The sequence below is a fragment of the Stegostoma tigrinum genome, chromosome 18 (assembly GCF_030684315.1).
Source record: "Stegostoma tigrinum isolate sSteTig4 chromosome 18, sSteTig4.hap1, whole genome shotgun sequence".
Classification (NCBI taxonomy): Eukaryota; Metazoa; Chordata; class Chondrichthyes; order Orectolobiformes; family Stegostomatidae; genus Stegostoma; species Stegostoma tigrinum.
Window position 1 is genome coordinate 60724973 of NC_081371.1, and position 228250 is coordinate 60953222.

Genomic DNA, 228250 nt, shown 5'->3' on the forward strand with positions numbered 1-228250 from the left:
TGTCCTTGAAGCTGCCTGGATGGACAAAAGCTGCCTGTCCTTCCCGTGATAATAAAATGTGAGGCTGGATGAACACAGCAGGCCAAGCAGCATCTCAGGAGCACAAAAGCTGACGTTTCGGGCCTAGACCCTTCATCAGAGAGGGGGATGGAGGGAGGGAACTGGAATAAATAGGGAGAGAGGGGGAGGCGGACCGAAGATGGAGAGTAAAGAAGATAGGTGGAGAGAGTGTAGGTGGGGAGGTAGGGAGGGGATAGGTCAGTCCAGGGAAGACGGACAGGTCAAGGAGGTGGGATGAGGTTAGTAGGTAGCGGGGGGTGCGGCTTGGGGTGGGAGGAAGGGATGGGTGAGAGGAAGAACCGGTTAGGGAGGCAGAGACCGGTTGGACTGGTTTTGGGATGCAGTGGGTGGGGGGGAAGAGCTGGGCTGGTTGTGTGGTGCAGTGGGGGGAGGGGACGAACTGGGCTGGTTGAGGGATGCAGTAGGGGAAGGGGAGATTTTGAAACTGGTGAAGTCCACATTGATACCATATGGCTGCAGGGTTCCCAGGCGGAATATGAGTTGCTGTTCCTGCAACCTTCGGGTGGCATCATTGTGGCAGTGCAGGAGGCCCATGATGGACATGTCATCAAGAGAATGGGAGGGGGAGTGGAAATGGTTTGCGACTGGGAGGTGCAGTTGTTTTATGCGAACTGAGCGGAGGTGTTCTGCAAAGCGGTCCCCAAGCCTCCGCTTGGTTTCCCCAATGTAGAGGAAGCCGCACCGGGTACAGTGGATGCAGTATACCACATTGGTAGATGTCCTTCCCGTGTCCCGTTTTCTCAGCACACAAAAAGAAAATTATTTAAAGACAATCTTAGTCGAGTAAGACGTTCTACAATTCCAGCTTCTTCTCACCTTAGAGGCATCTCATGAAGTTCCCCAGAGAAGGAGCCAGAAAGGAGGCTGTAGCAGCAGTTAGAGAGAAAAGACCAATAAATGAAGAAAAGCCTATATTTATATCATACTTCTTACATCCTCAAGATGGTCGCAATGCAATTTGCAGTCAATGGAATAAATGTTATATATTTTTAGCATTTGCTCAGATTGTCCTGAGAATGTTTTACATTATTTTACACAATTTTCTTTTCTGGAATTTAGGTCAGAACAATAATATTTTTATCTGGAGGTTGTTGGGGAGGGGCGGTGACCTTAGAGAGGTTGATAATATCATGAAGGGTATAGATAAAGGGAATAGCCAGGGTCTTCTCCCCAGGGTGGGGGGAGTTCAAAACTAGGGGCCATATTTTTAAGGTGAGAGGAGAAATTTTAAAAAGGACATGAGCGAAACGTTTTTGCACAGAGGGTGATTGTACATGGAATGAACCGCCAGAGGAAGCGGTGGATGCGGGTACAGTTACAACGTTTAAAAGTCATTTAGATAGGTTCATGAATAGGAAAGGTTGGGTGGGAAATTAGCCAAATGCAGGCATGTGGGACTAGTTTAGTTTAGGAACACAGTGCCATGTGACTCTGACTCTGAGTAATTTTGAAATATTATCAATTAACAGGGATAAGTCCATTACTTGTCTTCAAAGACGACCCCTGAGTAATGTTTAATCCTACAATGCATTGGGTAGTGCAGCACTCTCTTAATACTGTCTCGTAATGTCCATAAGATCATAAACATTGGAGCAGAATTAGGTCATTCAGCCCATCAAGTTTATGCTGCCATTTGATTATGGCTGATGTGTTTCTCAACCCCATTCTTCTGTCTTCTTCCCTAACTGTTGCCGCCCCCCCCCCCACCCTTTACCTATCAAGAACTCATCAATCTCTGTCTTAAATACACTCAATGAATTGGTCGCCACAGCCTTCTGAGACAACAAGTTCCACAGATTCACCATCCTCTGGCTGAAGAAATTCCTCCTCATCTCAGTTCTAAAAGGTCATCTCTTCACTCTGAGGCCGTGCCCTGGCATCCTAATCTTTCCTATTAGGAAACATCTTCTCCATGTTCAGCCCATTCCAGGCCTCTCAGTATTCCAAATTCAGAAGCTCTGGCAGTATCAGTGGAGAGAAAGCAGATTCTGAAGAAGGGTCACTGGATCCCCAATGTTAACTCTGCTTTCTCTCCACAGATGCTGCCTGACTTGCAGAGTTTTTCCAGCAATTCCTGTTTTTGTTCCAGTTTTCCAGCATCTGCAGTTCTTTGGGTTTTTTTTTGTATGTGCTAAATTCCAGGGTTGTGCCATATTTGTACAATCTCTTCCTGAAGGGCGAGAGATTTCCGTTCAGCCATGCCTTGATTCCAACAGTAAAACTGACAGAGGAGAAATCTATGTGTCTGAACTTTGCATATATTTAATGATGCAACATCTACAGTCCTGCCTGGTAATAAATATAGTAGATTCACCATCTTCTGAGAGAATAAATTCCTCATCATCTCTCTCTTAAATGGGTGACTCTTTATATCAAGATTACAAAATGTCTTTTTGGCAGCAACCATATGATGATAAATTCTGGCTACATCTCACCTCCACTATGTTTAAAACTGCATGTAGGCCATATATAACCGAATTTTAAAAATTTAAACAGAAATAAATTCTTTTCTAATAGTTTTTTTCACTATGTACGAATTTTTTTTTAATATGTTCAGGCTTAGGCCTTTAATATTCTTAATTTCTGTTCAAGTGAGAAATTTCACTGATGTTGTGCATGCTCCGGGGTGTTAGTGAACACTGCCCTTAGATTATATCCTCTCGACCAAGATCCTCCTCATGAGGGAAAATATTTTTTCAAATGTACCTGTCAAGTCCCATTAGAATCTTTCAACAAGGTCGCCTCTCATTCTTTGAAACTTCAATGAGCACAAGCCCAATTTATTGCTTTTCACAAGACACTGTCTCCATACACAGGATAAACTGAGTGTTCTCTGGAGTTCCTCCAATGCTGGTATATCTTTCCTTAGGTCAAGGGTGCAAAACTGTTTACCACATTTCAGCAGTGGTCTGACTAGTGCCTTGCATAGTTTCAGCAAAGCCTCCCTACTCTAATATGCCATTCCTTTTGAAATGAACGCCATCATTCTACTTGGGTGTTAGCTTTTTGAGATTTTTTCATGAGGATAGCTTGAAATGTATCTTTTTGAAGTCTTTTCTCTATTTCAATAATATAAATCTCCTGTCTTCTTCCTGCCAAAGTGCAGAACCAAGTTTCTTGCTTTACCTATATTTCTCTGCAAACTATTGAGTCATTCTCACCATTTGCCTTCCCAACTATTTTTGTGTCATTTTCAAACTTGCTGACAGTTTCCTTACTAAAGTCATTAATACTGATTGTCAATAATTTTAGCCTCAGCACTGAACCCCGTGGCACTCCACTCATTACAGGTTGCAATCCTGAAAATGTGAAATGTCCCCCTTATCCCAACACTTAATCTACTATTAGTTAGTTAATCTCTATTCATGCCACCTCTGGTGTAAGTGGGATTTGAACTGAGAGACTTGAATCCATTCCGACCACCAGTGAAGTTCAGTAGCAGCAGTATGTATTATGTGCAAGATGTGCTGCAAAAATTCACCAAAGAAACATGACAGTGGCCTTCCAAATCCCAGGACAACATCAATCAAGAAGGATGTCAGAAGATACGTGGGAAAACCACCACCAACAAGCTCCCCTCCAAGCCACTCGCCATCCTGACTTGGAAATATATTAAAATTCCTTCACTATTGCTGGGTCAATTCCTGGAATTCCCTCTCTCAAAACAATGTGTGTCTACCTCTACAGCGCATGGACGGCTGTGGTTCAAGAAAGCAACTCACCCACACTTTCTCAAGGTCAGCTAGTGATGAGGAATAAACGATGGCCAGCCAGCAACACACATGTCCCATGAGTGGATAAAAAGAAAATGGACATTACCTTGTGCCACAAGAGCCCCTCTATCCATACTAACAAACTAAATATAACACCATGGCTTGTTTCTTACAAAGTAGCCTATTGTGTGGTGTCTTATGAAATACCTTATAAAAGATTGACACTTCAACTCCCTGTAAATAATAAGCAGCTAGCTGCTAAAAAGGGCAAGACATTCTATTTGGTACTGCAGACATTAAGTATTGTTGAAAAACTCACATTTTGTCAAAATGTTTGGTTTTGTACTTATCAGGACAATTTTCAATAAATACAAACGTAAAGAGGAAGGGCTTGTTTTAAATTGGACTAGAATAGCATGTTGATTGCTTAGCAAGTTGAGTCTGTCAGTCATATTTAACTGGCACATTCTCCATGCAAAGCCTCCAACCATTGGAGTCCACTTGTCAACCAATCAGCACTCTCTGAAGGGTCTAGGCCTGAAACGTCAGCTTTTGTGCTCCTGAGATGCTGCTTGGCCTGCTGTGTTCATCCAGCTACACACTTTGTTATCTTGTCAAGTGTCCTGATGAATGCAAGATAGAAATACTTCACAGAAATTAAGAGCAAGAGTAGCCCATTCAGCCCTTTGAACTTGCTTCACCATTCCATTTGATTGTGGCTGATCGTGCAACTCAGTACCCTCTTCCTGCTTTCACCCCATATTCTTTGGTCTGCTCATCCCTTAGACCGACATCTGACTTCTTCTTGAAAACCTTCAAGGATTTGGTCTCAAACACTTTCTGTGACAGAGAATTCCATCGGTTCAACAGTGTCTGGGTGAAGGCATCTTTCTTTATCTCAGTCCTAAGTGGCCTATCTTGTATCATTAGTGATCCCTGCTTCTGAATTTTCCCCAACTACCCCTCAGACCTGCCATTGGGATGATCCTTTCTGTATTTACATTACCTAGAACTGTTAGAACATTCTCATTCTTCTAACTCCTGTGAAGACAGTCCTCACCCATCTCGTATCTCGTCATTCATCGGTCCTACGATCCCAAAAATCAAAAAAACTGAAAGAACTGCGGATGCTGTAAATCAGGAACAAAAACAAAGTTGCTGGAGAAGCTCAACAGACCTGGCAGTATCTGTGAAGGAGAAAACAGAGTTAACGTTTTGGATCCGGTGACCCTTCCTCAGATCCCGTGAATCAGACTGGGAAACCTTTAATGCACTCCCTTTTATCAAAAGCAATTTTTAAAATCAACATTCCGAAATACATTGGGAGATACATACACACACATTCATGACCAGCTTTGGAGAAAGTTTCCAAGCCAGCAGGAGGATCCATCAAGCAAGAGATATCAGCCTATAGGTCAATGGGCGGGGTCCGGTATGGATAGGCGGGGTTCTGCGGATGGAGTGGGCGGGGTCGACGGTTGCAGGGGCGGGGTCGACGGTGACGTGAGCGGTGTCCAGAGCACAGATGCGGCTCGGAAACGGAGTGGGCGGGGTTGGAGCGAAGGCGCGGTCGAGAAACGGAGTGGGCGGGATCTGAAGTGCGGTGGGCCCGGCCAGGATGGGGAGGGCGGGGCCTGAAACGAAGAGTGCAGTGTCAAGGACAGCGATGGGCGGAGCCTGAAGGGAACGGGGCGGGGTCAGGAGTGAGTGGGCGGCCGGGCGCGGAAATCTCCTGAGGGGGCGTGGTTTATGGTTCTCGCGGGATCATGCAGATGAGCGGCGCCATGGCTCCCAGGGCGATGGGATAGCGAGCGGGAGGAGGAGAAGGCCAAGGCCCACAAGTAGCTAAGAAGATGGCGGACGCCAAGCAGAAGCGGAACGAGCAGCTGAAGCGCTGGCTTGGCTCAGAGACTGAGCTCGAGCCACCCGTCCTCAAAAAGAAGAAAACCAAGGTCAAGTTCGACGATGGCGCCGTGTTCCTGGCCGCCTGCTCGAGCGGGGACACAGACGAAGTGAAGAAGCTTCTGGACCGCGGCTCGGACATTAACTACGCCAATGTGGACGGACTGACCGCCCTGCATCAGGTGAGAGCACAGGCCCTGCGGCCGCTGCCTCGACCCGCACCGATAGCGGGCCCGGCGACCAAGCCCGCTGGTCTTTAGCAGCGCCCCATCACCTGGAGTTGCTGTCCCGGGAACCCGACAGTGGACGCATTAGCACCTCCACCCCGCAACATATTAACACCCCCCCCCCCCGCCCTCCACCCCGCAACATATTAACACCCCCCCCCCCGCCCTCCACCCCGCAACATATTAACACCCCCCCCCCCCGCCCTCCACCCCGCAACATATTAACACCCCCCCCCCCGCCCTCCACCCCGCAACATATTAACACCCCCCCCCCCGCCCTCCACCCCGCAACATATTAACGCCCTCCACCCCGCAACATATTAACACCCCCCCCCCGCCCTCCACCCCGCAACATATTAACACCCCCCCCCCGCCCTCCACCCCGCAACATATTAGCACCCCCCCCCGCCCTCCACTCCGCAACATATTAGCACCCCCCCCGCCCTCCACTCCGCAACATATTAGCACCCCCCCCGCCCTCCACTCCGCAACATATTAGCACCCCCCCCGCCCTCCACTCCGCAACATATTAGCACCCCCCCCCGCCCTCCACCCCGCAACATATTAACACCCCCCCCGCCCTCCACTCCGCAACATATTAGCACCCCCCCGCCCTCCACTCCGCAACATATTAGCACCCCCCCCCGCCCTCCACTCCGCAACATATTAGCACCCCCCCGCCCTCCACTCCGCAACATATTAGCACCCCCCCGCCCTCCACTCCGCAACATATTAGCACCCCCCCCGCCCTCCACTCCGCAACATATTAGCACCCCCAGCACATTAAAACTCTTCCCCAACACACACCGCCTCAGCACATTAAACCCCCCCCCCAACACACACCGCCTCAGCACATTAACTCCCCCCAACACACACCGCCTCAGCACATTAAACCCCCCCTCCAACATACACCCCCTCAGCACATTAACCTTCCCCTCCCCAACACACACACCCGCAGCACATTAAACCCCCCCCCAACACACCTCCGCAACACATGAACCTCCCCCTCCCCAACACCCACCCCTGCAGCACGTTAACCTCCCCCACGCACAACCCTGCAGCATGTTAACCTTCCCCTCCCCAACGCACACCCCTGCAGCATATTAATCACCCCTCAACGATTCCCCCAGCATGTTAATCCTGCTCCCCAAAACACAACCCCCGCACATTAATCCCCCAACACATGCCCCCTCCCCAACACACATCTCCTCCCCAACACACATCCCCAGCACATTAAACCGTCCTCTCCAACGCATACCCCCCCCAGTGCATTAGACCCCCTCCCTAGCACACACCCCCCAACACATTAACTGCCCTTCCCAACACACAACCCCTCCAGCACATTAACCCCCCTGCCCCAGCATGCTTCCTTTCACCCCCTCATGCAGTAACGCATGTTACCCCCTTCTGCGTTTCTTCCCCCTTTGCATTATCCCCAACATGCACCGTCTGCTGCTTTACTCCCAACTCTAACATGCCCCCACCCTGTGCATTACTCAACCCCAGTATGACTCCTGCCACGTTACCCTGTCTCTGATGTGTGCCTCTGGTGCATTACCCCCACCTCCAACATGCCCACCTCCTTGTGAATTACCCCACTGCCCTTGCCTTCGCCCCCAACATATGTCTCCCCTGTAAGTTGCTGCGCTGTCTCTGGCCCCCCATGTTTCGCCCCAAAACTACCATACTAGCTGATAACCAGCCCGCTGTTTCTTCTGTCCTGACCACCACCACCACCACCCCCCCCCGCCCCCAGCCTCCGTCATGTTTTCCTCTTACACCCCCAGTCCCCTCTGCACCGTCAATGGTCCTCCCTTCTCCTTCCTCGCTCCCTACTCCACTTCACGTCAGCACTTCCATTGCCTCAACACGACTTCTGTAAGTTGAAATTTTTCACCTCCCCTATCCCCCAACTTGCTTTCATCTTCTCACCATTACCTTTTTAACTCTGCCTCATCTTCCTTCCACCCCATCCACACTCTAACTTTTCCATACAGTACCAATCTGATGCCTCCCCTCAAAATTCTTGTTTGAAGTCCACACTGTTCCTTTTGTTCTCACCACTTAACAGCTCCTTTCCCATTTTATTTCCACCTCCCAGCTGTCTCTCCTAAGGTAGAGATTAGCTGCCCTTTGGTCACTAAGGGTGTGAACTGTGGAGATACTTGCCTTGGTTGAATGATAGGAATGGGAGTAACAGCTCGGGTCTGTCAGAAACAAAGTTGAATTCTTGTCAGATAGTAGGGACTGCAGATGCTAGAGAATCTGAGCTAACAAGGTGTAGAGCAGGATGAACACAGCAGGCCGAGCAGGAAAGCTGGTGGTTCATGCCTAGACCCTTCAGAAGAAGAAGGATCTAGGCCTGAAACGTCAGCTTTCCTGCTCCTCTGATGCTGCGTGGCCTGTTGTGTTCATCCAGCTCTACATCTTGTTAGCCCTGAATTCTTGTCAGTCACTTTGCGTTTGACTGGGCTGGAGTGCTGTCTCTGATCACAAGATGCCGTCTGTTGCCCTGAATATGTGTTGCCACTGTACGTGAGGATGAGGGACTTTGCAGCATTGCTGGAGACTACCATTATGACTTGGGCTGGAATTCTTTCCCAAGTTACCCCTTTCTACTGCCTGAGCTTCACTGCTGCTGTGGAAATAGGCTTTCGAAGCTGTTGCACTGAATTTGAGGTGTAAACAGAGCCTGAAAGCTGAGTTCTCAGGCTGAGTGACAGCTCTGTGACCACAACTCAAACCGCTTTGTTGCACCACAAGTGTAGGTTTATGAACTTTTGCACCCTTTGTGTGGTCTTAGTTTGTATTGGTTCAGAGGTTTTCTTCGTGTACTATGAAGGCGTTGAAGTCCATCGATGAAGGATATTGCATTCACTTGTTTCACAAATAGATTTCCACAGTCATGTTGCATGTTGCTGTTTCTTTCATTGACGAAATTGCTATGATTGAGCATCCTCTATCTTCCTGGCAGGAAATTGCACTTTGTTCATCTGAGTTGAAGTTGTGCAGTAGATGTTGTGCAGCCTCCTGTGCATCTAAAGCATGTTCTTATTTGTCAGTTTTTGATTTGTGTGATGAAGGCTGTCCAATATATGTTGGCTTGCTTTTGAACAAATGATTCTAAATGTTAGATTTCTCCATGATGCTGAAATAACCTGAGCAAACACAGTCTTTGACCTTAGCAGGGACGAATTGATTGCTCAACAGCTCTAACTGAAGTATTGCAATTATACAAAATGCAGCAGTAAAGTTTTTAGCTTGTCATAACTGTGATCAGCCTACGCCTGGGAATCTTTAAATGTCTGTTTTTGGATTTGAGTGCATTTAGCATTTGTTGATGACAATTGTCATTGTGATCCCTGTGCTCCAAAGTTCCTGCAAGTATTGATTTTATGATCACACTTAAGGTATTTTGTGGTTCAGTTTATTTATTGGGTAATAACTATTCCATGACTGACCATGGTTAAGACTAACAACTTTGACCAAGGTTAAGGTATGTTTCATTGATATATTTATGCAACTCAGGATATATACACTGACCTGGAATTCTTGTGCAAAATCAGGTTTATCTTATCACTTAATATTTCAAGGTGTCTAGTCTTAAAATCATGGAGCTGCAAAATTAAATTCTGTAAAACGTTCTGCAGCACACTCTTCAGTACCTGCAATGTCAGATGATGGCAGGTGTACAATAAAAATAGTTCCTGTCACAGAACACTAGATAGAAATGTATTCAAAAATATGTTAAACATTTCCTTTTAAAGGTAAATGAAGCTTATAGTACAGGGTAGTGTGATTCATAGTATGCACTACATGGTGCCGGTTTGATGATATCAGATGGGCGGATACATTCCACCCTGCCGTGCTTTGCAGTGTGCATTCCTGAGATGACAGACAATGGAAACCATGGTTTAGAATGGAAGCATTCCTTAGCTGCTAGGTTTGAAGTGACCTCTCTTTGAGGATGGACATTTTGTTGAAAAATGGGAATGATGAGTACATGGGGCTTCTGATGTACTTGCACATTACAATGGTAATTTACTGAAAACTAGTAAGTGTCCGAGTCATTTCAAATGTATGTTTTGGGACCAAGTCAACTGCATCAGTGTTTTGACAGACTATGGACAGCAAGAATACAGCTGAAGTATAACACAAATTCTGTTTCACCCTGATATTAGCTTTCCAGAAGAATGCAGTGAATCTAGTTTTGATCACCTGTTTTAGGCACGTTTTATTCAGTGAGATCCTTCCTTATAAATTAGAGAGAAATTACTTTTCTGATTCTACTAAGATTCCTTGAATGGATCGAATTTCAGCACTTCTAAACATAGGGACATTTCACTGTCAATCATTGACATTCTTTCCATGGATGGCAGCGGTTGAAGTGAAATATCAGTGTTTGCTGACAATTTGCAAATGGCTTAAACCCTAGTTTAGCTTTGAGGACAACAGGTTGGTTTACTGTTGATCTGAATAATGACCCTGACATATTGTCACTTGTTTTCTCTTGATGGCTGTTCCTGGTTTAAAAGTTGTAATGCAGTTTTTTATGATGAATACTGATTTTGGTTGCAGCTGTACATCTGCTTTCTCTGCACTTAAGTCAGTGAAGCAGATCCTTGATAATAAAATGTGAGGCTGGATGAACACAGCAGGCCCAGCAGCATCTCGGGAGCACAAAAGCTGACGTTTTGGGCCTAGACCCTTCATCAGAGAGGGGGATGGGGTGAGGGTTCTGGAATAAATAGGGAGAGGGGGGGAGGTGGACCGAAGATGGAGAGAAAAGAAGATAGGTGGAGAGGACAAGAGAGTTGCAGTGGGAGAGACATTCCCTGAGGTTGGTCCGGAGGGAGGAGATCCTTGTGAAGGTTTTGAGATTTCTTTGAAATTTGTGCTTTTGACCCATGTGTGAATGGATGCTGTGGAATTGCTCTGAGTATCATACCTTGTGGGCAGTTCTTGAGCCAGGTGTTCTGACGCTATCTCTTGTCTACTTCAGCTGATGTCATATTGTAAGTGGCTTTTTTCCTTGGCATGTCTGCATCTCATGTTTGCTTTTGTCGTTTCATTTTGATTCAAAAGATAGAAAATATCGCTGGTATTAGTGAGTTGATAAGTTTGAGAATGGCTGACCAATAGAAGAAATTTAGAGTTGGGTCTGAAATCAAGTTTCTTCAACTCTACACAGGAACGTATGAGACAGGAATAGAAGTGTACCACGTATTCCTTTGAGGATTCTCTACCATTCAATACCATGATGGCTGACTTGTTTGTGTTTTGAATTTCATATTCTGATCTGATATCAAAAACCTTGCATTCTTGTAAGGCAAAGGTATCACTCTTCACCGTGAATATGTATAATGACAGGACTTCAGAGACAGAGTTCCAAAGTTGCACAACCTTCTGAGAAAACGTTTCTCTTCAAGTCTGTCTCTTTTTTAAAAAAAAAATTCCCTCATTTTAAACATAGTTCCCCATTTGTGGACTCACCCGCAAGAGGAAACCTTATTTTCATGCCCCTCTTTCCAAGACTATTTGGGATCTTAAACACTTGAATCAATTCACCCCTCGCTCTTCTGAATTCGACTTGGAATAGGCCCAGTCTGTCTCAATTTAATGTTGTAAGGCAAGCTGCTTATTCCAGTAAATCCTTTCCAAATGATCTCCATTGAAGTACACAGTATATAATAGAGTGAAAGCTAAGCTAGCAGCCTGACGAGCTACATAACTAAACTTGTTGTCATGATTTTAGGATTAGAAAATTGGGAAGTGAGACATTCTCCAGCCATTTCAGCTTTGAGAGCTGTCCTCTGATCTGTATAAATGAGTATTTAATTCTTTAGGAGGTATTTGATAACTCTGGAAAGTAGGGTGAAATTCAACAAAATTTTAACACAACCAACAAGCTTTGATTGTCACATTTGTTACTATATTTGCCTGTAATGTGAAGTTGTTTTAGCGCCTTTGGTTGACACTAATTTCTTCGTGAAAAGAATTGCACTTATTTTATCTTGTTGAATGATTTTCAACTGCATTTGAGCTCCACTTTTGCTTACTGTGTACATTAACCTATGACTGGATAGTGCTGAAAACCCAAGGTTTAAATGGCTGTATTTCCAGCTCAGAATGCTGCATATGTGAATGTAAATTTTCATTTGCTGAAATTAATTTCTGGAAATACAGTTTCAGAATGTGCAGAGATAACAAGGTGTAGAGCTGGATGAACACGGTAGACTAAGCAGGAAAGCTGACAGTTCAGGTCTAGGCCCGAAACCTCAGCTTTCCTGCTTGGCCTGCTGTGTTCATCCAACTCTACACCTTGTTATCTCGGATTCTCCAGCATCTGCAGTTCCTATTATCTCTGAATGTGCAGATATGACTTTTTAATTCAGTTGAGAGATCGGGACATCCGTGGCTCAGCTGGCATTTATTGCCCATTCCCAATGCCCACAAGGCAGTTAAGAATCATCTAATTTTCTGTGGGTCTGGAGCCACGTGTGGGCCAGACCAATTAAGGATGGTAGAATGCCTGCCCTGAAGGACATTGGTAAATCAGGTAGGTTTTTATGACAATCAGCAGTGGTTACATGATCACCATTGTGTGAACTTAATCCCATATTTTTAGAACTGAATTCACATTTGACAAGGTGGGTGTTGAGCCCATGTCCTAGACATCAGCCTGGAGTTCTGATTTAATCACCTAATGATATTGCCACTTTGCCACAACTTAGTCAGATTTCCCCAGCGAATGTCTGGTTGTGTCTCCCCTTAATAATGTAGTGCAATTGATCCTTAGTGTTTTAGGTACTAGGGTAAGTTAATGAGTTCTACAAACATAGCTCAAAGATATACCACCTTGATGCAATTGGAAGTGGTCAGTAAACGTGATTGCCATTGTCCATATCTCAAAGACACGTTATTAAAAGGTGACCATACTGACATAATATTGTGATAATTGCCAACTAGGAGAAACACTCCTGGTAAGCCGAATGCCATGCACAGTATGCCTTTTACCGTTTTCCCCCTTTCCCAGCTTGATACTCAGCAATGAGACATGGATAAATGTCAAAACCTACTGCATTATATTTGATAAGTTGTCACAAGGAATTAAGATAAAAGTTAGTGTTTGTCTGACTAGGAGATGACTGATTTTCAAAATCATGCCCCTTCAGATTTATTGTTTTCAGTTTGAATGCTTGTGCTAAAATATCAAGTCCCTGTTGGCTGTGATGGCTTTGGTGCCACATACTGTCTGCCTTGCACACCAAACAGTATAAATGGTGCAAACCGGAAAACTTGCCTTTATGCAATGCTGTCTAGGCCTCGATGTCAAAACACTGCATAATAAATTAGACATGTTTCAAATGCAGCCACTTCTGATGACAAACACAACAGCTAATGTCAGTTTGCACAGATCAAGATCCCAAAATGGACACTGCAGAATGAGAGATAATGAACTGCAGATGCTGGAGAATCCAAGATAATAAAATGTGAGGCTGGATGAACACAGCAGGCCAAGCAGCATCTCAGGAGCACAAAAGCTGACGTTTCGGGCCTAGACCCTTCATCAGAGAGCAAAATCAGTTTTTTTTAAGTTTCTGGGTATGATATCCTGTAGCAGTATTTGGCTAATTACTGTTAGATGTAGAAATGTATACTTAAACTGGAAGTTAGCAGTTCAGCAGAACTAGAGGGGAGAGATATTTTAAAAAAGACATGAAGGGAAAATTTTGTCAGAGGGTGGCTCGTGTTTGGAATGAACTTCCTGAGGAAGTGGTGGATGCAGGTACGGATATATTTAAAAGATTTTGGATAAGTACGTGAATATGAAAGGCTTGGAGGAATATGGGCCAGGAGCAGGCAGGTGAGATTAGTTTAGTTTGGGATGATGTTTGGCTTGGACTAAAGGGTCTATTTCTATGCTGTGCGACTCTGACATGATAGTTTGGCCAAAAGTAGACGTGCAAGGTTTAACTCTCTGCAAATTGGGTGTGACTTCTGTTTACCTTGTCAGAAGTGTTTGATAGTTAAAGTAACGTATTTGAAACCCACCTTAAATCCTATCTCCGGAAGCATGGTACTTAGCTGTAGTTAAAAGCAGTTCATCTATTACTAAACATGGATAATTGCTTTTGGCGGATGCAGTAGCTGTGGAACTGGGACGCATATTGAAGTTGAAGAAACAACTTGGAGCTCTGCTCTGAGAAACCAATGCTTGGAACTCCATTCTCAAGTAAATCTGAGAAACTTTGATTTTAATGTTTATACTGTGCTAAATGTTACCACATTCTCTGTAGAAGTGCTTTCATATTGTAGAAAAATGCCATGTTCATTGGAGAAGTTGTCAGTTGTGGTTCGCCGAATAGTATACTCACAACTGGGTAGAGGGTTTTGAGTTGACATCCCACTCCAGATTTGAAATGCAGAATCAAGACTGACACCAGTGCAGTTCTGAAGGACTATTACTCCATATTTCAAATAAGTCATGAAACTGAACCTCACCCAAATTCTCAGAGATGCATAAGGTGCATGCCACTATGACAAGCAATGAAGTGCCCCCCCCCCCCCGCCTTTACCGTGTTGTGGATTAATATTTTATATCCCCTGTGTGACATTGCAAAAATAGATAATCTAGCCATTATCACATTTTTTTGTGATGGCTTGCTGTATACAAATTGACTGCCAGTTTCCTACGTTATCGTTGTTCTGGCACTTTAAATGTATTTCTATAGCTGCTAAATGCTTTTGGATGTCAAGACAAGAAGTGCATAGTAAAAGTTTTTTCCCTTGAACATCTTTGGCATGAATTTTGACTTTTTGCCAACAAACATAATGCAAGCAAGTTTGAAAGGACAGTGCTGTATGATAAAAACTGGGCCACTCAGCTCATCAGGCCTTTGCCAGTCTACTTAGATGACTTGTTTTTGTTAGTAGATTTGTTTGGTAATGTGCTTCATGTCTTGAGGATGTTCAGATGATTCAAAATAGAGAATAACATTGATCCACAGGGCACTTGTGGTTGTCACATTTGTACCTTCATTCGATGGTGGTTAGAGTGTTTTCTGCCCCAAAGCCAAAAATGTATTGATTAAGCCTGCAAAATCCTGCCCAGAAGAAAGAACAAAATGAGACTTTTGGTCCAGTATCTCCATGCTGTTCAGTAGTTGCTCCCCCATACGCATACAGGCCTGAAATCTGGAAAGAATAGCCAAATCTACTGGGGTGAAAGACCTTGTAGGTTGCAGTTGCAATGCATGAAATGAGGATTTATTTTCATATTTGTTGAACTTTGATCAATTGAAATGCTGTTTTTGCTCGAGTTTTAATTGAACTAAAATTTTGTGGCAGTCAAAACTTAATCCAAAGTCTATTCCCTTTTGGATAAAGGGATCTGTGCAATGCAGTAAAATGCTCCTAATTCTTTTTCAGTTGTTGATGAGAGAAGGAGGCAGCACTGCTGATGTCAGGTGATTTCCCTCTCCCAACTGATTGTGTGGTCTTTTGAGGTTGAGGTGGAGGTGCTGGTGGACAAAGTCTGAAGTCACATGACAGCAGGGTATAGTTTCTTTTCCTGAAGAAGGGTCCAGACCCAAACGGTCAGCTTTCCTGCTCCTCTGCTGCCTGGCCTGCTGTGTTCATCCAGCTCCACACCTTGTTATCGCAGATTATAATCCAACAGGTTTATTTGAAATCAGACTTTGAGTGTAGCCCCTTCATTAGGTCTTCACCTGACTTGACTTCTGACTTGGTCCATTGAAGACATTGTTGCTGCTTCCCCCTCCTCAGTAATGGGGGAAAAATGATCAATTTTGTTTCCAGTTTCTATCCTGCTCTTACCTGGTCCATCTCTGATTCCTTCCTTCCTTTCCTCAACGTAAGTATTTTCATTTCTGGGAATACTGATGTCTATTAGAAACCTACTGATGCCAACAGTTCCCTGGACTATACATCCTTGCACATGACTTCCTGTCAGGTCTGTATGCCATTCTCCCAGTTTCTCTGCATCTGTTCTGATGATGGGACATTGCATAAAGTGGAGGGGTGCCTCAGAAATGTCCAGTTTCCCTCAAACTCCATAGTTGACAGGGCCATTCTCTGTGTGTGAATCATTTCCTTTATTTATGCCCTCAACCCTTATCATTCCTCCCACAACACACGTAGGATCTTCTTCATTGTTGTCACTTCATGTCCATCAGCTTCTAAAGGACCAGAAGCTGCCATTTCCTCAGCCTCCAATGTGATACCACCACTAGTCACCCATTCCCTTCCTCTCCCTTAGCACTTTGCAGGGACTGTTTCTTCCAGGATACTTCTTGTCTACTCCTCTTCCACTCCCATCATCCTGATGACAACTTCTGATGCAGTTGCAGAAGTTGCAATTCCTGCCTGCCTACTATGTCCTTCCTTTCTATCCGAGGTTCCAGTCACAGTGATTTAGTTGCGCTTCATTCAGTCTAACTTCTGACTACATGGTTGTCATTGTGGTCTCCTCTACATTTGGGATCAAAATACAGGTTGGGCAGCTGTTTTGTGGAGCACCTGCATTTGGTCAGTAAAAATGACCCAAGCTTCCAGTAGCCTGCTACTTCAACACACCACTGTATTCACGGATCACCGTTTCTGTTTCGGGCCTGTTATAGTGCCCGAGTGAGGCTCAGTGCAAGCTGGAAGAACACCATCTCGTTTTCCTTTTGGACCCCCTGCAATCTTCAGGACTCGACATAAAGTTCAATAATTTTAGAACCTGACCTCTTCGTTCCATTTGCCCGTATCCTAGGTCCTGTTATGACATAGGTTTCTTTCAGCACAGCCAGCCCTTTTTCATCCACTCATCATCCCCATCACAAACTCCTTTATTTCCCTGGCTTACTGTCGACTATCCCTTTGTCTGCCTTACTTGGTTCCTCTGTCTCCACTTATCCACTTAATCCTTTGCATCACATCCCATCATTAACAAATATTCCACCTTTTCCTTGCTACTATCAATTCTGAAGAAGCGACATATGTTAACTCTGCTTTTTTTGGCAGATGCTGCCACATCTGAGTTTTTTTTGCCTATTCTTTATGGGATGTGGGGCATGCTGGCAAGACCAGGATTCTTTGCACAAGTCTAATTGTCCTTGAAGTTAGTGGCTTGCTGGGCCATTTAAGAGGCCAATTAAAAGTATAAGTAGGCCAGCTTGGTAAATGTGGCTATGAAGGAGATTATTGAACTACATGAGGTTTGTAACATCAATCAAAGATTGTTCCGTGGACACCATTATTGAAGATATCCCGGTTTCAAGATTTAATAATTCAACTTCACATGCTGCCGTGAATTGGATTCCATGTACCCAGAGCCATAGCTTTGGGCTTCTGGATTACTAATCCAGTGATGTTAGTAGTATGCTACCATCTTTCCAATTACCAAGAATGAATAAAATATTTTTGGTTGAAACTAAATCTGAAATTGATGGTCAAGCTTAGCAGTTCTGAGGAAGGGTCACTTAACCTAAAATGTTAACTCTGATTTCTATCCACAGATGCTGCCAGACCTGAGCTTTTCCAGCATTTTGTTTTGTTTGATTTGCAGCATCAGTTCTTGCAGTTTTTTCAGATGATTTAATTGTCTTTTAACAGAAAATAGGATAAAACATCTGTTTATGTTATTTCATTGTGAATTTTCTAAAATTGTGTGTTTAAGAATTTAAGTTGTGGTCCAGAATTTTATATAGAAGAAAATGTACCTTCAGTTTCAATGCGGAATGTGTGTTTTGGTTTGATAGTTAATGATTTAAGTTATGTTCAGATGAACAGGGCTTAGTCGATTTTTTAAAAAAGTGTTACTAACTTGCCTTTTTCAGGGCACAAAAAACTGCATTCTTAATACCCTTGATTCAACATGATTATATTTGTTTTACACCTGTATTTTTAAAAGAGTAATGAACTCATCCACAGCAGAAAGCTGCATCTGTTCTTACTCCTTTGCTTGTTGGATTTAGTGCACTTTGCATTTTTAACATAATCTTTTAGAAATGGAGAAATAATTACCATTAAAATAATCACAATTTTCTTCAGTGAAATAAACAATAAAAACACCATAGCAAGTATATGTGGTCACTTGCTCTCAAGAATAGGGTTAGTATAAATTTCCATTAAATTCCAGAGTTCTATTTGACTGAATGATTGGTGTGCTTTTATCATGTACATGGTGTTTCTTTTTGTACTTCAGCTTCAGGAATGAAATGGAATTTTGATTTTGTCTAGACTAAAAGACATAAGTAAAATAGAATTTGTTTGCTGTTTAAACTCTTGACTTGTTAACCCCCTTTAGATTTTGAAGTTACTATTGTCAGCTGCCTTGATGTGGAAATTCCCAATCAATTTAATGGTCATTTGCATAAATTTATACAAATTTAGTAGAATGACATGTTTAAATGGATATTTCAAAAGATAATAGCATTGGCACGTCTGCACTCATGAAAGAAAAACTATGCACAGAGTCATGCAAATCTTTTGCATCAAAGAAAATTGGTGTTGTTGACTGAAGGAACACAAGCCATGAATGCTTTAAATGAAACCAGCAATTCAAACTTGGCTGTCAGCCCGTTAATCAGCATACCAAGTGCCATAATATTCTTGCAACTTGGCTTTGTTAAAATGTCCGTTGCTCTCTGTTCTCTCGTTTGCAGTAATTTGATTTGCCTGAGCTGGTTACTTGCTTACAGCTTTCTGCCTTGGCAGAAATAAGACTGAAAAAAGTGTTAATGACTAGCTGATTTTCTAAAAAGACTGGTGACAGTTTGTAAACTTCATGAAGAGGAGCTCGAATCTGAAATGTTCGATGTTCAAGACCCTTGGTGTCAAATAAGGGCTTTCTGCAAAGTTCACGTTGCAGTTCTGTCATTGGAGACACTTTGTGTTAATTGGAAATCAGTGGCTTTTCTCATGAGGCAAACTTTAAAATAGAATAATTTTACTTCTTAGATTAGCTATGCTGTTGGGTGGCCAAAGGCCAGTTTCTTAACCCTGGAAAAGCTTTTATTTTAATTATAGTGCCTTAGTAAATATGTGTAATTGTGCGTGGTGTTTGTTATTATGCTGAAAAACTCCATTACAAGTTGCCACTGTTCACTTTGGAGCTTAGGAGAACTTTGATTCTGAACTGGTATGAGATGTTGATGGAACTGTATCTGGCTCCCTTCTTCTGGTAGCTGACTCAGTAATCCACAAAAAAGGCTTTCTGTTTTGTGACATGGTGCCTTCTGTTGGATCTAATCCATCAACATCCAAAATTAACCCAAGCAAATACAAAAACACCTCAGTGCTAATTGTCTGAAGCTTGGTTGTCTTGATAGAGGAGTGTTTTATGATTTTTAGATTTTAAATAGGATGGAATGGCAACACAGATCAGAATTAAATTGGGAGTTGTGATGCCTGTGGTCTTATCTTTGTGAGCAGAAGTGTAAGGCTTTCAGCCTCATTTCTGTGGTAGCACTTTCATCTCTCCATTTAAAGGTCATGGGTTTAATCCCTATACCAGATACTTAAGCACATGATCAAAGCTAACACTTCAGTACAGCACAGAGTGAGTGCTCCATTGTCAGAAATTCCATCCAGCAGACCAGTTAAGAAACCATAGTTCTCATGTGCCTTCAGCCGCTGTGAAAAATCAAAGCGTGATTTGAAGAGCTAAAGAGAGATTGCAACACCTTGGCTTCTGGAATGACATCAAAATATTGCCTTGTCATTAATTTAAATTGTTCGCTTAACTCCATTCCCAACAGATTTGATGAGCTTATGTAGATGGTAACTGTAATGACAAGTCGTAATTCACTAAGAGTTAGCTGTTGCACTCCCCACCTTACAGCAGTGTGTATGCTTCAGAAAATACCTTATTGGCAGTGAAGTCCTTAGAGGTCCCCTGAGAGCAAGAAGATTTTCATGGAAATGCATGTCTGTTTTTCCTAAATTCAAAAATGCTTGTGTATCAAGATATAGGTATCGAATTAAGGCATTCGGCCCATTAAGTCTGCTCTCCTATTGGCTCATGACTAGTGTATTTCTGAATCCCATTCTTCTACTGTTCCCTTTTACTAATTAAGAACCTATCTACTTGTCTTCAAAAAATTCAATAACTTGGCCTCCACAGCCTTCTGTGGCAATAACTTACACAGTTTCACTGCTCTTTGGCTGAAAAAATTCCTCTTCATCTCTGACTGAAGGGCTCATCTCTTCACTGAGGCACTGCCCTCAGGTCCTAGTTTCTTCTAGTAGTGGAAACATCTCCACCTCCACATTACCTAAGCGCCTCAGCATTCTGTAAGTTTCATTCAGATTCCACCCCCTTCATCCTTCCAAATGTCGCATACATGTAAGCATATGACAAGCCCTGGGATCATTCTTGAGAATCTGCTGGAGGACCAACACTTGCTTCCTTAGATACCAGGTCCAAAACTGCTTAGTGTTCCAAAAGCGATCTCACCAGAGCCGTGGACCGTCTGAGCAGTACAGCCCTGCTCTTGTGTTCCAGCCTCCTCAAAATTCTGCTTGACCATTAGGATTCGTTCAAGCTGAAGTTTTAAAGCATCATCTTCATTTGTCACATCAAAGCAGTGGAAATTCAAGGCTGAAGATTAAAATTCTTCTGTTAATTTCCTTCTGTCCAAAACTGCAATGTGAAGAATGATTGATTTGTTTTTAAGAATCTACCAGTGCCTCAATATAATGGTGGGCCAGTCCAAATGTTCTGTTCAAACAGGACAAACTCACAGTTGAGAAAGAGGTAAATTGCGCCACGTTGCTTAGGTTTTGTGGACTAGATTACCTGCAGTAGAGACAATTTGAAAGATTGGCTGCTTCCCTCGAGCAGTCAATAGCATTTAAATAAGAACCATTACAGTAAGGGTAGCTGCTTTGGGTTCAATGTAACAGTGATTGTCATTGAATTCAAACTAAAGGGTTCAAATCCCCGCTTGCCTGATGGTGAAATTTGAATTTAGTGAACCACTTGGATGCCATGAGTGAAAAAAGCTTAATGTTCAGTTTTTCTATTTGTGCTTTATCTGTCTGTCTTGCTTGTAGGTTGTTTCAACATTTATCATTTATCATTTATCTTTGCAATGCCATTGCCACATGCACTTGTGCTTTTGGACTATTAGGCAGCATACTAAATCGAGGTTCAGGCATAGATTTGTTTAGCTGCTCTTGCTAGTTTTATATTAATCAAATAATGAAATACAACGCAGGCAAGCTAACTAGTTTTTGGGAAATAAGCAATATTATTTTAATTTTAAAATTGCTCCTCCATATGCCCTTGTCGCCTTCACAAACCTTAATTCGTAAGATTTTGTACTGAATTTGTTAGCGAGTTTTTGTTTATATCCATTTCTTGAATGCAGTTTAAATGTTCACTTTGTTTTGACACCGTGACTGCACCAGAAACCTTAGTCTGTATTCTAACTTAGACCAAGTCTTGCACACTCATCACTCTCTGCTCACTTTACCCCAATTAAGTAATGCCTTGATTTTAAATGTACATCAGTGTCCTCCATGGCCTTGCTGGTCCTTATCACTGTCACGTACTTCAGCCTTGTAACCTTCAGATATGTGTCTCTCCAATTCTATCTTTATTTTAATTACTGTATTGAATTGGGTATACTGATGACTGTGTCTTTGACTGTCCAATCATAAACTTTAGGATTCCCTCCTGAAACCCTTTTTGCCTCTTTCACTTGAAGTCACTTAAAATGTTCTTTAGGAAAATCTTTTGCTTATCTTCTCTCTTACTCCTTGTAGCCTGACATCAAATTTTTTTTTCTGCTGCCTCCTTCGTACTTTGGTTTTGTCTAAATATAAATTACTGCATGTTCTTATCTCTGATCGATGAAAATGACATCAGATGAGATGATTTATTGATAAAGTGGTATAGTTTGTGGAGTTTTGAAGGCCAGTCTCTGGGAGAAAAAGCTCAAGAAATAAGCTGAAGCAAAAATATAGTAGTCTTTTGGGGAAATCAGTGAAGCGTCAGAAGATATGAAGTAAAAGGGAAGGGAGAGGAGTGGAGTTCCCAAGAGAATGGAGTTCATTTTGACTGATAAAGATCAGGGAGGGGGTGAGAGAGTTAGGCACGGCGAGAGGATTTGTAAATGCTACAGCGACATTCAAAGATTGAGTGCGAGTTAATATAGGTGATGCATGCGTGACCTTTGAATGCTATAGTATCCAGCGTAGAAATTCATGAACAAGTATGACTGTGTTTTCTAAATTATTTTTCTTTTAACCACACCAGCTTGCCTTCTACTATTTCAAGACTTGGCTTCATTAAAATTTCAGAAATTCCACAGAGAAGAATTTGTCAAATTTTGCAGAGTACAACATCACTGATGTTGGAATAAAGAACTGTGAACTAAACTTGCAACACTTGTAGATTTCATTTAAAGATATTTGTGGGTGTTTGTTCCTATAATGAGGGCTAGAGTAGATGTTATGATATGCTTTGAGGATCCTTCTTTGTCTTTGTATATCACTCAAAGACGTAGACCGTTACTTGAAGCGTTAATTGAAATGTGTGCTAAGATGCAAAACTTAACAAGAAAATTCGGTTCAATTAACAGATTTAGCTGATTAAAAAATAGAACTGCATGTATTTGTTTCACATGTTGACTTAGCTACATCTGATTGCTATACTAGGTAATATTTAATAAAATCATGTAACTGCAAATTTTGTTCACTGATAGTTGGTTTAGTTTTGACAGATTCCCAGACTACTGTCAATTGCACCATAAAATAAAATGCATTTATAATAGTAAATGATATTTTTCTCTGAAAGCATTAAAGAAAACAACTTGGTTTTAACAACTGATAAGTTGCTTGTGTGAAGCCTTATATGGGTGGTTTATTTTGAATCTATTTACGTCATGTATGCCTGCAATTAAACTTTGTAACTATTCCAAGAACGGTAGTTTTATGATGGGGAGCTGGCAAAGACAGCTAATCTTCAATTTTTGCTTACACACTCTAGCTAAAGAAAACTCCCATTGGAGAATGTGCAGAACAGCATTCTCTGCAGTTTTGATTTGCATTGGAAGTAGTTTACAGAACTTAACAAGGCTAATTGACACATGACGGGTTTGTCTTACGGGAGATTGAGTAGCTTGGGCCGATGTTAATTTGAATTTAGAAAAATGAAACATGACCATCTTGAAACATGGTTTTAAAGGGACATATGGTGGACAGCCATTGTCTAACTCAGCTTTGAATATATTCAGGCTTTTGAGCAAAGGAGTCAAAGTTTTGTAGACAGGAGAGTTGAATTGAAATCACTTTCTCATTAACCATGATCTCATGGAGTTTCAGGCATTTATTTATGTGAACGAGGAACAGAAGTAGCTGTTTGGCCTCGAGTCTGCTGTGTTAGTCAATAAAATCATGGCTGATTTGCTTGTGTTCTGAATTCCACATTCTCTTCTACTTCAGAGTTTGTTTTCCTCAGAGCATCCCAGGCAGACCCATTCCCCAAACCCACCTAATCTACACATACCTGAAAGCTATGGGTAATTTACCATGGCCAATCCACTTAGCCTGCACGTGTTTGGACTGTGGGAGGAAACCGCAGCTCCCCAAGGAAACCCACACGGACAAGGGGAGAATGTGCAAACTCCACAGACAGTCGTCTGAGGGTGGAATTGAACCTGGGACCCTGGCACGGAGCAATTTATTGATCTCTAAAAGTATTCACTGACCTCATCTTCAATATCATCTGAGGCAGATACCTCCTAAATCCCTTTGATAAGTATTTACCCCTCATATCCATTCTAAAAGGACAACCCTTAAAATTAAAGCAGTGGTACCTAGCGCTGGCTTGTCAATTAGAAGAAGCATCTGTTTCATGGCCTCTTTGTCCAAACAGTTCAAAATCTGACAAGCTTCATTGACTTTACCCCTTGCTGTTCTAAATTTGAGTGGAAATAAACTGATCCTGATAGGACAACTTGCAAATTCTGGGTCTCAATCTCGCAAAACTCTCAGTTGCTTCCGCTGTATTTATATCCTTCGTTAAATCAGGAGACCAAAGCTGTATTCTGGATCTTATCTTTTGAATGACCTGTTATAACTGTCAGCCTGGTGGATCAAATGGCCTATAGCACTTGACACTTGTGTTTAGACCAGCCCCAGTTCTGATTTTAGCCTTTAATGTCAAGCATGTACATGTGAACATCTATCAGTCACTAATTTTCAGGCACTTCAGAAATGTACCTGAGTGCATTTCAAACTCCACTTAATTATCATAGATAATTATTATAGAATTCCTACAGTTTGGTACAAGCCCTTTGGCCCAACAAAAATCCACACAGCCCCTCAGAGCATTCCACCCAGACCCATCCCTCAAACCTACCTCATCTTCACATCCCTGAATAGTCTGGGCAATTTACGATGGCCAGTTCACCGAGCCTACACATCTTCTGGGCTGTGGGAGGAAACAGGAGCACCCGGGGGAAACGCACGCAGACGAGGGGAGAATGTACAAACTCCACACAGTTGCCCAAGGATGGAATTAAACCCGGGTCCCTGGTGCTGTGAGGCAGCAGTGCTAACCACTGAGTCACCGTATCTGCTGATGTAGAGTTGCCCCCCACTCGTTCCCTGCCTCTTTGTTTCAACGTTGGCTCCTGTGCTTTTGGCTGCCTCAGCATTACAGTTGAAAACTAAAGTCATAACAGTTCACCTGGCATTCTCACCCCTTTGGGGTAATGAATTTCAAAGGTTTGCAACCGTTTCAGTCCAAAAAAGTCCTTATTTCAGCTTGAAATGATCAGCCCCTTCTGATACTTTGTTCCTGTGTCTCAGATTCTTCAGCCAGGGAAACTAACTTTCAGCTTCCAGTTTCAGTCCCCTTTTAGAATGTAATGTTTCAATGAGACCACCCCTTCTCCTAAACTTTAAAGAATAGAGGCCCCAGTTCGTTCAGATTCTTAGATTAGATTAGATTCCCTACAGTGTGGAAACGGGCCCTTCGGCCTAAAAAGTCCACACTGCCCTTTGGAGCATCCCCCTATAACCCCCACACCTCTGAAGACTATGGGCAATTTAGCATGGCCAATCCACCTAACCTGCACATCTTTGGACTGTGGGAGGAAACCGGAGCACACAGGAAGTCCACGCAGACATGGGGGAAATGTGCAAACTTGGCACAGACATTCGCCCGAGGCTGGAATCGAACATGAGTCCCTGGTGCTGTGAGGCTGCAGCGCTAACCACTGTGCCTCCTGAGAAACACAAAGCATTAAAACAAGCCCTTCGTCCTATGAACCATTCTAATGAATATCCCCTGGAATGCCTTCCATGCAAGTCCATCCTTCATTAAAGATGGAGACCAAACATGTACATAGTATTCCAGCCCTGGTCTCATTGAAATCCTTTGTGGTCTCTGAACTCAACTTAGCTTGCATTTGCAGGTAATGTTTTCCCCAGCAGATGTAAGTATGCTATCTCTTTGTCTAAGTCATAAGTGTAGATTTGTAAATAAACTACTGCCTGACCATTCATTGATTCTTGCAGCACTTAGTCATCCCTATTCTTTGTTTCCTGTCTATTATTGCTGTCTCCTTCAGTTCATGCTCATAAAATAAAACCTGAGTGCTGTGGACCCTGACTTGTATATTAGCCTGACGCATGGCGCCTTTAGGAAATTCAGGTATATTAATCTGCTTGTTCCCCTTGATAGAGTCATAGTCATACATCATGGCAGCAGACACTTTATTTTGTCCAACCAGTCCTTGCAGAGCATCATCCCGTAACTAGCGCCCACCTGCCTGCTCCTGGCCCATATCCCTCCAAACCTTTTCTATTCATACGCTTATTCAAATGTGTTTTCAATGTTGTAATTGCACTCTCATTTCTTTTCTGTATTATTTATTTCTCAAAACGTGGAAGAAATTCGTCAAAGAATATTTATTTTGCGTCAATTACGTAGACTGTCCAATCAAACTGAAATTTAAGTGCATTGTTAACGTTTCCTCAAGGGATTTTAGCACTTTGCCAATGACTGCAAGGTTAACTGTAGTTTATTCTTCTTTTTGTCTAGCAGTGTTACTTTCTAACTTGCAATTTCTTGAGACTGTTCCAAAATTTTAACAATTTTGAAAATAATACCCATTACATCTACCATTTCGGTAGCTGCCACTTTTAGAATTTGCAGATGTAGGCCATGAGTTCCCGGGGATTTGTCACATTTTCGAACCTTAACTCACTTGAGTATCTTTTTCTCTTTTGATAATTAACTTAGATTTTTAAAATGTGAGGAAACTTTGGATTGCTGTCAACTTCTGGCATGTAATTGGTGTCCCACTTGCTGTTCAGTTTCTATTTGAAATCATCAATTGTTTCTGCTACCACTACCCTTGAAGGCAGCAAACTGCATGTCACTACTGCTCACTTTTTAAAGTTGTTTTTTATTCATTAACAGGATGAGGGCGTTGCTGGCTAGGCTGCATTTGTTACCCATCCCTAATTACCCAGAGGGCATTCAGAGTCAACCTCATTGCTGTGGGTTTGGAGTCACATGTAGGCCAGACTATGTACGGATGGCAGTCTCCTTCCCTAAAGGATATTGATGAACCAAATAGGTTTTTCTGACACTTGGTAATGTATTCATGGTTGTCAATAGAGTCTTAATGACAAGTATTTTATAAGATTTAAATTGATGAGATTTGAACCAGAGTCCCCAGAATGTTATCTAGGTCTCTGGATTAACAGTTGATTGAAAATATGACGTATTCTCTGAAAAGTTCCTCGCTGTATTTCCTGAGAAAAACTTGATTTGTGATCTGAAACCCTTGCTCCATCAGTTTCCTTTGTGTAGTATCTTTAAGCTTGTCACAGTTTCAGAATCTCCATCAAATCTTTCCTCAATTTCCTTTGCTCCAAAGAGAATAATCCCAGCTCTACTGGCCTAACCTTTTTTGCTCATCCCAAAGATAATTCTGGCAAATTAGCACTGAACTGGCCTTGATAAAAGGATAAACTTTATCTGAAGTTGTGGTGGAAATGTAGTGACTTGTATTCAAAAGTGTGGCAAGTAATTTTCAACACAAAGATCCAGCAAAACAGAATTATGATGAACAGCTAATCTGGTTATAAAATGAATATTGGCCAGATTGCCAAAGAGAAATAGCCAGTTCTTGGAGAAATTACATTTCACGTATACCTGTGGGAGTAGACGTGACCTTAATTTAACATCACTTGCACAAAAGACTACACGTCACTGCAGTGTTCTGTTAGGAATGCAGTAGAGTGTTGGCCTCGTTTTGTTGAAAAGCGTCTGGATGGGACTTGAACCTGCAATGTTTTCTGTTCAGTAACCCATTAAGCTCTGTATACGTTGCTGGAGTTTTCGGAAGGGGGATGTTGTTCTGCTCACAAACGAAGCTTTTCACTGTACTTAGGTAAACGTGACCGTAAATCAAATCAGACTCATATTACTGGAGTAGTTTTGGTGTATAGGAGGTCAAAGAAGTCCTGTCTCAAACTTGGGCCCTTTTACATACCTCAATTTCTTCATTATACCTCAACCAAAAACTTGGAGCACCCACTGCAAAAGTACTATGGGGGGTAGAACTTGAAGTGAATGGTTCACCATTGCCATACTAAGTGTAGTTAGGTATGGGAAATAATGCCTGTAATGCCAATGGCACCAACATGCTTGAATGAAAAGGATGGGAAGTCCCGTTATTTGATAACACAAATTTTTGTAAAGAAAGGTCTAGACCCGAAACGTCCACTTTCCTGCTCCTCTGCCGCCTGGCCGGCTGTGTTCATCCAGCTCTACACCTTGTTATCTCAGATGCTCCAGCATCAGCAGTTCCTGCTAAGTCCTTTTACTGTTGTGTTAAAATAATTAGACTGTGAATTCGCCTCTGGATAGAAAATAATTTATGTGCACCATAGAGCATGATTTAAAGTGGTATACAAATTTATTAAACTCACTATTATATTCACTGTCCTGGGAAGGACAGACATTATTTATAGTAGCACAAGACTCATATTTGGCTCCATCTCAACTTACAGAATCACTTTTTGCTCTTGCACCCCATTTAGATTGCTATTTGGATTGGAGCAAACTTTTTATAAAATGTCACTGGAAAATCCTGTTGAAACAGCTTGTTCAAAGTGGATAGTAGAGAACTTGTAGGACAGCATCATGAACGATTTGGGGCATTTCATGGATACTTACTTTTGAAAGGATTTTTAGTCATACAAACTGGTATGGGTAAGACTTCAAGTGATTTTTCCACAAACTGAATCACCTGAAATAATCAGATAGTAGGAACTGCTGATGCTGCAGACTCTGAGATAACAAGGTGTAGAGCTGGATGAACACAGCAGGCCGTGCAGTGTCAGAGGAGCAAGAAAGCTGACGTAATTTCTGAAGAAGGGTCCTGTTTCTCTTCTGCTTGACCTGTGTTCATCCAGCTCTACACCTTATTGTGTCAGCAGAAGTTATGTCTTGCAGGTTTTAGTTTATGACTGGACCATGGCTTTTGTTTGTCCACAGTATACAAGATTATGCTTGAAAAGGGAAGTGCTGACTCAGGGCACTGTGGAGGAACTAATGAGACAGAAGACAATGGCAATGCAATTGAAAACAAAAGGTAACAACAGTCCCCTAGGTTAGATTTATCAAAGCCCTTTGAGTCACCAGCAGTCGAAGCAGCTGATTGCCCCCCTATACAAAGACGCATGGCTTCATGCAGTGGCAGTGAACTCTATTTGCAGTCCTTGGCAGTTTTATCAATGAGAAAATGAGGTAAAACAATTAAGTATTTTTCATTTGGAATTTGACATTGGAATGTTTCAGTAGCAACTCTGACATGACATACACTTCACTGTTTAAAAATATGCTGCAAGTCAATGCGTACCAGAAGCATAAAATGCCAAAGTGAAGTAGTGTCAAACATTTGTACAATGTGAGAAACTTTCACTTGTGCAAATTGGTTGAAGTTTGTTACAGGGACCTGCCATAATTCAGGCCTAGCTGGTTTATCATGTAGACCTATGGATATGGCAAAGTCATGCCAATATGAGGAAAGCCCTCAAATCTGTGTTGACCACTCCCTTAAACAGTCCAAAGTTTTCCACATTTACATAATGAATGATTTTTTTTTTTAGTGTGCCAATTACTATTTGTTGGTGAACATAGCAGCAAATTGTAGAATGTTCCGCAGTGTGCAAGCAGGCCATTGAGTCCATGGAGTCTGCACTGACTCACTGGAGAGCGTCCTGCCCAGATCTACCCTATTCCTGTAACCTTCCATGTCCCATGGCTAATCTGTCTAGCCTGCACATCCCTGGATACTGTAGGCAATTTAGCCTTCAGTCCACCTAACCTGTAAATCTTTGGACTGCGGGAGGAAACTGGAGCACCCAGGACACCTATGTAGAAATGGGGAGAATCTGCAAACATCACACGATTGCTCTAGGGTGGAACTGAATCTGGGCCCCTGGCATTGTGAGGCAGCAGTGCTAGCCACCAAGTCACTCTGCAAACATGGGCAAAATGAAGTTTTACCTGTTGATCATCTGTTTCTGGGGATTTGCCCAGTCGTGCTCATAGATCTGTGGTTGTGTCAGGGGATTGTTTAATGTTACTCTGAGGCTAAGCCCTTGTCTGGCGTCTAACAGAGGACAATCCAGTATTTTCCAGAATTGTTTTGCCACATAAGCTTAAACTGTGTGTGTAAACCCACAAACTTCTCATTCAGAAGAAAAATACTGCCTCCTGAAACACACTGATGTATAATGGTGGATGATTCGTGGCTGAGCTGAATGCACAAGGCTGGCATCATGGCAGTGCAGAAGAAGCAGGCAAAACCTGCGCCTGAACTTCATGTAGATCAGTGACCTGTATGTAAGGGTCTAACAAGAGGCAAATTTTAAGGGATGTTTCTACGTTAGGAAAATGAACAAATTTGTGGCAAATGTTCCACTACGAGTTTTTATTGTTCCCCCGCTTTACTGGCATATTGTCTGGTACCATTTATGGTATAAAAGCGGCAAGTTCAACTTGGATACCAGCAAGTAAGACGGAAATGAATTTGAGAGATGGAGAGTTAAATGGAGCTCAGCAAATTTGGCTCCTGTCAGAGAGAGTTTAGCAGTTGGAAATGTGTCCCATGACGAGGGTGTGTAAAATTTAATTAACAATTTTCATCTCTCTTCATCAAGTTTGATTTTATTGAATGGCTTGAAGGATCAAGTGACTTTGTTCATCTTGTTCCGTGGGTCCTTGCAGAATGTGCTTGAAACACAGCTGTCACTAAGATTGGTATGAAACCTGTTACATGTTTTAGATTATTGGATTTAGATTTTAAAATGGTTTCAGTTGGTTCAGTCCAAGTCAGTCATTTTGGAACACAAGCTAAATATCTGTTCTAAGAAAGCATATGACTTGAGCCAACTGTTTAGCAGACCCCTGCAGTGTTGACATATAAAATGCTAATGCGGTTGGGTATAAGACAGGCAAAATAAGATAAAGGCAATGAGTTTAGTTTTGACTTCAGAGCAGAACTTAACAGAATTCAGTTAGTTCAAAGGATTGAATAGTTTCTGTCAACAATGAAGTCTCCTTCTGGTTTCAGAGACTTATGATCAAAATAGAGAGAAACTTCAGTGCTTTGATGCGAAGGGATCTGGGTGCCCTAGTGTATGAATTGTAGAAAACTAATGTGCAGGTGCAGTAGACAATCGGGAAACAAATGGGTTTTTAGCACTTTTGCTGCAGGAATGCAGTGCAAAAGTAAGGAAGCATTGTTGCATATGTACAAGGCATTTGGAAGACTGCACCTGGAGTATTGTGTTCACTTTTTGCCCTGTTACTTCAGAGGGATGTACTTGTATTAGAGGTGGTTCAGAGGAGGTTCACTTGAATGCCAGCACTTCAAGTAAATTAAAGAGTGAGAGAGACTTTGAACTGGTAATGAGTTGAAGGGTTGTGGAGAGCAGGTGAAAAAGTGGAGTTGAGACTGTGAGATGAAATGGCCAATGATCGCAGCTTAAGGGGTTAAATTGCCTACTGTTGCACAAGTTCTTCCACTCTTTCTGCTCACTTCAAAAATTGTTCTGTTTTGTGGAACTTCCAAGTGATGGTGTGTATCGAAATCTTAAAACTAATTAGAGCTGAGAAAGTTTTGCCCACCAGTATTCTGAAAGGTTTCTGTCATCAGGTTTGGAAAGGAAATGTAAAATTGTCTTTAGCTTTCTATTACTTGAACAGTAACAACATGAACTCAGCAAAGGCTTAGAAAGGAGAAGTATTGCTTTGTGATTGTATCTGTAAGAGATTGTATTGGGAAATGGGATGAAATTTGTTTTGATTGTCTTAAAATCTTAGACTGTCTATACATGAAATATTTTCTGCTTGGTTTGATTGCTTTTGCGCAATAAACTTGGGTTCTATTCATAAAGGCTGTCTGTACCCTCATGAATAGCCATCCCATTAACCAACTGAAAAACATATGGCCGATCAAGTCAGATTTCATTTTTGAATCTGACATTTTCAATATTACCACCAACTAGGATCATTACAAGACTTTTTCAGTCAAAAAGGGGACCGGAGACACAAGAATTGGAGGCAGCCAGTCAAAATGAGTACTTACGGAGAGCTCTCAAATTTTCATTGAATTTCAAACTAAGAAAAGAAATGACTGCAGATGAACCTGGTAAATTTGTATTGTATCCATGCTTTGACTTTGTTCTTGAATACCTGAGTGTCAGCGCAACTTAAGAACGTGCTCATAAACTGAAGGTAGGAATAGAACTGACCCATTACTAGACATCTTTGTCACCAGGGCACCCAAATTACGCAGCCTGCATGGTGTTCAATTATTTATCCAAAGCGTTGTCGCGCACTGAGCTATTGTTGCACAGATAGACAGTAGAGGGACTTGCTCTGACTGGAGTTTTTTCTTGACTTACTGGTGGCAAATCGCACCTTGTATGACAGGATCCCAGTAGCCTCTTCGGTGCTTCCTCTGTAGCAGTATTAATTGTTTAGTGAAGACTTCCATGAAAGAGCTTGTTAGCTGTTCATTTCACCAACAAACTACTTGCGTACATTCCTATGATTAACCGTATGACTCTTACTAGTGGACTGTATGTCTCTTGAGCCACCTCCTGTGGTGACATTGCCTGTGTGCCTGTTTGAAAACAGTCCCTGTTTTGCTCAGCAATGATGCCTTCTGTCAGAATACGTTGTCTTTTGTAACTCCACTTTTCTATCACTTGGTTTTGAATTCAAAATGTTTGTTCATCTGTCATTTGGCAACATTTTAATAAAAATAGATCTTCTGCAGTGCTCAAAAAGACATGTTTTATTGAGGTTTATCATTTTGCACTCATGAAGATAAATCACAAAATATCAACTTGAGGGGGAAATCCAACATGTATTCAAGGGTAGCAAGAACTGCAGATGCTGGAGTCAGAGACAACACAGTATGGAGCTTGAGGAACACAGCAGGTCAGGCAGCATCAGAGGGAGCAGGAAAGTTGACGTTTTAGGTTGGGACCTGAAAGGTCAACTTTCCTGCTCCCTCTGCTGCCTGGCCTGTTGTGTTCCTTGAGCTGCATACTGTCATATGTTCAAGGTTATCTCCATGAATTGCTGTGAGTGCATGATCAAAAACTTGGGCTTTTTTTTCAGCAGTTCTCTTGTTCTGTGTGAGAAAATTGCTCAGCATAAATACAAGACAGTGAAAGACAAATAAAGACCTTATGTTGCAGCATGACTGAAATACCTGCATACTTCAAATTGCCTTAAGGATATCTGCTGGGTGTGTGAGAGCAACATATTGAGATTATTTGTCAACACTCTGATATTTACAGCGCAGAAGAAGCCTATTTGGCCCATCATGTCTGCACCTGTCAACAACGACTTGACGACATTGACCCTGTTTTCCAGCACTTGGCCAATAACCCTGGAGGTTATGGCAAAATGAGTAAAGAACCAAATATTGCTTAAGTGTTGCAAAAGCTTCCAACTAGCTCATCCATTCAGGTAGAGTTCCAAGCTCCCATCACCCTCTGAGAGATTTTCTCCTCAATTCACTTAGCCTTCTACGTATACGTTAAATTTATGCTCCCTGGTTACCGACCCCTTTTATTGTTGGAAATTATGCCTTCCTATCCCCTGATCTGTACCCCTCAATACTATACCCCTTTATCAGCTGTCCTCATAATCTTCACTGCTCCAAGGAAAAGAACACCAGCCTATCCAATCTTTTGTCAGAGCTTGGTCCTGCCAGCCTAGGCAGCATCCTAGGTCTCCCCTGCACTCTATCAAGTGCAGCCACATCCTTTCCATACTATGCTGACCAGATCTACACATCACACTTGGGTTGTGGCCTAATTTAGAGTTTCACACAATGCCAGATTTCCTTGCTCTTGCATTCTGTACCTCAGCTAACAAAGGCAAGCATCATGTGCTCTTGTACCTTCAGAGATCAGTAAATATGCACACCATCAGGCTTTTGATCTTCAGGACTTTCCAGAGTCCTGCCATTCATAGTCTAATATTTCACCTTGTTAACTCTTCACAATTTCTTTTATACCCCTTCTGTTTTCCTGGGCTGTTGCCACTTCTCAACCCATCCTGCAGCTTATGACAATTCTTCTCACTGTGAGCTGCCCTATCAGATTTTGTTAGTTGCAACATTCTTGGTCGTAAATTCCTTTTTGACTTGTGATGAACTTCCATAATTTTATCTTAAGCAGTATTGAATCCTGTACAACAGACTTAAAGATGTGCACAGTCCAACCGCAACTCATCCCTCATACCCCTGTCCCCGTAATAACCACCAAAAGAGAATCCCCCTTGTCCTCACGGATCATCCCGCCAACCTCTGGATCTAATGCATCATCCTCTGACATTTCTGCCATCTGCAATCTAACCCCACCACCAAAGACATTTTTTCCTCCCCACCCTTGTCTACTTTCCGGAGGAGCCCCTGTCTCCGCGATTCTCTTGTCCGCTCCACGCTCCCCTCCTACTCCTCCACACCCGGCACTTTCCCCTGCAATCGCAGGAAGTGCTACACCTCCTCCCTCACCCCCATCCAAGGCCCCAAGAAGGCTCCACATCAAGCAGGTGTTCACTTGCACATCTGCCAGTGTGGTATACTGCATTCGCTGTACCCGTTGTGGTGGCCTCTACATCGGGGAAACCAAGCAGAGACTTGGGGACTGCTCTGCAGAACACCTATGCTCAATTTGCAATAAACAATTGCACCTCCCAGTCGCGAACCATGTCAACTCCCCCTCCCATTCCTTAGATGACATGTCCAACTGGGCCTCCTGCAGTGTCAAAATGATGATGCCACCCGAAGGTTGCAGGAACAGCAACTCCTATTCCGCTTGGGAATCCTGCAGCCCAATGGTATCAATGTGGATCTCACAAGCTTCAAAATCCACACCCCCCCCCCCCCCCACCTCCCACTGCATCCCAAAACCAGCCCAGCTTGTCCCCACCTCCCTAACCTGTTTTTCCTCTCACCTATCCCCTCTTCCCACGTCAAGCTGCCCCCCCATTTCCTATCTAATAATCTCATCCCGCCCCCTTGACCTGTCAGTCCTCCCCGGACTGACCTATCCCCTCCCCACCTCCCCACTTATGCTCACCTCTACTGGCTCCATCCCTGCCTTTTTGACCTGTCTGTCTCCTCTCCACCTATCTTCTCCTTATCCATCTTCGATCTGCCTCCCCCCCTCTCCCTGTTTATTTCAGAACCCTCTTGCCCTCATTTCTGAAGAAGGGTCTAGGCACGAAACATCAGCTTTTGTGCTCCCAAGATGCTGCTTGGCCTGCTGTGTTCATCCAGCCCTACACTTTGTTAGCCCTGTATCATTGCCCTCTGCTTCCTGCCTCTGTGTGTTACTTTACCTTGGATCCATGGGCTTTTACTTTTTATTTGCGCAGTTTGCCATTGATAACCTTGTGAAGATCTTTTTGTATGTTTTCACATTTGTCTCTGATAAAATCCATGCCAACAAGATCAAATGCGTTACCTTCAATATTCCTGGTTACCTCAAGTTTTTGTTTGTCGGGCATGACCTTGCCTTAAACCCAAAGCTGAGCATCCCTGATTAACCCAGTTGTCTCCCAAGCGCAGAGATAGTCTGTCCCTCAAAATTCTTTCTATTACCTTCACTACCACTGAGGCTAGACTCTCTGGCCTGTAATTTCCAAGATTATCTCACCTCCCTTATTTTAATTCTGAGGTGACATGAGCATTCTTCCAGTCGTCTGGCACTTCATCTGTGGCCAGAAAGGAAATTACTTCCTACATCCTACTCGTGAACCAGCATTCTGCAGCAAAACAAATATAACAACTGACCAACTATAGAAGATCAGCATCCAAGTATTAGGGGCTCACTAACTTCTAAAACTTATTTTGCAGCATGCTCAAAATTAGAGACATTGTCTTTGAGAGTAGAAGGTGAGCAAATAGTAACTTCCTGGTTTTGCGGACTCTGCTGGGCAGGAAAGTATTCAGAGAAACAATTTATTGCTAAGTCCAACATCAGAATATTTTGTTTAATATTTTCTCTTAATCAGCTGCATTCATTTTTATAATAAGCTCACCTTTGCAAGAAAAACTGAATGGAACAGCTTTTAATGCAATATTGTGTAATTGAAGGGTCTTGGCCTTGTGTGCTGCTGATTTTTGTGTTAAGGCATTTGGATTAAATTTTTGTCTTCAGAAACATTAGTGGTGCCTTTCTGGTAATACCTCTTGTGCAGCATTGATTTTTTTCAATCATGTTGGTTTTATTTCATAAATGTTGGGGCACAAATTTTACAGAGTTTGTTTGAAAAGGGATACTGTTGTTTGGTGCTGTAAGTCTGTGATGGGCAATAACTTCCTGTTTTTTGAGATGAAATATGGTTGTATTAAGGATCGTTAAGTGTAATTTCCTGTGCATGTTTTGGTGCAGCTGGTGGCAGCTAAAACTGCTGCTAGAGCATTGTTATTTCTTCGGTTTGTTTTTTGAAGATTTGTTGCAGAATCCTGTCTTGTTAGTTTTATGGTATAGTTTTGTAAATCAAGTGGCACCAGTGCCAAAGTGATCTTAGCATAAAGAACACTTTAATTAGAGAAATACAAATTAGAGTTTCAAACCTGTACTGAAATGGCACTTTCATAAAGGCCTTAGTTCCTTTTCCTCTGCTGTAAAGGCAGAAGACCTGCAGAGAATTTCTGGACACGTTTATGTGCAAAGTCAGTATCTTTGTGATTCATTCTGGGTATGTGGAGGTGGTTTGCATTGACTGTTCCCAGTACACTCTCTTTACAAAGCTGCAAAATGGATTACATCCTAATACCCTAAAGTTACAAGATTGTGTGGGATCAAAATAGCTTGAAGCTTTGAATTACTCAAGGTGTGTTGTGGTTAAATATTTGCAGTTCATGCTTCAACTGCCCCAGCTACTAATAGGGAGTTGCCCCCAGATTTGACTGTTTATCATCCTACTTTGGAGCACAGTATCGGGGAGATTGAGTTCATGTGTGAATATAGATGTTTAATTGTGCTGTTTTAGTTTGTCACAGTTCAGAGAGCTGATAATTGTTCTCATTTGAGGACTGGTCAGAAAGTGTGTAAATCAGTTATGTTAGAATTTTAAAAACATTAAAATGCTCTTGTTTATTCATGGGATGAGAGGATTGTTGGATAGGCCAGCATTTATTGCTCAAATCTAATTGCCTGTAGGGTAGTTTCAAGCAACCACATTGCTTTGGGTGAGGAGTCACATGTAGGCCAAGCCAGGTAAGGACAGCAGTTCATTTCCCTAAGGGACACAACTGAACCAGATGAGCTTTTATGACACTTGACAATGGATTCATGGTCATAATCAGACTCTTTAATCCCACATGCTTACTGAATTCAAATTTCACCATTTGCCAAAGAAAGATTTGAACCCAGGTACTGAAAGCATTGCCAAGTTTTCTGAGTTAATATTCTAGTGATAATACCACTCGGTTGTCGCCTCCTTATTTAAACAGGGCACCTGGAAATGTTTTAAGATAATCAGATCCAACATGATTTTGCCAAAGGAAAATCACGTTTAAAATTTACTTTGAAGAAGTAACTTTTGCAGTTGCTAAAAGGGGACCAGTAGATGCATTTCACCTGGGTTTCAAGAAAGTATTTCATAAGATGCGACAAAGGTTGTTGCAGAAAATAATGACTTGTGTTTGGGGATTTCGTGTGGATAGAAGATTGGTGACCAGGAAGCAGAGAGTAGGAATAAATGGATCTTTTCCAGGACAGCAGATGTTTCCTTGAATTTATATAAACGATTTGATGAAGGTACTGCAGTTATGGCGGCTAAATTTCCTGATGACACAGGTAAAGAAGTGAATTATAAAGATAACATAAGGAGCCCAAGAATGGATGTAGCGTGGTTGTGGGTGGGCAAAAATCTCGCAAATGAGTGTGATGTGGGGAGATTTATCCTTTTTTGGAGAAAGAATGAAAATAAATTATTTAAAAGGTGATGGGATTCAGAGCGCTCTGGGTGCCCCATTGTATGAGTTGCAGAAGATTAGTACGCAGGCGCAGCAAGTAGTCAAGGAAGCTAATAGAATGTATGGTTTATTGAGGTGAATTGAAGACGAAAGGAGGGAGATTATACTTCCAGGTGTACACTTGAATTATCTAGCAGGCTTCAAGGGCTGAAGGGGATACTTGTTTTATGTTTGTAATATCGAGTCAAGTTTAGCTGTAACATTAAAATCTTGTTTCTTTAAGTGTTGCTAATGAACATGCTGTTTGCTATTGGCAGCTGCACAGTTAATTAGGTATCTAATTAGGACTGATCACGTGGTCAAAAGTGACTTAGGTTGTTCAATTGTTTTCAAATGTGGATGCAGTCTGAGGAAGAGATGAAAGGAAGACTGTGCATTTTGAATAATTAATTGGAATAATGAGTAACAATTTGGTTTTTATGTTTAAGGTTGCATCTTTGAGATAAATAATAAAATTTTGGCTCTGAAAATTCAGGATACTTTTGCACATGTATGCACGGTGTTTGTAATGGGGAATCTTGGTGAGTGGAGGAACAGATACTGTTGTACAGTTGCACTGATGGATGGTACTGCATGTGACCAAGAACAAAGGGTAAAATAGAGAGGTAGCAAAGGAGTTAAAATATCTGAGGAAGATTTGACTTAAAATATAAGCAACCAATAGGTGGAAATTTGAAGACAACAACAAATGATCAATCATTCTCCGTGAAGTATACAGAATACAAAATTTTGGAAGGGAAGTGGTGGAAGAAATAGATGGGCAGGTTTGAAAATTCAACATACATAAAAATCCTGGGCAATTCCATGAAATGTCACGTATCTGTAACTGACTCCTTTCAAACCCTTCGTATAAAAATTAGAAAGTGTTGCAATTTGTCCTTACCAGAGGGCATGAGCTAGATTAGATGAGAAGTCAAGTAGGGAAACATACTGGCAATTGTGATGTAATGTCTTAGCATTTACAAAGTCAGGGAAAGATTTAAGTGTGATTCAAAACTAGGCTAATAGACTGGAGCTGAGTTTAGAATAACAGCTGAGAATCAGAAAACAAGTCGGGTGCCAATCTTCTCTAATGGTGTAAAACAGCATTGGGAATTTGTAAAAAATGGCGTTCAGCATTGTGCTGGAATTTGGTTTTAGTAAACAACAAATTAAACATTAGAGGGATTTTGTGGATAACTAAAGGCAAAGGGAACAAAAATGCATAGGATAGTGAAGAAGGTATTTCGTATACACGCTTTTATTGGACGCTGTAGTGAGTGTCGGTGTTTGGGAGGTCATCTTGCAGCTGTGCAGGACATTAGTTTGGCCACTTTTGCATGCGATCCTGGTGTCCCTCCTGTAGGAAGGATTTGAAACTGGAAATGAATAGGAATGGTTTAGAGGGATATGGGCTAACTGCTGGCAAATGGGACTAAATGAATTTAGGTTATCTTGTTGGCATGGGGCAAGTTGGACCGAAGAGTCTGTTTCTGTGCTGCACATCTCTATGACTCTTTGACTCTAATTGAGGGTTAGAAAAGACTTGACATTATATCATGTGTAATTAGTGTGTTCGAAATAAATATTGAAGAAACGTAATAAAAATCTGGGTTTGAAGTCCCATTCAAATATAGATTCAATCGGGGGAAGATATGAGGCCTGACTGTGCATGTTGAATAATTAATTGGAATAATGACAAGTGCCTGAGGATTGTTTGCTAACCATTTGATTTTTATATTTTAAGTAGTGAGATAAATAATAGAATCCTTGTTTACAAAGAGAATAGAAGCTCATCTTAAATTTAGAAACAAAATAATGATTTTCATGAATTGTAAAAAGCAAAATCTTGCTTCACCAGCTGTATAGAATTTTAAGGAGGCAATGAGTGACAATGCTAATACAGTAGATGTAATTTATCTGGATATTCAAAACAACTTTGACGCTGTCGTTTAATAGATGAATGCATAAGATTATAGAATATGGAGTCAGGGATAAGTGGTTTGAATTGGATTGCTAGCTGGCATCAAGACAAAGCAGAGAATGGGAGTAAAGGATAGTTATTCAGAGTGGCAGATGCACTGAAGTGATGTTCCGTATGACCAGCTTCAGTCCTGGGATCACTTCTGTTCACAATTTACACTTGATTTTGGAATCAGAACTTCACTTTCTAAATTTCAGGATGTTAGCAAACTGAGATCATCTGTGAAATCAATGAGTTATAAGGGGCAAACCTTCAAAATAAGGTGTCACTCTTCTAAAACAGTTGAGGAATTTCATCTGAAGGTCATGAATCTATTGAATACTTTGCAGAGGGCTATAGAGGCTGGGTCATTAATATATTTGAGGCTGAGATTTCTAATCAGTAAGGGGAATGAGGATTATGGAGAATACTCAGTAAATTGGGTTAACGATTATCAGGTCAACTATTATCTCACTGCATGGTTGAATGGGCTTGATGGGCTCAATAGCTTGCTTCTGGACAGGAATAAACCGTCAGAATGGGCAAATTAGGACACTTTTGCATTTGTAAGGTGTAAATCTGGTTGGAGTCGTGGACAAACAAGATTAAAAATTTGTAATTTAGTTGGACGACAGCTTCACGATGCTGAGTGAAAACAAAGACACTAACACTTTTTCAGTTCTAGAATGCTGAAATTGGCAAGTATTAAAGTGATGCTATGAAATGACATTCAGCTAGATTGTACTAGAGTACAGCATACAATTTTGGCCTCCATATTTTAAGAAGCAGTGCAGAGAAAATTTGCAAGGATGATTACAAAAGTGAGTGTGTTCACATCTGATGAGGATTGACCAGCTGTGTGACTTCTCTCAAGGGCCAAAATGTCTTTAGAATTATGTAAGATTTTGTTGGATTGTGAACAAAATGTTTTCCTTTCTTGAGTAAAGTAAAACTATATCTCCTCAAGGTAATATAAAGAATCATAGAATCCCGACAGTGTAGAGAGAGGTCATTCGGCCTGTCAAGTCTGCGCTGACCCTCGAGTATTCCACCCAGACCCAGCCATCATCCTATACCTGTAACCCGTCATTTACCATGACTAGTCCATGTAACCTGCACATCCAGGACATTACTTGGTAATTTAGCATGGCCAGTGCCTATCTCTGGATTGTGGGAGGAAACTGGAGCACCAGGTGGAAAGCCACACAGTTGAAGGGGAGTGCAAACTCCACACAGTCACCCAAGGCTGGAATCGAATGTGGGTCCCTGGTACTGAGGCAGCAGTGCTAACCACTGAGCACCGTACCAGCCAAGGATTTCTGTCAGAAAAAATTCAGGAGGCTTTGCTTTTTACCCAATGACTGGTGTGAATGTGGATCTTGCTGCTAAGGACATAGCTGAAAGAACATGAATGGATGCATTTTAGGGGAAATGATCAAAGCATTCTTAGGAAGAAAGAGTAGAGAGTTATCGTGATGTTTTAGTCCAGAAACACGGAAGATGAGACAAATTAAGCAAAACAGCTAGCATGGTCTGGATGTGGTGAATGATCTATTTCTGTGCTGTAATCCTCCGCACGTGTTAGTGTAGGCAGATATGGGATAGGTTGTGTTAAAATTTGTTCAAGTCAGGTTATTTTGAATGGCATTTGTCACGAGGCATTTAGTGACCAAACGCAGACTGTAAAGTCATCTCCATTCGCATTGATTTATGCCACCCATTGTATTCATGAAAATTGCTGGTGGTTAGGACTACACCTGTACCAGCTGTGATTTGGCAGGGCATGTGTTTTACATATGCATATTCTTTCTCAGCTCACTCCAGTATTTTTTTGAATATAAGTATCATATTCAATCTGTGTGTTTATTAATAAAAGTGCCAATAGTGATAGAGCTTTTTACTAGAAGAATCTCAGCAAGTTGTGTATAAACCAGTCCATTTGAAATATTCAGATTCAGTAGCCTAGATGCAGATTTGATGTTTCTAGACAGAGCGCTGAGTTTTGTTTGTAGGTGCATTTTTGGATGATGGAGCAAGTTTAAGCTAACTTAAAATATTGCTCAAGAAGCATTGATTCTCAAGAATGCACTTCATTTTATAGCATTTCAACATCAAATGCTGTCTCTTAACATGCACACTTTTTTCAGAGTCATGTGTAATTCTCAAGTTTTAATGATCACTGGCTCTAAAGTTTGATATGCAAATCAAATATATCCTTAAACATGTAAATAGTGGAATATAATTAGACAAAAACTGACCAAATGAGCAAGCTTAAAGACCTTGATCAAATGCTTAGTTAAGGGGATGGATTTTAAAATTCTGTATAATTGAGTTATCTATTATGTTAGTTAACAATATCAAACAATATTTGTTAGAATTCAGACCAACCAGGCATAACTGAGGTATCTTAGTGCATCGTACTCCATCATGAGCCTTGTATTGGTGTCAGTGAAGGATGACAATTGAAAATTCTGATTTGATATACCCTTTCAGAATTTATCTATACCTGAGATCGCATCTATACCGTTGTTTGTTTTCCCTTTTTTTTTCCTGTGCAGTTACTTTATAATTAATATGCAGCCATATGTTGTTTCTCTGCATCCTGCTTTTTTTCCCTAGGGCAGCACATTTCCAGTTGTTACAGAGCTGCACACTGCCAGTTCAGAGTGGACTTTGCTCATCTTGAGCCCCACAGTTTGTACTGGAGAAACCATTGATAATGTATAGGCATTGAGGCTTTGAGCTGATTTTTCCGAATCTTGGATAGTGCACAACCCTTTTATTAGTTCCTTTGATGAATAACAAAACTGCTTTGGGGAAGCCTAAAGAGTATTGGTGTGTGTATGATAGCTGACTCTTTGCATAGTGATCAACTTTGAATATTTTTTATAGGGTTGTCAAGAATCAGCAAAAGTAAATCATTAAGTAATTTTGCCAACAACGTTTTGCGAACTGTTGGATATTTTCAGTTTGCAGCAGTGTTTCTAGTTTGTTACCAATAAGCTTAACTTCTAGCTATTATCGTTCCCAGTGTAACAACAAAATTAGTTGAATCAAACTGACATTTTTTTCTAATTTAAGATCTTGGCTATCTCCCGACTAAATGTTCCTTGTAAGAGAGGAACAGATTCAATGTGGAAGAATCAGGAGCTTTCCCCTAAAATCTTTGCCTTTGTCTCCATCTTTTGCGCTCCATTTCATCATCTTTCTTCAGCCCCTCCCCCAGCAAACATCATAATTGTTTTCTGAATTTAAAATACTTAAGGGCATTGTGTTTTGACTGATGACTTGTCCTGGGTACTAAATTTAGACAGTGAGATGGTGGGAACTGCTGATGCTGAAGTATGAGATAACAGGGTGTGTTCCTCCAGCTCCACACCAAATTTATACTTGTAAGACCATAAGACACAGGAGTGGAAGTAAGGCCATTCAGCCCATCGAGTCCACTCTGCCATTTAATCATGGCTCTCCCCGTAGCCCTTGATACCTTGTGAGATCAAGAATTTATCAATCTCTGCCTTGTCCTGTTTAAATATTGTCAGCATGGAGCAAGAATATTTCCAATCCCAATCAGGCCTTTTATAATGGAGGATAACAAGGTGTGGAGCTGGGTGAACACAGGTCTAGCAGCATCCAAGGAGCACAAAAGCTGACCCTTCGGGCCTAGACCCTTCATCAGAAAAGGGTCCTTGTGCTCCTAGGATGCTGCTTGGCCTGCTGTGTTATTCCAGCTCCACACTTTGTTATCTCGGATTCTCCAGCATCCACAGTTCCCATTATCTCTTTTATATAGGGGAACCTTCAATGATTTTTATTTAATGTGTTGCCAAGTAGGTTACTGTTCTGTTTGGTTTGGAATATCAAAGTTTCATGAAGAGAATCTGATTTATTTGGGCATTAGTCAGAAAATTAAACTGTGCCCCTTTTTAACCAGCTCCCATGGATAGTACACAGACTTGTAAAGTGTTCTGTTCAAAATATTTCCCTGTAGCGTATGCAGATGAACTGCTATCACATTTATCACTGGTCATTATTGGACACTTTAATCTGTGGCTGTAACTAGTCCATCTTGAGAATACAGTGTACTTGAGTCAAAGTTCATGATTCAAACTGAATTTCCCTGGTATTTGCTTCAGATCTCAAATGTGAGTATCATTCTGTTGTCAGTGCTTGCTATCTGGATAATTGCGATGTTTGAAATTACTGTATTATCATTTAAACCTGTTTGTTCCCAATGGACTATATTTTTCCATATCATTTGATTGATTTTGGGTTGGCAGTTTTATCAGCAATTCGGATTGAAGCAGACAGTAATTTTTTAAAAATGAAAATTAAGGACATCACTTGTGCAAAATGCATGTGTGAAAGGAGCCTGTTGTTGCCTAAAATGTCAACCTAGTTTCTGTGTCTGAAGGTGTTTGTTGCTCATCTTGCAGAAAAATCTGACAAAGGAGAATTTTTCTGTTGAATTGATTTTGAAATAAGCTAACAGCATATTAAATTTTCATGTATGAGAAGGCTAATTGCTTATTAAAATTTATTTGTGCGCTAAGCTTTGTAGACTCTCTGGTTTTTCATGCCAGCACCAGTTATCAAACATAGTTGCTCTTGTCCCATTTTCCAGCACTTGACTGAGAGTCATGTATGTTTACTCGATGTTGTGATGATTCCTGCCTTGACACCCTTTCAGATAGCGAGTTCCAGATGCTGCCCCACCCACCCCAATTAAAAAAAATTAATCCTTAAATCTCCTCTAAACCTCCTGTCTCTTAGTTTAAAATCTCACCTACTTAGTTCTTGCCCCTTTGAAGAAGTGGAAAGCTTCCTCCTAACAATACTAACTTTTCGTGAATAATTTTGTACACCTCAACGTCAGTATCTCCCCCAGCCAGCCTTCTCTCTCGGGGAACCACCTCCCAGCCCCACTTGTCTCTCTTCATATCTGAAACGCTCCACAAAAAGCAATATCCAGCAAATCTTGTCTGCGCCCTCGTGCATATTATTACTTCAGTGTGGTGACCAGAGTCATACACGGTACTCCAGCTGTGGTTTAACTAATATTTTTCTGGCTCTATCATAACATCCTTGCTCTGCACTGTTGTGATCTTCCAGAGTGAGAGGCAATGTGAACTTCCGGAGAAATTTGAGAAAGGAGATGAGGCCCCCTCTCTGTCTTATTGTAGCACCATTGTTTGTCCTCCAGTGTAGAAGATCTGCCTTATTGCAGTGCATTTGCAGCTCCCGTGACCTGATCTTCCTGGCAAGGTGACTACAACTTGAGGGAAATGGCACCAATTTTTAAAATATTCATTCATGCCACTAGGGTGTTGCTGACTAAGCAGCATTTATTGCCCATCTCTGATTGCCCAGAGGGCAGTTAAGAGTCAACTACATTGCTGGAGTCACATGTGGGCCAAACGAGGTAAAGATGGCAGTTTCCTTCCCTAAAGGACAATCGTGAACCAGATGGGTTTTTTCTGACAATTGCCAATGGAATCGGGGTTGCCATTAGACTGTTAATTCCAGACTTTTTAGTTGAATTTTATATTCCACCATCTGCCATAGTGGGATTCCAACGTGGGTCCCCAGAATATCACCTGAGTCTCAGGATTAACAGTCCAGCGATAATACCACTTGGCTGTTGCCTCCCATCCTGGAGCTCTCCCCAGTTTTGTGGGCCCCTTTGGAATCTGGACCAGCAAGCAGCAGGTCAAGCCGACCGGAAATGGACACCGGAGGGAACATCCTCCACCGCTCCCCTCCTGCTTCACAATTGGTGAGAGCTGAGAGTATCTGACACGAGGCAACCGAGAGTAGGCCAAACCTGCAAGTGGTCAGGGCACATGACAGTGGACTGCAAAGTGAGCCTCTGCACGAACTGCAAACAGGGGCATCTGATTAAGGACTGCAAAGAGCCCAAGACCTGCAACCTGTGTGTGGAGGCAAACCACCTGTACGAGGCCTGTTGAAGACAGCGAGTCACATGGATGTGGCAACACATGCAGTGGACCTCCAAAGGACAGTAAAGTAGACTGACAGACAGTCAGAAGGAAGTGCAGTGTGTCTTCACATTGACTTAGCTGATCAACATCAAAGTGGACCTCCTGTTTCTGCATTAGTGTAGGATTCTGCATCTCAGCAGCTAGAGGAAATGGTCGAGCTTGTGAGCTTTCAGGCTTTGATTTGCTCAGGGACTAATGATTGCTGTTCCTCCGGCCTGGGTATTCTGTTGTGAAGAGGCAACTTCACCATGTCCAGTGTTGAGGTGGTGATAGGTGAGTGGCTTCTTGTAGCAAACGATATGCACAGAAATGCTCCCCTGACACCAGTTAACATCTCTGCCTCCTTGGTAATAAGTGAGCATCTGGCTGTCCTCCAGTTCTCACTGCTGCTGGCAAGGTCAAGGCTGATTATTCTGGCTGGTGACTTCAGCAGCATTAGTGATGTAGCTGGAAGGGTTACAGCAAACTGTCCAGATTCTTGATGGAAACAGTTGAAGTCATAGCTGCGTGGTTTCTTCACCCCTGCGCATAGAATGTAGTGTAGGTGCACCTGGTTGTTGACAGACAGGTCTATCTGCTCAAGGATAGACTTCCTGTTTGTGTCTTAAGCATTCTCCATCAGATCCACAGACTTTAAGCTGGTGTTCTTGACTGACCACTGCCTCCTGCAGGCTGATTGTCACTTACAGGATGGCCAGGAGTCTGGCAAGGGAAGTGGAATCTGAATATGAAACTTGTGACCCCCGAAAATATTGAGAAGCTCAATAGGGACTACAGAGTTTGGAGATTTGAGACACCCCTCTGAGTCTGTCATGGATTGGTAGGAAACAGGCAAGGGAAACATCAGAAGGTTGTTCTTCCTCAAAGATGTTCAGAAGGTGAGAGAGAGAGAAGGGTAAAATTGTGAAAACTCCAGAAAAGAAAACAGCTCATTCTGCAGATGGTAGAGGTCAGTTTTGAGGCTGATCTCCAAGTGAAGAGCCAGTAAACCTTGTTGTTTGGATTGGAACCTTCCAAGATGATCATTCAGTTCAGAGTCTGCATAGTGGAGCCAGATGAAACTTACTTGTATTTCTTTTTCCGGAAGGTGCACAGGGAGAGCTCTGTGATCACTGGACTGAAGGAAGAAAATGGCTTAGTAACGTCGACTCAATCTGACATCCTGAGGATAAGCAAATCCTTTTGTGTCACATCATATGCAGCACTGCCTCCTAGTCATTCCTGTTTTCTATCATGAGGTCTTAAACAACTGCATGTGGGAGAGGCTGGGTTACTCTGCTTGAGCTGACCAAGGCCCTCAAGTCCTTGAAAAGAATGAAATTCCCAGAAGGGCAGCTTAGTGACACAGTTGTATTCAGCTTTGTGGAACTTGATTGGCCAGGACCTTTATGATATGCTTCCGGCAGATGGCATGTGTGAAGCCATGAAGGGAGGTATCATCTCCTCCTCCTACAAGTGGAACGAGGAGAAGGAGAAAATTAGAAACTGAAGACAATTTTACTCTCTGCAGATTACAAAGTTAATTTAAGATCATTTTCAACTGAATCAGCTCTGGTTGAGGATTTGTGATTCACCCTGAACAACCTGTGCTGCTCTCGGCAGGGCGAACTGGAAGAGCCTTTTGCTCCTTAGGGATACAGTCACCTATATGCGGGACAGGGGGTGGATACCTGCCTTCTCAGCTTGGACTGGGAGAAAGCCTTGACAGGACATGGCACACTTGCATACAGAACGTGTGATGCGTAATGGGTTTTGTGGGGGGGGAATCCAAAATTGGATCTGACTGCTCGACACCAACATTGTTCATGTAGTCTCAATCAATGGGTGGGAATCAGAAAACTTCTCAAACGTACCTGGAGTCCAACATGGCTGCCTACTCTCTGCTCCCCTTTGTTGAGCCCACCAGGAAGGATGCAAGCCTGAGAGGGGTGACTGTTCCAGGCAACAGTACGGGAACACTGTCACTCCAGTGTGGATAAAACCTGATAAATATTGTTGGTGTCACTACATGGGATGCAGATGTGACCCATTCCCTGAACCTAGTGCTTAACACTGAGCCGAGCTGTCTTTCACTTGATTTGGAGGTCAAGGATGAGCCATGTCTGCAGGGCCACTGTGTGCCAGTGTAGGGAAAGATGTACCCAACGCTGTCGTCATCCTCTATCTTTGTGTGCAGTTGCGTCAAGCTGATTTGACTCCCTGTGCAGAAAACCCAAGCCTCACTCTCTAGTGAGGTTCCACTTGACTTGCTGAGGTGCACACAAAAACTTAGGGCAGATGCTGCCAATGTGCAGTGGAGAAAGACCACCAACTGACTTCTTTCTGCCGAAGTATGACGTGTTGGATCAGTTATCATGCCTTTTTGTTGCCTCAATATATGGAAACTCTGTCCTGCATGAGTAATGCCTTTGGTTTTTCCAACTGCAGGGAATATTAAATTACAGTGTGTTTTCTTGGTGTGCAAAATCTATACAGAACTACTTAGAGTACCTGTGAATGTAGCTGAAGATTTGCAATTAATCAAACAGTGGCCCTGCCAAATGACTGAGTCTCCGGAGGGAACCACTTTGCGCATTCTGGACAATGAGGCCAGACCCATCCTTCGCAATACCAAAGTCAAGTGGAACCTCACTGTTAATAAAGGCAAATGTCCAAAATATTGCCATAACCACTTTTTGCACCTGTAACATTGTCTTCAAGAATCTGTGGACATGCCTGCCAAGTTCCTCTGAACCCATGTATTTTCTAGGATCCTACCATTCATGATGTACTCTTAATTGTTAGACCAACCAAAATGCATCACCTCACACTTTCCAGGATTAAATTCCATTCTACCCATCTGGTCAGTTTGTCTGTGTTGTCCTGCAGTTTAGTGCTTAGCTCCTTGCTATTTACTATACCAAGTTTTGTATCATCTGCACACTTCCAAATCAAGCCTCCTGCAATCCTGTTGAATCACGAATATTCATAAGCAGAGAAGGACCCAGAACTGAACCCTGCAGAATGCATCTCAAACAAACTTCAACTGTCATCCTCTGCCTGCTGCCACGGAATTAATTTTGGACCCAAGTTGCCTCATGGACTCATCAACCTGACCTTGTTTATCAGGAAGTAACATAAAGTTACACAGTTGCAATTCAGTTTTAGCGTGAGTTGACTTATTGATTTGTTTGGTCCATGTGTTTCCCTGCATACAGAGCAACTCGGTGTTTGATAACACGAGAATCAGTTTTATTAAGCATTCATTCTTGGTGTAAGTATGACATTGACCTTGAATGTCACTTCCATAATTCCTTTCAAAATAGTTAATTTTTTTGCACACAGGCTGACTTCCCAACAGAGAAAGCACTGATTTCCCTGTTATAAACATGTTAAAAATGGTGAGCATAATATGATGAAGGGTCTAGGCCCGAAACGTCAGCTTTTATGCTCCTGAGATGCAGCTGGGCCTGCTGTGTTCGTCCAGCTTCACACTTTGTTATCTAGCATAATATGCAATATCTCTCTGCATTTAGGTTGCAGTTCCCCTCATTGTTCCTGTGATCACAAGATAATTAATACTGTCCATTTTCTCAAAATTCATTGTCAGAATGTTTACACTCGTGGTTACTGCATTTGTAGGATGTGACTGCAGATTATAACTGGTCATGGAATGATTTCAAGGTTCTCACTTTTACAATTCCAGCTGTTTGTTGCAGGAATGGTGTTGATGATTGATCATTGAAGATTTTTTTGATATCGATGCTGAATTTGCTTTTTTGTTTGTGTGAAACTGCAGCTCACTTTGTTTGCAGTAAGTAAACAGTCCCCGCACCTTTTTATGGTAGCTCCAGTGAGTGGTTTTTGCCAAGATCCCATCGTCATCTTGGTAGTAGGACCCTCGAGTACAGTAAATCAAGGGACCTTGGTATGCACACCCACGGTTCCTCGAAAGTAGCAGGGCAGAAGTATTATGTGATTAAGAAAGCATATGGGGTACTTGCCTTTACTAATTAAAAATAAATAGAAGACAAAGGTGGTTGTGAATCAGCTATATATGGCATTGATTAGGCCAAAGTAGTTCTGGTTGCTATACTATAGGAATGATGTAATTGCATGAGCAGGGTGCAGAGGTATTCACTTGGAACATGAGGTAATGGCCTTATGGTCATTGAAATGTACTGTGTTTTGAGGGGCATTGACAGGGTAGATAGGGAGAACCTTTTTCCTTTAGGAGAGAGCTCAATTATTGTTTAAACGAAGAGTAGGAATTGAGGAGGGGTGAGGAAAAAATATTTTGGGTTCGGGATTGGTTGTGGCTATTTGGAACTCTGCTTGAAAGCATGGCTGAGACAGGGACCCTCATGATGTCTCAGAAGTATTTTGATGAGCATTTCAAATGCTATAGCATACAAGGCTACAGGCCAAGAGCACCCACGCTTAACATCGTCAGGGTTACCATTGACCAGAAACTAAACTAACCGTCTAAATGCTTCTTTTGTAGAGCAGTCAGAGGGTGGGGAACGTTATGCTGAGGAGCTCACCACCTGACTCTGCAGAATCTGTCCACCATCTGAGAAATGAAGGTATAGAGCTGGATGAACATATAGAACACTACAATGCAGTACAGGGCCTTCGGCCCTTGATGTTGCGTCGACCTGTGAAACCAAACTGAAGCCCATCTAATCTACACTATACCATTATCGATTTGTTTATCCAATGAGCATTTAAATGCCCTTAAAGTTGGCGAGTCTACTATTGGTGCAGGCAGGGCATTCCATGCCCTTCCTACTCAGGAAAGAACCTACCTCTGACATCTGTCCTATATCTATCACCCCTCAATGTAAAGCTATGTCCCCTCGTGCTGGCCATCTCCGTCTGAGGAAAAAGGCTCTCACTGTCCACCCTATCTAATCCTCTGATCAGCTTGTATGTGTCTATTGGATCACCTTTTAACCTTCTTCTCTCCAACGAAAACAGCCTCGAGTCTTATAAGCAAAAGCTGAGGGACCTTTCTTCCATACCAGGCAACATCTGGTAAATCTCCTCTGTACCTTTTCCACTGCTTCCACATCCTTCCTATAATGCGGCCGCACCAGAGTTTTGTACAGCTGCAACATGACCTCATGGTTCCGAAACTCAACCCCCCTGCCAAAAAAACTAACGCACCGTACGCCACCGTAATAACCTTATCAACCTGGGTGGCAACTTTCAGGGATGTATGTACAGTAAGCCAAGCAGTATCAGAGGTGCAGGAAAACCGGTGTTCTGGGTCTGGACCCTTCGTCAGAAATGCCCACCATCTGTAAGGCACAGATTACTTGCCTGGATGTGTATAGCTCCAGTGAGAGTCTAAGCTTGATGCCATGCAAGATTAAGCAGCCTGATTGATTGGCACCGCATCTACAACTATCCACTCTCCACTCTCAGGAACAGCAGATCTACAAGATCCACTGCAAAACTTCATCCAGGTCCCTCAGACAGCATCCTCCAAACGCAGCAGATGTGTAGAAATCTCCTGTTAGTTTCCCTCCATGCCACAATGCTAACTATTCTCAGTTAGAATTATATCACTGTTTGTTTAGCAAAGCTGGCTTAACATCTTTGATCGCTCTTCTGACCAGCATTGTTGGTTTCCTGCACAAATTAGCCTGCAGTGGTTCAAGACTGCAGCTCACAATTATCTTCACCAAGGTAGTTAGAGATGGGTAATAATTGCTGGCCCAGCCAGTGAAGCCCATGTCTAAAAATGCAATTCAAGTAGCAAGGAGCATTTGGTTAAAAATGCCAATTTTGAAGAGTGAAATGCGACTGTGAAATACTGGGAACTAATTCGCACTGAATTCATCCATCACAAATTGGGCATTGGCATCTTTCCATTTTGAAGCTGAACTTGTAAACTAGTAGTCTGTGTGGTGCTTAATGACTTCAGCCACTTGGTAATTTGTGAGAATCAGTTCTTTAGAACTGTGTTTTGTGAAGAAACCTTGATAATAGGGAGAAACAGCTGTGTTTGGTAATGCTTATTATTTTCTGGAACATCGAAGTCTGCGTGTTAATTTTAATTCATGACCACATCAGTGCAATAAAAAAAGTCACAATGCTCAGGAAAGTGTGAATTAGTGGAAATGTTCATACTGATTCAGAGTTTGACTACAATCTGCATACATGTTCCACAGCTGTAACCATATTTGTATTTGTATTGGTGTTTTGCTTAACAAGATGGCACATTTGTTAAACGTGAACTTCAACTTGAACATTGTTGAAGTGAATTAGACTTTAACAATCACAGTAAATGTAAATATTTCAGCTAGCTTGAGGCAGAATGTTCTTGTTGGAGTAATTGTTGTGGAGGTGTTGGACTGGGGTGGATAAGTCAAAAGTTACACGACAGCAGGTTATAGTCCACCAGGTTGATTTGAACTCTCAAGCTTTTGTGGCACTGCCCCTTCATCAGGTGCAGAGAGAGAGAGAAGAGGACACAATTTATAGGTAGAGAGATCGAGGGCTAAGATAAAATGATCAGACAACTGTTGAGTGGAGTGTCATAAGTCCCTGCAGGTGACCTAAAAGTGTAAGACAGTGAGTAAAGTGCCAGCAGTTGAATAACTAGTGAAGGGATGACCTGTAATCTGATTAAGGCAGAGACATAATTACAAAAAATTAAAAATGAGGTGGTGCTGGAGACAAACTGACTGACTGAAATAACATGACAGGTATGCGAGTTGCATGTTGAGGGTCTAACCAAAGTAATAAGTAATTCAAAACTGTGCCCACTAATTAAAATAGAGAGATCATGACAGCTTATCAAGCTGATGCTGTCAAAGCAGCACAGTAAGGAAGATTTTACACATTCAGAAGTGTGGTGGGTCACACAGCATGACATGAACCCAAGATTACTGTTGAGGCTGTCTTCATGTATATGGAATTTGGCTATCAGTCTCTGCTTGGCAATTCTGAATTGTTGTGTATCTCAGTCTGCCTTGGAGGACACTTAGCCGAAGATCAGGTAACACGGCACAACTCTTGGCAACCTCTACAAGACATGCCAAATCGTTGACATGAATATGACCGTCACACATGCGAACGCCACCCAACACAGACTGCAAGTACTCCTGCGGACTTTGCCAATGATGTCTATCTCATATGCTGCAAGCAAGGATGCCACAAAGCATAATATATTGATGAAACCATACAGACACTACAAAACAGATGAATGAACACTGCGCAACAATTGCCAGACAGGAATGTTCCCTCCCAGTCGGGGAATACTTCAGTAGTCGAGGGCATTCAGCCTCCAATCTTCGGGTAAGTGTCTTCAAGGCAGATTTAAAAAGAAAACGAAGTGTTATTCACCCAGTTGAAGACATGCGCACTGCGAGTTGACTATTTGTGAATGACAAAAATGATGTGTTTTTCAAAATATAGGAGGAGTGTGGTCAATTTTTCTACTTCTCTCGAACCATCCAACATGACTCATAAGCTGCTTACCATTTGGTAATGAGACAACAAGATGTAGAGCTGGATGAACACAGCAGGCCAAGCAGCATCCAAGGAACAGGGAAGCTGACGTTTTGGTTGAGACCCTTAAGAGTTTTTGATGCCGCCTCCTCATATTTCTTCAGTAATTGACCACCATCACTGGATGTGCATTTGCAAGGATATATATATACAAACGTAACAATGAGCAGCAGGGGGCCCGATTCAACCTCTTGAATGTGCTCTTCCTCTTTAGATCCCTAGAATGGTAGGTTTAACATAGAATGAACAGCTAAGGATCCTGGGATTGTACTCATTAGAGTTTAGAAGGTTGAGGGGAGATCTAATAGAAACTTACAAGATAATGTATGGTTTAGAAGGGGTGGACGCTAGGAAGTTGTTTCCGTTAGGCGGGGAGACTAGGACCCGTGGACACAACCTTAAAATTAGAGGGGGTAAATTTAAAACTGAAATGGGACATTTCTTCAGTCAGAGAGTGGTGGGCTTGTGGAATTCGTTGCCGCAGAGTGCAGCGGAGGCCGGGACGTTGGATGCCTTCAAGGCAGAGATCGACAGATTCTTGATCTCAAAAGGAATCAAGGGCTACGGCGGGGGGGAAGGAAGGAGAGAAGAGAAGTGCAGGGAAGTGGCGTTGAAATGCCCATCAGCCATGATTTAAAATGGTGGAGTGGACTTGATGGGCCGAATGGCCTTACTTCCACTCCTATGTCTTATGGTCTTATGGAGATCGTGGCAGATTTGATTGTGAACTCTCGAGCTTTTGTAGTGCTGCCCCTTCATCAGGTGCAGAGAGAGAGAAGAGGACACAGTTTATAGGTAGAGAGATCGAGGGCTGAGATAAAATGATCAGACAACTGTTGAGTGGAGTGTCATAAGTTCAGGGATGGGGAGTGGGGACTGGTCTTGGGATGAGGTCGGGGTGGGGAAAATTTTGAAACTAGCAAAGTCCACATTGAGACCATTGGGTTGTAGGCTTCCAAGGCACGAGGTGCTGGTCCTCCAGCTTATGGGCGGCATCGTTGTAGCACCGGAGGCGGCCCAGGGTGAACATGTCGTCCAGAGAGTGGGCGTGAGAGGGGAGAGTTGAAGTGGTTCGCGACTGGGACATGTCATTTGTCACAAACCGAGCATAGATGCGCCACAAAGTGGTCTCTAAGCCTCCGCTTGGCTTCCCCCATGTAGAGGAGGCCATATCAGGAACAGCGGATATGATAGACCTGCCTTCCCCCAAGAACTTTAGATTCTTTCTCTCCCGCAGACCCAACCAGTCCCCCTCCACCGACATCCTTATCCGTTTAACTGATCTCATCCTTACCCTTAACAGCTTCTTCAACTCTTCCCACTCCTGAGAACGAAAGGAGTGGCCACAGGCACCGGAATGGGCCCAAGCTATGCCTGCCTCTTTGTAGGATACGTGGAACAGTCCCTCTTCTGCAGCTACACTGGCACTATTCCCCACTTCTTTCTCCGCTACTGTATTAACCTTTACTAGTGTCTTCCACCCCAACTTCAAGTTCATCTAGACTATCTCTGCCTGTCTGTCCTTCTTGGACCCCTCTCTCCATCTCTGGTGACCACCTCAATTGATATCTACTTCAAGCCCACCAACCTCCACAGCTACCTAGAGTACACCTCCTCTCACCCACCTTACTGCAAGAATGCAATCCCCAATTCCTGTGACTCCGCCGCATCTACTGCCGAGATAAGGGATACCACTGCTGAACATTCCAGATGTTCTTGTATTTCAAGGACTGCAACCAGCAACCCCCCCAACCCACCCCTGAGTGGTGGAAAATGCCCTCAATCGTATCTCTTGCGTTTCCTGCTCCTCAGCTGTCACAACCCCTCCCTGCAATGAAAAGAAAGTCAGAATTCCCCTTGTTCTCACGTATCACCCCATTAACCTCCTGGATTCAACACATCATTCTCTGCCACTTCTGACATGTGCCATCTGCCCCCATGACAAAGGATATATTCCCCTCCCCACTTTTATCTGCCTTCTGGAGGACCACAATCTGCGACTCCCTCATCCACTTCACACTCCCCACTAGCCCCACCACCCCCAGCACCTTTCCCTGCAACCGTAGGAGACGCTGCACCTGCCCCAACACCTTCCCCCTCACCTCCATCCCAGGCCCCAAAATAACTTTCACCTGCACATCCACTAACGTGGTCTATTGTATCCGCTGTTCCCGATGTGGCCTCCTCTACATGGGGGAAGCCAAGCGGAGGCTTAGAGACCGCTTTGTGGCTCATCTATGCTCGGTTTGTGACAAATGACAACACATCCCAGTCGCGAACCACTTCCACTCTCCCCTCTCACTCCCACTCTCTGGACGACATGTTCACCCTGGGCCGCCTCCGGTGCTACAACGATGCCGCCCATAAGCTGGAGGACCAGCACCTCGTGCCTTGGAAGCCTACAACCCAATGGTCTCAATGTGGACTTTACTAGTTTCAAAATTTTCCCCACCTCAACCTCATCCCAAGACCAGTCCCCTGTCACACTGACCTGTCTGTCTTTTCTCCCACCTGTCATCTCCTTCCACTTCACTGACCACTGACCAATCCCCACCACTACCTACCTGCTGTCACCACCTTCCCCCCCCCCCCACCCCAATTTATTTCAGAGCCCACTTCCCCTCCCCCATTTCTGAAGAAGGATTGTGACCTGAAACATCAACTTTCCTGCTCCTTTAATGCTGCCTGGCCTGCTGTAATCCTCCAGTTCCACACTGTTATCTCAGATTCCAGCATCTGCAGTTCTTATGATCATAAGATTTCTGGCTGGCTAGGGAGTCAATTTACATAGATGTTAAAAAATATTATGGAAGACTTAAAGTTTGAATGTTATGGTACTCCTGCCCCTCACTGACAGTTGGATGACTCTGGTTTACACATTGCAACGATATCACTGCTTATAAAATGTGCACACGTTCATGTCCAACAGTTTCACTCTTCGGCTAAATTGTGTTTGTAAGTTTTTAGTTTCTGAAGACCAAACTAACCCCAAAGGGGAGTGCTGTTGTCTCCATGAGCCATCTTTTTCTTTATTGCAATGTAGTTTCAAGCTTGGAACTCAACTGCAAATATGGTGTTTGGGACAAAGGTCCTTCAGGTTCAGGCTGATTGCATCCAAAGATGAGTTCTGAAACTTGCGCTTGACTTCAGTCAAATATTACAGCATAATGCCTTTGTGAAATATTTTAACTTCGGCAGTATGATGTGGGGAAAAAAGCGTAGTCGGATCTTTGAATCTATGCATAAGTTCATCTTGAACTTGTCATATGAAAACAACTAGGCTGCTATGATCAAGGATTAGTACAATGACATAAGTGTTCAGTCTAGTCATGAGCAGAAAGACATGCAGTTCTTTATTAAATGTTTGTTTAGAGTTTCATGTTGGCCTTTACTGTCCATCTTGTCTAAAATCATTTTAAGCCCAACGTCTGTTTGGTGAAATGACAGCCAATGGGAATGCGTATTCTTTTAATTCCAGGTAGTGTTCTCATGCTGTTAAACTGTACATCTGGGCTTCTCTGGGATTTCTCTTCCGTATTTGGCAATATGGTACCATAATCAGTTGGAAGTGAAGCTAAGTTTGAGCAAAATCTTTACCCTTTTATTGGCCTCCTTTTAACAGCACAGTAGCTTACTAACGAAATTTGCTTGCAGCTGTGTACTCATGTTCTGGTGCTGAAAGAATTTCATTTTTTAAGACCTTCAAAGGCTATTGACTGTTAAAGGAAGTAACCTTCATGTATGTAGCCTTTATAATGCTAAAGTGTACAAGACTTTTGGTTGGAATATATCTCTCAGCTCGTAAACTAACTTTCAAAATTAGTGCCTAATGCAATCTTGTTTGAGTAACTACCTACAACTTCTGTTTAATGATTCTTGCACTAAAGATTTTGTAACTGCTTTTGAATGCTGATCAATTGCCTAGATAAATGCAATAGCTATTTTCAAGTAAAAAGCTATCTAGTGAGTTTTGAGAAGATTTGTAGCTCAGGTTGTGAGAGGTTCTGGATGTGAGCTTGCTCTGGAAGGTTAGTTTTCAGACATTTCATCACTATTCTAGGTAACATCAGTGAGCCTCTGATAAAGTGCTGGTGTTATGTCCCACTTTCTATTTATCTGGTTAGGTTTCCTTGGGTTGGTGATGTCATTTCCTGCATTGGTGATGTCGTTTCCTGTTCTTTTTCTCAGGAGATGATTTGGAGCCAATCTACCAATGTGTTTGTTGATGGAGTTCCGGTTGGAATGCCATGCTTCTAGGAATTCTGAGAAAAACCATAACCACACTCCCCTACATCAAAGACATTTCCAAAATGACTGCCAGACTAATCGCACCTCTTGGCATCAGGGTAGCCCACAAACCCACCAACACACTAAAACAGTAGCTAATGAACTTAAAAGACCCTATATAGACAACAAACAAAACGAACGTCATCTACAAAATACCTTGCAAGAACTGTGACAAACACTACATTGGACAAACTGGCAGAAAGCTAGCCATCAGGATACATGAACATCAACTAGCCACAAAACAACATGACCCACTATCACTCGTATCCTTACATACAGATAAGGAAGGACACCACTTTGGGACAACACATCCATCCTAGGACAAGCCAAACAGAGACACGCACGAGAATTCCTAGAAGCATGGCATTCCAACCGAAACTCCATCAACAAACACATTGATTTGGAGCCAATCTACCATCCCCTGAGAAAAACAGGAAATGACATCACCAATGCATGAAATGACATCACCAACCCAAGGAAACCTAACCAGATAAATAGAAAGCGTGACATAACACCAGCGCTTCATCGGAGGCTCAATGATGTTACCTAGAATGGTGACGAAACGTCTGAAAACTAACTTTCCAGCTCAGCAAGCAAACTCACATCCAAAAAACTATCTGACACCTTCCAGGTGTGAGGGAGCAGGATGTTTTGGCAAACATTGAAAAATATTATTGTAAGGTGTTTAGATTGTATAAAGGACTTGATGAATAATGTTGAAAGAAGCACACTTGTTCTGTTATGATACTGTCAGGGACCAGTAACTTGAGGTTTGAATGATCAGCTGTAGCATTTTAAAATAAAAACATATGTTCTTGTATGCAAGGACAAATTGAACTAATTTCACATTTAACCTAAGATTTATGCTATTAATTTAGTTCCACCTTTTCGTTCTCCTTCTCCAAATCCCCTTTTTGAGAATTGGAAGATAATTCTTGACTTCCAAGATCTTGAAAATGCATATGCCTTTCTGAAGTCCAATACCAAAAAAATTGCCATTTTCCTTCAGGATGTACTATTCTCTTTCAATGAGGTAGAGGATTTATGGGGATCCCTCCATTACTTTGGCTGAAGTGGCCCTCCATTTTTGTTTTTTTGAAGACCTTGTGACTGTGGGCATTTAAATTTTTAGTAAACCATTTTGGACTGAGTTGAAAAATTTCTTCAGAGTGGTGAGCCTGTGGAGTTTGCTCACAGAAAGCAGTTGAGGTCAAGATGTATGACTTCGAGTTGGGTACAGTGCTTAATGGTTAAAGGGATTAAAGGATGAGGGGAAATGTGGGAACAGGCTTTTGAGTTGGATGGCCTACCATGATCAAAATAAATGCTGGAGCTAGCTCGTAAGTCGAAATACCATCACCTATTTTCAGTTTTGATGTTTTCCTTAGCTTTTAAATAGAGATTACTTTTACCTGATTTTCTCCTGCAGAGTGTTGAGATTTTTCCCCCACACTGACTGCTTCCTGCCATGAGACTGAGAGAACTGATGTAGATTTCTTTCTGTAGCTTCAAACCAGGAAAAGCTTTTCCAGAATTGAATTGCTCGTTTCTGTCAGCAAAGATGCACATAGGTAAGGAGATATGACAAGTGTTTGGTGCAAATCATTGGACATAAGCCAAATGTGTAAAAGGAGGTTTTGAGGCAAAGAATGGAGCACAAGGTGGACACCAGAGGTTGGAAGAACGAAGGCTATTGCTGGGCTTCAAGACCAAAGACAGTTTGAGGAAGAGTGGATGGTGGTAAGCACCAAGTTCACTTTGTTTCTGTCAGTTGTTGAAAATTTGCATTAGTGATGTGGGTGTGTTCAAATAATACATGGACTTTGAGGTTTCTTGTGGTGCACTGGTAGTCTCCTTACCACTGAAACATTTAGCCTGGATTCAAGGCCCATCTGATCTCAAAAGGTAATAGCATTTTTGAACAGGTTGATTAGAAAATATCTGTTTATTAACATGCAAAATGCAGGTACAGCAACAAGTTGAGAAAGCCATTGGCATGTTTTAGAAACAAACAAATTGCTGGAAAAATTCAGGTCTGGCAACACCTGTGGAGAGAAAGCAGAGTTAATGTTTCGGGTCCGGTGGTTCTTCACAATAGACAAGAATAGCTCAACAGAACAAATGAGTTTAGATTTTCAATCTTGTATCATCACTTCAGGGTTCTAACCGACACTGGTTGATAGTTGAAATAAAGCACTCTTGTTTACACTGCAGTATGCAGTTTCTTATCAGCACTAAATTATCTCCTATTGACAGAAGAAACAGTCTCAATTCTAATTACTACCAGGACTTCTGTGAGCTGAAACCTATGGGGCCACGAGTAGAGATGTTTGCATCATCTGTAGCCGTGGATGAGGTGACGGAAGGCTGAAGTGCTTTGTTTATTCATTCACGGGATGAGGGCATCACTGGCTAGGCCAGCATTTATTGCCCATCTCTAATTGCCCAGAGGGCACTTACGCATCAACCACATTGCTGTGGGTCACGTAGGCCAGAATAGGTACGGAGGCTCATGTACTTTTATTTAAGAGAGGCTGCAAGGAGACACTGGGTACCATAGACTGGTGAGTCTGACATTAGTGGTATGTAAATTGTTGAAGGGGATTCTGAGAGATTGGACTTGAATGTATTTGGAGAGTCAGGCACTGATTAGGGATAGTTAACACACTTTTGTGTGTGGAAAATTGTATCTCACTACCTTGATGGAAATCTTTGAGGACAGAACCAAAAAGATTGAGGGCAGAGCAGTAGATGTTGTCTACATAGACTTCAATAAAGCCTTTGTTAAAGTTATGCATAGTAGACTGATTAATAAAGTTAGATAACATAGGATTCAGGGAGCGCTTGCTAATGGATACAAAATTGGCTTGACAGGAGTCAGAAGGTGGTGGGGGAAGATTGTCTTTCAGACTGGAGACCTGTGACCAACAGTGTTTGGCAGGGAATCGTGATGGGTCCACTGCAGTTTGTCATTGATATAAACAATTTAAATGAGAATTTAGGAGGCAACATTAGTAAGTTTGTGGGTGGTATCAAAATTTGTGGTCTAGTTGATAAGTGAAGAAGGGTTATCTAAGATTGCAAAGGGGTCTCGATCAATTGGGCCAGTGGCCTGAGGAGTGGCAGATGGAGTTTAGGTTGGATAAAGGCAAATAAGGCAGGACTTAGTTAGTAGGCCCTAGGTGGTGTCAAACAGAGACCTAGAGATTCAGGTATATAGTTCTGAGAGATTTGCATTACAGGTAGACAGGGTGGCTAAGGCATTTGGCATGTTGACCTTCTTTGCTCATAGCAATGTGTGTAGGACTTGTGATGCTGCTGAACTTTCACAGCATTGGTGAGGTCTTATTTGGAGTAATGTGCTCAGTTCTGGTCACCCAGCTATAGGAAGGGTATTATTAAATTGGAGAGCTTAATAGGATGTTGTTGGTACTGGAGGGCTTGTGTTATAGGGATAGGGTGGAAAGTCGAGGTTGAAGGGTGAACCCCCTTATTAAAAATATGTAAATGTAAGGTAAATAGTGAAGGTCTTTTCCCTAGGGTGGGTGAGTTCAAAACTAGAGGACAGAGTACTGAGGTGAGAGGAGAAAGATTTGATTGAGATGTCAGGGGCAACTTTTTCTACACAGTGGTTTGTATGTGAAATGAACTGCCAAAAGAAGTGGTAGAGGCAGGTGCAATTTCAACATTTAAAAGACATTTGGATGGTATGTGAATATGGAAAGTTTAGAAGGGTATAGACCAAATGCAGACAAATGGGACTATTCAGTTTGGCAAACTTGTCGGTATGGATGAGTTGGACCGAAGGGTCAGTTTCTGTGCTGTATGACTCCATCTGTTAAGAAATTTATAAGTTTCTATGAGATTGCCTCATTGTTTTTAAGCTCCAGAGAACACAGGCTTCGTCTCCTGTATCTCCACTCACAGGACAGCCCCACCGTTCCAAGAATGAGTCTGAATCTGTGCTGTACACTTTTTTGATGGCAAGTATGCTTTCCTTGGAAAGGGGACCAAATTCCATACAAAACTGCAGGTTTGGTCTTGCCAGTTTTCTGTACAATTGAAGCAACATGTCTTTCAATCTGTGCTCAAACCCATTTGTGACAAAGGCTATAACGGTGTTTGCTTTCTGAATTGCTTCCTGTACCTGCATACCAGCTTTCACTAACATGAACAAGGGCATCTGCATCTTTTGGATATCAAGGCTTTCCAATCTTTCAGCCTTTAAGAAATGCATTGCACCTTCATTCCTTCTACCCAACCAGACAACGTAACACTTGGCTCCATTATATTCCATGTGTCATCCTATTCTAATCTTCTTTACATCGCATTTATAGTTCATTGCCATCAAGTTTAGCATCATTTGCAAATTTAGCAATATTATATTTGGCCCCTGTGTCTAGTTATTGTAGTTTGTGAATAGCTAGGGCCCAAGCAGTAATTCTTGTGGTATCCGTGCCAATTCTCTTTTTTTGTTACTTTTACTAATGTTGTTCACTTGTGTGCTTTCAATTGTATCAATTATTCAATAAATATTAACTTGATAGAGGTGTACAACAAGATCAGAGGTATAGGTGGAGTGGACAGCTAGAGACTTTTTCCTAGAGTGGAGTTAGCTATTAGGAGGGGATATAGTTTAAAAGTGAGTGGAGGTAGATATAGGGGATATGCCAAAGATAGGTTCTTGACTCGGAGTGGCCGAGGCGTGGAATGCATTGCCAGAGAGGGTAGTGGAGTCAGCCTCACTTTGGGCATTTGAGTGGCTGTTAGGTAGGCATATGAATGATAAGGTAGGTTTGGAGGTTAGATAGACCTTAGGTTTAGGGTAAACTTTGGGCACAACATTGTGGGCTGAAGGGCCCGTACTGTGCTGAACTGTTCTATGTTCTATCGTATCAGTTATTTCAGGGAGACTTTTTGTCTTCCTCTAAAGACAGGCAGAATACTTAGCTTTTGTACCATTCCTTTCTTCTGTAAAACCTCCTATCTCTGTCTTCAAAGGACCAGTTTACCCTTCTTATATACCTGTAGAAGCTGTTACCATCCATTTTTATTTGCTGTTTTATGTTACTCTGTTCTCTCAATTTCCTGATCATTCTTTGCTCAATTATAAAATTCTCCCAAGCCTCAAGCTTGCTGCCTTTTAGGAAACCTTTAATATGTCACCTCATTTGAGCTTGATTTAAAAAAAACTGTGGTATTCTTGTTTTTCCTGTTAGGCATTTTTGTTTGAAAGAAATGTTTGTTTTTTGCAAGCCAGGCATTAGTTATTTGAAATACCGCCATTGCTAATCTACTGTGAAACCGAACGTGTTTTGTTTCACAATCTACCACAACCAATTTCCCCCTCATAGCTTCATAAGTGCCCAATTTAATCTTTTAAAACCTTATTTTCAGATTGATCAAAATCTTCTCAAATGTAATGTAAAATTCTTTTATATGGTGGTCACTATCTTTAAGTAGGAACTTTGCTATTAGTTATTTTGTAACAAGGTTATTCATTTGTCCTTTCTCATTGAATTATACCAGATCTAAAATAGCTTGTGCCCTCATTGATCCTTCAACATTTGGTTGTTGAAAACTTTCTCAAACATGTTCCCAGAGTTCTCTAAGCAGTGGTGCTCATTAGACTTACTCAGTCTAATGGTAGATTGAAGTCACTTGTGATTACTGCACTCCCATAGCTACATGAATCTCTCATTTTCTGATTATCCAGTTTTTTCCTGTCCTTAAGATGATCCTTTCAACCCACTTTATTCAACTTTTTTATTTGCTCCCAAGATCATTTTGTTGCTACTTGACATTTACTTAATTCCCCATTTTGACAGATTGGGCTGTTTTGTTAGATTAAATGTGCCATAAAAATGTAACTTGCTTTGGTCAGGGTGATTTGCTAGATTTGTGAGCTAAGAGCTGTTTGGAGAAGAGACTGTGAGCAAGTAGTCGTTGGAGCTTTGAAGAAGACGCAGTTAGCTCCACCTTTAGTTTTGGCAGAATAGGCATTGGGAGGTTGCTTCCCTGGCTGGGTAGTCGAGAGTATAACAGTCACTCTGCATAAGGAGTCAGCCATATTTAACTGAATGAGGAGAAATTTCACTGAAAACACTACCTTTGCAGTGTTCTGCCCCAGAAGCTTATTTTTTCAAGGCTGTCATTGATTTTTTTGTTTTTGGTGTCAAGGGTTAAAATAATATGGGATAGGGATGGAAGGTGTAGGATTTTAGGCATTATCTCACTGAATGATTGATCAGTCCATATGACCCTGTTTCTCTGTATATATTTGTAGACACACATTTTGTACCACAAGGGCATTAAATAAGTGCAGTTAAATGTGTAGGGGTTTGTGTAGTTCTGTATGGAGCACGAAAATATCCACATTTGTCAGGTGTAGTTCTGGAGAGTTTTGAAATTGATTGTGAAGGGAGTGAAAATATGGGTAATCAGGTGTGGAAACCCTGAAATCTTATTTTCTCTCTCTTAAATTTAGATATGCCAAGTCCTGACTGGCATCAGCTATTTTCGGCCCAAAATGTTTTTTGACTCAATTGTTTTTTTTCTGGTTGAATTCCTTGTAACAAAGATTGCAAATAACTTGATGTTTTACACTTTGGTGATTGCAACTTGGAATGTGCCCAATTCATCTCCTTTTGACGCTGCAGAGATTAGACTTTCTCCATCTGTGGATGAACACTTGTGCAGCCTTGTTCAGCCAGCAGCTTAAAATCCATGAACCAAACTTTGCAAGTTCCTCTGTTCAGATTGCTGGAGTAGAAGGATCATTTTAATCTCCAGTGCTTGGTGTTGAGACAGATGTGTAATACACAGACTGCACAATGCACAAATGAAATATGCAGCTGTTAGGTTGCACAGAATTTAGAGGCAAGTGATTACAATGATGACTGCACTTCAAAAGTACTTTGTTTAAAACTGCTTTGGAATAATCTGTAAATTCTTCTCAGACTGTAAAATTGACACTAAATCTCAAGCCTGAATAATAGATGAACAGAAAATAGTAAGCCAGTCCTTAGTGAAAGGGCATAAAATTGAGTCATGTTGAATGATGAATTGATTGAAAAGGTATTGTTTTGAACTCCACCATGTTCTAATGTGTCCAAAATAGCAATAGTGATTTGCCCGTGATTGAGGTGCAGCAGTCTGTTCCTAGGACCAGAAAGAAATAAAATTGAACCATAACTGCTGTTTGTTATATGCTTATGAATTGTCAAAGCAGAAGAGCAATGAATTGCCAATTGCGTTTCCACGTATATGCAGCCTGAGTTTGATTATTTAGCAGTAATGCTTTTTTGTGCTGTCTGTTGTAGTTTTCTCAATCATGGCTGCTCATACATGTGCAGTAAATTATTTGTGTATTTTTGTTGACTTTACCCAGTGAATAGCTGGATTGATAAGTGGAAAGTATGATTCACCACCAACAACTGCTAAGCAATGTTTATGACCAATAGGAGAGAATCCAAATGTTAGCATTGCTGCATCAGTCTTGGTCAGTATCCTTGGTTGAGGGCTGTGTGTGCATTAATGAGAAACTGCAATGGAGCAGCTGTGGAACCATTTTAGCTGAGAGGACCAGGTCAGAGGCTAGGATTTTTGTGGTGAGTAACTCTGCTCCTGTCTCCTCAAAGCCCAACAACTATCTACAAGACACATATCAAGAGTCTGTTAATGAGGTCCCTCCTTTCTGGATGGGTGCAGTACATAAACGCACTGGGAATTCGCCATCTAGGACAAAGCAGCCTGCGTGATTTACATCTCGTTCACCACTCCCGCTATAACATAGTGGCAGCAGTGTGTACCAAATACAAGGTGCCGTGTAGCAATTTGCTGTGTCTTTGGTCCCTTTCAAAATCTCTACCACCTTGAAGGACCAGGGCAACAGCTGCATGGGAACACTACCACCAGCAAGTTGCCCCTCCAAGTTGCACACCGTCCTGACTAGAACTCTGTTGCCAATCCTTGATAATGGGAACTGCAGATGCTGGAGAATCCAAGATAATAAAATGAGGCTGGATGAACACAGCAGGCCCAGCAGCATCTCAGGAGCACAAAAGCTGATGTTTCGGGCCTAGACCCTTCTTCAGAGAGGGGGATGGGGTGAGGGTTCTGGAATAAATAGGGAGAGGGGGGGAGGCGGACCGAAGACGGAGAGAAAAGAAGATAGGTGGAGAGGAGTGTATAGGTGGGGAGGTAGGGAGGGGATAGGTCAGTCCAGGGAAGACGGACAGGTCAAGGAGGTGGGATGAGGTTAGTAGGTAGGAGATGGAGGTGCGGCTTGGGGTGGGAGGAAGGGATGGGTGAGAGGAAGAACAGGTTAGGGAGGCAGAGACAGGTTGGACTGGTTTTGGGATGCAGTGGGTGGAGGGGAAGAGCTGGGCTGGTTGTGTGGTGCAGTGGGGGGAGGGGACGAACTGGGCTGATTTTGGGATGCGGTGGGGGAAGGGGAGATTTTGAATCCACAATCCTTCATTTGTCCCCAGGTCAAAATCCTCCAATTCCTTCCGCAAAACACACTGGGTACCCCAAAAACTGCAGCAGTTCAAGGAGGCAAATCACCACTACATGGTGGGCAATAAATTCTGACTTTTCCAGCAATGCTCATTTCCTGTGACAGAATTTTAAAAAGTAGTGATGCAAACTGAAAGTCCTGGCGATCAACAACTGCACCTCCCAGTCACGAACCATTTCAACTCCCCCTCCCATTCCTCAAACATGTCCATCCTGGGCCACCTGCAGTGCCATAATGATGCCACCCGTAGGTTGTAGGAACAGCAACTCATATTCCGCTTGGGACCCCTGCAGCCCAATGGTATCAATGTGAATTTCGCAAGCTTCAAAATCTCCCCTTCCCCTACCAGCCCAGCTTGTCCCTGCCTCCCTAACCTGTCCTTCCTCTCACCTATCCCCTCCTCCCATCTCAAGCCGCACCCCCATTTCCTTCCTACTAACCTCATCCTGCCCCCTTGACCTGCCCATCCTCGTGGGACTGACCTATCCCCTCCCTACCTCCCCATCTACACTCACCTTTAGTGGCTCCATCCCTGCCTCTTTGACTTGTCTGTCTCCTCTCCACCTATCTTCTCCTCTACCCATCTTTGATCTGCCTCCCACTCTCTCCCTATTTAATTTAGAACACCCTTCCCCTTCCCCATTTCTAATGAAGGGCCTAGGCTCGAAACGTCAGCTTTTGTGCTCCTAAAATGCTGCTTGGCCTGCTGTGTTCATGCAGCTTTACACCTTTTTATCTCGGACATGCACAGCAGATCAGTTAGCACCGCTGGAGAGGAGTTAGTGTTTCAAGTCAATTTATTTTGCCTTGAATGTATGAAGAGTATGTCCTTATTCCATTACCAATGCACTTTGAGTCTAATTTTCAAATTATGCCACTTTATGAATTCCAACATCAGAAGATTATTTTTTGGTCTGTATTGACTCTCTCACTTTAAACACTAACATTTCTGCATTTAAAAAACTTAATAGTGTAAACTAAGGCTTTTCCATCTGACCACCTAATTTACCATTTGGCCCTTGTATCATTATCAGTCTGCTTTTCCAAAGGCAGTATATCTTTTGTATTCTTTAAAGTAAGCCAGTTTTATTGAGTTTTCCACTCCAGAGTTCAGAATTTTTTGGCACATTTGGTTTATTTGAATAATTCTGAATATAATAGTGACTGTTTGTTTTTTTTTTCTGTGGAATGGAGTAATTTGCAATATAATTTAGACTGTCAGATGCAGGAGTAGAATGAGGCCATTTGGCCCATCGAGTCTCTGCCGTTCAAGTGTGCCTGATATTTAGGAGCTCTGTTGCCTAGCTCTTTGTTTTGTTGAAGTCAGACAGACGTATCTTCGTTCTAACAAGAACAGTGCAACTTGCAGGTTGTCATAAACAGCACAAAATGCTCCCATCTAAGGTATAACTTGATAACCTGTAGAATAAAGCTCATTATACTCAATGCCAGAAATGTGCCTGAGCCACATCTTCGAGCTGGTATTTTTTGCTTAGTTTTCCCATGCCGCTCACTCAGTGGCTTCTCTGAAAGATTGAGTCTGGTGCCAACGTCAGTTAGGAACTGGATTGAAACTGCAGCAGTGAAGGCTCAAAAGCTGCTGAAACTTGGGATGTCTCCAGGCAGTAGTCATCAGACTTGCCACTGGTTTGGCCTGAAACTGCATCAGATCCCATCGGTATAAGGCTGTTGTCCAAAGCGCAGCCTTTTAGAAAGCCTAAATTTATGTTCACAGAATAGAATCTTAAAGCAGTTTAATTCTAAGTGAAGGTTTTGAGGTACTTGGGAGAACAATGACTTAACACAAAAAATTGAGATGCTGGCAGATTGTAAGAAAGCCAGTTTTGCATATTAAAAGCATTCATTTCCTATGTGAAAGGGAAACAAGCCTTATTCTGTTCATGGCATGATGGTGTGCCATCATCTAAATACACTGCAGCAACTTGCTGTCCTTCAACTCTTTCAGTACTTGGGAACACCACCAACTACAAGTTCCCTCCAAGTCACACTGTACTGATTTGGAACTGCCTTGCCCTTCCCTTGCTGTCATTGAGTCAAGTCTACAAGGGCACTTGAAAGTAAGTTCAGAATTTTAAAACCAAGACATGCTTGATTGAAAGCCAGTATAGTTCAGCACGGGCAGGATTGATTGTGGAATACCGGCTTGGTAGTTAAGATGCTGACAGCAGAGGCTTAGCTGACTGCGAGAATTGGATTTTGGAATTTTTAAAGGCTGTTCACTTCTATTTGATCCAGATATATGGTGGAGGTTCGGTGTTAAACAACTGAAAACATAGGGTCAAGAGACTGAAGAGTCTACCAGAATTTTTCTGGTCATTGCTGTATTTATGGGTAATGTCTTTGAAAAGTTAGATGTTCAGGTGGTTTAGTAATCAACATTAGTTTGTTTCTGTTGCAGTGATGTGCTGTATTTTGGAAAGGCAATTCAGGGCAAGACTTACACACTGAAGGTCCTCGGGAGTGTTGCTGAACAAAGAGACCTTGAAGTGCAGGTTCATAGTTGCTTGGAAGTGGTGTTGCAGGTAGTTAGGATAGTGAAGGTGGTGTTTGGTATGCTTGCCTTTATTGGTCAGTACTTTGAGTACAGGAGCCGTGAGGTCAGTTGTGGCTGTACAGGGCATTGATTAGACCATTTTTGGAAGGCTGCGTGCAATTCTGGGCTCCCTGCCAAGGGATGGATGTCGTGAAACTTGACGGGATTCATAAAAAAAATTACAAGGATGTTTCCAGGGTTGGAGGGTTTGAACTGTAGGGAGAGATTGAATAGACTGGGTGTACTTCCCCTGGAGCATTGAAGGCTGAGGGGTGACCTGCACAGAGATTTCTCAAATCATGAGGGGCATGGATAAGGTAAATAGACAAGGTCTTGACCTCAGGGTAACATTCTAAAACTAGAGGACATAGATTTAAAATGGAAGGTAACAGATTTAAAAGGAACCTAAGGAGCAACTTTTTCATGTAGAGGGTGGTGCACGTGGAATGAGCTGCAAGAGCAAATGGTGGACATTGGTGCAACAACATTTAAATGGCACCTGGATGGGCATACGACTAGGAAACGTTGAGGGGTATTTGGGGCAAATGCTGGCAAATTGGATTAGATTAATTTAGGATATCTGGTTGGCATGGATAAGTTGCACTTAAAGGCTCTGTTTCCATGCTGTACAGCTCTGATGTGGAAATCAGTGAACATTGAGACGTGCTGATTGTCTGTCTGTCTGTCTCTTTCTGTTGAAAACTTTGGCCCTATCTTAATATAGTTTTGACTGTATGGCCTTTTCCCAAGTTAAATGTACATGATGTATCAAGTGAAAAATTACTTGATGAACTGCCATTGTTGCAGCAGCATGTTTTCTGAGAGTGGGTGATTAAATGTGATTTTAGAAAAGGAGTGCAAGTTTCATTTATTTACAAATATGACAGTGTAGACTTTATTTAAAAATAAGCAGGAGTGCATAGCACTGTTGAAATTCAGGAAGCGTACAGAGCCTGCTCCTTCAGTAGGTCAGCCCGTGAGGCCAGATTTACCAAATATTGAGGAAAATTGTGAACATTTCTTTGAGAACAAATGGTCAAAGCTGCATAATTTCTGTCCACTTAAACCTTGTTGGACGTTCCCATAATGTACACGTCCTCATTGATGAGTGCAAGATTTGTCATGGGGTGTGTTCTTCAGCCTGAAAACTAGGGCATTTGGTTTCTTTGATCAGAAATTTATTTTGTGGAGTTTACTGAAAGTGTTCTGATGTGAATCCACTCAATGAATACTAACTTGTTAGAGGTGGTGGTAATGGTGTGATTTTAACTGCTCTTTGGAGGTTACATCACTTCACAATGAAGTAGCAGCGCTCCAAAAGCTTTTAATTTCAACTAAACCTATTGGACTATAAAGCAGTTGTCGTGTGGCTTCTGACTTTGTCCACCCTGGTCCAACACTGGCACCTACACATGTTTTGACCCGGTTACGTCACTTCGCAGCTTCGTTATATTGTCTGAAAGCAGTGCAAAACAGCTTCTATTGATCTGTGACTGTAAGAAATATCTACCTGTGTCATTTATCACTCGTGCTATAAGTCTAATTTCTATTTCATAGTTTGTCTGAAGTAATGAAACACACCATTGATCATTTGTAGAATTGCATTTGTCAGCTTTGGGGGTGTGTAGTGCCCAAGAGTCTGGAAGTCTGTTTGCATGCTTTTTAATGAGGGTTTACGACTGTAACTTGAAGAGCTGGGGAGCTTTGTGGTCAGTTTCCTTTTTTTTAAAGGATTCGACTGACAACAGGAAGCCCAGTGACAGTGTTATGGTACTTCAAGTAATCATTCATGTTCTTTTTAAAGGGTCAGCTTTCCTGTCCAATCCACCCTCCCCAGGGTGGCTCACTCTCAACCATTCTTGTTCATTCCAGACCCCTGCCATTCTCTGGGTGAAAAGTTTTCCTCAAATCAAAACTGGACAAGTGTAGCAATTGTGCAACCAAAGCTCTACGTGACACCTCTGTTCCCATAATCCATGTCACAATTGATGAAGACAAGTGTCCTGAGCGCTGTCCCAACTACCCTGTGAACCAATACTGGCACTTTCAAAGATCTGTGGACAAGCACCCCAAGATAGTGCTAATGCTCTGAGCCTCTCAACACTTTGCCATTCATAGAGTAACCACTTGTCATTTTCCTCCTTCCAAAAAGCATTACCTCTCATTTATCAGGGTTAAGTTCTGTGTCAATGATCTGCCCATCTGACCAATCCATTTATATGGTCATATAAACAAAGAACTTCCTCCTTTTCTTAACCACTTGATCAGTCTTTGTGCCATCAGCAAGCTTTGCTATCATCCATCCCACATTCTTCATCCCACATTCTCCTCTACATCATTTACAAAATCACAAACAGTAAGGGACACAGCACTGATCCCAGTTGCACGCCACTGTACGTGGGGCTCTAGCTACACAAGTAGCCTTTTACCCACACACTCTGTCTCCTCTCTCTAAGCATAACCACGATGTACTTCTGATTTGCTGTTGTGAAAAGGTGTGCTTGAGTTTTTTGACTCTAGCAAATATTGAATGAAAATGTTTTTTCATATCTCTTATAGGCATGTATAGATGATAATCTGGATATGGTGAAATTCCTAGTGGAACATTCTGCAAATATTAATCAGCCAGACAATGAAGGTTGGATACCATTGCATGCTGCTGCTTCCTGTGGATATGCAGACATAGCAGAGTAAGTGAACAACTTCATGGTTCTTTATACAGGCTTGTTTATTGTTTTCGGTTTTGCTTTCCTTGGCACGTTTCTACGCTACTTCAGGTACCAAAGGTTTGGTAGCCTTATCCTGCATTTGAACAGCTATGTGATTGATTTTCAAGGGCTCCGTGTCTCAGTCTGGAATCGTGCCCTTTCAATTGCGAACTACAAAACTAGTTTTGTAATTTCCCATTACATACCCAAGTTGCTCATAATCTGCTACAAAAACAATTTTCTGTGGAACTCTGCAGGTCTCTCAGAATCTCTGGGAAGAAAGCACAGTTAACATTTCAAATCCAGTGACTGTTCCTCAGAAGGGTTATTAGCTGGTGTTCATGCTGAAGCCAAAGTGGGTTGGGTGGGTGGGCAGGCAGAGAGGTGGAAACAGAGCCCAAAGAGAGCTATGGAAGGGCTAGGTAAACAAGGAAATTGAGTAGCAGCTCAGCACAGAAGAAAGGCTGAATAAGTAAGAACTAGGAGTTAGAAAATGGTTTAGCTGTGCTGAATGCAGCCCATATAATGTAACAATGGGCCTAGGAGTACTTGGGAATGGTGACTGCTAAAAGCAACCCATGTCATAACAGGAACAAATACAATGTTAGCATTCATTTCAAGTACGGAGATGTATTGCTGAGGGTTGTATAAGGCTGTGGTCAGTCTGCATTTGGAATATTATGAACACATTTGGGCCCTTTATCCAACGATGGATGAGTTGATGCTAGAGATGGTCCAGAGGAGAGTAACAAGAATGATCCTGGGGATTAAGGGCTTGTCATGTGAGGGACAGTTGAGGACTCAGGTCTATGTTGATGAGGGAAGGATCTGATTGAAGCTTGCAGAATACTGAGATGCGTTGATAGAGTGAAAGTGGGTATGAAGCTTCCACTAGTAGCGAGATAGGATCTGAGGGCACAGCCTGAGAGCAAAGGGTTGAGCCATGAGAACCGAATTATGGAGGAATTTCTTAAGACCGAGGATGGTGAGTCTATGGAGGCCAAGAAAATGTGTATTTAAGATGTGGAGGTGTCAATGTTGGACTGGGGTGGGAGTGGAAAAAGTCAAATCACAAGACATCAAATTGTAGTCCAACAGGTTTATTTGAAAGCTAAAGCTTTCGGAGCCCCAGTCCTCCTCCCAGCTGTTCACGAAGACCTGAAGGAGGACTGAGGCTCCGAAAACTTTAGTTTTCAAATAAACCTTTTGTACTGTAATATGTTGTCATGTGATTTCTGACTAATTTAAGACTGAGAGATTTTTGATGGGGGATCAAAGATACAGGGAGAAAGCAAGAGAATAGGGTTGAGAAACATACTTGCAGTGGTTGGTGGAGGAGGTGGCATGGGCCCAAACCACCTTATTCTACTCCTATAACTTAGTTGCCCTATCTCTGTCTGTTTCAGGTTTTTGCTTACATGCTTATTTAGGGCTAACTGATTGTTAGAATGTTTGAAACAGTGATTTATTAACTTAAACCTCATCAACCCCAAGCCATGTCTCTGGGATGTGGGCATTGCTGGCAAGAGTAGGATCTTCTGCCTATCCCTAATTGACCTTGATTTAAGCAATTTGCAAAGCTGCTTCAGTGAGTAGTTAAGAGTTGACCACATTGCCAAGTTTCTGGTGAGTTTTAGATCATCCCAGACTGTTAGAAACACTGGTAAGAAGAGCAGACTTGCTTCCCTGGAGGACAGCAAGGACTACTTACAATTGATATGATAGTTTCATGCTACCACTGACACTAGCTGTGACTTCCAAGTTTTATAATTTATTCACTGAATATACTCTGTACAGTGGACTTTGGCCCATCAGAGTGGTTCAGCAGCACCAATACTCCATGAGAAGCTCCCCTTCTAAAGGATGGTTGATGGTCAACATCTGTGACAGGGAACGTATGAGGGGAAAAAGATTCTTGATCTCATCTTCGGAAAGATGCTTACTGAAGTTTACTGAAGATACGTCTGCACGTGTCAGTATGGTTAAAGTGACGATTGTTCATTCCTTATGGAGGTGTAGTCCAGTCTTTGCAATATGAATACCCTTCATGTTGAGGGATATGATCACTGTGCTAATTTGAACAGACTCCCTTTTTCCTGCAGGATTGGACCTGTGATGGGAGCATTCTTTGCTTTGAGCCAAAAGCAGAACATGCTCATCAAGAAACAGCAATTCTCATCCTCTTGCTGGAGACAATGCCGGTTTGTCAACCTGTTCCAAGATGGCCTTATGCTTTAGAATGGTTGACAAGCTCATTGGACTTTTGAACTCATTTGTGTTGAGCATTTTTTTTGCGGCACAACACAGTTTTCCACTTGCAGTCTTAACTTTGTCTTGAATCAAGTGCTTTTAGATTTCTTATCTGGCAAGACTTGGATGATTTGAGCATCATTTGTTTTAAAGCTTGCCTGTGATGTTCACATTCCACTGTGACCTAACTCCACTCTGGTCAATACTATTATATCATGAGCTTGAATTTAGATGGTTTGTTATGGTAACTCCATAACTTTGGCTTGCAACAGACTCTCTTCCATTGGATTTTTCTGTCCTGTGAGACAGAATGGTGCACAATTTTGCTGGAATTGAAGTTTTGGGAAATCTGAATTTGACTCATTGGTTTCAAAAATCGTGAAATCACATTGTTCTCAAATGTCTTGCCATTCACATGCTCACTGTATCAAATCAACTGCAAAGGGCAATGTAAATGTACTTCAAGTTCCCTCCATTTCTGTGGCCTCTCCCCATCCCCTTCTGTTTAGGAAATTGAACAACAGGCATTGAACAATAGGCATTAAACAATAGTTTGAGTTTGAGTTCAGTCTCCATTGTGGCAAAATTACAAAAAATCCTTTAGAAATAAATTCATGGACTAATGAAACTATTGCATCCCTCGTATTTAGCCTTGAGTTGAAGGTAATTGTTTTGTCTTGCAATTTGTTTTTAAAGATAAAATCAGAATTAAATTCAAGCCCTTATTGGCGGTATTAGCATACGCTTGAGTGTTTACTGGAAGTGTCATACACTGTCTCTTTTGAACATGATTTTGCAGGTATTTAATTAGTCATGGAGCAAATGTAGCTGCAGTCAACAGTGAAGGAGAAACTCCATTAGATATAGCTGAAGAAGAAGCCATGGAAGAACTCTTGCAGGAAGAAATTAGTAGGCAAGGTAAGAAACAAGCCATGTGAGAAAATATTTTTGAAGTGATGTGTAGCTACTGCCAACTTTTACAATGTAATCAGTGGATAAGTGTTTGATTTGAGATTTGAACATGTAGAATTCTTTGATCCTGCAAATTCTTGAATTGTAAGTGTGACTCGGGAAAAAAGATAATAGTAAAACCTTTCTCTTTGAGGTTCTTTTTACATAGAATCTAAATCACCTGCATTTCCAAAAACAAAATACCAGATAGAAGCCCCAAAATGTTTTAAGTATTCATTGGTTCTAGCAATTCCTGCAGCATGCAAAGTAGAGTTATTGATTTGGTTCAATGACCTTTAGTCACAATGTTCTGTCGAAAGATCACCACCTTGAAAGGTTAATTTTGCTCTTTTTCCCCATAAATACTCTGATCAAATAAATACATTCATTTTTAGCACCTTGCTTTCTCGCACCTTTTCCAGACTGCCCTTGATGGTGTAAGTCATTTATGACTTGCTCTGTTCAGTCACACTGACCTCAGTTCACCACACAGATGTGAAAAATCAGTCATAACCATGAAATCACCATAATCGTCAAGTGTGGTATAAGCCAGATTGTAAACAGCGCACTAAATTCATACATTCCAATAACAAATTACAATGCGAAGCAACTTCAGTTTGCCTTTAGACTTCAGCAAGCTTTCTTTTTTAAACCTCCACTCTTGATATATTGGCAAAAATTATATGCCTCAAGTACTGGGAGTTTACTGTATTATTTCAATCTCTGTCATGTTTGAGTAGTTAGTTGAGGGCTGTCTGCCAATATTTAAGGCAAAGTTGTATTCTTATTTGAGATTTATGCTGTAAATAAAATGTGTATAATCCCTGCATTGTGTTTTTATGTTGATGTTTGAACCTCTTTATCAAGTGGAATTTTTGATCACCCAACGCACCCTTGGTCCCACAGGTGCTGGTGAACACCAAGTCTGCTGTATTTTGCTGTTTATAAATTCTGTTGGTTAAGTCGTACAACTTGGAATCAAGCTTTGGGAACGGCCATCGGTTTTAGGAAATGTGCATGATTTGTTCTCCATGTTCAATTAGTGCCAGATAGATGCTTCTCATTGATAGGTCAACCAACTGCCACATATTTTCAGCTGACTGTGACAGGCAGAGGTAGTATATTAAAGGTTGGGGTGGACTGATTTTTAATCAGTTGGGCATGCAGATGAAATTGAGGACTAACGGATCAGCCATGATCTCTGGATAGCAGAGCAAACTGGATGGCCTAGCTGTGCTATCCTTAGCCCATGTCCGTGATTTGAAAGTGAGTCATTTTTATGTTTATTCATTACACGCATGGTAGCCTTGATCAAATGTGCCTTTGATTTAAGTATCCATCCAACCTATTGCGTGTTGACATGCTCTTCTTCAGTCAACAACTCTTCATATGAGCATGTGAATGAGGAATAGGCATAAGCAATTTGGCCCCTTCATTCAGCTCTGCCACTTGATAAAGTCATGGTTGATCTGGTAGAGGCCTGAATTCTGCATTCTCTCCAACATGAATTAACATTTTGATTTCTTTGTCAAGAACCAGTGGATGTGGTGTATATGGATTTTAGCAAGGTATTTGATCATGTTCCCCATGGTAGTCTCATTGGGAAAGTAAGGAGGTATGAGATACAGGGAAATTTGGTTGTCTGGATACAGAATAGGCTGTCCAATAGAGGACAGATGGAATATATTCAGTGTGGAGCTTGGTGACCAGAGGTGTTTCACAGGGATCTGTTCTGGGATCTTTATAGATGACTTGGATGAGGAAGTGGAAGGGTGGGTTAGTAAGTTTGCTAATGACACAAAGGTTGGTGGAGTTGTGGAGAGCGTGTAGGGCTGTTGTAGGTTGCAACGGGACATTGACAGGATGCAGAGCTGGACAAGGAAGTGTCAGATGGAATTCAACCCTGAACAGTGAAGTGATTGACTTTGGAAGGTTGAATTTGAGTGCAGCATACAGGATTAATGGCGGGATTCTTGGCAGTGTGGAGGAACGGAGGAACCTTAGGTTCCACGTCCACCGATACCTTAAAGTTGCATATGGTGTGTTGGCTTTCATTGGCAGGGGAATTGAGTTTGAGCCATGAAGTTATGCTGCAGCTCTGTAAAACCCTGGTTAGACCATACTTGGAATAATGTGTTCAGTTCTGTTCACCTCATTATAGAAAGGATGTGGAAGCCTTAGAGAAGGTGCAGAGGACTTCTACCAGGATGCTGTTTGGGAGGGTTTAAGCTAATTTAGCAGGGGGATGGGAATCTGAATTGTAGCTCCAGTGTACAGGAGGTTGAGAGTAGTGAGGTCATGATTAAGGCTTCAAAGTTGCAGGAGTGTACCGGCAGGCAGGAAGGTGGTTTAAAGTGTATCGTCTTCAACACCAGGAGCATCCGGAATAGGGTGGGTGAACTTGCCGCATGGGTTGGTACCTGGGACTTTTGATGTTGTGGCCAATTTGGAGACATGGATAGAACAGGGGCAGGAATGGTTACAGGTTCCTGGGTTTAGATATTTCAGTGAGATCAGGGAAGGTGGTAAAAGAGTGGGAGGTGTGGCATTGTTAGTCTAGGACAATATTACTGTGGCAGAAAGGACGTTTGATGAGGACTCGTCGACTGAGGTTAGAAACAGGAAGGGAGGGGTCATCCTGTTGGGAGTTTTCTATAGGCCTCCAAAGATTTCCAGAAATGTAGAGGAAAGGATTGCAAAGATGATTCTGGATAGGAGCAAAAGTAACAGGGTATTGTTTTGGGGCTTTTAACTTTCCAAATATCGACTGGAGATGCTAAAGCTCGAGTACTTTCGATGGGTCAGCTTTTGTCCAGTGTGCGGGAGGGTTTCCTGACGCAGTATGTAGATAGGCCAACAAGTGGCGAGGCCACATTGGATTTGGTACTGGGTATTGAACCAGGCCAGGCGTTAGATTTGGAGATAGGTGAGCACTTTGGCGATAGTGACCACAATTCATTTATGTTTACATGAGCATAGGAACATGTATACTGCAGGGCAAGAGTGAAAGCTTGGGGAAAGGCAATTGTGAGGCGATTAGGGAAGACTTATGGTGCACAATTGTTCTGCACAATTGAAATGTGGAGCTTGCTCAAAGAACAGCTCCTGCGTGACCTTGATAAGTGTGTACCTGTCAGGCAGGGAGGAAGTGGTCAAGCGAGGGAACCGTGGTTCACCGAAGAAGTTGAACTCTCTCTTGTTAAGAGGAAGGAGGAGGCTTACGTAAAGATGAGGCATGAATGCTCAAGTAGGGCGCTTGAGAGTTACAAGTTAGCCAGGAAAGACCTAAAGAGAGAGCAAGGAAGAGCCAGGAGGGGACACGAGAAGTCTTTGGCAGGTCGGATCAAGGAAAACCTGAAAGCTTTCTATAGGTGTGTCAGCAATAAAAGAATGACTAGAGTAAGATTAGGGCCAGTCAAGGACAATAGTGGGAAGTTGTGCGTGGAATCTGAAGAGATAGGAGAGGTGCGAAGTGAATATTTTTCATTAGTATTCACATAGGAAAAAGACAGTGTTGTCGAGGAGAATACTGAGATGCAGGCTATTAGACTAGACGGGATTGAGGTTCATTAGGAGGTGATAGCAATAGATAAGTCCCCTGGGCCGGATGTGATTTATCCTAGGATTCTCTGGGAAGCCAGGGAGGTGATTGCAGAGCCTTGGGCTTTGATCTTTGTTATCATTGTCTACAGGAATAGTGCCAGAAGACTGGAGGATAGCAAGTGTTGTCCCCTTGTTCAAGAAAGGGAGTAGAGACAACCCTGGTAATTATTGACCAGTGAGCCTTACTTCGGTTGTGGGTAAAGTGTTGGGAGAGGAATATCAGGAAGGGGACCAATGTCCTGGGTGGAAGGTTTGTTCAAGTAGTTCGAGAGGGTTTAAACTAGTATGGCAGGGCGGTGGGAACCTGAGCTGTATACCGGAGGTGAGAGTTGATGCAAGTGAGGCAGTAGCAAGAGGTAGACCAGCTAGTGGGAAGGAACCAAGGGATTGTTTAAAGTGTGTTTGCTTTAATGCAAGGAGTATCAGGAATAAAAGTGATGAACTTAGAGCATGGATCAGTACCTGGTGCTATGATGTTGTGGCCATAACAAAGACATGGATTTCTCATGGGCAGGAATGGTTGCTGGATGTTCCAGGGTTTAGAACATTTAAAAAGAATAGGGAGGGGGGAAAAAGAGGAGGGGATGTAGCACTACTAATCAGAGAGGGTATCACAGCTACAGAAGCTTCCATTGTCGAGGAAGATCTGCCTACCAAGTCAGTATGGGTGGAAATTAGGAACAGCAAGGGAGTAGTCACCTCGTTAGGGGTTTTCTACAGGCCCCCCAATAGCAGCAGGGAGATTGAAGAAAGCATAGGTCGGCAGATTTTGGAAAAGTGTGGACGCAGTAGGGTTGTTGTAATGGGTGACTTTAACTTTCCTAATATTGATTGGAACCTCCTTCGAGCAGAAGATTTGAATGGAGCTGTTTTTGTAAGGCGTGTTCAGGAGGGTTTCCTAACGCAGTACGTTGACAGGCCGACGAGGGGAGAGGCCATTCTAGACTTGGTGCTCGGAAACGAGCCGGGGCAGGTATCAGATCTTGTGGTGGGAGAGCATTTTGGTGATAGTGACCATAACTGCCTCACATTCTACATAGCTATGGAGAAGGAGACGATTAGGCAAAATGGGAGGATATTTAATTGGGGAAGAGGAAACTATGACGCGATTAGACATGAGTTAGGAAGGATGGACTGGGAGCAATTGTTCCATGGTAAGGGAACTATAGACAAGTGGAGACTGTTTAGGCAACAGTTGTTGCGAGTGATGAGTAAATATGTCCCTCTGAGACAGGCAAGAAGGGGTAAGATAAAGGAACCTTGGATGACGAGAGCGGTGGAGCTTCTTGTGAAAAGGAAGAAGGTAGCTTACATAAGGTGGAGGAAGCTAGGGTCAAGTTCAGCTAGAGAGGATTACACGCAGGCAAGGAAGGAGCTCAAAAATGGTCTGAGGAGAGCCAGGAGGGGTCACGAGAAAGGCTTGGCAGAACGAATCGGGGAAAACACAAAGGCATTTTACACTTATGTGAGGAATGAGAGAATGGTCAAAGAAAGAGTAGGGCCGATCAGGGATAGCATCGGGAACTTGTGTGTGGAGTCTGAGGAGGTAGGGGAAGCCCTAAATGAGTTTTTTGCTTCTGTCTTCACGAAAGAAACAAACTTTGTAGCGAATGAAACCTTTTGAAGAGCAGGTGTGCATGCTGGAATGGATAGAGATAGAGGAAGCTGATGTGCTGAAAATTTTGTCAAACATTAAGATTGACAAGTCGCCAGGCCCGGACCAGATTTGTCCTCGGCTGCTTTGGGATGCGAGGAATGCAAATGCTTCGCCACTTGCGAAGATCTTTGCATCCTCGCTCTCCACTGGAGTCGTACCTGAGGACTGGAGAGAGGCAAATGTAATTCCTCTCTTCAAGAAAGGAAATAGGGAAATCCCCGGCAATTACAGACCAGTAAATCTCACGTCTGTCGTCTGCAAAGTGTTAGAAAGGATTCTGAGGGATAGGATTTATGACCATCTGGAAGAGCATGGCTTGATCAAATACAGTCAACATGGCTTTGTGAGGGGTAGGTCATGCCTCACAAACCTTATCGAGTTCTTTGAGGATGTGACTAGAAAAGTTGATGAGGGTCGAGCTGTGGATGTGGTGTATGTGGACTTCAGTAAGGCATTTGATAAGGTTCCCCATGGTAGGCTCATTCAGAAGGTCAGGAGGAATGGGATACAGGGGAACTTAGCTGCCTGGATACAGAATTGGCTGGCCAACAGAAGACAGCGAGTGATAGTAGAAGGAAAATATTCTGCCTGGAAGTCAGTGGTGAGTGGTGTTCCACAGGGCTCTGTCCTTGGGCCTCTACTGTTTGTAATTTTTATTAATGACTTGGATGTGGGGATTAAAGGATGGGTCAGCAAGTTTGCAGACGACATGAAGGTCGGAGGTGTCGTTGACAGTATAGAGGGCTGTTGTCGGCTGCAGCGGGACATTGACAGGATGCAGAGATGGGCTGAGAGGTGGCAGATGGAGTTCAACCTGGAAAAATGCGAGGTGATGCATTTTGGAAGGTCGAATTTGAAAGCTGAGTACAGGATTACGGATAGGATTCTTGGCAGTGTGGAGGAACAGAGGGATCTTGGTGTGCAGATACATAGATCCCTTAAAATGGCCACCCAAGTGGACAGGGTTGTTAAGAAAGCATATGGTGTTTTGGCTTTCATTAACAGGGGGATTGAGTTTCAGAGTCGTGAGATCTTGTTGCAGCTCTATAAAACTTTGGTTAGACCGCACTTGGAATACTGCGTCCAGTTCTGGTCGCCCTATTATAGGAAAGATGTGGATGCTTTGGAGAGGGTTCAGAGGAGGTTTACCAGGATGCTGCCTGGACTGGAGGGCTTATCTTATGAAGAGAGGTTGACTGAGCTCGGTCTCTTTTCATTGGAGAAAAGGAGGAGGAGAGGGGACCTAATTGAGGTATACAAGATAATGAGAGGCATAGATAGAGTTGATAGCCAGAGACTATTTCCCAGGGCAGAAATGGCTAGCACGAGGGGTCATAGTTGTAAGCTGGTTGGAGGAAAGTATAGAGGGGATGTCAGAGGCGGGTTCTTTACACAGAGTTGAGAGCATGGAATGCGTTGCCAGCAGCAGTTGTGGAAGCCAGGTCATTGGGGTCATTTAAGAGACTACTGGACATGCATGTGGTCACAGAAATTTGAGGGTGCATAAATGAGGATCAATGGTCGGCACAACATTGTGGGCTGAAGGGCCTGTTCTGTGCTGTACTGTTCTATGTTCTAGAAAGGAATAATTTTGATTAGAGATTGTCAATATAGCTTTGTGAAGGGTAGGTCGTACCTCATAAACCTTATTGAGTTCTTTGAGAAGGTGACCAAACAGGTGGATGAAGGTAAAGCGGTTGATGTGTATATGGATTTCAGTAAAAGCGTTTGATAAGTTTCCCCACGGTAGGATATTTCAGAAAAATGGAGGCATGGGATTGAGGGTGCGGTTTGGATCAGAAATTGGCTGGATTTGAGAAGACAGAGGGTGGTGGTTGATGGGAAATGTTCATCCTGGAGTTCAGTTACTAGTGGTGTACCACAAGGATCTGTTTTGGGGCCACTGCTGTTTGTCATTTTTATAAATGACATGGATGAGGGCATAAAAGGATGGGTCAGTAAATTTGCAGATGACACTAAAGTTGGTGGAGTTATGGATAGTGTGGAAGGATGTTGCAGGTTATAGAGGGACATAGATAAGCTGCAGAGCTGGACTGAGAGGTGGCGAATGGAATTTAATACGGATAAGTGAGGTGATACACTTTGGATGGAGTAACAGAAGAAGACAGAGTACCGGGCTAATGGTAAGATTCTTGGGAGTGTGGATGTGCAGAGGGATCTCTGTGTCCATTTGCATAGATCTCTGAAAGTTGCCACCCAGGTTGATAGGGTTGTTCAGAAGGCGTACGGTGTGTTAGGTTCTATTGGTAGAGGGATTGAATCTCGGAGCAATGAGGTCATGTTGCAGCTGTACTAAAGTCTGGTGCGGCTGCACTTGGAGTATTGTACATTTCTGGTTAGCGCATTATAGGAAGGATGTGGAAGCATTGGAAAGGTTGCAGATGAGATTTACCAGGATGCTGCCTGGTATGGAGGGAAGGCCTTACGAGGAAAGGCTGAGGGACTTGAGGCTGTTTTCGTTGGAAGGAAGGGTAAGAGGTGACCTAATAGAGACATACAAGATGATCAGAGGATTAGATAGGGTGGACAGTGAGAGCCTTCTTCCTCAGATGGAGATGACTAGTATGAGGGGACATAGCTTTAAATTGAGGGGTGATAGATATAGGACAGATGTCAGAGGTAGGTTCTTTACTCAGAGTAGTGAGGGTGTGGAATGCCTTGCCTGAAACAGTAGTGGACTTGCCAACTTTAAGGGCATTTAAATGATCATTGGATAAACATATGAATGATAATGGTATAGTGTAGGTTAGATGGACTTCAGATTGGTTTCACAGGTTGGTGCAACATCGATGGCCAAAGGGCCTGTAGTGCGCTGTTATGTTCTATGTTCTAGAATTGTCTGCAGTGTTCCTGCTGCAGCCAAGCCAATGCTGTTCCAGCATTCCCAACTGATTTTTAAACTTTGTACCTCGACAAATAAAGGCGAGTATCCCAAATGCCTCTTTTTAATCCCTATCCTGAAAGCTCAGAGGATTGTTGGATAAGCAAAACAAGGTTCCCTTTTGATGCCCATGTTCTTGCTGTTCGTGACACAGTCTCTTGCCTTTTGTTCGTCCCATACAAGTGCATCATCTCAAACTTTAGCTGGATTGAATTCCATTCACCACTGATCAGCCATCTATTTTTAAGGCCATTCTCTTCCTCATTTAACACCTGCCGATATTCATACCATCTGCGAACTTAAATCAGCCCTCCTACGTCAGAGTCTAAATTGCTCATAAACACCGCGAACAGCAAGGCCCCCAACACATCCCTGCAGAGTCCAATTGGACACTGGCTTCTTGTCATGCAAAAAAACTTTGAACCATTACCGTCTGTATCATGCCCTTGACCAATTCTGGATACAATTAGCCAAATTTCTTTGTATTCCATGGGCTCTCAGCTTTATTACTGTCACCAACGGAAGACCTTATCAGGAGCATTGCAGAAATCCAAGTACATGTCTTCAAAAGCATGTCATCTGTACACCTGACAACCTGTTCAAAAAGTTCAATGAAGTTGGTCCACACTTAGTGATCAATCCTAGCATCTAGCTGCAAATTAGTTGTCTCTCAGAATTGCTTACAGTATGTACCCCCGCTGAAGTTCAACAGACTGGCCTATAGTTTCTTTATTTATCCCTTGCTCCCATCTTGAATAACAGTATCATGTTGGCTGGGTTCTAGTCCTCTGCCTCTCCTGTGGCCAGAGAGGATTTGAAAGTTATCGTCAGTGTCCCTACTATTTCCTCCCTTGTCTCAGTCTCCTGAGGTACCTTTCATTCAGCTGTTGAATCTGCCAGACTGTTAAGAACCTCTTCCAAGTCTAATTTGTTTGAATGTGTCTTTGTCCATCTCCCTGATTTTCTATACCCACATCATCCCTTTAACCCATGAATGTTGGCACAAAGTATTCACTTAGAATCCTAAACAAAAACCAAAAGGACTGCGTGTGCTGTTAATGAGAAACAAAAATAGAAGTTGCTGGAAAAGCTCAGCAGGTCTGGCAGCATCTGTGGAGAGAAATCAGTTAACATTTTGGGTCCAGTGACCCTTCCACAGAACTGATGGTAACTAGGAAAATGTTGGTTTATATGTGGAAGATAGGGGTGGGGGAGGGGGCTAAAGAGTAAATAATAGGTGGAGATAGAGCCCAAAGAGAGAGGACAATTGGACTGACAATGTCTCTGACAAAGATAATAAAGTGTGAAGCTGGATGAACTGAGAGCTCTGATGAAGGGCCTAGGCCCAAAACGTCAGCTTTTGTGCTCCTGAGACGCTGCTTGGCCTGCTGTGTTCATCCAGCTCCACACTTTATTATCTTGGATTCTCCAGCGTCTGCAGTTCCCATTATCTCTGATACAATGTCTCTGACAAAGTTGGACTGACTGATAATGAACTGTCCATGAGCGTGAATAGCTTTTAATGGGAACTGTTGATGGCTCACCATAGGCACTGTACAATGGCAAGCTGTGATAACAAGGCTTTAGTGTGTGGGGTTGGGGCCTAGGGCATGGGAGAGTTCAGGCCCTAAAATTATTGAACTGCATGTTGAGTCATGAAGGCCGCAGGGTTCCCAAGCAAAACATGACGTGTTCTTCCAGCTTTTGAGTTTTGCTGGAATACTGCAGCAAGCCTGAGTTAGAGATGTTGGCCATCTTCTGGATGGGGATGATGCTACTTATTTAGAATCTGTTCTCCTAATTCCTTTTTAAATTTCACTTGCACGTTGTGTACTCCTCTGGGCCTTCTCTGCTGTGTGCAGCCCTTTTCCTGTACATCCAGTCCTGTATATCATTTAATGTATAAGATTCACAGGATTGTGTGATCCATTTTTATCTTTATGGAAAATGTTAGCCCTGTACTCTTGCTATTTCCTTGCATGCGCCCCACTGCTCTGAGGCAGGTTTACTCCCCTTCCACTCTGCCCAAATCATACCTGATTTTAATGAAATCTGCCTTCCCCAAAGTTTCGATCTTGACTTCAAGACTAACATTACCCTTTTCCATAACGATCTGAATCCAACAGAGTTATGATTGCTATCTGCAAAATGCTGTCTCACTGATAATGCAACTCCGTTTTTCATTACCTAAAATTAAAGCTGGAGCAGTCCCTCTTGCAGGACCATCCATTTACTGGCTGCAAAAGCTGGAGGCATGTTAAGAATCCTGCACCCTCTGAACCTTTCATGCAGTGACTTCTTGAAGTAATGTTAAGGAAATTTGAATCCCCTACTGTTACTAGCTAATACGTTTTCCTTTCTCTGAGATTTGTATATCTGTCTGGTGTTTTTTTTTGGTCTCGGAATGTTTAGGGCTTATTGTACACTCCAGTGTGATTGCTTGTTTTTGATTTTTAAGTTTTACCCGTACAGCTTCATTTGAGGATTCTTCTAAAATGTCTATGAGCAGATCTGGGCAACACACGTTTAGAATGATATATTGGCCTTAGATGGAGTACAACTTAGCTTTACAACAATGATACTTGGTCTTCAGGGTTTAAGTTATAAAGAGAGATTAAAGAAATTACCTGTGTTCTCTAGAAGTTAGAAGGTTCAGGGTGACCTGATTTAGTGTTGAAAATCTTAACAGGAAGAAACCCAGTAAATATACAGAAACTGTTTCCACTGGTTGGCGATTCAAGAATTGGAGACTCCCAATTGGAAGTTTGAAACTCTATTCCAGGTCTTTCAGAAGTCTTGAAGTGGAGTCATTGGACCTGAAACATCACCTCTGATTTCTGTCCTGAGGTGCTGCCAGACCTGCTGAGGTTTTCCAGAAATTTGTTTTTGTTTGATTTGAACATCTGACTTTTTTCCAGAGTTTTTTTAGTGTATTCAGGGAAATGGCGGATTAAATGAGTGGGCAAAATCCTTACTAGATAGAAGGGAATATGGGGTTGTGCACTTTGGCAAGAGGAATAGAGGACATGAATAGAGAGAGACTCCAGACAGCTGCAGAGCAGAGGGATTTGGGAGTCCTTGCCCATGAATCATCAAATTCTTGCATCCAAATTTAGCATGAAATAGGGATGGCAAATGGAATGTAAATCTTTGTTCCAAAAGTAAAAACATGGAGTTTTTGCTAAAACTATACAACCCAAAACTATACAGTGGCACCAGCCAGACAACTGTTGGGTATACTGTGAACAGTTTGCCTCCTTCCCTAAAGGAAAATGTATTGGCATTGAAGGTGGTCCAGAGGGATCAGCCTGGTGAATTTTCAGGTATGCAGGGAGTGTCTTAGCAGAAGTTGAGTAGGTTGGGCCTAAAACTCCATTGGAATTTAGAATGAATGATGGTCTTATTGAAACAGCAGATTCTACAGGGACTTGACACGATACATATGGTGAGGTTGTTTCTGCTTGTGGGAAATCTGTGACCAGAGGGAATAATCTCAGAATTAGGGGTTACACATTAAAGACAGATGCAAAATTGTTTTGAGCATTGTGGATCTGTGTAACTTGTTGCTGCTGAGGACTGTTGAAGTTGGGTCTTTTATGTACGTTAAAGATTGAGAGATTTTTAAGCGGGAAGGGAGTGAAAGGTTATGTGGAAAAGGCAGGAAAGTGGAAAAGTGTTTGAGTTGTAGCACAAGTGTTTCCAAGTCAGAATGTCATGGGTTCTCCTCTTTCATTCCCTTGTATTTAATCGAGTCAGATTCTTAAACTCAATACCAAAGCACTGATGGATTCTTTTTGGATGTTGTTATTAAAGCTAATCTGCCTGCCCTGAATTCAAATGATTTTGCATGGCACTTTGTACAGGCAAGTCGTGAGCCTTTGTCTGAGCCAGTGTTGCTTGATTCATCTGAAGAAATTTAACATGTCATTCATCCTGTTATTTGTGGAACCTGTGGGGCAAAATAATTACAAACATGAAACTTTCTTCGGACAATGATTTGACAGTGTCTGGGAGTACTTCTTTGAGATGTGATCATGTTGCAAGTTCCAACTTGACTTGCAAGCCCCAGGTTTCAGTAGATTTTCATTTAATTTTGACATGAGGTTTCAATTTCATTAGGATTTAACATTTTACTTTGTTGAAGTGTAAGCAACCATTTTGTTGTGCTCAAGCTTATCAGCATGCAACATTGCCCCCTACAGGTAGCTTTTTTCCTGGTGTCTCAGCTTTTTGCTCACAAGCATGTAAAATAAAAATGTAACAAATGTGGCCTGAAGTGGGAGGTTGTTTTACAACTGTACAGCAAACGTCATGCCACAAAATGTTCTGGTAAATACAAGAAGCTCCTTGGAGCTTAAAAATATTCCATATTGAATATGTGTCTTTCACCAAAGTTTTTTTCTCAATCTTTTGTAACTTTACAAACATGAGCATTTGATTGTTTAGCCAGTCTTGTGGATTAGGACCATCAATGACCAATTGGATACAAATTTTCTAGTGTTTTAAAAGTTGTACTCGTTGCCTGCTTTCAATGTGTGCATGTTGGATTAGTGGTGGACAGTTGACGGGGCAGTCTGGCTTGAGATTTTTTTTCAGAAGAACCTGTTATTTCTGTGTTTTCTTCAATTAATGAGATTTTCCTCACTTGCTTAGTATGTTAAGCCATTGATCTTGGCCCACCACACTTGCGGTCTTGACCTCATAACCTGGAGGAGGACCCTGGAGGTCAGGAGCCTCTTCTTGGAGGAGGAGTAATTAGACTCTGACCTTTATCCATGTGCAGTTTGGAGCTGACTTGAACTGTTTTATTTTCATTGCTGACACTAGTTGTCTCTTAATGCCTGGGAATGTGGCAGTTGAGCACAGTTTTTGACTAAAATTGAAAGGCATTGGGACTGTATAATCCTATTGCAGAGTCTTCTTCTACATGCCATATTCGTGGAACGATATTTCTCAGTTTTTAGTCAGTCAATAAAAAGACAGTTACGTGTTTGCATAAATTGGAAAAGCAGGCAACCCTACTTTTCAGTTGGGCACAAACATGTTAGAATGGTTCCTGTAATGATTTTTACGGAGTACATTGATTTGTTTAAGTGCATGGTCCCTATAAATTTTCTTGTGCTGCTGTGGATGAGCTGTAGAACTTAATGGGCCAAAATGAGCATGGCCTGTGCAGGAATTTTCAGGCCATGTAATTTTCAAAGAATGTTGCTACTTGCCCTCTTCACTTCACTTCATTGAACATTTCGCCTTGCCCAATCTTGGGATTTAATTCTGAAAGGAAATTTGTATACTGGATTCATGTTAAAGAATTCAAATACATGTTAAATTCACATGAAGGGTACCGGCGTCGTGGCTGTCTGGGTGGGTGCAGGACATGTTGAAGTGAGAGGGAAAACAGACAGAAGCCCTTGTCCACATTAGCAGAAATGGCATAGATAGGAAGAAAGAAGAGGTCCTGTGAGGATAATTGCGGGAGTTAGGGAGCTAATAAGCAGGACTGCCTGGAACGTGGACTAGTAAGGCTAGGAACAGAGAGAGTACATTTGAACACTTGGCTGCAGAATTGATATAGGATGGAGTCCTTTAGATATATGGATCATTGAGATGCCTTCTGGGCAAGGTAGGGACCTGTACAAAGAGAACGGATTGTACCTGACCTAGAAGGGCACCGATATCCTGGCAGGAAGTTTGCTGGAGCTCCTTGGGAGGGTTTAAACTAGTGTGGCAGGGGGTGGGAACCAGAGCAACAGTCAGTGCAGGGACTAGTGGCAAAAGTGAGCCTGAGATATGCATAGAGCAGGCAGAGGGGAGTCACAGGAGTCAGAGGGACTGGAGGTCTGAGTGCATTAACTTTAATGCAAGAAATATAACAGATAAGACAGGTGAACTAAGAACGTGGGTTACTGCATGGAATCCCAGATAATGGGAACTGCAGATGCTGGAGAATCCAAGATAACAAAGTGTGAAGCTGGATGAACACAGCAGGCCAAGCAGCACCTCAGGAGCATGAAAGCTGACGTTTCAGGCCTGTTTGATGAAGGGTCTAGGCCCAAAATGTCAGCTTTTGTGCTCCCACCTTGTTACTGCATGGAATTATGATATTGCCCCTACGGAGCCATGGTTAAAGGAGGGACAGGACTGATGGCTTTATATTCCAGGATATCGCTGTTTTGGATGAGACAAAGCGGTGGGTGTGTTGCATTGCCGTTGAGGGACCATATCACAGCTGTGTTGAGTGAGGATACATCAGAGGGCTCTTGCAGCGACATGTTATTGATGGAGCTCAGGAATCAGAATCATTATGTTGGGAGTTTTCCGTAGACCTCCCAACAGCCCACAGGAGACAGAGGAGCGTAGATGTAGTCACACTGCAAAGGATGTGCAAAAAGCAGGGTAATTGTGGGTGACTTCAACTTTCCTCTTATTGACTGGGACACCCTTAAAGCCAGGGGCATGGATGGCGAGCATTTAGATGTATCTAAGAAGGCGCTTTGAAGCAGCACGTTGACAATCCAACCTGAGAGGAAGCCATTCTAGACTTGTTCCTAGGGAATGAGCCAGGACAGGTCATTGATGTTTAAGTAGGAGAGCAATTTGAGCTTAGTGCTCATAACTCCAGAAGATTTTGAGTAGTCATGGACAAGGATAAGCGTCGCCTTGGGTTAGTGTGTGTAATTGGACAAAGGCCAATTGTGTCAAAATTAGATTTGCCCTCAAATAATTGATCCTAATCTACATTCCCCAGCTCCTGTCTATGTATGGCATGCAGAAGCTTTTAAAGATCGGTTGACTCAAGTGCAGGACTTGCATATCCCTGTAAAACTGAAGGATAGGCATGGCAGGATTCAGGAGCCATGGATGACAAGGGAAATTATAATAGTCGAAAGGAAAGCATATGTTAGGCATGGGCAGCTACAAACTGATGAAGCCCTTGAGGAGTCAAGAGAAATTAGGAAGGAACTTAAACGTGGAATTGGGAAGGCTAAAACGGGCCATGAAATGTCTTGAGCACACAGGGCCAGGGAAAATTCGCAGGCTTTTTACATATGGATAGAAGAAAGAGGGGAGCAAGGGCAAGAGTAGGCTCCCTCAAGGACAAAGGGAAGTTATACCTGGAGCCACAAAGTGGGACAGCTCCTAACAGTAGCTTATATCAGTATTCATCAAGGAGAAGGGCATGACTGATGTTGAGGTCATGGATAAGTGTGTGTGAATACTCTAGATAATGTCATTAGACTGAAGGAGGAAGCTGTGGGAATCCTAAATTGCATTAAAGTAGGTAATATCCCATGACCAGATGGGATCTACCCCAGGTTACTGCAAGAGGCATGAGAAGAAATAGCTAGGGTATTAGTAGATACCTTTAGGTCCTCTTTGACATAGCTGAGGTTCTAGAGGGCAGGAGATTAACCAATGTTGTTCTTTGTTTCAGCAAGGAAGCAGGGATGACCCAGGAAATTATAGGCTGATGTCTGGTGGAAAAGCTGTTGGAGAAGATACTGAGGGACAAGGTATATGCACATCTGGAAGAAAATGGACTAGTTAATAACAGGCAACATGGTTTTGTAGGGGGAAAGTCATGTGTCACCAACCTAGTGAATTTTTTGAAGAGGTGATCAAGATAATTAATGAGGCATGGGTTGTGGATGTCATTTATCTGGACTTGAGTCAGGTATTTGATGAAGTCCCATTGGTACAAAAACTAAAATCACATGGGATTCAGGGTGGTAGGCTAGATGGATACAAAACTGGCTTGGTCATACAATGCTGTGGAGATGCAAATGTTGGGCTGGAGTGGACAAGATCAGAAATCAGACGGCACCTGAAGGAGGAATAAAATTCCGAAAGCTTGTGTTTTTAAATAAACTTTCTGGACAATAACCTGGTGTCATTTGATTTCTGGCCTTGGTCAAACAAGATAGAAGGCAGCAGTAGAAGGGGGTTTTCCAGAATGGAGACCGGTAACCAGTAATGTTCTACAGGGATAACAAAGTATGGAGCTGGATGAACACAGCAGGCCAAGCAGCATCTTAGGAGCACAAAAGCTGACGTTTCGGGCCTAGGGATCTTGTGTCCTCTGTTTATAGTGTATATAAATGATCTGGAGAAAAATGTGGTCTGATTAGTAAGCTTGTAGATGACCAGAAGATTGGTGGAGTTGCTCATTGTGCTGACGATTGTGAAAGGATACAACAGGGTATGTATAGATTGGCAACTTGGGCACAGAAGTGGCAGATGGAGTTTAATCCAGACAAATGTAATGTGATGCGTTTTGGAGGATCAAATTTTGGTGTGAATTATCCTGTAAATTATCCTGGTGGAACCCTTCCGAACATTAACATACAGATGGATCTGGGCATGCAGGTCCACAGTTCCCTAAATATGGCAATGCTGGTGGCCAAAGTGATTAGGAAGGCATGTGGCATGGAGTGCAAGAGTTGCTAAAACATGCTGCAGCTATATGAAACAGTTGTTGGGCTGCATTTGGAGTATTGTGTGCAGTTTTGGTCACTGCACTACCAGAAGAGATTGGCAGCTTTGGAAAGTGTACAGAGAATGTTTGCCCGAATGTTGCCTGGTCCCGAGGGCATTGGCTATGAGCAAAGGTTAAAAAGACTAGAATTGCTTTCACTGGAAAGATGGCAGCTGAGAGGAGACCTGATAGAGGCTTACGAAATTGGGAGGCACAGATAGGGTGAATAGGCAGAGGCTTTTTCCCCAGTGATGAAGTTTCCATTACAAGGGAGCACAGGCTCAAGGTGAGAGGGGCAAAGTTTAAGGGAGATGTGTGAGGGAAGTTTATCCATGCAGAGTGGTAGGAGCCTGCAGTGCACACTCAGAGGTGGTGAAAGCAGGCATGTTGGCAATATTTAAAAGGCATCTGGATTGTTATACGAATGGGGGCAAACAGAGTGATATGGACTGAATAAGGGCAAAAGGCTTGTTTTTTAGTTCAGTTAGGGTATGATGATTGGCCCAGTTTGGAGGGCTGAAGGGTCTGTTTGTGTGAGATGCTTCTGTTTTGTTCTCTCTTTGTTCTTTGGAAGTGGCTGTGGCAGTTTCTTTTGTAATTACTAAGATGTGGGTAAGGTTGAGAAAACCCATATGCTATTTACTCCTCAACAGTTATCCAAAATGTAGTGGTCAGCTTTGACCTTGAATTGTTGCTGATGTGTGGTTGTGTTTTTATAATGACAATAGAGGGGTTTTATCATGGGCAACTGCGTAACGTTGGTCGTACAGAAACAATTCATTCGGCCTGACCAGTCTGTTTTTATGCTCCATATGAGTCGTCTCCTCCCTATTTACTTCATCTTAGCCTATCATCTTGCTATGTATTTCTTTTTCTTGTGTTTGTCAAGCTTCATATGAAAAGTACAAAAATATCAATTCGCCACTGCTATTTGTTGCAATCACTTTGTGGAAGCTAGTTCTCACTACATTCTGGGTTATTGCTAAACTCCCTCTTGGATTTATCACTGATGACTATTTATGGTCCTGAGCTTTGGGTTTCTTCACAAATGGAAATACCCTTTCTGCACTTTGCTCTCAACATGCAAAGTCTGAGATCTTAATATGATCGGATATACACAAATGTTTTCATTTTCATGGGAAAACTAATGCCCCTGTCAATGTGTAATAAAATGTTCACTGAGAAATTCAAAAAGCAATTTTGCTGTGTAACGTGGAACTTGCCACCACATCGAGTTAAAACCAAAAGAACTGCGGATACTGTAAATCAGAAACAAAAACAAAGTTGCGAGAAAAGCTCAGCAGGTCTGGCAACGTCTGTGAAGAGAAAAATCAGAGTTAACGTTTCGGGTCCGGTGATCCTTGTTCAGAACTCCTGAGGGAGGATCACCTGACCTGAAACATTACTTCTGTTTTTTTCCTTCACAGACCCTGCCAGGCATGCTGAGCTTTTCCTGCAACTTTGTTTTTGTACCACATTGAGTATTTGAGGTGAATATAGCCTTGATCGACAGAATATAAAGCTATATAATGGGTGGAACAAGAAATAGAAGGATAGTGTTTAAGTGCAATGAGGAGAAGGGAAAAGCCATGGCACAGACCCCTGGGGCTGAATGGCCTACTCTCGCAATTACTGTGGAACTGTTATGTGACTGCAGTTGTGTCTGCACATCAAACATCAGGCTATGTGGATCATAATTCTGAAGATTGTTTAGCTAGTTGTGGTGATGGGTCACCATGGCAATATTAATTTTAAATCTGCAGATATGTGAATAGGGAGGGTTTAGAGGGATATGGGCCAAATGTTGGCAAATGGGACTAGATTTCTTTTAGTATACCTGGTCAGCATGGATAAGTTGGATTCAAAGTCAGTTTCCGTGCTATGCATCTCTATGACTGTAAACTGGAGAAATGAAATAAACACAAACAGAAATTGCCAAAGTAATTCAGTTGTTCTGGCAGCATCAGTGGAGAGAAAATAGCTAACATATTGAGTCCAGTGACCCTTAAGTAAAAAGGTCTGAAGGAGAATCTCTGGACTTGGAAATTTTGTTTCTCTCCACAGATGCTGCCAGACCTCTTGTGTCTCTCCAGCAGTGTTTTTGTTCACTCCATATTTTAAACCCATTTCTCATTTTGCTTGTTAATGAAATTGATGTTTGTACAAGTATTATTCCATCTGGTTTTGATGGATTCTGCAGGAGGGCATGCCAAGAGCAGTAACAGGCATTACTAAAAATAAGGTGGCCAACCTGGTGAAGACACCAACACAGGGCTAATTGTGTTCCAAACAGTATAAGCAACAAGTGATTGAAAGAAGCAATCCTACAACCAATGCATCAGATCCGAGTTCTGGAAGGCCTGGAGAGAGACAAGAGGTCTGGCAGCATCTGTGGAAAGAAACAAATTTCTAAGTCCAGAGATTCTCCTTCGGACCTTTTTACTTAAGGGTCTCTGGACTCAATATGTTAACTATTTTCTCTCCACTGATGCTGCCAGAACAACTGAATTACTTTGGCAATTTCTGTTTGTGTTTATTTCATTTCTCCAGTTTACAGTCATAGAGATGCACAGCATGGAAACCGACTTTGTATACCTGGTCAGCATGGATAAGCTGGATTCAATGATGCTGAAAGTCCTCGTTGAAGAAATTTATAGAGATAAAAGGCAGGAAGCTAAAATGTGGTTCAGAGATAATAGGAGCCACAGATGCTGGAGAATCTGAGATAACAAGGTGTGGCGCTGGATGAACACAGGAGGCCAAGCAGCATCAGAGGAGTAGGGAGGCTGAAGTTTCGGGCCTAGACCCTTCTTCAGAAATCATTTTTAAAAATTTCTCTGTCTGTGAGCAGTGTCTGAAGTTGCCAGCCCTGAGCCTCAAAAAGTGAAACAAGGGCATCAAAATGCCTTACAAGTGACAGATAAAACAGCAGACTTGTTTTGATGTTGTGGCAATGCGTTTGACGTCAGCCAATTAACTTAAAGCACTTAGAAACAAAGCCAATTGAATCTAAGAAGGAGATAGGATCTGCTGATGCTGAAGAATCTGCAATAACACGATGCCAAGCTGACGTTTCGGATCGAAACCTTCAGAAGAAAGGCCTCGACCAGAAGCGTCAGCTTTCTTGCGCCTCTGCTGCTTGGCCTGCTGTGTTCATCCAGCTTCACACTGTGTTATCCCACTTGAATTTAATTCTGATGTTGACAACCTGAAGCCAATCGTATTATAAGAATTTGGCATTATGGATAAGACAAAGGCAGTTGGAAAATTGGAAAGAGCCATCCGCCTTCTGAAAGAGTCATGTGCCACCTGCCAAAGTTACACCATTCAGCTGTCTCAGCCCATCTAATTAATGAAAGGTACCACAGTATTTTCACTGAAAGTCCTCATTGAAGAAATTTATAGAGATAAAACACCCCTGACAGCAGAATTAACAGAAGAAAGGTGTTTATGAAGAGAGCAGAGATCTGTGTTCCAGAAGACAGACATTGTGAACTTGGAGAGATTAAGTTATTGCTTCTTATTTATTGGGTTTATATTAGCAGGACTTGTTTTTATTTAAACAGCATTCCAGTCAAATTTAGACCAATTAGGCGGTAGTTTGTAGCACCGGTGGCGGGGTGGTGGGAATTGTTGGCTTGTTAGTAATTTTGATGATTGTTGGGTTAAATAAACTGTTTCTTGTTACTTAGCAAGTAGAGATCAGGGATTTTTTTTCTTTTAACCATTGTTTTAATAGATTGAGGGGGAAGTTAGCTTCTCTGCATATTTAAGGTTAATTATTAGAGGGGAAGCCCTACTCAGATCAGGGCTAGTGTTTTAGTTTAATTATTAAAGGCGTTCGATCATTGCCTGTTGTAACACCTATTACATCGAAATGTGAATGCTGATGGACAGTGAAATGACTTTCTCAAAGCTCTAAATATGTGTCCTCTGATGGAAGAACTCAACACATCAGTATGGAGGATAAGACAGAAGCACTCTCAGCAATCTTCAGCCAGAAGTGCCGAATGGATGACCATCTTGGCCTCCTCCAGTGATCCCTAGCATCTCACATGCTAGTCTTTGGATTGACTCGATGTGATGTCAAGAAACAGCTGGAGACACTAAATTCCAGCAATAGTGGTGAAGACTTGTGTCCCAGAACGTGCCACTCCCCTAGCCAAGCTGTTCGCGTACAGCTACAACTCTGGCATCTACCTGACTGGAAAATTGCCAGTTATGTCCTATACACAAAAAGCAGGACCAATCCAACCCAACCAATTACTGTATCATTAGTCTACTCCTGATTATCAGCCAAGTGATGGGAAGTGTCATCAGCAGACCTATCAAGCAGCACCCGCTCACCAATGACCTGATACTGATGCCAAGTTTAGGTTCTGCCAGGGCTATTCAGTTGCTGACTTCATTCCCCTTGGTTCAGACATGGACAAAAGAGCTGAATTCTAGAGATGAGATGAGAATGACAGCTGTTGATATCAAGGCCACATATGACACTGAGGCAGCAAGGAGCACTACTAAAAGTGGAATCAGTGGGAATGAAGGAGCAGACACTTAACTGGTTGGAATCATGCCTGGCACATGGAAAGATGGTTATTGTTGTTCATCAGTCATCTCAGCTCCAGGAGTTCCTTAAGGTAGTGTTCTAAGTTCAACCATTCTCAGCTGCTTCATCAATGACCTTCCCTCCTTCATTGGTGGAAGTGTACAGTTATATGTGGCCATCCTCAATGTTCATAATTTGTGACGACTCAAACTGAAGCAGTCCATGTTCAAATGCATCAAGTTTGGACAATATCAGGCTTGGCCTTCCAGACGTTTAGAATCACACCACACATGCTAGGCATCGACATTCTCCAGTAAGAGGCAATCTTCCCACTGCCCCTTGACACTCATGGCATTATCATCTGTGAACTCCCCCGCTATCAACGTCCTGGGGATTACCAATGAACAGGAGCTCAACTGGGCTTGCAGTTGTAAATGCATTGGCTTCAGCAGCATGTCAGGCTAGCAATATTGCAGCGAGTGATTTGCATTCTGACACTCTGGACACTTTGCAAGAGTCACAAGTGTGATGGAAAACTTGCCATTTGCTTGCATGGGTGCAGCTTCAAAAACAAAAACGAGGCAGAGCAGGTGACTGAGGTGTTGGGGGGAGCACTTGGGGCAAATGTCCATAATTCTATTCGTTTTAAAATAACAAAATGATAGACTGGATCTAAAGTTAAATTTCTAAATTGGAGGAAGGTCAATTTTGATGCTGTTAGGCAAGAACTTTGAAAAATTGATTGGGAGCGGATAGTTGCAGGTAAAGGGATGGCTGGAAAATAGAAGCCTTCAAAAATGAGATTGGGAGTCCAGAGATTTTACTGTTAGAGTGAAGGGCAAGGCTGGGAGGTGTGGGGAATGCTGGATGAGTAGAGAAAATGAGGCTTTGGTTGAGAATAAGAAGGAAGTATATGCAAGGCGTAAACAGAGATCGAGTAAGTCCCTGGAAGAGTGTAAAGGCTGTAGGAGTATAATTGAGGGAAATCAGGAAGGCAAAAAGGGACCATTCTTTGGTAAATAAGGTTCTGGAAAATCCAGAGGGATTCTGAAAATACATTTAAGGAGAAAAGGGTAACTACGGACAGAAACGGTCCCCTTAAAGATCAAGGCTGCCTCTGTGTGAAAGCACAGTAGATGGGGGAGATACTAAATAATACGTATTTTGCATCGGTGTTTACTGTGGAGAAGGATATGGAAGATAGAGAACGTGAGAGAATAAACCATGACATCTTAAAAGATCTCCATGTATCAGAGGAAGTGGTGCTGGACTTGTTAATGTGCATAAGGGTGGATAAACGCCAGGGACCTGATCAGGTGTAGCCCAGAACACTCCGGGAAGTGATTGCTGGGCCCTGTGCTGAGATATTTGCATCATTGGCGACAGGTGAGGTGCTCAAATAGTAGCACCAACTTAGCCAACCTTTAAGAAAGGTAAAACCATGGAACTGCAGATTGCTGAGCCTGACATTGGTTGCGGGCAAGGTGATAGAATCCATAGAATTCCTTCAGTGTAGAAACAGGCCCTTCTGCCCAACAAGTCTACACCGGTCCTCAGAGCATCCCACCCAGACCCGTTTCCCAAACCCACCTAATCTACACGAACCTGAATGCAAGGGGCCATTTAGCATTGCCAAGCCACCTACCACCTAGCCTGCACACCTATGGACTGTGGGAGGAAACCTGAGCACCCAGAGGAAACCCACGCAAACATGAGAACAGGAAACACCATACAAACAGTTGCCTGAGGGGGAATCAAACCTGGTGTTCTGAGGCAGCAGTGCTAACCACTGTGCCACATGCTGTAGTTGTTGGAGGGAATCCTGGGGGACAGGATTTAGCAGTATTTAGAAAGGCAAGGACTGATTAGGGATAATCAGCATGGCTTTGTGTGTGGACACTCTAGTCTCTCTAACTCGATTGAGTTTTTTGAAGAAGTAAAAAAGAGAATTGATGAAGGCAGAGGGGTGACTGTGATTTATATGGACTTCAGTGAGGCATTCGACAAGGTTCCTCACAGTAGATTAGTTATACAACAGGATTTTGATCAGATGGCCCAATGGGCTGAGGAGTGGCATATGGAGCTTAATTTAAATAAGAGGTGCTGCAGTTTGGAAAGGCAAATCAGAGCAGGACTTATACACTGAATAGCAAGGTCCTGGGGAGTGTTGCTCAGCAAAGAGACCTTGGAGTGCAGGCTCATACTTTGTTGAAAGTGGAGTTGCTGGTAGATAGGATGGTGAAGAAGCATTTGGTATGCTTGCCTTCATTGGTCAGTGCTTTGAGTACAGGAGCTGGGAAGTCATGTTGTGGCTGTACAGAACATTGGTTCAGCCACTTTCGGAATATTGTGTGCAATTATGGACTTGCTGCTATAGAAAGGATGTTGTGAAATTTGAAATTGTTCAGAAAAGATTTACAAGGAAGTTGCCAGGTGTTGGAGGGTTTGAGCTATAGGGAGAGTCGAAAGAGGCTGGGGCTATTTTCCCTGGAGTGTTGGAGGCTGCGAGTTGACCTGAGACGTTTATGAAATTATGTGGGCCACGGATAAGCTGTGTAGCCAAGCTATCTTCCCCCGGGTGGGGCAGTCCAAAACTAAAGGATATAGGTTTAAGGTGAGAAGAAAAAGATTTTAAAGGGATCTAAGGAGCAACATTTTCTTGCTGAGAGTGGTAACTATATGGAATGAGCTGCTGGAGAAAGTGGTGGAGGCTGGTATAATAACATTTAAAAGGCATCTGGATGGGTATATGAATGAGAATGGCGAATGGCAAATGGGACTAGATTAACTTAAGATATCTGGTTGGCATGTATGAGTTGGACTGAAGGGTCTGTTTCCATGCTGTGCAATTGTATGCTAACCATCCAGGACAGTAGCACTGCGTCCACTCCCCACTCAACTGATGCTCAGTTCTAGCAGTGTCGATTGTCTGCGAGATGCCCTGCAGAAATTCATCCAAGATCCTTAGACAGCACCTGGCACATCCCTGACCACTTCCATCCATAAGGACTAGGCAGCCAATACATGGGAACACCAGCAGCTGCAGTTTCCCCTCCAAGCCATTCATCATCCTGACTTGGAAATATATTGCTGTTCCTTCACTGTTGTTAGGTTGAAATCCTGGAATCTTCTGCCTAACAGTGTTGTGGGTCCTGTCTGTACCACCGCTCAAGAAAGCAGCTCAGCACCCTCTTCTCAAGGACAGTTAGGCACAGGCAGGAAATGCTGACCAGCTGGCATTGCACATGCTCCTCAAGTGAATTCAAAAAATGTCCAAATCAGTAATGAGTTTTAAATTAATTCCAATCCAGGTTTGTGGACTATTGTGAAATGTTGGTAATTTGTGTTCTGACAAACATTTCAGATGATTTGAGTACCGGCCGTGGTTCGCTGTTAAGTGTTGGTTTTGAATTTTTTTAATTCATTAACAGGATGAGGGCAATTTCCTTCCCTAAAGGACATCAGTGAACCAGATGGGTTTTTATGACAATTGGTTATGGATTTACGGTCATCATTAGATTCTTAATTCCAGATATTATTATTGAATTCAAAATCAACCGTCTGCTGTGGCAGGATTCGATCCAGAGTCCCCAGAATGTTAGCTGGCTCTCTGGATTAAAAGTCCAGCGAGAATACAACTGGGCCATGGCCTCCCCTAAATGGGTCGTGAGTTTCAGATGCAGGAGAAATGCAAGCTGACCGTAAAGCATTGCTTTGGGAGCCTTTTTGATATTGATGTTTGTAACAGAATCACTGGCAATGACTTATTAGGAATGGCCCATAGATGTGTAATGAAACAAAATTAACACTTTGTTCAAAGAAACTAGACGGCCAAATGTTAGGCCCGATGCAGGAGCATTGAAAAGCAGAAGGAGAGGGGAAAAATAGTTTGGTGGGTAATTCTGAGCACCTGGGGCCAAGACTTCTGGCAACCAGTCGTGGAGTCAAGAAAATCTGGAGTTGGAACAATGCGGGGTTCTCGGTTGTGGAGCTATTGGGGGTGACAGTTAAGGAGGTGCAACGCCAGGAGGATTTTGAAACATAGAATGAGGGTTTAAATTACAACCATTGTTGGACAAGTAGCCAGATTAGGTGAGCAAGCATCAGAATGACGTGAAGAGGACTTGTTGTGATGTAGGGCAACGGTATAGGATGAATATGGTGTGATGGGGGCTGGAAAATAACGGACATTTAGGAGCCACAACATAAAATGTTGGCTCAGTAATTTGCACTGCTACCTCAGTGCTAGGGACCCAGAATCACTTCAACTCTTGGGCAGCTGTCTGTGCGGAGTTTGTACGCTGTCTCCCATGTCTGCATGGGTTTCCTTCGGGTGCTCCGGCTTCCTTCCACAGTCCAAAGATATGTGGGTTAGGGTGGATTGGCCATGCTAAATTGCCCATAGTGTCCAGGGATATGCAGGCTTAGGTGTATTAACTATGGAGAATGCAGGGTGGTAAGGTCACTGGTTGGGTCTGTGTGGGATGCTCTTCAGAGGGCTGAATGGCCTGCTGAGACACTGTGGGGATTCTATGATAAAGATGAATAAGGATGTCATTACCAATTGCACAGAGCTAGAAACGGGTGAAATGGAGGAGATGGTGAAGTGACTTAGAGGATGTCATGGTGTTATTCAGAATTCCATGATCCCCTTGCCAGTCGTGGTCCTCAATCAAAAGTACTGAGTCAGATAATCATTCTACCTATGTGCTGTTCCTGTGTGTATGTTCCCCAAAACACCAAGGTACTCTGGCTTTGAAATACTTTGGAATGTTGTGATCTGCTGAAAGCTACTCATTATTGCAATTTACTTCCTTTCTTCTGTCAATCATGAACATACAGGAAATTTAAACATAAGATGGAACTAATATTGTCACAATTGCACATGCACACTTCAAAAACTTTTAATCAAAAGTGCTTCAGTTTTCATTTTACTTGGAGTTCATCTGTTGAGCAACAGTCCTAAATTCAACTAGTTTACTAATTCTATTTTGGTTATTTGCTGTCAACATAGGTTGTGTACATACATATCCATGACTCAAATACACACGTTTCTTTTTAAAATGTAATGATGCATGCTTCACGTTGGATAACAGGTATGTCGATAATCTGTTTTGCTAACTTGCCTTTTTGAACTGGATGCGTTTGTTTAGGAGTGGATATAGAAGCTGCACGGAAGGAAGAAGAACGAATAATGCTTCGCGATGCCAGGCAATGGTTAAATAGTGGGCAAATAAATGATAATCGGCATCCCAAATCTGGGGGAACAGCACTTCATGTAGCTGCAGCTAAAGGCTATTCAGAGGTTTTAAAGTAGGTATCTGAAGCTACTCCAATACTTAGTATTTGCAAGTAAACAAAGGATTATTAGGAGCAAATTGTTTTCTTTTTCTATTGCATGATGCACCAGTTAACTTGAGCTTCAAAACTGTAATTATTGTACTAAAAATGGCTAGTTGTGTTTCTTTATATATTTCATAGCCCATAGATATTTAGATGAGGCGTTTCGTGATGCTAGCAAGCTGAAAGTAGGTGCATGCTATTTGGTTATGTATTGTTTCATTGGTTTAGTAAGCAACATTAAAGACTGAATGCAATTAAGTTATTTCAAAATGTTCATAAATGTTCATAAATGATCTTAAAACAAATTGAAGATAGTTAGAAAATGCATCTACATGGAGTTGGGTGACTGTGAGCCGAGTTATGAGGTTGCTGTATTCTATTCGCATACTGCCGTCGTATTGCCCCCTCTCTTTTGGCTTAGCAGAAGTCATAAATTAATGATACATTAAAGCTGAATCAAATGTTTTGTCTTAATTTAACTTTGTAAAATGTACATGTAACTTCCAAAAAGCAGCTATAATTCGTTGAGATGACATTTTAATGGGATTTCTCTTGTTTTAGTCTTTGATTTTTAAATTGGTACTTTCTTGAAAATCCACAGACTTCTAATCCAGGCAGGTTATGATGTAAATATCAAAGATTATGATGGCTGGACCCCACTACATGCTGCAGCACACTGGGGAAAAGAGGAAACCTGCCGAATCCTGGTAGAAAGCTTCTGCGATATGGAGATGATCAACAAAGTGGTTTGTTGTCTATTACATGTTTTTGATTTTGGTAACTACTGTCTTTTTGTTGAGTCACAAAAAGGCAGAGAAGCAGATCATTAGAAGATTGCATGATCAGACTATTTTGTTTGAAGTAACAATTTCTTTCCTTTCTCGTGGGACGTAGGCATCGCTAGCACTGGCTGAGCGGAGAATGTTTAAAGGAACTTGAGGGGCAGCCTTCTCAGACAAAGGGTGATTTGTTTGTGAAATGAATCAGTGAATACCAGTCACGGTTGGACATAGAGCAGTTTTTCCGACGTCTTCGCCTCCATGCCTACTACTTCAACCGGGAACCCAATCCTCCTTCCACTGACCCCTTCACCCACTTCCAACACAAGTCCTCCTCCTGGACACCACCCCCAGGCCTCCTACCCTCCCTCGACCTCTTCATCTCCAACTGCCGTCGAGACATTAACCGCCTCAACCTCTCCACCCCTCTCACCCACTCCAACCTCTCCCCCGCAGAACGGGCAGCCCTCCGCTCCAACCCCAACCTCACCATCAAACCCGCAGACAAGGGTGGCGCAGTGGTAGTATGGCGCACTGACCTCTACATCGCTGAGGCCAGACGCCAACTCTCCGACACCACCTCCTACCGCCTCCTCGATCATGACCCCACACCCGAGCACCAAACCATCATCTCCAACACCATTCACGACCTCGTCACCTCAGGGGACCTCCCACCCACAGCCTCCAACCTCATTGTTCCCCAACCCCGCACGGCCCGTTTCTATCTCCTTCCCAAAATCCACAAACCTGTCTGCCCTGGTCGACCCATCGTCTCAGCCTGCTCCTGCCCCACCGAACTCACCTCCACCTATCTGGACTCCATTTTCTCCCCTTTGGTCCAGGAACTCCCCACCTACGTCCGTGACACCACCCACGCCCTCCACCTCCTCCAGGACTTCCAATTCCCTGGCCCCCAACACCTCATATTCACCATGGACGTCCAGTCCCTGTACACCTGCATTCCGCATGGAGATGGCCTCAAGGCCCTCCGCTTCTTCCTGTCCCACAGGCCTGACCAGTCCCCCTCCACTGACACACTCATCCGCCTAGCTGAACTCGTCCTCACACTCAACAGCTTCTCTTTTGACTCCTCCCACTTCCTACAGACTAAGGGGGTGGCCATGGGCACCCGCATGGGCCCCAGCTATGCCTGCCTCTTTGTAGGTTACGTGGAACAGTCCCTCTTCCGCACCTACACAGGCCCCAAACCCCACCTCTTCCTCCGGTACATTGATGACTGTATCGGCGCCGCCTCTTGCTCCCCAGAGGAGCTCGAACAGTTCATCCACTTCACCAACACCTTCCACCCCAACCTTCAGTTCACCTGGGCCATCTCCAGCACATCCCTCACCTTCCTGGACCCCTCAGTCTCCATCTCAGGCAACCAGCTTGTAACTGATGTCCATTTCAAGCCCACCGACTCCCACAGCTACCTAGAATACACCTCCTCCCACCCACCCTCCTGCAAAAATTCCATCCCCTATTCCCAATTCCTCCGCCTCCGCCGCATCTGCTCCCACGATAAGACATTCCACTCCCGCACATCCCAGATGTCCAAGTGCTTCAAGGACCGCAACTTTCCCCCCACAGTGATCGAGAACGCCCCTGACCGCGTCTCCCGTATTTCCCGCAACACATCCCTCGCACCCCGCCCCCGCCACAACCGCCCTAAGAGGATCCCCCTCGTTCTCACACACCACCCTACCAACCTCCGGATACAACGCATCATCCTCCGACACTTCCGCCATTTACAATCCGACCCCACCACCCAAGACATTTTTCCATCCCCACCCCTGTCTGCTTTCCGGAGAGACCACTCTCTCCGTGACTCCCTTGTTCGCTCCACACTGCCCTCCAACCCCACCACACCCGGCACCTTCCCCTGCAACCGCAGGAAATGCTACACTTGTCCCCACACCTCCTCCCTCACCCCTATCCCAGGCCCCAAGATGACATTCCACATTAAGCAGAGGTTCACCTGCACATCTGCCAATGTGGTATACTGCATCCACTGTACCCGGTGCGGCTTCCTCTGCATTGGGGAAACCAAGCGGAGGCTTGGGGACCGCTTTGCAGAACACCTCCGCTCAGTTCGCAACAAACAACTGCACCTCCCAGTCGCAAACCATTTCCACTCCCCCTCCCATTCTCTAGATGACATGTCCATCATGGGCCTCCTGCACTGCCACAATGATGCCACCCGAAGGTTGCAGGAACAGCAACTCATATTCCGCTTGGGAACCCTGCAGCCATATGGCATCAATGTGGACTTCACCAGTTTCAAAATCTCCCCTTCCCCCACTGCATCCCAAAACCAGCCCAGATCGTCCCCTCCCTCCACTGCACCACACAACCAGCCCAGCTCTTCCCCCCCGTGCCCCCCCCCCCCCCCCCAACCCACCCACCCACCCACTGCATCCCAAAACCAGTCCAACCTGTCTCTGCCTCCCTAACCGGTTCTTCCTCTCACCCATCCCTTCCTCCCACCCCAAGCCGCACCCCCATCTACCTACTAACCTCATCCCACCTCCTTGACCTGTCTGTCTTCCCTGGACTGACCTATCCCCTCCCTACCTCCCCACCTATACTCTCTCCACCTATCTTCTTTACTGTCCATCTTCGGCCCGCCTCCCCCTCTCTCCCTATTTATTCCAGTTCCCTCTCCCCATCCCCCTCTCTGATGAAGGGTCTAGGCCCGAAACGTCAGCTTTTGTGCTCCTGAGATGCTGCTTGGCCTGCTGTGTTCATCCAGCCTCACATTTTATTATCTTGGAATTCTCCAGCATCTGCAGTTCCCATTATCTCTGCCAAAGGAAGTGATATTGTTTAATTGTGCCAAGACGACAGTTTTGCATCACCTCAGGGTGGTTTGAAAACAAGGAGCCAACTATTGTGCCATTTGGAGCTGAATGTCTGTCACTGAATAATTGTCTTCTGCATATTTAAGTTTAGTTTTTAAATAGCAGCATAAGAATCACAAAGGATCTTTAGATTATTGGGAAACATCAAGAAGAATAAAAACTTGCATTTCTTCGGTCATCTTCATGAATTCGGATTGTCTCCAAATATTTTACAGTACTTTCGTAGGGTTATTCCTACTTGGGAAATATTGCTGCTAATTTGCACTCATGAAGCTCCCACGCATGTACTACATCAAACAGTACAGCACAGGAATAGGCCCTTCAGCCCACCATATCTGTGCTGACCATGATGACATTTCAAACTAATCATATCTGTCTTCATGTGGTCCATATCCCCCTCTTCCTTGCCTAGTCATCTGTCTGTCAAATGCTGTTTAACTTAGCTATTGTATCTGCTTCTACCACCTTCCTGTGTTCAGCATGTTCCAGCCACCTACTGTTCTCTGCATTTAAAAAGAAACTTGCCTTGCACGTTTCCCTTAATCTTATACCCTTCATCTTAAACCTACACTCCCTAGTGTTTGACATCTTCATGCTGAGAGACAAGCCCCAAGAATCCACCCTTTCCAAGCTGCTCGTAATTTTATTTAATTCTATCAGGTCCCCCTTCAGCCTCTAGTTGTAGAGAAAACAATACTCCAAATGTTGGCTAACAAGTTTTATACAGCTGCACCACAACTTGTCAACTTTTATACTCACTTTGCTGATCGATGATTGCAAGCACTTTGTATGCCGACTTTACCGCCTCGCCTACTTCTGCCACTTTGAGGGAGCGAAGGCCTTGCAAGCCAAGATCCTTCTGGACCTCACGGCTATTGAGGGTTCCATTATTTGCTTATACTTTAGTGCATTTAACCTCTATCACCTCTCACTTGTCTAGATTAAACTCCACCTGTCATTTCTCTACCTAACCTTCCAACTGATCAATATCCTTTGCCAGCCTTCCTTACTATCCACAATTCCTCCAATTTTCATGTCAGCTGCAGACTTATTAATTGACCGAATAGATTTTCATTCATGAAAATAAATTATAAACAACAGATCCCAGCGCTGATCCTTGTGGAGCACCACTGCTTACAGACCTTTAGTCAGAAAAGTATCCCTCCATGACTACTTTCTGTTTCCTATGACCAAGCCAATTTTGTATCCAACTTACCAACTCGAGTTCTCGTGTGACTTAATCTTTTGGACGAGCCTACAATAACAGACCTTAGCAAATGTTTCAGTAAAGTCTATATGAACAACAATGTAAAAGTGCATTCTAACATCTCTTCTGAATGGCTTAGCCTGAATTCTCAGATTATACCCCAGTTCTGGAATATTAAACCAGTGGAAACAGTTTTTCTTCTTCTCACCTGTCTTTGCCTGTTAATATCCCAAAGCTCACCCTTTAACATTCTAAATTCTGGGGAATAAAGATCTAACTTATCTAATCTTTCCTCCAATGTAACCCCTGAAGTGTACTGATATTATTCTTGAATTGGTATTATCCTTCTCAACCTTACTAGGATTTTTTGTAACTGTACCGCAATGTCTACATCCTTCTACTCGAGCCCTGTTGATACTAAATTGTGGAGCATAAAAGACTGAAAGCAAAAATCAAGTCCATTTCATCTGATCAATCTTTGACGTTTTGTTTTCTTGGTCTATATGTTAGATAAATCTCATGTTGGAGTGAAATGACAGTTGATTCTTATTGTTGGAGAAGTGAAAATTCTGTATTTGTTCTTGCTCAGTTTTACAGTGACATCGCATTTTGTGCAAGAGAGGGTGGGAAACAGCTTCTGATATGACATAGGGTTGTGGTGCAAGTGCTATGGCAATAAATGTGCCTTTGATGTGCTTGGACCTGGTTATGACAAAATAAGCTGCATTTGAAATCACTGACACAAAGTTAACCAAGTTCTGTGTTGCCCTCGAAGTGATATTTTCTTGGTGTGGCTGCAGGCCAGCCAGTTACCAAGGGCTGCTGGCACAATGCAAAACAAAATAAGAATTTTTGGGAATAAGGGTGTAGCTTTACAACAATGTAAGAGACAGTGACAGCACTTCTCAATGATACAGCACATTCAAAGTAGCAAAATGTTTTGTGGAACTGAAGGCTATGGTCAGTCTCCCCTGTACTGGAAGTTTCTTTTGTAGTTTTGGTTATTGGGAAATCAGCATGATCAAAGACAGTGGAAAGGTCCGGAGAGGTTGTGTTGAGGCGGAGATTAAGTCTTGCTGTACACGTGGGACCATGCGTGTTTGGACAATAGGGAACATATTGAAGAATAGAAGCAGGCTAAAGATAGCCTGGTGGCTCCAGAGCAAACAGTGTAAATATTTATTTTCAATAAACAAAAGCCTGTCTAATTCAGGGTCTTCCCACCCAGTTAAGTGAAGGAAGAGAGAGAGATTGGGAAGGATGCTGGAGTGAACTTTGTTGGAAGGCTGCGGGCCAGTTGAGAAGGGTGAGGAATGATGGTTCCACTTGGCAGTTGTAAGGGTTGTGTTTTGTGAAGAGCTGCTTCGATATGTTGGAGGGCTGGAAATTTGACTGAATCAAATATTTAATTGTTGATTGTGTCGCTGTCAATCTTGTGAGGTCACTAAATGTTAAAGGCAATTTGGGCAGGCACATTAGTACGCAGCTATCTATTAAAGCTCTTCATAGAAGATGGATAATGTCAGCAGATTTGAAATGGAGAGCAGTGCTTGAGCATGAACGAAGAAGAACATCAGATACCATGGTGTCTCATCACTGGCTGTGGTAATTCCCGAGAGAGCGATGTGAGAAGTTTGACATGTTTCCATGACTTCCAAAATGTTGTGTAGGCCATTTACTATTTTACTGATGGTATCTTTTATTTTTAATTTGACATGTGAGTCAGTAGAAAGAGTTTTCCGGTTGACCTCTTTTGAAATGTGTGAATTTTGTCCATAGGGGCAGACAGCTTTTGATGTAGCTGATGAAGATATTCTTGGGTACTTGGAAGAGTTGCAAAAAAGGCAGAATATGGTAAGTTTTTGGGAGCTATTTCAAATCATCACTTTTTTAAAAAAATTGTTCTTAGTGAAGGATACGGCACACTGAAGAAATTAACTTCAGTCGTATTTTATCGTGATTATACCATCATTTATGTTTATAAATCTGACTACAGAGTTAAATGGGTGGTAAGAAACTCTCTGGTCATTACCTGAAGACTGACATGTGATGTTCAGTGATAATAAAATGTGAGGCTGGATGAACACAGCAGGCCAAGCAGCATCTCAGGAGCACAAAAGCTGACGTTTCGGGCCTAGACCCTTCATCAGAGCTCTCTGATGAAGGGTCTAGGCCCGAAACATCAGCTTTTGTGCTCCTGAGATGCTGCTTGGCCTGCTGTGTTCATCCAGCCTCACATTTTATTATCTTGGAATTCTCCAGCATCTGCAGTTCCCATTACCCCTTACCCATGTGATGTTCAGTCACTGTTTTCTAATGGAACTCAAGTAGTTTGCATTAAAATTAGAATTTGTGATCTTGAAGGAATTTCACAACTTTAGAAGGCACATTGTCAACTTGTTTTAGTTTTGTAATTTGGCAGTATGTGATGCAGTAGTGAATTCTGTTTATTGACAGCCACAATTCGGCACAACTTGATTTCACTGTTTTCAGACAGAAGCTGCTTGTATAGAATTTAAAATTCAGATGGGAGCACCTCTGTCTGTGCAACTTTTTTAATAAACTTGTGATTACTGCTGTACTCTGTATATGTATACATTGTCTGCCTCCAGAATATTCACGTTTTGCCATATTGGTTGTACTATTCACAATCTTATGCATATGTGAAACTGATGGCGCTCAGTTTTACCACTCTGTCAGCAGCCATTAAAGCCAGTCTGATTTTGAGGTGAGAGTAAAGTGAAAATCTTCCCTCTAATCAGATACAATCAAGGCTGTCCCTCTTCCGTTCCTTCCTTGATTTACCTTAGGTACAGACTTCTATGCCAGTTGCCAGTTGTCAGACTGCATCAATTGCTTCAGCATCATGGCATTCTCACTGCCTTGAACATCATAGCTGTACTCCTAGATATCTGGTTAATCATGAAGACTGCATGGCTTTTTCCCCCCACTCCTACCTCCTGTAATCAGGATACAGATGAGTATTGCTGGCCATTTGAGTTGCAAAAACAGCTGTAGGTAGTTTGATCTGTTGAGTCACAATCTGCATTCGCTCTAATTTTTCTTGTTAGCATATGGCGGTAACTTCCAGAACAGGAGGTTAATATGGCCACATGCTAATCAGCTGATTGGTGCCTGCAGGCCATCGAAGTAGATGAAAAGGTTAGAGGGAACATGGATTGCAACAACACAGGTGTATAAAACTTAGTACCGGGGTAGGCCGTCTGTTCCTTTAAACCTGCATCGTTCAGTAAGATTGTGGCTGATTCTACCCCCATAATACCTAACTTGCCTATTAAAAATCTCTGCCCCAGCCTTCAGTACCTCCTGAGAAGAAAAAACTTCATGTAGAAATGACCTTCAGAGAGAAAAATTGGTGTGTATTTAAACTATATTTCCTACTTTCAGGTTTTTCCATAAATCCAAGCATTGTCCAGATGTACACTATCCAATTGCCTCAAGATTTTTTCAGTAAAATGACCTCTCATTTTGTTACTTAGTGGATACAGACATTGTTTCTTCAGAAGAATTAGCCAAATGATCCTCTTAATTTGTACACTTGCAACTGAGAAGTTTTGTGCTGCTGTGTTTAAATTGTATGACAGACTCGTGATGGGTCGGTATAACAAAAGCCTTTCACGCTATTTAAGCTTGTTCCTTGAATGTCAAATGCATTGATTTGCTGTTTCAGTATACTGAATCTCTTCAAAGACCTTGTCAGTGAGTAACTTCAAACTGTCCTGTCCACACTCTTCCACCTTAGATCATTATAAGTACTTTGGGAGATTTTCTAAATTCTGTCTTAACCTAGTCAGTTTATTTTCATGAATAGAAAATAAATTATCCAAGTTATATTTTAATAGTCTAACACTGTCTTAAAATTGCATTTTCACTTTTTTCTCCCCTTGAAAGCTTTTCAGGGAGAAACAAGCAAATAAATCCCCTTTGATCGAGTCAACTGCAACAATGGAGAACAATCAACAATTAAAACCCATCAAAAGGTAATTAGAAGTGAAATTCAAGATGTATGAGTAATGATTTGAGTTCCACCATTTAGGAAATAAAATCTATTTTACCGGTATCTGCTTGTGTATATCGTTAATGTTCAAATTGTTAATTGGTACATGAGAATTTTCATGTTTTCTCAACTTTACTGAAATAATCCTGACAGTAAAGAAACTCTGCTGAATGAACAAAAGGTTCCAGTCCACATAGAATCTCTTGAGCAGGAAAAAGTGGATGAAGAAGAAGAGGGTAAGAAAGATGATTCCAGTTGTTCCAGTGAAGAGGAGGAGGAAGAAGACTCAGAGTCAGAAGCAGAAGCAGGTAACTTCAAAGGAACCTTCAAGTTGTTTGGAATAAACATGAGCGGAACAATTGGATCAACTGAAAGCCTTCAATTTTATTCACCATATATACTCAGTATTTAATATCGTGTAAAAGTCTATTCTGACTTGTCCAAAAATACCTTCAATTTTCAAAAACCTTATGTAGAGGCCGATCCCTATTGCCAAAATACCCAAACTCTTTGCACTTGCCATCCACTTTAGCTCAAACTCATCCTGCAGTAAACTGAGCGCACCATGGAAGTCAGCTGACCGGTTGCTCATGCCTGCTCATGTACGTTTAGTTCCTTGTATGCTGCCTTTGGGATGAGAACGGTCTCTGACCTACAACTCTGTGATAGCAAGTCTTCTGGGGAGGATGGATTTTAATGTCTCATGTTACGCATGCAAATACTTAATCTCAGAAATTTGGCTTTCATGCTGATGTGTCTTATTAAAGCTGGATCATTTTCTGAATGTCGAAGTGAGGTATCTGTAAATGCTGAGATGCAGATCATTCTTGTTTCATGTGCCCTATTTCAGTATCAGTGACCACAGGTCGTATAAGCATGCCATGTAAAATTCTGCTTGCATCTATCCCTATTGTGTTGATCTCAAATCAATACCATTCTTAGGTGATTGATCAGTTTTGTACAACAGGTCCTGGTCACTAAAAATTGAATTAAGATTGCAAGCATTATTTATATGTTGAATCCTTGCAGCCAGCAGATAGAATTCTGATTCCAGTCACGTGTTGTGTAAAGTCAGAGACACATGCCAAGGAAACTGACCCTTCAGTCCAACCAGTCCATGCCAATAGGGCGCAAACTAAACTAGTCCTATGTGCCTGTGCCCATTTCCCTCCAAACGTTTCAGCTTCATTCTTTTACTCAAACATTTTTTGTGTTGGAACTGTACCTACATCCACCACTTTCTCTGGCAGTTCATTCCACACACATTGTGTTTTGTAAAAAAAAAAAAAAAATTCCCCCTTTGGACCTTTTTAAATCTTTCTCCTCTTAGCTTAAAAATATGCCCCCTCATTTTGAAGTCCCCGACATTTGTGAAAACATCTTTGCTGCTCGCCTTATCTTGGAATGCACTTAAACTTAGAATCCCAAGGAGTGTGGAAACAGGCCCTTCAGCTCAACAAGTCCACACCGACCCTCAGCATCCCACCCAGACCCATCCCCCTAAACCCACCTAATGTACTGTTCCCTGAACACTGTGGGCAATTTAGCATGGCCAGTTCACATAGCCCGCACATCTTTGGACTGTGGTAGGAAACCAGAGCGTCTGGAAGAAACTCCCATGCAGACAGTTACCTGGCGGGGGGGATCAAATCCAGGCTTCTGGTGCTGGGAGGCAGCAGTGCTAACTACTGAGCTATCGTGCCACCCCCTCATGATTTTATAAATCCCTAAGGTCACTCCCCAACCTCCTACACTGCAGTGAAAAAAGTCCCAGCCTTAACCAGCCTGTTTTTTTTAAACTCAAATCCAGCATCTTTGACAAGGTCCTGGTAAATCTTTTCTGTCCAATTTAATAATATCCCTCCTGTAGCAGGGCAACCAGAACTGCGCACAGTACTCTAGAAGAGGCCTCTCTGACCTGAGAGTTCCAATTCCTATACACCAATGTTTGAGCAATGAAGGCAACCATGCTAAATGCCTTCCCAGCTCCCTGTTTACCTGTGGCACAACTTGAGAAGAATTATGTGTACCTAGTTACGTTGTTGTGTTTAGGTCCCAGAGACAGGTGATTTCCTGATTCACAGCGTCGTGCTGCCTCCCAGTGCTATGCACAGGGCCCGTTCTCCGTGCAAAGTAATTTTGAACTGATTTGCATTGAGTACATTGAACTGGAGCAGCAATTTTAGATCTTTTTATACTAAATATTTCCAGGAATATGGCACATTTCCAACAAATGGAATACTGTGATTGTTTGGTGATTTATAAGTTACTCCTGTTTCTTCAGTTATTGCTCCATTAAGAAGTTCAATTTTCTTCCAGAAAAAAACAAACCTACAACACATGTAAATAGTGTAAACCGTATCAACAGTGGAGGTAGTATACAGTCTGCAGCAGTAGCCCCAACAACTGTACCCACAAATCAAGTTGCGCCAACGTCACCAGTGAAAAAGGTAAGTTAAGAACCTATTTAAACCAGAATCATTCAACATGCATGGGCTTTCAATCACTTTGAGAAAGCAAGAACTGCAAATGCTGAAGTCAGAATCAATACAATGTGGAGCTAGAGGAACGCAGCAGGTCAGGCAGTATCAGAAGAGCAAGAATGTTGACTGTTTGGATTTACACCCTTCATCTGGGCTGTAAAGCAAAAATGTCAACTTGACTGCTCCTCTGATGCTGCTTGACCTGCTATGTTCCTCCACCTGCACGCTATATTGAAATGCGTGGGCTACTAACCCTAGCAGCAGTGGGGATGTGAAGACGGAGGTTTGAATCTCTCTCTCACCTAGTAATTCAAAAAATCTTCAATGGATGGGTTTAATTGTGACCTGGGTTGCTTTCAGTTGGAGCAAATGTAACCCTTCCTCTTGGTAAGATAAATGCGGTCTAATGTTCATCCCTAAATAGCGCTTGTGAAATATATCTGCCACTGAGTTGCACAATAATTTTGATAGCATATAAATTGTTTGGTCTTTGTATTCTCTTTTCTTAGTTAAGGAGATTAGCCAAGGCTGTCTGCCCTTTTTGAGTTTGCTCCACCGTTCATTTATGACCATGCTCAATTGTACAAGTCAGTAGCCTAGTCCTGCTTTTCACTGATATAGTTGGATCCCTTTAGCCGAAGGTCTGCCAGCTCCTCCTTGAAATCATAATGTTTTGACCTCAACCACTTTCTGCAGTAGCAAATTCCACAAGCTCATCGCTCTCTGGGTGAAATTTCTCATCTCAGCCGTAAATCGTGAGGGGCTTGGGTAGAGTCAGTAGTCAGTTCTTTTCCCTAGGGTGGGGCAGTCCAAAACTACAAGGTAAAGATTTTAAAAGGACATGAAGGGCAACCTTTTCACACAGAGGGTGGTGCATGGATGGAACAATTTGCTGCATGAAGTGTTGGAAGCTGATACAAGTACAACATTTAAAAGGTACCTGGCTGGGTGCGTGAATAGGCAAGGTTTAGGTGGATATAGGCCAAATGTTGGCAGATAGGACTAGGTCAGATTGGGATATCTGGTCGGTTGGGCAAATTGGACCGAATGGTCTGTTTCTGTGATTGTGATGCTAAACAGTCTACCCTCTATCTTTAGACTGTTACCCCAGCTTCTGGACTCTTCCCTTTATTGTGGACATCCTGCATTTATCCTGATTAGTCTTGTTAGAATTTTATAGGTTTTTATGCAATTACCTCCATTCTTAAGAACTCCAGTGAATGCAGTTCTAACCAATCCAGTCTGTTCATTTGCCAAGATAATGAAATGTGAGGCTGGATGAACACAGCAGGCCCAGCTGCATCTCAGGAGCACAAAAGCTGACGTTTCGGGCCTAGACCCTCCTTCAGAGAGGGGGATGGGGTGAGGGTTCTGGAATAAATAGGGAGAGAGGGGGAGGCGGACCGAAGACGGAGAGAAAAGAAGATAGGTGGAGAGGAGTGTATAGGTGGGGAGGTAGGGAGGGGATAGGTCAGTCCAGGGAAGACGGACAGGTCAAGGAGGTGGGATGAGGTTAGTAGGTAGGAGATGGAGGTGCGGCTTGGGGTGGGAGGAAGGGATGGGTGAGAGGAAGAACAGGTTAGGGAGGCAGAGACAGGTTGGACTGGTTTTGGGATGCAGTGGGTGGAGGGGAAGAGCTGGGCTGGTTGTGTGGTGCAGTGGGGGGAGGGGACGAACTGGGCTGGTTTTGGGAGTCGGTGGGGGAAGGGGAGATTTTGAAGCTGGTGAAGTCCACATTGATACCATTGGGCTGCAGGGTTCACCAGCTTCAAAATCTCCCCTTCCCCCACTGCGTCCCAAAACCAGCCCAGTTCGTCCCCTCTCCCTACTTATTCCAGAACCCTCACCCCATCCCCCTGTCAGATGAAGGGCCTAGGCCCGAAGCGTCAGCTTTAGTGCTCCTGAGATGCTGCTGGGCCTGCTGTGTTCATCCAGCCTCAGTTCATTTTCTTGGATTCTCCAAGCATCTGCAGTTCCCATTATCACTGTTCATTTGCCAGCCCTGCCCTCCCAAGAATCAGCCTGGTAGACCTTTGCTCTGCTCCTTCTCTAACAAAAACATACTTCCTTAATTAAGGAGACTAAAATTGCTAACAATATTCTAGGCATTGTTTCATCCAGGCCCTGTACAATTGCAGCTAGACACCCCTGCTCCTGTACTTGAATTACTATGAAATCAATATATCTTTTGCCATCTTCACTGACACCTGCACCTACCTGGTTTCTTTCAGTGGCTGTTGTACAAGTGTGCCCTGGTCACATTACTATAATGGAGAAGGGTCAGTTAAGTGAAAGAAAATGCCTGATATTAACTTTATAAGTAACAATTTGTTTATTTAACCCTCATAGTGAGCACATTAACCAACCATCTAACGAACAGGACAGTTACCCCCAACTCCTCACTATTCCTTAACTGAACAAAATTCTGCTGGTAGGCTATTCCAATAAACACAAGTCCCCCTTGTATCACCCAGGTAGTAAGAAGAAAAATTAAAACTTAGTCTCTCAAAGTCCGTACAGAATGTGTCTTCCGGAATGCCATGCCTTCTCCATTATGTCTCAAGTAATAAATGCCTTTCATCTTATCCAGCTGACAGGGATGTTTTCTCTGTGAAGTCTCTTACCTGGAAGTTCTAGATAGCTTTTATGGAAAGATGGTGCTTTCTTAGAGCTTAGTGATTTCTTGTGAGAGCTAGGTGCTTACTTCTCAGATGGCAGTTTGCTCTCACTCTGTTTTCAAAAAAGCTCTCCTTGTATACCTTGGATAACATATCAATTTTTATTGCAATAGCATTGGTCTGCGGTTGTCAAAATTTTAATTCAATTGGTTTTCAGTTGCGATCCGCTTTATAGCGTAACACAGCATGGAAACAGGCAGTTTGGCCCAAACTGGTTCATGCTGAAAGTGCATGGTATAAGTGAATTGGCTGATCCTAGCTCGTTGCCAAAACAGCAAAACAAGTTTCCAATCACAAAGCCAAATGATACCTGTTTCAATTTTAGAACTGGCTGTAAGACTCCAGCTACGTGCAGACACCATTTTCTTTTCCTCTGTCTAAACCTCTAAGTTTAGAAAGTCACTGTCTCAAAGGAGCCACACACTTGACACAACTTTGTAACATGACACCACCCTATATTCAATCTGTTGTCTTTCAGATGATAATCTATCTTCCTGTTTTTGCTACTAAAGTGGGTAACCACATTTATCCAGTGTTACACCTGCCATGGATTTGCCCACTCACTCAACTTATCCGAATCACAGTGAAGCACCTTTGCATCCTCCTCACAGTTGATGCTCCCACCCAGTGTTGTCTTATGCAGATTTGGAGATATTACACTTAGTTCTCTCATCAACCGAAAATGTATTTTATCAATGGCTAGGGTTCCATTGCCAATTCCCTGTGGAAAAATGATGGAAGTTGCCATTATATTTCCAGACCATCAAACAACTGATTTGAGGGGTTGGGGGTAGTGCAAAGAGATGACTGATTTAACCTGAGGGTCACCACACCTCAGGTGAGGGGAGAGGTTCAGCAAAGAAATCCTTCATGACAGCCCCAGCTGGTGCAGGAATCCAACCCATGCTGTTATCCATGTCCATGGCAAACTGGCTGTAATGTCAACTGAGCTAACTGATCCCTGGAGCACCTCAGTTACTGCCTGCCATTTGGAAAAGACCATTTTATTCCTACTTTTTGTTTCTTGTCTGCCAACCAGTTTTGAAACCTTCTCATTGCACAGCCTTTCATCCATGTGCTTTAATTTTAAATGCTAATGTCTTTCGGGGGCATTGTTGAAAGCTCCCTTCAAGTCCAAATAAACTGCATCTGTTGGCTCCCCCTAAACTAACAGAATTTGAAATAACAAAGTGTGGAGCTAGATGAACACAGCAGACCAAGCAGCATCTTCGGAGCACAAAAGCTGATGTTTCGGGCCTAGACCCTTCATCAGAAAAAACTTCTGATGAAGGGTCTAGGCCCGAAACGTCAGCTTTTGTGCTCCTCTGATGCTGCTTGGCCTGCTGTGTTCATCCAGCTCCACACATTGTTTTCTCGGATTCTCCAGCATCTGCAGTTCCCGTTGTCTCACAGAATTTGAATGTATGTTTGTCACAGTTGACGCATTGAGCTACAAATAGTAGCAATGTGAATGTAAAATGGAAAAGATTATCTAGTTGGATTTGAGCGAGTGCCTCCTTTTTAAACTTGACACCATGATTGTTCTGGAATAATCTGGCAATCCTTTGGAATATGTAGTTCGAACTATATAATAGATGGGGAAGTGATAGCCTTGTCGTATTATTGCCCATACTGATAATTCAGAGACCTCCATAAAGTTCTGGCATCCCAGGTTTGAATTCCAACACGTTAGATGGTGGGATATGATTGCAGTAAATGTCTAGAACTAAAGAGTTTGACAATGGCTTCATGGTCACTATTAATGATCAGAAAAACCCACCTGATAAACTAATGCCCTTTAGGGAAGGAAACTGCTCTACTTAGTTGGTTTGACTTACACATGACTCGAGACCCATAACAACGTGGCTGACTCTGAACTACACCTGGCCAGTTAAAGATGGGTAATAAATACTGGCTTAGCCAGAGATGCCCATGAATGAGTTAAAAAAGGTACCCAAAATGCTAATACTTAAGGTCAGCGAAGGGAGGGAATTTTCCAAGCCGACTGTGTTAATGTAGTTTCTCCAAAAATTTGCCTGAATTATTATTCATTTGTGCTGAGTGCAAAGGTTGAGACTGGGCTGACTCCCAAAGTATTCTCCATAAACACAGTTAAACATGTAGCAGGTACTATATGCTGATTCAGTTGGTATTGAAATTTAACTGAAGTCAGCATTCATGTGTAGAATTTGACATGGTGAAAACTAATACAGAGAAACGCGCTTGTCAGTTCGCCATGTGTTTCTTGTAATGGGTTTACTCAAGCTCTTACTGCCATGTCAGGCATTGTTGTGCGCTGGAAGTGACCTTGATCTCTCAAACGTAATCCATGTGTCGACCGAGTAAAACTTTGTTTTGGGGAGAGCTGTTGGCAGATATAAAAATAAATCACTTAAACTCTTCACCTGTGAAAGGCAGATTCACACAAGTACCGTGTCTTTAGATTATTGTTGTTGATTTCACTTAGCTACATTGTAGACAAAATAATGGAATGCCTGATTTTTTCCAACTGAGACACACAGGAATTTTCATTGTGAATTTGGCTGAAAATGTTCACAAGTTTCAATATGGTCTTCCTCACGAGGGCGGTCTTCCTCACGAGGGCGGTCTTCCTCACGAGGGCGGTCTTCCTCACGAGGGCGGTCTTCCTCACGAGGGCGGTCTTCCTCACGAGGGCGGTCTTCCTCACGAGGGCGGTCTTCCTCACATCCTTGCATTTTGGGTCGTCTTTTACTTCATTTTGCTCCACTGTTGACAGCATTAGCAGCCAGATCTCAGTTGAGTTTTGTGAGTTGACATTTGGTTCATTGTGCATGTTGATTTAGTTCTGTCAGAAACAGACTGTACAGTTTTTGACTATGAAAAATGCCCTTTGTAAGGAAGAAATTGGGAAAACTCTACATGGGAATTATGTAGCCCAATGCAATTTTGGGAAAATGTAGACTTAATCTTCTGTGTAGTCTGTCAGACAAAGGTGGCCTCTGTACCAGTAAAGGTGAAACAATTAGCATACTGTGTTGAAGTTTTACATTGTTTAATACACTAATGTGGAATTGCAGCAATTCTTCAGACTTTGTCATATTTGAGGTGTTGTCTAAAGGCAAACTGCCACATGTATATAGCCATAATAAGCTATAAACGTGAGTCTAACACAGTCAAGAGAGAGTTGCCCAAGATTGCTCAACTTTATTTCCAGACCCTGAGACCCTATGGCTTCAGGTTAAAAATGGACAAGGAAACCTCCTCATCATACATCATTGTCCCTCAGCTGATGAATCAGTACTCCTTCATATCGGATAATGTGGAGGAAACACTCTTGCTTGGCAAGGGCACAGAATGTACTCTGGGTGGGGGATTTCAATGTCCACCACCAAGAGTGGCTCGGCGGCAGTACTACTGATCATGCTGGTCTGGTCCTGAAGGACGCAGCTGCTAGATTGGGTCTGCAGCAGGTGATGAAGAAACCAACAAGAGGATAAACATACTCGACCTCTTCACCAATCTGCTGGCTGCAAATGCAGCCATCTATGACAGTATTGGAAAGAGTGACCACCACACAGTCATCGTGGAGGCAAAGTCCTGCCTTCACATTGAGAATACCCTTTATCATGTTGTGTGGTACTATTGCAGTGCTAAATGGGACACACTTCAAACAGAATTGACAACTCCAGATTGGGCATTCATGAAGTGCTACATGCCATCATCAGCATTGTACTGCTCAATCTGCAAACTCTCTGGCCTGGTATATTCCTCGCTCAACCACTCCACCAAGCCAGGTGATCAACTCTGAATCAGTGGAAGAGTCCAGGAGGACTTCGAGGAGTAACATCAGGCATACCTGAAGATGAGCTGTCAACCTGGTGAAGCTACCAAATCAGACTACTTGCATGCCAAGCAGTACAAGCAACAAGTGATAGATACAGCTAAGTGATCCCACAGCTAATGGATCAGATCTCAGCTCTGCGGTCCTGCCACATCCAGTCATGAACATGAATGATGGTGGACATTTAAACAACTCACTAGAGAAACGGTCTCCACAAATATCCCTGTCCTTAATGATGAAAGAAATCACCTCATCAGTGCAAAAGATAAGGCTGAAGTATTTACAGCAAACTTCACCCAGAAATGCTGAGTGGATGACCCACCTCAGCCTCCTCCGTTGGTCCCCATGGGGCGATTTAGATGTCCGTCTTCAGCCAATTAGTTCATTCCATGTGATATCAAGAAATGATTGGAGGCACTGATTACTACAGAGGCTCTGGGCAATAATAACTTGCTGGTAATTGTGGTGTGAAGACTCATGGTGCAGAACTCACTGCTCTCCTAGTCCCACGCTGTTTCATTACAGCTACAACCTGACAATGTGGAAAATTGCCCAGGTATGTCCTGAACACAACACAGGAGATATGCAAAATCAGTCTACCCTCTGTCATCAGTAAAGTGATGAATGGTGTCATCTGTAGCGCTGGTAAATGGCACCTGTTCAGCCATAACCTACTCAGTGACACCCGGTTTGGGTTCTGCCAGGGCCACCTAGCACCTGACCATATTACAGTCTTGGTTAAAATATGGACAAAAGGGCTGAATTCCAACTTTGAGGTGAGTGACCGTCCTTTATATCAAGGTTGTATTTGAATGTTTGTGACATCAAGGAGTCTTAGCAAAACTGCAGCCTTTGGGAATTAGGGCAAACGCTCTGGTGGTTACAGCCCTACCTGACAAACAGGATGATGGTCGTGGTTGTTGGAAGTCAGTCATCTCAGCTCTAGTACATCTCTGCACGTATTCCTCAGGGTAATGTTCTAAGCCCCACTATCATCTGCTTTGTCGCTTATCTTGCCTCCAGCATAAGGTCAGAACTGGGAATGTTAGCCGATGATTGCACAAATGTTCAGCACTATTCCTGACTTCTCAGATAATGAACCAGTCTGTTCAAGTGCACCAAGATCAGGACATTGTCTTGACTTGGGCTGGCAGGTGCTAAGTAACATTCATGCCGCACACATGATATGCTATGACCGTCTCCAATAAGACAATCTAATCACTGCCCCTTAATATTTAATGTTGCTACCATCTGTGAATCCCTCACTTTCAACATCCTTTGGGTTACCATAGATCAGAACTTGAATTGGACTCTCCATGTAAATACAGTGGCAACACTAACAGGCCAGAGGCTAGGAGGACTGTAGTGAGTAATTGACCTCCTGACTCCCCAAAGCTTGTTCACCATCTACAAAGGCACGAGTCAGAAGTATGATGGAATAATGCTTCCTTGTATGGCTGGGTGCAGCTTGAATAACACTCAAGATTTCCACCATCTAGAACAAAGCAACCTTTTTGTTTGGCTCCACATTCACAAACATCCAGTGCCGCCTCCACTGACGATCAGTAGCAGCAAGTGTACTTTGACAGGATACACTGCAGAAATTCATCAAAGATCATGAGAGAATATTTTCTCAACCAGAAGGGCAATGGCAGCAGATAGATGGGAATACTACCACGTCAAGTTCCCTCCTTAGCCAGTCACTGCCCTGACCTAGAATGATATCACTGTTCCTTCAGTGTCACTGGGTCCAAATCCTGGAATTCTCTCCCATAGAACATTGGTCTGCCTACAGCGCATAGACTCTAGCAGTTGAAGGAGGCAGCTCACCATCACCTTAAAAAGGGTGACTAGGGGCAGACTGTGTAGGCTGGCCAGGCAGCAATGCCTTTATCCAATGAATGAATCAAAAGCTGACATCTGTGGTGGTGGAGACTACGGGTACCTAGCTTGGGAAAAAACCCTCTAAATATGTAACTTTGGATAGTGTAAATCAAAGAATGAAAGAATTTTCAATTCAGCTCAAGTATGTTGCCATGTGGTAGACAAGCTATTAAGGTTAGATCATGTGGGATCTGGTGAGAGCTAGCCAAACAGATGAAAAAATTGGTTTGAAGGTAGGAGACAGGGTGGTGGACGAGTTTGTTGTTTGGATGGGAGGCCTGTGACCAGTCTGCTGCAAGCAGCAGTGCTGGGTCCAGATGTGAATGTGAACTACTGTTCGTAATTCATGTCAATGATTTGGATGAGAACGTAGGAAGCATGTTTAGTAAGTTTGCAAGTGATACTAAAGTCTGTTATACAACAGCCAGTCATCCTCTGACATGTCCACCATCTGCAAACTGACCCCACCACCAAAGATGTTTTTCCTTCCCTACCCTTATATGCTTTCTAGAGGGACCACTCTCTCCGTGACTTCCTTGTCCGCACCACACTCCCTTCCAGCCCCACCACACCCAGCACTTTTTGCTGCAAACACATGATGTGCTACACCACCTCCCTCACCCCCATCCCAGGCCCCAAGAAGACTTCCCACATCAAGCAGAAGTTCACCTGCACATCTGCTAATGTGATATACTGCTACCACTGTTCCCGTTGTGGCCTCCTCTACATCGGGGAAACCAAGCGAAGGCTTGGGGACCGCTTTGCAGAATAGCTATGCTTGGTTTGCAATAAACAACTGCACCTCCCAGTCCTGAACTATTTCAACTTGCCCTCACATTCCTCAGACGACATGTTCATCCTGGGCCTCCCATAGTGCCACAACGATGCCACCCGAAGGTTGCAGGAACAACACCTCACGTTCCTCTTGGGAACCCTGCAGCCTAATGGTATCAATGTGGGCTTCACAAGCTTCACAATCTCCCCTCCCCCAACTGCATCCCAAAACCAGCCCAAATCACCCCCATCTCCTACTTAGTAAACATCATCCTGCCCCCTTGACCAGTCCGTCCTCCCCGGATTAACCTATCTCCTCCCTAACTCCCCACCTACACTCACCTTTACTGGCTCCATCCCCACCTCTTTGACCAGCCTATCTTCTCCCCACTGTCCAACTTCTATCCGCCTCCTCCCTCTCCCTATTTATTTCCGAGCCCCCTTCCATTTCTGAAGAAAGGTCTAGGCTCAAAATGTCAGGTTTCTTGCTCCTCTGCTGTTTGGCCTGCTGTGTTCATCCAGCTGTACGCCTTGTCTCAAATTCTTCAGCATCCGCAGTTCCTATTATCAGTGAACAAGGTTAACTAAGATTACAAAGGGATCTCGATCATTTGGGTCAATGGGCTGAGGAGTAGCAGATTGAGTTTAATTTAGATAAATGCAAGGTGTTACATCTTGGTGAGACAAACCAGGACAGGACTTGCACTGTTAATTGTAGGATCCTGGGGAGTGTTGTTGAACAGAGACCCATAAGTGTAAGGGCATAGCTCCTTGAAAGTGGCATCACTGATAGACAGAGTAGTTAAGGCATTTAGAATGCTTCCCTTTATTGGTGAGAGCATTAAGTATAGGAATTGGGGGCATCATGGTAGAGTTCTGATCGCTGTGCTGTAGGAAAGATGTTATTATACCGGAAATGGTGCAGCAAAGATTTTCAAGGATATTACTGAGACTGGAGGGCTTGAGTTGTAATAAGAGAGCGGAAGAGGTTGAGGGGTGACCTCTTTGAAGTTTATGAAACATCAAGGAGCATCGTTGAGGTATTTAGCTAACATCTTTTCTGTAGGTTGCGGATGTTCAAAACTGGAGGGTACATGTTTATGGTGAGAGGGGAAAGATTTAAAAGGGATGTGGGGGCAACTTTTTCACAGTGGTGTGCATATGGAATGAGCTGCTAAATGAAATGGTGGAGGAGAGTACAGTTACAAAATTCAAGAGATTTGGACAGGTATATGAATAGGGAAGAGTTGGAGGGATATGGGCCAAATGCAGGCAAATGGGATTAGTTCAGTTTAGAAAAGCAGGTTGGCATGGAAGGTTTGTTTCCTTGCTGTATGACTCTGACTCAGTTTGTCTTTTTATCACCAGTTAATTTTTGAATATTAAAGCAAGCTGTCATGTGTAATGTCTGTTTATGAACTGACCAGGTGATTCTCAAAAGTTAATGAGCACCGTGGGTTTTTTTGCTTCTGTGATTGCAGGCTTACTTAAAGACACATTAGTTTTTTTTATAGTTTTATTGTTGTTGTTATTGTCATTATAGTTTACTAATAAGATTTTTTTCTATTTGTTAACTTTCAAAAAAATCAAACTGAACAATTTTTTCAAACAGTTTTTAAGGGTCTGCTGTGAATGGTCTGAGGTTTTATTTTTATACTTATTCAGAATTTTAAAAAGTCTGTTTTGGACAGTTTTTTAAAAATTTTAGATTGTTTTTGATCTGGAGAGTTCTATACGTCGTCATCTCCAGAAATGAGTTTTTTCTGAGGAATTTATTGAAGAGGAATTGTTTTTATTCAGTTAATCAGCTTCGTGGTTGATTTTGTTTAATTATGATGTTTGAGATATATATGGTGATGAAAGGTAGAGAGATAATGGGAACTGCAGAAGCTGGAGAGTCCAAGATAACAAAGCGTGAAGCTGGATGAACACAGCAGGCCAAGCAGCATCTCAAGAGCACAAAAGCTGACGTTTCGGGCCTAGAGGGTCTAGGCCCGAAACGTCAGCTTTTGTGCGCCTGAGATGCTGCTTGGCCTGCTGTGTTCATCCAGCTTCACGCTTTGTTATCAAATGTTGAAAGGTAGTTTATTTTGTACATGAGGTGTTACTGATACATCCTTTTTTTTAAGGCTTAATGTTATAAGGCCATGTAAGACACAAAGTGTGATGGCTAGTATATTCAGAAAAGTTATTATCCAGCTTAAACAGTCATATAGCTGCATGACTGTCAGGTAAGGCAAGAAGTTAGTTCTAAAGTCTCTGGTGGCTATTCTTCTGTCCAATAGATGTTGAGTTTTGGAACAGTCGAAGGGGATAGTTTCTCTGAGGAGAATGGAAGGGCTTGTCAGTTATTGGGCACTTGGAATGATGCTCATGTTAGGACGTGTTTGACGAGATTTAATAAAATTATTGCTATAGGGGATTCTCCTGTTGGGGGCACAGACAGGTTATTTTGTGTCAGTGAGTGTAAATTTAGGATGGTTTGTTGCTTTCCTGATGCTAGGATTGAACATGTCAAGCATATTATTAAAGATCAGATTGAGAAGCCAATAATTATTGTACACATGATATTTTTAAGCAAAGATTAAAGCGGTACAGAATGAATTCAAGAGGTTAGGTAGTAGAGTTAAAAATAAAACCCTTAAGTAGTAATTTCTGGTTTATTCCCAATGCCAACCAAACTCAAACGAGGGAAGCAACAAAATGTTAAAGGATATAAACCAGTGGCTGAAGGGCTCGTGTATTGTTCAGGGGTTCAGGTTTTTGGACAATTGGAATTTCTTGGGGTAGAAAAGACTTGTTCAAAAAGGATGGCTTTTACCTAAACTGGAAGGGAACCAACATCTTAGAAGGGAAAGTTGCTCATTCTGTTAAGGGAGACTTTGTACTGCTAGAGGGAGAGAGTGGAGAAATTCTAACTAGTACCAGCGTAAATGGAAGGATTCATGGGCTAGATTCTGACTGTGAGGAGGGCACGTCAATTGGAAAAGAAAGACGAGTGAGTCAGCGTATGTAGTAACTCTGAACTAAATGGCGTGTATTTCAATGTAAAGGTGTATTTCAGCTAAGTCTGATAGACTCGGGTCATGTTTGAGAACATGGAATTGGGATGTCATAACTATTGCAGAAACTTGGCTGAGCGATGGAAAAGATTGGCAACTCTTGCTGGATTTAGATGCTGTACGGAGGAAAGCAAATGAGGCAAGAAAGGAGAGTGGTTGGCTTTTTTTGAGTAAGGAACACATTACTGTTGTAACCAGGGAAGATATTTCTGAAAAACCATTCAGCGCAAATACATGGATAGGAATTACAAATAAGAAAACCAAGACCACTTTGGGATTGCGTATAGCCCCCACCCCCACCCCGCCCTGTGAGAGAGCAATTGAGAAACAAATATGTAGTGAGATCTCAGATATATGTAAGCATAATAAGGTTGTACTAATGGGGGAACTTAATTTTACAAACATTGATAGGAACTGCTGTAGTGTTAGGCTTGGATGTTGAAGAATTTGTCCAATATGGTCATGAAAATTTTCTTCTTCAGTATTTGGGTGCTCCTACTAGGAAAGGAGCAAAACTAGGCCACCTTTTGGACAATAAGGTAGGTCAGGTGACTGAAGTAGCAGTGGGGGAACAATTTGGGTCGAGCAATCATAATTCTGTTATGAGACAAATTCAAACGTTGATTGGAGTAGACTGTTGGCAGGTAAAAGAATGTCTGACAAGTGGGAAGTGTTCGAGTGTGATCAGAGTTCAGAGGCATTTTATAACTGTGAGTGAAGGGTAAAGTTGGTAAAATTATGGAACATTGGATGAATAAAGATACTGAGGTACTAGTCGTGCATAAAAGAATTTTTTTTGAGATAGAGACAACTTAATTCAATTAAATCTCTTTGCCCCTACATTCTTTATATTGACAACCTTGAGAGAAATCAGAAAGGCAAAGAGATGTGAGATATCATTGGCAGATGAGGTTAAGGATAATCCAAAGAGATTCTACAAATGCATTAAGAGCAAGAGGGTAAGTGGGGGGGCGGGCATTGGGCCCCTTAAAGATCCGGCTCATCATTGTGTTAAACCCCAAGATTTGAGAGAGATCCAAAATGAATATTATCTGCCAATTTATACTGTGGAGAAAGAAATGGAGTCCAGAGAATGCAAAGAAATAAACTTGCTTGTTTTAAAAACAGTTTCCATTACAAAAGTGTGTGTTTGGGAGACCTTAAGAAAATAAGGGTGGATAAATCTCCGGCACCTGATCTAGTGTATCCCAGAATGTTGTGGGAGTTATTGGAGGAAATTACAAGACCCCTTGCAGAAATATTTTCATCAACTAGAACTGCTGGTGAGGTGCTGATGATTGGCTGATGTATCTTTGTTTATGAAAGGTTGTAAGGACAAAAGGGGAACTGTAGACATACAAACTTTGGTTGTGGGTAAATTGTTGGAGAGGTGATTCTAAATGTCCTTAAAGCCTATCGTTTTCAGAGGCAAAAATTGATTAGGGATAGTCAGCATAGTTCTAAGAGGAAAATTGTGTCTCTCAAACTTAATTAAGTTTTTTTTTTAGGAAGTTACCCAAAAAGGTTGATATTGGCAGAGCAGTAGATAGTGTTTGTTTGGATTTTAGTCAGCCCTTTGACAAGATTCTGCATTGTAGACTAATTAGGAAATCTAGGGCACATGGGATTCAGGGTAAGTTTGCTAATTGGATGGTTAATGGTGGAAAGTTGCTTTTTAGGTCGGAGAGCTGTGACCAATGGTGTTCCACAGGGATTGGTTCTGGGTCCTCTTGATCATTTATACAAATGATTTGCATGAGAATATACAAGGCATTGTTAGTAAGCTTGCGGACAACACCAAGATTGATGGCATTGTAGACAGTAAAGACTGTATTCTACAGTTACAAAGGGATCTGATCAAATGGGTCAATGGGCTGAAAAATGGCAGATATAATTAAATCTGGATAAATGTAAAGTATTGCATTTTGGTACAACAAACAAGGGTACTTCCTAAGCTAGTGTTGTAGAATAGAGAGACCTGGATGTGCACGTACGCAATTCTTTAACATTTCCATCACAGACAGGATCGTTAAAAAGGCATTTGGCATGCTTGCCATCATTGCTTAGCCCTCGGAGTACAGGAAACGTTATTTTGAGGTTGTACAAGACTTTGAGGCCTCTTCTGGAGTATTGTATCCAGTTCTGGTAGCCCAGTTTATAGTAAGGATATGATCATGCTCAGGAAGGTTCAGAAGAGATTTACTTGGATGTTGCTGGGTATGGAAGGTTTGAGTCGTAAAGAGTGGCTGAATAGGCTGGGGCTTCTCTCACTGGAGAGTATGAGTTTGAGAGCTGACCTGATGGAAGTTTATAGAATAATGAGAGGAATAGATAAACTTGATGGTAGTTGTCATTTTCCCTAAGATGGGGGATTTCGAGACTAGGGGGCACATATTCGGGTGAGAGGAGAGATATTTAAAAAAGACATGAGGTAAAATATTTTACCTCGAGGGTCATTCTCGAGTGGAGTGCTGAATGTTGTGGCAATTACAACCTTTAAAAGACATTTGGATGGATATATATGAATAGGAAAGGCTTGGAGGGATATGGGCCAGGAGCAGGAAGGTGGGGCTAATTTTGTTTGGAATTATGTTTGGCATGGACTAGTAGGACCAAAGTGACTGTTTCTCTGCAGTGTGACTATTAGAGTACAGAGACTTCCCAAATCATCAGCTATCACATTCTCACTTGAGTTAGGATTTTGAGAACTCTGACATTCTCAGGAAGCGTGTTATGAACTTTAGTGTTTCCGCTGTTTTCAGTATTTTGACATGTTCAGGGCTGGTGAAAATTTTGTCGGACAGTTTATTGGATTTTAGCCAAAGGAGCAAGCAAGTCTGTGTTCTATCAATATTTCTGGCTCACAAATGCATTAAATGTAATTGCCTTCATAATGGCATTATGGATCAACCCACAGCAGGTGGCCTCAGTGGTCCAAGAAGGCAGCTCACTGCCACGACTTCAAGGGCAACTAGGGATCGGCAATAAATGCTGGCCAGCACGTATGAATAAAAATTGGTTTTTCAGTATCATGTAATCCATTAAATGGTTGCTGTTTGCTTTTAGTGAAATGTCATTGTCGTTCAGAAATTTTTGAGATACTTATGCTGTGCTAACTTATTGAAATCTGTTGTGAGTACATTGGTGATTGTATCAGTGCTGATTCATACTCCTGTTAAAAACTGGAAAATTTCATTTACTGCTTCCAATGCCAACCAGTGTCATTTTTGCCAGTTTCATTCTTAATACTAGTCTTTTTTTGACTTCTGTGACCCCATTTCTGGTGATAGGCTAACAACCAATCTCCATTTGAAGATCACTGATTCTTTCAGTCACTCCAACAGCACCCTTCTTTACAATTTGCCTCCTAAAAGGTCTGCGTTCTATTTTTCTAATTTTTCCTCCTCTTGCCTTAGTTCGGACGATGCTGCTGTTCAAAACAACACTTCCAACATGAATGTCTTTCTCTTCAAGTAAGAATTCTGAACCCCTTCTTTTACGTTACTCTGGTCGTAGCATCCCCAACATCTCATACCTTCAGGGTATCTACCCATGCACTCATAAGATGCACCAACTGCACTTTAATCTTCTGTCTTGCCAAGTCCAAAACATGGATGCTTGTTCCAGATGAAGCAGTGATTTACTTATATTTCAAGTTAGTGTACTGTTTTTGCTGAAATCAGTGGTACAGATGCTGCTTGGCCTGCTGTGTTCATCCAGCCTCACATTTTATTATCTTGGAATTCTCCAGCATCTGCAGTTCCCATTATCTCTGGTACAGATTTAGTGCCCGCTTGGCCAAAAAAACATCTCTATCTGCAAGTGCCATGGTCCCAAGCTTCTGGCTGCTTGTCATTTGCATTCACCAATCTGTTCTCATGCCCTATATTGTGTATTCACCCTACTGCAATGCCCAGGGAGGCTCAACCAAAGTGGAGGGAAAAGGCAGTTTCCAGCCTTCTGGTCTTGACATTTGAGTTAAATAATTTCAGGCAGTGACCTTTGTGCACCGTTTTGATTTGTTTCTGCTGTGTGGTGGTTTGAATCTCTTCATTTATGATTTTTGCTTTTCAGTGTTAATATTCCATAATCTGGCATGTACACGGTCTCTTGAGAAATGCTTTGGCTGATTGCCAAAGCCATTATCGCTCACTTCATGGATGACATCTTTGTGATTTAATCTCTCCTGCTACCTCCCCTATCCCTATCTTGCTTGTTTAGCCTCTCTCTCTTAGTCCTCCCTTTCACATGTTTTGTGACAATCCTACAGGCTCTCCTCTCCTCTAACTGCCACTCTTCCCAGCTCTAAGTCTGTTCCGTATGTTAGCTAATCAGAACAAACTTACAATGTGTGTTTTGAATTGCTGTGGAACATTTTCATCTTGCACTCATTAGGACAGGTGCAGGAATACCAAATTTCCAAGGGAACCACAGTTTTTCAGCATGACAAACAGTGTTGTTTGGCAACTAAACTCTCACAATCTATCAACCAAGGAGACTGTACCAGTGAACAGTCAAAGTTCAGAAAGGCAGTCTACCTTTGACAAATATACCATGGGAATGCACGAAAAGATATTGTCCTCCAGTGGTTTTCCATGAAAAGGTGCAGTGCCTCACTGTTCCTTTTGCTTGCAGATGAGTGGGCCCAGTGTTTCCTTTAAGTTGTGCAGCCACTGGAAAGCTTTGTGCACATCTGTTGGCGTGCTCGTGCAAGGCTTCTGCCACGCGTGTGTTTTGAACTTTGACTGGGTCCTAATATGAAAACTTGGTCTAGCAATGTTGACCCTAGTTGCTAGTAAGCCGGTTGTTAAGTTGATTATTGACTCTCGACATCATTGAGAAACTACTGCCCAGTCATGGAATTATCTCACATCTGATGTTGGATACATACTTCTGAGTTTTGCAAGTTGGATACAGCAGTATCCTATAAAAACCAAAAGAACTGCGGATGCTGTAAACTGGGGACAAAAAGTTGCTGGAAAAGCTTCAGCAGGTCTGTGAAGGAGAAAACAGTTACTGTTTTGGATCCAGTGACTCTTCCTCAGTACCCTGCTTGTTAATGCCAAAATGACTTGATACAGTCCATCAGTTCAAGGGACACATGGCGTACATAAATGGCACTGCATCAGCATTTAAATTCATAGGCCTGCTTATTCATAGGCTGAGCAACTTCATGGCTTGACAGCTGCATTCTGTTGGGGTGAAATTACGTATTGTTACTACTTAGTTTTTAAATTTTTTATTATTTAACCTATTTTTCTAATTGATCTGTTCTGATATATTGTTGCCTACCTCTGGAACAATTGAACCCAAGCTGCCTGGCCTAGGGTAGGGACACAATGACTATACAAACAAGAGGGCCTATAATCAGATCAGCTTTCAGTTCTGTTACAAAAACTTTGCCAACTTTCTAGTTTATTCATGAGTTCATAGCAAAAGATAGTTTTAGTAGATGTACTTATGGGTTGTGGGCCCAGCATGCTCCTGCTGTGCCAGTCTGATGACCTTTTAGCTACTGCTTAGTTTTTTGAAACCTATTTTTCTAATCAACCTGTTCGGAGATGTTATTACATACTTATGGAGCAGGTGGGACTTGAAGCCAAGCCTCAGTCTTGAGGTAGGGATACCTCCACTGTACCACAAAAGGGCCCTTTAGAATGCTGATGGAGTGGAAGCTGTGCCCCTACGTGGTCTAGAACCACCAACCTTTCAGTTAACACTAAACGCTCTGACCAGTTGTGCCGGGGGACACTTTTTTTAAAATGTAGGCCTCCCAGCCCAGAAGTAGGGACGCAAACACTGGGCCACAAGGGAGCCCATAATCAGATCAGCTTTCAGCTCCCTTAAGAAAACATTTCCCACTTTGCAATCTATTCAAAAATTCACGAAGAGTAGAGGATGGTTTTGATGCATCCACTTCTGGGTTATGGGCCCAGCGCACTCCCAGCATCCTTGTCATTCTGCCATCCTTCTACTGCTTAATAGCTGCATGAAATGATTAACTTCACCTGTTGCTCAAATCTTCAAGATAGTTGTTTCTTCCGGATAATTGCCGGTGGACAATCAGTAGAAAGTGGCAGCTTTAACCTGTTCATAAAATTTGACAATGTGTCTCTCTTTAGTCATACTTGTGACCATTGTTCCTGTTTTAATGTCCTTTTATGCTGCAATGCCATTTGTTGCATTGAAAAACTCCTTGAAGGAAAAATCAAGAAAAGTCTATAGATCCTAGAATTTTCAGTCAACATTTTATGTCACACGAAGTTACTACAGAAGATCTCATTGTGTTGGAGTGATCGGTGAACGAATAAATTTTAGTTTGTTTGCCTAAATAACAAATTTAATACTACAAGGATCAGTGTGATCTGTATAGGGTTTGGGGCTTGCTGTATTGAAGCCTAATGTTCTGGTGATACAAAGATTAGTTGGGAAGAAAGGTATGAAAATGATAGAGCCTGCAAAGAGATTTAAAGATGTTAGATGAGATAAAATTTGGTAAATGGTGTATGATTAGAGGTCTTCACTTTGACAGGAAGAATAATAAAGCAGGATATTTTTTGAATGGAGATGCAGAATGCTAGGGTAAAGAGGGCCTTGAATTTTGTGCAAGTGGGATGGAATATGAAAGTAGATCAGATGTGCTACAGCTTTATGGGGCATGGGTGAGACCACGCCCATGTTCCAGTTGGGGACTCATTGCTTCATGAGGAATTGGAAATAGTTGGGTAAAAGTTGACAAGACTGTCTCCAACAGATACAAGTGTTGCCTGTCCAACCTTTCCTTGGAAAAATCTGTCCAGTCCAGATCTCAGACCAGTAAATCTTCTCTAAACTGAATATTCTCTGCATGCCTTTTTAACCTTGCTACTTTGTTTTTCTGCAGTCCTCCAATGCTGTTTTCAGATTCTGGGTTCTTGTTACTTTTCAATACAAACCGGTAGTTCCACTGGTGCAATATTCCACCACTTAGATTTATGAAGAAGAGTTTAAGCTGTGTGCATTTACTTGGAAAATGCAGTTGAATGTTGTGTTCCAATCTGGCTGTAAGTCCGAGTCAGAGAGCTGCTCGCTGCATTTTGGTAGTTGGTCATTTCTCTGTGGAAGTGTTAACTGCAAGTTAGATGTTGAAGAAATGGGTACTCTGAGCTTCAATAACAATACAAGTTTGGATCGGAAACTGGCTTGCTGAAAGAAGACAGAGGGTGGTAGTTGATGGGAAATGTTCATCCTGGAGACCAGTTACTAGTGGTATACCGCAAGGGTCGGTGTTGGGTCCACTGTTGTTTGTCATTTTTATCAATGACCTGGATGAGGGCGTAGAAGGGTGGGTTAGCAAATTTCAAGACGACACTAAGGTCCGCCGAGTTGTGGATAGTGACGAAGGATGCTGTAGGTTGCAGAGAGACATAGATAAGCTGCAGAGCTGAGCTGAGAGGTGGCAAATGGAGTTTAATGCAGACAAGTGTGAGGTGATGCACTTTGGTAGGAGTAACCGGAAGGCAAAGTACTGGACTAATGGTAAGATTCTTAGTAGTGTAGATGAGCAGAGAGATCTCGGTGTCTATGTACACAGATACTTGAAAGTTGCCACCCAGGTTGACAGGGTTGTTAAGAAGGCATACAGTGTTTTAGCATTTATTAATAGAGGGATCAAGTTCCGGAACCAAGAGGTTATGGTGAAGCTGTACAAAATTCTGGTGCAGCCGCACTTGGAGTATTGTGTACAGTTCTGGTCACCGCATTATAAGAAGGACGTGGAAGCTTTGGAAAGGTTGCAGAGGAGATTTACTAGGATGTTGCCTGGTATGGAGGGAAGGTCTTCTGAGGAAAGGCTGAGGGACTTGAGGCTGTTTTCATTAGAGAGAAGAAGGTTGAGAGGTGACTTAATTGAGACATATGAAATAATCAGAGGGTTAGATAGGGTGGATAGGGAGAGCCTTTTCCTAGGATGGTGACGGCGAGCACAAGGGGGCATCACTTTAAATTGAGGGGTGAAAGATATAGGACAGATGTCAGAGGTAGTTCCTTTACTCAGAGTAGTAAGGGAATGGAATGCTTTGCCTGCAATGGTAGTAGATTCGCCAGCTTTAGGTACATTTAAGTCGTCATTGGATAAGCATATGGACGTACATGGAATAGTGTAGGTTAGATGGGCTTGAGATTGCTATGACAGGTTGGCACAACATCGAGGGCTGAAGGGCCTGTACTGTGCTGTAATGTTCTATGTTCTAAGTTATTCGCGAAGCATGTGGAGCCCTATATTTGTTTGAAAGCTGAGTTACTGTTACACCTAGATGCACATCAGAGTGAGGTCAGCGTGTATTTTTGACCAACGTATATTAACTCTATTTCAATCAGGTACTTAACTTTGGTCACAAGCTGTGACCAGTCAGCAGCATCCAATTACTTTTGAGGTAACAGGTTTACTGTTTGCTAGAGATTTTGAAGCTGTTTGCTGAATGTGCAGCTGGTGAGGTTAGGATCTCAAGGTTTAAACTGGCCAGCTGTGGACTTGAATAGAACAATGCATAAATTAAAAATAGAAAAATATTCAAATAATTTATCTTTGATTTATTCAAGGCTTGCCTATACACCATTTGATACTGCAGGATGTTGAGCACCCAAAAGTCAAGGTGTTCCTTGATGGTTCCTGATTTTGTTCACACTGTTAGTGTGCAACTGATGTCACACTTGCATATTTTTCTTTGCAGCTTTCTCATTGTACTTTTTGTTTTAATTGGCTTCAGTATGAATCCATTACTCCACTAATGCCTGTGGCGGAGCCATTAGATCCGACATCTTGGCGTCAGGGGTTGCGCAAAACTGGCATTGTTCTTGTGCCTCAAAAGGGTGACAAAGTTATGGTGAGCTGCCTTTTGTGTGCACAGAGGTTTGTTTTGTGTTAAGTTACCTGTTTATCAGAAGTATCTGGTTTCACGGTGCATGTTGTGATGACACTCATTTTTACATATTTTTAAACAAATAGTTGTGAAACCTGAACTTTTGAGTAAAAATACAGAATTTGTGTGGTTTGTTTGCACATAGTTTCTCATATCTGTTTTGTTGTTTGGTATTAATATGCCCTCAAAGTGCATGAACAACTATTATGTAAATATAGAATAATCCACAGCATTCTAGTTTAACAGTAGTGGTTTCCTGTCACCTCTCTTCCCATTTCAACCTACTCCTAATTCTTGGGGACAAAAGGCATTGTACACAAGCAAAAACAATTCATGGTGTGACCTATTGACCATTATTGTGTTGTTTGTTTGTTCTCATGTCTAAAAAAGATGCGACTTTCAAGTCAAGGGGGAAACTTTAAGGGAGATATGCGTGGAAAGTTCTTTACACAGAGGGTGGTGGGCGCCTGCAACGCATTGTCAGCGGAGGTGGTAGACACAGACACGTTAGCGTCTTTTAAGATATATTTGGACAGGTACATGGATGGGCAGTGAGCAAATGGACACAGACTGTTAGAAAATAGATGACAGGTTAGACAGAGGATCTTGATTGGCGCAGGCTTGGAGGGCCGATGGGCCTGTTCCTGTACTGTAGGTTTCTTTGTTTCTTTGTAGTTTTTCAGGTTGAGATTCCTTTACTATATTTGAGAACGTAATCTAGCTGGTTTGTTCCATTTATACGTTATCACATTTAGCCGTTTGTAATCCCCTGCATGTGAAATTCAGTTGGAGTGAGTGAATACTTACCACTTGCTCGTTAAATCAGCAGCATCTTGATCCATCCCTAAGGTATAAACTCATCCAGTGTTTCAAAAGTCAGTTAGAATAAATATAATGCCAATAGCATTTGTAGCAATAGTGGTTTGGTTTGTAACTGCTTTTGTTCAAATAGCTGGGTACACATGTAAAGAAATATCTTGCAGTTTGTTAGTACGAATTCCGTATTTCTGTTTTTGGGTGGTTTTAACTTTAGGAGTCCTGTATTGTCACTATTGTATTAAACATCAAAATATTGCTATAATTACACGTTAAAGTTGCTCATTGGCATTGGTGGATGGTTTTAGCATCATAATTCAGGAAAATAAACTTAAGTTATTGGTCTCTTGAAGAGAATTGACTTTTTCCTAAGTCACTTTACTTGTTGAGTGGTGTGGTGCAAGAAAATCTGAGCAAGTTTTGGACACCTTAGAAAATAATGAAAATTCAACATCCATGAAATCACTTTTTGAAGTTCTGAAGCAAGATTGTCACAGATTTCTGATTACTCAGTTGTAATTGGTAATAGTCATTGTTTGGCTGATTTGGAAAGGTTTCGTAGTGATCAAGATTTAAGTTATTTACAGGCGTATTTGAATCTTAGTTTCTCAATGTGGAGACAAAGCAGTGTTCCAGTGAAGTACAATATCAGTCATGCCAAGATTCATAACTTGATGTTTATATTGAGTTACGCTAGTTCAGGCTTACTGTCGAAGTGAGGTTTGAAGAGAATGAAGGGCTATTTTGTCAATCCTTGGGCTTTTAGACATGGTCTGCTTTAGCATAGGGGTTTGATAAAAATGCAGGTATATTCTTACTTTCAGTCTTCTTCTACAGTTAACGACTCCATTCATCAAATCTTTAAAAGAGGAAGAGAAAAGGAGGAAGGAGGAAGAAGAGAAGAAAGATGCCTCCCCAGCATCTTGGAGGTCTGGACTTCGCAAGACTGGAAGCTATGGTGCATTGGCTGAAATTAGTGCTTCCAAAGAGGCACAGAAAGAGAGAGATGTTACAGGTGTGATGCGTTCAGCCTCAAGTCCCCGACTCTCGTCCACTCTGGATAACAAAGAGAAGGTAATTGTTCATTGTGCCCATGTCCCAGAAATATTACTGTGTGGTTGGAAACTAATCATCTTATCACATGCGCAGTGGCTCTTTGAACAAGAATTTCATTTAATTCTTGTATTCTTCTATATCTTTGCACTTTGTGAAATTACACTGTCTCCTTTTGGGAAAAAAAATTGAGTCTGTTTCTGCCACACTTTAAAGCAGTGCACTCTAGAGCGTAGCATTTTGCATGTAAAAATGTCACTTTCATATTGTTTTTGTTTCTTTTGCAACACGTTTAAGTCTGTGGCTCTTGTTCTCGATCCCATTATTGCTTCCCATCTTTTATGCCCAGATGCCACCTGATTTTGAGTACTTGAATCAGATGCCCCCTTAGCATGTTTTACTCAAAAGGAAGCAGCCCTAATTTCTCCAGTCTGCATCCATTTTCGAAATTCCTTATCCCTGAAACCATTCTTGTATGTCTCTTCACCCTTTACAATGCCTTTACATCCTCCAAGTGTAGCACCCAGAATTAGATACTGTACTGTAAGGCTGGACCGTGTTTTGTGCAAGTTCAACACAATCTCTGGAGCTGTGTACCTTGTGCACCTAATAAAGCTGAGGATACTATGTGCTTTGACTGCTCCCTCAACCCCTCCTGTCACATTCAATGATTTCTACAGCTGTGCACCCAGGTCCCTTTGCTCCTCTACCTCTAGATCTGTACCTTTGTTTTAAATTGCTTCTCCATCTTCACCAGAATTAATCATTTCGCATCTTGTTGTGTTAAACTTTGATTTGGAGACCCGAGTTCGAATCCAGCCATTGCAGATATTGAAATTTGAATTCAGTGAAAATCTGAAATTAAAAGTTTAATGGCCACAAATCAATTGTTGAATGTCGGCGGGGAAATAAATCATCTGGTTCACTAATGTACTTGAGGGAAGAAAATTGCCTTCCTTACCTGATCTGGCCTACATGTCATTCCAGACTGACAGCAATGTGGTTGACTCTGCACTGTCTTCTGGGCAATTAAGGATGGGCAATAAATGCTCTCTAACCAGTGACACACTTGTCCTGTGAATGAATAACACAACTTCATCTGTCACCTGTGTGCCCAGCTTCTTCTTGTCCTTTTGAAGTTCTTCACTATCCTCCTCAGTTTATAATACCTCCAAGTTGTCCACTAATTGCAAATTTTGAAGTTGTGTGCAGGTGAGGATGTACCAGGAAAAGGAAGGGCTACACTGCTGATTCCTAGAGTACTACAGCATGAAAAAGTTTCATTAATTGCTACTATTTCCTGTCACTTTAGCCAGTGTTCCACTGAATGTGGGAGTCGACTTTTTTAACGCAATCAAGCAAGGATGTGGATTTGACGCTTTCGCTATCAAGGAGGGTTCACAAATTGGTCTAACTGTACCCCTAACACCACTGCCACCAACCTGGAGTGTGTGTTATCCCGTTAACAAGGAAGACCCAACAGAAATGTTATAGGCGTAAATTAATCAGCAATTTTGTCTTGGGAGAACTGAACACTGTCTGCAGGTGCCATGAATACTCATGGCATTGTGCCAAACAGTAACTCTTCAAGACCCCTCTGATAGTACCTTTCAAACCTGTGCCATCTACTACTTTGAAAGATGGTGACGGCAGGTACATGGGTGCACCACAGTTCGCAAGTTTCCCTGCACGTGTCTTAGTTTCGTGCCAGGAGACTATGTCAGTGCTCCTTTACTGTCGATATGTCAAATCCTGAACAGCATTGTGAATGTACTTGGTTGCAAAGAACTGTAGTGGTTCAGCGTGAAGTACCAGATTGGTGAATGGCTATTGCCTGACTTGGTTAATAATTTGTCATTTTTGTGTGATATCACAGCATTAAAGCCTTCATGGTGTATTCTGTTCAATGGTAGTGTTGATTCGCAATGTGGGTGTTTGTTAAAAATCAGTACAAACAAATGGATGCTCATATCCATTTGTAATAGTGACCACATCTTCATTAAGATACTGTCCCTCATCATACAGTTTGACACCTTGTGTGTGTCAGTCAGAAGATCTCATTAGCATACTTGATTGAAAGTACACTTGATTAAAATCAGTTCCTTTGTATTTGAGACCTGTATAGTGCATCTCCAGGCCTGGTGAATAAACTGCACAAAGGTATTTTTTGTAATTTCTTTCCTCATTATTCATCTTCTTTGCATGATGCATTGCAAGTTAATTATTTGAGAGTTGAAGGGTATGAATAGCCTAACAATTTGCCCTGAAGATGGGGATATCCTCTGTTTGAGCCACTGGTAGTCAATGATTTGAAAAGAATAGATTTGATACAAGCAAAATGTATGTGACAAATGAGATTGAAAAATAATGCGAATATTTGGGCTGACAACGTCTATAGCAAAACTGAGAGCTTGACTAGCATGAAAACTTTTCCAGTAATTTGTTGAATTGTTTCTGCCCCTTTTCTCCATGCTAACAGGACAAAGACCAGAAAGGGGCAAAGCTTGCTTATGTTGTACCTACCATCCCATCCAGAAGATTTGCCAGCACGTCTGATATTGATGAGAGAGAAATCAGGTAAAATGCTCCTTATAAATGTCATCTTTCTTCAGTGTGCCCATCCTCCCTCTCTTTGTGTACTCAGCTGAGTTGATTGCTTCACAGAGATTCTGCAAGTAACTTAGTACGTAGTGGTTCTTACACACGGCGACGCTGGGAAGAAGATAAGAGGAAGGAAATGAACCATACATCCACAACAGAAGGATCAACTTTGCAAAATGCTGCTGTCACCAGTGTTGTGCCTGGTTATCAGAGGAGGTAAATGAAAATTCTACAGACAATTTATATTTATTGGTTAGGGTAACAAGTTTTGAGGAAATTAAAGAACTCATCTCCAGCCCATCCTCATCGCAGTTGGTGTTTCTTGATTGTTTTGTTGTCCCTATGCTTTCAAGTTGGCCCATTATGCAGTAATAGTGAGTAAATATGGCCTTAGGGTGTTTTCCCAGGACTTTGCTTCAGGAGAATTAAGTAATGAATAAGAAAAAAATCCAATGCATCTGTTTTCATCCTTGTATATTAAGTATTGTAAGTTTTACCGCTCTATTGAGAGATGACCTTGGGGCCCTACTGTTATTTCCCTGATTGATATGGTTGCTTGTTATGATTATATACTGGCAAAGTGTGGGCAATCAGACAATCTTGTACCCTGTTGACAGACAAGGTACCTGAGTCCAGGTACTGTGTGCAAGATCAGTTGTTTGTGCACTGTTTCTGGGTGCAGTTCCTTTGTCTCACCTTTTTCCCCTTAATTCCAACACTATCCCAACAAATGAAAAGGCAGAGAAGGAGTGAGCCACCTCTTTTCCTTGGTGTCAGCTTCAAAGGCATGTCTTTGCTTTGTGCTGCATTTTGCGCTGTGCACAGAAATAGTGTGTCCTTGATTGTTAATTTTTCCCATTTCTGCAATTTTGCTGGTGCTATATAGAAAGCTAGACACGGAGGCATATGAAAACCTGCCTCTCCAAAAGACATGGAGACATTAGCAATTTTCAAACAGAAATGAGATTTGTTCTTGAAACTTGCCTATAGCTGAGACTTTTCTTTTGTTTTAAAGAAAAGTGCTACAGTTTACGCTTCCTTTTGGTCTGCTGTTGCGTTCACGTATATGAAAACAGAGCAGCCACCTTCACCAGATCATTGCTACTACCATATATTTATCACCCAAGCATCTGAAAGAATGATGGTTGTGAGATATTAGTGTTGCTGAGCCATTTAGTCTTTTAGCAAGGATCTGGCAGATGGAGTTCAATGTTGGAATATGAGGCCATCCATTTTGATGAGAGCAATAGCAAAATAAACTTATTTAAATGGTGAAAAATTGCAGCATGCTGCCGTGCAGAAGGACCTGGATTTTCTTGTGCATGAATCACCACAAGTTGGTTTGCAGGTGCAGCAGATAATTAAGAAGGAAAATGGAATATTGCCCTTCATTATTTGAGGGATGGAGTTGAAAAACACGGAGGATATGCTACAGCTGTGTCGAGTGTTGGTGAGGCCACACACCTGGAGTACTGTGTGCAGTTTTGGTCTCATTAGTTGAGAAAACATGTACTGGCAGTGGACAACATGCAGAGCAGCTTTATAAGGTTTATTCTGGATTTGAGAGGATTGGCTCATGAGACTGAGTCGACTGGGACGGTACTTGTTGGATTTTGAAGATGAGGGGCATTGAAGGGAAGAGATAGGACAGAAGCAGGGAGGTTGTTTTCATTGGCAAATGAAACTAGAACAAGGAGACTTAAGCTCAAAACAAAGCAAGGGAGATTTAGGGCTGTTTGAGGAGAAACTTTATCCAAATGGCTTTCAATCTGTGGAATTCCTTGCCCGCTGAAGCATTTGAGGCTACCTCCTTGAATGAATGTTTTTAAGGAAAAGATACATGTTTGAACAGTAAAGGGATTCAAGGTTACTTTGAGCAGGCGGGTAAGTAGAGCCAAGTTCATGAAAAGATCAACTGTCATCTCGGAGAAAGGTAGAATAGGCTTGAGGAGCCAGATGGCCTACTCCTGCTCCTATTTTTAGTTGTGATCTTGATGACGGAATTGGACTGAACAGGGTACTACTGATATGGTGTGCATGCACCAACAGGAATTTGGTAAAATAGTACAAACAATGGACCTGAACATAGTGAGAAATGATTGTTTAAAAGTGCACATATGTGAAATTGACAATGATGAGTAACTGAGTGTGAACAGTGATTTTTTTTTTGGACAGGACGAAGATTAAAAGAAGAGTTAACTGGGGTTGGTGTCAGATTCCTGTTCCTGATCAGTATTGTTGTTCCAGGTGTTGGTATACTGACTAGTATTGTTATATGTGTATGGTAGGCGACTGAAGTATTGTGAACAATCAGGAGTGTAGATTGGAATGGGTGGCTGAGTCACAGTTTATATTTAATACAAAGAAATATGAAATGATTTATATTGGTTGGAAGAATGCAGCAAGATGATACAAAATAAAGGCATACTTCTTAAGGGGACCTGGGTGTTTATGTGCCTAATCATTGAAATCTGCAGGGCTGGTTGAGAGAGAGGGTAATCATGCAGTGTCCTGGTGTTGCAGAGTACAAAAGCATGAAGATAATAAAATGTGAGGCTGGATGAACACAGCAGGCCAAGCAGCATCTCAGGAGCACAAAAGCTGACGTTTCGGGCCTAGACCCTTCATCAGAGAGGGGGATGGGGTGAGGGTTCTGGAATAAATAGGGAGAGAGGGGGAGGCGGACCGAAGATGGAGAGAAAAGGAGATAGGTGGAGAGAGTATAGATGGGGAGGTAGGGAGGGGATAGGTCAGTCCAGGGAAGACGGACAGGTCAAGGAGGTGGGATGAGGTTAGTAGGTAGATGGGGGTGCAGCTTGGGGTGGGAGGAAGGGATGGGTGAGAGGAAGAACAGGTTAGGGAGGCAGAGACAGGTTGGACTGGTTTTGGGATGCAGTGAGTGGAGGGGAAGAGCTGGGCTGGTTTAGGGATGCAGTTGGGGAAGGGGAGATTTTGAAACTGGTGAAGTCCACATTGATACCCTTAGGCTGCAGGGTTCCCAGGCAGAATATGAGTTGCTGTTCCTGCAACCTTCGGGTGGCATCATTGTGGCACTGCAGGAGGCTCATGATGGACATGTCATCTAAAGAATGGGAGGGGGAGTAGAAATGGTTTGCGACTGGGAGGTGCAGTTGTTTGTTGCGAACTGAGCGGAGGTGTTCTGCAAAGCGGTCTCCAAGCCTCCGCTTGGTTTCCCCAATGTAGAGGAAGCCACACCGGGTACAGTGGATGCAGTATACCACATTGGCAGATGTGCAGGTGAACCTCTGCTTAATGTGGAATGTCATCTTGGGGCCTGGGATAGGGGTGAGGGGGGAGGTGTGGGGGCAAGTGTAGCATTTCCTGCGGTTGCAGGGGAAGGTGCCGGGTGTGGTGGGGTTAGGGGGCAGTGTGGAGCGAACAAGGGAGTCACGGAGAGAGTGGTCTCTCCGGAAAGCAGACGGGTGGGGATGGAAAAATGTCTTGGGTGGTGGGGTCGGATTGTAGATGGCAGAAGTGTCGGAGGATGATGTGTTGTATCCGGAGGTTGGTGGGGTGGTGTGTGAGGAGGAGGGGGATCCTCTTTGGGCGGTTGTGGCGGGGGCGGGGTGTGAGTGATGTGTCGCGGGAAATGCGCGAGACGCGGTCGAGGGTGTTCTCGATCACTGTGGGGGGAAAGTTGCGGTCCTTGAAGAACTTGGACATCTGGGAGGTGCGGGAGTGGAATGTCTTATCGTGGGAGCAGATGCGGCGGCGGAGGAATTGGGAATAGGGGATGGAATTTTTGCAGGAGGGTGGGTGGGAGGAGCTATTCTAGGTAGCTGTGGGAGTCAGTGGGCTTGAAATGGACATCAGTTACAAGCTGGTTGCCTGAGATGGAGACTGAGAGGTCCAGGAAGGTGAGGGATGTACTGGATTTCAAACAGTTGTTCAGCCTGAACTGTAATATTGCATCTAGTTCTATTACCACGCTTTAGGATATGAAGGTGTTAGAGAAGGTGCAGAAAAAAAACCACTAGAAGAGGCCCAGACATGAGGACCTTTTAAGCATTTTGAAAAATTGAACAAGTTCAGTCCTTTTTTTAAACTTGGGGAGGAAAATTTGATCGTGTTTTTCAAAACCGTGACAGATCTGGATAGTTCAGATAGGGCAAAGCTACAGGAGTTGAGAATTAGTAAATGTTTCTAGTAACTGGGTGAAGATGTAATGATGACTGAAAAGGCTTTCCTCATGTCAGAGAACAGGGAACTGGGTAAAAACAGACAAGAAGGGCATGGCATGAGGAGACCTGCTCCTTCAGACCACCAGAAGAGACATGAAATGCTAAATGGCCCTCCTTTGTGTTGTCGCTATTCTGATTCTTTAATTGCAAAGTATAGTTGTCCAGAGAAATTTTGTCTTTTGCTGTCTAGTCAAACGAAATGTTGCAAGCAACTTTGTAGCTTTTGTCATTCATTTAACATTGCTTGTATTTTTAAGATGTTTCGTTTTGTGTTTTGAATTTTGCATGTGGCATGTATTCCTATTGCTTTTATTACATTTTTTCTAATTGTTTTGATGTGCTCTCTTGCTTGGTATGCATGCAGTAATTCGTATCTGCTAGCAATAGGCAGAAGTAACAGTGCCAGAGATCTCCCAACCAGCTCTTCCTCAGCCATCAGCTTGGATTCTACTAATTCCAAGCCTAGGCAACCATCTTCAACTCAGTACTCATCTTACAGCGTCTACAAAAGGTATAACATTGAGCTATTTGAAAAGACCATCACCTTAGTTTGGCTAGAGAATGCTTTTCTTCTGTGTGCTTCACATTCATCCTTTGTGCATGTTGTATGTATGTGTATGTCTGTACGTTATTGTGTTTAGTCATATTATAATTGAGGTATCACTTTCTATTAAGAATAGAATCTGGATACATCAGTTTGTGGTTGGATAACTTCACTGTCACTACGTAAATTGTAATATCTTAAGTACTGCCTTCAAAACAAAAACCTGGAAATAGGTTTTACCCCCAAATGAAAACTGCGAAGCATGGTTAATGTATCAGATGTGATCCTCCTGCTTTGTTGAAGGGATTGTAACCAAACAGTGACCTGATTTCCTTTCCGTACACCCCTCCCCCACCCTCCCCAAGCCTTCTAACACTATCTTTTGAGAATTAATTTCCAGTGTTCTGGTGTTTTATAGTCTGTTGTATCTGTTTCAAAATTTTGGTTTTGGATGGCCTTGATTGATGTCTTTGCTGGGGGCAGCTTTTGATAGTTGTGATTCATGGGAAAGAGGGAATTTGTTAAACTGTCTTGACCTTTTTGTACAAGAAGCTGTCGTGAGTCAGATATAACTTTGCCAATAATTTGTTTGACTTACTTTGCATTTCCATTGCACTTTTGCACCCTATTCATCACAGTGGTCAGTATGCTGACAGAAGTGTGTCTTTATCACCTACGGCCCATATTATAATTTTGGCACAGCTGCTGTATTGTCCTCTGGCTAACCATTACTTTCAAAAGGAAAATGGTTTAATTTAACCTGTGAAGGGAGGAACTGAGATCTGTGTGTGTGCAAACAACAAGGGAATAGGACCAGGAAAATCATTTCCAAGAGCTTGTACAGGCAAGTTGAGATAAATGAGAGATAATGGGAACTGCAGATGCTGGAGAATTCCAAGATAATAAAATGTGAGGCTGGATGAACACAGCAGGCCCAGCAGCATCTCAGGAGCACAAAAGCTGACGTTTCGGGCCTAGACCCTTCATCTGATGAAGGGTCTAGGCCCGAAACGTCAGCTTTTGTGCTCCTGAGATGCTGCTTGGCCTGCTGTGTTCATCCAGCCTCACATTTTATTAAGTTGAGATAAATGGCCTCATTCTGTGCTACATCATTCTTTGATTCTATGTAAGTTGATAAGATGCATTTTAAAATGCATGTAGTGGCTTCTGCCCATGTGTTTATATCCTTGGAATTTGAGTATTCCGAGAACCTACACTCCTGGGTACGGTGCTTGAAGGAAACCCAATTAAGATATTGTCATAAGCATCCCAAAGAAACACTTCTTTCCATCCCTTTAAATTAATGCATGGGATGGCAGTCTGTCTGTCTGGAGATAATCTGAGCTCTCAGGCGGTTCTGTTTATTTCTACCATACCATGGTGTACAGGAACAGGCAAATCTGCCCCGGTGATGTTTCTTGTACAGGTAGTCCTTGTTGCACGCTCAGTTTCAAGTTTCATTGTTGCATACTTTTCTCACTGTATTTGCTGCAGGGTTTCGCAGAAAAATATGAACTGTTCTGGACTGTAAACTCCAAACTGATTGACAATTTTTTTCCTCAATTTTTTTGGTCATCTGCCAATTGCTTGTGTCTTCCAAACACTGGATGCTGGCTGTCTTCTGTGTTCAGGTTTCATGTTTGAGTGACCTTTTTAAAACCTTGCAATTTCTGTTAGATCTTTATCAAGCAAGAAGCATTTTCTGACCATTTTACAAACTACATGGTTGAACTCGTTATACTGTGTTCTTGTTACAAAATATTTTGAATGAAATTAACTAGCTCAAACCCATTTTTAGCTTTAATTTTAAAATCACGTCATTGTAGGTTTACCAAATTTCAGCTTCCTTTCCTCCTGGCACCTATTCCTTTTTGTAAAATGGACAGCTTGAAGGAGAATTAGAACATAGAACATTACAGCACAGTACAGGCCCTTCGGCCGTCGATGTTGTGCCGACCTGTCATACCGATCTGAAGCCCATCTACTCTGCACTATTCCATGTACATCCATGTGCTTGTCCAATGATGACTTAAATGTACTTAAAGTTGGCGAATCTACTACCGTTGCAGGCAAAGCGTTCCATTCCCTTACTACTCTCTGAGTAAAGGAAGTACCTCTGACATCTGTCCTGTATCATTCACCCCTCAATTTAAAGCTATGTCCCCCCGTGCTCTCTGTCACCATCCTAGGAAAAAGGCTTTCCCTATTCACCCTATCTAACCCTCTGATTATTTCATATGTCTCAATTAAGCCACCTCTCAACCACCTTCTCTCTAATGAAAACAGCCTCAAGTCCCTCAGCCTTTCCTCGTAAGACCTTCCCGCCATACCAGGCAACATCCTAGTAAATCTCCTCTGCACCCTTTCCAAAGCTTCCACATCCTTCTTATAATGCGGTGACCAGAACTGTACGCAATACTCCAAGTGCGGCTGCACCAGAGTTTTGTACAGCTGCAGCATAACCTCATGGTTCCAGAACGCGATCCCTCTATTAATAAAAGCTAAAACACTGTATGCCTTCTTAACAGCCCTGTCAACCTGGGTGACAACTTTCAAGGATCTATGTACATGGACACAGATCTCTCTGCTCATCTACACTATCAAGAATCTTACTATCAGCCCAGTACTTTGCCTTCCGGTTACTCCTACCAAAGTGGATCACCTCACACTTGTCTGCATTAAACTCCACTTGCCAAATCTCAGCCCAGCTCTGCAGCTTATCTATGTCTCTCTGCAACCTACAGCATCCTTCGTCACTATCCACAACTCCACCAACCTTAGTGTTGTCTGCAAATTTACTAACCCACCCTTCTACGCCCTCGTCCAGGTCATTTATAAAAATGACAAACAGCAGTGGACCCAACACCGATCCTTGCAGTACACCACTAGTAACTGGTCTCCAGGATGAACATTTCCCATCAACTACCACCCTTTGTCTTCTTTCAGCAAGTCAATTTTCGATCCAAACTGCTATATCTCCCACAATCCAATTCCTCTGCATTTTGTACAATAGCCTACTGTGAGGAACCTTATCGAACGCCTTGCTGAAATCCATATACACCACATCAACCGGTTTACTCCCATCCACCTGTTTGGTCACCTTCTCAAAGAACTCAATAAGGTTTGTGAGGCACGACCTACCTTTCACAAAACAGTGCTAACTATCCCTAATCAATGTATTCTTTTCTAGATGATTATAAATCCTATCTCTTATAACCTTTTCCAACACTTGACCAACAACTGAGGTAAGGCTCACTGGTCTATAATTACCAGGAATTAATATCTACCTGACAACTGCTGTTTTAAATTTTGGGATTGCCAAGGTTTTAGGGCTTGCTTTTTCAGTGTCATGCAAATTAATCAAACTGCAGCATCAAGAATATGTTCCCAGGCTAGCATTTTAATACCCATAACATACGTTTGAAAACAAAGCCTGATATTGAAGATCAAAAATGTTATGTTGGTACATTTCCATATGTGATTTTGTTGAATATGTTTCACTCTGAAATTTTTCCATAATGACCTCTCCCAGTCTTTATTTCTCACGGACTATCTGTTGTTTACTCTTTGGTCAAATTATTTCCCTTGTGTTGTGGAAAGTTGAACTTCAGTAACTGCACATAGCCTAAAACCTAAATGCAGTAAAAACTCTTGCCGAACTTTGAAGACTGAAAGCTTCAACTGAAAACAAGTAAGAATATGCTCATTTGCTGATTTCTGTGTTTAAGCTGCCCTTCTGAAAAAATGTATGGGCTTGGAAAAGTTTTCAATTAAAATTCTTCGGAATCTGCCTCCAATTCAAAATGGTTCCCAAAGAATAATAAATTATTCCCACTGGGACAGACGGAAACACGATTGTGCAAGCTATTTTGTAACACTTGAGAAATACACAGTTCCTTGCCTCAATTTGTGCAGAATTTACTTGAATATTGCTTGAAGTATGTTTCTGTTCCATTCTGTCAATTAAGTTGATGTGCTTCTGGAATCTTGTAAACATTGAGTACCATTGTGCATGTGTGTGCAAGAGACCAACAATATCCTTTAAACCCTGCCTAACTGGAAGGCAAGAAAGAATTTTGGATTTCTGATTGTTATTTTTTTTTGAAGTAGAAGTGATTTTTCCATTTGTGGCAAGGTGATGCCTTTCATGTCTATTTTTGTTTTCTTAAATGCTAAAGCATGGAATATCATGTGTAGACTTTTCACCAATCATTCTGTTTATTGACGCATTTAAGTGTCAGGAAGAATTTCGAAATGTTACTTCAAAGTATAATTACCTTTAAAATCCATATTTGACATTGTGGTGACTTTGCAATGTACTTTTAATGAACCATTTTCCTCACTTTGCCTTTCCCTTCAGTAGTTCTTTTGGTAGAAGGAAAGAAGATTTGATCAGTCCTGTTCAAAGTGCCATTTCAACCAACGCCATTGCAAGCATTACCTCATTAAGCAGCCTGCAACCTATTCCCAGGAGCACTGCATCCACTTCCTCTGGCAGGTAAAGCAAATTAACTGCAAAGACTTAGTGGGGTGTTTTTTTAAATTCCTGTTTTATGTTGTATGTTTTCTTTTGTTTGTATGTCTTAAGGGTAACAAATTTATACATGCAATTGTCATTTGTAAAAAAGGAAGAATCAAAATAACCCCTTTGCTAGCCAAAACTTTGATATTTGGCCACTGGCTCGTGTCGCTTCAGATGCACGTTGGAATCATTGACTCAAAGATTACTTTCTTGTCTCTGGACCCTAACTCACTGTTCAAGTTTTGAAAATTATTTGAAGAGTTATTAGCTCCCATGAGCAAAGCTAGTGAAGTTGAGCTTGCTGCCCTAGCTTGTAGCCCAAGGAGAGGAAACCCACCTGAAGTGCTGTTGGGAAGGAAGTTTTGGGATTTTGGCCCAGTGATGGGAATAAAGATTACAGTCCGTGTCAGGATAATGCGCGGCTTGAAGGGTATTTATCTGCTTGGCCTTCTAGATGACAGCAGTTGTAGGTTTGGAAGACTCTGTTAGGTAATCCTTAGTGAGTTGCAGAAGTGCACCTTGTACCTGGGGCAATTGGGGATTGTGTAAATGTTGATGATCATAACCAGGGTGTCGATGAAGTCTTGAGTGGGAACAATGAGGATATAACTTTGAGCGGTAATGGTCCGGTATCTTATTCACAAGTAGGAGACAGTTGATAAGGGATTGTTGTACTTTAGCATCAGGTTACAAATCATTCCAACAGATAATAGTGCCTTTGTGATTCTCTTGATGTGAAATGTTTTGAATTGTATGGGAAATTACATTACACTTGTGTTTTTCCTGAAGCTGTTGCATAACTACTTGAAATCAAAAGTGAAGAAAGTGCAAGTAAAATCTTACACGATCAAAGGCAACAAGGTTCCAGTGCCACTACGAACAAAGGGCTGAACTATATTAACTGCTCCTTACAAGTGTGCAAGCATCAAATATTTCAGTCCAGACCAGGAAGCTGAGCATATCTAAACTTTATTCCTGAAAGTATTTTGAGAGTCACTGAAATGTGAGAAAAAGATAAGTGGATCCATCTGAAGTTGAGACAAAAGATGGGCTAACGTGTAAGATGTAGACCTTATTTTGGTACTGGTGAGAAGCTTGAAGCTGAAAAGAGAAGTTTTTTTTGTGTTGCTACATCTATTGTATTTCCAGCACTTGTTTTGCAAGCTCCATGCTCCATTTTGTTTTCATTTTCTACCCTTGCCGATCCAGAAGGGAAGGTAATCTTACGTGCCAACAACTTGAAAATACATCATACCCATCCTCGGACTGCTTTATTTCTTTCCAAAACACAACAAATCAACTCCCAGAAGGTACCAACATACTAGTCAGCCAGTATCTGAAACAATTCTTAAGTTGCATGTTAGACTGCAGAGACAAACTTGACTGGAGAAATTAAAACTATTTAAACAAAGGTATTAATTGTTTTTAACCTGTAAAACCAATCCTTAAGTCATACAAAATATATTAAAAATTGATTTTGGCTGATTTTATTTTCATGTTTGTGCTTTGCTTATTTCTTGTTTGTGTTGCTGCTTGATTATGCTGTAGTACTTCAAATCGGTTCTCGACGGGGGACAATGCAGAAAGAGAGAAAGAAAATGTTCCTTCAACGGTTGCTACAACTGGCACTGTCTCTTCAACAGCAGAGGTCAGGGAGAGACGAAGGTGTGTAGTCTTCCTGATAGTGTTGATGCACCTTTAGGAAGGTGGCTCTTAATTTGGTTTTAGAACCTTCAAAATCTTAACAAACCTTAGATTGAGCATGAATTTCAAAGTCAATTTCAAGATTCTCATGTTGTGTCATGGTTCCTAAAGGTGTACTGTCCAGATTTCCACTACTTGTATTCAACTGGTGTTGGTGTTTTTTGCTTGTTTCTTCGTGTTGGGCAGACTACTAAATGCAGCTGGTGAAAAAGAATGGATTGGATAATGTTAGTTCAGTTTATTATGCAGGTATTTAACATGCGTCATAATTAGGGTAACTCAGACAGCCGGTGATGCTTTGGGGACAGATATCAGGTCTGACTTAAAACAATTCTTCAAATTAAATTATTGAATTTAATTCTTCAGCAAAAGGAGTACAGAAAGGGATAATGCTGCTCCAAATATGTATTGTATTAGTGAACTAAGATTGCCTATGGAAATAGAATTTGGCTTGCTCTTAGGTTCGATGACTATTGCTAGTGGTGCTCTTTTGTAATAACTGTGCCAAGTTAGGTGGTGATATCTGACCACCGTTTCAATCAGTTTTATTTGACCATGCTTGTGAATTCATGCAGACACAGAATCCTGAATTACAGTTGTAATTGTTGAAATGTCAAGATATTCTAGAGGAAATATTCAGGAAATATGATCTGCTCTGAGCTTTCAATGGTAATTTTTGTTGTTTTAATTTCTTGTTTAATTCTGTTTTTGACATTCTCCAAAATAGGTCAAGAGCAAGTCAAAGGAAACAAACTTATTTCTTTAACCCTTTTCTCAAGCTTGGTGACAAAACACTTCACTGTTGCAATGTAGGAAAATGTGGCCAACAATTTGCACATAACCAGGTCCCATAAGTTAGAGGCACAAATGATCTGATAATCAGCTATAGGAATAATTTATTAGCTGTTCGCTTATTGTTCTGACAATAGTTGTGGGCAGTCATTATAACAAAAATGTTGGAGATTCTTTTCAACTTTTTTCACAGGAAGGTGCAAATGGGAGTGTAGAAATACCTGAGGAGAAGGCGTAAAAGATTTGGAGATGCATGTGCTAATTGGTAGCAGTAAAAGTAAAAAGCAAATTTAAGTACTTTCAGTCCAAGAATACAACAGGAAATACAGGCTTTAGTCATTTTTATCAAATGAATTTTGTGTCTGTGCTTGTAAGTGGCAAATGTTACAGTTCTGTTCACGTAAGGAGATAAACCAGCAAACTATGGACTGATTTATTCTAGCCCATGTGCGTTAACTACTGTAGCTCTGTGGAAAGAAATGAGCAAATATTTAGTCTTAGACTAGTGAGAGATGAATAAAAGCCTTGGCATGCTTGACCAAGTTAGTTGCGTCTTCTGCAATGTTTGATGAAAAGAATATGGTAAATATTGTATGTCGTCTTCATATTGTATGTCGTCTTCTTCAGAAGTTATGTACATTAAATTCAAGTCAATGCAAATGCCAAAATTTAGAGAAACCTAAGGGCCAAATGCAAATGCTAATCTATTTTCTAAGAACAGAGCCACGGAGGACTTTGTGTAAATACCTGAATTTTCAATAATATCAATGCTCCTCAGCAACTTCCAAGAGTTAGGCCAAACTCAGTGCCAGGATTGTTAGTCACATTTAGTGTTGACACAATTTTGAAAAAGTTACACTTGGCATGAACTGACTTCATAGATGATTTTGGTATTTCTGTGGAAGTATCCTTTAAATGTTGATCAGTACAATAGTCACTAATTCGTAATGGACAAAATAATTTGAGAACTTTATTGATTCATCATTCTGTGTTTAGTGCAGCAACTTTGGCATTTGTATGTTTGCAATAATGTGTTTTGGCATTTGTATTTTTGTTATCTGTTTAAACTGAGACCAATTGGAATTTTTGCCTTACTCTTTTTGTTTTAGCTCCCCTCTCTGAACCTCAACTGCTTGTTCCTGTTGTTCTCTCAATTGTTCTCTTTTTCCTTTTTCTTTTCCTCTGTTTCCCAGTTCCTTTCCTCTTCTTTGTTCTCCCCTTCATTTTGAAAATCTAGACTGTGGTTTATTACAAACCAGTAACTTAGTGTTTTAAATTTTCACCAAAACTCAATTTTTTCCCATCAGACTGTTGGTTCCTTTCGAGATTCGGTGAGCTGAACACCTGCATGCTTTTGTGGCCATTAATACTAGCGTGTGATTTGTGAAGAGTTGGACTTTCAAAATGTAACCAAAAATTTAGGCTGAATTGTCCAAAACTTCTGATATGAAGGGAAAGCAATTGGCATGATTATAAGCTTTCCTTTTTATTAAGTTTGAACATTGCATTAAATTTGTGATTTGATGAGATGTTGGGGACACGTTCTAAGTTATCATACTTTTAACAGAATTGGTATTAAATATTTGAATTGAGCACTTGCAGTTTGACGTGGAATCAGGGTGTGTTCTGTGTTAACTTCTCATTAAACATCTTGAATTATGGATTGGTTTGGAAAACCCAGGGGAGAAGCATGCTAATTATGGCAGAAATTAGCATGATCATAGAGTTCCATGAGAAAATCTATCTTGTCACAGTATTTGCAACTCATTGCTTAACTTTCAAATGTCTTACTTACGTCTGTCTTGAATTTACTCTGACTATCTGCAGTTCTCTGGGGTGAAGAATTCCAACGATCCTTAACGTAAAAGACTTTTTTCTTTCTTTTACCTAGCTTCAATTGCTGATTTTCTTTTGACCTCACGTAGCTGATTATCCCGCCAAGATTCCTCCCAGGACCCATATTTTATGTAATTTCCCTTGCTGTTGACAGCCAATCCGTTACACTGTGTGGTCCGTTGAAGTTTCTGTCTAAGATCTCATCTTTTAAAGGGACGACTTTTTACGTGCAGCCCATTTGTTTCCTTTACAATAAGTTCTAGCCAACTTAAAAGGACTGTGTCAGTGAGACCACATTAATACTTGGTAATTCTAATCTTTTTGGGCCCATAGTATTCATGTTTCCTTTAGGACAATCCCCTCAGCCTAAAAGCAGACAATTGAGACTTTGCGCTTTCTTCAATGCTAGTCATCCTGTCTCTGGGTAGAGAGGCCACACCTTTGTCCAACTATTTCTAAGTAAGTTCTTTTATAATCGCAATAAGACTTCCTCCATTTGGACATTATATTTTCCTCTACTGTAAAGGGAATGCAACCATTTGATTTCCTGGTTGTTTGCTGTATCTACCCATTCCCTTGGTGATTTGTGTGCAAGGAGACTCTGGTCTTGCTGAAGACCAGCGTTTCCCAATCTGACAAACTGGAGGCTAGAAGAATACAGCAAGCTAGGCAACATTTGGAGGACAGGAGCAGTCAACATTTTGGCTGTTACCTGAAGAAAGGTGATACCCGAAATGCTGACTTTTTTTTCTTCAGATGCTGTCTGGCTTGCTGTGTTCTTCCAGCACTCTGTTTGTCCACCTTGGATTCCAGCATCTGCAGTTTTTTTTCTCGTTTTCCAGTTCAGTGGAACAACTGGAACAGGTTACAATAAAACTAATGCAGTAATTATAGTAATTTGTAACAATTTAATAGTTAGTTCAAGGAAGGGTTAAGTTTGTCCAGGACTGTGTTGCTTCGAGATGTCGAATTATTGAAACAATGGTGAATGATGAACATCTCACAAAAACATAATTGTACAAAATTAATGTTAATGCCTTACCTAAATTGAGTGTGAACACACAGTATGGTTACTGGTGTCAGTGAAGCTGTGCCGCAGCTTGAGTTACTGATGTTGGGTGAAATTGAAAGCAGCATCTAGATGGGAGGGAAGCAACCATAAACTAAATGTTTTCACTCCAGCTAGAAGTTGTGTCTGAATATGTGGTTAACGATTATGTTGTAAGAAAAGTGAACACTGGAACTGAATGGGGAGCCTAAAGCAATTATTTAGAAAACAATATGCTCTCACATCCATTTTTTTTATGGTAATGAATTAGAATTTAAAATGTGTGCTAATGCTTCAAATTAGGAGTCATTTGTCATCCCTAATGTGGGTATGTAGTTTTGGTTATATTAAAATTTATTAACTTTTCAGATGGGATTTGTTTCCGATAGTGCAAGTATTGCACCGTGGAGGAGTTGAACTGGTTTTCATGTGGTCTTGAACTTGTGATGTTTTCCGGCTGAATCGTGAGAAGATAATATGTATTGTAGACTACTGTTTTATGTGGTCAGTGTTTAACGGTGCTTTACAGAATCAAATGAATGCCTGGCTAGTTTTAAGAGCTGAAAAATGTTACATGGCTCACATTGTGGGTTTTGAGAGCCGTAAGATTAGTGTTCCATATATGGAACTCTCAAATTTCAAAAGACAATCAAAAGAATGGAGGAAGATGAAATCAAGTAAGTTTTGGATGTGCATATGTACAGGGACTTGCAAGATGGTCTTGAGGTAAGATGGAAATAAGTCAGGAAGAATCTGTACATGAGAGGAGTTGTTAGCTCAGACTTTAAGAAATGGACAGCTATTGGAAATTATCACCAGTATAATGGGCATGTGACCCGTTCAAGCTTTCTCTGGCATTCAGTAAGATTGGAGCAATAACATGGGTATGTGAGATGAGTTTGGAAAAGTGTGGTAAATAGGAGCACTCTGGAGAAACGAGTAGGTTATGAAGCCATGGACGTGTTGTAAATCTTGAAGCAGATGACTTTGAATAGCTACATTGAAATTTAGCCCTAGACTCTATGTACTTCAGCCTGAGTGAGCAGCACGGGAGGAGAACCAAGTCAAGAACTTTGCTTAGTTTTTACTGGAAGCACGGCAAATGACATCAGTTCTGTTTTAACTGTACCTTAAAATTAGACAGGAAATGGTGCAATGTCAGTTCATAGACTTGAAGGTTTGGGTTAATGATCGAAAGCTCCAAACCACCAGCTGACATCACTGAAGGACTGCTTTGAAAGATGCAGAGGGACCACATTCGAACCTTGTGTCGCGCCTGAAATTAACCAGATAAAGTTGCTCAGGAAGTAGATTGTGATCATGTAACCGAGGAATCACGAGACAGATGGTGGTTGACGGTGCAATACCACTGAGTGGCAATTTAAATTCTTGAGTGAAATTCTGTTGCATGCCCAAACATGGTTGAACAGAGTGACAGAGTGTAGAAAAATGAGACTTTGATCACATCTTTGTGAAATTTAGGCATTAATTTTCTGTACAAAATTCAAACATTTCATTACAAGCACTGTGAAATTTACTTAATGGGACTCATCATTTGACATGCTATATTTATGACGGTATGATTTTCAAAACCCCATTGACTTACTTCAGTGAAGTTAACCCGTTTCAAACATCTTTTTATGTATTGTAATTGCTCCTCACATATCCTCTCTCAAACATAGTTGGAAGGATTGTGAAAAATATATAGGTATTCAAAAGATATAATCAGTAAGAAATCTGTTTTATCATGCTTCTTGATCTTATTTTGTGAAATATTTCTAGTATGTTTTAAGAATATGCATCCATGTTTCCAGGTTAGTTTATTGAAGAAAAAAACAGAATGCTGTATGAACTCAGCAGGAGGTCTGGCAGCATCTGTGGAGAGAGAAATCAAGTTCATGTTTTGAGTTTGATGTGACTCTGAGGAAGTCAAAATGGACCCGAGAAGTTGACACTTTGTCCTTGAGCTCCCAGGCCTTCTGAGTTTCTCATTTTCTGTTTTTATATCAAATTTCCAGCATCCATAGTGTTTTGCTTTTAATTAGCTTGTGTTCGTTCCTGGCAGAGCAGTGCTAAACAGTGGTGACACCTTGTTTAATACTACTAGTTACCCAGAGAAACTGGTGAGCCTTGATCATTGCAGCTTGGGTGTCCTTGTTAATTAGACGCCAAAGGCTAATGCGCAGTGGCAGCAAACAACGAATAAGGCTAATGCTGTGTTAACCTTTCTTGAGTGATGATGAGTGCAAGAGCAGCCAAGTCTTGCTTAGATTGTTTAGAACCTTGATTAGACTGCGTCTTAAGTATTGTACTGTGGTTTTGGTTTCTTTAGCATAAGGCCTTAAGACATAGGAGTGGAAGTAAGACCATTCAGCCCATCGAGTCCACTCTGCCATTTAATCGTGGCTGATGGGCATTTCAACTCCACTTACCCGCGCACTCCCTGTAGCCCTTAATTCCTTGCGAGATCAAGAAATGATCAATCTCTGCCTTGAAGACATTTAACGTCCCGGCCTCCTCTGCGCTCCGTGGCAATGAATTCCACAGGCCCACCACGCTCTGGCTGAAGAAATATGCCCTCATTTCCGTTTTAAATTTACCCCCTCTAATTCTAAGGCTGTGCCCACGGGTCCTAGTCTCCCTGCCTAATGGAAACCACCTCCCAGCATCCACCCTTTCTAAGCCATGCATTATCATCTAAGTTTTTGTTAGATCTCCCCTCAACCTTCGGGTCGCATCATTGTGGTACTGCAGGAGGCCCAGGATGGACATGTCTGAGGAATGGGAAGGGGAGTTGAAATGGTTTGCGACTGGGAGGTGCAGCTGTTTCATGCGAACCGAACATAGGTGTTCCACAAAGTGGTCCCCAAGCCTCCCCTTGGTTTCCCCTATGTAGAGGAGGCCACAACAGGAACAGTGAATGCAACATACCACAGGAGCAGATGTGCAGGTGAACATCTGCTTGATGTGGAAGGTCGTCTTGGGGCCTGGGATGGGGGTGAGGGGGGACATGTAAGGGCAGGTGTAGCATTTCCTGCGGTTGCAGGGATGGGAATGTTTTGTTGCCACAGTGTGAATGCAACAAATATTCACCACTAAAACAAATTGCTCAAAAATTCTCTGCAGGTCTGGCAGCATCTGTGAATAAAAATCAGTTAACATTTTGGCTCTGGTGAAGGGGATGAATGACCAATTGCTGTTCCCGTGTAATTGAATGAGAAGCATTAAGATTGGATTTTAGAAGAATGATCCTGGGGATTAAGGGCTTGTTATGTGAGGAGCAGTTGAGATCTCTAGGTCTGTACTGTAAGGTATTTAGAAGGGTAGGACTGGTCTCATTAAAATTGCAGAATACTGAGAGGTCTTGATAGAGTGGACATGGAAAAGATGTTTCCAACAGGTCGGAGACACTAGGGCCTGAGGATACAGCCTGAGAATTAAGGGATCAACCTTTAGAACTGGGATGAGGAAGAATTTCTTCAGCCAGAGGGTAGTTAATTTGTGGAACTCGTTGCTGCACAAGGCTACGGAGGACAAGTAATTGAGTGCATTTAAGACAGATTGATTAGTAAGGAGGTTAAGAGGAGAAGGCAGGAGAGACATTTCAGCCGTGATCAAATGGCAGAGTGGACTAATTCTGTTCCTGTATCTTATGGTTTTATGGAGTCATTGAGGTCAGATCAGATATGGGGGTGTCATTTCCTTCTCTGAAAGATTTGAGTTAGCTTGGAGTAAAATGAGATTTTCATGGACACAGAAGACTGTAAAGACTTAAATGCTGACATGGGCGGCATCCAGTAGTCATTTGTAAATGCCGTTGATAAGGTAACAGTGGGTAACATTTTTAGACCATTTTGCCTATGCTGTTACATAGAAATTGAGATTTTGCTCCAGTGATCTGAGGAGGACAGCACTGGTCCAAATAAATAGCGTATACGGAACTTGGATACTATTGAGAAAAGGTTGCCTTTGCCTTGTATTGATATGGAATTATTGAGTTAGCCTTTATCAGTTTGAAAGTGAAATTTGTCTACGTCTTGCAGCTTGGAGACAATGATGGCTTTATTATGTGAGAAATTGTGAATGGAACTGAGCATTGTCATTACCAGTGAGTATATTGACTTCTGAGCTTGTGATGGAAACCAGGTAATTCATGAATTTGTTGAAGGTATGTGCCCCCTAGGGCATTGAGGATTTGAGATGACGAGCCTGCCTCCTGAGACTGAACCCCTGCGTTACCAGTCCACTATGCAACCATGTCCTTTGTCCTGTTATCACGTCTCCAAGCTAAGATGCTCACTGTTCTCTAGTAATTGTTCAGTCTAGTGCAGAAAATGCAGCACAATTTGCTCTCTGTCAAGTTTATCTTCAGTTCAGAAAAAATTGCAGAATCAACTCAGTCAGAAATTAAAATTTGATTAATTTTGTGTTTGTAGGCAATTTCGTGTAATTGAAATCAAAATGATTTGAATCTTTTGCTGATAGGCCTATAGCATTGCACAGAATTGAACATTTCTTACTGAAAGTGTTTAGATCACAAGTATAATCATTTGAGTCAGTGCTGTTTTTGTGGGACTAGTTACTTGTATTCAAAACAAGCAAAAGGGTTAAGGGCTGCCCATCTGTTCTCAGATTCCAAGATTGACGTGTAGCATGGGTATAATGTTCTAATATTTACAGCCAATTTTTGTCCTTGTCGCCAGCTGTTATAATGCATGCCAGATATTGCAAGCTTTTCGATTTAATGCTGTGTTTTTTAATTAATTCCTTTTAGAATCCAGTGTGATTTTGTGTACTCTGCTTGCACATTGTGTTGTTGTTGTGCACATGCTAGTGGTGTCTAATACAGGTGACTCTTACAAATCCTTCTTCCAGAATTAACAGTCTGGGCTTGAGTTTAAGGGATTAAATTTGAATCTTGTGTGTTTGTCACTAAAACTTTCAATTTCGTTTGCATTCAAAACTGAGATGTTCACTGTGTGTGTTCAGGTCAGTTATGAATTTTTGAAATAAATGCAAGATCAGTGCTTAACCTTTGAAACTGTTACATTTGCAATAGTTTAAGCAGATATGCATGTGTTCTTTGCTTTTAAAACTGTAAGGAGAAATGAAGTTGAAGGAAATATTTGATTTGTGAATAAACACAAACGTAAACAATCATTAATGAGAATCCACTTGTGCGCAAGTTAGTAAGTAAATGATAAGTTTGTTCAAACAAATTACAAGGCATGCTGTTTCCTGACCCAACTCACTTTTAATTTTCAAGGTCGTATTTAACTCCTGTTCGAGATGAAGAATCTGAGTCACAAAGAAAAGCCAGGTCGCGGCAAGCTAGGCAGTCGAGAAGGTCAACACAGGTAAGTTTTAATCTTCCCTTTCTTCCCTCCTTGGTTCAGAAAAACTTTTTTCTTGGACCGTCCGTCTCCAGTGTTGATGTTGCTTTTGTATGTGGCTGTAAGACCAGGTCAGAGGCTAGGAATTCTGCAGCAATAACTCAACTCTTGACTTCCAAAAGCCTCTGCAATACAACGCAGAAGCCAAGTGTGTGATCAAACCGTTTACACTTGCCTCGTGGTGTGTAGCTCAAGAAACTTGCTAACTTGCAGGACAAGGCGGTCTGTTTGAATGGAATCCCATCCTCAACCTTGATGTTTATCGCCTGTTCCACAGATGCATTATGACTGCAGTGTACCATGTACAAGGTTCACTGTTGTCAGGTGATGACCCTGCTGATAGTAGTTTCTCAGCATCTAGTCCTGAAGTTTTGTAACCCTGTATTAAATCTTTAAACTTTCTTGGCTCCAAGATGAATTCTCCCAATTTCCATAGAAAACTGACGGTCCTTGTTCTGATCAATTTCCTTTGCACCCTCACTAAAGACTTGACATTCTGTCTAAGTGAGGTGATCAGAGATGAACACAGTACTTCAGCTGAGGCCTCAGCAGTATTTTGTAAAAGTAATATTCTTTTGGTTTAGCTACTGTTATGGCATAAGGGATGTATGATGAACCATGATGACTGAATATTGAAAAATACTGTCTTTCAGGGTGTAACACTAACAGACCTACAAGAAGCTGAGAAAACGATTGGGAGAAGTCGTTTAGACCGTCGAACTCGAGAACAGGAAGATAAGGAAAAGGAAAAGCAAGACAGAGAAAAACAAGAGGATAAGAATAGAGTGGAAACTCAAGATGACGAGAGACAAAGGTTTAGTAAAAACACCGAAGAGGTATTTGGTCTTAATGAAAAGAAAATTACATGATTTAGTTAGTAAACACTACTTCAAGAATGCAATGCTTTAATTTTCATTAAATACGTCACACTGACTTTGTGAGAATTCTTTTTGGTTTGGTTGAAGTGATGTGCTGCACGTGCACACAAGTCATAGAATGCCCTTGTAGCTTGGAGGTATGCATGGTCTCCTTCACCTTAACCAGTTCTCGAGGTAGCATTGTTGTACTAGACTGACTATGCTAACTGAAAAGGTGTCCTCTCTTTCAAGTTGGTGTTACACTCCACCATTAAATGTGACACAAATGGCAGAATCTTCTCTCTCTGAATTGCTGGGAAGATATTTGGAAGAGAGTTGGCAAACTGTCAGTGCCAGGGGAAATGCAGAACAATGATTTGTTGATAGACCTAAATGCTGAGCAATTAGTCATAAAGGCCTACGGAAAAGTCTAGCAAAATTTAGCTGTTCAGGATACTCTTCAGGATGGTACAACAATTCTACAGTGCCTTTGTATGGCCTAGATGGAATGAAGTATGTCTGTGATAAGACTTAACCCTGTTGAGCATGACCTTTTCTGCTTTGTATTCTGAACCAATCTGTATTAAATGCAGAAAATTTAAATTTGACTTTAAATTTAGTGCATTTGACTTCATTGCTTAAACCTTTGAATACAGGACTTGGAACGTGCTGTTAAGGTTGAACAGTATATTGGCAAGTCCTCTTCTGGAGTACTCTGTCCAGTTCTGGTCTCACTGTTGTGGGAAGGGTATTATTAAGCAGGAGAGGGTTCCGAATAGATTTACCAGGATGTTTCCAGGTATGGAGGGTTTGAGTTATAAGGAGAGGCTGGATAAGCTGGTATTTGATTAGGAGTTTGAGAGGGATGTCGATGAGGTAAATGACAAATCTCTTTGCCCTCGAGTGGGGTGTTTCAAGACTACCGGGGCATTTTTTTTAAGATGAGAAGAGAGAGATGAAAAAAGAGACAACAGGGCAATTTTTTTTAAAAACAGTGGTTTGAGTGTGGGATAAACTTTCAGAGGAAGTGTTGGATGCAGGTACAGTAATAATGTTTAAAAGACATTTGAATAAATACATGAATAAGAAATGTTTGGATGGATATGGGCCAGGCGCAGGAATGTTGTGCCTGGTTTAGTTTGGGATTATGGTCAGCATAGACTGGTTGGACCAAAAGGTCTGTTACCGTGTTAAGTCGTCCGCTTGAGCTCGTCGTCCACTTGAGCATTACCAACCTGCATCGCACAGACTCTGCAAGACTGACTATTGAAGTCAGTGATCTAAGGCTTGAGGCATTCCAAAATTGAGCTACCTTGGCAGCATCCAAACCAGAGCTGTTAACTATTGATATCAAAGTCAAGACTGGCACAGATGAACCCAGCATTGCCTTTGGCAAGTTTTGAAGATGTTTCTTCAAGCAAAGAAGAATTATTTTCTGAAGAATAGTGAAAGGATGTTTGTCCTTCCCACTTAGGTGTTTGCTTGAAACATGGATTGTAACAAGGCTGCATGGATGCAAACATGCAACATCACTTAGAATGACTGACTTGCTGAGACTGCTTGAGATCCGATAGCAAGGCAAGATTCCTAATAAGGAAGTTCTCTACCTGACTGACACATACCGCGTTGACTGGGTAGACTAAGTGTGAAAGGCGTAGAGGGGATGGAATACTTAAATGCATTCAGGTGAATTTTTTAAGTTATGTGGACAGTCTTGGAAACAGGCAACAGTACTAGATCTAATTTTAGGCAACGAAACCCAGCAAGTGATAAAAATGTCACTAACATTATATTGGTAATCACCACAACTCAATAAGATTATGGAAAGGGACAATAACAAACAGAGCAACTTCTGAATTGGTTGATTTTAGTAAAAGGCAGGATGTGACTGTAGGCTGGAAGCAGCCACTTCTCATCAAAACATATATCAGAACAATAGGATTCATTCAGAAAGAAGAGTGAAAGTGCAGGGCCAATGTACTACCTTGACTGTATAAGGTGGGACCAACAAGTCCAGAGAACCCAAGATAGCAAAGCTCAAGGGATAAACCAGGTTGGATGAGAGAGAAAAGGGCTGACAGGAAGTGCTTAAAACAGCAAAAAAATACTCTCAACTTGTAGAATGGATGCGAGGTTTTCAAAAATAAAAGCAGTGAAAAGGGTGCATGAGAAAACGCAACTGGTTAAAATGAAAGAAAAAATGCAAAGACATTTGATTGTGTATTATTGGCAAAAGGGAAAATAGGGAACCAGTCAGGGTCTGTGACCCCAATTCTCTCACAAATTGGGTTAATCAAATTGACCAAGATAGCCACAAGGAAAAATATTGTGGAACTGCTCAGGCTATTTTGGACCTAATATTGCGTAATTAGGTTGCTTTAATAAAGTATTTCAGTGTAAAAGATCCCTTGGAGAACAATGAACACAACATGGCAGAATCCGGCATTTAGTTTGCTTTCTCCCCAAGGTTCTCATTCTCAATGTGCTAAACTTAAATGTTGTTATAAAGCAATGAGAGCTGAGTCAGCTGGACTGGACAAGGGAAGGTATTTGTCAGCTGAGATGCTTGAGGAGTAATGTCATACATTTAAGAAAATAGCTTGTGACTCATAGCAAAGAGATATCCCAATGAGCTGGAAGAATTCTAAATGGGATAAACAAACCATTGTTAATCACCAAAGTTGAGAATAGTATCAGATTTGAAGGCATAAACATGTACAGCGTGGCAGGGATTTTTGAGAAACAAGAGAATTGGTAAAGTTTTAAAAGCAAACAAAAGATCATTCTAAGAGGGGAGAAAATAAACAGTAAACCTGCAAATGATATCTAGACATCCAGCAAGAGTTTCCTTTTAACTTTAAAAGGGAGGAAGAGAGAGCCAAAGTGAATCTAGGTCGCTTAGAGAATGAAACAAGGGAAATCAAAAACTAGTGGAAGAGTTGAATAAATACTTTGTATCTGTCTTCAGAGTAGAAGATATAATAGCATTACAAAATAAAATAATCAAGGTACTGAAAGGTGGGAACTATAAGACTGATAGGTTTCCTAATCTTGACAGTTTGCATTGTATGATTTTTTTCTAAACAAGTAGCTACAGCAAGTTGAAGCCTCTACAGTCAGGTACTGCACTATTTGGTTTAGGGTCCCTTGCTGTTTGTGTTGCACAAAAATAATCTAGACCTGAATGTCAGAGATATGATCAGTGAGTTTGCAGATCTCTAGTGAGGAGGAAAGCCTTACATTTATAGAAGAGCTGGTCAAGTGGACAGAACAGTCGTAAATATTGTTTTGTTGCTGAAAAGCATGAGTTTTCTTTTGTTTTGGGAAGACTAACAACAAGGAAGTAGAAGAACTTGGAGAACTTTGTTCATGTTAATTGATCATTGCACATAGAACATTTCATCAGAGAGAAGGAGGTTGAGAGGTGACTAAATTGAGACATTTCAAATAATCAGAGGGTTAGATAGGGTGGATAGGGAGAGCCATTTTCCTAAGATGGTGACGGCAAGCACAAGGGGGCATAGCTTTAAATTGAGGGGTGAAAGATATAGGACAGATGTCAGAGGTAGTTTCTTTACTCAGAGAGTAGTAAGGGAATGGAACGCTTTGCCTGCAATGGTAGTAGATTCGCCAACTTTAGGTACATTTAAGTCGTCATTGGATAAGCATATGGACGTACATGGAATAGTGTAGGTTAGATGGGCTTCAGATCGGTATGACAGGTTGGCACAACGTCGAGGGCCGAAGGCAATAGTTAGGTCTTGGTTAAGAAGGCCTTTGGGGCACTTGGCTTTCTTAGCCAAGGCATTGCATACAAGAGCCAAGGATGTTATGATGGACTTGTATTGGGTCTCAAGTGCAGTTTTGTACTGGTCACCACACTATTGTTGACAGGGCATTTGTCCTGTAATGTGGGTTCCAGATCTGCACACAGTACTCCAGCTGAACAGTAAACATCAGTGTCGCAAGTTGAGAGTGGCTCTTTGATAATAATACGTCAAGATCCTGGCACAAACAGCACTGTGGTTATCTCTAACACCTAAGGACTGCTGCAGTTTATGAAGCCAGTGTTTGTGTTCTTGAGGGCAGTTAGGGATGAACAATAAATATTGGCCTACCCAGCAATGACTGCATTTGTGGAACAAAATAGAGATTTTCAAAAGAAATGCCTAACAGGCAACAGATTTACTTTTCTGGAAGTTTTTCTGATTAGTCATATTTGAACACATTGCATTTGAAGCTTAATTTGTTGAATTCTTGTTCTTACATGGTATTATTTAATTATAAATGACTTGCATTTTCTAGAGAGTTTTATGCTGAAGACCAGCACTAGAGCTGAGCTTTATATATTGTTTTCAACAGTTCTTTGTCAAGACATGCAAGCAAACTCAGTACTTGATGATGCGTCTCATTCAACTAATTTGCCGTGAAATTCTTCGAGAACTCGATGCCTTGCTCAGTGTCTTTAGAATCTTCATGCTGTGCAATATGTGGACAAAGCACTTACTGATGAGCTTACAGTTGCTTTTGGTTTCTTTAAATGGTGCCATGTAACCCAATAGTCCCCAAAATTAACAACGAGTAAAAGGATTAATGATATCTATGAATGAAGTATCATTTTGTGCATTCCACCCAGTGAAGGTGTACTCCAGCTAGTCAAAAGATTTGTGGGCCCTGATTGTTGTCAGTGTGTTTTTATCTAGATTTTAGTTGTGCATCAAGTCTTTGGCAGCTCAACTGAACTGTTTTACATGACCATCTTTCCTCCTTGCATCCTACCTGCTGTACTGAAGAAAAGAGACTGCCTAGTTTCTAGGCTGGGTGTCACGATTGAAATTTCACCATCCTTTTAAGCTTCAGGCCCTTTTAGGGTGTTGGGAATTGCTGATTCTTTTTAATTACCATTTAAAATGATTTGATGCAGAAGAGTTCAGACTTTATTGGATGTTGGTTTAGGACAACGCATGCAGCTTACCTTTAAAAACAACTTGCAATCACCTACTCTGTGTGAAGCAAACTATTTCTCTGCAAACCGCGCTAGGTAGATACTCTGCCTGAATGTTGCAGACAGTTTCCCAATGAAAGGTGCTAAGGAGGGTGAATAATTCATTGGTAATTTGTTGAAAGCTCGTTACCTTTATTTTAAAAAAAATTGTAAATGTTTTTGGTGCGAGTTTCAACATTCTTAGCGTTGTTGTAAACGTTCCCAATTTTCTTTCAAAGCCTTATCAACGCATGAGGTCAAGCACCACGACAGCTTCAACTGCCACTATCTCTGCCTTCAATAATTCGTATGTTGCATCCCACCAAAATCGACCGAACAGCCTTATCGGCATTACGTCTGCTTACACTCAGTACAACCGAGGCTCTGGAGAAGTGGATAAAGGTAAAGTTGTGATGTTTGTGCAAGATCTTTGGGCATGAACTAATTTGAAGTCTGTGACTCAATACTTGCTACACTTGTGTGTTTCAAAATCAAATGATAGGACATAGAACATTACAGCACAGTACAGGCCCTTTGGCCCTCGATGTTGTGCCGACCTGTCATACCGATCTCAAGCCCATCTAACCTACACTATTCCATGTACGTCCATATGCTTGTCCAATGACGACTTAAATGTACTTAAAGTTGGCGAATCTACTACCGTTGCAGGCAAAGCGTTCCATTCCCTTACTACTCTCTGAGTAAAGAAACTACCTCTGACATCTGTCCTATATCTTTCATCCCTCAATTTAAAGCTATGCCCCTTCGTGCTCGCCGTCACCATCCTAGGAAAACGGCTCTCCCTATCCACCCTATTTAACCCTCTGATTATTTTATACGTTTCAGATAAGTCACGTCTCAACCACCTTCTCTCTAATGAAAACAGCCTCAAGTCCCTCAGCCTTTCCTCGTTAAGACTTTCCCTCCATACCAGGCAACATCCTAGTAAATCTCCTCTGCACCCTTTGCAAAGCTTCCACATCCTTCTTATAATGCAGTGACCAGAACTGTACGCAATACTCCAAGTGCGGCTGCACCAGAGTTTTGTACAGCTTCACCATAACCTCTTGGTTCCGGAACTCGATCCCTCTATTAATAAAAGCTAAAACACTGTCTGCCTTCTTAACAACCCTGTCAACCTGGGTGGCAACTTTCAAGGATCTGTGTACATGGACACAGAGATCTCTCTGCTCATCTACACTACTAAGAATTTTACCATTAGCCCAGTACTTTGCCTTCCGGTTACTCCTACCAAAGTGCATCACCTCATACGTGTCCGCATTAAACTCCATTTGCCACCTCTCAGCCCAGCTCTGCAGCTTATCTATGTCTCTCTGCAACCTACAGCATCCTTCGTCACTATCCACAACTCCACCAACCTTAGTGTCGTCTGCAAATTTGCTAACCCATCCTTCTACACCCTCATCCAGGTCATTTATAAAAATGACAAATAGCAGTGGACCCAACACCGAACCCTTGCTGTACACCACTAGTAACTGGTCTCCAGGATGAACACTTCCCATCAACTACCACCCTCTGTCTTCTTTCAGCAAGCCAATTTCCGATCCAACCTGCTATATCTCCCACAATCCAATTCCTCTGCATTTTGTACAATAGCCTACTGTGAGGAACCTTGTCGAGCGCCTTGCTGAAATCCATATACACCACGTCAACCGGTTTACGCTCATCTACCTGTTTGGTCACCTTCCCAAAGAACTCAAGTTTTGTGAGGCACGACCTTCCCTTCACAAAACTGTGCTGACTATCCCGAATCAATTTATTCTTTTCTAGATGATTATAAATCCTATCCCTTATAATCTTTTCCAACACTTGACCAACAACTGAGGTAAGGCTCACTGGTCTATAATTACCAGGGTTGTCTCTACTCCCCTTCTTGAACAGATTGAAATGATTTTGTTTAATTTCTTTTTGAAATTAGTTCCTAGGCATCTTTTATGTATGCTATGCGCATACAGAATCCAGTATATTTGTATACCTTGGCAGAATTTTTTTCTGATCTGTGAAACAATTTTATAGGGAACGTGATCAGATCCAGTACTTTGGCACTCAGTGTACTAAGTCGATAGAATGAATTTTAATAAAAGCTGGTTTACAGTGGATTGTTGACCATTGGACAAAATCATCCTCCAGATAATTCCATAGCACATTTTTAAAAAAAACATTTCCCCTAAATCATCCACCGACATTAGCTGTTAAACAGCTAATATTGGACTTGATCGTTGAGGTGAACTGAACTACCCTCTAGGTGAAACAGCAAGTGCTTGATATTTTCTAATCAACCTGTTCCGAGATTATTACACACCTCTGGAATAGCTGGGTCTTGAACCTGTGCCTCATGGCTCAGACATGGGAACATTATAGTTGCACCATGGAGTCCCTGACAGCGAGCACTAGCCTCTTCATTGTTAGTGTTTTTTTAAATTTTCAGCAGGGAGGCAGTTTAGAAGGGATGAATTGGATGTGCTGTTTTGAGACATCCTGAGGTTATGAAAAGTGTGGAATGAATGCAAGGCCCTGAAGTACGTTGACTTCTGTCATTCTGTAATGTGTGCAGAGTCCTGTGATTGATCAGTTATTTCATATCCAATACAGACATTGCAGATGCCCACTTTCTGGGGAGTAGGAGATGATTTGAGGGAGCAGAGCTTCAGAGAACATTTAAACATAGAATTATGGTAGTGCTGAAGTCTGTCAACAGACAGTCCAGGACCAGAGGGAATAGTCTCAGAATAAAGGGGTGCCAATTTAAAATTGAGCTGCGGAGGAATTTCTTCTGAGCGTGTGTCTTTGCAACTTCTTGCCACAGAGAGCTGTGGTGGCAAAGTATGTGTGTATGTTTAAGGCTGAGATAGATCTAAACAAAGAAAGTTGGCCCACCAAGACTGCGCCTCCACATGATGCCTTTCTAAACTAAAAATCTTTTGCTTCACTGCTTGTATCCCTCTGTATCCCTCCAACTCGTGTATCTGCCAAGATGCTGCTTAAACGTTGCTTTTGTGACCACTAAGCCACTGTGCCGCCCGAATTTTGGAAAAAAATTTGTGCCTCACATTTCCTTTAAACTTTTTTAAGCCTCTGTCCCTTAGTAATTGACATTTCTACCTTCCAAAAAAAGACTCCAGCTGTACATTCTCTCCATGCCTTGTATAAATGTTTAAACATCTCAGGTTGTTCCTCTCCATTGAAGGCATGTGGCAACCAGAACTGAGTAAAATTCCAAATGTGACCCAACTGAAGTTTGGTACAGCTGCAACATGACTTGTCAATTTTTATACTCTCTGCCATGACCAATGAAGGCAAGCATGTCACATGCCACCTTGTCCACCTTATCCACTTCTGTCGCTACTTTGAGGGAAATGTGGGCTTGTACGCTGAGATCCCTTTATGTTGATGATACCTAGGGTTTATAGCATTACTGTACAATTCGCCTCCTGCATTAGATCTTCCAGAATGTTTCAACTTGCACTTTTCTGGATTAAATACGATTTGCCATTTCTCCTCCCAGGTCTCCTGTATCCTGTTGTATCTTCTGGCAATTCTCCTCATGACTGCAGGTCCCTCAGTCTTTGTGCCATACTAATTTAGCCACCTGCATTCTCTGTCAAATCATTGATGTACGTTACAGATGACAGAAGTCCCACTGCTGATTGCTGTGCAGAACCTCTGGTTACAGATCTCCATTCAGGAAAACACTGCTACTCTGTCTTCTATGACTAATCAAGTTCAGTAACCATCCTGCTGCGGAGCTAATAACTTCACCTTTTGTATTAGCCTGCCAAGAGGAACCTTGTGAAATGCCTTGCTAAAGTCCATTCAGACAACATCTATTGCCCTGCCCTCATCAGTCATCTTTGTCACTTCCTCAAAAAACTCAATCTGGTTTGAAAGGCATGACCTTCAATGCATAAAACCATGTAGCCTTTGTCTCATGTCCATATTTTTTCCAAATTTGAGTAAATCCCATCCTGTTGAATGATTTGCAAAAACCTGGATATTCTAGTAGAGAATTATGTGGGAACATGTGTAGCAATGCCTTATTCATGGTTAAAGTGAGTTCAGTGTTTTTAAGACATGGAGATAAATTTTTGGAATGCAGTCAGTGAAGGGTTACTTTGATTAGATGGAATGTGGAATTTGAAATGCAAACCCATTGTGGTCTTACTGAATGGCAGAGCAGTCCTCAGGGGTTGAATGCTCTCCTCCTGTCTTGTGTCTTTATTTTGGGCTCTTGCGATGTGGCAACCACCTCATCCAAGGAGCAATCTGGTGACTCTTCACTATACTGCCGCCGATACAAGTATTTCCTGTGTTAAATATGTAGGGTGGCACGGTGGCTCAGTGGTTAGCACTGCAGCCTCACAGCGACAGGGACCCGGGTTCGATTCCAGCCTCGAGTAACTGTCTGTGTGGAGTTGGCACATTCTCCCCGTGTCTGCATGTGTTTCCCCCGGATGCTCCGGTTTCCTCCCACGGTCCAGAGATGTGTAGGCTAGGTGGATTGGCCATACTAAATTGCCCACAGTGTTCAGGGGTGTGTGGGTGGGATGCTGTAAGGCGTGGTGTGGACTTCCTGGGTCGAAGGGCCTGTTTCCACACTGTAGGAATCTAATCTAATCTAAAACTGCATAGAATTCTGTGCCTGGACTAAGCATAGTCCTGTACTGTTGTAGTTCCTACCACTGCCTCATTCTGCAAGCCAATCTCTTCAAATGAAAGCCCAGCATTCCTGATTGTTGGCATGCAAGCGCAAGGAGCATTATGAATTCCCCATGAACACCCAAACCCCTCTGAATATCAGACTGGGCATTTATCTCTCCCACTGAGAAGTGGGAATTACCTGCATGTGTGATAATTCAAAACAGTGTTTGCGGAGAGATAAATATAGTTTGTTAGGGTATGTCTCTTCTGTGGCCTTTTCTAATTTTCCTTCAGTTTTTATATCAGTTTCCAGTCCAATTAAAGACAAAAACAATCAAACATTTGTTTGTGACGGTGAAGTGAATTGTGCCATGTTTCCCCAGTTGAGAGATTGTTCTAATGTGGGTGATTTGACAACTCACTTGCGTACCTTTTTCACTAGGCCTTATTCAGTGTTCAAGATGCTCAACTAGCTCAGCATAGACCAATGTTTTACATTTGAGTCCTTCTGCATCAGTGTGATTCAGTTCAGGACTTTGTGAGCCATATTGGTATAATTAAATATTCAAACCTCTATCAAATTAATTTGCTGAAGTAAGCTGGTTTAAGCTGTCTTAATGTAGAGGCCTGAAATAGCCATGGCTATCATGTAAATTTTGTGTCGATAGTAAATTAGGTAAACATTCAGTTCTAAAGAAGGTTTACTGAACACAAAATGTTAACTCTGCTTTCTCTCCACAGATACTGCCTGACCTTTTGAGATTTTCCAGGCATTTCTGATTATTTTTTTTGATTTCCATCACCTTTCTTTGGTTTTTCCAGGTCTTTGGTTTTTTTTTGTTAGATCGACTACTGTTTGTGTATGAAGTAAGATTTAAATAGTTCTGTTACACTAAACTTCCAGGCTAAAAGCTGTAGAAGAAGAAATTGTGTGACGGATACATTGCCTTAGTAAATTTGATGGGACCATGACTTCCTTGTTGGTTAAAAAGACAAACTTTTTTTTTAAACTAGAAATGGACAAAAGAGAAGATGAGAGAGATGGAGAAGAGAAATTAGATGACAAGTCACAAAATAAACCATCGATAAGAGAGCGTCGGCGGCCAAGGGAAAAGCGGAGATCAACAGGTGTTTCTTATTGGACGCAGGATGTAAGCCTAACTTCTCCTCCTTTTATTTTCAAATAATGTCCTTTTTAGTTCTTTTGGGATGGTATGTCTTTCAGCTGTCAGCTGTTAATCCTTTTTATTATATGCAGTTTATTTAATCTCTCCAAAGAACACATCAGAAACCATTTGCTTCCAGTGTTTTTTCAGGGGCTGTATCATTGCAAATAATCCACTAATTTGTTGGATAACTTGTGCTCACTCTGTGCACGGTGTGATCTTACTAATTAGTGTTCACAAAACCTCAACCAGCAAAAGTAGGTTTCCGCATAAATTCTTCAATGGCTGATGGAGGTGGGAAGAGGCTAGTGTCTGTAGAAGTCTGCAGAAACTCTGGAAGTGTGAGCAGTAAGGATGTACACTCCTAGAGCTATGTGAAATTGTTTTAGGAATGCTGTATATTAAGCATTGGAAGCAACTAACATTCAGCAAGGGGGAGAAAGGGAAATGGTTCTGCACTAAACCCTGCCTGCCATAGCTCTGTTTAGATGAGTCTATATTTGCTCCTACCCCATGACCTCAACATTTTGCAAGTTGCGACATCCTGCACTGGCCTACAAAGTCTGATTTTTGAGGGAATTACTTTATAAGTATAGTTCCATTGAAGTTAGCAGTTCTATGGCCGGGAATTCACTTTCTGCCTCTCCAATGACGGTCCCTGACTTGAAAGCACAAGTCAAGGATGTGATGGAATATTCTGTGTTGCCTGGATGATTGTAGCTCCAGTGTTATTCAAGAAGTTTGATACCATCCAAGACTAAGTAGACCAATTAATTGGCACCACACCCACTGCATCACTCCCTCCATTCATGCATTCCCTTCCTTTATGGCCGCAATGGGTTCGATCATAGGATGCACTGCAGAAAATTATCAAGACTCCTCCAACAGCCCCCTTCCAAACCTATGACTGCTACCTAAAAGTGCAAAGGTAATAGATGCCTGGTAACATTGGCTCAGAGGGGAGCTTATAGGTGCCATTCTGGAAACTTCAGAACGGCATGGTGGGCATCTGTACACCCCAGAGACCCCCCCCCCCCTCCCCCCAGAGGTATATGGTCATTCATCACCAATGTCTTCAGGGCAATTAGGTATGAGCAATAAATGCTTGTCAACTGGTAACAATCATATTAAGAACAACTGGGGAAAAGGAATTGTCACCTTGGTAATTTCAGGTCTGGGATTTCTTTCACAAACCAGACATTATCTCAACCTTTTTCTTTCCCGTTATGACTCTACTGGAGCCGCGCTCTTTCTGGCTCAGTATCTGTTTCCACTTTCCCTTTGGAAGTGCCCTGGGATCTTTTCTTTTCTTCAAAGGCACTTGACACCATGTATGTTTTTAGTACATAAAATCTTACTGCAATTTGTCAATATTATTGCTAATACTTGTTTACAGCTTGCATTTCTCTGCTCAGGAGCCGTATCATTTCTCCCCGAAACATAATTTATTGAAGGTATTAGTTAAAAGTTCTGTGCGCAGTGTCCAGTGTGAGGTGTCTTTTTTGTTTGAGAGATCAAAGGGGATGGTTTTTAAGACTGTTTTGAACATTATGACTGCTGTGGTCAGGCCAGACAAAAGCAAGCCATCACCACCTGTTGAACTTTGAATCTTAAACATATTGTACGTGACGCTTTGAGGAAGATTTATTCCTCCTGAAACTAGCTTGTTGCATTCAAACAGATTTTATTTGTAGAACATCGTATACATGTGTTTGGAGCCCTGTGTCTTCTGTAACATTGCCATTTTCTAAATCTAAGCCTTGAGTTACTCTGGTGTTAACAGCTGTTTATTGCATAGGAGCAGGCTGACTGCAGGATATGCAACTGATCTCATTGGACCAGTTGCAGTATAAGCCTTGGATTACCCATGACGAGTCATATGTAGCAAGTCACCAAGTGTATAAATAGTTTGAATTTACTTGATTTTTACCTAACAGCTGTAACTTATTTGCAGAGTGATGAAAATGAACAGGAACAGCAGTCTGACACAGAAGATGGGACAAACAAAAAATGTCAGGTAATTATTTTCTCTATACTCAATATTGAAATGTTTCTCCCAGAATAGTGGCAGAAATTTTATGCTCAAAAACTTAAGTTCATGCACTCCTGTGAGAGCTTGGATGTGCTTGAATTTCAGCGTCAGCTTTATTTGAGCCAGAATTGGTGGAAACCATTGAAAACGAATTACTTTTCAACTGAGTGGATTTTCTGTTTGTTGTAATATTTGTGACATTTGCTACATTCTGTTTGAGAACATTGATGTTGCAAATTATGCTTGAAGCAGATTTACGACAATGGGTTCTGCTTCATGTAGTAATAAATCAGCATTGAACATGCACATATTTGGACATTTGGTGCTACTTGGTGAAAGGACTTATGAGGAATTCTTGGATTAAAATGTATTTTGAGGGTATGTGTTTTCTGGAAACCTACATGACGAATTTCAAGGCTCCTGATTTTTTATTTTGTAGTGTCAAATGTTTTAATTGGGCCAGCATTAAACCAATAGAGGGGGTCCTGATTCAAAAAAATGGTTTGTTTATTTCACAAACGTAATGTGCTTAAGATGAATAAGAGTGTATTGTTTTCAGACATGAACCAAGGTTGAGCAGACAAAGTGTCTTAGATTTGGTTCAGAGTTAGTTGTACTTGCTCTTTTTTTTCCATATTATGTTAGAAACATTAAATCTTAACATGCAAGGAGTAGAGTGCTGCCTTCCAGGTGGAGTTAAAAATTTCAATTGTCTTTTTCTGGTGTATTGTAAAAACTGTTTACAGAAAGGCCCTCCGTATCCTGGCAATCTTCGAATAGCAATGAAATTCTCCCTCTTTCTTTATTTTGATGTTGACTTCTCCTGCCATTAACAAGTCAATCAGTAGAACTCATTTTCTCCCACTTTTACCTGTTGTACTTTTGAACACTTCCAATGCACATAGAACATAGAACAATACAGCGCAGAACAGGCCATTCGGCCTTCGATGTTGTGCCGACCTGTGAACTAATCTTAGCCCATCCCCCTACACTATCCCATCATTATCCATATGCTTATCCAAGGACTGTTTAAATGCCCCTAATGTGGCTGAGTTAACTACATTGGCAGGCAGGGCATTCCACGCCCTTACCACTCTCTGAGTAAAGAACCTGCCTCTGACATCTGTCTTAAATCTATCACCCCTCAATTTGTAGCTGTGCCCCCTCGTACAAGCTGACGTCGTCATCCTCAAAGATCTCACTGTTCACCCTATCTGATCCTCTGATCATCTTGTATGTCTCTATTAAATCCCCTCTTAGCCGCCTTCTCTCCAATGAGAACAGACCCAAGTCCCTCAGCCTTTCTTCATAGGGCCTACATTCCAGACCAGGCAACATCCTGGTAAATCTCCTCTATCTTTTCCAATGCTTCCACATCCTTCCTGTAACAGGGCGACCAGAACTGCATGCAATATTCCAAGTGAGGCCGCACTAGCGTTTTGTACAGTTGCAGCATGACATCACGGCTCCGGAACTCAATCCGTATACCAATAAAACCTAACACACTAAGTTTTCTTATCAGCCCAATCAACCTGGGTGGCAACTTTCAGGGATCTATGTACGTGGACACCAAGATCCCTCTGCACATCCACACTATCAAGAATCTTTCCATTGACCCAGTATTCTGCCTTCCTATTATTCTTCCAAAAGTGAATCACCTCATTTCTCAGCATTGAACTCCATTTGCCACCTTTCAGCCCAGTTCTGCAGTTTATCCAAGTCTCCCTGCAACATTCTTCCACACTGTCCACCACTCCGCTGGCTTTAGTGTCATCTGCAAACTTACTAACCCATCCACCTATGCCTGCATCCAAGCCATTATGAAAATGACAAACAGCAGTGGTCCCAAAACAGATCCTTGAGGCGCACCACTAGTGACCTGACTATCTCCAATCAAATTGTTGCTTGCTAGATGATTATAAATCTTATCTCTTATAGTCCTTTCCAAAACTTTCCCTACAACAGAAGTAAGGCTCACAGGTCTATAATTACCTGGGTCATCTCTACTGCCCTTCTTGAACAAGGACACAACACTTGCAATCCTCCAGTCCTCTGGTACTAAACTTGTAGACAATGAGGACTGAAAGATCAAGGCCAAAGGCTCTGCCACCTCCTCCCTAGCTTCCCAGAGAATCCTCAGAAAAATCCTATCTGGCCCAGGGGCTTTATCTACCTTCACACCTAGAATTGATAACATCTCCTCCTTACTAACCTCAATCCTTTCAATTCGAGAAGCCCGTAATTCAGTCTTCTCTACAATATTCTCTTGTTCCTGAGTGAAAACAGATGAGAAATATTTGTCGAGGGCCTCTCTGATCTCCACACGGTCCACACACAACTTCCCACTTCTCTTTCTGACTGGCCTTATTCCTACCCTAGTCATCCTCTTATTCCTCACCTTTTGTCACTTGTTTCCATGAAAAGAGCTCTTCACCTCATTGCCTCATTATTTCTCCAGTACCACCTTCAAGCTCTTTTTATTCTTTCTAGAATTAGATTCCCCCAAAACTGAACATGGCTGTCTAACTTCAACCTGCTTCATTTTTGTATAGGTGCATTCTCGTTTCTAATTCTGTACCTCTAAACCCCAAGTTCCCTTCTGTATTTAGGTTTTCATCGACTTTTATACTGTTAGTATTTCTTGAAAATATTTACACATCTGTGCTTCGATTCTTTCTGCTGCAATCCTTACCCTTCAAGAAAATTAGGGGAATGTGGACTTGGCTGAATTGGTCAGATATTAAGAAATTAATATCTTGTGCCTCGCTAATTGCCCTTGAAGATGGCGATGAGCCTCCAATAATCATTGAGACCATTCTGTTTGTGTAGAACCACGGCAGTGCTAGTGAAGGATTTCCAAGATTTGGGGCCATTGACTGCAGGAATGGAAGTGTGGTTCCACATCAGGCTTGCAGAGAAGTCTTCAGGTGGTGGTGTTTGCTTGCACGTGCTGCCCATGTCATGAGTTGATAAACATCATGTGTTTAAAAGATGCTGTAGAATACTTGGGTTGCTGAAGCGCATTTGTCCGCATAATTCAGCCATGTATATGCATGGTGGAAGAAAACGTTTCAGCTGGCAGGTGTTGATCGCAAGGACTTTTTGATTCTGATGGTGCCAAACTTCTTGAGTATTGGAGCTATACTGATCTAGGTATATGGACAGTTGGAAATGTATTACTTGATGTGAAATTCCCACATTTGACTCCTTCTCATAGGCAAAGAATTTATGTATGATCCACTTCAGTATCTGCTAATTATAACCTCCCAAGATGATGATAGTGGGGATTCAGCAATGGTCATATTTTGAATGTCGTGGGGAGGTGGGTAATTTTTTTTTGTTGGAGATGATCATTGCCTCACGGTTGTGTGACACTCATGTTTGTTAACACAGACTTCATCAGTATCTGAACTGGATACTGTGTAGTCATCAGCAACTATCTCAATTTATCTAATGATGAAAGGAAGATCACTGAAGCTGCTAAAGACGGTCGTCCTGATCAATCTTGCAGCAATGTTCCAGGATTGCGATGTGGACTCAATGAGTACCAATGTTTCTTTATTCAGTATGACTCCAACCTGGAGAGAACTTCTTGCAATTCTCATTTGCTTAGAATTTATTTGGGCTCTTTGTGACTCTGAATCAAATTTAGAGCCTTGAAAGGAAATTGCCATCCTTTTTGGTCTAATTTATTATCTACTTCTGTCAATAATGCAGACTAAGCCTTCATCTGGCATGTTGGTAACTATATGGTACGTTTGAAACAATCTGTCTAAAAGGCTGATTGTACAACAGTCACTAGTTGGGACTGTACTTTGTAGATTGCTAACAGGTACATATTTGCTTGGCAAAAGTGAACTACTGTGCTGGGAGAATGAAGAAATGACAACTGATCAGGTTAATTGAGAAAATGCATTGAGCAACTGATGGACTTACATTAAATTAATGCTTGAGAATAAATCACATCACTCCTTACCAGCAAAGGAAATATACTTTTTAATGCTTGCAAATTGGTTGAAAATTGATTTATACGCAATTGGCTTTATATTACTGTAAGCTGATCTCTTATGTATGGAAACTCTTTAGCAACAGAATGATTATTGTTCTGTGGTCTCATCAACAGTTTCACAGTCTTTGTTTTGTAGGATATCATTTGGGAGAAGTTGCTTTATATTTTTCAGTGTTTGTACAGAAATTATGAAGGCAGGCTATGCAGCTGTTGGACCAATATTGCATTCATAGAGGATCATTAATAACCTCAGAATTTCCAAAAATCCTTCTCGGCTGAAGAAACACTTTTGAAGCATAGCCATTGCAGCAATGTTTTAGTTTATCATTTGTAATCATAATTATGTTTGATCTTTATAGTTTTGGTAGCATAGTTGTGCAATTTGACTGAAATTTCCAAATTATTGTTTGATTTTGGTCATTACAAAGCTAAAGTATGGGTGTGGAAAGCAATTTCTCAGACTTGGATGGATGGAAAGCTGTCACTACTGGGCTGTGACTGAATTTAATTTGAAAGCAAAACTGGAGTCATTATTTGAAAAGGAAATGGAACCTAGATTGATTGAACATCAGCCTCCTGTGCTGTTGTTTCTTTTCTGCATTCTTTGGTAGTCCTGAGAAGTTAGTTATGTTTAGATCTATTGGGATAGAAGCTGGGAATTAGTCACTGCAGTTCCTGGCAAATGCTCAAGATTGTAAATCCTAAATCAAAGGCAAGGGTTTTGTTAATGGGATTTGAAACAAATCTGTTAGACAATTGAAAGGATCCAGTTTAAAATCCTTCAAGCCACAGTGCATCTCTGAATCCAGTTAACCTTTACAGTCTTAGTAAGCTTAGATGCTCCATTAACCGTGCAGGGTGCAGTAGACTGGTCTGATCAAGTGTAGGCCATCAGAAGAGCCTGTAAAGCTTTGCAATATTGAATTTGAAAGTTACAGTTGAAAAGGAACAAGATTGTAAGTAATAATTGCTGCTAAGGGTTAAATTATTAAAGTGTGTTGTTATTTTATGACTGTTGCTTAATTGAAAATATCTCTGGCATAATATTTGACCTTTGCCAATTGGATTTATGGTTAGTTTCAATGTGTAAATTAATCATCTTGTATTTGGATGAAATGTCAAATTATAACTGAATTCTTAATGCAAACTCCGTTCTACTGTTCCTGTCTTAATGTTATTGTAAAAGGAGGAACATCTGTTCTTGATTAAAACATTGATTGCTACATGAAAATACTTAAAAGGAACATGGTGCTCGTAAATGAATAACCTGTATTAATATTAGTGCAAGGAAGTGCTTATGGTTATTGCTATCATTGGGAGAGTGCTTTGCTTAGTATGTGTGGCTTTAACTGGCACATATGTAGTGGTAATTGTAAATTGCCAACTTTGTTACTGTTGGCCTTTTGTTATTTTTTTATTCCATCTTCATACTTTTGAAAATTGGGTTCTCAATCGCTCATTACTGCATAATTGGAGACAGCTGTATTGATCTGTTTAAAATCAGTAAGATTAATATCCTGACAATACAATATTTCATCAAGGGCACTAAATTGGTCCATCATCTTTGGTTTTAGCTCCGTATATTTGGGTTTTATTGCCCAGTTTACGCCTGGAAATTTCAAAAGAATATTATCCCATATCAACCTGTTTCAACGTGTCATGACACAACTGGACAAGTGAAACTTGAAGCAAGATCTTCTGGCCCAGGAGAAGGGCCACTACCACTGTGCCACAGAACCCCCTTGCTTGAGAGTTTGTTTACATTTTTTATTTCTTCATGGGAAGTGGGTATTGCTAACTAGTCCAGCATTCATTGCACATCCTTAATATCCCAGAGAAGGTCATAGTGAGCTGTCACCTTGAACCACTGCAGTCCTGGGGTGTAAGGATACTCACAGTGCTGTTTGGAAGAGTTCCAGGATTCTGACCCAGACACTGAAGCAACAACCAAAATATATGGTGAGTGGTTTGGAGAATTGTGGTGCAGATTGTGGTGGTCCCATGCACCTGCTGTCTGTATCGTCCTTGATCATACAAGTTGCAGGCTTTGAAGATATTATGAAGAGCTTTTGGTGACTGTTGATGTCCTGCCTTCTGACTTCCATTAGTTCACAGAAATTGTTAGCCTGTAAATATTGGTCATGATAAAGTCATTTGCTGAGCTCAATGAGAAGAACGGGACTGTTTTCAGTTTTGAATTCTTGACCGTAAAACTAAAATTGGAATTAGTGTTATTGTTGCATGAACTCAAATGAGTGCAGTGAAAAGTTTGGAAATCATCACTTTGGTGATATCTCGGGTACAACAATACTTAGCTATAGATTCTAGAGTACAAATTCTTGGTGGGGGGGGAATGAGTTAGAAAGTCAAGAAACAACAAGTTAGGAATAACAGTCCTTTCAACCCGGTCCATGCCGCCCCTAGCAAACAGTCTGTACCAAGCCTTGTCTCCCGACCGCGCCAGGTTTCTCATCGAGGCTTTCGAGGTTATAGTATGTATTTGGTTTCGTTTTGGTGTTATGATAAGGATCTATCGAGTGACAAAATGGCACACCATGTGACTGTCTATATGGTAATTGGATTTGGAAATGGAAGTAAACTGAAAATATCTGAATAGGTCTGCTGGTTAAAACAGAGGGCTTACATAAATTGTCGTTGATCACCTGTGTCATTGGTTTCAATAAGTTGTGGCAGAACTAAAGGAAAGTAACCTGAATGTTGGCAATGCTGACAAATGTATTTAAAGCATAGATACGTTTGCATTCTAAGTGCTGTGTACATTTTGGACCACTGCCTCAGATTGAGAATATTGGGATGTAGTACAGAAAAGTCACCATAGAGTGAAACCTACTTTAAGACATCTGTGCAAAAAACTTCATGCTGTTTAAGAATAAATTGAATGGAATCTTTTAATGTGATCTGTTTGGATTTCCATGTGACTTTTGACAAATTGCTTCTTAGGAAGCTACTAACTAAGATAAAAGCCCATAGTGTTAGAAGCAAGGGGCTGGCGTGGATAGAAGTTTGGCTGACCAGAAGGCAGAGTAGGCAATAGGGGCTCTTTTCACAATGACAGCTGGTGACTGGTGGATTTCAATGGTGGTTGCTATTGGGACACTTTGTCCAGAACGTTAATGTGTAAGTTGACTGAGGAACTGAGGGCTTTATTGTTAACTCGCTGAGCTGGAAGGTTCGTTATCAGACGTTTCATCACCATACTAGGTAACATCATCAGTGAGCCTCTGACGAAGCGCTGGTGTTAGTGTTAGTGTTATGTCCCGCTTTCTATTTATCTGGTTAGGTTTCCTTGGGTTGGTGATGTCATTTCCTGTTTTTTTTCTCGGGATAGTAGATGGGCTCCAAATCAATGTGTTTGTTGATGGAGTTCCGGTTGGAATGCCATGCTTCTAGGAATTCTTGTGCGTGTCTCTGTTTGGCTTGTCCTAGGATGGATGTGTTGTCCCAATCAAAGTGGTATCCTTCCTCATCTGTATGTAAGGATACGAGTGATAGGTGGGTCATGTCGTTTTGTGGCTAGTTGATGTTCATGTATCCTGGTGGCTAGCTTTCTAGCCTTTCTAGCCCTTTGGCCCAACAAGTCCACACTGCCCCTTGGAGCATCCCACCCAACCCATCTCTCCCTCTCCCTCTCCCTCTCCCTCTCCCTCTCCCTCTCCCTCTCCCTCTCCCTCTCCCTCTCCCTCTCCCTCTCCCTCTCCCTCTCCCTCTCTTCCCCCCCCCCCCCCCCATAACCCACACACCCCTGAACACTACAGGCAATTTAGCATGGCCAATCCATCTAGCCTGCACAACTTTGGACTGTGGGAGGAAACCGGAGCACCCGGGGGAAACCCACGCAGACACGGGGAGAATGTGCAAACTCCGCTCAGACAGTTGCCCGAGGCTGGAATTGAACCCGGGTCCCTGGTGCTGAGAGGCTGCAGTGCTAACCACTGAGCCACCGAGCTGCCATAACAATGAGGGTCAGCATTTCAGCTGTGGAACTATTTTGACCATTCACAGCAGTTGTGTTTTTTTTTGAATAAAAGTGTCACACTTAGTTGTGATTATCCTGAAATTCTCTCTTAAATGCCAGAATATATTAAATGTGGGTGTGTTATCGACTCTGATTTTTCCTTTGGAGGACAGAAAGACTGTTGCTCAATCTGTGTTTCACAGTTTTAGATCTTTATTGTGGAGTATTAGAACATGTGCTAAACTTTGAACTTCTCTCTTTTTTTCAGAATGACAGACTTTCAAGGTATGATTTTGTTCATTTTTATAGCCTCTATTATTCCTAGGCAACATGTACAAGATTTTAAACAATACCACACAGGGCTTGTAATAGTTGAGGATGATTATTTTACATTTATATCATTGGAGGTTGGAGGAAGATTGTATGTTAGTGAGGTTCCAAAAATAATTGGGGAAGTAAAATTAGAAAGATGTACATCTTTGAGTAGAGGATGAACATGTGTGTATTAGAAGTGTTTTGCTGGGAACATTGCCAAAATTAGTAAGAAACCACGCATTCTTCTGATGTTGATTTAGGTTTATTTGATCACAGTAAACATGCTCATGACACCACAATAAAATAAAGCAAGTTAACAATATCTGTTTGTTTACAGGTTTGACACAGGACTTTCTAATACTGCACATAACGAGGGTCCTGAACAGTTCTCTAATCGAACAGGTTTGTCTACTTTCAGAGGAAGCAAGCAAGCGTCTCTCAGGGCAGAAAAGGAAGACACGTTGGATTATAAAAAGGTGACCACTGAAGTGATGTCCTGTCTGAATTTGTGCTTTGTAAATGCATTTCAATATTTTGATATAATCCTGTCCTTGACTTCCTTGCATGGGTGTGCAGAGCAGGCTCTTGAGTCCTGGGTTAGTGCCCTACTCCAAGACATGAGCCTGTAATCATGCTGAACATACAGCACTCCCTCCAGATCACGTTGCAGAACTGTTTTACTGGTGTGCTGTTAGTGAAGAATCCTGTTTGCCTGCTTTTGAAGACTAGACGATTGCATGACTTAATATGTAGAAATTTAGGTGAATTGACCTGATGTCCTGGAGACAATATAGTTCGTCAACCATCAAAGCACCTTTTCTGATCACTTAGCATGTTATTTGACCTGGCTGTCTCAAATTGGGGCTTCTGTGGTTAGTTTGTATACGTGATGAAAGCACTTTGTGATGACACTGGCTTGAACAAAGTGTTATGTAAATACTAATTAATTTTTGGCTCATAGTTGAAAGTTTCATCAAGAGTTGCAGGTTGTAGAAGAGGGCAATTCTACATTTGGTGAACATGGTATTTAATTTGTATTATTTTAAAAGTGGAATTCCGTGTATTACAATGGTTGGATACTTGTTCTTTCACAGCTTTATGAGCAGTTCTTGGCAGAAAATGAGAAACTTAAGGCGAGTCTACATGACACAAACCTGGAACTGAATGAGTTGAAAGTGCAATTAGAGAAAGCCACACAGGCAAGTGCAACTGTTAAATCTTGCATGACAATGGAAAATACAAATGATATTCCACTCTTTGGAATCAAGTCATGAAGTACGCTGTGTCAAATACAAATTGGTTCGTGTGCAAACAGCTTGATTATTTTTGCAACAAGGCATCATACAGCTTTGGGTTCGCCTAGAATATCCTGACTTAGAGACAATACCAATATTGTTTTTCAGAGGCAAGAAAGGATAGCTGATCGGTCGCTGCTCGAGATGGAGAAAAGGGTGAGCTTTAATTCAGAATGATCTCTTCGTGCAATCTAGAATGACCGTAGTAAATAAAATTTTGAATAGTTTGTGATTTATGATATTTAGATTAATTTGGGGTCTGGATGTGAGTTTGCTCGCTGAGCTGGAAGGTTAGTTTTCAGACATTTCGTCACCATTCTAGGTAACATCATCAGTGAGCCTCCGACAAAGCGCTGGTGTTATGTCCTGCTTTCTATTTATCTGGTTAGGTTTCCTTGGGTTGGTGATGTCATTTCCTGTTCTTTTTCTCAGGGGATTAATTTGGGGTGAACACATTATTAGCTGACATGTCATTTTTAGTCCAGGTGAAAATTCCAGTATTGTAGACTATTGAGAAAATAAGCTGTCTTCTCAATGGACAAAAGTAAGCTATTTTCTCAAACTCTAAACAAATTAAAATTGTGTATTTTAGCTGTTATTTTACATTTACGGGTAAGTTGACAACTGAATCCTACATTGAGCTGAGATGTTGTAAAAATTGCATCAGCATTGTAACCTTCAATAAAACTGCAGTAGCAACTGTGAAAAGGAGTAGCTGACCTGTTGTAATGCATAATCTCTAAGCAGCATACGTAACTGAAGTATTGATCGTATTTTTGGGTGCATGTACCAAGGTGTAAGTGTGACCTGGAGATGCCAAACCCAGAGGACAATGCGCAGGTTGTCCAAAAGCCATGGCACTCAATAATTTGACAAACTTGAGCATAGTGGATGACTTCCTGTTAGTCACCACAACTGCATAGTGTATTCCACAGAGGTGGGAACATGTTTGTTTTTCAAGCCATGATGGGAAACGGGTTATCTTTATAAAGCAGTGGATGAAGACTCAGCAAAACATGTTTTATGTAGACTTTTGCTTTTCCTTTTCAGTAGAATTTTGACAGTTTTTTGTTATTAACAGGAAAGAAGAGCTCTCGAAAGGAAAATTGCAGAAATGGAAGAGGAGCTGAAGGTAAATGTTTAGACACCATGTACTTTAAACTGCTGTTGAGCATGAAAAGTTCACTTGTGCACAGAGTATCTTCTAAAAAGCATCATAAGTTTTCTTTTGTGAATGTAAACTGAGATTTGTATGTTAACTTCTGATGTATAAACATGGAATTAGCACGAAAACGTTTAGCTGGCCAAATGAAATTGCCGTCACAACCAGTATTCTCAATATATCAGCTTGACATTGCAAGAGCAATAAAAATTTGTTTATCAAAGTTCTTCAGTTTGATTAATTAAACTTTTTGGTTTGATTTTGACACTGGCAGTTGCCTCCAAGGAAGTTCTGTTTGAAATGTGCATCATTATAACCTTGAATAAACCAAAGGCCCAGATTTTCCCCTTGGTTCTGTCGCATATCTGGCACAACTGTTTCCATGCAATCAAATGCATAGATTTATGGAGTTCAGTTCAAGATTTTTAATAGTTAAATTGGAGAATGGATTCCACTGTTACTTCAGGCAAAACCAGGAAGGAGGGGGTGGTGTTCCACTATTGATTAAGAATCAATTACAGTTATAAGGAACCATGACATTTTGAAAGCTCCTCAACTGAAGCCACGTGGATAGAACCTAAAAACGAAACTGGGCAATCACATTGTTGAGAGTATAATGATTGGCTCCCCCCAAGAACAATCTTGTGAAAAATAGAAGAACAGATGTACAGGCAAATCTCAGAAGTGTAGAAGTATTAGGTAGTGATAGGGGATTTTAACTTTGAATACCCCAGTTTATGTTGACATTGTATGAAAGATTTAGAGGGAATAGAATTTTTAAAATGCATCCAGAAGAGCTTCACAAGCCAATCGGTAGAAAGCCCTACGAGATGGGTGGTCCTTGACATGATTTTAGGCATTGAAGCCAGGCAAGTGGTTGAAATAAGTGTTGGTAGCATCTTGTCGATTGGCCAGAGTGAACTGGGTGCAGATGCTTCTTGTAAACTTTTTCAGAGCTGTGGATTGCTTTCATGAAGGAAATTGGGTGTGTGTGGGCCAACATGTTCCAATAAAGGGTGGTACTACTAAATCCTTTGAGTCATGGATGCCAAGAGATGTATAAGATTGGATAAAGTAAAAGAGGGCTCATTGCAGATACAGAAGGATTAAATTACCAGAAACCCTAGACGAGTACAGAATGTGCAAATGGGAACTTAAAAAGGGACAAGAAAAGAATAATGGCAAATAAGCAAAGTCCCAAGTAATTTTAAAAGTACTTGAAGGGTGAAAGGTTAACTAGGGTAAAAGTAATACACATTAAGGATCATAGTGGTAATTTGTGCATGGAACCAGCGGATATAGATAGGATTCTAAATGAATATTTTGTGTTCATGTCCACAAGTGGGAGGAATGATGTGGATAGAAATCACCAGGCAAAAGGACTGTGATACAATTGGAGAAATTAGCCAAAACTGATGGAAGATTGAGTGGTCTGGATTAATCTCCAAGACCAGGTGAAACATATCCCAGGCTGTTGAACAAGACAAGGGTGGAAATAGGGGCACTGACAATGGTTTTCAGTTTGTCTCTAGCCACAGGAGAGTTCCAAGAGGACTGGAGGGTAGCTGATGTGGCACCATTATTCATTATTCTAATGGCTTGGAAAGGGTAGACGCTGGGAGGTTGTTTCCGTTAGGCAAGGAGACTAGGACCCGTGGGCACAGCCTTAGAATTAGAGTGGGTAAATTTACAATGGAAATGAGAAGACATTTCTTCATCGAGAGAGTGGTGGATCATTGGAATTCATTGCCATGGAGCGCAGCAGAAGCCCGGATGTTTAAATGTTTTCAAGGCAGAGATTGATAATTTCTTGATCTCTCAAGGAATTAAGGGCTACAGGGAGAGTGCGGGTAAGTGGAGTTGAAATACCCATCAGCCACGATTAAATGGCAGAGTGGACTCGATGGGCCGAATGGCCTCGATGGGCCGAATGGCCTTACTTCCACTCCTATGTCTTATGCTCCAAGATTGGAGCAAGGGGGAAAAACCCAGAAACTACAGGCCGATCAAACTCAACAGTGGAGAAACTCTATTGGAAACAATTCTGAGGAACAGAATTGATCTCCACTTGGAGAGGCAGGGATTACTCAGACAAGTTAGCACATGGTTTATTAAGGAATGGCATGTGTCCAACTTTGACTTTTTTAAAGTTGTGGCCAGGTGTATAGTTGGAGTCGATGCTTTTGATGTAGTCTGCTTGGACGTCTGCAAGGCGTTTGATAAGGTCCCCCCGGCAGACCGATAACAAAGAGCTCATAGGATCCAAGGAAATTTGGCAAATTTGGATCCAGAATTGGTTGAGTGGCAGGAAGAAGAGGATGATGGTCAAGGGCTGTTCTGGTAACTGGGAGTGTGTGTCTGTTGGGATTCCACTGGGATCAGTGTTTCAGTTTGTGATGTACGTAAATGATTTAGACCAGAATATAGGAAGGTTATTCAGTGATACAGAAATTGTTGGTGTGGCAAATAACCTTTAGATGACCAGGCAGATGGGCTGATCTCTGGCAAATTGTAGAATCCTTACAGGGTGGAAATTGGACATTTGACCCATTGAGACTACACTACCTGTCTCAAGAGCATCCCACCCAGCCTCCCATTTATCCCTGTAAGCCTGCATTTCCTGTAGCTAACCCACCCAGCCAACACATCCCTGAACACAGGACAATTTTTAGCATGACCAATCCAACTAACATGCACATCCTTGGACTGTGGGAAGAAACGAGAGCACTTGACAGAAATCTACACAGATACAGGGAGAATGTACCAACTCCACACAATCACCAAAGCCCCGAATGAAACCTGGGTTCCTGGTGGCGTGAGGCAGCAGTGCTAATAACTGAGCCACTGTGATGCTCAGATAATTCACTCCAGATAAGTTTGAGGTGAGGCACTTGGGCAGAACAAACAAAGCAATCCTTTGAATGTGGCTTAATCAGAGCTGCTTTTAAAAGATTCAATGTCCATTTCTTGCCCTCTTGCTTTTGAAGCCCAAGATACTTAAATACTCTGTCAATAAATTCAACTGCCTCCATTGATCTTCAGGTCTCATGTATTATAAAACCATAGACAAGTAATCCAAATAAATCTTTGATCTTCTTGGATTGCCTTTTCTGATCTCTCTCTCGCCAATGTAATTCAATGTTTATACTTAAAGTTCCATCACCATTAGTCTGCCATTCTGTTCGCCTGCTATAGTCCCGTTGCAGTCAATTAGTATCATCTTCACTTTGCCTGAAAATTCAATATCATTGGCAAATTTTGAACTTTTTACTGTATAGCTTGGACTACCCTTAATCTTGGATCTGGTGTTTTGCACTTTTGTAGGCTGCGTACTTCAGCAGACGAGTGAAAAGCTAAAATTGGTTCCATGTAAAATCAAAGCTGTTTGTAGGCTATAATTAGTGAGTAAGCTGTACTCTGATTTATGTGATTTCTTTCTTTGCGCCTTCAGGAAGGAGGGATGCCCTTGAGACTGGTAGCTTGCTGCAGCTCTATTTAATGGCTCATGGGTTTTTTATATTTTTTAAATGGGATGACAGCATTGCTGGTTACATAGTATTTCTTGCCCATCTCTAATTGTCGAGAGGGCAGTACAGAGTGAGTCACATTGCTGTGGGCCTGGAGTCACAAGTAGATCAGACCAGGTTGTGATAGCAGTTTCCTTCCCTAAAAGACATTAGTGAACCAGGTGGGTTTTTACCGACAATCAATAATGGATTCATGGTCATCATTTGATTCCTAATTTGAGATATTTGTTGAATTCAAATTCCACCTGCCCTAAAAATGAGCACGAATGAGGTGAAAATAAATGAGTGCCTTTCTTCTTTCTTCTTCCTTTCGAACAAGAAAGGTCCACCACTCTTTTTTTATTGAAACCAGTTTTGTCAGACTGTTGGGTTCTTAGTGGTGCCACTGTGATCAAAGACAGAAGTTCGCTATGCAGCAAGTTAAGCTAGCTCTGCTAGTTTATTGCCTCCTCACTTGTTGTCTTACATGTTTTTCTCTGTTTTCCTTCATACGTAAGTGAGTAAACAGTTTGGAATTATGTCTGCAGTTTTGGATTCTCTGTTAGAGAGAACAATATTTGCAACATACTTTAAAAGTTCCAACCTCTGGAATTTTACACAGTGCTCTAATATTGACAGTTTTTCACATTTGCTAATTTTACATGAAGACTTTCAGGTGCTTATTCAGGAAGAGGTACTTGTTTCAGGGATGCCTTTGTGTCTCAAGTGGTCTAATTTTAACTGGCGTTTTGACAACTGAGATTTATTGTTTGTGGAATGGAATCCAAGAGGATGACCAAGGAGTTATTGGATTTCTTGTTTATGATGTCACATGCATTTCACAAATAGTGCAGTGGTTCAGCATGTATCACTTAGTTCTAGAGCTTCAAATTGTCTCCACTTTTTGTTTTCAGTCTTTCCAGAACAGCAAGTCATGAACATCATTGCTTAGAGCTTAGCTGGGTGAATCATACCAATATCCAGAGCAAATTTAAGACATGAATGGCTTGTCTTATGAGGAGAGGTTGGGCAGCTTATTCAGTTGAAGAACAAGAAAAAATTTAGTTAAGGTACTCAAGATGCTGAAGTGGATTGATAAGGTTGATTGTACAGCGGATGTTTACCTTAGAAGAAATCCACAACAAGAGGTCATTGTTTTAGAGTGAGAAGTGGAAGATTCAGAACAGAGATTAACACAACTTAGTTCTCAGTATGTGTCTTCAATCTGTCAAATGCTGAATTGCCTACTCCCGCATTTAGTTCTTATGTCCTTCTATTGTCTAAAAGGACTGTGACGTCCTAGTATTTTAAAGTGTAACTTACCTTTTTGAATTTGAAAACTTCTATATTATCCCAAATACTTGAGTCTGGCATGTAACCTGTTCCTCCAGTAGCTGCACAGCCCTGAGTTGAATGATTTTCCTGCATCTTTGCAGTCTTTCTTTCCTGTATTTTCCTATTAAGCAGCCTCAACACAGGACAATAACAGTTTGAGCAGAAGGTCCATAACTGAGATGTTAGCAGATGGTCTGTAAGAGCATTAATTCATGTGGTTCCTGGAAGTTAGGCTCACTGTGGCCAGGAGTAGCCCAGTGATTACTCTGACACTGTTTTGTGTGTATTTTTATTGCACAGAAGTTGTAATTTGTCTAGATCTGGTACTGATAAAGTAAATCATTTCACCTGCTGCTGGAAATCACCATTGGCACTTGTTCACCTTTATTACCTGGCTGATAAACTAGCTGTGCTTTGAAGCTTTGGAATATGCATCAACAGTGTGTTTTGTTTCCTCACGAGGTTTTGCTTTAACTTATTTCCAAAGAGCTAAGAATCGCTCCTTGCATTGATGTTAAACAACATTAACTTTCAATACAACAATTTCCTAAAGTGCTTAATGGGATTAAATGGTTGAGGATTATCAGATTAGCTATGATGTCATTGAATGACAGAGAAGACTTGATGACCTGAAAGGTCTGCTTCTGCTGTTGAACTTTATTGGGCTGTCGTCAGATAAAATTTAACTTGGAGCTTCAAGGGAATTACAAATGACCAAGAATAGTTTAAGGTGGTTTAAAAGGAGGGAGGTAGGGTTACAGAACGGTTTAGGAAGAGAATTCCATAATTTAGACCTTAGGAACCTGAAGGCATGCTCAATGGTGGCATGGTGAAGTTGGATCAGCATAAACCAGATTCTGAGTATAGAGGTCGGGTTGGGAAAGGGCTGAAAGAAGTTAGAGAAAGGGAAAGCAAGGCCATTGTTGGATTTGAAAACAAGTAAAAGATATTTAAATTGAAGGCTGAAGGATCGATTTCAGACTATAAAGACTCCCTGAAACTGTTGCGCGTGTGTGTGTGTGTGTGTGTGTGAGAGAGAGAGAATTTCTACGTAGTGACATAGTGATGATTTGGGTTGCCCTTTGCTGGCCTTTGTCCACTCTCGCGCTCTCAGTATTTTCCACCTTCCTCTGCCAACTGATAGTCATGTCCTGTTAAGCTGCATGTTTGGTTGGATGCCTTCTCGTAATTGCATCTTAAAAAAATTGGTCCCATGTATTCTGATTAATATTTCTTGGCATTTCGTTAAAGTAATCCAAGCTTTTTTTCCGTTGTCCAAACTGAAATATCCAAATGCAGAATTGCATGGAGACCTTGTGCTATGTGTGTGATCATTTATATTGTGTTAAAATTTATAATGAGTAACTATTTGAACTGTATTTGTATCTGGCTAAATCATGAGAGGAGCTCCTGGTAGGGATCACTATCCCTGTGTGAAGCAAAAATAGGCACTGATTATGATTTCATTAACTTTATTTTTCTTCCGTTATGCCTGCTTTTCATTCTGCTTTCCAATTCTGTTTCTTCTCCTTGTGTTTTGATCCCCTGCAGAGCCTGCGTCAAGTAAAAGAGTTTCAGACTGTGAGACAGTTAAATGAGCGGCTGCTGGCTGAGAATAGGGCTCTGACCAGAGTGGTTACCAAGCTTTCTGAGTCTTGTAGGCTTTTCCAGGCTGTGGACTCGTAGATCCTTCCCTTTTCTTCATTACTGCTTCCCTTCACAGCCAGGCAGGTGTTAAACTTCAGTTAACTTTCTAGTCCCACTTGTTTGCAATCATTCTGAACAAGGACTGCTTCTGTTGGCTGCAGTGCTTCATCTAATTCTGTAGAATGCAAATACCTTGCTGCTTTTGAGAGTTGGGCAAATCGATGTGATGTGTACATATTTGTGCTGCTGCTGCTAATCTGGTTCACCCTGTACCCACTGTTCATTTTCACTTTCTCAAGACCTGCACTCTTTTGAGTTAAATGTGTGATTGAACATAGTGCACAAGCACTCAAAAAAGTTTATTTGCGTTGACCAGCAATAGGTGGTTGTTAAACATTGACATAAGTTGCATGGCTTGAAATTCCACTGGGGATTATGGTGAACAAGAATCAAACTGATGTTGACTTTTGTGACTGTGTTCGCATTTGAGGCTAACATGAAAGTAACACTTCTTTTGTCAGTGCCCTTGCTCCAGTGCAATTCTGGTTAGGTGGGGGTCTCTTAGACTTGCAATAAAGATAAAGCTTGACGTAAAGTGCTATCTCTTGTAGAACTTGGAAGAGGAATTACAAATGAGGTGAAGCTTATTTTCATAAAACATCTTGTGAGACTTGAGGACCTCTCTAATTGGTGAGCTAATGTTGCACTTCTGAAATTTAGTTTCTGCTGTGATGTAGCCAATGTAGCAGCCAATTTTGATGCAGGAACATCCAAGGGGCAGAGATAAAATTGATTGCATTTTATTTCTTTTTTGGTGACATTGGTTGAGAGATAAATATTAGTGCTGGAATCTTCCAATCATTGAAATAGTATCATGAGATGTGAGGGAGGAGCAGGCCTCTTCAGCATATCAACAGAAAGATGGCACATCTGACAGTACAGGACTCCCTCAAGACTGCATTGAATTAACACTCTGAGCCCAAATTCCCAGAATGGATTTTGAGTGGGAGCTTCTGACTCAGGTTCAATTGTTACAGTTTTGCCATGCAGTGATGAGGAAACGTTCACTCAACGTCAGCCTTTTCAAGATTTGAGCTATGTTTGTACCAGGATACTCTGGAATTGGATCAGGTCTCGGCTGTGACTTCGCGCTCCAATTTTCTGCCTATGTGAAGTAAGATTCTTTTAAAGTTATGTCCGTATTCCTTTACCTGGTCAAATATTGAATTGATGGGTTTAGTGTTTTGAGAGAAGTCAAGTTTGGAAGTGAATGTGGGTTTGCATCACGAAGGATGGCGGTGGAGCAGGGCTCCTGTGCTGCGGCTCATCTGCTCAGACCACAATTTTTTTTTAACTGTATACTTAGTTTCCTTTTACTACCATCACCAACGAGGAAGCCCACCATGGACTTCAGTGGGCCCAGCACAGACCTCATTGTGGCAGAGAGTGGGCCCTGACTTATTGTTTCAGGGCAAGCGTGGGACCTGGGATCAGAATCAGTGGAGGCAATATCATGGCAAAACAAATGGCACCTGAGGATCAGCAGCTTCGAGGTTAGTTGGGCCCGGCAGTGGCAAAGCAGCGGTAGAAGGGCATCATTGTGACACCGATGAGGTGGGCCCATTGGCAAGAGACTGTCGGACCGGGGCAGGCAGCGACCAGGCAATCCTGGAGGATAAGCAGCCCAGTGGCCAAAGATGGCACCGGAAGAGTGGCAACTTCAATGTTTGGCTCCAGTGTAGACAGCGGTATGATGGAGGAGGAGGAATGGTAGTGCGTGCGCGTTGATGATGAGCTGGCTCAGGACTCATGGACTCTTTTAGCTATATCTTTGCTTACTTTTCTTCTTCTTATAACCACTCAAAATAGCACTGAATTAAGGTAACAGTGGAAAAGTTTTTGACTGCATTTTACTGCCTCACTGTAAAATGCATATGACAATAAAATCATTCATTCATTACTTAGTTTGTTCTGAAAGTTGCTGTGGAATTGTGGATGTGAAATTGCTGAAGTATCTGCATACATACTGTTTTAGTGATTAGTATGTTTGAGGGTGAGAGGTGAATGGCATTAATTGTATCTTTATAGCAATGTGACTTATACAGATTTTAAATTTAGATTTTAAAGCAGATTTTAAAATGAGCCCCTTTACCTACACTTGCAATTACAACAACAGATTGGGCTGCCCAATCATAGATAGTTTTTATCCACCACAGAAACATTCATACTAGTCCCATTTGCCTACATGTTCGCTTTATCTCCTTCCTTTAGATATCTTTGTATGCAATTATTAATTGTTGGCACATAGCCTCTGCTCTGATTGTGAATTCTTGCAATCGCTGTGGTTGAGTTTTGCATCTTCCAGCAACTTGACAGCTGTAGCAATGTAACTCTGCTTTCCTCAACTCTAAATCCCATGCAATTCTTTTTGAGATATATCCTTTGTGGGACCGTTGACTAAACATGGCTTTTTGTGATGACTGAACACCAATAAGCAGTTGGAAAATTGGGATTTTTTTCAAATCTGCCTGAATTAATTGCAGGCAATGGACTTATCAGCATCATGTCTGTAAATAATTCCTGCCGTGATGTTCAAGTTGAGAAAAAGTTTCTGTCCATTTGAACAAAGTCTTGTAACATTTTACTTGACATTAAAAGTTTAATTATTTACCCTGCTTTATACACAATGGTAGGGAACTCTTAACTGGAACAATGCGATGTTAGCACTTGTAGCCACAACTGAAACGATCAAATCATGGTTTAACCTAGTTAGGGATGATGTAGATGAGTGTCCGTATTTTAGATAAGTTATGACGAAACTCCTGATATTTCTTCTGTTTTCAGTTCATTCACACTAAAACTTGGTACAAATGGCTTACGTTATTGTGTTATACAGTATCCCTTATTTTTCTCTTTTCCCTGAACAGTCACTGCAGATCATTGTCACATCCCTAAGATGTTGTATATAAGACCATGCAGCCAATGTCCATCTTTCAAGAGTCCCTAGCTGTGACCGTGACAGTGGTTGAACATGTGTTGGAAAACACATCATTGCTGCACCCCTCTGGCACATGAAACACCACTGTGTCGTTGCATTTGAAATCTAACTCGTTCCCAAAGGAGAAACTTTGACTTTAAGGTGTTTGAGAAAGGTGACAAAAGCCTTGCATTTGTAACAAATTTTTCATGGCAATGAACGTAGGACTTGACAGAATTGTAATGGTGCAACAGGAGATCTTCCTACCCATTATGTCTGCACCAGCTCTGAGCATTTTAAGCTTGTGTCAATCTCTTGTCTTTTCTCCATAGCCCTGCATATTGTTGTCATTGAAATAATCATACAATGCCCTCTTGAATGCCTGAATCGAATTGCCTCCAACATGCTTCCAGCAAGTGCTGTTCAGACCCAAATCACTTGCTGTGTTATAAGGTTTATCTGATCTAACATTTGGATTGTTTTTGCAAAGCACTTGAAAATCCTGCTGTCTGGTGTTCACTCCTTTTATTAATAGTAGTTTTTCCCTATCTGTCCGGATCGCTTATGGATTTTGAAAATATCTCTCGTTTTCCGTTAGCCATTTTCTGTCCAAAGAAGACAGGCCCAGCTTTTCCAATCTTTCCTCATAACTGGTCTCATCCTGAAACCATCCTGTAAACCTCTTCTGCATTCTCTCCAATGTGTTTACCTCTTTCTGATGAATATGGAACACAGAACTACACTCAATACTTGAGCGAAGGGCTAACCAGTGCCCAGAGTAAGTTCACAGTAACTTTCCTGTTCCTCTATCTGCCTTTCTTCATGAAGCCTTAAGGACTCTGGAGCAGGCGGAGACCTTTGACCCTTCTGGCTTCATGCTATTTGATTAGATGATGGGTTTCAAGTTGTGGCCTCAAACAACTGTTTACACCCTTGGTTATCAAAAATCTATCTTACTTGGTCTTGAATAAATTTACTGACCCAACCTCCTCCACTTATAGAACATAGAACAGTACAGCACAGAACAGGCCCTTCAGCCCACAATGTTGTGCCGACCATTGATCCTCATGTATGCACCCTCAAATTTCTGTGACCATATACATGTCCAGCAGTCTCTTAAATGACCCCAATGACCTTGCTTCCACAACTGCTGCTGGCAACGCATTCCATGCTCTCACAACTCTCTGCGTAAAGAACCTGCCTCTGACATCCCCTCTATACTTTCCACCAACCAGCTTAAAACTATGACCCCTCGTGCTAGCCATTTCTGCCCTGGGAAATAGTCTCTGGCTATCAACTCTATCTATGCCTCTCATTATCTTGTATACCTCAATTAGGTCCCCTCTCCTCCTCCTTTTCTCCAATGAAAAGAGACCGAGCTCAGTCAACCTCTCTTCATAAGATAAGCCCTCCAGCCCAGGCAGCATCCTGGTAAACCTCCTCTGAACCCTCTCCAAAGCATCCACATCTTTCCTACAATAGGGCGCCCAGAACTGGACGCAATATTCCAAGTGCGGTCTAACCAAAGTTTTATAGAGCTGCAACAAGATCTCACGACTCTTAAACTCAATCCCCCTGTTAATGAAAGCCAAAACACCATATGCTTTCTTAACAAGCCTGTCCACTTGGGTGGCCATTTTAAGGGATCTATGTATCTGCACACCAAGATCCCTCTGTTCCTCCACACTGCCAAGAATCCTATCCTTAATCCTGTACTCAGCTTTCAAATTCGACCTTCCAAAATGCATCACCTCGCATTTATCCAGGTTGAACTCCATCTGCCACCTCTCAGCCCATCTCTGCATCCTGTCAATGTCCCGCTGCAGCTTCCCCTACCTCCTCAGGCTCCACACACAAGTTCCCTATGCTATCCCTGATCGGCCCTACTCTTTCTTTGACCATTCTCTTATTCCTCACGTAAGTGTAAAATGCCTTTGTGTTTTCCCGGATTCCTTCTGCCAAGCCTTTCTCGTGCCCCCTCCTGGCTCTCCTCAGACCATTTTTGAGCTCCTTCCTTGCCTGCATGTAATCCTCTCTAGCTGAACTTGACCCTAGCTTCCTCCACCTTATGTAAGCTACCTTCTTCCTTTTCACTAGAAGCTCCACCGCTCTCGTCATCCAAGGTTCCCTAATCTTACCCCTTCTTGCCTGTCTCAGAGGGACATATTTACTCATCACTCCCAACAACTGTTCCTTAAACCGTCTCCACATGTCGATAGTTCCCTTACCATGGAACAACTGCTCCCAGTCCATGCTTCCTAACTCATGTCTAATCGCATCATAGTTTCCTCTTCCCCAATTAAATATCCTCCCATTCTGCCTAATCCTCTCCTTCTCCATAGCTATGTAGAATGTGAGGCAGTTATGGTCACTATCACCAACTTCTGGGAAGAGAATTCCACAGACCAACATCAAAAAAAGTTCTCTTTTTCCCCTAGTCTTACGAGCAGGACATGTTATTTTAAAAACCATAACCCTTATTTTTTGAACTCCCCAGGGTAAAAGGAAGCATCTTCCTAGTAATCACCCTAAGTTCCCTTAGGATCTTGTCTGTTTCATTAATTTCTCCTCTTATTCTTGCAAATTTCAGTGGCGACAAGCTTAACCTGTTCAGCTTTGCTTCCTAAAATAAACCCTCTGAGAAATGAGTCAAGTAAACTTTGCAGAATCTGTTCTAATATTGATTTTGTTTTCTCAAGTAGGATCAAAACTGTATGCAGAACTCCTGATGTGGTCTCACTAAAGTTCTGCACAGCTGCAGTAAATCATCTTTGTTCTTATACTCTATTTCCATTGCAATGAATCCCCAGCCTATTGTTCGTCTTCCTCTTGTCTTGCTGGACCTACATAGTATATGTTTTTATGATTCATGTACTTGGGTGTCCAGGTTCCCTGTCCTCCTGAGGTTCTAATAATCATTCCTTTGCACATGGTCGGTCTCTCTATTCGATAATGTTCTGCTGTTCCCTCCAATGTGAGCAAGTTCCTGAAATACACTCAAACAGTAACTTTTTGCCCACTCACTTATTCTATCTATATTCCTGTATAACCTGTTGCCTCCTGTTGACATGTAACTTCTCCTCCTTGATGCCATTGGCCAATTTTGTTGTCGTAAGTTTAGTTCGTTCATCCTTACTATTGACTTTTTAGGGAAGGAAACTGCCATTCTTAACTTGCCTGGCCTGTGTGTGACTCTAGACCCACAGCAATATGGTTGCCAGTTAGGAATAGGTAATAAATGCTGGTCTAACCAACAGCACCCTCATCCTGTGAATTAGTAAAGAAAAATCTAATTTATTGACATAGATATTAAATAGTTGAAGCCACAGCATTGATCCCTGTGACAAATGTTTAGCCACATCTTGCAAACTACAAAAAGACGTATTTTTCTATTTGTTGCTCCCTATTCGTCATTGTCCTTTATCATTATGTTGCCCCTTACACTGAGCTCCTATTTTGTGTCGTGCTAGTTCATGTGGCCCTTAATCAACCTCCTTTTGGAAATCCAGTACGCCACACTTAGAGGTCCTTCTTTTAACCAATTTGCTTATTACTTCCCCAAAGAACTGTAACCAGTTAGTTAGACATGATTTCCTTTTGCAAAGTCATGTTGACTCTGCCAGATCGCATTGTGATTTTCAAAGTACCCTGTAACTTCCTTAATAATATATTCTAGATATTTGCATTCGACAAGTGCTAGGCTAATTGACCTGTTCTTTCCTGCTTTGCCTACAGCCTTTCTTGTATAACTGTTTTTAAATTTGCTGTTTTCCAAACCATTGACACCTTTCCAGACTCTTAAGTGACTTTGGCAAATAACAGCCAATGTATCGACTGTCTCTGCAGTGACTTCTTTCAAGACTGGGGAACTTGACAACCTTTAAATCTAATAATTTTCCTCGTACCTTTCTTTTTACTGGTTACGACAGTTTTAGGCGCACCTCTCTCTCTCGCATTTTGATTTCCAAGTTCTTGGGAATATTAAAAAACTTGGATGGAATTGAAGCATGCACACAATACCTGTTCCGCCATTTCAATTGACTTCCATGCTTGATTCTCCAGACTTTCTGTCTGAAAGACTGACGCTTCTTTTTAAACACTGGTCGTACCCATGTTTCTAGCTTGCTTTCTTCTCTTTAAATTGTTCAAATCTTGTGACTTGCAGTGATATCTTCGCAGTATTTTAGCTCTCCTTTCAGCTTGATACAATCCTAATTTTGCTCATTTAGCCACAGATGATGCATTCGTCTCAAGTAAAGATTTATCAGAATGAACAGGAACTGAGAATTATTAAATATCTCTTTAGCTACAGTATCTCTTCCCTATCTTTTAACCTTGTTTCCCAGTTTTCTTTGGCATTCATACCCTTTATAATCACTTTTACTTGGGTTTGAAATTTCTATTTCAAATCTGCACTGCTCAGATTTCGCGTTTGTTTTTGTTCTCGTGTGATGCTCTTACCTAGAGATTCCTTTACTGCAAGATTAATGATTAATCTTGCCTGTTTGCCTATTCCTAGGTCTAGAGTAACCGGCTCCCTGGTCAGCATGAGAATTCAAGAAATTATTCCAAATGCACAAGACAGACTCTCTTCAGACTACAGTTTGCTGAATAGAAAGTTATCCATGATTGCAGGATGTTTCTTAGATATTACTTTTATTTCTTCTTTTCTGATGTTGTATAGTATAACCACTGTTAAGGGGCAACTGAACTTATCTCACAAGTGACCTCTTATTTTATGCCTTATTTCTGTCCAGGTTCCATATCTCTAGTTCAGGTCATCTTTCAACACTGTACTAATATTCTCCTCAATTAACAGAACCATCGCATCCTGAGTTAATTTTGCAGTGCAGTTGTAATTTTAGTGTAGAACAAAGAAAATTACAGCACGGGAACAGGCCCTTCGGCCCTCCAAGCCTGCGCCGATCGAGATCCTCTGTCTAAACCTGTCATCTATTTTCTAAGGGTCTGGATCCCTTTGCTCCCTGCCCATCCATGTACCTGTCCAGATACATCTTAAGACACTATCGTGTCTGCGTCTACCACCTCCGCTGGCAATGGGCTCCAGGCACCCACCACCCTCTGTAAAGAACTTATGCAAAGACTGCTGTAGACGTTGCAGCCAGTTTATGTAGAGCAAACTCTAAGAAACTGTAACATGATGACCAGATTTTTTGGTTACGCTGTGTTTAAAGAATAATATTGGCCAGGGTGTTAGAAAACCCTCTCCTGTTACCCTTCGAATATACTTGGAGGATTTTCACATTCATCTGGAAGAGCAGAAAGATGTTGCATCTTAGCCAGTTATACCTCTCCCACCAGAATGTGTTAATATAAACATCTCTACTTAAGATGCGTGAATGTGGCTTCAACATATAACAGGTTTAAAGCTTCAAGACCGCAGTAATCCTTTGCAAGCACACATTGTAGTTGTCACGCTCTGCTCTTAAAAATCTTTCATGTTCCCATTTACAGATTCTCTGTCAGAAAATTTTGTATAGTATCTTTGCTAGCAACATTGTCTGCAGGGTGATGGTTAGTATTTAACAATGACTTAATGTAATCTTTGTTTCCACTGTAGATGCTACCAGACTTGAAAGCAGACAACCAGAGGCTGAAAGATGAAAATGGGGCTTTGATCAGAGTCATCAGCAAACTTTCCAAGTAAACAGGATTCTGATTGCTGTTGATGCCATTGCATGAAAACTGATCTACTCTGAATTAATCACACTCAATTCAGTAAAGTGATCGAAAAGAGATGGAAGTGACCGACCAGGCTCCCACCTTGAAGAACATCATCTTTTATGAACCTGTTTCATGTCTTTATATATGGATATATATATATAAAAGATGTTGTTGTGTGTGTATATATATATAGCCATTTTAACAGATACTAAAACTGCTGAAGAAGTGGATGACTGAAAATCTTGTTTACAGTAATGAGGAAAGTGTTTAAAGGCAGAAGCGCCTCGATGTTAAACCAATAAGCCTTACTTGTATATAAAACACTTGCATCAACAAACTGCTTTCATTGTCACAATGAAGACAGTTAAGAATCCAACTAAATGTTACTGTGCCACAGAAATATTTTCCTTTTTCACATGCTTAAAAAATTGTTTAATATGTGCTTAACCTATGTGCCAGTTCAAGTTGGGACAGCATTCACAACAATCCCGTTTTGGAAAAGATTCAACTAAGGCCGAACAAGGAGGTAACTGCAAATCCTGATTTGTATCCCCCCCCCCCCTCCACACAGTGATCAATACAGTTGGTGAAACTTTGCTTTCACTGTTTGTGCAATATGCATTTCTTTATAAGATGCTTTAACAAATACGTTGAAGTAGATTTATTTTACGAAATGTTTTCTTGACTTAAGTCTGTCACAATTTTTAAGCCAGTAGTGCAAGATCTTAAAGAATCTGTAACCTTCACATTCATTTTAGCAGGTACTGTGTATGTGTATTTTATGTTCATACAATATATGTACACAATTACTGTTTTAAGTTTCAGTGCACCATGTAGGCATAATGGTTACACAAACAGATTATTCAAAGATGTGTCTTTTAAATGAGGTTTTATGGCTTAAAAAGTGCTTGTATACATGTTTTTTTGAAAAGTGCGGTGTCTTGAATGGTAAGTGGTACATTTAATTTGGGATTCCAATGTTCACAGATGTAAAAATGTACATCGAAGGTTAATGAGAAGTTTCTCACTCTATTACATTCTGAGAGTCACATCTCGACCATTTATTCCCTGCTGAAGTAATTGAAGTGGACGTTTATTGAGGGAAACTAATTTAATGGTCTTCACATGGGGCTGATGGCAAGAATCGTGACATTTTCATGTCGGTCCCCAGAAATTGAAATGCACTTCTTAGATTGTGGTGGTCTTTTTCAAAGAAAAATTGCAGTGAACGCTCTTACCATTAGACCAATATTGCGCAACACCCCTAGTTTATTTTGAATATATATTTAAATGTCAATACAACTTCTTACGGCACATATTGTATGTTAAATAAAACCACTGAAGAGTTCCAACGTGCAGAGTCATTGTACATTAAGCTTGCAGTAGCTGTTGTATTATCCTTAAATATATTGTATTAAATGTGAATTTATACCCCTTCATACATAAACACGGTCCTTTGTGTTACATTGCTTATTGTAGCCTTCTAGTAATTGGGGCGTAATGCCTCTCTTTTTGGGCATGACATTTTCTGTTTATTGGTTTTCTGCAGGTGTGAATTCATACTCTTACTACTAATCTCAGGAGATTGATTTTATAAAGGTACCAAGAAAACTAGATTTTCACATTCAAATGGTATTTGGGCTAAGTGATTGTTAGGTCGAAATTGCCAGAGATGTGTGACATCTTACTGTGGTTTGACGTTGACTGAAACAGTAATGACAAAGTTTGAACGTTAGTTTACCACAGTGCTCCGTGAGTTTGACTGACTGGCAAACAGATTGTGTTGAGTGCATGTGCAAAATTACCGTAGATGTTTCTAATATTTTAGTGTTTTATATTTAGGTTATTTATTCTTTATATCAGATTCCATGATGTAGCCAGTGTGCTGTTTCAGTTTTATTGGTAGTATTGAGCAGACAGTGCATCTGCAGAAACTGATTACAAAAGCTTCCAATTATTTTCTGAAAATTGTATTTTGACATATACAAATAAAATTTAAAACATTGACTTAGTGCCATATTTATTTGTCCACAAGCTGAATATTAAAATACAGTGTACCCTTAACTTTGAAATTACTACTACAGCCTTCAGTATTTAAGAATGTGTATCTTGGCTGGAAAGGGGATAAGTTTTGATTGTACCCTGCAGAGAAATATATCTAAGGTAAGATTTGTGAATGAGAAAATTAAGTGGTGTAGAAAACTTGAATGATTCTGCTTTTCTCTTACTGTGTCTGATCCCAAGGAAGTCCAAGTAGCATATCTTGGGATTCATGTCCTTCTCATAAATCTGAGGAACCTCAGAAATGGCCTGGGGAGTAGACCCATGTTCCTTCAAGTTATTTGCTCTGCTGCATGTACCGTTATGGTTCATGCATGACAGCGGTTTTTGAAACTGGAAGCCTGTGCTCAGAATTGTGTCGGTAATACCGAGCTGTTGTGCGGAATCTTGGACAGTGTGGAAGGAGTGTCGGAATGGATCACAGGGACCTTCAAGCTGCCTCAGCTATTCAGTTTGATCATTGTTGATCTTCTGCCTCTCTCTCTTCTGCCTGTTATCCATTCTTTAAATTTATTGCACCTTTCAACGTATTCAATGTTTATTTATTAATTGTTTATTACATTTATTGATTGCCAAGGCTCATAATCTTGTCTTGGTCCTAAATAGTGGACTGTTCTTCCCGACAGTTGTTCCTATGCTCAAGGTTCCCCGTTGAAGAGCCTGTGTCTGTCTGTCTTTTTCCGAACCTTTCATGTTTCAGTGAGAGGCCCTGATTGGGACGAGGCTAGAGCAATCAGCCCATGAATCTATTCTGCTAATCAATAACATGATGACTTGTCTGTTCCTTAATTCCGAGATGTAGATGCGGGAAATGTTGGCAGTTCAAGCAACCTCTGTGTAAAGAAACTCAAATGATTCAGGTCAATGACATTTCCTCTTGGTGGCTCTGATAACCTTTCAGTTTAACACAGATGTTAATTCACCAGTGGCAACATTGCTGACAAACCTCTCCGAATATTGATGTTCGTTCATTTGAGTGAATCAACCCAAAGCAAGAAACAAATTAGTCTATGAACTACACTGCAATATTACTTGACTAGTTGTAAATGCTTAGGGATATACTGAGGTGGTCATAGGTGGTACAGAAATGGAAGTTACAACTTTTCTCTCTCCTAAGAACATAATAGGATTGAAAGTAGGTCATTTAGCCTTTTGACCGTTGTCCTTCATTCAATGTGGCCCATTCCATGTTACCCCTCACGGTGCATATCCTCTAGTCACCAAAGAAGCTGTTAGTTCCTGTCTTGAATGGTTTAAATGACTGAGCATCCACAGCTTTGTTAAGGTAGACAATTGCAAGTATTTGCATTCCTGTGAAGAAATGTCAGCTCATGTAAGGCTTGAATGACTGACTGCTTTATCCTGACACTTACTTTGCTTTAAATTCTCCATTTCCAGGTGTAAAAATGTTCACACGCTGTACCCTTTCAAGCTGCTCTGAATTTTTTCTGTTGTATCATGTCTCATTCTCCTAAACACAAGGGAATAGGGTGTGTCTACTTCAACTTTCTTGAAAGAATGATCACATTTTGCATCTGCTTCCCTGCTTTGCCTTCCCTCTTCTCTTTCTGCCACCTTACAATCCTGTCTGATCTCCTTCCACCTTGCTCAAGTTCTTTTGAAAGGCTGAAAGGATGTGAAATCAAGATTGGATCATGGGATTAAGATACAGACAAGTCGTCACGTCATTGATTAGCAGAATAGGTTCATGGGCTGATTGGTCTAGTCTCGTCCCTCTGAAGTGTGAACTTGATCCTTGACTTTGTTTTTTCACTAAGCTCTAAGTGGACACTGCCAGATTTTTCCTGTCATTTCTTAGTATCAACTAGGTTCTGGAGCACCACTGCCATATAAAATCTGAAACCTGACCTTCCTCTCTTGGATCACTGTCCAGTTGTGCCTTGTTTGTATCCAGCTAACAAGTTTTAATTGACATCTATAAACTGTAAGTTTTATGTCCTAGGTCAATAACACAGCGTCATCTTTAGCAATTTGTTTAAAAAAATAAAGATAGAGACACAGGAGTGTTGATGAGTTACGGAAACTGCAGGGGCACTTGGAGAGGCTAGGGGAGTGGACAAGATTTGGCAGATGGAATACAATGTTGGGAGAGTGAGTGTTATGCACTTGAGTAGAAAGAGAAGTGTAGTAGACTATAGTAAAAGGGGAAAGGCTTTACAAATCTGAAGCCCAAAGGGACTTGGGAGCCCTAGTTCATGATTCTCTTAAAGTTAACATGCACTTTAATTGGCAGTTAGGAAGGCAAATCTTATTAACATTCAATTCAAGAGGACTAGAATACAAGAGCAGGGATGTACTAGTGGGACCGTATAAGGCTCTGGTCAGTGCATTTGGCGTAGTGAGCACAGTTTTGGGCCCCCTATCTAAGAAGGATGTGCTGGTCTCGGAGGAAGTCCACAGGAGATTTTCAAGAATTATCCCTGGGTTGAAGGGATTGTCATATTATGAGAAGTTGATTCTGGTTCAGTACTTAATGGAGTTTAGAAGGATGAGGGGACATCGATTTGAAACTTACTGAACACAGAGGTCTGGATAGATTGGATGTGGAGATGATGTTTCCACTAGTAGGAGAGACTAGGACCCGAGGAGACAGCCTCGGTGATGGGATGACTCTTTAGAACTAAAGTTGGAGGAAATTCTTCAGCCGGAAGGGGTGAATCTATGGAACTCTGTTGCAAAAGGCTGTGGAGGGTCATTGAGTATATTAAGACAGAGATAGTTGAATTTTTGATTTATTGTAGTCACATGTACCCAAGTATAGTGCGAAGTTTTGTTTTGCGAGCAGTATAGGCTGATCATAACAAAGGGGCGTACAGATCACAGGATGCTTCGAGCATGTTGTACAAGGTTACAATTGCACAGGAGGTGCACAAAGCAAGATAAACTCGATTTGAAAGTAGGGAAGTCCATTCAGCAGCCTAATAACAGTTGGGAAGAAGTTTTTCTGCGAGCTATGTTCTTGATTGCTCAGGGGATTAAAGTTTATGAGGAGGAGGCAGGAAAAATGGGGTTGAGAAACAGATCCAAAAGTGGAGCAGTCTAGATGGATCAAGTGGCCTAATTCTGCTCCTACATGTTAAGGACCTCACGTTGTGCCTAAGTGTAACCACTAGTGATGCAATATTCTTAAAATAAAAAAAACTAGCACTTTTTATCTTTCAATTTAGTTGTATTAAAATTTAGGTTATACATAGAAGAATGTAAAAGTAGGTTGGATCAAAGTCTCTTCTGGGTTTTTTTTTGTCTCTGTTATTAATTGGACCATTTGGACTTGTAACCACCAAAGCTCAACTGCAAAATCTGTTGTTTTTTTCCACCCCAGGATTTAATAAAATCAACAATCAGGTCCACCTTTCATCCTGCTTTCTGAAATTTGTACAATCAGCCTGTGATAGCATGCCACCTAAATGAAACTTGCTAAATTTATCCTGCAGATTTTCTCAAGTTGCACTAGATGACGAGAATACCATGTTGATCATGTTGTATCCAAAAAAAATCAAGACTAAAAACAATTTTAGATCGTCTTTTTTCCCCAGTTTCCTTTTGGCTGTTCTGTTTGAGTTTGGGAGAAAAGATATCCGTCATTTCATGGTGTAACAGAGAGCTGTGACGGATCGCTACTGCAATTAATCCCACAAATCCCATACAACAAAGTGTCAGGGAAGCAGATGAGGTAAGTGTGTGCCATTTTGCACTGAATTCGCACAGGAAATATTTGCCTCAATTTTCAGTTGAGTATGTGCCCAACAAACTAATTTTAGAGTTGCAAATATAATGCAGTAATCATGTGCTGTTTCAATGGGTAGGAATGTTGTAGTATGCAACAATGATATTTTGAAAGCTTGGGTGTGTCCCATAATTTTGAATTAAGTTTATTTGAGTGTAATGACATTTAATTGTTTGATAGAGATTTGCAAAGTGCATGACTGAGTCAAAATCACCAACACCATGACTTTTGACATGGGAAGGATAACATCCTCAAGATAGCTTCCCTGCTATTTGTGTTTAATTTGTTGTTGGCTGAATTCTATTATTGAATATTAGAGTCTGGACTTGCTGTGTATCTGCAGTAAAATGTTGGCAGAAGTAGTGAGGCAAATTAGGAACCCAAAAGATTTTAGTGTGAAGACAGAAGTTGTGACGGAGTTACTAAATGGATTTGCCTTTTATCAAGGAAGTTGATGCTGGAATTCTAATCCCCAAAGGGAAACGTGAATAGAAATCGTGCAAACGATCCTCAAATGAAAATAATTACCAAAACATGACAGCTTTTAGTTTAACATCAATTGTAATTTCAACAGTATTGGTAAATAAGAATTTTAGACCTGTAAATTACCCATGGAATAGCAGATGCAAAAAGACTACCTCTCAAGCTTGCAAGCATCTTATGATCTTTACATCCTTATGATCTGTCTGAACTGCTCACAAAAACTTTACACTGTATTTAGGTACACATGACTACAATAAATCCAATCAAATCAAGTTTAAAGGAGGGGGCAAGAGGTTCAGAGATAGTGAGGAAAATCTATATTCACCCATAGTGATGGGAGTCTGGAACTCACTGCCTGTCAAGATGGGCGGCTCGGTGGTTAGCGCTGCTGCCTCACAGCGCCAGGGACCCAGGTTCAATTCCACCTTTGGGCGACTGTGTGGAGTTTGCACATCCTCCCCATGGGTTTTCTCCGGGTGCTCTGGCTTCCTCCCACAGTCCAAAGATGTGCAGGCTAGGTGGATTGGCTACGCTGAATTGCCCCGTTGAATTGTTCTGTTTGAGTTTGGGAGAAAAGATATCCATCATTTCATGGTGTAACAGAGAGCTGTGACGGATCACGGAGGTGTAGATTTGGTGGGTTACAGGGGATGGTTCTGGGTGGGATGCTCTGAGGGTCTCTGTGGACTTCTTGAGCCGAAGGACCCGTTTCCACGCTGTAGAGTTTCTTTGATTCATTTTATTCCCTGCACAAACGTGGCACCAGATATAATCTTGTGACCTTTCCCACCCAGTCTCTTGAACATAAGATCTCTCAGGGTCACTGGCAGTTGTAACCCTATTTCAAGGTCTGTGTACATGGCTGTTACCTGAAAGGCCTGCAGCTGCGGAACATCCTTAGCTAAGCTCACAACTATCTTGAGGCACGTTGCTTTATCTCATCATAATAAATTATATTAAAAGGGCTGGTTGGCTCTGACAGGTTATTGTCCAGTTCTGAATCTCTGTTGTATTCTTCAGCCTTAAGGTCTGTTTAACTATTCTGCATGGCTTTTTGTAAATAGGCTTTGCCTGTTTTCCTGTCCTGTAGCTCCTCTGTGACTCCCCTTTGTGTATGGCTGACACATGGTTTCTGGTCTTAACTTCCTGTTAGTACTACTACAAAGTCAAGGGTTGCCACTTCACATGATTTATTCAAGAAAATTGCCGTTGATAACTTGATAATTGTGTATTGTTAAAAACCCTGAACAGATGCTGTTAAGAATTACAGGCTTCCTAGACATTTGGAAGAAATTCTTTCTTCTCCGGTACTCCTCCTAAGTCCAAAGTTGTTGTATTACATGAAGTCAGTGAAAGCCGAGATAGTTGAGATACTGAGTGAGTTAGAAATTGATCAAGAAGTGTTATTCAAAAAGTTGCTGTATTTTAAACTGAGAAGTCATGACGCTGGTGCATTGAAAGACATGGATAAGATGGAGGAAATTGAAGCTTGAATAGTCATAATGTCCCAATCCACCTTAAGCATGGGGTCGGCCCAGAAGACTGAGAATTATAAATGTGTGGGTTTATTAAAGAAAGCCAGCTCTGTTTTGTTGAGGCAAATAATGTTTGACTAACTTTAGTTTATTTGGTGATAATTTGATGAATTGCAGCTGCTGTTGCTGAAGTGTATGTGGACTTTAAAAAGTGCCATGGAGAAAGCTTTTCAACAGTGTTGAGGTTCGTGGCTTAAAAGGACAATGGCAGCATGGATGCAAGGTTTTCTGTGACAGACAGAAGAATAGTGGTGAACAATTGATTTTCAGATTGTAACTCCACTCAGACCAAAGCACTGTCTTGCACAGGAACGGACCCTTTGTCCCACCATGCATTTACAAATGATGCCTTTTTAAGCAAAAACCTTTTGCTTATATGGGTTCTGTATCCCTTTATCCATCTATTTCCTCCCTAGTCGTATGTCTGTCAAGCTGCGTCTTGAACATTGCTATTGTATCCACATTCCAGGCACTTGCCTGTCACGTTTTATTTAAGTTTACTCCCTTTTACCTTAAACCTATGTTCCCTAGTATTTGATGTTTCTACCCTGGGGGAAAAGACTCCAATTTCCATTATTCATGCTTCTTATAATTTTGTTAACCTCTATCAGTGTGCCCCCTGTCGTTGGACATTGTAGTGAAAACAAACTAAGTTTGTCAAATCACTCCTTGTAGCTAATATCATCCATAGGAAGCAACTTCCTGGTAAATCTTTTCTGTGCCCTCTCCAAAGCCTCCACATCTTTCTAGTTGTGTGGCAACTAGGACTGTACATAATATCCCAAATGTGGCCTAGTTTAAGTTCCTGCAGCTGCAACAGTACTTCTCCAATTTTTATATTCTGCTTCAACTGATGAAGTCAAGGTTGCTGTATGCCACCTTGACCAACTTATCCACTTATGTTGCCACTTTCAGGGAACTGTGGACCTGAACACCTAGATCCCTCTATGTTAATGTTACTAAGAGTTCTGTTATTTGCTGTATATCTCCCACCCATATTAGATCTTCCAAAATGCATCACCTCACATTTGTCTGGATTAAACACCATCTGCCATTTTTCTGTCCAAGTCTCCAGCCTATCTATCTTGCTGAATCCTCTGGAAAACCTCACCAGCTTCTGCTCCCTCAATCTTTGTGTTGCCTGGAAACTTATTAATCAGGCCATCTGCATGCTCCTCCAAATCATTTATATACGCTCCAAGCAACAGAGGTTCCAACACTGATTCCTGTGGAGCACCACTGGTCACAGATCTCCAGTCAGGAAAACACTCTTCCACTGCTCTTTTTCCGTGACTGAACCAGTTCTGCGTCCCTGTTACCAGCCCATTGGAACCTGTTTGACTTCACCTTTGGTATCTGCCTACCAAGTGGGATCTTGTCAAAGGCCTTGCTAAGTCCATACAGATGACAGCTACTGCCCTACCATCTTCTTTCGCTTTTGTCACTTCCTCAAATGTTATTCAAGTTTGTGAGACATGACCTTCCCTATGCAAAGCCATGCTGTCTATTACCAATAAGTCCATATTTTTCCAAATGTGAGTAAATCCTATCCTGAAGAGAAGAATCTTTGATAATTTCCCAACCACTGACCTGTAATTTCCTGGGTTATCCCTGCCACCCTCCTTTAAACAAAGGAACAGCTTTGGCTATTCCACAGTAATCTGGAACCTTTCCCACGGCTAAAGAGAATAAAAGATTTCCTGCCAGGCCCCAGCAATTTCCTCACCTGCCTTCCTCACCATTCTGAGATAGATCCCAGCCAACGTTTGGGAATTGTCTTAAATGCTTTTCAAACCTCCCAACACCACTACCTTATCGATATTGACATGCCTGAGAATGTCAACATATGGCCCTTCTGATGTTCACTGTTCAACATGCCCTTTTCTTTTGTGAGTACTCATGCAATATGTTCATTAAGGATCTCATCCACTTTCTCCTCTCGATTCTCTTTTTTGCCCTTGAGTGGACTTACACTCTTCCTCAATACCCTTTTGCTCCGTATGTATAAAATGCCTTGGGATTTTCCTTTATCCTGTTTGTCAAAGACCTTTCATTACCCTTCTTGCCCTCCAAATTCCTTGTTTGAGGGATCTCCTCAGTTCCCCAAGCCATATTTTTTCCTAATTTTTGTTTTTATTTTTGTCTTCAGTTTTCAATTTCTCCTGTTTCTTCATTTTGGTTATCCATGTGACTTTAAACACATTTTCATGATTTTGATATGAATGTGTGGGAAATGTTTTCAAATTTTACAGCGACTACATCACTTGCAAATATTGTGAACAAGGAGGATAGCGATAACCATGTGGAGGGCACAGTCAGTCTGGTGGAATGGATAGGCATATTTTCGGTGAAATTTGATGCAGAGCAATGTGAAATGATTGGTTTTTAAATGAAAGAATGAGGAGAGGACATCAAATGTATATTTCTAATGGGTATCCAGAGTCTATGCAAGGATGTTATGGTGAACCTTGTATAAAAACTCGTGTTCTGCGTTAATGGGAATATTGTCTGTAAATCTGGCACCATGTTTTCGGAAGGATGTGAAGACTTTGGACAGGAACTGAAAAAAAAGTAGTTTGCATGTCACGTTCTTGGGATGAGGGATTTCCTACTTCTTTTATCATCGCAGCATCCCTACAGTGTGGAAACAGGCCCTTTGGCCCAACAAGTCCACACCGACCATTGGAGCATCCCACCCCGACCCAGACCCATCCCCCTATAACCCACACACCCCTGAGCACATTGGACAATTTAGCAAAGCCAGTCCACCCAACCTGCATGTCTTTGGACTGTGGGAGGAAACCGGAGCACCTAGAGGAAATGCACGCAGACATGGGGAGAATGTGCAAACTGCTCACAGTCGCCTGAGGGTGGGATCAAACCTGGGTCCCTGGCGTTGAGGCTGCAGTGCTAACCACAGGAGAAACAGGAAAAATTGAAAACTTAGTCAAAAATTAAAAAAGACATAAAATAAGGTTTGGGAAGCTGAAAGCAGAAATCCCTCAGACAACTCGAGTTAATGTCTCAGGTCCAGTGATCCTTTCTCAGAAAAGCTTCACACTGGTTTTGAAACCAAAGACTGATCACCTGAGCTAATTGAACCTTGAAATGTATGGTTGGCTCAGCTGTTTGATCTTTTGTACACTTAGGAATGTTCAAATGTACCAGTTTTGCTGTCATGGAAGTATGGCAAGCGTAGATCTGCTTTTCTCTGGGATGAAGGGTGTTTGAGTATAGAGTGCCAATTCCTGCTTGGCATGTAATCAGCTGTAAGTTTTGATCCCACCTGAAGTCTGTCTTCAGTTTTTTTTTCCCCTTTCCCCCTCCCTGTTCATGTCCGTAAGAGATTAAGGGAGCTTTTTTGGACTGCATTTGATTTTTTGGTAGCTGTACTAAAATTTAAGAAATATTATGCTTTACTTTAAAACCAGCAGGTGGTGCTGACAGCTGCTAGCTTTAGTGAACTAAAGCTACCTTTTTGTCCTGGATTCTCTCACTGTAATTTAACAAACTAATCACCTGGCTGCATTCACATCCACCATTTTGTATGCACGTGGCTTTTATTCTCTTCACGTTGCATGTTTTCTCCCAAATGTGTAAAGAAAAAACACTTGGCATCCAAATTTTTAGTTAAAATAAACAATCTGTTCTGAGGAAGAACACTTTAACATCTTATTGGTTATTGTCTATTTCCACTAAACTATAAAAATTAATACAACAAAATGCATTTTAAAATACTCCCAATGTGGATTACTTCGCGTATTTGTGTGTGCGTGCATGTTTAGATTTCATATATGAAAATATGCAACTCTAGAACAAAAGTTGTTTCTTCTATTGAACCAGAAAAGTAGCATTGTCATAGTTATAGAGCATGCAAACAGACCCTTCGGTCCAACTCATCTATACCAACCTGATATCATAAACTGATCTAATCTCATTTGTCAGCATTTGGTCCGTATCCCTCTAGACCCCTCCTTTTTGTGCATCCATCCAGATGCATTTTGAATGCTGCAGTTGTACCCCACAGCAAGGCAGTGATTAATCATTACACCAGTGTGGGGCTGGGAAGATTTCAAACTGGGTAGGAACAGGATCAATAGTGGAATTGAAACAGAAATTTATTCTGCTCTATCAATGTGTCACTCAGTGGTGAAGCGCAGCAGAAAATGCCTTTTTCTGAACCAATTATCAACAATAGATCTCAAATGTCAATGCAATTCCTGCGAAATGTAAGTTTCTCGTTTTGGCTGTGCCCCTGCCATGTTCACTGTTACAGGATTGAGGTTGACAAACCTCATTTCACACAACATGCCTACAGCCAAAAGATTTAAACCAGTTTTCACTTCTGACAAATAGGTAAATTGAGCTTGAAACAGGTAACTCTGTTTCTTACAGATGCTGTCAGCACCATGGGGTTTCCCTGACATTTCTTTGTATTTCTGATCTACATTTGGTGTGGGCTGGATTTGAACCTGGGTCTTTGGTGATAAAGCTGCCTTTTTTGTCAGGCTGCTGTACAGAGCCAATGTCATGTTTAACAGTCGCCAGCGCCATGCACTGTGAATGCCCATAGATGGAGATTTTATTTACCTTGGGAGTGCACACCTGCCAGATCTGTGAAATTGTCGAACATGTAATGCTAAACGATGCCGGTTAGTCCATTGTGCCTTTGCTGGCTTTATTTGGTCTCCTGCATTTCCCCATCAGCCCATAAATATTCCCTTCATGTATTAGTACTGTTATTTTACGAATTTGTTGAATCATCATCTGTCACTCTTTCAGGCAGTGCATCCCAGCTCACAAGTTGCTGTGTGAAAGAATTTTTTTGTCAGTCACCTGTTGGCTCCTGACATGGCTGCAGCTCGAAACATGTCTTTCCCATCTACTTGATTTAAACCATTTGCGGTTTGGAACATGATTAAAAATCATTTTCGCCTTCTCTATTTTAAGGAGATCAAACCCACCTTCTCCAGACTCTTCACTTTACAAAGCCCCTTGTCCCTGATACTGCTCTGATGAATCTCCAAGACTTTAACATCCATCCAAAATACAGTGCCTAGAATTGAATGCAATCTTCCATCTGAGACTGGGTCAGTGTGTTTCTTAAGGTTCAACAAACATGGCATTGCTTTTATACTGTCTCCCTCTCCTCATAAAGCCAAGGGCCCATGTTCTACTTCTGAACTATCTGCTGAATATGTCTAGCTGCTGAATATGTCTAGCTGCATTCTGTGTATATTGATCCTCTGGGGTATCATTTCTTGCACTGAGTTGTTAAATTGGTTATTTTTGTATTATAATACCCTTTCAGCCAAGCCCAGACAGCTTGGTTGCAATTTGACAAGTCCTCTTGATTTGTGCAGAAGTTCTACTGGCTGTCAGTGAGTTGTTGATCATATTGCTGATGGTAAGTTCTGGTGTTGGTCCTGTCAGGGCAATCTTTCTGCTAAGGCATTAACTTATCTGCAACTGATTTTGGGGGAACACCAAGTCTGCCCTGTAAGCTTCCATGCATTAGTCATGGGAGTGTGTGGGTCTGTATGGATTTGGTTGCAGTCAAAAGTGGTACGAAGACTGACTTGTTTTCAGCCTGCTTCCTTTGGATCAGCTTTCAACATGCTGGAATGCTGCCAGTGCACTGGAACTTTGCTTGCGTCGAACAATCAAGTCAAATAGCTGATATGCATGCTGCAAATTCTATGAGAAGTTGCGACCATCATAAGTAGGAAAAGGCTGATGCAGCACAAAACAAAACTTTGTTATATTTTAACCTAGCATTTAAACCAAGTTTGCACCTTTTCATAATTGCAATTTCTTCAGACAGGGTTTCTTCATGTTTTTGTAACAAGTAAGCTGTGAGTCATCATGATGTAGTATTGTTACAGGGCAAGTTTTGAGTTGCTTAGACCAAATCTTTCTTGGCTCTCCATAAGTGCTCAGTCTCTACCACCTAGAAGGACGAGGGCAGCAAATGCATTGAAATACTATCATCTGCACTTTTTCCTCCAGGCTACAGATCATCCTGATTTAGAGCGATATTGCTGTGCTGCCCCAACAAGGCCACTTCGCACCACCACCTCTGTCGCAATTAGGGATGTGGAGTCAGTGATCTCGTGCAGGAAGGCACTCATTACATGAATGAATGAAAAAGAATGGCTTCATACTCAAGCCTGCATGCCCAAAGTGCTGTCATTGCTGCTCACCTTCCATGAATGACTGAAGAAAACACAAAGTCCTACATCTGTACAGGGAAAAGTAAATCAAATATGCTTATTGTTTATAATACACTTGCAATTCTCTTATTCATGAAAGTTTTTAAAAGTTCATTCATGGGATGGGGAACATCGCTGGCTAGGCAGCATTTATTGTCCATACCTACTCCTTCAGAGTGCAATTGAGTTAAGCACATTGCTGTGGGTCAAGAGTCACAAATAGATCTCACCAGGTAAGGATGGCAGCTTCCTTCCCGAAAAGACATTAGTGAATCAGATGGGTTTTTCCAACAATTGACAATGGATTAACAGTCATCATTCAATTCTTAATTCCAGATGTTTATTGAATTCAAATTCCACCATCTGCGGCAGGATTCGAACCTGGGTCCCCAGAATACTATCCGGGTCCCTGGATTTACAGTCCAGAGAAAATACCACTAGGCCATCGCCTCCCCAAGAGGTGTGTCAGTTTTTTTAGATGATGCTGATCTTGTGTATTGGAGCTGTGTTTGTCTAGCTAAGTGAACTTACTATTGTCACTTACTGAAATACAGTGAAGGGCATTGCATTGCTAACCAGCCAAATCATACCATATGTAAGTACGTCAGGCAATAGAACAGAAGGCAGAGTATAATATTATAGCCAAAGAGAAGATGCAGAGCCAGATCAACTGTAATATGAAAAGCCTGTTCATAAATCTGAACTGCCCGAAAGGAGCTGTTTTTAAATCTCTTGACATGTGTATTCAAACTTTTATATCTTTTGTACAATGGAAGAGAGTATAACGGGAGTGGGAGGGATCTTTGGTGCTTTCCCAATGCAGTGGGAGGTGTAGATGGAAGGCTGGTTTTCGTGATGGACTAGGTTGCGTTTACAGTTCTGAGGTTTTTATTGCAGTCTTGGGAAGAGCAGTTGTGATGCCAAACTGTGGTGTGTCTGGAAAAGATGGTTTCTCTGGCGCATCGATAAAAATTGAATCATTATGCTCTTTCTTGACTGTAGTGTCAATGTGGATGGACCAGGACAGATCGTTGATGATATTCACTGTCAGGAACTTGAAATTCCTGACCCCCAACTCAGCAGCACGGATACAGAGGGGTGTGTCCTCCACTTTGCTTCCTGAAGTCAGTGACCAGCTCCTTTGTTTTGTCGACAATGGAGAGATTGTTGTCTTTACACCATTGACACTAAGTTCTCAGTCTTATTCATGTATTGTGTCTTGGTGTTGCTGAGACCCAACCCACTACAGTGGTGTCATTGTCAACTTTGTAAATTGGAGCAGGTTTTGAGAAGATTTGTAGCTCAAGTTGAGTTTCTGGATGTGAGTTTGCTCGCTGAGCTGGAAGGTTAGCTTTGAGACATTGGGTCACCATTCCAGGTAACATCATCAGTGACCCTCCGAAGCGCTGGTGTTATGTCCCGCTTTCTATTTATCTGGTTAGGTTTCCTTGGGGTTGGTGATGTCATTTCCTGTTCTTTTTCTCAGGGGATAGTAGATGGGCTCCAAATCAATGTGTTTGTTGATGGAGTTCCGGTTGGAATGCCATGCTTCTAGGAATTCTCGTGTGTGTCTCTGTTTGGCTTGTCCTAGGATGGATGTGTTGTCCCAATCAAAGTGGTGTCCTTCCTCATCTGTATGTAAGGATACGAGTGATAGTGGGTCATGTCGTTTTGTGGCTAGTTGATGTTCATGTATCCTGGTGGCTAGCTTTCTGCCTGTTTGTCCAATGTAGTGTTTGTCACAGTTGCAAGGTAAATTGGAGTTGGGGCTGAATGTGGCCACACAGTTGAGTGTCTAAGGAGTTCGGTAGGCGGCTGAGTACACAGCTTTGCAGGGCACCGATTGTTGAGGATTATTGTGGAGGAGATATTGTCGCTTCTCCTCACTGAGTGGTCTTTGGGTCAGGAAGTCGAGGATCCAGTTGCAGAGCAGGGAGCAGAGTCCTGGGTCTCGGAGTTTGGAGATGGGTTTAGTTGGAATTATGGTGTTGAAGTTGGAGCTAAAGTCAATAAATAAGAGTCTGACATAGGTGCAGGGATGAGTGTAGGGTCAGGGAGATGGTGCCTGCAGTTGTAACAGTGAATTACAGTGGATGAAGGCAGCCTGGGAGGCTGGAATTGATGTGGGGCATTACTCACCTCTCGAAGTACTTGGTAATAATGGACATCAGTAGGTAGTCATTGAAGCCCATTGCCTGATTTTTCTTTAGTACCAGGATGAAAGTGATCTTCTTGAAGCAGGTGGCAACCTCATCTCATAGTAAGGAGAGGTTGAAGGTGTCTGAATACTCCCGACCGCTGGTCTGTGCAGAATCTGAGTACACAGCTAGGGACTCCATCCGGGCCAGTCATGTTCCATGGGTTCACTCTGAAGAAGGTGGATCTAATGTCTGCAGCGTTTAGAGAAGGTGATAGCCTAGCAGTATTATTGCTGGACTGTTAATCCAGACACTCAGATGTTCTAGGGACCTGGATTTGAATCCTGCCACAGCAGATGGTGGAATTTGAATTCAATAAAAACTAATGAAGACTGAGAATCCACTGTTAATTGTTGGAAAAACCCATCTGGTTCACTAATGTCCTTTAGGGAAGGAAACTGCTATCCTTACCTGGGTCTAGCCTACATGTGACTCCAGATCCATAGCAATGTGGTTGACTGTTAACTGCCCTCTGGGCAATTAGGGATGGGCAATAAATGCTGCCTGTCCAACAATGTCCTCATCCCTTGAATGAAGAAAAGTGAAGATTGGGTACAGATGTACCAGAGGCTGTCAGGATAGGTGATGTCATTCCACTGACCATAGAACGCACTCAAATTATTGGAGAAGTATCATTGTTATTACTGATGCTACTCAACTTTGCTTTTGAGCCTCTTGTATAGTGGCTATGGCAAGGCTTACAATGTGTGTTCATGTGGTAAGTCTGGGACTGTAGTTTAATCTGGCATTGTCTCTTGGTGCCCCAATTGCTGCTTATGAAATTATACCTGCATGTTGTCCGGTTCTTGATGTATGTGGGCAGGGATTGCTTTTAGTATCTGAGGAGTCACAAATAGAACTAAATACTGTGAACATCTCCATATGTGTCATTTATGTTAGAGGTAAGGTTGTTGATGGAACAGCTGAACATGTTTGGGCGAAGAAACAGCAATGGAAATTTCTGAAACAAAAACAAAATACTGGAGAAACCTAGCATCCTGGCAGTGCCTGTGGAGAGAAAAACAGTTAATAAAATTTGAAGAAGGGTCACTGGCTGTGAAATATTAACTGTTTCTCTCTCCACAGATGCTACCAGATCTGAATTTCTCCAGCAACGCTTGTTTTGGTTTCAGATCTCCATCATCTGCAGTATTTTGGTGAACCTGTATTGATGTCCTGGGAACAAAGGTGATTCACCAATGACTACCTTCTGTTGTCCCAGGTGTGACTCTAACCAACTGAGAAATTTCCTGCTGAATTGCTATTGAGTTGAGTTTTACTTCTGCTTCCCCATGCCACGGCAGTTAAATGCTATAAAACTGTCAAGGGTGTGTGCCTCCAGAAATTCATTCTTTTCTTCCAATTTTCGATCAAAGCCATAATGAGGACTGGAACTTTAGTCCTGAAAAACTTGGTGAGTTTGATATGTTTGTCATGTAATTTTGGAAAATGTCAATTGTGTTTTGTGACTCTAACTGGGATGATAAATGTGTGAGCCTTTTTCTGGAATTACTTGGAACTTTTCAAATTGGAACACTTTGAGACATTGATCAAGAATGACCCTCATGCTAAGGTCAGCAATTGATGAACTAAATTTATTGTGCATTCAGTTTCTTTCTTTTCAACATAATTAGCTGTAGTGTTGTGTTTTCCTTTAAATTCTTTTAATTCTGTTGTTAATCATGTGTGAAGATGGAAGTTTCTGTTCACAGAACTTAATCCTCGTGATTTTTGTGTCAACTGTTTGCAGAACGTAATCCTCATCATGATGTTTGATCACCCTTGTGCCAACATTTCCCATTCACTTCTACTCACTGCAGTCATAAGCACCTACCAACACATCACACTCTCGATTGAGATTTTCCTCAACTCTTCATCCACCTTTGTATAATATTATTTTTTTATGCACTGGACTATTTATTGTTGTTTGAATATCAATGTAACCTTAATTGACAATGATATTTCATAGCACTCCTTCACTTTTCGTAGCATCTTATCCTCTGATTAGTTGAATTCAAGCACAGGGACATTGTATGCAGTTCCTTCACTGATCTTGTTCCAGTCAGTCCCTCTATCTTAAGTGTAGCCGCCTCTGTATTCCATCCCCTCGCACTGCACTTTTCTGAAAATGGCATGTTGACAGACTTTCCCTGAAGCCCTCCTTCCTGTTCTTGTTGCACAAGTTCCCTCTTCACCTTTCACTTTGTTCTGAGGAAAGGTCACTGGACCCAAAATGTTAACTCTGTTTCTTCACAGATGTTACCAGACCTGCTGAGCTTTTCCAGCAACTTCTGTTTTTGTTTTGGGTCAGCGTTTTTGATTTTTTTTTCTTGATTATTTTCTGATATCTCACATAAAGCAGGATTAAGAGCCTGAATGGCCTCCCTCGTTTTCCTTTACTGCCTAGTCTGATGAATTGCAAATACTAACATTGGTCCACAGAAGTCATCCTCACCGAGGAGGGTGCATGATTCAATGGAGATTTATAACTCTCTTTGTATGGGACTGTGCTGATATAACACTTTCTGGTGATTGAGGGGTATACAAAGAAACCTACAGTACAGGAACAGGCCCTTCGGCTGTCCAAGCCTGTGCCGATCAAGATCCTCTGTCTAACCTGTCATCTATTTTCTAACGGTCTGTGTCCATTTGCTCACTGCCCATCCATGTACCTGTCCAAATATATCTTAAAAGACGCTAACGTGTCTGCGTCTCCCACCTCCGCTGGCAACGCGTTCCAGGCGCCCACCACCCTCTGTGTAAAGAACTTTCCACGCATATCTCCCTTAAACTTTCCTCCTGTCACTTTGAACTCATGACCCCGAGTAGTTGAGTCCCCCACTCTGGGGGGGAAAAAGCTTTTTGCTATACGATGAGGATCAAAGATATTATACATGTAACAGCTTCAGGATTGAGAGTATATGAACCTGCATGGCTTCTGAGGACTGTGGAATGTGCCACCAGGTTTAGTGGCTGTATCAACATTTGAGAATAGCTCAAATGAATCTTTGCATTAAAGGGAAAAACAGGATATGGGAAGTTGGGATTCTGCTTGTGCAACACCCACTTGGCCTGTTTACTTTATAATTTTGTCTTCTAAATTTAGACTGAAATGGTTGGATTTTCTGATTTGTCACATCTGCTTCACCAGTGAAATTTGCACATAACCAGTTTGTAATTGCAAACACGAACAAGAAGAGCTATTCAGTCTTTCACATGTTCTGACATTCATTTGATATCATGGGTTCAGAACTCCTTCCATTTGGCTTTGATTCCTCTCCCTTACTAGCCTAGACTAGGCAGTCATCCTTGGATTTTTAACTGTTAATTCTGTTAATAGTCCCTGTTTGTGGAAGAAGGTCCTCACTTCATGAAGACATGTTTCCTAACTTCAATGTGGCCTGTTCCGCAAGTTTAAGTTTGTGTCATTGTCCAAAACACCCCTACCAATGGGAATTTTTTCTTGGTCTATTTTCTTAATTCCTTATCAAATTGTAAATAAAATCAACAGGTCTTTTTCTTCTTGGCAAGGAAGATGAGTCTAGGCCCTCAGGGGAAGCACTAATCAAGTGATATTATTGCTGGACTATTAATTCTGAGACCCAGATAATGTTCTGGAGACCTGGGTTTGAATCCTACTGCAGCAGATGGCAGAATTTGAATTCAATAAATATCTGGAATTAGGAAACCTTCGACACCCGTGAATCCATTGTCAATTGTCAGGAAAAAACCCATCTGGTTCACTAATGTCCTTTAGAGAAGGAAACTGCCATTCTTACCTGGTCTGGCCTACATGTGACTCTAGACCCACAGCAATGTGGTTAACTCTGACCTGTCCACTGTGCAATTAGAGATGGGCAATAAAAGCTGCCCAGCCAGCAACACCCTCATCCTGTGAATAAATTAACAAAAGTTATGTGTTCTGTCCTCAGATGTATTTTGTCAGATCCCTCACTTCTTTCAGCATGTGATGATTGGCCTTCAATCCTCCACCAGTCTTATGACAAAACACTTCATGCTTCAAAGTTCATAATGCCACAAGAGAGCAGAGTTAATCTCCAATACTAAATTCAGAAAATCCCTCATGCAATCTGAGTTACAGAATGGGGTACCCAAACCACCCCCCCCCCCCCCACCGCCTCCACATTTTGCGTGCCCAGACCAATCAATATGTTCAAGTAAATTCAACCTTGTGAGGTAGAGCATGGATAGATACCAACTTGGTCCTAATTCCCATTTTTCCGAAGAAGGGTCCTGGCCTGAAACATCAGCTTTCCTGTTCCTCTAAAACTGCCTGGCCTGTTGTGTTCACCTAGCTCTATACCTTGTTCTCCCTAATCCCTGTGTGTTCTGGGTCCTCACTGAAGTTTTTGGACAATTAAGTATTGGAGGTGCGCATAAACCTATCGTAGGAATAGTCTATTTGTTGGTAATTTTGAGATACTTTAATTCAGGTCTACTTTGTTTAATATCCACCCTCTCACTTCTCTGCTGCATTTGGTTACCTCTTCTTGTTACTCCGTGGTTACATTTTTCATGTTGTAACCTAAATGCTTAGTCTGTAATGTACAGCATGTGGCAAATCATCCTTCAATCTGCACGTGTGTTTCTTGCATGAAATTCCATTATTGCCCATGAGTTAACTTTGGGAAGTGACGAGTGCGAAGTTACACCAATCAAACCGATCGGACAATTAAAGGACCATTCAGTCCTCACCTGTTGCCGAGCAGACAAGGTTTAATGGTCTGAATGACCTACTTCTGTTCCTTTGTATTGTCAAGGCTACAGGTACAGGACAAGTTGCAAATAATTTATTTTGTTAGATTAGTGTACCTGCTCCTATCATCTGGAATCCACTGCATGAAGGGGCAACCTTAGTTGATTCAGAAATTATTTTCAAAAACGAATTCAATAAATACTTGAAAAGCAAAAGATCTGTTAAGAATTGGTTAACTTTCCTTGAGTGACAAGTGTGACCATTCTGTCCCTGTAGCCTGCACAGGAGTCTGTGATGTTTGACTCAGGAGTTGTTCTTTTTGTTAAACTTTTCACTTGCACAAAAAGGATGCACATTGGAGGGGAATGTAGCAAGCCCATGTGATTGAATACCAAATCGATATCCAGTGGAACATCAAATTGTGTGGAAGTGCCATAAACAAGTTTGTAAAAACCAAAAGAACTGTGGATGCTGTAAATTGGGAACAAAAACAAAGTGGCTGGAAAAGCGGAACAGGTCTGACAGCATCTGTGAAGGAGGAAACAGTTAATGTTTCGCGTCCAGTGACCCTTCCTCAACATTTCTGAAGAAGGACCCAGACCCGAAACATCAGCTTTCCTGCTCCTCTGATGCTGCCTGGCCTGCTGTGTTCGTCCTTGTTGTGTCATGAAGGATTTTGGCCATCCTTTGTGACCAATTCTGTTTGGTTATCTGCATTCCTTTAAATTTTAACCCAGGGTCCATTTTATCCTATTTCTTTCCCATCCCACCTCCCATTTTAGAACACACAGCTTGACTCCCTAAAGGAGGAGGATGGATGAATTATTCTGCTGAAAGTTGAACTCGGGAAGTTGTTGCACACTGACAGTCTCACACTGATTATTGTTCTGACTGTCACCATGCCAAGTGGTTACCGTGGTGATAGAGGAAATGCTTGCTGACCATCTCTTGCCCAAGACGCTCCAAACTGGACAAGGAACATCCATGAAGGTGCCACCTGTTTTGAGCATCTCCAACGGGCCAAGGTGGAGGTTGAACACAAACTGTGGAAGGCCTGTGTGAAAACCCAAACCTGCCTCTACCAACACCACCTGCCCCACTTAGGCAGGTAGATGGAAGAGGTATGGAGAGATACAGATCAAACATGGGAAAATGGGACTGATTTAATTGTGAAAACTGGATGGCGTGGACAGGTTAGGCTGAAGGGCCTGTTTCCATGCTGTAGACCTCTATGACTGTGACCGCACTGTGTGTGGATCTGATAGTGGGCTGTTGAGTCACGTTCGGATTCGGGGTTGGAAGAAAGTCGCCCTTGCTCCTGGGGGATTGTGTTAAGAAGTTGATGATCAGCATGTTCATTCCAAGCCACTTGGAGCAAAACTTGGACAAGATTGAAAAATCCATCCAAGCTCAGTTGTACCAGATAACAGTGATTATCAAGTTAAAATCTACACCATTCAGGTAAATTTAGAGTTTCCAGGGCTAGCATTTGTATCCCTGAAATTGTGGGATGCAGCTGGCTGACTTATTCAGGGGCTGTTACAATTGAACTGGGTATGGAGTTGAAGTCTTTCACGGGTTCAGATCCAGTAATGGTGACCTACTTCCGCCCATAGTGGACATTTGTGAACCAGCTTAGATTTTTCTGTCGATATTGGCCACTCTTACTGAAACCTTTGTTAATGCCGGGGTAAGTTAAGTGTAGGGCTCAAATCCTTGAGCTGCTCTGGTAGAATTTAAAATTCTTGTCTCAGAATTGCTAATTAGGTAACCGAGCCACAAACACAGCCCTAACTGAGGCTTGTTCTGACTTGGTTTCTGTTGAGAACTAAGCAAATTGAATGAGATACAGGGAAGCTCCCTGTTTTCAGGGATTTGGACTGGAATGGCTTGGGAAATTGCAACATTAAACCAAAAAGTGAGCAGTTCTGTAAATATTTTATGCTGATCTGAGTATCTTTAACATGACTCACTTGGTTTGAAGCCACAAACTAAGCAGCACGGCCTCCATTTACTTTTGTTCCTATTCTTCACCAAATATGTTAGTTAAATGGCATAGGATCTGCCTTGCCTGTTCCAAATCGCACCATGGAAGGCTATAACCTTCTCAGTATTCAGGTCTTTAACATTGACGCTTTTCCCTTGAGATGCACAGAGGAGGTTGCTCTATTTCTGAATTACAGCAATTTGGTGTGGCTCAGTTTCAAGAAAGGAATTTGGGTTTGATCCTGTTGTAATCCCTCAACTCAAATGAGTTGCACCAAGTAAGTGTGTTGTGTTTCTGCAGATCTGTTGGGAAGTTAGAATTAGCATTGTCACCCCTGTGAACTTTGTGGAATATGTGAGTTTGGGGACAGTTGTCTGGGTCGCAAGTATTATATTCAAACTGTGCCTCTTTTTAAAAGTTGCAGCTTTGATGTCAAACAAAACTAGTCTTTTAAAGAACTCAGTTGCCCAAGTCTGAAGTTCAATCTGTTTAATCCATCAAAGAGAAGCCATCAACAATGAGGTTCAAGGACCATAATGCATTAAGACATTTTTCATTTTTACAAAGCTGTTCAAAAACACAATAATATCTACAGCATATTATAACAAATGAGGTGCTTTCATGGGTAGTCACTACAGAAAATAGGCAGCATAACAGCCACTTCATGTGCAGCAAGTTGTCACCAACAACATCATGAACAAAATGTAGAAATTGCTGGCGATCTGTGTTGAGAAAACAATTAACATTTCAGGTCCAGTGACCCAACAGTAGCTGGGAAAAGATGAGAACAACTTGCGACATGAAAATAAAGTTTACTTTCACTCTCGCGCTTTGTCCATGATCTTAAATGTCCAACCTCCAAGTAGCAACCCTTCTGGAACCTGTTCCTCTTCATTTACACCATCAAAGTCTGTTCTGCTTTTCAGTTCCTCCATTAAATCTGCCCTTAACCTCCCTGCACCAAAGAGACGTTCTCCTGTGACTCTGCTCTTTGATTCGATAAAGCCCTCTCAGCTGTCCCCATTATCCACATGATGGGAGGGATGTGATTGCGCTGGAGAGGAGGCAGAGGAGATTTACCAGGATGTTGTCTGGGCTGGAGGGTGTCACTGATGGAGAGATTGGACAGACTGTGGTTCTTTTCTTTCGAGCAGACGGGACATGATTGAGATAAATAAACTGATGACAGGCAAAAACACGAAGCAACATTTCTTCTCAGTGAAGGGATTGATGATCGTGGGTGTAGGTTTACAGTAAAGGGCAGAAGGTTTAGAGGACGTGAGGGGGGGGAAAAGAAACTTTCACCCAGAGGGTGGTCAGAGTCTGGAACTCACCCCCTGTCAGGGTGGGAGAGGCAGAAACCTCCATCACATTGAAGGAATATTTTGGATGTGCATTAGTGATGCTAATTGCTGGAAATGGGGTTAGAATAGTTACATGGTTCATTTTGACCAGTGTGGATGTGATGGGCTGAAGGGCATTTTTGTGTCCTTCAGGCCCTTTTTTGACCTGGAAAAGGCAGGATTGATAACCAACTATTCCCAATGGGGAATTCTAGAACGAGGGGTCAGAGTCTGAGAATTAGGGCCAGTTTGTCCAGGAGAGATGTCTGGAAGCACTTGGACATATGTACAGTGGTAGTGGTTTGGAACTCTCTGCCACAGAAGGCAGTGTGCGCTGCATCGGTTCAAATTTCATTCTGAGATGGCTAATTTTTTGCTAAGCAAACGTCTTAAGAGATAACAGGCCAAAGCAGAAAAATGGATAACAAAAATTTTAAGAGGAGCAGATGCTGGAAAACTGGGGGGGAAAAAAAAACAAAAATTGCTGGAGAAACCATAAGACATAGGAGTGGAAGTAAGGCCATTCAGCCCATCAAGTCCACTCCGCCATTTAAATCATGGCGGATGGGCATTTCAACTCCACTTTCCTGCACACTCCCCTTAGCCCTTGATTCCTTCTGAGATCCAGAATTTATCAATCTCCGCCTTGAAGACACTTAATGTCCCGGCCTCCACTGCACTCCATGGCAAGGAATTCCACAAGCCCACCACACTCTGGCTGAAGAAATAGACAATGGGTGCTGGAGTAGGCCATTCGGCCCTTCGAGCCTCATTTCCTCATTTCCGTTTTAAATTAACCCCCTCTAATTCTAAGGCTGTGCCCACGGGTTCTAGTCTCCCCGCCTAACGGAAACAGCTTCCCAGCGTCCACCCCTTCTAAGCCATACATTATCTTGTAAGTTTCTATTAGACCTCCCCTCAACCTTCTAAACTCTAATGAGTACAATCCCAGGATCCTCAGCCGTTCATCATACGTTAAACCTACCATTCCAGGGATCATCCGTGTGAATCTCCGCCGGACACGCGCCAGGGCCAGTATGTCCTTCCTGAGGCCCAAAATTGGACACAGTATTCTAAATGGGGCCTAACTAGAGCTTTATAAAGCCTCAGAAGCACATCGCTGCTTTTATATTCCAACCCTCTTGAGATAAATGACAGCATTACATTTGCTTTCTTAATTACGGACTCTACCTGCAAGTTAACCTTTTAGGGAATCCTGGACCAACACTCCCAGATCCCTTTGTACTTCTGCTTTGCAAATTTTCTCACCGTTTAGAAAATGGTCCATGCCTGTATTCTTTTTTCCTAAGTGCAAAACCTCACATTTGCACACATTGAATTTCATCAGCCATTTCCTGGACCACTCTCCTAAACTGTCTAAATCTTTCTGCAGCCTCCCCACCTCCTCAGTACTACCTGCCTGTCCACCTATCTTCGTATCATCGGCAAACTTCGCCAGAATGTCCCCAGTCCCTTCGTCCAGATCATTAATATATAAAGTGAACAGCTGCGGCCCCAACACTGAACCCTCCGGGACACCACTCGTCACCAGTTGCCATTCCGAAAAAGAGCCTTTTATCCCAACTCTCTGCCTTCTGTCAGACAGCCAATCCTCAATCCAAGCCAGTAGCTCACCTCGAACACCATGGGCCCTCACCTTGCTCAGCAGCCTCCCGTGAGGCACCTTATCAAAGGCCTTCTGGAAGTTTAGATAGATAACATCTACTGGGTTTCCCAGGTCTAACATACTTGTTACCCCCTTCAAGAATTCTAACAGGTTTGTCAGGCACGACCTCCCCTTACTCAGTAGGTCTGGCGGTATCTGTGGAAAGAGAAACAGAATTAACATTTCCAGTCTGGTAGGGTCACCAGATCCAAAGTGCTAACTTTTTTCCTTCACAGATGTTGCCAGTCCTGTTGAGTTTTTTCAGCAACTTTGTTTTAGTCACTGAACTCAAAATGCTAACTCTATTTTCTCTCCACAGATGCTGCTAGATTTGCTGAGTTTCTTCAGCAATTTGTTGTTTCAGATCTCCAGCAACTGCAGTTCTTGTCCTTTCTTTCGAAAGGTATTCGTAGACACTGGAGGAAATGTAAGGTGTTAGTTTTTTTTTAACCTGTCTCTGGGACCTATTGAAAGCCAAATGCTGAGACCTGATCAAATAAAAAGGAAACTTTGTATCTACCTATCTAGTTGTTTGTCTATCCATCCTCAATTTGACTGACAGTGAATTGCTGACTGAATTAACTCTCCATAACTGACTGAATAGTTCATTCAGTGTTGGAATCGGACTGTTGGTTAGACTGAACACAGTTGTAAAATTCTTTGAGGATCTTGTTGGTGAATGTAGCACTGGTGTTTAAATCTATATTCTTGTATTAGAAGTACATGGCAGTCTCTGTGAATATTTTCAGCGATTACCCTCCATAGTAATTAAACTGTAAAACTAAAACACATTGATCTACCAAGGCAAGTTCCACTCTGGGATCTGACTTATCCAGTATTACCTTGTTGCTTATTGACACGACCTGTCAATACATCTTTGTAATTTTGTACTTTAGATTTGCAATGCAATGCAGATACCTTTTTTCTAAATTAACCTATTTTTCTAAACAACCTGTCCAGAGATGTAATTCTCAGCCCTGAAGTAGGTGGGATTTGAACCCAGGTGTCTCAGTTTAGGGTTAGGGACACTATCGCTGCACCACATTTGCCCTGATTCTCCCTTTCATTATGTCATTGGCGAATTGGAATTGGCAGTTTTCTTTCCCATGTTATAAGTAATTAATTGGGTGATTAGTTGTTGACACAAATTGTTGTGGGACACTTAGTCAACTGCCTGACAATTAGAGTGGCTGGCCCTTGTCTAAATCTTCATTTCCTGCTATCCAGGCAATTTCTTCATTTATTGTAAATTGTGAGGTTCTCGTTTAGTTCATAACTGTTGAGGAACTTAGTCAATTGCCTCCGGGAAGCTCCAATAACAAATCCACAGACGTTCTGTTCACACCTGTCGGCACCTCTGAAGAAATTCCACTGTGTTTGTGTGTGTCAGACCTGACCAGCCCTCTACAAACAGAGTCTGTTTGATCAGCTGAAATGTTATGCTGTTCTTAAGCCATCCTTAATCTCTTAATTACCAGTCCAAAGATGTTAGCCCATCGATCTAGAATTCCATGGTTGCTCCCCTCTGCTTTTAAAATAATCAAGTGATTGCATGATTTTGCAACACAAAGCAATGTTTACCGAATTAAACTTTGGGGGATTGTAGCTCAGACGGTTGGCAAGACTGTACCTTTTTCTTGAAAAGCCTGGAATCAAAAGCAACTGTTCCTAGTACGTAGAGATAACAAGCCTGCTGTGTTCATCCATCTCTACACCTTGTTATTTCAGATTCTCCAGCATCTGCAGTTCCTACTATCTCTGTTTCTAGTATGTGTTGTACTTATATATAACTAATTCTATTATTGCTGTTATCTCCTTCTGTTAACTTTATAATGAGATCCCATTCATAATTCCATGTACTTTGGGTGATGATGACAAATGGACTGGAGGAATTCATACTTGGTGTCAGTGTTTGATAAGAAAGATGACAAAATTTTGGTCATGGACCTGAAAGTTGGGAGGAAGGATGGTCCCAAAAGAGCTGATTTTGACTCAAGTCAAAGGTGATTGGAAGTGGAAATAGTTGGAAGTACTCCCATTATCTTCCAATCTTCTGTAGATACTAGGCAAAGTGCCAGAAGATTGTAGATAATGGGAACTGCAGATGCTGGAGAATCCGAGATAACAAAGTGTGGAGCTGGATGAACACAGCAGGCCGAGCAGCATCTCAGGAGCTAAGTTGCTGCTTGGCCTGCTGTGTTCATCCAGCTCCACACTTTGTTATGCCAGAAGATTGGAGATGCCTTTTGGCTGTAGTTACTGGGAATGTTTGAGTACCCTTCCCTGAATGGTCAGCTTAACAGCAGTACATCAGGTTTTAGAAACAATAAACGGAGGGGAAACAGAGGAAGTTTGATATGTTGAAGGGATGCAACTATAAATTTTTAAAATACAGAATGTGCTTTGGTTTTGTAATTGAATTTTATGATAAAATAAGATTGAAAGGATCATCCTGGATATTTATATGCATTTTGGAGCTTTCGATAAAATGCCTCCTTGTTTGTTATTTCACAGGTTCTGGTGCTGGTAAGGCCAATGTTCTGTTACTCGTTCGTAATTGCTGTGGAAGGCTGGTGCTGAGCTGTCATTTTGAACTGCTGCAGACCGCATGCTGTGCTCAGACCCACGAAGCCCTGAGAAAGGGAATTGCAAAATTTGGATCCAGCGACGGTGAAGGAATGGCAATATATTTCCAGGTCAGGATGGTGAGTGGCTTGGAGGGGAACTTGTGGGGGCAGGGTGCTGGTCCCATGTATCTGCTGCTCTTGTCCATTTTGGGCAAAGGCACTAGTTTGGAAAGCTAATGAACAAAATTGGCATCATTGGATGAGTCAGTTCTTTAAAGGTTTTACAGGACGGAAAAGAGCAAGTTGTAGTAAATGGTCATTTTTCAAACTGGACGATGTTCATTACTGCTAGTCGTTAGTTGTCAGTGCAAGGACCACAGGTTTTTTTAAGATGACTCTGATATTGGAATACAAAGTGAAAGATAAAAATTTGTAGATGACATAACTGGAAGTGACAACAGTAAAGGTGAGACTGATCAAGTGAACAGGAGATTGGTTGACAGAATAGAAAATTAGCAGATGGAATTTCTTAGAAATGTTTGGTGCATTTTGGCAGGAGCAGTCGTGTAGACTTAAAAGTAGCGTTCAAAAGTAATACAAGGACCAAGGGATCTTAGGGTTCATGTCATTTTGAAGGTGTCAGGGCATATTGAGAGCATAATTATCAAAGCAAATGTGCTGTTAGGCTTCTCACACAGATAAAGGGCATAAAACCTGTATATTGTTCTAGTATGCCACAACTAAAGTATTGTAACCAGTTCTGGTCACGATACTTCAGGAAGGATTTGAGGGTCCGAGAGAGGGTGCAAAGGTAACTTACAGAAGATTTCCAAAAATGAGGGATCTTAGTTATAAGGTTAGGTTGGACAAGTTGGTGTGATCGTCCTTGGAACAAAGGAGATTTGACTAAGATTTACAGATCGACAAGTCCAGATAATGTAGACAAAGAAAGTATGTTGCTATTAGCTGATGGTGCAAAGATGAGGATGGAATGCAAAATCAAAGCTTTGATCAAGAGCTGGAGGATCAGTGTGATGGACAGCGTTTTTATACATTGTGAGGAATTGAGAAATAGGAGTGGGCCTCTGGCCCCCGCCAAGCCTCCATCAATTAAGATGAGGCTGATCTTAGTCATGGCCCTAGCTCCGCTTACCCACCGGCTCATGATCACTTAATTCCTTTACTGTTCAAATATCTATCTTTGCCTTTGTCCGATGAGGTAGTCTCAACTGCTTCACTGGGGACGGAATTCGACAGTTTCTCAACCCTTTGGGTGAAGAAGTTCTTCCTCAACTCGGTCCATAGAACCAGCTATACCCCCTGCTTCTAGTTTTACCTACCAGTGGAAACAACCTCCCTGCTTAAAGACTATCTATTCCCTTCCTAATTTTATGTTTCTAGAAGTTTCCCCCTCATTCTTCTAAATTCCAGTGAGAGGAGACCCAGTTTACTCAATTTGTCCTCGTAAGTCAATGTTCTCAACTCCAGAATCAACCTCGTGAACCTCCTCTGCACCCTTTCAAGTTGTAATGACCAGGAACATACCAGTGAGGGTGTTAGAAATTGAGGCAATTAACCATTTTGACAGCAAACTACATGAGAATGTGAGAGAGTTCCTATAGAATGGCAAGAGGATTAAAGCAGAGTGGAACTGAATAGATTAATAGATAAATAAAGAAAGCACTGTAAAATGGCAAATATCACAACAGAAGTGTAGATAGAAAACAAACAAATATATAGTGGGGAGGCAATGACCTAATGGTATTATCGCTGGACTGTTAATCCAGAGACCTAAATAATGTTCTGTGGATCCAGGTTCAAATCCTGTTATGGCAGATGGTGCAATTTAAATTCAATAAATATATCTGGAATTAAAAATCTAAAGATGACCATGAAACCCTTGTCAATTGTTGTAAAAGCCCATCTCGTTCACTAATGTCCTTTAGGGAAGGAAACTGCCATCCTTACCTGGTCTAGCCTACATGTGACTGCAGACACACAGTAATGTGGTTGATTCTTAACTGCCCGCTGGTCAATTAGGGATGGGCAATAAATGCTGTCTGGCCAGTGACACACTCATCCTGTTAACGAATTTAAAAATTCCTACGTGAGCTGTCATGGACTCGAGGCGGAATGGGTATGTCTTACACCGTTATCATTCTTCATGTTCTGTTGCTTGATAATTGAAAATTTTTAAAAAAACTGAAAACTTATGTGGCACCCAATCGTTCGCTTTCAGTGGAACTAGTTAAGAAAACTTTGTCAATGACGCTGTTCCCAAAAGTTCTTCAGAAGCCAACAACCCAGTTTTGAAACTGTTTAAAGATCTCAGAATTGTTAAAGTGGCAGCATGATGGCTGCATTGCTCATTGAATTGATTTGAGTGTTAATCATGATAGCGAGTTTTGAGAAGATTTGTAG

At 41.8% G+C, this 228250-nt stretch overlaps 1 protein-coding gene across 8 annotated transcripts; it reads left to right on the forward strand.

Moving 5' to 3' along the window:
* Window positions 1–5544: 5544 nt before the first annotated feature.
* On the forward strand, window positions 5545–198664 carry ppp1r12a (protein phosphatase 1, regulatory subunit 12A). 8 transcript variants are annotated; one of them, XM_059652591.1, is made up of 29 exons: window positions 5545–5878; window positions 70851–70981; window positions 74049–74167; window positions 100538–100697; window positions 101329–101473; window positions 107354–107428; window positions 109487–109575; window positions 109746–109900; window positions 111912–112042; window positions 133044–133160; window positions 134850–135086; window positions 137545–137642; window positions 137730–137882; window positions 142233–142379; window positions 146773–146910; window positions 148483–148599; window positions 150738–150761; window positions 157581–157671; window positions 158361–158543; window positions 163788–163950; window positions 169222–169358; window positions 171328–171390; window positions 179659–179675; window positions 180043–180181; window positions 180800–180904; window positions 181109–181156; window positions 182082–182132; window positions 188555–188730; window positions 197209–198664. In XM_059652591.1, exons 1-28 carry the CDS (start codon window positions 5648–5650, stop codon window positions 188687–188689), a joined length of 3399 nt encoding a protein of 1132 aa, XP_059508574.1. In that variant the 5' UTR covers window positions 5545–5647; the 3' UTR covers window positions 188690–188730; window positions 197209–198664. The 8 variants fall into 8 exon arrangements, with proteins under 8 accessions (XP_059508574.1, XP_059508576.1, XP_059508575.1 ...); XM_059652593.1 differs by lacking the exon at window positions 188555–188730; XM_059652592.1 differs by lacking the exon at window positions 150738–150761.
* Window positions 198665–228250: the final 29586 nt, after the last annotated feature.

Bases quoted from the DNA above. Each gene is read 5' to 3' on its own strand.
- ppp1r12a (XM_059652591.1), top strand. From the start codon at position 5,648: ATGGCGGACGCCAAGCAGAAGCGGAACGAGCAGCTGAAGCGCTGGCTT. The intron at 70,982-74,048 runs GTAAGTGAACAA...ATGATTTTGCAG, and splicing joins GGATATGCAGACATAGCAGA to GTATTTAATTAGTCATGGAG. The intron at 137,883-142,232 runs GTAAATGAAAAT...GTATGCATGCAG, and splicing joins GTGCCTGGTTATCAGAGGAG to TAATTCGTATCTGCTAGCAA.